Source organism: Notamacropus eugenii, chromosome 1, assembly GCF_028372415.1.
Source record: "Notamacropus eugenii isolate mMacEug1 chromosome 1, mMacEug1.pri_v2, whole genome shotgun sequence".
NCBI classification, from domain to species: domain Eukaryota; kingdom Metazoa; phylum Chordata; class Mammalia; order Diprotodontia; family Macropodidae; genus Notamacropus; species Notamacropus eugenii.
In genome coordinates this window covers 695,382,276-695,670,633 of record NC_092872.1, presented here as the reverse complement: position 1 = coordinate 695,670,633, position 288,358 = coordinate 695,382,276, and the positions used below count along the sequence as shown (strand labels likewise).

At 41.5% G+C, this 288,358-nt stretch overlaps 4 protein-coding genes, 1 long non-coding RNA gene and 1 pseudogene across 5 annotated transcripts; 4 read left to right on the top strand and 2 right to left on the bottom strand.

Annotated features, from left to right (window-relative positions):
• The first annotated feature begins 57,304 nt into the window (after positions 1-57,304).
• Positions 57,305-67,610, top strand: LOC140521246 (C-signal-like). Its single transcript, XM_072636058.1, has 6 exons — positions 57,305-57,691; positions 58,235-58,286; positions 61,763-61,950; positions 66,336-66,494; positions 66,631-66,750; positions 67,248-67,610. The coding sequence occupies exons 1-6, from the start codon at positions 57,530-57,532 to the stop codon at positions 67,359-67,361; spliced, it is 795 nt and encodes a 264-aa protein (XP_072492159.1). The 5' UTR covers positions 57,305-57,529; the 3' UTR covers positions 67,362-67,610.
• Positions 67,611-146,900: 79,290 nt separating this feature from the next.
• AGRP (agouti related neuropeptide) lies at positions 146,901-173,083 on the top strand. Its single transcript, XM_072636057.1, has 7 exons — positions 146,901-147,207; positions 149,501-149,548; positions 169,038-169,078; positions 170,823-170,909; positions 171,227-171,404; positions 171,839-171,927; positions 172,827-173,083. The coding sequence occupies exons 5-7, from the start codon at positions 171,227-171,229 to the stop codon at positions 173,004-173,006; spliced, it is 447 nt and encodes a 148-aa protein (XP_072492158.1). The 5' UTR covers positions 146,901-147,207; positions 149,501-149,548; positions 169,038-169,078; positions 170,823-170,909; the 3' UTR covers positions 173,007-173,083.
• Positions 158,033-158,964, top strand: LOC140519922 (putative homeobox protein NANOG2; annotated as a pseudogene).
• A 1,649-nt stretch (positions 173,084-174,732) lies between the features above and the next one.
• ATP6V0D1 (ATPase H+ transporting V0 subunit d1) lies at positions 174,733-273,041 on the top strand. The gene is made up of 8 exons (XM_072636056.1): positions 174,733-175,030; positions 232,463-232,634; positions 256,535-256,713; positions 259,758-259,837; positions 270,873-270,950; positions 271,177-271,353; positions 271,673-271,750; positions 271,935-273,041. Exons 1-8 carry the CDS (start codon positions 174,901-174,903, stop codon positions 272,094-272,096), a joined length of 1,056 nt encoding a protein of 351 aa, XP_072492157.1. The 5' UTR covers positions 174,733-174,900; the 3' UTR covers positions 272,097-273,041.
• On the bottom strand, positions 261,560-262,424 carry LOC140521245 (uncharacterized). Its single transcript, XR_011972845.1, has 2 exons — positions 262,344-262,424; positions 261,560-262,003 (listed from the first exon to the last, which is right to left on the bottom strand). It is a non-coding gene; the product is annotated as an uncharacterized lncRNA (long non-coding RNA).
• Positions 273,042-274,732: 1,691 nt separating the features above from the next.
• Positions 274,733-287,423, bottom strand: HSD11B2 (hydroxysteroid 11-beta dehydrogenase 2). Its single transcript, XM_072636055.1, has 5 exons — positions 287,002-287,423; positions 277,897-278,109; positions 276,354-276,539; positions 276,063-276,200; positions 274,733-275,704 (listed from the first exon to the last, which is right to left on the bottom strand). Exons 1-5 carry the CDS (start codon positions 287,258-287,260, stop codon positions 275,337-275,339), a joined length of 1,164 nt encoding a protein of 387 aa, XP_072492156.1. The 5' UTR covers positions 287,261-287,423; the 3' UTR covers positions 274,733-275,336.
• Positions 287,424-288,358: the final 935 nt, after the last annotated feature.

The following is a 288,358-nucleotide window of genomic DNA, read 5'->3' as shown; positions in this document are numbered from 1 at the left end:
TCTTACTGGGGCGGGGGAGCAGAGGGAAGACTAACCCCAGAATTCTTGGATTCCTCCTAACTCTGGCTCCTACAACACCATCTTCCCACCCCACCCCCCCCCAACCCCAGGGCTCTTCCCACCTCTAAGGATTAAGGAGAAGGCTCAGGAGAGGTTCAGATGCTCCATATCCCCTTAAGTCTCAGGGCTAGGGCTGGTCAGTTTCCTCATCATAAAATCAGGGTGCTACATTAGATGGAGCACCAGTCCTGAAGTGCAGAAGAAGAGTCTTCCTGGGTTCAAACTTGGCCTCAGACACTTACTACCTGTGTGACCCTGGGCAAGTTATTTAACCCTGTTTCCTCATTCGTAAAATGATCTGGAGAAGGAAATGGCAAACCATTCCAATATCTTTGCCAAGAAAACCCCAAATGAGGTCATGAAGAATTGACACGATTGAAACGACTGAATGACAAAAACAAGGTTAGATGACCCCTCTTTCTAGCTCTAAGTCTATGAACCTCTAATTCCGCAACACCTTAAGACCTCCTCTCAGATGATGACCACTTGATATTGTCAAAAGTCTGGAGGTTTAGGGATCTGGAGTTTGGAGCTTTGAAGAAACGGAAGCTGGATATTCCTTAATGTGGGGATCAGCTGGGAGAGCTATACCTGACAAAATTGGCATCCTCTTTGAAGGGAGGCAAGGGCAGAGGGAGCAATGTTATGTTTCAAGGTTCAGCTTGGCAAAGCAATATTCTGGACTTGGTGTCAGACCTGAATTCTAGCTGTGTTACTTACTATCTTTGCGACCCTTGGAAAGCCTCTCTGGGCCTCAATTCCCTCATCTGTAAAATGAAGGGGTCAGATTAAATAATCTCACTTCTCGCTCTAAATCTTGTGACCCTGCAGCTTCCAGCTTTGGTCAGCAATGGAGGGAGGGCAGGTTTCCAGTCATTCCTGGAATGTGCATTTCTGGGCCTTTGAGCTCAGTAGTGTTTACCTAGGGCCTCAGGCCTTGGCACCTTGCCTGTACCTCTTCACAACCCTCCTCCCCACCAGGGATCTGCCCACTGGGGCTGGGGCAAGGACAGGGCCCCCGAAGGCTCTCTTCTAACTCTGTGTCCTGGCCCTCTGGAAGAGTGATCCTCATGTTATGTGGGGGGTATCTTGTTCTGATACCTAAGTTCTGATGCCCTGGCGCATTGGGAACCAGAGGGAAGTGGAGCTGGGGATCAGAAGCTGAAGGGTTGGCCTGGGCCAAGACTAGGGGTGGAGCTGACTTTGGAGTCATCAGTCATTGTAGCTTGGGTGTGGTGAACCCCTTGTCCAGTCTGTCCTTCCTTCCTGGACCCTTCCACCCCCACAATGTGAAAAGGGTGGAGGCATATGGAGCTGTGACCCTGAGAAGGGACGGACTTCTATTTTTAAATTCCAAGGCAATTATTGGTACCATGTAGTCCAGTCCAGTCATTCCTGCCCAGAGTGAATTATTGGAGCTTTTCAGACCCAGCTCCTTCCTTCTATACAAAGGGAGTGACTTTGTAGACCTAATGACTCCCTCACAAAAGGAGTTATTGGTGCTATATAGACAGCCCCCCTTCCTCCTGAAGATGAATTATTGGTATTTTGCAGAGCTAGCTCTTTTACTTGCTTGTAAAATAAAGTTTTGGTGCAACTGTGCAAACTTCAACTTTGTTTCCCTGGCAAAATGATCTATTAGCTCTTGTCCTCCAAAAGTGAGTTACTGGTAACCTGTAGATCTAGTCCTCTTCCAAAGCAAATGTAGCCAACGTAAGCCCAAGAACCCAAGTGTCTGGGGTACTTTGTCCATTCCTTTAACCAATGAAAGGTCCCTCTGCTTAGACCCTTGCACATCTGTTCTAGCAGAACTGGGCCTCTAAAGAGGTTGTTTTTTTCTCCTACTCTTTAATTCATTAAGACTTCACCCTTGAGCCCTGGGGACAAATTACTTATTGTTAGGTGTTGACTCACATTTGGGACCCCCCAAAAGTGGAAGTAAAAAAGGTATTTTTTTACAATGCAAATCAGGTATGAGACAGGAATTTATTTCCTACACATAAAAGAAATGCTAACAGACACAAGACCTCATAAAGCACAATGATAAAGTAAGAGAACTCAGTAGTTTAACTTTACTACTCAGACTTTCTTAGGAGACTAATATTTAAATCCCTTCAGTACATAAAGAGGTTCACAAGACTACTCATTAGAGGACTGACATTTCATTTTGACTCTATACTATCCAAACAACTTCCTGCATGTATATTCTCCTAAAGTGGCTCAGGTTTGGGCCAATGTTCTTGTACTGGTCATCATTTCCAAGAGGTACTCCTCCCCCTAATCAACAGTCAGCTCTCACCAAAAAGACCCAGAACTTCTTGAACTCACAAGATCACCTTAATGTCTGGATACCTTCATTTCAGGATAGATACCTCATCATCTGAGATCAGAAAAAAAAAACAAACCCCAACACAAAATCCAAAATGGCAACCAGGGACCCAGTTCTTTTGTACTACATGAATAAGCCATGGTGTTGGAGGTGAAAAATGACCAGTGTACTGAAAGACTTGGAATTATAAGATCTCACGTGGAGAGTTAAAGGAAAAGATTGAGCTAGAAGCTGTCTCTCTTTTTTTACTGATATGGGGTTATCCACCTAAACCTTCCCCTTCCCCCACAATGTACCACTCTTGATCTGCCCACCATTTGTATTGTGCCTTCTGGAATGCCTGCTTCATAATTTAACAAACTTCTTTTCAAATTAAATCTCTTTCTTTCACACTCCTTTTGTCTTCTAGCCCTCAGTGAGTCACAGCTCTCTCTTGAATACATTTCCTCCCTGAATATCATTTCTGGTACTAGTTATTCTTTCTCTTATATCCCCTGACTCATTGGTCCTTGTAGAGGGGTCTGAATGCTCCTTGTTCTACAATGCCACTTCCAGACCCTTCTACCATCTTCATTAAAGAACCTCTCCTTCTTTGAGATTTATGCTATCCAAATTTATCATCCAATCCAAAGCCTGGCAGTTGCTACCTAGTGATCCCTGGGCATTTTCCTTTCTTCCTCAATAAGTTCAGTGTTTGGTTCACAATCTTTTTCTTCTACCCAGGTTCTGCCCTTAAAAATACTAGGGGATTTCAACATGTATATTGATACCCTCTCAAATATCCTTATCTCCCAGGTCCTCAATAAATTCAATTTTCATGGCTTACTCCTCCACTCTACTTCAGTCACTCAGAAATGGTCATACCTTTGGCTTTGCCATCACTCACAAGTGTTCTGAGGAAGCATCCCTCAGCACATACCTTTGATCCTATTCCCCCCAGGCTTGTTAGCAAATTACCCCCACTAACAGACTCACAATTTCTTTTCTTTATGATCTCTTTATAATCTTTATATATTATAAACTCTTTTCCTGTTGCCTACAAACATACTCAAGTTTTCCCTGTCCTTAAAAATACTTATACTAGATCCCATCATCCTTGAAACTTAGTAGGCTATATCTCTCCTTCTCTTTGTGGTCACACTCCTTCAGAAAGCCATTTACATTAAGTGTCTCTACTTTCTTTCTTCTCATTGTCTCATAGGATCTCTAAACTCTGACTTTTGATCTCATTGTTCAATTAGAATTGCCCTCTCTAAAGTTATCAGTGATCTAGTATCTAGTGAATTTTTTAAAACTATGATCCTCTTTGAACTTTTTGCAGTATTCGACACTGTTGATTGCCTTCTGTATACTCTCCTCTCTAGATTTTTGTGATATGTCTGTCTCCTGTTCTCCAATTTTTATTAAAAGATATCTTCTTTCTCAGTATCCTTTGCTAGTTTCTCATCAATGTCATGCCCTCCAACCACAGATTCTCTCCTGGGTCCACTTCTCTTTTTTACTCTATACTTTCACTTTTACTCTATACTATCTCACTTTTTTACTGTATACTTTTTATACTCTATACTCACTTTCATCAGCTCCCATATAATCAAGTATCATTTTTTCACACATGATTCTCAGAGCCATATATTCAGCCCTCGTCTATCTCCAGAGTCATGCATCTCCAGCTGCCTCTAGGACATCTTAAACTGGATGTTCCATAGGCATTTTCAACTCAGTATGTCTCTTATCTTTGTCCCCAAACTCTCTCTTTTCTGAATTTCCCTATCACTGCTGAGGGCCCCTTGTCATTCAGGTTCACAACCTTGGTGGCATCCTCACCTCTTCCCTCTCACTCACCCCACATAGCCAATCCTGGCTGACTCAGAACATCTGACCATGGGCAGATGAAGCTCAATTGAAATGGTTCCCTATCTTTGGTTAGTTCTCTGTGTTGGATTTGGTACCATTCATGTATTTCATTGCTTTATTTTGTTTTGTTTTTAATTCTATGGTTTTAGAGAATAGATGTTGCAATAGGAGAACATGAAAAAATTGTAAGTCTTAAAGACCAAACTTCAGTCAATGATTGTTAAAGATATTGTAGCTGATTTTGGTGTGGGGAAATTAAAGCTTCAAGGATCATTCAAGCCCATAATGACTGAATCAGCAAGCACAAAGGAAAGTATGATCAAAGATGAAAAACAATGCACCAGATTCACAAACTTTGATATAACCTAATTAACAATCAGGAAATAAACAAATGTCTTCAGAGTGACCTGTTTCCTTTGTCACGGGGCATAGGTTTTTGGAAACTGGAAGAATACTGAGAATACCAGATTGTCTTATTTTGTCTTTATATCTCCAGGGCTTAGCACAGTACCTGGCACATAGGGGCTTAGTAAATGTTTACTGACTGAGGGATTGATGAGCAAAAAACAGATACTAAACATGACTCTGAAGAAAAAAAAAAGCAGTTGTCATGAGTAGGACCAGAAGGCTGAAGATGGGGGAAAGGTAATTTTTATTGATGAAGCTTTTATCATTCAAAGATGTGCTTAAACTGTTGTCAGAAGTCCAGGTTCTGGGTCTCTTTGTTAGACTGTAAAATATCTACCCTAAAACAAGTTGGAGGATTTTTTACTTTTAGCGGATCTCAAGATCCTATCCCTATTCAGGTAGTGATGAACTCTGAAAAAAATACCTTGATATACTGAGAAGCAGAGTTGTTTTGGAATTACAGACATTCCCAAGTAGAAACAGAATGCCACAACATGACCTGACCTCATCCCATACTTCACAAAGGGTGATGAAGAAAAATGCACTTCAGTAGCCTAGGTATTTGCCTGATTTAAACATCATTGAAAACCTGCGGGCTAGACTTAGGAGTCAAGACAGCAGATTAGAAGAAGGCAATTCAAGGAACTCCTCTTTTCTATAGAATCCTAACAGATTTAGAAAATGAACCAGACTGAATTCTGATATGGAAACTCAGAAGAAGTCACAATGAGTCCTTTGTCCAGTCCATCTTGGTCTAGTGAGAAAGACAGAGAGATCTGAAGACACTAGGGATGGATTGAGTTAGGAGCACTTACCATGTGGAATGCTCCAACACCCAGGGAAAGGCAAGGCTCTGCACCACGCAGGAGGATGTCTTAGATCCTAATAGGGGCACCATTAGGGGGTGCCACACTGGGGCCAGTTGGCAGTTTTGTTGCCCATTACCTAGTCTTAGGTCACAAATTTCTGGCTGGAATGAGTAGGGAATCTATGTAGAGCAGTGATGTTCCCTTGCAGGGAAGCCATGGGAAAAGTACAGAGAAAGGAAGAGGTTAAAAAAAATCATCAGTAGTAGTTTCATGGCTCAAGTTCTGGGTCCAAAGCAGGATCTCACATTCAAAAACTAGCCCAGCCTTCAGAGAAATAATTAGGGTAGAAATCCCAGATCAATGTGGAGTTTGCAGTTCTGATGCTCTGAGCCAATAGAGCTTTCCAGTGGGCTGATAGGAGTGGAAGTCAACAGCAGTCAGTTCTCTCTCAGTCTCAAACCCAGGTTAGGAACTTGCAGAGGTCAGACCAGAGGGGCAGCAATTGCATTTGTCCTGAATCAGACCAATCTGAGAACACCAAGAGCTTACTGGTACCCAGCCTGTCCCTGAGATCCTGGGATAACACAACACACAATACTCCAAGAAACTAGTCCAGACTTTCCCTCCAGAAGTGCCACAGAGCCCATCCCTGACATCAAGTCTGAAGCCAAGAAATAGGCTGGAAAAATGGGCAAACAAACAAAAAAAGGCCTCCAACATAATGAGCTATTTATTATGGTACCAGGGGCACTCAGGACAGAAACACAGGAGAGGACAACTCACAAACATCTACAAGCTTTGCCTCAGAGGAAAACACAGCTTGGGCACAAACTCAACTACAATTCCTAGAACAGATGAAAGAAGAATTAAAAAAAAAGATTTTTTAATATAAATGTTATTCCATTGAGGAAAAAATTGGAAGAGAAATGAGAGTTATAGAAGAAAGAATTAGGAAGGGCATTAACCGCTTATCATAAGAGATATAAATCCTTGCCAAAGCAACAAACTCCCTGAAAATTTGGGTAGATAAAGTAGAGGCCCACAAACTGGTGTGCTAGTGCTCCTTCTCACTCTAGGACTATCACCCAGATCTGTGACCTGGGTCTAAGTATGGGCAATGCAACAGAGTCCTGCACCCAGTGCCAGCAAAGGGACCTCTGTAATCTCCCTCTGACCAGCTGTTTGACCGCCTTACTGTTTGTGGGCTGAGAGCTCCAGAAGTAGCTCCCAAGTCCTGCTGCTGGTTTGCTGGATCCTGGCCTTTGCTGAGGCAGCCTGAGCTGGACAACATTCCACTCTCACCTTGGTGGGACAGACCTTTCTTGCTGGTCTTCTAAGTTGTCTTGGACTGGAAAATCGTTTCACCCTGACTCTTTGTGTGTTCTGTTGCTCCAGAATTCATTTTGAGGCATTATTAAAAGTTGTTTGGAGGGGAAATCTTGGAGAGCTCAAGCGTGTTTCAACCTTTTCTCCGCCATCTTGGTTCTTCCCCCTAAGACTGAAGTGACTTGAAGAGACTCTCTAGCCCAAAGAAGACTGAGAGCTCACTTTTCTCCTGCTCTCATGACTTTTGCTCCACCCCTCATGCAGACTCCAGTTATTGATCTTCACCAGTGAGGAGAATGTCCCATACCAATAGACTTTGAGACTTGGGTTATGTTCAACTATACATGTTTGTAACAGGGTTTTTGTTTTTCCTGAGGGGAGAGGAAGGGAAATGGGAAGGAAAAAAGGCTAATTTTTGAAAATAAAATAAAAATTAATTTAAAAAAACTGTGGGCTGTAATCAAAGCTAGACTTGGAAAAATGGATTGTTAAACACAACTAATATGGAAATATGTTTTGCATGGCTATACATGTATAATCTATTTCAAATTGCTTGCTTCTCAGTGAGGGGGATGGGGAGGGAGGGAAAGAATTCAGAACGCCAAAATTTTAAAACAAATGTTAAAATATTATATTTACATGTAATTGGGAAAAAAACTAAACTTTTTTTATAAATGGATTTTTTATAAATGGATTTTATAAATGGATATCTATTGTGATACATATAATTTCATGATGAAGAATTAAAAGTGCCAAAATCTTATGCATTCAATGCCAAATAATGTAAAACAAGTGATTGCAGCAAAAGGGGGATACATCGCATATTAAAAGTTTCTTTTAAAAGTATGCAAAAAATTCAACATGTCATTGTGGAAATGAATAAAGTTGTTCATCTTCCTTCATCCCAGTTAATTTGCATGCCACCATAGGATCCTAGGTCTGGAGCTCCCATATTACAGATGAGAAAACTGAGGCTGAGAGAGGTCAACAAGAATTAAGTGTTTACTAAAGTCAGTCACATGCCAGAGAAGTTAAGAACCTGCACTCACACAGGTGGTAAGTACCGAAGCAGGAACCGAACCCAGGTCTCAGTGATAGAAGTATTGCTTTGTCAAGACTCAGAGCCCAGGCTCCTGTCTTATAACTTCCCCATCCTGTTCCTCACCCTGAGGGGACACAATGACCAATCCCCTGCTTAATCCTGTTGGGACTTTTTCCTCACTTTGAGGACAGTTTCTCCCCCACCTCTACCACTTACAGTCATGCAATAACTCTTTGTGATTAGTTTCTGGGGGCAATAGAGGTGCTGATGTGTTCAGTGAGCCTGAATCCTAGATTTAGAGCTGAAAAAGGACAGAGGGGTCATTTCAATTCAATTCAATTTGATAGCATTTACTAAACACTTAGGTGCTAGGGTAGGTTACTTTAGTCAGTCCTCAGGCACAATATCTCCAGCCCCCCAAACCCTCATTTTACAGATGGAAAAACAGAGGCTTAGAAAGATTAAATGACTTGTCCTAGATGATACAACTGGTAAGTAACAGAACCAGGATTCAAAGTTCAGTGCTCTGACTCCAAATCCAGTGTATCGGATTCCTCAATGTGCTACACAGCCTTCCTACATGGGTTATGAAGGGTGTTTGTTAGTTAATATACCCGGATCAGTGCGCATATCAAAGTTAGCAGTAGGTTCTATTTGTATACATGTACAAGTTTTGAGAACAATATCTCTATGAGGTATACAATAAATTAATAGTAATATCTAGCATAGATGTAGCCTTCCAGGAGCTTAGGGGCTGTGGAAGGGAACATACAAAAGGGGCATTAGCAGTCAAAGGTGCTGATACAGGGACATGATGGGAAAAATCCAAGAGGCCTCTGAGTAGTTCATCCCCCTAAGAAAGATGTTCTAAGTCCTTAAATGGAGGTTCTGGCGTTCTGGGCTCTACCCTCCAATCAGAGGGACAGAGCTTGGTGATGAGGTGAGTCCCAAGGCTATTGGAATCTTTCAGGATGATGAGATTTTTCCGAATAATGAACTTCTTGGGGCATGGTACAGAAGTCCCAGCTAGGTGAGAAAAATGACATTTGAACTGGCATTTGAAGGACTGGAGCTGTAGGTAGGAATTCAACTAATGAATAGGGAGGGCCGATAGTCCAGGCAAAGCCCAGTAGGCAGGAAAGCACAATGCAGTTCAAGCAGCCCCTACAATATATTAGAAAGAAAGAGGATTGGGACTTCACTCCAGGATGTGCACCTCAGTGGGTGAGGGATCAGAAAGGCTGGACTGTGGGCTTACCTTTTACATAATTCCTTCTGAAATGATTACATCAGTGCCATATCTCATCTCTATTAGTATTTATTTCCTTTACCTTCATTGACTGAAGCTCCTTAATATACAACCTAACCTGTGTGACCCTGGTCCAGGATTTCACATACATTCTCCTTTGAGAATCAACTAACACATTGGAGGTTTTTCTTTTGTCTCTTTTCATATTTTGAAAGTATCTGGGTGGCCAGGGGTCTCAGTGGATAGAACGCTAGCCCTGGAATCAGGAGGACCTGGGTTCAGATGTGCCCTCAGACACTTAGTAGCTCTGTGACCATGGGCAAATCACTTAACCCTGATTGTCTCACGCACAAAAAAGTAGCAGTTCAGCACTTGGGTCATTACTGTTACTCATGGCTGGCTCACCTTTTCTCCCTGACTGTGTCTTTCAAATAGTAATTGTTTCTCTTTCACCCAGGAACCCTGAGGGTCTTCCCCTCCCAGTTTGATTTTTTTTTTTTTTGATTAAAGGGGCCATCCCTTGAGTAACTTAAAGAAGCCTGTTCATTGAATGGGTGTATCTCTCTCCAATTAAGATTGTGCTAAGACCTCAGCCTGAAAGGGCCAGGGTCTCCCATTGCATCCTGGGTCATCTCCAGTTGTCCTGATGAATATCATGCCACTGGACCCAGATGGCTCAGGAGAAGAAGGTGAGGTTGGTGACCTTGCACAGCCCTCCCTCACTCAAATCAAAGTCAACTTCAAGTCATGTCACTATGAAATACAACATCTAGCATTTATATAGTGCCTTAAGATTTGCAAAATGCTTGTCTTGTTTTATCTTTACAAATGCCCCGGGAAGCAGGTATTATTTTTTTCCTATTTTATAGTTGAATAAACTGAGACAGACAATGGCTAAATGACTTGTCCAGGTTCACACAGCTACTAAGTACCTAAGACTGGATTTGAACTCAGGCTTTCCTGACTCCCATCTAGGACTCTATGCACTGAACCACTTAATTATTTCTATAATCCTCAGAGGTCATGGGTAGAAGAATTTTTCTAGTTTTCAAGTCATTTGCATTATTCATAGGACAAAATGTCCCTTCTTTCATCCTCCTTCATAAATGTGTGTTATGGAGGTCTGTCTACTCTAGCTCCTCCTGGAAGGAGGTGTCTTGGATTTGAGTGTGTCAGCATGTATGTGTGTGTGTCATCGCATACATGGGTATTTCAGCATATACATGTGTGTGTATAGGTTGGTATGTGAAGAGTTTGTTTCACCACACAATTTGGTGTTATGGCTGTATGGAACAGATGCCCCTCAAAGAGGCTGGGAAAGGGGAACCTTTCATTCTATGGCTGATCTTTTTCACCTTTATCTGATTCCGGATCTACCTCTCTCCAGTTCCCCAGAAGCATATGGAGGTCCTCAGGCCTAGGAGGCTGTAACATTTTGGGCAATAAAGACTTGAGGCCATGAAAACAGAGATGGGTAGGATCATAGGATTTAGAGCTAGAGAGGACCTAGCAAACCTATCAATCAACAAGCATTTATTGAGGACCTACTATGTGCCAGGCACTCAGAATACAAAGATGAAAATGGAAGTCCTTGCCCTCTACATTCTACAAGGGTCATGGTGAGGATCAAGTGAAATCATATTTGTAAAGGGCTTTGCCAATCTTGAGGTGCCATAATAAATGCTAGCAATTGTTATTAATAAATGTGAGGCCATATCAGATGAAAGGCACTTGCTAGTTGGAGGACAGGAAGGAGGATAGCTGGATTCAGAGGAAAGATAATGAGTTCCACTTTGGACCTGTTGAGTTTGAGATGTCTATGTGGCATCCTGTTCGAGATGTCCAAGAGGCAGGTGGTGATGGGAATTGTAAAGGGAATAAGTCTGATTTATAGAGCAGGGAGTCATCTGCATATGGGTGATAATTAAACCAATGGGAGCTGATAAGTTCTCCAAAAGAGATTATCCCTAAGACTAGGTCTCTGGTCCAGCAGTTTCATTTTATAAAGGAGGAACCTGGCAGGGAAGGGCCAGGAAGGGATTTGCTTAAATCAGGCAGCTAGGAAGTGTCAACCCAGGCCATTTGGATAGCAACTGTCTACAAATACAATTCCCTCAGGAGAGAGTCTCTCACTGATCTGGTCTTTGTAGAGACGAGCCCTTCCAGGCAAAAGGGTGGAAAACTGGGTGGAGTGGGGAAGGCAGCAAAAACATTACCCAGATTGACTCCCCAATGACACCATCACTCAATAATAACGTTTCCCAACAAAACCTTGGAATTTATATTGGCCTGTGGCGCCATCATGTGGTCATTATTCTGTATGACACTTGAGAGCTTCAGAAGAGAGGATTTTTTTTGGAGAGGAAGGAAGGCTGTCATGATTTAAAGGGAACTAGTGAGTACCATTTACTACTATGCCAGCCACTTCACAAGTATGATCACATCTGACCCTCACAACAACCCTGGGAGGTACGTGCTATAATTATTTCCATTTTGCAGTTGAGGAAACTGAGGCAGATAGAGGTTAAGTGGCATGCCTATGGTCACACAACTGTTAAGTGTCTGAATTTAGGTCTTCCTGACTCCAGTCCCAGTGCTGTATCAGCTGAGTCCCCTGGCTGCCTCTGGCTGGAAGGAACCTTGAGAACATAGAATATCAGAGCTGGACAGGACTTGAGAATTTTGAACGTTAGGGTGGGAAGAAACTTAAGAACACAGATCATTAGAAGTAAGAGGACCTTAGAGCATAGAATATTAGAGAGCTGTAATGGACATAAGAGCATAGAACCTAGAACCTAGAACATCAGAGCTGGTCCCTACCTTTGAGATCCCCTGGCCCTCATTTTATACATGAACAAACTTAGAGGGTAAATTATTTGCCCAAGATCACAATGGCAGTAAAGTGAGTGAAGGATTTAAACCTGGGTCCTCTAATTCTGAATCTAGTGATACTGCCTCTATGACAAGCTGGACCACAGCTCGGTTAAGTGCTCATCTGTGAATGGTGACTCAAAGTTACCAATTGCTGAAGCTAGCAGTTCTATTTCCTTGGCATGGGGAAAGTGTTCTTTCTCTCACTTAATTAAAAAATTTTTAAAAAAAATTAACAAGAATCTATCCTCTCTCCCTCACATTTCCACCTCCCCGCTAGGAAAGGAAAATAAAAACAAAACCTCTGCAGCAAATATGCATAGTCAAGCAAAACAAATCCCCATATTAGCCATGTCCAAAATAGCTTGTCTCTCTTTGTGTATTTAATCTATCATCCCTATGTTAGGAGGTGGGCAGAACTCTAAGTCATCAGTACTCTGGAATCATGGTTTATCATTACATTGGTCAGAATTCTTAAGTCTTTCAAAATAATTTGTCTTCACAAAGATTTGGTTATAGTACAGATAGTTTGGGGCAGCTAGGTGGCACAATGAATAAACTACTGGGCCTGGAGTCAGGAAGACTCAACTTCCCTGGCTCAAATCTGACCTCCGATACTTACTAGCTGTGTGATCCTGGACAAGTCACTTAACCTTGTTTGCCTCAGTTTCCTCATCTGTAAAATGAGCTGGAGAAGGAAATGGCAAACCATTTTAGCATCTTTGCCAAGAAAACCCCAAATGGGGTCATGAAGAGTCAGACACGACTGAACACACAACTGGTTCTCCTGGTTCTGCTCTCTTCATTCTGTATCAGTTCGAAGGGAAGTTCCTGTACTCCTCCTACTCTTTCCTCATTTATATAGACTTCTACTTGCATCCTCTCCCTACTATGCCAGAACGATCCCCCTTTCATTCCTTCCCTATTCTTTCCTAGTATATACTCTCCCACCTGTACCCCTTCCTTTCCTTTTTCCTTTTAAAATCATAAAAACAGAACAAAAATCATTCCCAGGTTCTCCATCTTGTTCATCCCCTCTATGACCCTGACTGACATTTTCGTTTTCAGGGGATGCTTGTATCCCTGCTCATTCTCCACTCCCCCGCCATTAGAATGCAAACATTTCATCTTACTGGTCTTTTCTGATTGCTAATTTATATTTACTCCAGAGGTCTTTGAAGTAGTTCTGATTTGTATGCTGGTCCTTGAGTAGAGATATGGGATTCACCACCAGTGAACGTTGGTGTTGGATTAATTCTGATTCCCCAGAACATCTAGTCTCTACTCTTGATCCTGATCTTGGAGGAAGGAAGAATTGTGACCTGAAGGTAAGAAGGCAGGCTTTTCTTGTGCTCCAATCATAGTCTCAGAGTGGGGAGATTTGGGACTCAAAACTGGAGAGATCTGGGACTCAGCCCTAGTGAGATCTGATACTGCTAGGTCTCCTTCCTTGTCCACTTTTTTTTTTATTAGGGTTTCCCTTGAGACTTGACTTTCTGTTCCTCAAGATAAATTCTATATTTTTTCTAGTTTTATAAAAGAATTTTTTTTTTTGTGGTTTAATCGGTATGGCACTGAATAAATAAACTAATTTTACCCTTGGAGGATGAGAACAATTTGCTCCAATAACCATGAAGGATTATCGGTTGTCTCCTTTGTCTTGCCACTGGTCCAGTTGACTCTGGAAGAGAGGCTGATGACTTTGGGCAACTCTGCCTCGATTAAATTCAATTCACACATAAGTCAAGACATCACCCGTACCCCAACATCATGATGTCATTGGTCCTCTTTGAAAATGAAAGACAAACAATAATGAGTTACAAGTTGAATCTCCTCTGGGACCATTCCCAGCACTTGCTCCTCATCTAGGAGTCAAGTCCCAGACTTCCTGCCCTCCAGAGACACATGTCAGAGTGACTCTGGTGGGCTCTGCTCCTTGCCTTTAGTGAGTTACTCATGTTCTCTCCTCTGGAAATCATAATTAGAACTGAGGCCACTGACTTAAAGATTGAATCCCAAATCTCACTAGGGCTGAGTCCCAGATCTCTCCAGTTTTGAGTCCCAAGTCTCCTCTCCCTGAGACTATGACTGGAGCATTAGAAAAGCCTGCCTTCGTACTTTCAGTATCAGACCTCAAACTATACAACAAAGCCATAATGATCAAATTTGACTCTGGTTAAAAACGTAGATGGATCAGTGTAACAGATTAGATACACAGTATGCAGAAGCAAATAACTCAAGTAGCTTAATGTTCCACAAACCCAAAGACCCTGCCTACTAATGTTAGGACTCACTCTCTGAAAACAAATACTGGAAAAACTGGATATCAGTCTGATAGAAATTAGGTTTAGACCAGTACCTTACGCAACATACCAAAGTAAACTCTAAATGACAGAAATAAAAGGTCACATTATATATGAATTAGAGAAAGGGGGGAGGGGGAAGTTACCTTTCAGATTTATGAATGGGGAAAGAATTCATGACTAAACAAGAGATACAGAGAATCACAGAAGCTAAAATGTGCAATTTTGATTATATAAAATTAAAATATTTGTTGCACAAATCCAATAAAGCTAAAATTGGAAGGAAAACAGTTAATTGGGAAAACATCTTTGTATCATTTCTCTGAGAAGGTTCTCATTTTCGAGATATAAGAAGAACTGATCCAAAATTTTAAGAGTAATAGCCATTCTCCAACAGATAAATGATCAAAGAATATGAACAGGCAGCTTTCAAGGGAAGAAATCCAAACTATCAGTAGAATTATGAAAAAATGATCCAAATCACTAATAATTAGAGAAATACATTTTTTAAAAATAAGTTTTTACTGATACCTTCTGTTTTTTATATTGTCATACTCTCTCCCTCAGAGAGCCATCCCATATAACATTACATTTTTAAAGGAAGAAAACAATCAGCATAACTGGTTGATACATTGAAAAAGTCTGAAACCATACGTAATGTGTATCATCTGTGGACCTTCCACCTCCATGGAGAGTTGACTTGGGATTGTCCTTTTGTATCTCTTCATTTGAGTTCTGATTGATCTTTATAATTTTGTTAATTCACTTTTGATTTTCCATTGTGTAGTCATCCTTTCCATTTGAGTTAGAGTACTGTGCATAATGTTTTCTTGACTCTACTTACCTCACTCTATATCAGTTTGTGTAGATCTTTCCATGTTTCTCTGTATTCACTACACGCATCATTTCTTAGACCATAGTATTATTCCATTACATTTATAAACCTCATTTTGTTTAATCATTCCTCAATTAATGTTTCCAATTCTTAGTTATCACAAAAGTTGTTGCTATAAATACTTTGAAGATGGTGACTTCTTATCATCTTATTGTCTCTCTTTTGGGTATAAGCCTAGTAATGGAGTCTTTGGTTCAAAGGATATGGACATTTTAGTTACTTTATTTGCATAATTCCAAATTGCTTTCCAAAATGGTTGTACCATTTCATAGCTTTACCAACATTTTATGTGTGCTTATCATTCCACACCTCTTCCAACACTAACTATTGACATTTTTTAGTCATTTATTTTTGCCAATTTGTAGGGTGTGAGGTAAAACCTCAGGATTGTTTTGATGTGCATTTCTCTTATAAATATTTTGGAGAATTCTTTCGTGGGGTTGTGAATACTTTGCAGTTCTTTTTTTGACAACTCTTTGTATATTTTGGCCATTTATCTACTGAGGAATTACTATTAATCTTGCATATTTATTGTTTTTTAAAAAGTTTTGATATTTTATTTTTTCCAATTACATATAAAAGGTTTTTAACTTTTGTTTTTTAAACAACTTTAAATTTCAAATTCTTTCCCACACTTACTCCTTTTCCTTCCTCTCTATTCCCCCACTGCCTAGGGGGAACCTCATTGAGAAGGCAAATAACTTGATTTGATAAAGGTTATACATGTGTAGTCATGCAAAATATTTCCATATTAGTATGTGGAGGAAAAGACAGGGACCAGAAAAAACCCTAAGAAAAATTAAAAATCTTAAAAAAAAAAACCCCAACAACAATATCCTTCAATCTGAATTCAGAGTCCATTCTTTCTTTCTCTGAGGTGGATAGCATTTTTCATCACAAGTTCTTCAGAACTGTCTTGGATCTTTGTGTTGTTGATAATAGCTAAGTCATTCACAATTGATCATTGTGCAATATTGCTGTTACTGGTTCTGTTCACTTCACTTTATATCAGTTCATGTTAGTCTTTCCATGATTTTCCAAAAGCATCCTGCTCATTGTTTCTTACAGCACAATAGTATCTCATCACAATAATATACGACAACTTGTTCAGTCATTCCCCAACTGGTGGGCATCCCCTCAGTTTCCAGTTCTTTACCACCACAAAATGAACTGCTAGAAATACTTTTGTATATATAGGTCCTTTTTAAAAATCTCTTTGGGATACATAGTATTGATGGGTCAAAAGAGGATATGTTGTTTTATATCCCTCTGGGCATAGTTCCAAATTGTTCTTCAGAATAGTTAGATGAGTTCACATCTCCACCAACAGTGCTTTACTGTCCCAATTTTCTCTCATCCTCTCTAACATCTAAAAATTTCCTTTTTTGTTATATTAGCCACTCTGATGGATGTGAGTTGGTACTTCAAAGTTATTTTAATTTGTACTTCTCTAATCAATAGTGATTTAGAAATTTTTATATGACTATAGATAGCTTTGATTTCTTCACCTGAAAACTGCCTTTTCATATTCTTTGCCCATTTATCAATTGGGGAATGATGACTCAGTTCTTTACATATTTGAAAGAATAGACCTTTAATAGAGAAACTTGCTGTAAACACCACCCCCACAGTCCCAGTTTTCTGTTTTCCTTCTAATCTTGGCTATATTGGTTTTGTTTGAATGAAACCTTTTTAATTTAATGTAATCAAAACTATCTCTTTTATATTCCTTAATGCTTTTTGTCTCTTGCTTGGTCCTAAATTCTTCTCTTAACCATAGATTTGACGGGTAAACTATTCCTTGCTCTCCTAATTTTCTTATCTTAACACTCCTTATGTCTGAATCACGTACCTGTTTTGACCCTATCTTGGTTTACAATGTGAGGTGTTGAACTATACCTAGTATATGTCTTATTGTTTTCCAATTTTCCCAGCAGTTTTTTTCAAATAGTGAGTTCATATCTCAAAAATTTGGATCTTTGTGTTTCTCAAATACAAGATTACTATGGTTGTTTTCTACTGTGTATTGTGTTCCTAATCTATTATAGTGACCCACCACCCTATTTTTTAGTCAGAATCAGCTTGTTTTGATGATTGCCACTTTGTAATACAGTTCGAGATCTGGTATGGCTAGGCCAACTTCCTTCACTTTTTGTCCTCCATTAATTCCCTTGATATTCTTGACTTTTTGTTCTTCCAGATGGATTGTTATTATTTCTTCTAGTTCTATAAAATAATTTTTTGGTAGTTTGGTATGACACTAAATAAGTATATTAATTTAGGCAGAAATGTCATTTTTGTTATATTGGCTCAACCTACTCATGAACAATTAATATTTTTCCAGTTGTTTAGATCTGACTTTATTTGTGTGGAAAATGTTTTGTAATTTTGTTCATATCATTCCTGGATTGGCCTTGGCAGGAAATCTTCAAAATATTTTATATTATCTACAGTTATTTTAAATGGAATTATTCTTTTTATCTCTTTATGCAGGACTTTGTTGGTAATATATAGAAATGCTGATGACTTACGTGAGTTTATTTTATATTTTGTGATTTTGCTGAAGTTGTTAATTATTTTGATTAGTTTTTAGATGATTTTCTGAGATTTTTCAAGTATATTACCATATCATCTTCAAAGAGTGATAGTTTAGTTTCCTCATTGCCTATTCTAATTCCTTCAATTTTTTTCTTTCTTTATTGCTATAACTAGCATTTTTAGTACAATGTTGAATAATAGCGATGACAATGGGCATCCTTGCTTCATCCTCTATCTTATTGGGAAGGCTTCTAACTTATTTCCATTACAGATAACGCTTTCTCTTGGTTTTAGATAAACACTACTTATCATTTTAAGGAAAGCTCCATTTATTCCTATGCTTTTTAGAGTTTTTGGTAGGAATGAGTCTCATATTTTGTCAAATGCTTTTTCCGAAGTTATTGAGATAATTATATGATATTTGTTGATCTTGCCAATTATGTTGATACTTTACTTAATATTGAATCAACTCTAAGTTCCTGATATAAATCCCATGTGCTCATAGTGATCTTTGTGATATATTGCTGTAATTTCTTTGCTAGTATTTTATTTACATTTTTTTGAGGGAAAATTGGCCTATAGTTTTCTTTCTCTGTTTTTGCTCTTCCTAATTTAGGTATCAGCACTATTTTTGTGTCATAAAAGGAATTTGGTAGGACTCCTTATTTGCTTATTTTCCCAACTAGTTTATATAGTATTGAAATTAATTGTTCTTTAAATGTTTGATAGAATTCACTTGTGATTCCATTAGGTCCTGGGGATTTTTTTCTGCTCATTGATGGTTTGTTCAATTTCTTTCCCCCCCCCCAAAATAGTGTTATTTAAGTATTTTACCCCTTCTTCTGTTAATCTAGGCAACTTATATTTTTAAAAAATATTCACTTATTTCACTTAGATCCTAATATTTATTGGCATATAATTGGGCAAAATAGCTCCTAATAATTGCTATTCTTTGTATTTAGCAAGTCCTCTTCGTGGGTGGTGGAATCATTCTTTTCATTTTTGATGCAGGTAATTTGATTTTCTTCTTTTTTAAAATCAAATTAACCAGTGGTTTATCTATTTTATTTTTTCATAAAACCAGCTCCTAGTTTTATTTATTAGTTCAATTATTTTCTTACTTTCAATTTTCTTAATCTCTTTTTTGGTTTTAGGATTTCCAAGGTGGTTTTTAATTGGGGATTTTAAATTTGTTCTTCTTCTAGCTTTTAAAAAAAAACTGCACACCCAATTAATTGATCTGTTGTTTTTCAGTTTTATTGCTGTAAATGTTTAGAGATATAAAATTGCCCCTAAGTACTCCTTTGGCTACATTTAATAAATTTTGGAATGTTGTCTCATTGTTGTCATTCTCTTTGATGAAGTTATTTATTATTTCTATAATTTGTTCTTTTACCCAATCACTTTAGGGTTAGATTATTCAGTTTCCATTAATTTTGATTTATGTGTTTATGGCCCTTTATTGAATATTATTTTTATTGCATTATGATCTGAAACAGATGCATTTTTTCATTTGGTTGTGAGGTTTTTGTTGATTTTTGTAAAGGTGCCATATTCCTCTGAGAAAAAAAGTATATTCCTTTTTATTCCCATTCAGTTTTCTCCAGAGGTCTACTGTACTTAACTTTTCTAAAATTCTATTCATCTCCTTAATCTCTTTCTTGTTTATTTTTTGGTTAGATTTATGTAATTCTGAGAGAGGAAAGTTGAGGTCTCCCACTAGTATAGTTTTACTGTCTATTTCCTCCTATAACTCATTTAACCTCCCCTTTAGGAATTTGGATGCTGTACATATATGTTTTTACATATGTGTTTAGTATTGATATTTCTTCATTGTCTATTTTATCAAGATGTAGTTTTCTTCTTTGTTTTTTTTTAGTTAGATCTTTTTTTTTTGCTTTTATTTTGTCTGAGATCATGATTGCTCCCCCTGCTTTTTTTTTAACTTTAGTTGAAGCATATTAGAGTCTGTTCCAGTTGCCTTACTTTTACTGTGTGTTTCTCTTTGCTTCAAGTGTGTTTCTTGTAACAGTATATTAGAGGATTTTGTTTTTTAATCCACTCTGCTATCTGCTTCCATTTTATGGGTGAGTTCATCACATTCACATTCGCAATTATGATTACTAACTGTATTTCCCTCCATCCTATTTTCTCCCTATTTATCCTTCTCTCTTTCTCCTTTATCCTGTCCCTCCTCAAAAGTGTTGCTTTTGAATACTGCCTCCCCTGATCTGCCCTCCTTTCTATCAATCCCCCATCTTTTCTCTTATCCCCTTCCCTGTAGGGTAAGATAGATTTCTATATCCAACTGACTGTGAATGTTATTTCCTTTTTGAGCCAAATCCAATGAGCATAACATTCAAACACTTCTCCCCACCTCCACCATCTTCCCCTCCAGTGTAAAAACTCTTTTACACCTCTTTTATGTGAAATAATTTACTCTATTGTGCCTTTCCCTTTCCCCTTCTTCCAGTGAATTCCTCTTTCTCAGCCTTTAATTTAATTTAATTTTTTTAGATATTATCTCATCATATTTAACTCACACCCATGCCCTTTGTCTATGTGTGCTCCTTCTACTTGCCTTAATAGTAACAAAGTTCTTAGGACTTACAAGTACCATCTTCCCATGTAGGAATATAAACAATTCAACCATATTGAATTCCTTGTGGTTTCTCTTTCCTGTTTACCTTTTTGTGCTTCTCTTGAGTCTTGTATTTGAAAGTTAAATTTTCTATTTCAGCTCTTGTTTTTCAAGAATGCTTGAAAGTCCTCAATTTCATTAAATATTCATTCTTTTTCCCTTGAAAAATTATATTCATGTTTTCTGGTTAGGTGAATCTTGGTTGTAATCCAAGCTCCTTTGCCCTTAGGAATATCATGTTCTAAACTCTCCAGTCCTTTAATGTAGAAACTACTAAATCTTTTGTTATCTGGGCTGTGGCTCCATAATAACTTCAATTGTTTCTTTCTGACTGCTTTGCAATATTTTCCTCTTGACTTGGGAGCTCTGAGATTTGGCAATAATAGTCTTGGACATTTTCATTTTGGAATCTCTTTCAGGAGGTGACCTTTCAAAGTCTATTTTACCCTCTGATTCTAGAATATCAGAGTAGTTTTCCTTAATAATTTATTGCAATATTATATCTAGGCTCTTTTTTTTTTGGCCATTGCTTTCAGGTAATTTTCAATAATTTTAAAATTATCTCTCTTCAATTTATTTTTCAGGTCAGTTGTTTTTCTGATGAGATAGTTCACATTTTCTTCTTTTGATTTCATTTTATTTTTTCTTGATGCCTCATGGTTAGCATTCATTCACTCAATTCTAATTTTTAAGGAATTACTTTTTTTCAGTGAGCTTTTGTACCTCCTTTTCCACTTGACCAATTCTACTTTTTAAGGTATTCTTTTCATCAGTGAAATTTTGTACCTCTTTTTTGATTTGGCTAATTCCACTTTTTAAGAAGTTGTTTTCACAGTGAATTTTTATACATCTTTTTCAATTTTTTGTGTTTCCTTTACTAAGTTGTTGACTCTTTTTCATCATGATTCTCTTCCATCACTCTTATTTCTTTTCTCAATTTTTCCTTTGCCTCTCTTATTTGATTTTTCACATCCTTTTGAACTCATTCAATAAATATTTTTGGGCCTAAGATCAATTCACTTTTTTCCTTGAGACTTTGCATATAGCCATTTTGACACTGTTATCCTCTTTTGAGATTGTGTTTTGATCTTCTCCATCACCATAGCGGCTTTCTATGGTCAGGTTATTTATTTATTTTTTTGTTGCTTGCTCATTTTTCCAGACTGTTTCTTGATTTATAACTTATAAGTTGAGCTCTGCTCCCGGAGTGGAGAAGGCACCACCTGAAGCTTCAAGTTTTTTGTTATGTTATTTTCAGAGCTAGATCTGGGGGGTCCAATGTACTATGCTCCTTCTTTCCCTGGGACTGTGATTCTCCACATGGACAATCCCACAGAGTCCTGCACCTAGGATCAACTAAAGGTCCTCTATAATCTCCTTCCTACCAGTTGTTCAACACCCTTACTATCTTGGACTGGGAGCTTAAGAAGTCACTGCTGTACATTCGATTGTCTCCAAGGCCTGCTGGCTTGTCCTGGGTGTGGCTGCTGCTGTCTGTGTTACATAGGATGGGGTTAAGGGAGAGAGCCTTGGTCTTGCTGCTGGCTTGCACCAAATTGAGGGGCCTTGATGCTAACTTGCTAGGAATGATGTGCACTGGACTGCACTCTCTTCTTACCCCAGTGAGACAGATCTTTTCTGCCAACCTTCTAAGTAGTCTTGGGCTGCAATATTGTTTCACCCAGTCTTTTTGATGGTCTTGCTGCTCCAGAATTAATTTTGAGGTGTTATTTTAAAGTTGTTTGGAGTGGAATTTGGGAGAGGCTGGGTGAGTCCCTGTCTTTACTTTGGCATCTTGGCTTTATATGTTTATTGTTTATATATCTGGGATACCAAATCTCTGTCAGAGAATTTTAATATGAATATTTTTCCCATTTGACCACTTTCTTTATCCTAGATGCATTAATTTTGTGTACACATTAATTTCGTCTATGTCAAGTAATTAAAGTTATCTATTTTATCTTTGGCAATTGTCTCTACTTCTTGTTTGGTTAGGAATACATTTCCTATCCATAGTTGTTAAAAAATATAATTTGCTTCTCTTCTAATATTTTTATAGTCTGTTCTATTGATCTATCTATTTTTTAACCAACATAAATGGTCTTGATGTTTTATAATATAGTTTGAGATCTGGAAGTACTATTCCCTGTTCATCTCTATTTCTTTTCTTCATTTCCTTTGATATTCTAGAATCTAGATCTTTTGTTTTTTCAAATGAATTTTGTAATTTTATCAAGTTCTAAAAATTGTCTACTTGGTAATTTTATCTATAAAGATTTAAATGTGTAAATTAACTTTGATAGCATTGTCATTTTCATTGTATTGACATGGGTTAGCCCTAAGCACCAAATAAATCTCCAGTTATTTAAGTCATACTTTTATTTCTTTTTTTAAAAAAAAATATTTATTTATTTGTAGTTTTCAACTTTCATTTCCACAAGATTTTGAGTCTTAAATTTTCTCCCTCTCCCTTTCCTCTTCCTCCCTAAAATAGGCTATACATTTACATTCATAGTAAGCATATTTTTACATTGGTCATGTTGTAAAGAATTAGAACCAATGGGAGAAACCAGGAGAAAGAAGAAACAACAACAGCCACAAAAAGAGAGCAAAGAGTATGTTTCAATCTTCATTCAGACTCCATAGCTCTTTCCTGGATGTGAACAACATTTTCCATCATGAGTCTTTTGGAGTTGTCTTAGATCCTTGCATTTCCTAGAAGAGCTAAATCTATCAAAGTTATTTATTGAATTATATTGTGATTACTGCATACATTGTTTTCCTGGTTCTGTTCCCTTCACTCAGCATCAGTTCATGTAAGTCTTTCCAGGTTTTTCTGAAGTCTGCCTGCTTATCATTTCTTATGGAACAATAATAGTGTTGTTAATATACTACATTCAAATACCACAACTTGTTCATCCATTTCCCAATTGATGGGCATCTCCTTAACTTCCAATTCTTGGCCACCACAAAAAGAGCTGCTATAAATATTTTTATGCATGTGGGCCCTTTTCCCATTTTTATGATTTCTTTGGGATACAGACCTAGAAGTGGTATTGCTGGGTCAAAGGGTATAATTTATTTCTTTAAAGAGCATTTTGCAATTCATGTCTTTTGTATGTGTTGTTATCTCATCCCAGATGTTTTATGCATTTTGTAGTTATCTAGAAGGGGATTTCTCCTTCTATTATTGGGTTTTGTTGTAGTTATATAGAAAAGTAGTTGATTTTCAAGTCAGTTCTGAGTTTCCATCTCTCACCACCCACCTCCCCCACCCCCAGATGGACAGAGTTGACAAAAATGGGAAATGACAAATATTGGAACAGCTGTGGGAAAAAAGCATATTGATGCACTGTTGATGAAGCTCTGAATTGATCTAACCATTCTGGAAAGCAATTTGGAAAGATGTTCAAAAAGTCATTACATTGCATGTTCTTTGAATTGTCAATATCTCTACTAGTCTTATATGTCAAAGATATCAGAGACAGAAGAAAAAGACATACACACAAAAGGACACATACTTCTTCATTTCCCATCAGGCTGTATTCTTCTGGATTTCTCCACCATACTCCAGAAACTCTTTATCCTGGAAGATCACTTCCGCCCTGGAACTTACACTTTATGTTTATTACAAAGGTTTTATATGTCTTTCTTTGCCACTCCTCCACCTTCATTGGGACAGGGGATGGAAGGAAATTTTTAAAAACACTTGGAAAATTGAAAATATAAAAATATGACCTTCAAAAATATTGGAATTCATCATATTGCTGCACTAACATTCAGCAACTGTGACTTGGAAATGGTTAAGGGGAGGGAGAAGGTGAAATTCTGGAGCAGTACGGGGGAGGGAGTCATGGCTGTACTGGGGAGCTCCCACTGAAGGGAAAGACAGGAGAACACTTAGCCCCTTGTGGTCAAAGAAGGGAAAACCAGGAGGTAGAAGGCACTGGAAACTATAATTCATATTTTTCTAGCACTTTAAGATGTATAAAAGACAATAACTCTGTGAGGCAAAGAGTACAATATTCTCCCATTTTACAGATAAGTAGAGTGAGACAGACAGAGGCAAATCATTTACTCAAGGTCAGACCCAATTCATATGATAAAGATAGAACAAGACCTCTGGTCTCTTGATTCTAAATTTCCTGTCTTCCTTCCTTCCTTCTTTCCCTTTTTCCTTCCTTCCTTCTTTCCCTTTTTCCTTCCTTCCTTTCTCTTTCCTTCTCTCTCTCAAGAATAAAAAAATAAACATTTTTGATAGTTCTCTTATCATAAAGTAGGTATGACAGAGTAAAGGTAGCCTTTTGACTTTTCCACTTGCAGAAGAATGACTGTCTATAATCAGGGGTATCTTGGATCCAGGTCCAACTGGATGGAGAACAGATTGTTAAATTTCCAGTGTCAGCATTTACACTTCAGAAATCACCAATTCTATCAATCAAGGTTTGATTTATTGTTTTGTTGGTTGTCTAGACCAGAGATGTCAAATACACAGCCAGAAGGCTGCCTATGGCCTGCAATATTCTCAAATGAGGTCAGAGCCAGATCGCAATGTAATTGGAAATATTTAATAAATAAAAATATAATAAAACACAGATAACATATTTTCAAACTAAGTTAATATGTGGCCCATAGGATCCTCAGATCCTTAGTGAATTTGGTTTCCAAATTTGATGCCACTGCTCTAGACCCAAGAAGGTTATAGAGAAAACATCAATCATGCACATGAAACTTACAAGTGGTCCTGCTTTTTTGGAGAGCTAGTTGGTAAACATTTACCAGCATGCCCTTGTGTGTAAGGGAAGGAAGATGTTTAGTTAGTACATGAAGTGAGTACGGGGGAAGGATAATTCATATTCTTCCCATAATACAATGGAGCAGAAAGTGTTGGACCATCTTTCCTTTTTACCACCCAACTCCTGACAAAAGCTCTTTGTTCTCATGGATCATGTGCCCTTAACTCTCACTTCTCACCTCATCTCTCGGCTAAAACTATTTTCTCCCAAAGTTGCCAATGCTGTATTTATTTTGTTGTAATTGTTGTCAGTCTATTAGATTTCTCCTCTCTTGCTATTGTTTTTTACATGCCTGGAGAAGTCACTGTGAATCTATTCTTTCTACTCTGAGAAATTGTTAACACAAATCAATAATTCTGCCTTGATAGTGAGTTCTCATTAAAAAATCTCTCTCTGTCTCTGTCTCTCTGTCTCTGTCTCTCTCTCTGTGTCTCTCTCTCTCCCTTCCAGGGCATGCTTAATTTTCATCCTTCTTCCACTCTTAGTCGCCAACCCTCCATCACCATGTTGTATTGTGTTTTTAATAGCATAGAGATTAAAAACAAACTTAGATAAGTGAAACTTTCAATGACTCGGGGGACTTTCCCCATTTCTAACAGACAACAAGGCTACTTTCTCTTTCTAAAAGCAACAGAAAAACAGAAATGGATGGAAAGTGTGCTTTGCACTTGAATGAATCACTCACCACCAGGCATATGTTGATTCAATGGACTGTTGGTGGTACAATGGATAAAAGGCTGGGCCTGAAAAACTTGTGTTCAAATCCCACCTAATACTCACTGTGTGACCCTGGGCATGTCACTTAGCCTCTGCCTGACTCAGTTTTCTCACCTACAAAATGAGCACAAGGAAAGCACCTACCTCCCAGCGTTGTTATGAAGAACAAATGAGATTATATCTGTGAAGCACTTAGCACAGTGCCGTCTACACAGTAGGTGCTTAATAAATCTTAGCTATTATTATTATTAATTTTTTTAACATTTGCAAAGCACTTAACACTATCTGACACATAGTAAGTACTATTTACATGTTAGTTATTATTATTAATTATATTTGTGAAGTACAATGCTTGGCATGTAATAAGCAATATATAAATAGTAGCTATTAGAATGTGGCCTTCCTCTGTGACTGATTGTTCTCAGAACACACCTGGAGGTTCCTGCTCCTTAGTCTCTTGCCTCTTGAATAATCTGTGCTCTGTTCCTCCCACTATGGTTCCCCAGAATCTCCATCTCTTGCTGCTGTCCTCCCTCTAGCTGTGTGCTTTGATCAAAGCTATTTCCTCCCCTTTTGGGTTATGTGTATGTATATATGTTTGTGAGGTTCTGCCACTTTTCCAAAAATCACCCTGTTCCAGGAATATTGTCAGAACAAAGTTCCTGGACCTTAATGGTTTTATCTCCTAGGGCTTGTCTGCTTCTGGAAAGAGCATTCATACTCTTCTAAATATTTAATGCCAGTCAAGTTGTTAAAATGTAAAAGGAACACCCCTGTGTTGTGAAGACAGAAAGGAAATGACTGCCTTTTGGATTTGCAGTGACCTTGAGTTGCTGCTTTCTGACAGGGCTGATTTAAAATAGAGAGGGTTCTATACCTAAAAGAAGGAGAATATGGGAAACTTTCAAGGTGCTACTCTCTTGCCTTTGTCTTGGCTTTCTGAAAGGTCCTTTTATTTATTTATTTTTTATTTTGATGGATTTGATAAGATCTACTCTGGCCATTCCCAGAGGAGAGACAGAGGAGTAGATGTATAGTGAGAAAAGAATTGGATTTGGAGTCACCAGATTTGTGTTTGAATCCTGGTTATACTCTGCACATTGCATGCTGTCCAGGATAAGGGAATCTGATATATCTCTTGTATTCTTGCCCGGACAGATTACATATGGAGGACTAGCTTTCCTTCTGGGGCCACATTTTATGAGGAGCATGGATAAATTCCCTTTGTCAATGTGTAATTTGGTTTCTTCTAGGAGGACCAAGCTATAAGAAATTGTAGGGATGTCATGAACTGGAAGGTACATACAGGTATACATTTCCCAGAGTTCTCTTCTTTTCTCCTTAGAACCACATTTAAAAGGAATGCTTTTTTTTCCTTCTCATAGATTGAAATGGAGAATAAAGGAGAAGAGTCCACTGAGGAGTCCAGGCTCTTCCTCATGCATAGCTGGGAATGGAATAGGGTGGCTCCTTGTCTTTGAACATGGGAAAGCAAAGCACGAATGGAAATTTCTTTGCTAAGTTGTCCAAGGAGGGAGGGCAGACAAGAATGGATGCTTACTACACATCACATCAGAACTGACTGGAGACAGTCTGAGGAAACAAAGAGCAGCCCAACTCAGTATGTATGGGCTGTAGTATGTATGTACTGTATGTATGTAGCATGACTTGGATTAGGATGAGACCAGCAGCTGCCATCGGGTGAGAGTAAGCAGGATACCAATGTCCAATGTTCCTCCTTCTGCTTCCTCAGATGGTAAGGAAGCCATTGCTACTTTTAAGCCCATCCAGTTCTTTTCCTTTTCATTCCCCTCAAACTGTCTGGGAGGAAGGGTGAGAAAGGAAAGGGGAAAAAAATCAACCTAAGCTTGAAGACTGTAGCCTGCTGTTTGGAACATCGTTTTATTATTTATTTGAGTGTTCTTATATTGTCTGATTGTGTTAATAAATCAGATAACTATTAAAAGTGAATTGATGTAGTTTGGTCTCAAAGAAGAAAAATATGGAGAGCTCTCCTTCTGCTCCTTTACAGAGGAACATTGCATTAGATTTTTAAAAATATGTTGATTGGTTTGGCTTAATTTTTTTGTTTTACTTATTAAATAAAAGTCTTTGTTATAAGGAATGGTTCTAATGGAAGAGAAAGGATATAGGAGGAAATTGAGGTGACAAAAGATCTCAATAAAAACTTACTGAAGAAGAGTGAATTTCTGAAACTTATGAGTTGGGAGCTGAGATTGAGGAAATGAAGCCAGATCATTGGAAATGGGAGCTCATGTGAGAGAGAGGTTTTCATTTTTTTTTGTAATTTTGAGTATATTCCACAGTATGCTTTCTCAATCTCCAATGAACCTGGGGAGCAGACCAATCACTGACTGGCCAAGAAAGTTTGAAAAATGAGGGATGGGAAGGAGTGAACTATTTAGGGAGAGCTGGCATGCCATTGGGTAGTCAAACAATATACTATGGATCTTTTTGTGATCCCATAGGTTCTAGGGGTCCCAAATATACTCCTTTTATTGCCCCCATCTCTCAGCTCTCATAGACATCAACTCCCTCTACTACTTTGGATCCCCATTCCTTTTCCTCCATGGAACCCTAATCTGAAAAGTCAATCTCCAAAGTCCTTTATAAAGCAAGACTGACACTTATATACTATCTATTGCCATATAAAGATAGGAAATGGAGATTGTAGGATTATAGAGTCTAGACTGAGAGTAGGGTTTAGGCATTACATAGTCCAAACATTTTACAAATCGATGGAATTGAGTCTCAGTAAGTTTTCTGAAAGGTAACAACTCTTTGATCTATGGAAAGCTACAAAGTGTAGTGAAAACAATGCTAGTCATAGGATTTAGAGCTAGAAGGGGTCTTGGAGATAGTCATCCAAGGTCATGATGACTCCAGGCAGTAGACTGACCTGCTTTTGCCTCATTCCTTCCTCCCACTGATCAAAGAAGAAATCAACAATGAAATAGCCAGATGAGTAACGTGTTGTGTTCCAGGGAGGTAAAGGGAAGACATCTTATGGGTTGAATTTTAACAGACCAGTCAACTTTGGTCCCATTTAATTGCATCTTTTCGTGCCTTCCCACCCACTCCAACACACCATGAAGTTATAGCATTGTTTGCTTTCTCTTCTTTCTGTCACCAGGGCAATGTCCCAACTCCTTGATGGCTTGGCAGGAGAATCAGGGGAAGTGGGTTGACTCTAAGACCTCCTTCTCTTCCATCTTGGTTGCATGATTTCTCTGTATCTCGGTTATGTATCTTGGGGGAAAGGAAATTTCTTCCAAAATCAAAAGTCCTGGAAAGTGGGAAATGGGATAATGCATAATCCTTTGGCTCCACCAAATCTCGTGACAACATCACTGGGGATTAAAAGGGAAGAAGGCTGAAAGAAGGGAGGGAAGACTGAGGGAGGCAGTGGTCAAAAATTAAAACTCTACAGTGGAGGGGAAGGGAGAACTAAAAGCATAAACAGGGGGAAAGAAGATCTGGAGGGAAAGACACAGATAGTAATCATAACTATGAATGTGAATAGGATGAATTATCCCATAAAACAGAGGTGGATAGCAGAATGGATTAAAAACCATAATGCAACAGTATGTTGTTTATAAGAAACACACTTGATATGGGAGGATACACATAAGGTAAAGGTAAATGGTTGGAGCAGAATATATTGTGCTTCAGCTGAGGTAAAAAAAGCAGGGGTGGCAATCCTAATCTCAGATAAAGCAAAAGCAGAAATAGATCTAATCAAAAGAGATAAGGAAGGAAACTATATCTTGCTAAAAGGCACCTTAGACAATGAAGAAATGTCATTATTAAACATATATCCTCCAAGTGGTATAGCATTCAAATTCTCAGAGGACAAATTAAGGGAGTTAAAGAAGAAATAGATAGCAAAACTATACTAGTGGGAGACCTCAACCTCCCCCTTTCTGAACTTGATAAATCTAACTTCAACATAAACCAGAAAGAATTTAAGGAAGTGAATAAAACTCTGTGTAAGGTAGATATGATAGCTCTCTGGAGAAAATTGAATGGGGATAGAAAGGAATATACTTTTTTTTCAGCTGTACATGGCACATATACAAAAATTGACCATGTTCTAGGGCATAAAAACCTCACAATTCAGTGCAGAAAGGCAGAGATAGTCAGTGCATCCTTCTCAGATCATAATACAATATGTATTATAATAATGTATAATAATAAGCAATGGAAAGATAAACCAAAAATTAATTGGAAACTAAATAATCTAATCCTAAAGAATGAGTAGGTTAAACAACAAATCATAGAAACAATCAACAACTTCATTCAAGAGAATGACAATAATGAGGCAACCTACCAAAACTTATGGGATACTGCAAAAGCAGTTCTTAGGGGAAGTTTTATATCATTGAATGCCTACATGAATAAAATAGAGAAAGAGGAGATCAATGAATTGGGCATGCAGCTGAAAAAGCTAGAAAAAGAACAAATTGAAAATCCCCAAGTAAATACCAAATTAGAAATACTGAAAATCATAGGAGACATTAATAAAATTGAAATTAAGAAAACTATTGAACTAATAAATAAAACTGAGTTGGTTTTATGAAAAAAACAATAAAATTGATAAATCTTTGATCTATTTGATTACAAAAAGAGAAGAAAACCAAATTACCAATATCAAAAATGAAAAGGGTGAACTCACCTCCAACAAGGAGAAAATTAAAACAATATTACTTTGCCCAGTTGTATGCCCATAAATTTGACAATCTAAATGAGGTGGATGAATATTTAGAAAATGACCTGTTTATATCCTTTGATCTTTTATCTATTAGACAATGGCTCTTAGTTTTATAAATTTGAGTAAGTTTCTTATATATCTTGGATATGAGACTGAAAGAGACTGGAACAAATCACAAAACTAAGTTGATTGGGTCCACTACAAGTTTATGTTACAAATCTCAACAGGCCCCCTCACTGAATTGATTCACTATTCCACTCATCATAGCAGTTTTTCTAAATATTTTTAGCCCTCCTCAGACTTTCACAGCTCCCCTTCCCTCATACCTCTCAGCAAAAACTTTGCTTCATATTTCACTGAAAAATTAAAATTTCATATTCATTAACAGCTATCTTTTCTTTCCTGTTCCTCTCTTCATGACAATGAGATATCTTTTTCCATTATCTCCTCATTTGCCCATTTCACATGAAGAGGTAGCCCTTCTTGCCAAGGCAATTCCCTTTACATGTGCAAATGAGGCTATTCTATCTCCTTGTCTCTGGATTTCTCACTCTAATATTCCTCCTAGTTTTCCTTTATGTCTTGTCTATCAGCTCCTTTCTACTACCTACCTACAAACATGGCCATGTCTCTCCTAGTCTCAACAAACCCTCAGTTATTCTGTCTGTTTCGCTAGTGACTGATTCTTTTTTCCTTTTGGTCATCTAAGATCCTTGAGAAAACTATCATATGATGCCCCCATTCCTTTCCTCTCTTCCTAACTCTTTGCAGTCTGGTTTCTTATTTTATCATTCAACCAAAATTATTCTTTACAAGGTTACCAATGATCTCTTAATTGTCAAATCCAATAGCTTGTTCTCCTTAATTCTTATGCTTCTTCACAACCTGTAACCATTGACACTGTCAATAACTCTCTTCTCCTTGATATTTTTTTCTCTCTAGCACTTGGCACTTCTCTAATCCTGGTCTTACTTCTACCAGTCTAACTGCTCCTTCTCTGCTTCCTTTGCTAAATTTTCATTCAGATCATGAATGCATTCTCTATCTATAGATTTGAAAGATAATTTCTTCCTACTTCTCTAATTTATATGTGATGTGGCCTTTCATATCCAGGTCATGCATCTATTTGAAGTTTATTTTGATATAAGGAGTGAAGTGTTAGTCTAAATCTAATTTTTTTCTTTTTTCATATTTCATATTTTATTTTTCTCCAATCACATGTAAAAACAATTTTTAACATTTGTTTTTAAAAGTTTGATATCCAAATTCTCTCCCTTACTCCCTCCCCACCACTCCTCATTGAGAAAGAAAGCAATTTGTATAGGTCATACATATGTAGTCATGCAAATTAAGTTATGTGAAAGAAAATGTGAACAAAAAACTCAAGAAAAATAAAAAAAGTTAAAAAAATATACTTCAGTCTGTATCTAGATACCCTCAGTTCTTTCTCTGGGGATGGATAGCATTTTTCAATATAAGTCCTTCAGATTTTTCTTGTATCATTGTATTGCTAAGAATAGCTAAGTTATTCACATGTAAGTTACAATATCGCTGTTACTTTGTACACAGTATGTTTTACTTTGCATTAGCCTGTTCAAATCTTTTCAGGGTTTTCTGAGAGCATTTTGCTTATGATTTCTTATAGTAAAATAGTATTCCATCATAATCACATATCACAACTTGTTCAGCCATTGCCCAATTGATAGGCATTCCCTTAATTTCTAATTCTTTACCCCCAGAAAAGAGCTGCTATAAATATTTTTGTACATATAAGCCCTTTTCCTTTTTGTTTTTTATCTCTTTTGGGATACAGACCTAATAGTGGTATTACTAGGTGAAAGGGTATGCTTGGTTTTATAGCCCTTTGGGCATAGTTCCAAATTGCTCTCCAGAATGGTTGAATCAGTTCACAAGTCCACCAACAGTGCATTAATGTCTCATTTTTTCCACATCCCTTCCAACATTTGTTATTTGCCTTTTCTGTCATATTAACCAATCTAATAGGTATGAGGTAGCACCACAGAATTATTTTAATTTGCATTTCTCCAATCTATAGTGAGTTAGAGTATTTTTCATATGGCTATAGCTAGCTTTGATTATTTCATCTGAAAACTGATTCCATCTTTTGATCATTTATCAATTGGTGAATGGCTTTTATTTTCATAAATTTGACTCAATTCTCTATATGTTTGAGAAATGAGGCCTTTATCAGAGAAACTTGCTTCAAAACTTTTTTTTTCACAGTTATTATTGCTAACTGTATTTCCCTCCACCCTATTTTCTCCACCCCCATTTATTCTATCCTCTCTCTCCTTTCACTCTATTCCTCCTCAAAAGTATTTTCTGTCTGACTAACCCCTCCCCCTAATCTGTCCTACCTTCTATCACCCACCCCCCTTCTCTTATTCCTTTCTCCTCCTACTTTCCTGTAGGGTAAGATAGATTTCTATACCCAATTGCATGTGTAAGTTATTCACTCTTTGAGCCAATTCTCATGAGAGTAAGGTTCACTCACTTCCCTTCACTCACTCCTCTTCTCTTCTCCTGTAAAAGCTTTTTTTGGCCTCCTTTAGGTGAGATAATTTGCCCCATTCTACTTCTCCATTTCTCCTCCCAGTACATTCCTCTCTCATCCCTTAATTTTATTTTTTAGATATCACTCCTTCATATTCAACTCACACTTGTGCCATCTGTCTATATATACTCCTTCTAACTACCCTAATAATGAGAAAGGTCTTATGAGTTACAAATATGATCTTCCCATATAGGAATGTAAACAGTTTAACCTTATTAAGTCCCTTATGATTTACGCGTCATGTTTTTTTATGCTTCTCTTGAGTTTTCATCAAATGCTTGAAAGTTCTCTATGTCATTGAAGTCCATTTTCCCCCAAAGGATTGTACTCAGTTTTGCTAAGTAGGTGACAGTGGCTCAGTGAACAGAGTGTTGGGTTTAGAGTCAGGAATATTCATCTTCCTATTTTTAAATCTGGCCTCAGATACTTACCATCTGTGTGAACCTGGACAAGTCACTTCATCCTCTTTGCCTTAGTTTCCTCTTCTGTAAAGTGGGCTGGAGAAGTAAATGGCAAATCACTCCAGTATATCTGCCACAAAAATCCTTACTGGGATCAAAGAGAGTCAGACATAACTGAAAATGACTGAAAAACAACAAAACCCCAATATTTGGGCACTTTGGATTTATGAAATATTATGTGACTGTGTTTGCTTTTGTATGCCTAATCTGCTCCTTGGATAGATTTCTCCTATGATTACTGCTTTGTACTATAGACTGAGATCTGTTACTTAGAGACCTTCTCCCTTCCCATTTTTTTCATTATTACCCTTTAGATTCTTATTCCCATTATCTTTGTTCCTCTAGATGAATTTCATTATTTTTCTAGTTCTATATAATATTCCTTTTGTAGTTCGATTGTTATAACACTGAATAAGTAAATTAATCTAGGTGTCATTATGCTGTTCTCTTATATTAGCTTTACCTACTTTTGAGCAATTAATGTTCCTCTCATTGAGGACTTGTGTAAACTGATGAAGAATAAAATAAGCAGAACCAGAGAAACAATTTATAGCTTAACAACAGTGATGTAAAGACAAACAGCTTTGAAAGCTAAAAGAGCTATGATCACTACAATGACTCTCCATGGTCCTATTTAGGTGGGTTCTGCTGCTCCAGAATTCATTCTGAGGTGCTGTTTAAAGCTGTTTGGAGGGGAATTTGGGAAAACTCAGGTAAGTCTCTGCCTTTTCTTCCTCATATTGACTCCATTTCCTCCTGTCCCCCAAAAGCAATTCTCCAATAGACAATTGATCAAAAGCTATGAATAAGAAATTTACAAAGGAGGAAAAATAACCTATTAAGTATTTAAGATGTTTCAAATGATTAATAATTAATATCATCAGTCTTATAGTCATCTCTTCTGACTGGTGAGTCTCTCCTTAGAATATCCATTTGAGAAAGCAGACTAATGAGCCATCCTCACTTCAAAACCTGCTTATTCCATGATTCCCTGGATAACTTCTTCACTTTCCCCCATCTTCCACATTTCAGCCCTTTTATGTCTTGTCTTCCTTCATCATAATGTAAGCTTCTTGAGGGCAGAGAATGTATTTGTATTTCTAATGTTCAACATAGTACATGAAACACACTTAATGGTTAATAAATGTTCTATCTATTAAAGAAATGCAAATTAAAGTAGCTCTGAGTTTCCACCTCACACTTATGAAAGATGACAGACAAATACAATGACAAACACTGGAAGGACTGTTGTTAAAAGGTACACATTTGTCCTCTTAGAAGAGATTGGGATTGCTACAGCCAATGTGGAAAGCCCTTTGAACATATGTGTAAGCCCTTTGACTCCATGATGTTACTACTAAAGCTATCTCCCAAACGGATGAAAGGAAAAGAAAAGGGACCTAATAATACACACACACACACACACACACACACACACACACACACACACACTGTCATATATATGTATAATGCTTTTTTGTAGTGTTGAAAATTGGAATCCAAGAGAGAGCCTACCTATTGGGGAATGGCTAAAAATATTGTGGCATGTGAATGCAATGGAATATTATTGTGCCATAAGAAATGATGATTTGAACAGTTTCAAAGGAAATTCAGAAGGCTGCTCTAAAGCGATGCATAGTGAAGTGAGCAGATATAGTAGAGCAATTTATATAATGACAACAACATTATGGAGAAAATCTGCTCAGAAAGCAATGATAAACCGTGAGACTAGAGATCTGGAGAAGAAATATGCCACCTATCTCCTGCTAGAGAGCTGGTGAACTTCTAATGCAGAAAGAGAAATGTACTTTTGTACATGGTCCCTGTGAGAGCTTGTTTTGCTGTACTATGTACATTTTTTATGATGGTTTTTACTTTTTCCTTTTTAAAAGTTGTTCTGTTAAGGGGGCAGTAGTGGGAGAGACAAAATAAGTACTTTTCTGAAGGGTACAGGGTATAACTTTTTCCTTATTTCCTTTTAAATCACTCAAAAATTAAATCTATTTATTTTATTTTTCTTAAACTATTCTATTGTAATGTATGATTTGGTAGAGATCCTAAAACACTGTGATTTGTTTTTATGACCTTACAAGCTCCTGACTGAAAATTTGTTTTATATTGTAGGTTTCCTTATTTCATCTTAGAAAAGATTTATTTGTCCTGAAATAATTTGCAAGTTCTGCCTTTTCCTCTCAAAGTTTTGGTATTTTATACTTTTATAAACCATATACTCATTTTAATTTGATCTTTTGTAATCTGAGCATCCTCTATTAGGTGTGTATGCATTTAATTTATTCCTATGTCTATCTTTTTATACCTTCAGTAATTCTTTGTCTAACTTAATATAGCCTTAGTTATACAATTTGAACTTATTTTCACTAAATGATTTATTTCAATGCAAGTTTTACCTTGTCTTAATTTACTTAAACAATTGATTTAAACTGCTATAGTATCATTAAATTTCACTTACCTTTTGATTTCAAAACAAGTTTTCCTTTTTCTGGGAGTACTTTAGGATTTACCTTCAGTCTGGGAGCCCTAATCAGGACTTGCTTGTTGCCCTTAGGTTGTTTAAAAGCAGAAAACAACAGAAGAGTAAATAAACTCCAATTCTACCCACTTTTCTTCTTTTCTGAAGATGGTCCTTATTCTGCTTTCTAATAAAAAAAATTCCTTCCTATGATAAATTTATCCCAACTTTAAGTACAGTTTTTAAGTACACCTTTATTCTACAATAAAATTAAAATAAATTTCACAGATGGATACCCCAAAACTTCAGATTCAGAGACTGGCTAACTTAAACTTCTTTAGGCTGACCAAATATGTTTCTTTTTTAAATTCTGAGTTGTGGAATTATTTCTTCTCCACCATTTCCTAAGCTTTTCTTATTTTAACACTTCACTGAGATCCTATTTCAAGGAATCTCTCCTAAATATATCTCATGTGACTAATAAGACAGTTCTTAAAATTCAAACTACAGCTTTAAATCAGTTCTTAGTCATTTTAAAAGTCTCTTTTAAGAAATAACTGATCTGGAGAACAGAGACAAAATGGCAGAGTAGAAGCAGGGACCAGCTGGAACTCTCCCCTCAAACTCCTCAAAAAAACCCTATGAAAATGACTCTAAACAAATTCTAGAACAGCAGAAGCCACAAAATGAGAGACTGAAGCAAATTTCTAGCCCAAGACAATCTGAAAGGTTGATGGGAAGGATCTATTGCACTGGGCTAGGATCAGGGTGCAGTTTGGGTCATGCCAACAGGGACAGAGTGGGAGCAGGTCTTAGAGGACTGAATCTTGGGTGGCTGTTGCGGATTATAGACTTCTCAATCCACAAACGCTAAAGACAGGTTCAAAGATCAGTGGGAAGGTTCTCTCACCTAGTTGAGAGTGGAACATGGTCTGGCCCCAGCCCCAGGATTGCCCCTGCCCCAACCCCAGCCCTGGCCCCAGCCCCAGGGCAGTTGCAGCCACTGCTGAAATAAGTGGAGGCTGCTTCTAGAGCCCCACACTTAACATAGCTCAAAAGTTAAGTAATTGGCTGGGAAAATAAGCAAATAGGAAGAAAGAAAGACTATAGATGCTTACTTTCTTGATAAAGAGGTATTTGCTTACATTATTGGTGATGAGAAAAACCAAAACATATAGCCAGAAGAAGACAACAAAGCCAAAGTTCCTGCATCCAAAACCTCTAAGAAAAATATGAATTGACCTTAGGCTATGGAAGACCTCAAAAAGGATTTTGAAAATCAAACAAGAGAAGTAGAGGAAAAATTAGAAAGAGAAATGAAAGTGATGCAAGAAAATCATGAAAAATGAGTCAGCAGCTTGCTAAAGGAAACTCCCCCCAAAAAATGTTGAAGAAAATAACACTTTTAAGATTAGACTAACACAAATGGCTTGCCTAAAAAGCAGAATGGGCCAAATGGAAAAAGAGGTCCAAAAGCTCACTGAAGAAAATAATTTCTTAAAGATGAGCAATTATAACCCAGGATATCTGTGTTTCTTTTATAATTAAAATGAGATAACATAGTATATGTCCATAAAATATTAAGATAAGAAAAGTCCCATTATTCAAAGCAGTGTTTGGTCAAAGTACCTTGTCCCTGGTAGTCATTAACAGAAGAATGCTCTGGTCAGCTTTACCTGGCCTTGTAGTGTTGACACAGGAAAGGGCATTCTGAGTTCACTCAGAAAGCAAGACATGTCTATTATGCCGGAGAATTACAAAGCATTATTATGGATTAAGCTTAAAGTGGGCCACAACGCCTCTCCTGATTGAATGGAACAGACGGAAGCTAATGACTTTATGAAAAATCAAGAAATGATAAAACAAAACCAAAGGAATGAAAAAATAGCAGACAATGTGAAATATCTCATTGGAAAAACAACTGATCTAGAAAATGGATCCAGGAGAGGTCATTTAAAAATTATTGGACTACCCGAAAGCCATGATCAAAAAATATCTTAGACATCATCTCTCAAGAAATTATCAAGGAAAACTGCCCTGACATTCTAGACCCAGAGGGTAAAATATAGATGGGAAAAATCCACCGATTACCTCCTAAAAGAGATCCCCAAAGGAAAACTCTTAGGAATATTGTAGCCAAATTCCAGAGTTCCCAGGTCAGAGAGAAAATATTACAAGCAGCCAGAAAGAAAAAATTCAAGTACTATGGAAACACAATCAAGATAATATAGAATTTAACAGCTTGTACACTAAGGAATTGAAGGGCTTGAAATATGATATTCCAGAGGTCAGAGGAGATAGGATTAAAACCAAGACTTACCTACCCAGTAGAACTGAGTATAATACTTCAGGGAAAAAACTGAAACTCCAATGACATAGAGGACTTCCAAGCATTCTTATTGAAAAGACCAGAGCTGAATAGAAAATTTGACTTTCAAATACAAGAATCAAGAGTAGCATGAAAAGGTAAACAGGAAAGAGAAATCATAAGGGACTTATTAAAGTTGAACTGTTTACATTCCTACATGGAAAGATATTTATAAGTGATCTGGGAATTTTTGTCATTGTTTTAATTGAACTCTATAGAGTTTGCTAGTATTCCATAAGTTCATCAAAATACTTTATAAAGAAAACAGAGGAAAAGAAAAAAACCAGCAGCCTATGTTTAAAAAGTTAAAATTATGATTATGGCCATATAATTCTTATAAATATAGAGATTCTTTTAAGTGCTCTGGAGCTTATACATTGTAGATCTCTCCCTAAATCATTTTGAACCCCTAAGACCTGAGAAAAGCCTAAAACCTGGATTGGTCAATCATGAGAGGCATTGTGGTCTACTCTGAGCTTAATCTATCATAATGCTTTGTAATTCTCTGGCATAATAGACATGCCTTACTCTCTGAGTGAACTCAAAACTCCCCTTCCTGTGTCAACACTACAAGGCGAGGTAAAGCTGGCCAGAGCATTCTTCTGTTAATGACTACCAGGGGCAAGGTACTTTGACCAAACACTGCTTTGAATAATGGGACTTTTCTTAATATTTTATGGACATATACTATGCTGTCATGTTAATGGTAAAAGAAACACAGATATCCTGGGTTTTAATTTCAATTGATACATTTTCAACTTTCTTAACTTGTATTTACAACCTATTCAATTAAGATAATTCCTGTCTCATACTATGGCTACACACATGGAGATCACAAATTTGAGTAACACAAACATCCTAAGTTGGTATTGTTTTAAAATGTATTTAAGGCTTCTCATTCTTTTATGAGATAGTCAAAATTCAAGCTTTGACTCCATGTATACATGTATCAGTTGGCTTTAAGGGAATAAAACAATATGAACTTATATATCACCTAGCCTGTTTGCCTCTTTTAATCAAACTTTCAGGTCAACAACATTTAGACATATTAGTCACAAATTCAAACAGTCACTCTTAACACAATCAGGGACCTTTCTTAAATAAAAAGAATTTAGGATAAATCAAGGCAGACACACCAATCTTCAACTTGTAGAGACTTATTTCAGGCTCCAAGAATTTGGGTACAGACAGCAAGAGGAGTCCAACTTCCTAGGGACTGTCTCCTAGGGAGGAATCTTCAGCAAAAATTCATCCTGGTACTTCTTTTTTGGGTCCCTCACAGGAGCTGGCCTAAAGAGGTTGAGGTCAACACATCACTATCCTGTCTGGGTTGCCAATAATGTGGAGTTTAAAACTGTCCAACCTACAAAAAGAGAGACTGAAGCAGAGCTCTGAGCCAATGACACTTTACTAAAGGGTCTGTGGTCCCCTCTAATGAAGTGGACTTCAGATCTTCCTCATATGAGATGCTCCCTTCCTCCAGGGCCTTATTTTTATAAGGTTTTATACTAGGTTTGATACCTGTACACTCTAGAGGGGCTATACAAGATACAGAATCCCATTGGTTGATAGACCTTACTTCAAGGGCCAAAAATGATACATCAACTAGAAATGTTATGTCAGCAGGAGGGTCACAGATTGGGTGAAGCAGAGAATACCTCCACTGACTAATTGGTTATAAGATGGATGGGTTCCTTCTCATATTATTAAAGAGAAGATGGCACAAGTTGTATATAGATACCAAAAACAAATTGGGAAAATTTGTGTACCATGTCATACAAGGTTAACTTGGTTATAGAATTTGAACAAAACAGGATGCATATATCTGTGTCAGTATTCTTATGGTCATTCAAGTAAATTAGTAAACAAGTGATAAATATGAGGCCTATTATAGGTGTCCTTCTATAAGAACCTATTTTATCTAATTATTTCTATATAATTTGTGTAAAATGTCAAATTGATTAATCCTGATTGGAATAGAATATGGGTCCTAATAGATTACATCTCACAGTTTATATCCCCAGAGTTTATAGTACAGTGCCTGGCACATAGTAGTCACTTAATAAACATTTATCAATTCTGCCTTTGAAAGACCTAGAGATCCTAAAAGTTCAGTGGCTGAACAGATTTCAAGGCACAAGAGTCCTTGGGGTGCACTGAAGGGAAAGAAGTGTAGAGTTAAGTAGTTAACCTCCACTGAGAAGAGATCAGTTAGGCAATTAACATTTTAAGAACCTACAAGGTGTCAGGCACTGTGCTAAGCTTTGGGGATACAAATACAAGAAAAGAAAGATAGCCCTTGGCCTCAAGGAGTTTATAATCTAAAGGGAAAACAACATGTGGGAGATGGCCTATAGTGTAGCTTCCTCAGTTGAAGACTAGGACTTTCCCCTTTTGTTAAGTTTCTACATGTCTTCTTAGGTCTCAGTAGCCCCTGGTAAGTTTCCATTTCCCAAAATCCATGTCAACCTGGGTGGTGACCTTCCCTGCTTTCTGGTTTTTCCCTGCTAAATATGGGCATAATTGTTTCTATTGGAAGGTAGCTGTTGTGGTAAGATTGTACCGTCCTCAAGTACTCAGCCAATGAGGAAATGGATAAGGAGGGGAGAGGGGATGGGACTTGCCTAGGCCTATAAAAATCTGCTTCTAGGGGGGCCCAGCGAGTGCACTTCCCTGACTACTGCTACTTGAGCACCTGGAAACTGTGCCCTTTTTCCAGAAAAAGAATAAAAAGCCTTTCCTGTACTTGAACTCTGATAATGTTTAATATAAAATTTTGGAATAATCGCTTTGTTCTCTCTGAAGCAAACTCAGAGAATGCCTCTTCCTATGTCAGCAAAAGCCAGCCAAGGCCGACTCTACACTCCTTAAGGAGACCTTTAACCTAAGACACTATATCTTGAATAATGAGACTTTCCTTTGTATCTTATTATCTGTAGACATATACTATGTTATGGCATATTAATGGTGAAGAAAAATAGACATCTTAGGTTGTAATTTCTATTGAACTTTGTTTAGCCTTTTCCTATGTCAGTTATCTGTTTAGGGCAGGAAGCCTGCCACTCACTAGTGGTGGGATTTCCTTTCTCATCACCAAGACATATGTTTACCCAGCTGGAATCCCAAGGCCTGACCAACATTACTTTGTTAATTGTCTTGTCTTTCTAAATTTATGATTTGTTCAACTAGGAGAGTTCCTTTCTCACGGCAAAATGTATATAAGCCAGAAGATTTCTGCATTGGGTAGCCAGAACATTTCTGGCTCCATAATGCATTATGTTACTGTTGTCTTTAATAGGGAATTGATTAATTAATTAAATCATAAAATGTATGCATTAGCCGTTGCCTTTTCTTAATGAAGTTTTCAGGTCAACAACTCTGACTTGGGCATTATTTGAGGTGATTATCTGTCCCATACAAACACATAAAAAGAAGCTGAAAAGGGGGAAGAGGGGAAAAGTAACTGTGATAAGTGATAACATTTAATATCATTTTTGGACTTTTAATAAGGGCCAAAGCCTGAACTAATCTATCAAGCTGCTTTGTTTTACTCTAAAAATGCCCTTTACTGTGTCAGCAACTTCAAAGACCAGTTTATGATGGGATGGTCTGCAAACAGAGTGGAGGGATTCTTCTTATCTTGATATGCAGTGAAAGAGAAAAATAGACACCCAGGGATTGTAATTTCCAACTGACTCTACCTTGTCAGTTGTCTTATCTCACTGAGTTTACAATTTATACAACTAAAAAATTTCCTTTCTCATGGTAACATGTATTTAAATCTTGTCATTCTTGTATCAGACAGTCAGAAGTTTCCTTCTGGCTCAATGATCATGTATCTGTGAATTTAGCCTGTTTGTCTCTTTTAAGCAAACTTTCAGGTTGACACAAAGTACAGGGACATAATGGAGCCCAGTCCAAAGGAGTGCTGCTGGTGGGAAGTGAAGAGATGGTGGGACTGGGAACCTTTTAAAAATGGTGGCTTTGGAAGGAGTTCTTGCTCTGTCCTCCAGCCCTAGAATGGGGGATAGGAGTGGACTAAGGGTTGGAGTAGACTGTAGGTGTGTGTTCGTCCTTTGTTGCTGAAGAAGACCATGCCACCAGAGAACTGATGACATGACTTGCACTTGACTTTGTTTTGAGTGAGGAAGGGCTGTGCAGGTCACCAGCCTCACTTCTCCAGAGCCATCTGAATCCAGTGACCAGAAATTCATCAGGATGTCTGGAGATGACCCAGGATGAGGCAGCAACTGGGGTTAAGTGACTTGCCCAAGGTCACACAGCTAGTGAGTGTCAAGTGTCTGAGGTGAGATTTGAACTCAGGTCCTCCTGACTCCTACACCGGTGCTCTATCCACTGCACCACCTAGCTGCCCCCTGGTATAGGGGGACTTGTCCTCCTGGAAATTCAGTGAAAGCAGGGAAGTCTGGAGGGGTTAAAAGATAGAGATAAAATACAAAATAGAGATAAAAAAGAAAGCATTTAGATGCGCAATAGAACCCATACAAACACATCCTCAAGAAAGGACCTGAGGCTTTAATAGCTCAATTGCATATGAAGAGGTCAGGAAAACAATGAAATTGCTTAAAGGGCATAGATTATACTCTTACCTTTGTCCCTAGCTATTCATCTGCATCAAATTTCATTTCATGGTTGTAAGGTGTGATTACATTTTGTTTCCACAAAAATTATATAAAATTATAATATATACTGATGGCTAATGTCAGAGATAAAAGAAACCCGCTCAAAGAAGCAATGAGAAGGAAATGCTGCTTCCTTGAAATGAGCATATCTGCGACTTCTCTTTGTTCTGAAAAGTCTTCTTCCTTGTTGACCTGAAAACTTGATTAAAGAAAAGGCAACAGGCTAAATGCATACATTTTATGATTTAATTAATTAATTAATCAATTCCCTATTAAAGAAAACGGTAACATAATGCATTATGGAGCCAGAAATATTCTGGCTACTGATACAAAGAATTGGGCAGCCTTAAATATGTTTTAGGACAAAGAAGTGTTCTGTGTCCTTCAGATTTATGATCTCCATAAGTGACTAACTAGACCATTAGTAAAGGAATTTCTTAATTGCATAGGTTGTAAATACAATAAGATAACAGAGTTCGACAAAATTTCACATAGAAATTACGACCCAAGATGTCTGTGTTTTCTTTACCATTAACATGCCATAACATAGTATATGTCTACAAATATTAAGATATGGAAAATGTCCCATTATTCAAGATAGTGTCTTAGGTTAAAGATCTCTTAAGGAATGTTAAGTCAGCCTTGGCAAGCTTTTGTTGACATAGGAAGAGGCATTCTCTGAGTTTGCTTCAGAGAGAACAAAGAGATTATTCCAAAATTTTATATTAAATATTATCATCCTGTATGTCAGGGGCAGTTGCCAGGCCAGATCTAATTCACAAAGGATGGGGATAAGGACCAGAAACCTACCTTTGTCACTGAAATATCTTCAAACTCACAACTTTTGTCAATTCCCTTAGCAATTGAAGATTCTTCTCTATTTGTCTGCTATCTGATGCAGGCAAACAGACTAAAAATATAAAGAATAAAGATGTAATCCAGGGGTAAGGTTTGGTGAACCCTGGAGTGCTGACCAATGGGGTTAAAGACTTGAAATTCAAATCTAGAGGAATTATAAAAGACCCATGTAACTAGCATTACCAGAGCTTGGGCCACCCTGCTTGGAAGCCAAGTTTCCTGTCTTCTCAGTTGTAAAATAAATTTTTTTTTTCTAAATTCACTCACAGCCAGATAGAATTCTTGGCTATTTCTAACAATTTGGGGGCTAGTTGCAAGATTTTACTTCACATATGAAGTGAAAAGTGCTGGAGGATGACAAAGATGCATCTCATTAATTTTAAATGGTACTCATGCCTCAGGACTCCTGTTTGCAGACTGTTAAGAACCTTAGGACCAAGGGGCAGAGCCAAGATGACAGAGTAGAAGCAGAGACTTGCTACAGCTCTCCTCCCAAGCCCAGCCAAATACCTTTAAAAATGACTCTAAACAAATTCTGTAGCTGCGGAACCCACAGAATAATGGAGTGAAACAAATCTCCAGCCGAAGACAGCCTGAAAGGGCAACAGGAAGCATCTATCGTGCCATGCTGGGAACAGAGCACAGATCAGTGTGGAACTGGCAGAGATTGGACCTGAGCAGGCTTTGGGGAGATGGAATCTCTGGCACCTGTGGGGGTTTCGAGACTTTACAACCCCAAAACACCAAGGACAAATTGGAAGGTCAATGGAAAAAAAACTGTTGGACCTGTGTGAGGGAGTAGAGTGGTCCAGCCCCAGCCACAGGGTGACTGAGCCCACAGAAGCAGCAGCAGGGGCAGAGGCAGCAGATGCTTCTGGAGCTCCAGGTCTGCAGATTGTGGTGGGATTGAGGAGTTGATAGTACACACCTTCACCCCCACAGGAAGCAGAGAACTATCTTGACAAAGAGCTCAAAAGTCAAATAAATGGCTGGGAAAATAAACAAAAACCAGAAAAAGAATCAGACTACAGAATCTTATTTTGGTGACAAGGAAGACCAAAATACACAAACAGAAGATAACAACAAAGTCAAAGCTACTACATCCAAAGACTGCAAGAAAAATGTGAGTTGGTCTCACACAATGGAAGAGCTCAAAAAGGATTTTGAAAATCAAGTAAAAGAAGTAGAGGAAAAATTGGGAAGAGAAATGAGAGTGATGCAAGAAAACCATGAAAACCAAGTCAACTGTTTGCTAAAGGGGACCCAAAAAATGCTGACAAAAATAACACCTTAAAAAAAATAGCCTAACCCAAAAGGCAAAAGAGATAGATGCAAAAAGCCAATGAGGAGAAGAATGCCTTTTAAAAAGCTGAATTGGCCAGATGGAAAAGCAGGTCCAAAAGCTCACTGAAGAAAATAATTCTTTAAAGATTAGAATGGAGCAGATGGAAGCTAATGACTTTATGAAAAATCAAGAAATGATAAAACAAAACCGAAGGAATGAAAAAATAGCAGACAATGTGAAATATCTCATTGGAAAAGCAACTGACCTGGAAAATAGATCCAGGGGAGACAATTTTAAAAAATTATTAGACTGTCAGAATCTCATGGCCATAAGAATTAAAAGAGGCTGCTGTGAAGAAAAGGAAAAAAAGTAAGGGAGAAAGAAAGTAGGTACCAGGGACAGGAAGAAAAAGGGAAAAAGGTAAGTAAATGGGTACCTGGGGTGGTCAGGCAAATTAAACAGTACTGTAGGAACAAGGGCACAGGTGCCAGGATTAGTGACTGAGGAATTCTGCTGAGACACAAGACTACGAGGAGTCTTGGACAAATTAGCAGGATGGAGAGTAAAGGAAGTAAGGTGTCAGAAGGGGTGAATTCTCCTGCAAAGGAAAAAAGAGAAGAAATCCCCAAGGAAAAGGGAAGGGATTCTCTTGTGGTCATAACTCCCGAGAAACCCTTAGGAAATATGTTAAAATATTGGAAGACTACACCAGAGACCAAAGCACAGAACTGAGCTCTAAGGCCTTTGAGGTAGAGCAGACTAAGGAGGAAACACCCTCAGCCTGTCTACAGAGGCTGAGGGACCAAATGACTAAATACTCGGGAATGGATCCTGAGTCCCCAGTGGCAGAAGAACTCCTAAAAGTACACTTTGTGACTAAGGCATGGCCCGATATAATAAAGAAAGTGCTAAAGATAGAGAAGTGGAGTGATAAGTGGTGAAGGAAGCACAGAGAGTGTATGTGAAGATGGAGGAAGTAATGCAAAGACAGAAGGCGAGGATTGTGGTGGCAACTATGAATGAGTTTATGAGGAAAAAACCTGAACAGGGAAGATAAAAGTATAAAGATGCTGAAAAACAAAGGAGTTTTGGAAAAGGAAGAGGCCACGAAGGGGCTGTTCACCCTATCTGACACACTAGATGTTTCCATTGTAGAAAACAGGAGTGTTTCAAAAGAGAGTGTGCCGAGCTGAAGAGGGAAGGAAAGGATTATTTCCCTGAGGAATTTTGAGGCTTACATTAGGTCTCATTTGGAACCTCAAGTGAACATTAAAGGGTAGGACCTAGGAAGGGAGATGTGGAAATATCTCAGAATGTCAGAGGTGCTGGGGGAGGGACAGAGATCTGGAAGGAGTCTCTGAGAAGGATCCTTTGGAAATTGGCTAAAAATCAGAGTGAAATTATAACTCTGAGATCCTGACTGGTCTGAATTCTAATTCTAAATTGGTTTCTAAATTGGTTTTTCATGCGCTGTCCTGTCTTATCTGTCAAATGTCTGTGTGTTTGAGAAATGCTTTATGTTTTGTGGTGATAAATTTCTAAGGTCTGTAATTAGAGAAAGAGAACATTTGGAAAGATCTCCCTCTTTAGGCTTTCAAGGGGAGATCAAAATTCTTTTCTTTTGGGGGTTTGTTTAAAATGCAGTTAAATTGTTAGGCATTTAACTACATCTAATTTCTAAAATGTGAAGCAAAGTAGGACAGAATTGAATTGGGTAAGTATGATTCTTTTATCTTATTTGAAATGTAAGTGAAAATTGGGAAGACAAAATAGAAAAAAAGTTCAAGGAAATTTTGATATTTTTATGTATCAGGGGCTGAAAATTAAAATGTGTAGCTTGATTGGAAAACAAATAGATCAAGTTATGGAAGGTTATTGAACTTAAAATGGGTACTGACTATGATAAAGATGTTGATTACCGTGATTTGTAACTACTACTGTTCAATTAATTATTAAACCCCAGAGGTGCTTTGGTTGCAATTTTTTAGATCTCTTTTGCCTGGACCAAAGGCAATAGTTAGAATATTAATTTAGCACATTTTAAGGTAACATAATTTCAAATTTTTAAACTTCTTAGGAGGTAGGAGAAAGGTTACTAAAGTACTTAATATATAGAAAGGACTTAAAATATATAAATTATACAATATACATATGTAATTAAAGTGTTTACATATTGTTATTTGGCATTTATGATTGTAAAGTGCTGAACACAAGGATTAGCATATGTTAGACACAAAAGGAATTGTTCCATACCTGATAACTTTGAAATAGGTTTTAAATGCCAAAAGTAATAACATCAATAATTTCTGGAAATGCATTTGATACTATCTGAAGTTATTGTTTGTGTTATTACTGTATTTCTAAATTGTATTGTATTTCTAAAGTTCTCTTTGAGGTAGAAATGATGTTAAAGCAATTTTTAAATTTGGACTTTATTGTATATGGATTGGCTTTTTAAAAGGATGTGATATAACTTTATAATTTTTTTTATTTTTAGTTTTCAACATTCATTTCCACAAGAGTTTGAGTTCCAAATTTTCCCCCCATCTTTCTCCTACCCCCACCCAAGACACTGTGCATTCTGATTACCCCTTCTCCCAATCTGCCTTCCCTTCTTTTATCCCCATCTTCTTTCTTTTCTTGTAGGGCAAGATAGATTTCTATACCCCAGTTGCATGCAAAAAACAATTCTCAACATTCATTCTTAAAACTTTGAGTTCCAACTTTTCTCTCTCCTTTCCTCCCCACTCCTCCTCACTGAGAAAGTATGACATTCAATATAGGCTATACATGTGTAGTTATGCAAAAGACTTTCATAATAGTCATGTTGTAATAGACTAACTATATTTCACTCCATCCTATCCTACCCCCTATTTATTCTATTCTCTCTTTTGACCTTGTCCCTCCCCAAAAGTGCTTATTTCTAATTACTCCCTCCTCCCATTTAGCCTCTCTTCTATCATCCTCCCTACACCCCACTTATCCCCTTCTCCCCTACTTTCCTATAGTGTAAGATAGATTTTCATACCAAATTGAGTGTGCGTGTTGTTCCCTCCTTGAGCCAAATGTGATGAGAGTAAGCTTCACTTTTCTGCTCTAACCTCCCTCCTTTTCCCCTCCATTGAAAAAGCTTTTTCTTGCCTCTTTTATGAAAGATAATTTGCCCCATTCCATTTCTCCCTTTCTCCTCCCAATATATTCCTCTCTCACCCCTTAATTTTATTTTTTTAGATATCATCCCTTCCTATTCAACTCATCCTGTGCCTTCTGTCTATATGTATAAAATCTCTCCAACTACCCAAATATTGAGAAAAGTTTCAAGAGTTACAAATATTACCTTTCCATGTAGGAATGTAAACAGTTCAGCTTTAGTAAATCCCTTCTGATTTCTCTTTCCTGTTTACCTTTTCATGCTTCTCTTGATTCTTGTGTTTGAAAGTCAAATTTTCTATTCAGCTGTGATCTTTTCATCAAAAATGCTTGAAAGTCCTCTATTTCATTGAATGACTATTTTTTTCCGCTGAAGTATTATACTCAATTTTGCTGGGTAGGTGATTCTTGATTTTAATCCTAGTTCCTTTGACTTCTGGAATATCATATTCCAAGCCCTTCTATCCCTGAATATAGAAGCTGCCAGATCCTGTGTTATCCTGATTGTATTTCCACAATACTTGATTTCTTTTTTTCTAGCTGCTTGCAATATTTTCTCCTTGACCTGGGAACTCTGGAATTTGACTAATATTCCTAGGAGTTTTTCTTTTGGGATCTCTTTGAGAACGTGATCAGTGGATTCTTTTATTATTTATTTTACCTTCTGGTTCTAGAATATCAGGGCAGTTTTCCTTGATAATTTCATGAAAGATGATGTCTAGGCTCTTTTTTTTTTTTTAACATGGCTTTCAGGTAGCCCCATAATTTTTAAATTGTCTCTCCTGGATCTATTTTCCAGGTCAGTTTTTTTCCAGTGAGATATTTCATATTGTCTTCATTTTTTTCATTCTTTTGGTTTTATTTTGTAATTTTCTTGATTTCTCATAAAGTCATTAGCTTTCATCTGTTCCATTCTAATTTTTAAAGCACTATTTTGTTCAGTGAGCTTTGGAACCTCCTTTTCCATTTGACTAATTCTTCTTTTTAAAGCATTCTTCTCCTCATTGGTTTTTTTGGACTTCTTTTGCCAATTGAATTAGTCTATTTTTAAAGGTGTAATTTTCTTCAGCATTTTTTTGGGTCTCCTTTAGCAAGCTGTTGACTTGCTTTTCATGATTTTCTTGCATTGCTTTCATTTCTCTTCCCAATTTTTCCTCCACCTCTTTTACTTGATATTCAAAATCATTTTTGAGCTCTTCCATGTCCTGAGACCATTTCATATTTATTTTGGAGGTTTTGGATGTAGAAGCTGTGACTTTGACGTCTTCCCTGATGGTATGCTTTGTTCTTCCTCATCCAAAAGGATGGAAGAAAATATCTGTTCACTAAGAAAGTAACCTTCTATAGTCTTATTTTTCCCCCCTTTTTGGATATTTTCCCAGCCAATTACTTGATTTTTGAGTCTTCTGTCAGGTGGATAGCTCTAGGGACCTATAAATTCTCAGTTCCTCCAAGGTGGCACAATTAACAGAGGGGAGTTCACTCCTCTCCTGGCCTGTGCTCTAGTCTGGGAGCAACCACAAACTTTTCTGCCCCAGATCTGTGAGTATAATTCCCTCTCCCAAGCCTTCACCAGTTCCACCAGGCCTGAGCTCCTCCTCACCCCAGAACTGCCACTCAGGGCTGAGATCCATATTAGCCCCACGATTCCCTCAGGGTCTTTAGGCTGAGGGCTCCTACAATGGGCACTGTACAGCAGTGATGGCTGCCACTCTGGAGCCTCCAGAGCCAGACCTCATTCCCTTCTCACCCAGGTGAAAGCACTTTCTCAATGACCTTTGAAGCTGCCTTTGACATTTGTGGGTCAACTAATCTGGAAACAGCAGCTGCTACCTGGGATTCTGTGCCCTGAGACCTGCTCCAATCCTGTCCATGCCACGTGGCCAAAGCTGGGCTGTACTCTGTGGGCTGTGCTCTGCTCTGAGCCAGGTATTTTATGGGTTATAGGGAGAGAGCTTGAGTAGGTGAATCTTTGCACTCCACAATCTTGGCTCCACTCAGCCCCCCCAAAAAACCCCCCAAAAGTTTGTGGTTGCTCCCAGACTAGATGTAACTTTGATAATTTGGAACTGTTATGTTTGGTTATAACATAATAATGTTATTGATGTTTGCTATGATGGCAAATTTTCCATTTGAAATCATGGCTATCATGAATGTGGTTACAGTAGTTTAGGGTGACAGTGTCCACATATGGGTGATGAGATGAATGATTCTCTATGCAAGGTGATTTAGAATGCATTCACCTAAATTGGTAATGAGTTGTTTAAAAGGTGGCTTCTCTTATCTAAATGTTGTTAAGAATTATACTATTCAAGAAAAATGATGGATGGATTAAGAAGCTGTTAAGTCATTCTGTTCTGAAGTACTGTAATTTAAGAAACTATAAACTTCCAAGTTTTATCTTTATTTAAAAGGAAGTTTTAGTTAAAATTGCTTTTGCTACAAATCAAGCATTTACAAAAGTATGTTTGTGAAAGGCAACTTGGTAAAGGCCTTGTTTTAGATCTTTTCTCGTAATTTTTTCAATTAGATTCAAGAGGGTTTTGTGATAAATTGTAAATTGTTTTTAAGAAAGGGAAATTTTTTTGAAGAAATGTTTTGTAAAATCCCTTGTCTAATTTTTACAAGGCCTATTAAATTTCTATTTGTAAGGAAATTTGTTGTAATAACTTGATACTGAAGTTTATATTCAAACCTACTGTGAGTTTTCTGAGTTTTGGGAGGTGAAACCTTGATATCTGGAGAGTTCATGTAGATTGCAAACAGTCACGGGTGTTTCTATTTATTCCAGATCTGATTATGAAGAGTGAATTTTACCCTTCCCCACCTGACAAAAGGGAAGGAGAAGAGTGGCAACTGGTACAGGAAAGGCCTGGCAGGTAATGACCTTTGATCTCCAAGACTGGAAAAGCTTGGAAGCATCACTGTAGAGGCAGGAGGTTAAAAAGCAGCATGTCTCAGTCTTGGGTAAATTTTCTCTGTAAAGTGTATCCAACAAAATTGAAGTGTATCAAATTAGTACTCTTGTATAATCTTGTGAAAGATAAAATCCCTAGAATAGAATATTCTTTCTAAATGTTATGGGAATCATTAGATGAAGGAAAAGAAGTCTGTGCAAATGCGATGTCAAATCATTGTCCCATAAGATTAAGACTGGGATTTGGAGTTAGCTGTGGTAGATATGTATCTCTATGGAATAAGGTCCTTGCATGTTTCAAAGTGATGTAAGAGCAATTAGGTATTAATACAACTGATTGAATTAATTACTGAGACTAAATCAGAGACATCTTCAGTTTGGGGAAAAGAATTTCAGTATAAATTTCTTAGAGAGGGGAAATACTTTTGCACTGACAGAAAAGTTAAATGTTTTGTTTTGATTTGAATTCATTCCATGACCTAAACATAAATTGAAGTTAGTGTTGAACTTATCATATGTTTATCTCATTCTTGCAGACTGAGCATGGTTAGAAAAGGATAGAGAAGCTTGGGAAACAGATGCAAATCTATTAGAGCAATAACATAATCTTAATGGTAAATTGGATTTTATGTTGTTATTTAATCAAGAACTAGAACAAGTGCACAAAGGCATGCAGGTTACTTAAGGCTCACTTTAAAGATGTGCCTCAATCATCGTGACATTATAGTCATATCTGAAACTGATTATGGGAGCTTGCTGTTTTAAGATTTTTATGGGACTGTTAACTGACTGTTTTTCTGAGTCTAACTCCAGGTGTGGATACCAAGAAATGCTTTCTGAACCACTGAGCCATGATGCTAGCAACCCTGTGCAGGCATGAACTGCAAAGATCTCATGGGAAGAACGACTTTTCCACTTGAACTGAGGTAGGCTTCTCCTGATTCAATTTCCCCACTATGACACCTGGTGGACTTTAAGCCTGGCTCAACAGACTCTACACAACTTCTACTTGGAATTGACATGAAGTTAGGGAAATCTTGTTCCCTTGCTTTAGTTATGTCCCTACTCTCTTAAGGACAAACTCCTATAATCCAAAGTTTTATAAGCATAATACCAGATTTATTATTGGTGCATTGGTGCTAGAACATCTAAAGTTACTATAAGATTGAGCTATTAGGCCTAAAATTTTAGCACAAACAACAACTATTTAGCCTTGATATCTGTTACTGGTATATATTCCCGTATAAGTTAGCGTCTTTTAATTCTTTGTAATAGTATGGAGACAATTAAGTTAAGGGCTTGGGAAATCAGGATACCATTCTGTTACTTAGCTAATATCATATTTGTTAGAATTAGTTGATGTTAAAAAAAGAATGATTTGTGGTCTATCCTGTAAATGCTTTAAAGAAGCATAACGTGACCAGAAGTTGAAATTGTTTTATGACTTGATATGTACTATGTTAAAATTGACTACTCAATGTATTTGTGTAGGTTTTGGGGACTGTTATTGATTCTTTGGGGAAATCTCATCCTCCTGTTGGGGAAAAGAATGATAGACAATTGGCCAATGTTTCAATTTTGGTTTTATAAGGATAGCAGTTTTGTAGGAGAATGGACATCTGGGTTTCTATGGGAAGGAGACAGGAAGATGCTGAGAAGTCATGCAGGAGAAGACTTGAAGCAGCATCCAGACCAGAACATTGCATCAGATTATGTCCCAGAATGCTGTATGACATGAAACTTCTAAATGGACAATTCATTGATTTACCTTTTTCTTTTGGGTTTCTGTATCTGTACCTATAAAAGGGGACTGCCCCCCTTGTAATTTGTCAGTACATTGATCAGCTTTGCTCCCTTCCCATATTTACTTAAAGGGGAGATAGATGAGAGAAAGAATTCATATGGGAATGAAAATGAGAAAATATTGATTAGATTTGAGAAAGATGTGGAATTTTAAAAACTGTGATACAGAAAGGGGAGGGATTGTAAGGTATGATTGAATTTTGTTTCCACAAAAATTATATAAAATTATAATATATACTGATGGCTAATGTCAGAGACAAAAACAAAACTGCTTGTATAAGGCAATGGGAGGGAAATGCTGGTTGGAAATAAGCATAACTACTACTTCTCTTTGTTCTAAAAAGGCCTCTTCCTATATGTCAGGGGCAGTTGCCAGGCCAGACCCAATTCACAAAGGATGGAGATAAGGGTCAGAAACCCATCTTTGTCACTGATATATTTTCAAACTCACAGCTTTTGTCAATTTCCTTAGCAATTGAAGATTCCTCTCTGTCTGCTATCTGATTCAGACAAATAGACTAAAAATATAAAGAATAAACATGTAATCAAAGGGTAAGGTTTAGAGAACCCTGGAGTGCTGATCAATGGGATCAAAGGCTTGAAATTCAAATCTGTATGGATTATAAAAGATTCCTGTAACTAGCAATATGGGGGCTTGGAAGCCAACTTCTCTGTCTTCTTAGATGTAAAATAACTTTTTTTTCTAAATTCACTCATGGCCAGATAGAATTTTTAGTTATTTCTAACATGGTTGGCCATATGGAGACTATAATTCTGGGTGACATAGGCATCCTGGAAAGGAAGGAAGGGTGAGAGGGAATTGCTCTGAAAATATAAGGTCTCCTTTGTCTATCCATCCTTGAGTTCCATGTCTAATGATGAGTTCTCATGCTTATCTCTATATACACATTCTGCAAGCTTTGAGAGAAAGAAATACTAATATCCAGCCTCATTTTGTTTGTCTTTCTAAGAATGAACTTACTAATGGTTGACATCCTTATATCCTTTCACTCCTGTCTATAAAAGCAGAGTGCAATTTGAATTTCAGGCAAGCCAAGACTCCAACAGCTTGATGCCTTGGTAGGTTAATAAACTCCTTTTGTCTTATTTGATAAGTTTGCTTTAATTGACCAGGGCAAGGCCCAAATCAAGATTTCTTTTAACAATCACTGTAGTGAAGGGACCCTACACTTCCATACCTATCACTAGATGAACCCATCACAGTGAGAACTTAGACTTAGACTTTTTTCCAGTTGTGCTTAGGAACAGATTCTCTGTGGTTAGTCAGCTATGAAGTGGGTGGAGAATTTAACTCCCCAAATGCAGGAAGGATAAGGAAAAACAGATCTGAACCCCAAACTGATTGTTTCTCATGTGTGCATGTAGAAAATGAGTAGCACACAGAAAATGTGTGGCCCACAGAAAAAGGGCAGTAGTAGGTCTATGGTCTTGCCCAACATTAAGTTGCCACAAGGCAAGGGGATATTGGTATGGACAAGAGATTGGCACAGAATAAACTCTCTCCCACTCCTACTTAGGTAAGCTTGTGATAAGGGAAAACTGTTTATTCAAGCAAGAATCAATATGAGTTGGTAAACAACTGAGTGATAGAGCTTAGTTTGATGGGACTCAATACTTACTTAATTGTGGGAAACAAAGTTGACTGGATAAATATGGGACTTTTGATTATTGTCTGTGGCACATGCATAAAATACCAGATTTGAACCACTAGAGCCTAGTTGGATTATTGGTGCTATGTGGTGGGAATGTCAAACTGAAACTGAGTCTCATTACCACATCCATTTAATACAGAATTTTCCCCCCTCAGAAACAAAGACCATACTTCTTAAGAACCACTTTGTAGGGCATAATCAGTGAAGAGGAAACTATTAAAAAGAGGAGGAAGCGAAGATTTTTGTGGGGCCCCAGAAAGGGGGGGCTATTCGGAAAGATAGAGGGAGGGAAAATTGAAAAAAAAAACTTTATCCACCATCCTGAAATACTATTAGAACTTTTGTTAATGGCTGCCTAACTCCCCCACATCATTGGATGGATGGGTGGGGGGGAGAACCTATTATGTAAACTGAGGCCATTATTCACTGTGATCTGGGAGGTGTGATGTTGGAACTCAAAGAAATTGATTTGGCTCTTTGGGTGATTTTAAAGTAACACAAAATGTTTATGAGACCCCTAGTATCTGATTTGCCTCTCATATTACAAAACCTATCCCCCACTTTGTGGGGATGAAACCTTGCAGAAGTGGGGCTCATGAAGTCAGCTAAGTCTGAGTTAGAGAGGGAAACTAGTATTTGGAAGGCACTGAAGTGGACTTTCATGGGGGCTTCCATTTTAGAAGTTCATACCCTGTAAAGTTAAGCATAAGCTTGAGTGGAAAAAAAAATGACATTCAATGAATTATCAGACTTTCAGGATTTTGTTGCAAAAAGACTTAAAATCAGCAGAAAATTTAACACACAAGATCCAAGAGAAATATAAGATAAATATCAAAGACTAATTACAAGGGATTTAATAAGTATAGATAGTTCACTTTTTATATGAGGAAATATAAATCATATGCCTAAGACTGTTATTAATAATTGGATTGAAAAGAAAGATTGTGGTAGAGTTGAATATGCTGCAATACTAAAAAGTTAATTGTCTAGGAAAAAATAAGAAGAGTATCATATAAATGAGGTGAGAGAGGAAGAACTGATACAGAGGAATTAGATGGGGAAAGAAGGCTGGTAGTTCTGGAACCCTACTCTCATCAGGAAAGAATGAAAGAGGAAACAATACATATCTCTCTAGAAGGGCACAAAAGACTTCTAAATTCATAAAGAAATAAAAGACTTAGAGGATAGGGAAGGGGGAGAGGATAAGGGAGGGATTTTAGGGAGAGGATAAGGAGGGCAAGGTAGCAGGTAGAGGTAAAGTAGAGGAGTCAGGAAGGATAAGAAACAGTAGACACAAATAAACATAAAATAAAGATCAGGAGTAGAATTTTTTTGGGGAAAAAAAGTAGGGGTAGTAATCATGATCTCGGACAAAGTTAAGGCTAAAATAGATTTAATCGGGAGAGAAAAATAGGGAAACCACTATATGTCAGCCATATTAATCAATATTGTTCTAGATTATTTAAAATAACTAGACAGTATAAGGTCAGAATATTGCTGTGGTATAAGAAATGATGAATTAGTTGACCTAGAAAAATAGGGAAGACTTGGACCTATAAAAGGAGATGTTATTCACCCTCAGAGACGCAGAGGACAAACAAGGATAGTACAGACATATAAATGCATATAAATGTTTATATTTATATATGAGTATTGTTATAGATATCTAAATATATGTATATGTGTGTGTATGTGCATTTATGTGTATGTATTATGTGCATGTATATATAAATGTATATGTGTATGTATGTGCATACACAGCATATATATGAATACACACAAACATATCTGTGTATAATTGTAACCTTCTTGGGGGAGGGGGAGAGAAAGGAGGGAAAAAGAGAACAAAGTAAAGAGTGTACAACAAAGAACAAAAGGAAACTTACCAGAAAGCAAAGACAAACAGTTTGGAACACAACATGTAGTATTTACTATTCGTTTTGTGTTCATCCTTCATTGCTGAAGAAGATCATGCCATAAGAGAAATGATGACATGACTTGCACTTGACTTTGTTTTGAGTGAGGGAGGGCTGTGCAAGGTCACCAGCCTCACTTCTCCTTTAGAACCATCTGAATCCAATGACCAGATATTCATCAGGATGACTGGAGATGACCCAGGATACACTGGGAGGCCTTGGGCCTTTTAGGCCAAGGTCTTGCAGGCACTCACTTATTCAAATGTCTTGTTTTGGGAAATTATGTTGCTAAATGACCATAGCCACCTACTTTCCTTCTTGAGTTCAAGAGAGAAAGAAATTATTTATTTGATCATAGAGTGCAAATAAAAGGAAATTTTCAAGTAATGATTTAACTGTTATATTTGAAGTAATGTTGTAGGACTTCAGTTTTGAAAAAAAAAATAGTGAGTTTTGTGAAGATCACAGTTGTAAGAATAATTAGTAGCCTGATTCAGTGTATTCGGTTTCCATAAAAATGGCCTTGATAACCCTTTTGTTTGTTTCAGTGAAGGAGTGATGGAAAACCTGGAAATAGGGGAATGATCAAATACTTGAAATCCTTGGCTCAAGATTAAATCTGGGTAGTTCCGGTCCAAGTCAAAGACATTAGAACAGGAGCAAGGACTCTGGTGTAGCGTCTGTAGCCACTAATTTCCTTAAGCGTCAGGGTGAAGCAAGAGAGAGGCCGGGTGAAGGCACTCTCCACATTGTTATTGCTCGGGGAATAAAGGTGAGACTAGAAGACCGGGCAAAACTGGGGAGCAGTTAACAGGTCTGCAGACAGACTCCAGAAAGGTTATGGAAAGCCGGGATCTCTCAAAGGCTGTTCTAAGCCCTTCCAGCGTTCTGGTGACTGGTGCCAACCGCGGGCTAGGGTTGGAGTTTGTCAGGCAACTACTTCAAGTGCCCAAGCCTCCCCAGATGTTGTTTGCGACCTGCAGGAATCCCTCTGACGCCCAGGTGAGATGAATGAAGTCCTCCCTCTCTCCCGAGTTCACCTCCCTCTCCACCCTATCTCACCCCTGAGTTGTCCCGAAAGCGAAGTGCCTTCCATTGAGACCGACAATTTAGATATGCACCCCAATGGGATGTTGGGGGTGTCAAAGGAGAGGCATAGGGCTTTGAGTTTTGGCAGGATGTCTCCAGGGAACCCAGGCTTCTCCCCAGGGCCATCAACTCCAGATCTGGGTGTTAACTGATGGCTTAGTAGATCCCCAGCGCTGGGTCTGAGGATGAACTTTTGCGAACGGGCAGAGTCAGACCAGGGTCCAGGTCTGGGGTGGGGGAAAGGTGAGGGGGATGTCATCTCTCGGAGGCTTTAGTTGGGGGGAGTGTCTCTGGGCCCTTGGGCTTTAAACTCTAGTCTTGCGTGCGCTCCCGGGAGGGAGCGAGGAGGCGAGGCGAGGACTCCTCAGTGTCGGCATCCCGGTATCGGGGCCGAACAGCTCCGACTGGTGGGACAGCTCCGACTGGTGGGACATCTTCGCTCTCTTGCTGCTACAGGAACTTCAAGAGCTCGCGGCTCAGCACTCCAATGTTCGGATCCTCAGCTTGGGTGAGCACCCGTATAGACTCAATCTTTCTCCCTCCCCACCCCACTCCTTTCCCCAGCTCCACACTTGTTCCCACCGGCACATCTTGGGATCCTACTTGTTGGCACAGGCATTCACCCCCAAATTCCCCAAGGGGAAGACATAGGAGGATCTTTATAGGAGAGGGGGTCTGGGCATACTTAGGACAATAGGGTTTAGGGCTGAGGAAAATGAACGTCGGAGAAAAGTGACTTGCTGAAGGTCACACAGCTAGGAAATACCAAAATCAAACTCTAACTTAGGTCCTCTTGTGTAAAATCAGACTTGTAGCTTATACCACATCTTAGTAGCAGAAGGACCAAAGTTAACAAAAGTGAGAGTGTGTAGCACAAAGGCAGGTCCTCTGGACTTGTCTACCTTGTTTTGTGTCTTAGGGAGATTTACACCCTCTCTGAGTCTCCCCACTTTGCTTAGTTATGATTTAAGTCTGTCTACAGCTCCTTGTCTCTAGAACACATGAGAGATGTTAGACATTAGACTCTGTCTTTTGTGTAAAGGAGATGTTGGTGCTGTCAGAAATAGTGTCATTTGCAAAGTAGGCTTACCCATGGGACTGATCTCAGGGGCATAGAACAGGGTTTCCTGCCCCCCAACAGCTCCCCTGACAGGTTGCCATGGTATCTACAATTTAGTCACAAATGATTTGTTTCTTTGGATTTGGAAGGCATTTTAGTCTGGATAGAGTCATATCTACAGGTGAAAATGCTCCTGGGAGACTTTAAGCTCTTATCAGGTGACATCATTTCTTCCGTGTCTCCTGGATCTCTTTCCCTATCATCACTTCTGGCAGAAGAATGGACCCTTAGAAGCTTTTGTATTGAGTCACTGTACTTGGTGCTGGGGACATATCAGGCTGACAGATGATAATCGCTGGAGTCATAGGCATGCTAATACACAGAATGTGGTAGGGAAACACTTGGATAATGGGAAAAGGTAAAACAGGAACAAAGATTTTGCCAACTTCCTACCTTGGTGGACCACTCACTCAGGTCAGCTCTCTCCTCTCTTTTCTTCTTCCCCTTTCCCTAATGTAGCTGAGAGCCTTCTCAGTCCTCATCCTTCTCAATCTAGCTGCTGTGTTTGATACTGGTGACCATCTGCTCTGGTTTCTCTCTCTCCATTCCTGTTTCTCTCTGTGGTTCTCCTCCTATCTGTCTCACCAATCTTTCTCAGATTCTGCTGGTTCATCACAAATAAATTTCCCAAGGCTCTGTCCTGGCCCTCTTCTCTAGGTGACACTTCTGATTGTTTTGGTCCTTTGTCCTCTAAGAGGATCAACATGACATCAGTATGTCAGGATTGTCCAGTATTGCATACAATGCAACACAAGAGTCTACCACAGGTCAGGTAGATAGTTCACATGAACATTTGGTGTGGAGATATCTCTAAATTTGCACGATTATCATCTGTTATGAAGATAACTTGCAGATCTCTAAATTCAGCATCCATCTCCCTTCTGAGATTCAGTCTCTCATCACCAGACATTTCAAACTGGGTGTCTTGGTAACATCTCAAACTCAGCATGTCCAAAACAACTCATTATCTTTCCCTAAACTCACTCTTCTTCCGTACTTCCTCATTTCTGTTGAAAGCACCATTACTCTTCCATTCTTTAAGGTTCATAGATGATTTCAGTACTCTCCTTGACTTCCTGACTCTCCTTTACCTTACATTTGCAATCAGTTGCCAAATCTTGATGTTTTTACTCTCACAACATTTCTTATATCCAGTTCTTTATCTCTGTTCACACAGCTATTTTCTAAATCTAGGTCCTCATCATCTCATGCCTGGATTATCACAACTTCTTGTTCCAGTCCATTCTCCACACATTTGTCAAAATAATTTTTCTTAAGTGGATATTTGACTGTGTCATTCCCCTGCTCAATAAACTGCACTGGCTTCCTATTACCTCCAGAAGGAATCACAAATGCCTCTGTTCCCCCTCATCTTATATCACTCTCCTTCCTTCATTCTTTGATCCAGCCCAATTGACTTTTTCTTTGTTTGTCATAATCCCACACCTGCTCTCACTTCCATACTTATACACTTGCAGTTTCCCCATGCCTGGAATCCATTACCTCTTCACCTTCACCTAATAGAATCCTTGTCCTCTTTTGCACTTGGTCAGCTCTGTGTTCTACATGAAGTCTTTCTTGACCCCTCTTAGCTGTTTTCCTTTTTATTTTATTTTTTTTCAGCATTTTAATGTATTATTTTATTTATTAACTTTTAACATTCATTTCCACAAAATTTTGGGTTCCAAATTTTCTCCCCATTTCTCCCCTCCCCCCCCAAAACACCAAGCATTCTAATTGCCACTATCACCAATCTGCCCTCTCTTCTAACATCCCTCCCTTCCCTTATCCCCATCTTCTCTTTTGTCCTGTAGGGCAAGATAACTTTCTATACCCCATTACCTGTATTTCTTATTTCCTAGTAGCAAGAACAATACTCAACAGTTGTTCCTAAAACTTTGAGTTCCAACTTCTCTTCATCCCTCCCTCCCCACCCCTTCCCTTTGGGAAGACAAGCAATTCAATATAGGCCATATCTGTGTAATTTTGCAAATGACTTCCATGATAGTCATGTTGTGTAAGACTAACTATATTTCCCTCCATCCCATCCTGCCCCCCATTGCTTCTATTCTCTCTTTGGATCCTGTCCCTCCCCAAGAGTGTTGACTTCAAATTGCTCCCTCCTCCCATTGCCCCCCCTTCCATCATCCCCCCCAACTGTTTTCCTTTTTATTTGACAACTTTGCTATAAATACATTTTCTACTTCTCTTTATATTCATTCTGTTTATACTTACACACATATGCACAGATATATTTATATATGGAATTACATATACATGCACAAAAATATAATATATGTACCTGCACAAAAACATATACTACACACACACACACCATTTTTGTACCTATACAAAAATACATGACACATACATACATACATGTATACATGTGACATATGGAAGTACATATACCTATACAAATACTCTATCTATACACACACACACACACTCACACACACACACACACATATATCTCTCTGGTGTTGCCAGGTGGTGCAGTGGATAGAGTACTGGGCCTAGAATCAGGAGGACCTGAGTTCAAATCTAGCCTCAGATACTTACTAGCTGTGTGACCTTGAGCAAGTCACTTAACCTTGTTTACCTCAGTTTACTCATCTGTAAAATGAGCTGGAGAAGGAAATGGCAAACCACTACAGTACCTTTGTCAAGAAAACCCCAAATGGGGTTACAATAAGTCAGACATGACTAAACAACAACAATGTGTCTATATGTCTATCTCTCCCATTACAATGTTAATTCCTTAATAATACAAATTGTTTCATTCTTTATTTTGTAACCCCAGTGCCTAGTGTAATGTCTGCCATAAATACTTTTTTGATGGATTGAATGTTCTACCTTGACAGATGTGGAGAACATTGCTTCTATCCAAGAGGCTTCAGTCTCTGTGAAGGAGCAAGTGAAGGACTTGGGACTGAACTTACTCATCAACAATGCTGGAAGAGTCACTAAACATACAATCCACTCAGAGTCAGAAGAAAGCATGCACCTGCTGTACCAGATTCATGTCATTGGGAGCCTAAAGATGGGTCAGGTGAGACTCTTCTCATTAGTGCCCCCAAAGAGAGCCCCAACTCCCCACCTAGGCATGTATGACTATCTCCACTCACTATCACAGAGATGGGGGAATTTGGCATTAGCCTCCTCTTATACTCCCTGCCTCCCTTTCAAAGCATTTCTCAATCTGGCTGCTTCCCACTTTTCCAAATTAGTGGATTTTGCACTTCATTTAAAGTAAGTGATCTCATATGTTTAAAGAGTAGTCAAATGGGAGAGAGGGGTCATAACAGTAAACACCCCAACATACACAGTGGGGCCTGCTATCACAGGTTCTTAGATCTGCATTCATAAAAAGAAAGGCAACTTTTGAGGGGTGAACAATCACTTTAATCAAGCGCATGTATCATTTCTTTAACCAAGCACATGTATCATTCACCTGGTTCAGAGGAATCAGTACCCTGAACTTCAAAGAAAGTACAGAGAAATCAAAAGTCAACAGACAGGGCTTACTCTGCCTGACCATCAACAGAGGGGTCCAACTGTCTGACCATAGTTACCAGACAGGGAAGCACTGACATGTGGATTTTCCAAGCCTGCGGGCTCCTTAGTGGCTTCCCAGAGTCCTGATCTGGTCAAACAAACACTGCCACTCAGTAAGCCTCAAAGTAAAACCTCATTTCAGAGTTTTTATAGCTTTTTTTAGAGCCAGAGGGCATCCCAATCCTTGAGAACCAGTACCTCATTAACAAAAGACATGGGCCTTCCCGAAAATCTTCCCTAATCAAGCTCCCCTTAATGGGCAGACCCATTAATGGATGGGGAAAGATCTTTAATCACATTAAAATACTTAACAATACAAATACACATACTGTTTCTACTTAAAGAAACTCTTGTTCCTGTACTTTACTCCTAGTAAAGACTTGATTGATACAGGCAAGATTCAATCAGGCACTTGATTGTACTAAAAGAAAAACAGGAAAAGATACTATCTTGCTTATCATCACAGGGGTGAGCTTTGTTTTGCTTGACTCCAGGTCAAATAATGTTTAGAAATTACAGGGAGGCAGATTTCAGCTCATTATAGGGAAGACTTCTCTAAGAATTAGATCTTGGGAAAAGTTAACCTTTCTTACCCTTGGTTTCCTCATTCACTTCAATTTAAATGTGGGTGACAGCAATGTTGTGTGAATAGTTGTATCTAGGTATCTAGGTGGTAGAGTGGATAGAGTGCCCAGCCTGGTGTCAGGAAATCTCATCTTCTTGAGTTTAAATCTGGCCTCAAATACTTACTAAGGGTGTGGCCCTGGGTAAGTCACTTAACCCCATTTACCTCATTTTTCTCATCTGTTAAATGAGTTGGAGAAGGAAGTGGCAAATCACTCTAGTGAAGTATCTCTGCCAAGAAAACCCCAAAAGGAGTCACAGAGTATTGGATGCCACTGAAAAACTAAAAAAGAACAGCAATAAATAGTTGTAAAAGCAGCCCCCACCTAGCTGGTCTCTGCTTTTTTCAACCTATAGAAAATGAAGCTATTGATTAATCATTAGTTAACTAATCAGCAAGACAATATTTACATATTAGGGAATGTTAACCTACAGTTATGGAGCAAATGGCTTGGTTAGAGGGTATTCTGTATTCTATCTTTCCCCAAAGCCATGATATGCCCTCCACTCTCATCAGACCTTACAAAGTCTTAACTTTTAGACTATTCTCATTACTATACCTCTACCCAAACCTCCAGTCGACAGAGAATGATGCTGCTGTTCTCAATTTGATATTCACCTAGGGACATGGCAAAATGGAAAATTGCTATAAAATATTAAAATTATGGAAATCTCAATTTGTTTCTCCCTTACTCTACATTTGGAAAATTTCCTGCTCTTGGATGATGAACCTCATCCACATGATTCAGACAATGAACTTTTTAGTGACCATATGGTTTCTTAAAGTGACTAACTATAAAGAAACTGCTTTGCTTGATTGTCTCCTTCTGGTTCAGTAGACTACCATCTCTGTTCTGGAGGAATGGGGCAAAGGAGTTATATAGCAGATAAACACCAGAATTGCTTCTACAAAAAACTGGCAGAAGCAAGGGAGAGAGCTAGGGGTTGATATCTATCTTCTAGGCTGACCTATGTAGCAGCTGAAGCTTCAGAGCAGCTGCCAATCTGGGATCTCCTAGAGCACTGGTGTAATTTCATCATTTGTCATACCACAATAATATTTCATCACATTCATATAACACAACTTGTTCACCCACTCATTTCCAATTCCATCAAAAAGAGTTGCTATGAATTTTTTTGTACATATAAGTCATTTTCCTTTCTTTGTTCTCTTTGGGATATAGACCCAGTAGTGGTATTGCTGGGTCAAAGAAATCCACAGTTTAAAAGTTTTTGGGACATAGTTTCAAATTGTTTTCCATAATAATTAGACCAATTTGCCGCTCCAACAACAGTATATTAATGTAGTTGTTTTCTTACAGTCCCTCCAGTATTGGTCCTTTTCCTTTTTAGTCAAATTTGCAAACCTGATGGGTGTGAGGTAGAGTCTTAGAATTTTTTTTTGTCTTTAACTTCTGAAATTGTTAGAGATTTGGAGCATATTTTCCCCATACTGGTGTCTTGGATTTCTGCTTCTGAATAATTCCTGTTCATATCCTTCAACCATTTATCAATTGAGAAATGATTGTTATATTTATAAATTTGAAGTAATTCCCTATATATCTCTATCTGAGAAATTAGACCTTTATCAGAGAAACTTGCTGCAGAAATTCCCTCCTGCAATTAAACTATTATTTTCTAAATTTACTTCCATTACTTTTGTTTGTGCAAAGACTTTTAAATTTTATGTAATAAAAATTGTTTATTTTACTTTCTGTCATCTTCTCTGTAATTTGGTTGTGATTCTCCTATCCATAAATCTGAAAGGTAATTTCTTCCTTGTTCCTCTTAATTTGTTTATGATATTATCCTTTCTGTCTCAGTCATGTGTCCATTTAGAACTCATCTTGGTATGCAATATGAATTACTATTCCATACCTAGTTTCTGCCAGATTGCTTTTCAGTTTTCCCAGGAGTTTTTGTCAAATAGTGAGTTTTTACCCAATACCTCAGATCTCTGGACTTATCAAATATTAGACCACTGGGAACATTTATTTTTGTATATTTTGTACCTAATCTATTCCACTGATCAACTTCTCTATTACATTAAATCAGTACCAAATTGTTCTGATAATTATGAATTGGAGATTTTTGACCTTCCATTCTTTTAAGTGAATTTTGTTATTATTTTTAAATTTAGCTTTATAATGTAATTCTTTTGTAGTTTGTGATGGCACCAAATAAGTAAATTAATTTAGGTAGTATTGCCATTTTTCTTATATAGGCTCAGCATACCCATGAGCAATTAATATTTCTCCAACTATTTAGATTTGTCTTTATTTGTATGAAGAATGTTTTTTAATTGTGTTCATATAGTTCTTCTGTATATCTTGGAGGTAGACTCCCAAGTGTTTCATACTGTCTGTAGTTATTTTACATGGAATTTCTCTTTCTATCTTTACTTGCTGGGTTTTGTTAGTAACATACAGAAATAGTCATGATTTATGTGGTTTTATTTTATGTCCAGCAACTTTGTTGAAGTTGTTCATTGTTCCAGTGAGCTTTTTAGTTGTCTTTCTAGGGTCCTTTAAGGAGGCCATCATATGATTTTCAAAAAGCAATAATTTTGTTTTCTCTTTGTCTATGCTTATTCTCTTAATTTCTTTTTCTTTTTATATTGTTGGATTTTGATTTTTAATCAGTCTTGCTACCCACTTCCATTTTGTGGGCTAGTTTATTCCATTCACATTTACACTTACGATAAAATGAATTGTGGATTTCCTGAAATTCTATTCTCATATTTTCCTTCTTTTTGTTTAAAACCAAAAAAGGTTGCAGATAAAGGATTATGCCTAGCACTAGAGTTCTAGATTTGAAACAATTTGCTTCTGCCTTCCTTTGCCTTTTCTCTTTTTCTGACCAAGAGTCCAATTACAGTTTCTTTACTTTTTTCTTTTCCTTTCAAGCCCCTCTTTGAGATCCACTCTCCTTGGTCACAGTTTGCTTTGCTTAGGGTTGATCTCTCCTTTAATCTATCCTTCCTCTTTATTCTCCTCTCCCCTTTCCCCTTTTCCTTCCTGTTTGTTGAATGATAAGTATTCTTGTAAGCTCCATGAGGGTATGGATCTTAATATCTAAACCTCATATCTTCTCCAGGGCCATTTACAATTCTGTGCACATTCTGAATTTCACAAAAAAAGCTGTTACATTGAATTCACGTGGAAAGAAAACTGAGGCCATGCAGAACCTCTATGCTTTTAGATTTCTGATGATAATAAATGTCTCTACTCTCATGTCTTTCCCCAACCCTGCCAGACATTCCTGCCCTTGTTGAAAAAGGCTGCCCAAACAGGCCCCCAGGATAGTCTCAGTTGTAACCGGGCTGCTATCATCAACATTTCTAGTGCTGCAGGCTCCATAACAGAAGTTCATGGCTGGGAATATGGTCATGCTTTGGCCTATCGTTGCAGTAAGGTATGGAAGTTGGGTATTGAGTGGGAGGAAAGAAGGGTGGGGGTGGGTGGTGATAAGGAGCATGGTGCTACAGGGCTTCATTAGTATGGATCAACTGTGGCCTCTTTCCTCTCTCTGCTCCACCCCCTTCCACCAGGCTGCCCTGAACATGCTGACCCGGTGCCAAGCCCTGGCCCTTAAAGAAGAAGGCATCCTGTGTGCTGGTATTCACCCTGGCTGGGTTCAGACAGATATGGGCTGTTTGTCAGTTTTTGTGGTAAGTCTGCCTCCTGCCTGCACCTCCCTCACCTTGTGCCCAAGCTTGGGACAGAAAACAGGTACTCTTAGCCAATTTTTGTAGGGAGGATACCACAGGTTAAGAAAGCTGGGGAGGCAGTTCCTTGGAAGGAAGGCATGGACAATCAGTTAGCATAGGCGTGATCTCCATGAGCTGGAAGAGGAAAGTAAATCTAAGTTGCATTAAGATCTTCATGGATATTTCTACTAAGTGTATCTTAATTGGAGCTATTTCCTCCTCCTTGCCCTTTCCTTTCAATGCTATCCATACAGGATATGACTCATGTCAGGTCCCAGGGTTCCTGATTCACTAGGTTCCTACCTGACTGGCAACCCTAACACTGTCCCTCAGTTTCTGGGAACTTAGCCCCTTCTTTCTGAGTCAGTTACTTCCTGTTATGTCCTTATGCATCCAGGTGCTATTCTAATATGTTCACTCTTCTCCTGATCCCTCTTAATCTGCTTTGTGCTCTGCAGCCTCCTTTGAAGAAAGAGGAATCTGTGGAAGGCATGCTGAAGGTCTTATCTACACTTTCAGATGAGAATTCAGGGGGTTTCTATAGCTGGGAGGGAAAGGCATTGCCTTGGTGAAGTTACAACCAGCTGGGAGGCAGTGACAGAGATCTAACTGCCGTTATCTTTCCTGCCTTTCCATCCGTAGCCAAGGATTGACCAACTCATCTTGATTGACTACTTCCCTGAGCTCTCAATGCCAATAAACTTATTTAACTGCTTCCCTAAATTGTTCTCATTCTTCCTAGTTGTACCCAGGGATAGTGATGATGGTCTAGACTTAAGAAAGTGATGGAAAAGACAATAAAAATTTAGATCCACACTTAAGAGTGTGTCATGTGTACATTTTTGCTGCTGTAAAACCAGTTGTTTAACATTTACTGGAGCTGAAAGCTATGAAGAGAAACTAATTTTGATACTTTGAGGGAATCATGGTCATTCTTGACTCTTCTGTGTTTTTTGCAAAGTTACTATAACTTGTGACTACCAGGGACCCATAATCTCTGGCATGGGCATAGGGTCATAGATTTATAGTCAGAAGAACTGGAATCAACCAATAAACATTTATTAAGTGTCTATGTTGGGCCAGACACTGTGATAAGTGCTAGGGATACAAAAAGGAGCAAACCACAGCCCCTGTTCTCAAGGAGTTTACAATCTAATGAGTTCAGAAACTATTTACTTCAAAATCCTCATTTTATACATAACACTCCCTTAGGACATTGACTTTGTTCTATTTCCCTCAATTTATCCTTGCATTGGTGGGTTTGGTCCCCAGAAGGATAAATACCCTTAAGTTTTAGGCGTGATACTATGGGATTGCTTCTGTAACACTAGAGTCTCTCTGTGTAGGACTCATTGTTATGTCTAACTTCAGAATACATTGCAATCCTCAGCTGGGTTACTGTTGTGCTCTTTCAGATACAGCTGAGATCCTTACCTTTAAATAAGCAGGAGCCTTTCCAATACTGGTTCCTCAAGGCCTAGACCTCAAAGTTTTCCATAGCCTAGATAGAACATGAGAGAACACAGTTCATGCCTTTCCTTCTGATCATTCTTCCTGGGGATCTCCTCAAAGAGAGATCTCACTTTAACTTGAGATGACTATCCACTTTAATCTGTAACTAGACAATAACCTCTTACTTAATAATCACCAAACAGTTCTGAGGTTCAGAGCTTCCTGGATTTTTTTTCATCTTTAAGGATCTCTCCTGTCCCATATATCTTCTGTCCTTTGTAACGAAACTCTCTGACAAAGCCTTCTGCTATAAGTACCTTCACTTTCTCTCCTCTTATTCTCTTCTTAATCCTTTATAATCTGGCTTCTGACCTTATCATTCCGACAAAACTGCTGTTTTCTAAAGTTACTAATGATCTTTTAGTTACCAAGTCCTAAGACCTTTTCTCAATCCTTATTCTCTTTGACCTCTCTATAGCTTTTGACATTATTGAGCACTCTCTCCTCCTTGATAATCTCTTCTGTCTAGGTTTTTAGGACACTACTCTCTCCTCTTCCTCTCTGACCAGTGTCCTTTGCTTCTTCCTGATGGTATGCTCTAACCATAGTTATCCCTCAAGATTCTGTCCTTGGCCCCCTTTTTTTTCCCCTCTGTGTTATTTCACTTCCTGTTCTTATCAGCTCCCATGGATTTAATTACCATCTTTACACTGGTAGTTCTCAAATCTACCTATTTTGTCACAAACTATATGTTGTCATCTAATGTTGCATCTCCAACAGCCTTTTGGACACATCGAACTGAATATTCAGTAACATCTTAAACTCAACATGTCTACAACAACTTGTTATCTTTTCCCCAAACCCACCCTACCTTCTACATTCCTTATTACTATAGAGAGAGACACCATGTTCCTAGTCCCTCAGACTTACAAATTAGGATTCATCCTGGATTTCTCAGTATCTCTCGCCTCATCCCCCCCCAACCAATTTGTTCACAAGGTCCATGTCAATTTCACTACTGCAACATTTCTTAAATGTATGCCCCACCTGTACCCCCCTTCTGTCTCCTGACACAGCCACCACTTTGGTATAGGTCTTTATCACCTCATCCCTGGACTATATTTGTAGCTGCTGGCAGTCTGCCTGCTTTAAGTCTCTCCCCACTGTAGTCCATCCTCCATTCATCCACCAAAGTGATTTTCCTAAATCGCAGGTGTGATCCTGTCATGGCCCTCCCTATGGTGGGACCAAACCCACCAATGCAAGTATAAGTTAAGGGAAATAGACTCAAGGGGATATTCTAAGGGAGTTTAGAGTCAAGTCATTATAAAACACTGTAGCACATCTTCTTATTCTTGGGAAGAAATTTTCATTTCTTTCCAAACCTCTAGCTCCAAAGCGACCCTACTAGTCTTTCTGAATTATCCTAGTTTTTATTAATAGGGAACTACATTCAGGTAGATAACATTCTAGAGCCTGTAGCTTTGAATCATAATTAAAATAGGCTTAGAGCTGGAGCAAAACTGAGTTTAGCCAAGTAACTTGGGTCAATCATTCCTAAATTCAGTCTTAGAAAGACAAACAAAATTAGGCTGAAGTAGGCTCTCAAAGCTTGTGGAATAAGAATATAGAATTCCTAGATATTGCAAAGTTCCTTCATCAAAAAGTTGTTTGTAATAGAGAGGAAGGGAATTTCTATATGCCAAGAAGTACATATTCAACTAAATTAGCCTTATCACAATAACAAATATTACTAGACCTTTAAAATTTACTCAGTATCTTTCCTTTCCTTTGTCTTTAAATAGATCACTAGAAATTAGGAAAATGCATTCTAAAAATTCACGTAGATAGTGAATGTGGTAGTCCATAAGCTTCCAAATTAACATATATAAATACGTAACCTTAGGCAAAGCAGGTTTGAAAAGCAGACCCCTATTTTTTCTTTTTTCAAGGATTCTCATTTACTCAATAGAAATTCCACAACACAGAAACTCTTGCACAGAATTTATAAGTACCTTAGGTGAAACTTCCTCCTAAATATAGACAAAACTTGGAAGTTTATTCTAGCCCATTCATTCTTTCTTATATTTTTCTTTTGATACAATTCTTTTTAAAATTTAATTTTAGTCCCACCTCCCCAAGACAGTGTGCAATATGATATAGCCTCTCTCTATATATTCTTATTAAACATATTTTCACATTTGTCATGTTGTAAAGAAATATTAAAATGAATAGGAGGAACCATAAGAAAGAAGAAAACAAAACAAAACAACAAAAAAAAGAGAGCAAATAGCATGCCTTGATCTGCATTCAGACTCCATGATTCTTTCGCTGCATGTGGGCAGTATTTTCCATCATGAGTCTTTTGGAGTTGTCTTAGATCCTTGCATTGCTGAGAAGAGCAAAGTCCATCAAAGATAGTCACTGTACAATGTGGCTGTTACTGTGTACAGTGTTCTCTTGTTCCTGCTCATTTCTCTCAGTATCAATTCATTTAAGTCTTCCCAGGTTTTTCTGAGGTCTGCCTGCTCATCATTTCTTATAGCACAATAGTATTCAATTACATTCATATACTACAGTTTGTTCAGCCATTCCCCAATTGATAGGCATCCCCTCAATTTCCAATTCTTGGACACTACAAAAAGAGCCGCTATAAATATTTTTTGTACATGTGAGTCCTTTTCCCATTTTTATGATCTCTTTGGGACACAGCCCTAGAAGCGGTATTGCTGGGTGAAAGGGTAAGCACATTTTCATTGGGCATAGTTTTTTGGTACAATTCTTAATCTAACATCTAGACTATAACAGAAATTTTGCTTTTTCAGCAACATAACTGATAAAATTATTTACCAAATTACACAATTTAGAAATGTAACAATATCCAAAACATCATTATATATTTAAAAACTTGAAACAACCCATTATCAGTTTAGGTGAATCACTTCCAAATCACTTTGCACAGAGAATCATTCATCTCACCATTAATATGTTGTAACTATAACTTTAAACCACCTTATACATTTTCACAATAGCCAAGATTTCATATGAAAAATCTGCAATCATATTAAATGTAAGTATTATTATATTACCTGTTTATAACCAAATATACCTCATTAAATATTAAGTTTTCAAATTAGCAAATTTTTATCACATCGTTTTAAAAGGCCCAATTCATATGCAATAAAACCTAGATTAAAAATTTACTTTAATACCATTTGGACTCACAATGGTCTCTCAAATTTTACCATCTAAGAAAGTTTTGAGAAATATAATACAATTTAGAAATACTGTATTAACACAAAGAATAAATTTCAGATGACATCATTTTTTCAGATGATCACATATAGAAATTATTGATCTTATTACTTCTAGTATTTCAAAACTACTTCAAAAACTACTTTATCAGGTATGGAACAATTACATTAAATTAAAGAGATCATAATAATGTTGCATCTAACATATGCTGATCATTGTGTTAAGCCCTTTACAATTCTTATAACATTTTTTCTTTTTTGTTTATTTATTTTTAGTTTTCAGCATTCATTTCCACAAAATTTTGAGTTCCATATTTTCTTCCCATCTCTTTCCTCCCCCACCCCAAAACACCATGCATTCTGATTATCCCTTCCCCCAATCTGCCCTCCCTTCTATCACACCCTTCCCTTCCCTTATCCCCATCTTCTCTCTTGTAGGGCGAGATAGATTTCTATATCCCATTACCTGTATTTCTTATTTCCCAATTGCATGCAAAAATAATTCTCAACATTTGTTTCTAAAACTTTGAGTTCCAACTTCTCTCCCTCCCTCCCTCCCCAGCCATCTCCACTGAGAAGGCAAGCAATTCAATATAGGCTATATATGTGTAGCTTTGCAAAAGACTTCCATAATAGTCATGTTGCATAAGACTGACTATATTTCCCTCCATCCTATCCTGCCCCCATTTATTCTACTCTCTCTTTTGACATTAGCTCTCCCCCAAAGTGCTTACTTCTAATTACTCCCTCCTCCCATTAGCCCTCCCTTCTATCATCTCCCTTCTATTATTCCCTTCTCCCCTACTTTCCTGTAGTGTAAGATTGATTTTCATACTAAATTGAGTGTGCATGTTATTTCCTCCTTAAACCAAATGTGATGAGAGTAAGCTTCACTTTTTCTCTCTCACCTTCCTCCTTTTTCTCTCCATTGGAAAAGCTTTTTCTTGCTTTTTTCATATGCCTCATTCCATTTCTCTCTTTCTCCTCCCAATATATTCCTCTCTCCCCTCTTAATTTTATATTTTTAGATGTCATGCCTTCCTATGCAACCCACCCAGTACTCTCTGTCTATGCGTGTGTGTGTGAGTGTGTGTGTGTGTGTGTGTGTGTGTAATCCTTCCAACTACCCAAATACTGAGAAAAGTTTCAAGAGTTACAAATATTATCTTTCTATGTAGGAATGTAAACAGTTCACCTTTAGTAAGTCCCTTATGATTTCTCTTTTCTGTTTACCTTTGCATGTTTCTCTTGATTCTTGTGTTTGAAAGCCAAGTTTTCTATTCAGCTCTGGTCTTTTCATTAAGAATGCTTGAAAGTCCCCTATATCATTGAATGACCATTTTTCCCCTGGAAGTATTATACTCAGTTTTGCTGGGTAGGTGATTCTTGGTTTTAATCCTATTTCCTTTGACTTCTGGAATATCATATTCCAAGCTCTTTTATCCCTGAATGTAGAAGCTGCCAGATCCTGTGTTATCCTGATTGTATTTCCACAATACTTGATTTCTTTCTTTCTGGCTGCTTGCAATATTTTCTCCTTGACCCGGGAACTCTGGAATTTGACTGTAATATTCCTAGGAGTTTTTCTTTTGGGATCTCTTTGAGGAGGTGGTCAGTGGATTCTTTTAATATTTATTTTACCCTCTGGTTCTAGAATATCAGGGCAGTTTTCCTTGATAATTTCATGAAAGATGATGTTTAGGCTCTTTTTTTGATCATGGCTTTCAGGTAGCCCCATAATTTTTAAATTGTCTCTCCTGAACCTATTTTCCAGTTCAGTTGTTTTTCTAATGAGATATTTCACATTATCTTCCATTTTTTCATTCTTTTGGTTTTGTTTTGTAATTTCTTGGTTTCTCATTAGCTTCCATCTGCTCCATTCTAAATTTTAAAGCACTATTTTGTTCAGTGAGCCTTTGAACCTCCTTTTCCATTTGACTAATTTTGCTTTTTAAAGCATTCTTCTTCTCATTGGCTTTTTGGGCCTCTTTTGCCAATTGAGTTAGGCTATTTTTAAAGGGGTTATTTTCTTCAGCATTTTTTGGGTCTCCTTTAGCATGCTGTTGACTCGTTTTTCATTATTTTCTTGCATTGCTCTCATTTCTCTTCCCAATTTTTCCTCTACTTCTCTTACTTGATTTTCAAAATCCTTTTTGAGCTCTTCCATGGCTTGAGACCATTGTATATTTATTTTGGAGGTTTTGGATGGAGAAGCCTTGATTTTTATGTCTTCCTCTGATGGTATACATTGTTCTTCCTCATCTGAAAGGATGGAAGAAAATACCTGTTCACCAAGAAAGTGGCCTTCTATAGTCTTATTTTTCTCCCTTTTTGGGGCATTTTTCTCAGCCAGTTACTTGACTTTTGAGTCCTTTGTCAAGAGGAGGATACATTCTGGTAACCTGTAAGTTCTCAGTTCCTCCAAGGTGGCACAATCAAGGGAGAGGAGTTTATTTCTCTCCTGGCCTGCCCTCTGTTGTGGGAGCAACCACAAGCACTCTTCTGCCCAGGATCTGTGAGTAGCATTCTCTCTCCAGAGCCTCCACCAGCTCCACAACACCAGTGCTCCTGCTCACCCCAGCACTGCCACTCAGGGCTGAGACCCAGATCAGCTGCTCAATTCCCCCAGGGTTTTTAAGCCTAGGGCTTCAAAAATGGATGCTGCTGCTGCAGTAGCTACTGTTGCCAGGGCCAGACTGTGTTCCCTTCTCAGCCAGATGAAAGAGCTTTCTCCCTGACCTTTGAAGCTGTCCTTGGCATTTGTGAGTTGAACAATCTGGGAACTACTGCTGCTGCATGGTGGCACTCTGAAGCCTGCTCTGGTCCTGTCCCTGCCCTGCTGTGCAGCCCAGGCTGGGCTGTGCAACCTTCCACACTGTGTTGGGCTGAAAATCTCTTTCACTCTGTTGTTTTATGGCTTCTGCTGCTCTAGAATTTGTTTAGAGTCATTTTTTACAGGTATTTTATGGGGGGAGCTACAGCAGGTCCAACCTTCTACTCCGCCATCTTGGCTCTGCCCCCTTCTTATATCATTTTGATCCCATAACAATAATCATTATTATTTTTCCCTTTTCAAGTCAGGAAATGGGGCAAACAGAAATAAAATACATTATTGCAACAGGAACAGAGAAACGTGGGCTTACCAAGAGCAGAGGCTGGCTGGCTTTTCATTTCACTAGGCATTGCCAGATATTTGGCAGAGGGCATTGCCTAGGGAGTTGGGTGGCTGATGCCAGAGCCTTCCCAGTAGTAATAATTCTTGGTGGCAGGGCTCAAGGAATATTCACTATAGGCCTGACCCCTCCATCTCTCCCAATAGCTGCAAAATTTACTGAACCTGGGGTAGTTTGCAGCTGCTGGGGCAGGGTGTGCAGGATGTATTGAACCTGGGATGCAAGGTGCACGTGGGCACAGGGTTGTTAGGGCCACTGCCAATCTGTGATTGCTGCCTCTCCCCTCCTTTTGCCAGGTGGGGAAATGTGATTTAAGTTTTCCCTACAATTCTCCAGCATTCTCTTCTCTTAACCTGATTGGGGATAAGAGGGATTAACAAGAGTGCCTTGGTTTTTTACTGAGATACCATTTTAACTCTGGGAGGGAATGGGGAATGCTGGGCGATCAGGATTGTGTGGAGGTATTTTAGCAGAAGGTGAGCTCCTGGAATTATTCCAAAAGTCTCAGGAGTTTTCTCTTGCAATTTTAAAATGATCAGTTTCCAGACTTCTTAATGATTGATATCAAAACCTCCAGAATGTGCTAAAGATGTTTTTTGTTGCATCTAACTTTTAATTGTGCTCCAGGCTGGCCAGACTAGGAAACACTCAGAAAACAACCTTACAGGTTTGTCTTCTTAGCTGCAGTCCTTAGAAGTCTATGTCTACCTGCCTTTTAAATCTTACAAGGTAATAGATTTGCTCCTCTCACACATGATATGGACACAGAGACACACACTGACAGAAAAATGGATAGGACAAATTCAAATACAAAGAGTGAGAAATTAATGACAAAGACAGGGGGAGTTAGAAGCTTGTTAACATCCTCACCCCCCATCACAAATTGGCTATTATTACTCTGAAGAAGAGGGGCTGGGCAATTTACAAGGATCTAAAACCTGACAGTATCATTGGATCTTGTGAGCCTTCTTCAAAGTGCCCCTGAGGTTTTGAATTTAAAGGGGCAAGTCCAGTTAAATGAAGTTAAATTTGGGAATATGGGTTCCCATCAGGAGCGTAGCCTCTTTTTTTTTTTCCTCTTAAGGGAAAGGGAGTGGAGAAGGCAATTGTATGGTGCCTGGGAAATGATGCTGAAGCTGGAATGGCTTTGGGAGCTTTAAAGGAAGAAACTTGCACCTTATTCTTGTTTGTCATTTAAGCAAACTTTCCCACTAGAGTCTAGACATAATTGCAGAGGATATCTGAATTGCAGAGAAGACCCAGTCATGTGGCCTTCATCCTGAGAGCAAGATTAGAGAGAAAAATGCAGACTGAAACGAAGGAGTGGAATTGGTTAGGATCAGGAGTAGAAAAGGGACTTACCTCCTGCCCCCATCCAGGACAGGCACTTTTCAGGTGAATAAGTCCTGCAGATGCCCAGTCCCAGTGCTGTCCAGGGAAAGAGTCCAATTTCTAGCACTGTCCCATCCAAGCAAAGGCACTATTTCTGTCAAACTTTGCTAAGTTTATTCTTGGAAAAACAAAATTAGGCTGAATAGGAGTGTTTATTTCTCTTAAAGCTTGCAGAACATGCATCTAGAGATGTGCATGGGAGCTCACTGTGAGACAATGAACCCAAGGATGGATGGATGAAAGAGACCTGATATCTCCAGAGCAATTCTTTCTCATCCCTCCCTCCCTTCCTGGCTCAGGATGCCAATGTCAACCAGAATTATAGTCTCCATGTGGTTAGCCATAATATGAGAAAGGAATTTCTTAAGTGAATAGGTTGTAAAAACAATAAGATAGGAGAATGTCAAAGTGTTGACTGAAATTACAATCCCAGGATCTCTGTTTCCTCTACATAACATATATCTATAAAATACCAAGATAACAAAAGTCTCATTATTCAGGATAGTGCCTAGTCAAAGTACCTTATTTTATAAACAGAAGAATGCTCCTGGGCCGACTTCTTCTGGTCTTGGAGTGTAGACACAGGAAGGGGCATTTTGAGTTCACTCAGAGAGCAAGGCATGTCTATTATGCCAGAACATTGCAAAGCATTATGGTAGATTAAGCTCAGAGTAGACCACAATGCCTCTCCTGATTGACCAATCTGGGTTTTAAACATTTCTCAGGTCTTGGGGGTTCAAATTAGCTTGGAGAAGGGTCTACACTTAGAAGTAAAGGACTGACCATGCTCTAGATGCCCTCAACAAAATAGATGGAGCACTTCTTGGTCTATTATTGATTGGCATTGGAGGAAATGATCAGATAAGCACAAATTTAAGTCAACCATCTATAAGGTAATGAATGATTTCCTTTTGATCAAAGGTAGCATAGACAAAAAAGTTTTATCATGTGTCTGGAGGTAATTGCTGACTTAAGTAGATTATGTTTTTGACATTTTCACAGCATAGTTCTTTTGATGACAACACCAAAGAATCAGATAGTACATACCTGCATAGTTGTTGTTACTTCATTTTAGCCCAAAGGTTGGTTGTGATTAAAAAAGATTAACTATGGTATCCTAATAAGAGCTACTTATTGAAAACAAAATAAAACAATGAAGGCTGATTCTTAAATCCATTGTAACATGGTTCAATTGTTTGGGTTATTGGGGAAAATATAAATATATTTTATAAAAAGAAGACCAAGAACCTTATGATGGATGAGTTTTGTTTGCAAATGAAGGATTTGGTGCTGCTTTCAGATGTTTAGACTTTGTGGGTGGTTTTTTTTTACATTTTCTTGAGCTTTACTCTTTGTCATCGTCTTAAAGTCAGCTAGTGTTTCTTGTTCACTGACTGGTACAATATAATATAATATATATGATGTGATATAATATATAATTATGTATAATATATAATATGATATAATATAATGACTGACATCGGGTCAGCCCCTATCTACCTGTTCAGTATTATACATACACACACACACATATGCACACACATACACACAAAACACCCTTTTTTATTTGTAAACTGTTTAAAAACAGATACCTTATATAAATTTCCTTTTGAATTATTACAATAAGCTGAGTTGTAACAAATGAAATGTTGATCTTTATAATAAAACAGAATGAAAAAATATTTGCTTGAAGGAAGAAAATTTTTTAAAAAAGGAAGATGAGTATCTGCTGTGAGAGCTTTCTGAGCCCTGTTCAAGGCTGTTCATTCACCTTTAGTGTCCACCTTCACCCAACTTTCACCGGTGGCTCTAAGAAGTTGTAGGTGCACAGTGTCCATTCCCTTCCCAAACCATTTTGGCAGATGGCTAATCCAAGTTGAGGGAAACTGAGAGGCCTTGAGCATTTGGTGAGTTAGAGGGGTGTCTACTCTAAGCATGTGAAGACTTTCCCTGGTGAAATGGGCACATGGGGACAGTTTGTTCCAATAGCAGTGAAAGTGGCAGAAGTAGGTTCAGTAGAAGACTTAGAACTTGATTGGACATTGAAGATGCCAAGGTCATCCACTGCATACCTGGTCATTTCCAGTTGTCTTGACTTTTGTCTTACCACTGGACTTTGAAGCCTTTGGAAAAGAGAATGAGGCTAATGACTTTGTGCAATTCTGCCTCACTTAAATCCAATTTATGTGCAAGTCAAAAATATACCACTCAAATCATTTTATCATTTTTACCTGCTTTAAATTCGTGGGGTAATGGGCAAGTGACAAAGCAGCAGGTGAGGATAAACTGGGAGCTGTAGTCACAACCCTAAACACAGGTGATCCAAGACACAGGATCATCTCCCTGAACTGATGTAGCAATGGTATCTGGTAGCCCCCTGGGTGTCTGAGCAGCCTTTTTGAAGGACCACACTGCTCACCTTCTGGCACGATGAAGAGGCTTGAAAAGGTGTCCTAAAAATTGTCTCTTTCACCTAGCCTAACCCCGGTCTGCTTATTGTGACAGGTGGGGATCCCAATCTGTGGTTAAAACACAAAAAAATGTACAAAAACTTTTGCAAAGATGATTCTACTCACTATTGATCCATGGAATGTGCACATGCCTATGGACAATACAAAATTCAGGAAACCTGAAATATGATCAGCACTTGTTGGGGGAGAACTCAGTGGGCATTGCATCCAAATAGCAGCCCTGAGTGAAATAAGACTGACAAATGAAGATCAGGTTGCTAGAGTCAGAGCTGGATATATGTTTTTGTTTCTGGAGAAACCACAATGGTGGGGAGTGCTGTGAAGCTGTCATAGGTTTCACAATCAAAACTAACCTAGTCAACAAACTTACATGCCTCCTAGAAGGAGTGAATGACAATGGAATTGCCACTTGCAGGAAAGGCCATACCACTATCATCATTGCCTACATTCCCACCATGATGAACCCTGATGAGGTCAAAGAAAAATTTTATGAAGACCTAGAGGCTCTTACCATCAATGTGCCAAAAGAAGACAAACTTGTAGTTCTTGGTGACTTTAATACCAGAGCAGGCACAGGCTATCAGACATGGCAGGTTGTCCTTGGGAGGACTGGAATTGGATACAGCAAAGGCAATGGTCACTAACTACTGAAAATTGTTCGTCTTATGACCTCATCACCAGTACTGTCTTCCAATTACTAAAATGCGATAAAATTTCATGGATGCACCCTCACAAGAAACATTGCCATTTATAGACTATATCATTATAAGGAGAAGAGACAGACAGGATGTGAGAGTGATGAAGGCAATGTGTGGTACAGAGTGCTGGATGGATCACAGACTTATCCTCTCCAAGCTAAGCATTCATATTCAACAAAAGCTGAGGGCCCAAGAAGACTACCAGAAGTCTTAATGTCAACAGATTAGAGTGTTTCTCCCAGCATGAATAGTTTGTTGTTAACTTGGAGGGAAAGTTGAGGTAACACATGGTTGGCAGCAGTGGAGCAGAAAAGGAGTGGCCAGCTTTCAGAGATCTGATGTACAGCATTGCCAAACCGCTTCATTATCTTTGCCAAGAAAATTCCAAGGACAATATTGGTGTGCTGTGCTCAGCTGGTTCACAAAGAATGGAACACAACTGAACAACAACATATAAGGGTATGCTCCTTTAAAACTTGCTGTGACCAGCACAGTCCGGCAGGTCCGGGGCAGTTATGGGGCTCACAGATCGAGGATGAAAAGACAGGCAGGACACAGCAGTCTGAAGCTGAGTTTATTCTAGACATACTGAGCCAACAAATCGGGGAGTCGGGGTGCTTAAATAGTAAAAAACCATAAGGATAGCGATTGAAGCATGAAAGAGAACAGATCATGATAAGTAGAAAGGGAGGCCTCAAGGCCTCTTTATTGGAATGTTATCCTGTATAGCAGGGGCCCTGATTCCTGAAACTTCAACACCCGAATTTAAGGATGTACACCTGAGAACAATATATCACTTAACTTCTCAAGTCAGCTACTCTCCCTTGGAGGAGGGGAACTCTTGATAAGGGGCTCTTTCAAACCCCTCAAGGTTCTCTACATCTCCCCCTTTTTGTTTCGCAATGACTCTTTCCTAATCATCCAAATGTTGAATGCCAGGAACAAGGACAACAGGGTAGGAGTACAGATACAAATACAAAATACTCCTACAAGGCCTATGACCAACATCCTGAGGTCTTGTGCAAGGCCACTAAAAAACCCCTGTGCTCTATTTATCATGTCTGCAATCTGTTGTGCAGCCTCGGGTGACTTCTGGCATCATCAATAATCTGAACAATTTTTCTCCAAATCATCCATATCCATAGTTACATTATTAACATTCCATAATCCTCTTAAGTGATTGGCAATTTTGATAAAATTATAACAGGTATCACTATAATTCACATTTAACAAACAAAAATGGGTAAACCTATAATCACATTTCAATCTACTATATAAAGTGAGTATCTCAACTTGTTCATTCATTTCTGTTACATACTGTCACAGTTCATCAACGGCTTGATAAAAATCCTTATTAATTTTTTCTTGTACTTGAAATGCCCTTGTAATATTTATGGATAATTGATCTAAATATTTGGCTTTTTAAATTTCTGTTTGTATACTTATAATACCTTCTGTTAAAGCTACACTACTAGCAATAATGGCTACTAAAGCAATAATTCCAAAAAAATACAGGAAATACACCTTTTTTTACGAGAAAGCAATTTTCTGTGAAGCAAATCGATAGTCTGATCTCCTGGAGCTTGATACCATTGAGTCTCCTCCACCAGAAGGAGAGCGAATGGACTCCGTCTAATAACAACACATTTTGGCTTCCTACGTTTTCATTTATGCACGCATTCACAGAGCAATTCAAACAAGTGACATTGAAAGTGTTGTCCCCTCGTACTGTCACAGTCCCATTACCCCACAGAAATGCATACTCTCCTCCCAAGCAAGCAACAAGCGTTGTATTATATGCTAATGTTCTAGGTCCTGCTTTATAATTGGCATTGACCGGACCTAGAGCTGTTGCTATTTTCCACAACTGCTTATTTTGCCATCCCTTAGGCCCTATCCAATTAGGCTTGGGGTATCCCCCATTAGAACATGCCTTCTGTATACCCATGTGAGTACATGCAAAGTCATTATGCCAAGATACATAAGTTGCATTCCAGTATTGTATACATTGGGGTGTATTACCCCTACAGTCCAACAATGGTGGATCAGTGATGCCCTCAGGCCAAAATTCTGTCTGTGCAAGACATCTGAAACGCTCCTTGGGTCGTGTTACATGCACCCCCTTGGAGTCCTAGGAAGGTGGTGGTCAAGTTCCAGAACTGTTGGGGTCAATCATTGGTGTTGCTACTGCCGAATCGCTTGAGAGATAGTTGACTGCCAATTTCATTAAAATGAAAGTAAGCATCCATAACATACCTATAAGTAATGTTCTGCAGGTAAAAACAGTCTGTGCTGTTACTCCTCTGGCTGCTGAAGCAAACTGGAGGAGTCTCTAGAAGACCACTAAAATTGAAGGAGATGGACTTATTTAGGACCGGGAAGCCCCCTTCATCAGAGGCTACAAACTCCTGATTAAGATAAAAGGAACCGTTACCCTTACCATGTGGTATGACCTCTGGTATAAATTGATCCATGCCCACCACCTCCACCCAGGGGGGATTAAAAAAACAAGGACCAAAAAGGAGTAAGAATAAAATAACTAGAAGTGAGGTGGGTGTGAGAATACTGTCAGACTTTCTCACAGTCTCTTGACATACTTGGTAACTATCTGGGGATAAGAGGGGCTTAGATGATTCCCATTTGTCCCCACTGTCCTTATCTGCTTTCTATATTTTTTGATCAAGCAGATCTCTGGAACTGATCATTCAGACTGCTTCAGTTTCCTTTATATTTCTACCATAGACAAGATAGTGCATAAGTTATTACTGTTCACTAGCATAGCTCTATTGTCTTAAACAAAAGAGATTTCTAAGTTGAATCTCACGACTGAATAGATGTTCATCATTGTTTCACCGGCTTGTTTATCTTTTTCTGATTATATTCACTCTGGAAGAAAACACTTTAGAAATTAAGTTGTTAATAAGTTCACACATTAATTTTAGCTTCGGCTTATTAAAACAGCAAGATCTTTTCTGCTTTATAGATCATTACATATTAAGTAGCAATACATTATCTTGAAAATAAAAATTTTAGTAGACTTTAGCCTTATTTTGAAAAACATTTCTTCTAAAGATATTTCTTGTTCTTTTTTTTTAAACAGATGGCATTTTATCATGAAGTTAAGAGAGTTACTAAACTTTTATAAAGAAAATTAGGTGAAACCTTTTAAAATGATAGTTGTCTTTTCACTTTGAAACAAAATAAACCTTTTAAAATTCAAATTTGTTAAAACTTAGTTGGTATAGAAATGTCCTTAAGTAATATGAATTCCCAAAGTATTATAACAAACCAAATTCTTAGGTATTACAGAATTCCAAGATATCACAAAATGCTTTAGTAAAAGTGCATAATAGAATCTCACATTGGTAACAGTAAGAGACTGATGACAGGAAAAAACATTACTGCTTTTAAAATCCTTTAAACAATAAGGACATCTTAAGGTGAATCTTAAGTCATTTACATAAATTTCTGAACATGTTCCAATTTCAGATAAAAATAATATTAAGTTTTCCAGTAAGATTACACAAAAGGGCTCACCTGTTGTACTGACTACTTGTAAATGATCTTAGAAGTCTGCTATAGAAGGAAAAAGTAGGGACATGTGATATAGCAAATACGACAGGATAAAACATCTTTGACTCTGAATTCAGATAGGAGTGAAATTTTCCAATCATGCAGTATCTGTATTATAGCCAGATTCAGGAATAGTCAGGTGGAAAACATTCCTTTATAAAAGGACACAGTGGGGAAACTGACCAGGAGGATCCCATCCTAGATTGAGTCTAGAATTGTCCCTTCGGTGTTTCCTCTCCAGATACAACTTTCACCTGATAACAGTACAGGATGCAGGATCACAGTCCCTCTGAGTAACTTGTGGCATATTTTCTCAGATACTGATTTAATGCAGACAACTATATCCAAATTCAAACTTAAAAATATTTATGGTCCCAAATGCTTTTACCTTGAACATCAAATTTCACTAATCACAACTTAAAGCCAAATACAGTTATTTGTATTCCCATGGAGTTGCAATAAACAATGAAGATTAACAGGACTCACATACATAAGAGATTCCATTTAAGATCCTTCCTTCTCAAATTTAAAACTTGTCCTGATATAAAATCCAATTGTTAAAAATCTTTTCTATCTATTACAACTTTTGAGCAAGTCACATTCATCGTTTATGAATTACATAAGCCAAACAAATTTCTTTCTTAGGACTGATGACCTTGTCCACATGAAAGGGGCCTTGGTGGTTTTACAAAATAAAAGGAATTGGCATGGATCTCATGCCTGCCAATCCCCAAACATACATGAGGACTGTTCTGAATGGGCAGAACCAGTCTACATAAAATTTTTACTCCATTCATTTCTTTCCACACATAGTAATCAATTAACAATTTTAGGTTTTGCATTAAAACAGCAACTTCAAAAACTTAGTTAACAATCTTACAACTTTTATAAATAATAACCAAATTATTTTAGCTGTAACTTGTTTAACACGCAAAGGTGAAAATGCCTGGTTTTCTAAATGGCAATTACAAAACATTATAAGATAAGGTTAGTAGGACTGATAAAATTTTAAATAACATAACTGGCTTTACACAATTTTTTAGTTTCATCTTTTAGTTTCAACAAAATTCAGATTACAAATTGCTTTCTCTAACACCATTTCTGGATTATAGACTAAAATAAAAATCTTAATGGTTCTAATTTTTACTCAAGAAAATTTCACATCTGTGTCCACTCCTTAAAAATGTTTTTGAAAGAAAAAGTTGTGAAACTGCAAGTGGAAGTGAGGGAGACTCTGGAACAAAGTCCAGGGGCTCCTAGTCCCCTCCTTTCCACTTGGAAGTTCAAAGCTTTATCTCTGAGGTATCTTTTTTCATTTTCAGATTTATGCATTTTCTCAATTTGCCTTAGTGCCAAATAATACAACAAATTCTGACCTGTCTTAAACATTCAATTAGGAGTGACATGTTTCACTTAAGATATGACCAGAATAACTACCTTTTGGTTGTATCCCATATACAAAAACTTTTCTCTTTTAGGTGAGGCATGAGATAATTAAAATGCTAGTCAATCAGCCTCGCTAATATGAGGGGAAAAATTTCCCCAATTTCTTCTTGTCTTTCTCTCCACCTTCACAACCTGGCCAGGGTTAGAAGGTAGAAAGAGAGAGAGAATTTTACCAACAACTTTCCAATAAGTTCCAAAACTTTTATGCTTTCCTTAAACTTCATACCCATGTTGTTCTCCTAGTGGGCTTTGATTAAAGCCCCGTTAAAACTGCACATATTATTTCCTTGCATTTCTTATTTAAAACTGCATTTAGCAGTCATATAAACTAAATAATATAAGATTAGTTTCTCTCTTTCTCTCTCCCATTCTCCTCCCTGATGCTGCAGCCATCAGAGAGAAGGGAGGAGGGGGAGGGAAAGAGATAACATTCTAAATTCCAGCTACAATGGAGCCGGGTGTAATGACTCACAAACACACACACACAGAACATGTAAAGAGAGAACACATATACAGACAATAAAAAAAAGAATCCAAAAACTGAGAAAAAATTGTCGGAAATTCTCTGCACAAATTATAACTTTGGCTTACTTTCTATCACTGTGTTCCAAACATCTTTCATACAATTCAGATTTCCAACTAAGTAATCTGGTCCTTCAAGAGTGGTTTAGCTATATTGCACCAGTCAGTGGGGTATAGGGCTGTCTGAGAAATGCTGTCTAGAAGATACTGAATGTAAAGACTATCTGGTCCATAATTGAGTAATTTCTTTGAGAATTTAAAATCCAGAGGGGTATGTTCTCTTACAGCCACTCTTGGGTTATACGGATGTGGGGTTTCTATTAATACCAATGTTAGCCTTATTTCCAAAAGTATTCCTACTCCTCCTTCTGTGGCTTGCTGAAGGACTTTTTGTACAATCCCTTCAGGGTCCTGGATTTTTTCACAAATTTGTGATCTAGACTTGTAGAATGGAGGAGCAGTGGGAGGAGGAGACTCTATTTTAAATTTTTGTGTGACACACCCCATTGGGTGTTCCTTCTCTTTTGTACTAGAGGCTGCATCTACCTTTATTGTTTTTGAGGCTAACAGTACTTGTTTGGGTTTCTGAAGATATATTTTAAGTACATTCCAAATTGAAAATATTGTAACAGGAGAAGCACTTGGTCTGACCTCTCTATAATACTCACTCATTAGATTGCCTATTGTTTCCCACTTTTTAAGATTTTTAAGATTCCCACTTCCTCCAGCTCCTTCATGCCTTTCACCACATGAATTACTTCATGACCCTATGATTACTTCACCTGTCTCTTTTAAACTCCTGGGCTCTAGCCTATTGCTAAAGTAAAACTAATTTCGCCGAGCTCAAAACAAAAGTGACCATGCTGAAGAAGCAGCCCCTTCCCCTCACTTTTTTCCTGCTTGCTATTTTCCCCTTTGGCTCCGGGGGTCCTCCTCTGTTCTTGTGAAGCAAACCAGATTCTCCTGTCTAGAATGGGCAGGGCCCCTCATGAGGCACCAGGTGCTGTGGCCAGCGCAGTCCAGCAGGTCTGGGGTGGTTACGGGGCTCACAGAGTGAGGATGAAAAGACAGGCAGGACACAACAGCCTGACTGGACATACTGAGCCAATAAATCAGGGGATCGGGATGCTTAAATAGTAAAAAAACCCATAAGGGTAGCGATTGAGGCATGACAGAACAGATCATGATAAGCAGAAAGGGAGGCCTCAAGGCCTCTTCATTGGAATGTTATCTGGTATAGCAGGGGCCCTGATTCCTGGAACTTCAGCACCTGAAGGATGTGCACCTGAGAACTATATATCACTTAACTTCTCAAGTCAGCTACTCTCCCTTGGAGGAGGGGAACTCTTGATAAGGGGCTCTTTCAAACCCCTCAAGGCTCTCTACAAAAACTTTCACAAACGTGGAGGTCATTGAAAGAACAGAGGCAATAAGACTTAAGGATAAGTCTCTTCCAGCCTTTAAGTCTGTTTGATTTTGTTTTCCGTGCTCAAAAAGTACCATCACTATGTTTGGTCAAGGTACAGTGTGTCCCACTGTGGTTAATCGGATCAATATCAGCCTGGAAGGCTCTACTGAAGGTCAGGTACAAGTAGCCTGGCAAAGATGCAAGAGTGGTTTGCCATTTCCTTCTCCAGTGGATTAAGGCAAACAGAGGTTAAGTGACCTGTTAAGTGTCACGCAGATAGCAAGTGTCTGAGGCTGAATTTGAACTCAGGCTTTCCTGATTGCAGGCCCAGCCCTGTATCACTGAGCTGTCTAGCTTCTTCATATCATACCCTGATATACATATGAGTAAACTGAGATGCAAAGAAGTGGTGACTAACCTAAGGCCACACAGGTACTCAGTATCAGAGGTGGGATTATAACCAGAGTTCTTTGAATCCAGAAGGCTAGGTTTCTCTTCCCTTTCCTCTTAAGTAAATTAAGCTAGATCATTTCCTAAAGGTCCTTGAATGATTCAGGAGGCCAAGGTTCCAACTGCACAGTTATTTGTCTTCGTGGCGGTTTCAGGTCATATTGACATGGCTCCTTGTTTGCTAATGTCAGAGAAAAGCTGACTGACAGGTTAAGCAATGTTCTTAGAAACCTCTTGTGTCAACATCATTTGACTTCTCATCCTGATGCAACTAGCCAATCTGAATGTTAAATGTCTTTTTTGTACTATGGCAAAGGAGAAACTGCCTTTTGTTACCTGTTGAACCACCTATGAGTTAGACTTAAAATGCAAAGGGATTTCCTCGGTCAGGTCCAGTTTGACACACTGCTGTACCTCATTGCCTCCCTAGGGAAGGTATTGCCAGTGATGAAGTTGTGATGGGCCTCCTGATGTTACTGGTTCACCCTCTGCAGTATGTGTCTTAAGATCTCTAGCAATTCATAAATCAGATTAGTAATTGATAGTATTAGAAATTTCTCCAAGAAACTGAAGGTAGTAAAATAATGGGAAGGTAGTTTGTGTATGTTGGATCGAGCAGTTCTATGTGGATGAGGAGGGGAGCATGTCTCATATTCCTTTTCTGAATCTAAGCTATGTGGAAGCTTTATAAGGGAGAATTAGATGTTGGAGTGTTAGAGGGTAGGGTGGACTACAAGTTTGACATGAGGCAACAGCGTCATGGTGAAATGAAGAAAACAGAAGAGACGTAGTGTTCAGAAGTCCAGGGAAGCAATGGTCCCACTATATTTGGCTCTGGCCTCCATTTTAGGAAGGACAATGTGAACCGGACAGTGTCCAGAGGAGGATAACCAGGATGATAAAGAGCCTGTACTTTGTGCCATATGAAGATTGTTTCAAGGAACTAGGGGTGAAAAAGAAAACGTGAGAGGTTGGGGAGGAGAATGAGCCATTTTAAAATATTTGAAGGGCTACTATGTAGAAGAACTAGCTTGGCCCCATAAAAAGAAAAGTAGGAGAAATGGGTAGAAGCTGCAAAGAGTTATTTAAGTTTGGATATAAAGGCAGGTAAAATGGAAAAGTGTTGGGGGTGTAAGCTCAGTTTCATGTGGACAGTCTCAGGCAGGTAAAGGTGAGGACTTCTAAACCTTAGAGTTCTCATAAGGCCCCCCAGGGAACAGCTGGGAATTGAGGCGTGAGACACGGGCTATCTCGTGCATTTCCGCCTCTTTTCCGTGGGAAACTTGCTGGGGAGAGCATCCCACCCTTGAGATTAACCCATGGTCTGAGCACACCTGTTGTTGACTAGCTAAAGGCTGAGAGCAGGCACGGTATTCAGGAGCAAACTGTGCGGCGGGAGAGCTTAAGTAGGGTCAGGAAAGCCTGAAGGTGCTCTTCGAGCTGAGGGGCCCTTAGAGGGCAGAAGGTCCCTCCCCTCTCCCACTCCCATTCTCTTGCTGTACGATCTTTGCCTTCTTGGGAGGAGGAGGATTCCTCTCTCCTGAGGAAGAATTCACCCTGCACATGTAACTAAGATCCTGAATAAAGCCTAACCCTTGTTCGACTCTGGAAAGTCTCTTTTTTATCCGGTTTGGCCACCGAAGACCTGCGACAGGTGAAAGGTAAGACTCGGGTAGCCCTTTGGCCTCAAGGCCGAACAGAAAAGGATTTGTAACTCATCTACTATAAAATGTAGTCATTGGGATCTCTAAGGCAAGCCCTCTATTCATGATCAATTAATCAATTAATCAACTGACTAGTATTTATTAAATACCTATTATATGTACAAGGCTCTGTGCTAAGCTATTGGGAGACACATATAACAATGATAATAGCTCACATTTACTGGGCAGCTTGTTGGCACTACAGTGGATAGAGTGCCAGACATGGAATCAGGAAGACTCACTCATCTTCCTGAGTTAAAATCTGTCCTCAGAAACTTACTTGCTATGTGATCCTGGGCAAGTTAATCCTGATTGCCTCAGTTTCCTCATCTGTCAGATGAGCTGGAGAAGGAAATGACAAACCACTCCAGTATCTTTCCCAAGAAAACTCTGTCATGAGGAAAATTCAGCAAAGGTAAACTAAGGCAAGTTTCTCTGAGCAAAATAACATTTTATAAGTAGGGCAGGAACCTACCAACAGAATGGGTCTTTGACTGCTTCAGTTTCTAGGTCAAAGACCCAGAGATGAAGACTTATTTTTATAAAGTTAGAATAAAGAATAGAACGGAGTAGATGACATCATGGGGTTGAGAGCAACATATAGAAAATCATTTTATCAACTGTATTATTTTGCACAAATCACATTTAAAACCCAATGTAGTTATCAGTATAGAATAATTACATTCGATCAAAGACAATAAAAGCAAGTACACAGTGTTTACCATTATATCATTTTTGATCTCCCCATCAAACCTAGGAAAGAGGTGGCATTTTTTTCTCTGTAGAGATTAATAAACTAAGGGAAACCGAGAAGTTACTTGCTTAAAATTACAGCTACCAACTTTACAGAAAACAGGGTTTTAAAATTCATATGTTTCAGAGCTATGATCTTTCAACATTTTGCCTTAGTGCCAAACAGCAGGATAATTTTAGGTTTAAGACAAAACTTTACCCCCCAAAATATAGATTTACAATCACAAAATCAAAATCCTAATTTTCACAAGGGTCATATACCACCAGTACTTCATATCTCAGGTACTCTACTGCCAAAGAGTTAAAGCTGCATTCTTATATTCTCATTTACCTCTGCAGGGTCCAAGAGAACTGTGTATTCTTTATACAATAATGAAGGTACACTTTTCTAATGTTTTTCATTTTCTAAGTTGAAGAAAGTAAAATAATGAGAAGGTAGTTTGTGCAATTTAGATTATGCAATTCTGTGGGTGAGGAGGTGACCATGTATCATATGCCTTATCTGGATCCAAGCCATATGGAAACTTTAGAAGGAGGAGTTAGACGTTGGGGTGGACTACAAGTTTGATGTGAGGCAACAATGTGACGGTAAAATGAAGAAAGCAAATATGTTAAGAGAGAAATAGAAATTCATAAGTCCAGGGAAACAATAGCCCCACTGTACTCAGCTCTGGCCACTGTATTTTAGGAAGGGCATTCTGAACAGGAGAGTGTTGGGGGATGAGAAAGAATTTCCAGTTCTGCCATATAAAGGTTATTTGAAGGAACTAGGGAACAAGGACAGAAGTTATAGTCCCCATATCATAAAGAACAACACAAAGTTTCTCATTATCCTTCATATTTCAATGAAGCCAAAAGCCCCTCTCAAATCTTTCTTTTCTTTTTTTTTTTTTTCATTATTAAATTTATTTATTTAACTTTTAACATTCATTTTCACAAAATTTTGGGTTACAAATTTTCTCCCCTTTTATCCCCTCCCCCCCCCAAACACCAAGCATTCTAATTGCCCCTATGATCAATCTGCTCTCTCTTCTATCATCCCTCTCTGCCCTTGTCTCCATCTTCTCTTTTGTCCTGTAGGGGCAGATAGCTTTCTATACCCCTTTACCTGTTTTTCTTATTTCCTAGTGGCAAGAACATTACTCGACAGTTGATCCTAGCACTTTGAGTTCCAACTTCTCTTCCTCCCTCCCTCCCCACCCCTTCCCTTTGGAAGGCAAGCAATTCAATATAGGCCATATCTGTGTAGTTTTGCAAATGACTTCCATAATAGTTGTGTTGTATAGGACTAACTATATTTCCCTCCATCCTATCCTGTCCCCCATTACTTCTATTCTCTTTTGATCCTATCCCTCCCCATGAGTGTCGACCTCGAATTGCACTCTCCTCCTCATGCCCTCCCTTCTATCATCCCCCCCACCCTGCTTGTCCCCTTATCCCCCACTTTCCTGTATTGTAAGATAGGTTTTCCTACCAAAATGAGTGTGCACTTTATTCTTTTCTTTAGTGGAATGTGATGAGAGTAGACTTCATGTTTTTCTCTCACCTCCCCTCTTTATCCCTCCACTAATGAGTCTTTTGATTGCCTCTTTTATGAGAGATAATTTGCCCCATTCAATTTCTCCCTTTCTCTTCCCAATATATTTCTCTCTCACTGCTTGATTTCATTTTGTTTTAAAGATATGATCCCATCCTATTCAATTCACTCTGTGCACTCTGTCTCTATGTATGTGAGCGTGTGTGCATGTGTAATCCCACCCAGTACCCAGATACTGAAATGTTTCAAGAGTTACAAATATTGTCTTTCCATGTAGGAATGTAAACAGTTCAGCTTTAGTAAGTCCCTTATGACTTCACTTTGCTGTTCACCTTTTCATGGTTCTCTTCATTCTTGTGTTTGAAAGTCAAATTTTCTTTTCAGCTCTGGTCTTTTCATCAAGAATACTTGAAAATCCTCTATTTCATTGAAAGACCATTTTTTCCCCTGAAGTATTATAGTCAGTTTTGCTGGGTAGGTGATTCTTGGTTTTAGTCCTAGTTCCTTTGACTTCTGGAATATACTGTTCCATGCCCTTCGATCCCTTAATGTAGAGGCTGCTAGATCTTGCGTTATCCTGATTGTATTTCCACAATACTTGAATTGTTTCTTTCTAGCTGCCTGCAGTATTTTCTCCTTGACCTGGGAACTCTGGAATTTGGCCACAATGTTCCTAGGAGTTTCTCTTTTTGGATCTCTTTCAGGCGGTGTTCTGTGGATTCCTTGAATATTTATTTTGCCCTCTGGTTCCAGAATCTCAGGGCAATTTTCCTTGATAATTTCATGAAAGATGATATCTAGGCTCTTCTTTTGATCATGGCTTTCAGGTAGTCCCATAATTTTTAAATTGTCTCTCCTGGATCTATTTTCCAGGTCTGTTGTTTTTCCAATGAGATATTTCACATTATCTTCCATTTTTCCATTCTTCTCTCTTTGTTCTGTGATTTCTTGGTTTTGCATAAAGTCATTAGCCTCCATCTGTGCCATTCTAATTTTGAAAGAACTATTTTCTTCAGTGAGCTTTTGAATCTCCTTTTCCATTTGGCTAATTCTGCTTTTGAAAGCATTCTTCTCCTCATTGGCTTTTTGAACCTCTTTTGCCAAATGAGTTAGGCTAGTTTTCAAGGTGTTAATTTCTTCAACATTTTTTTGGGTCTCCCTTAGCAGGGAGCTGATCTGCTGTTCATGCTTTGACTTCATGTCTCTCATTTCTCTTCCCAGCTTTTCCTCCACCTCTCTAACTTGATTTTCAAAATTCTTTTTGAGCTCTTCCATGGCCTGAGCCCATTGGGTGGGCTGGGACACAGAAGCCTTGATTTCTGTGTCTTTGCCTGATGGTAAGCATTGTTCTTCCTCATCAGAAAGGAAGGGAGGAAATGCCTGTTCGCCAAGAAAGTAACCTTCTATAGTCTTATTTTTTTTCCCTTTTCTGGGCATTTTCCCAGCCAGTGACTTGACCTCTGAATATTTTCCTCACACCCACCTCACCTCCTGATCCTCCCAGCCCGTGTTTGTGGTCTGAGATTCAAATGCTGCTTCCAGCCTCAGGGCTTTTGGCGGGGGCAGGGCTGCTATTCAGTATGAGATTATGTTCTGGTGCTGAGGTCGGGGCAGGGCCACCTCTCAGGCTCAGTTCCCTCAGGGGGTTTATGCACAGACCTTCCGCAATGGATTCAGGCTCCCGCCCGCTTGGGGAGCCCCTGTCTGCAGCTGCCTCTCAGCTTCTACCTCCCGGGGGGGTCTGAATTATGGGGGCACCCCACTCCCCTCTTGACCCGCCAAAGAGACTCTCTCACCCACCCCTGTCACCTGTGGGTGGAGGGACTTGTGCGGCCGCTGGAGATCCCGTCCCTGAAGCCTGCTCGGATCTGTTTCTCTCGGTGCCGCAGCCGTGGCCGCAGCAGGTCTGGGCTGGGCTTTGTGTCTGCAGCGCGACGGACCTTTTGCGAGAGGTTTGCAGATCCCTCTGTGGGTGGAGGGACCCGCGTGGCCGCTGGAGATCCTGTCTGTGAAGCCTGCTCGGATCTTTTCCTCTCGGTGCCGCGGCAGCGGCAGGGCTGCACTCAGCTCCCAGTCCCGGCGCCCAGTCCGCAGTGCGAAGGACCCCCCCGCGAGAGGTTTGCAGGTCTCTCCGGAACAGAAATCTCCCTCGCTCCAATGTTCCGTGGCTTCTGGGTGCGGAATTCGCCGTGAGTTACTTCCCTGTAGCCATTCTATGGGTTGTGGGTTCAGAGCTATGTGTATGTGCGTCTTTCTACTCCGCCATCTTGGCTCCGCCCCCTCAAATCTTTCTTTTCAACACACTTAAATTGTTTTCTAAAATCTCTCTATCTCTGCCTCTGTTTCTCTCTCTCTGTGTCTCTCTCTGTGTCTCTGTCTCTGTCTCTCTGTCTCTCTCTGTGTGTCTCTGTGTCTCTGTTTCTTTGTCTCTGTCCCTTTTTTCTTATCTGTCTCTCTGTACTCCCAAAACTTGGCCATAGTTCCAGAATGTAAAGAGAGTCTTTCTGAAGACTTAGAGAACTGAAAAAAAAAGAGAAAGAAAAATTAGATTACAAAACTTGGTGAGAGTGATTTTTCTTTGCACACTCTATATACATAATTTTCTAAAAACAATCTTGAAGAAATGTCATAAAATTCTGCAAATATATGGAAAGCTCTAGCGCCTCTTGTCTATGTCTTACACACATACACAGATACACACAAAGAAAAATGAACAAACACAGGCAACTAAATACACAAACTGTGAGATAGTGGCTATATTGTCTCCTTATTAATGATAATGTAAGGTTTCAGCTAATAACCACCTGTCTAAACCTGTTGAAGAGATGATGATACCTAAACAGCCAAAGGCTGACCAAAACCCTAAGAGTACTGCTATTCTCAGTTTGGTCACTAGATGTCAGAAGAGACCATACTATTTCACAATCCCCAGCTGATTAGACTATTGGGAGAGAAAGGAAAAAACTGATTCAGGAATCCATCAGAAAACAATTTAATCTAGATATTTTTTCATATTTCTCTAGGACCCTGACAAGGGAACCAGGTTCCTTAATCTCTTCAGCAAGAAAAGCCCACAGCCTCAAGGCAACTTAGTGTTTACTTTATGATAGGACAATAGGACATCATCTTCCTTTTAAGCTGGAAGAATTTGATTTTTTGGAAGCTTTCTTTGAGGGCAAAGCCAAATAACAATTAAGTTTGAAGTATACTATTCATTTACCTTACAAAAGGGCTGTTTATTCCAAGCATTTCATATCATGAGGCCCACAATCTTCTTTGCCAAAGATTAAAGAGTGGCCATCTTGTTTTAGGTTCTCATCACATACACACACATGCACGCACACACACACACAGACACACACACATGCATACACAGACAGACAGACAGACACACACACACACACACACACGCACACACACACACTCCTTCAAGGGACATATCCTAATCCTATTTGGAGAGATCTTTTTTAAGGATAAATTCCCTTTCAAGGTCAGTTCTGTAAATACAAATGAGTTTTAAGTATTGCCACTTCTTTTGTCAGATTAATAAATTGCAACTATTAATACAAATAAGACATTCAACATAAACGCAAAGCAAAAATACACAAACTTTTTCCCAGATGATCATACTTGAACACAAACTAGCCCTCCAATCAGACACAGACAAAAGCTACAGCTTTGTCCGGCAATGAGGACTTACCTCAGACTTAGAGTGAAAATGACGGAATTTGAGAGTGAGGAGAAGAGAGCCAGATCTCTGCTTTTGGTCTTCCAGGAGAAGCTTTCTTCCAGGTGAAAAAATCTCACCAGGGAGCACTCAAGAAGGGGGAGGAGGAGGCTCTGCAGGGAACCTAAGCAGGACCAACCTCTCTCCCCCAACCCCACCACTACCACCAAACTATCTCAAGTAAAATTCAACAAAGGTAGATAAGGCAAGTTTCACTGAGTAAGATAACATTTTATTAGTAGGGCACACATATGCCAATAAGAATAGGTCTTGACTGCTTTAGTTTCTAAGGCCAAAGACCCTGAGATGAAGACTTAATTGCTTTTTATAAGGTTGGAACAAAGAACAGAGCAAAGCAGGAGACATTATGGGGTTGATGATACATGACTGGTTACATAACTGAGGTATGGGGAATAATATGATTAGTTGGGGACTAGTGACAACCCTCTCCTTCCTGACTGTAACTAGGAAGTGTTCAGTGTTTGAGTCCACCTGAAAGGTCGGAAGATATTTGGACCAGACTTCTTTGGATAGCACACTAGACATTCTTGAAGGACAGTTTGATGGTATAAAAGTACTAGATTGGACTCCCTGGACACCCATATTTCCCAAGGATAATAGATTTCCTTGAGTCAAGAGTAGAACAAGAGAGCAAGAGAGCTGGATTTCTAAAATTAACTCACTGCCAGCCAGCTAAGTCTATGAACTAAGTTCAGACACAAAGAACCATGACTTTCTCCTGCTAGGTAAGTAAAAGCTGGCAGATCTGTCAAATGAGGCATTTCTGAGCTATGGTAGTTAATATGATAAATGTCCCGTGTGTGTGTGCGCGCGCGTGCACGTGTGTGTGAACACCAGGTTGTCTATTGAAGGGCAGACTTACCCAGGTCAGAAACAGAACAGAACAGATCAAAACTCTGCTGCCAATTAACATGAGATAGGACCAGTAAAAGACCCCTGCACTTCCAGCTAGGAAAAGATAGGAAGTCTCAGTCTGTAAAAAACAAAAAACAACAAAAAACAATACAAACCCCAAAATAAAAACCTAGGATCTCTTAGAACTGGAGGACAAAGTGAAAATAGAATGAATATACTGGTCATCCTGAAAGAAATCTCAAAATGAAAACTCCTAGGAACACCATAGCCAAAGTCTAGAGCTTCTAGGTCAAGGATAAAAATAACTTCAAGCAGTGAGAAAGAAAGAGTTTAAGTAGCAAGGAAGTATGGTCAGTATCACACAAGATTTAGCAGGTATAGAGAAGTGGAGAACATGGAATATGATTTGCCAAAATGTAAAATGCAAAGAATAACTTATCCTTTCCTCTACGGAGAAAAAAATAGCTCTTTCATGAAATTGAAAACTTCCAACCATTCCTGATAAAAACATCGGACCTAGGTAGAGACTTTGAAATACAAACATGAAAATAAGGAGGAAAATACAAAGGCAAATCCAAGTGAGCAACCAGAGAAATCTTTATATGGGTGAAGTGTTTTCATTCTAATGTAGAAGTGGGTGGATAACAGGAGTATAATGGGGGTTTGACTTTAGTCGGTCTCCCTGCCTCAAGTTTCTCTTTTCTATAGTTCATCCTTTACTTGGCTGTCAAATGGATCCTCCTAAAGCACGTATGCCCATGTCACCCTGACCCCATTAAATCAACTGTAGGGGCTCCCTATCACATCTAGGCTCAAATATAAAATTCTTTCTTTGACTTTTAAATACCTTCATAATCTGTCCCTGTTCTACCTTTCCAGTTTTGTTATATCTTATTCCTTTTCAAGTACTGTGTAAGTCAGTGACACTAGCTTCCTTACTGTTTCTCATACATGATACTCCTTCTCCAAACTCTGGGCATTTTCACTGACTAGCCTTACTTGTAACTCTCTCTCTCCCTCCCTCCCTCCCTCCCTCTCTCTCTCCCTCTCTCTCTCTCCTTCCCTCCCCCCTCTCCTTATCTCTGTCTTCTAGTTTCCTTTTCAGCTAAAATCCCACCTTCTGCAAGAAGCCGTTCCTACTTCTCCTTAATTTTAGTGCCTTCCCTCTGAGAATATCTCCCAATTTTTCCTGTATATATCTTGATTGTACGTAGTTGTTTTCGTATTATTTCCCATCTCTCTCTCTCTCTCTCTCTCTCTCTCTCTCTCTCTCTCTCTCTCTCCCTGTCATCTATCTATCTTTTATCTATATCATCCATCTATCTATCCATCGATGTATATATCTATCTGTCTGCCTCTATCCTTCTATCTCTTTCTCTCTCTACCATAATGCAAATAAAACCAAAGTTTAAGGGTAGCCAAATTCCAAGTAGTTGAAAAAACCCAGTAATAGCCCTTGACAACAGAAAATGAAATTTACCGCCTTCCTCTTGGCAGAGAAGCAGGAAAGCACCAGGGCAAAATGTTGTGTACATGATCAGACTACAATCATTGCAGTAGGTGTGTTTCCTTTGTTGTTTTCTTTTTGTTAACACCTGTTTCACAAGAATTAAGAGTTTTAACTACTATTGCTTAAAGAGTCAATCTGGAGAAAGTCTATTAAGAGTGATGACTTGAGAGAAGCTGGGAAAAAGAAGAAAAAAAGATAGAGGGATCTTCTTTCCTGATGAAATTATTATGATGTTTTTCTTACAGACAATGAAGATTTTTGAGAAGAGACTGCATGTGTGGTAGCACCTTAAGTGAACTGAATGGCTGAACTGTTTCTAGTCGTATGTTTTTATTGTGATGATTAGAGAGGACTCAGTGATCATTCTCATGCCTAAAACATTCTCAATAATTATTTGTCTGTGATATTATTGATTTTCCAATTCTTAATTATAATGCATTCTCTCTAAGATGATCTCCAATTTACTATGCATATACCTTGTTTGCCTGTTGTCTCCTCCGTTAGTCTGTGAGGTCCTTGAGAGCAGAGACTATTTTCATATATATATTTTTTTGGTATCTCCAGCCCTTAGCACATAGTATATGTTTAATAAATGACAGTTGAAAGTTGTGGTATATGAATGTAATGGAATATCATTTTGCTATATATAAGAAATGATGAGCAGGCAGATTTCAGAAAAACTTGGAAAGACTTACATGAACTGATACTGAGTGAAGTGGGCAGAACCAGGAGAACACTGTACACAGTAACAGCAACATTGTAACAGTAACAGCAACATTGTAACAGTAACAGCAACATTGTGTGATGACCAACTTTGATAGACTTAGCCTTTCTCAGGAATACAATGATCTAAGCCAACTCCGAAAGATTCACAATGGAAAATGCTATCCACATCCAGAGAAAGAACTATGGAGTCTGAATGCAGATCGAAGCACACTGTTTTCTCTCTTTTTTTCCTTCTCATGGTTTTTCCCTTTTGTTCTGATTCTTCTTTCACAACACGACCAATGTGGAAATATATTTAACATGAAAAGTGCAAATATAGTCTATCTCAGATTGCTTGCAGTCATGGGGAAGGGAGGAAGGGAGGGAAAAAGAATCTGGAATTCAAAATCTTATGAAAGTGAATATTGAAAACAAAAATAAATAAGTTAAAATTTTTTTAAAGAAATAAATGGTAGTTGACTACTAATAAATTGTATAGTTAGTCATCATTGTAGTTGAGTGTGTGTGTGTGTGTGTGTGTGTGTGCGTGCATATTTGTACTTAAAAGTCCTTTCCCTCTTTTTTTATCTCTTTGATGTTTAGGTCTGACAGTGATATTGTGAGTCAAAGGATAAATGAAGTTTAGTAATTGAGGGCATATTTCCAAATTGCTTTCCAGAATTGTTAGACTAATTCATAGGTCTACTAACAGTGCATTAACATTCTTTCCCCTGCCCCAATCCCCTCAAAAAATTGTCATTTTCTTTTTTTTGTCATCTTTGACAATCTGATGGATGTGAGGTGGAAACTATTTTAATTTAAATTTCTCTAGTTATTAAGGATTTGGAGCATTTTTATATGGCTATAAATACATTGGATTTTTTTCCTTTGAAAATTTCCCATTCATATCCTTTGATCATGTAGCAATTGGGAAATGAATCTTATTCTCAAAAATTTGAATCAATTCCTTATATATCTTAGAAATAATGCTTTTATTAAAGGAACTTGTCTCAGAGATACCTCCCATCCCACTAATTGGTTCCTTTCTAATCTTAGCTGTATTTAACCTACATACTCTTTTTTAAACTAAATTTTATTTTTTTCAGTGAATGAAAATCCACCTCTCTCCCTTCTACCACTCCCCTACATGTCCAACATTGAAAAAGAAAGAAAAATAAAACCCTGGTGACAAATATTCATAGTTAAGCAAAACAAATCCCTACATTGACCATGTCTCCATCTACGCCCTCAGTCTATCACTTCTCTGTGACGAGGTGGGCAGAATCCTGGTTGATTCTTTCATTGATTACAGTCTCCTACCTCCTCTTTATAAAGAAGAGGGTGGTGAGAGAGAGAAAATGTACTCAGAATTACTGCCTTAGCTTTGTTGTTAGCTTATCTGTTTCTGCATCCCTTCTTCTCTTTCCCTGGTCCAGAACCCAATCACAGGTCCTAAACCTTTCTTTTCTTTTAAACTCCTCTTCAAGAACTCTCTATGATTAGTTTGTTTTGCTTAGGACTAATTCCTCTCTTATTTGCCTTCTTCCTTCTCCCCTTTCTCTCCTGTTTCCTTGTTGAATGAAATTTATATTTGCACACAACTCTGTATTTGTGTGTATTCTTCTCTCCTTTGACCAGTTCAGATGAAAATGATGTTCAAGTGTAGCCTACGGCTCTGACCTCTTCCCCCTTCTTTGTGTAGCTTTCTACCTGATACACTGATCATGTAAGATAATTTTCCTCCCCCCATTTTTCATCTCACTTTCTTCTTAATGTATTCCCCCATTTCATTTTTTTAAAGATTAAAAAAAGCCCTGTGTCTTATTAGACTTTCTCTATGACAATGACAATTGATTATGACAGAATTCTGAGGGGAAACACATCTCATTTCCCCATATCAGGATGTATGCAGTTCATCCTTGGTTGGTAGCTAATGATTGCTTACTCATATTTAACTTTTTATGTTTCTCTTGAGTCCTGTGTTTCTATTTAAAAGTTTCTAAACAACTTGGCCTCTCATTATGAATGCTTAGATGTCATCTATTTGATAAAAGGTCTGTTTTCTCTGCTTTTTTCTGAGTATGCTATTTTTGCTTATAAGCCTATATCTTTTGCCTTGTGAAATATCATATTCCAAGCTTTTGGATTCTTCATAGTTGTATCTTGTACTTGACTATGGTTTCTTGATATTTGAATTCTTTTTTTCTGGGATATTTGTAGTATTTTTTTTCTTTGACCTGGGATCTCTTAGATTTTGGCTATAATGGCTCTGGAAGTTTTAATTTTAGGATTTCTTTCCAGAGGTGACTAGTAGATTTTTTATTATGCCTTTGGACTCTAGTTTTAAGAAATCTGGGCATCAGCACCAATTTTTTTTAATGATTTCATTAAGTATGATCATGGCTTTTGAGTAGTCCAATGAATCTTAACTTATCTCTCCTTGATCTATTTTCCAGTTCAGTTGTTTTTCATATGAGATAATTTACATTTTCTTCTATTTTTTAAATCCTTTGACTTTGTTTTAATATTTCATGTTGTCTCATGTAATCATTAACTTCTATTTTATCCTTTCTACCATCCAGGGCAGCGCAGTGGCACAGTGGATAGATAGAGTGCTGGTCCTGGAGTCAGGAAGGCTTAGCTTCACAACTTCAAATCTGGTCTCAGATACTTACTAGGTGTGTGACCCTGGGCAAGTCACTTAACCCTGTTTGCCTCAGTTTCCTCATCTGTCAAATGAGCTAGAAAAGAAAATGGCAAACCAGTGTCTTTTGTTAGGATCAGGGTCTGTAGATGTCTAAATGACTGCCATGCCTGGTCCTATTTTATGTTCTTCTGGGTCCTGCTGCTCCTTTCTTGAGGTACATATTCCATTAAATGCATTCCACTGAGTCATACAAAGTTTGAGGATCTCAGGGACAGCTCAAGCAAGTACTTACAAGTTTTCAATGTCAACAGATTAGAGCACTTCTCTGAGCAGCAAAAGTGTTGCTAACTTGAAGAGAGAGTTGAGTCAACACATGGTTGGCAACAGTGGAGCCGAAAAGGAGTGGAGAGATTTGGTGTATAGCACTACAATGGTTTATCTCAGAGCATTTGCAAACATCAAGACTGGTTTGATGAAAATTATGGTGAAATTCAGAAGCTGCTAAATGAAAAATGAGAACTCCACAGCAGTTACCAGCAGGATAGTTCATCCATCTCTAGATGGCAGCATTTAACTCTATCAAAAGTAAAGTACAAGCAAAGCTTAGAGAGATGCAGGATTCTTGGCTCAGTGAGAAGGCAGATCAAATTCAGTTTTATGCTGATAGTAACAGTCCAAAGCACTTTTATGATGCCCTGAAAGCTATTTACTGGTCAAAGATATATGGTGCATCTCAATTACTCAATGCTAATGGAGCCACACTGATTTATGATAAGGGCATGATCTTGGAGAGATAGACTGAACACCTCCACAGGATGCTCAACAGACCATCATCAACCAACGCTGAAGTCACTGACTGTTTATCTCATGTTGAAGTCAATCTGTCTCTAGACAAATTTCCAACTGAAGAAGAGGGTTTGAGTGCCATTTGCCTGCTCTCCTTTTGCAAAGCACCTGATGTTGATTTAATTCCAGCTGATATTTACAAGGTGGTGGTGGAGTCCATTGCTCATAAAAAAGCTAACTGAAATTTTCTGGGCTATATGGCAAGAGAAGAACCCCCAGGAGTTCAAGGATGCCTCCATCATCCATCTCTATAAAGGTAAAGGAAATAGATTATTCTGTGACAATCATGGGTGGGTGGGGGGTATCTTTGTTTTTGTCACTACTGGCAAGATTCTTGCTAGAGTTCTCCTTAATAGGCTCATCCTTCACCTGGAAGATGGTCATCTACCTGAGAGCCAGTGTGGCTTCAGAAAGGGCTGAGGAGCAATTGATATAGTGTTTGCTGCCTGACAAGTCCAGGAGAAACGTCAGGAAGAGAACAGAAGTTTGTACACAAGGTTTGTTGATCTGATCAAAGCCTTTGATACTGTCAGTCATGAGAGCTTATGGAAAACTATGTTAAAATTTGGTTGCTCAGAGAAGTTCATTGGTAATGTGTGTCAGTTTCATGACAGCAAGCTTGGGTTCTGGATAATGGATGATGCTCTCCTGCCTTCCCAGTCACCAGTGGAGTGAAACATGGCTGTGTGCTTGCTCCCATGCTTTTTTAGCATGGTGTTTTCAGGCATGTGATCAAACACCTTCAATAAGAATGAACTTAACATTAAGGTCAGCTACCACACTGATTCTTCAACTTGAAAAGGCTGCAAACCAAGACCAATGTGAGGGAGTGTTGGTGAATGATTTTCTGTTTGCAGATGACTGTGCACTCAATGAGGCCTCTGAAACTGAGACGCAGCAAAGTGTGGATCAATTCTCTGTTGCTTGTGCTAAGTTTGGCCTAACAACTAACATCAAGAAAACACAGGTGCTCCATCAGCCAGCTACCACAGCATCTACATATGGAACCATCAGTTACAACAAATGGAGAAGTTTTCAGTGCTATGGATAAGTTCATTTGCCTTGGCATTATAATTTCCAAGGATGTACACATTGATAATGAGATTGATACATGCCTTGCCAGAGATAGCACAGTGTTTGGGAGACTCTGAAGGAAAGTGTGGGAGAGAAGAAGTATTTGACTACCAAACTGAAGGTGTACACAACTGGTGTACTGACCTCATTGTTGTATGCCTGTGAAACCTGGACAGCAAACCAGCACCATGCCAGGAAACTGAATCACTTCCATTTGAATTGTCTTAGGAAGATTCTGAAGCTCTGGTAGGTTAAAATACCAGACACTGATTTCCTTTCTTGAACTAAACTGCCAAGCATTCAAACTCTACTCCAAGAGCGCAACTCTGATGGGCTGGTCATGCTGTTTGAATGCCAAATGGATGCTTGCCTAAAAGACTATTTTATGGAGAACTCACCCATGGCAAACATTCACATGATGGTCAGAAAAAAACATAGTGACGCTAACCTTGACTCTAACGTAGTGATGTCATTTTGGTCCTCTTTGAGAATGAAGGACAGCCACCAACCACCACAACTACTTCCAAGTTTTCAATAATCTCAGAGTGGTATGATCCAGAATAAACTCTGACCTCCACCTTCCTGATTTGAGTTCTGTAATTCCTGATCTGAATGTTGGTCTGAGCAAGACAAGTAGATAGAACAAAATGGTTAAATAGTCCAGTGACAGAGCACCAAGCCTCAAGTCAGGAAGACTCACTTACCTGAGTTCAAATCTGGCCTCAGATTTAACTTCTTTCTTGTTTATTTTTTGGTTATATTTATGTACTTCTGAAAGAAATACGTCAAGGTTTCCCCACTGTTCTAGGCTGACTGTATATTTCTGCCCATATTTATATTTATATATATTTAACTTTCTGCAAATATTGAGATGGCATGCCATTCAGTGAAGATATGTTAAGCATTGAAATTAATTCATTGCCTGTGGTATCTTTACAGCAAAATGTAGTTTCCCTGTTTATGTTCTCCTTGCATCTATTTTGCAACTATGATTGCTACACCTGTTGTTGCGAGTTCAGCTGAAGCATCAGAGATTTGGCTCCAACATAGCATCAAATACCAGAGTAAGAGTTTTTAACCAATATCCCAGAAAATCACCTCAGAACACTATTCATAGCAAAAACTCCAGCAATAATACATGCGGAGATATAACACCATGTGAAGCAACCTTTGGCAGTTGGCTTCTATGACTTCCATTACACATCACAATGACACACACATGTTCACCAAATAAAAGCAAATAAGCATAGAAATAAGGATAGACCTCCTAAACATCAGGATGAGCCATAGCAAACTTAACAAGGTTAACAAGCAAATGGAGTTATAAAATGTGCACTGTGCAGATACAAAGCAAAAGTCATGGAATGGAAATCTAAGCATGTTTAAAAAACCGTGCATTTGTGAGTGTATGCAATCGTGTTCGAGGCACATGGTACAAGATTTGGTAACGTTTTCTTCCTGGACTATTGTAATAGCCTATTATTTGGCCTGCCTGCCTCAAGAGTCTCTCACTCTGCTCCACCTTCCATTCTGCTATCAAATTGATCTTCCTAAAGGGCAGATATGATGATGTTACCTCCCCTTACTCCAAACACCACTCAGTCAATCCTGTCGCCTGAGTCTAGTGGGCACTTCCTCCACCACTCAGAAACTTTACCATCTTACAAGGCTCAACTTACAACCTTCTCCTCTTTCATGAAGATTTTCTCTTTACCTCTTTTCCATGGGCATACTGGAGGCAGCTCCAACCAGCTCATGAGAGCTAATTGTAAAATGTTCAGTGTGAGTACTGGAAATCCGCAAGTACTACAAAACTGAACTTGAATCATTGGGGTATTGATTGTCCAGACTTGCCAAAGGGATGGAAAAATGACTAATAATAGAGATGAACTTTCACAGTATGTCCTAGATATTTTTTTTCCTGGAAAAGTTGTTATACATTTATCAGGATATCCCTAGCTCTCTCCCTTCTCAAATTATCTTGCATTTACTCATCTGCCATCTCCTTCTCTTGCTTCCTCCTATCCCCCCTTGATGACTCCAGGAAGATATTGCTTCTGATTTTGTATTTTTAGCACCTAGCACAGTGATTTGCATTATTAAACATTTGTGGAATTGAACTAAATGAAAGAAGCAGTGTAGTCCAATGGAAAAAGCACTGAATTTTGGAGTCAGAGGACCTGAATTCAAATTCTGCCCATGCCACTCAATCTGTGTGACCTCTGGCAAGTCACTTAACCTCTCTATACCTGTTTCGATATCTGTAAAATAAGGAGGTTGAACTAGAGACAATGTTTTATCTATATCTGCGTCTATGATTCTATAAGAAATGGAGAACCAGAGAATTTAATGATTTGTCCAAAGATCACCTTGGACAAGGTAATAAACAGAGGAACTAAGAGTAGAACTCAGGTCTTCTACAGAACAGGTCAATGCTCTGAAGAATAATAAAAGCTAACATTTATCTAGCACTTACTACTTGCTAAGCACCTTATAATTACTACATCATTTGATCCTCACAGCAACCCTAGGAGATATGTCCCAGTATTATCGCCATTTTACAGATGAGGAAACTGAGGCAAGCAGAAGTTAAGTCATCTGCCTAGGGATCACCCAGCTAGTAAGTTTCTGAGGCTGGATACTCTCCACTATTCACATAGCCACCTTTCCCTTCCCTCAGCCTCCAGGCAAGGCTGAATCCCAAGGCAGAGGGGACCGAGATAATAATTATGATGACAGATTAGAGATGTCCTGGAAAAAGGCCAAAAGTACTCACTGTTGATTTTTAACTCTGTGATACAAGTCCACCCCAACCATCTCCCAAAATTCTGAGGAAGATGATGTGAACAGGAAGGAATGTTTCTGGCTCTGCTAGAATAAGATGCATCCCAACCCATTCTCAAAGGCCAGTGATTCCCCTGAACTCGATGAAGGCATCTGGCATTAGCTCAGAGTTCCTTGGGGCCAGGATCTGGGAGGATTCTAAGAAGCAATGCTTCCTACTTTCCCAGAAATACAACAAACACAATAAACGTTTATTACTAGTCCCTTCCTGTGGGGCAAAACTCTAAATTCCAGGAATCTAAGAAAGTTAGAACTGGAAGGGACCTCAACCCTCTAATTTTATAGATGAGGAAACTGAGCCCTAGAGAATGGAGTTGATTTGTCCCAAGAAAGTTAGAGGCAAAGTTAAGACTAGAACCCACATCTTTTGTCTTTTGTCCAATTATTGTTTCTACTCACACACTGTAATGAGAGGAGTACTGCAGAAATGAGCTCTCCTTCAAGGAGGTGGTCTAAATACTATGAAGTGTCAGGAATTACTGACTCAGTCATCTCTTCTCTTCCCAGTTGGGGTTTATGGCAGGGCTATTTGAGGCTATGCCTGGAAGATGCCTTCACCCCCACGGCTTGATGACTATTCCTACGTAGGTCCTTCATTAGGGAGACTCAACTAACGGAATTTAAGCCTGGACCTCTGGCTACTTATTTTGCTTCATTTGTAGTAATATTGGGTGAGAGAGATCCTAAGATAAGATGGACACGTCCAACTTGGAAGTGACCTTCTGAGTCTGAGGAGTTAGAGGTCACAGGTTCATCTGTTGGAGGTGATTGGCAGCAAGGAGAGTTCCTACATTGGAGAAAATAGCCACCAAGATGGGAAAGAGCTCAATTCCTGGCTTAGTTGGCCCAAAGACATGGACTTTGAAGGGAGATGGTGCAGTGTTCCCATGTTTAAGTGACAACCTCATGGGAGGGTATAGCAGTAGTTATTATGTATTGCTTTTTGTAGCATTTAAAAAGTTTGAGACATAATTTCTGGGTAATTAGTCATTTTATTAATAATGTCAGCATTTTCATAAAAGAGGTCAGTGGCTCTTTTGAATGCCAAACATGGAGGCGGGCTCATGGCTTACATACCTTTGGAAGAGGAGTATTCCTGAGGGTGGCAATAACTCTGATTGGTTAACAATTAATGAGAGAATAAATATTGCAGTGAGGGGCTATATCTGGTCTAATGAACTTTGTTCATATCCTTTACTTCTAAATTACCCAGCCCTGGCCAATCTATTCAAATAATTTTTCCTTGACCAAGATTTGAGGAGAGTTTATTTAGTCTCATTATTAGTAATGTCCTTCAAGAGACTTAACTTTTGAAATGAGGACTTTAGAAAAAGAGGGAACTCCGGATCTCTCCAAATTATTGGTTATTAATAATCATTTCCCTTTTTAAATTTTCTGTCAATGCCTGTTTGGGAAAACCTTTTGTATTTGGCATTGTATAGGAAAAACAAATACCTGCCTCAGACTTTATTTACACTGTATTTAGGTCATGTCCAGTTGGGACAAAATTAAGAATCTTTTAAAATTATTATTATTAAATTTATTTATTTTTAGTTTTCAACATTTACTTCCTTAAGATTTTGAGTTCCAAATTTTCTCCCTTCTCTCCCCTCCCCCACTCCAAAAACAACATGGAATTTGATATAGGCTTTACTATACATTCACATTAAATCTATTTTCATGTTAGTCATGTTGTAAAGAAGAATTAGAACCAATGGTTAGAAACCACCAGAAAGAACCCCCTCCTGCCCCTGCCAAAAACAACAACAAAGAAGAGAGAGAGCCAATAACAAGCTTTGATCTGCATTCAGACTCCACAGTTCTTTTTCTAGATATGGGCAGCATTTTCCATCATAAGTCTTGAAGTTGTCTTAGATCATTGCATTGCTAAGAAGAGATAAGCCTATCAGAGTTAGTCACTGCACAATGTGGCTATTCCTATATACAATGTTCTCCTGGTTCTGCTCACTTCACTCAGCATAGTTCATATAAATCTTCCCAAGATTTTCTGAAGTTGGTCTGCTCATCATTTCTTATAGCACAATAGTAGTATTCCATTACATTCACATACCACACCTTGTTCAGCCATTCCCCAATTGATGGGCATCCCCTCAATTTCCAATTCTTTGCCACCACAGAAAGAACTGTTACAAATATTTTTAAGTATATCTTCAGAACTATTTATATTTTTTGAGAGACAAAGAATATACATTTTAGCAAATGATAACAATAACAACTTATTTGCATCTCTTTCAATGTTCTGCGTCTCTGAATTTGTCTCATTTTTATTGATTTATTTTTCCCCAAATTTATTAATTGATTTGTTTTCAACAATCACTTCCATAAGTTACAAATTTTCTCCCCCTTCTTCCCCAAAACGTCATGCAATCTTATATATGTTCTACACATGCATTCCTATTGAACACATTTTCACAATAGTCATGTTGCATAGAAGAATTAAAACAAATGGGAGAAACCACCAGAAAAACAAAACATAACAAAGGAGAAAATAGTCTGCTTCATTCTGTGTTCTGACTCCATAGTTCTTCTCTGGATGTAGATGACATTTTGCATCGTGAGTCTTTTGGAAATATTTTAGGTCCTTGCATTGTTATGAAGGGCTAAGTCTATCAAAAACAGTCCTCACACACTGTAGCTGTTACTGTGTATAATGTTCTCCTGGATCTGCTTACTTCACTCAGCATTAGTTCATATAAGTCTTTGAAGGTTTTCCTGAAGTCCACCTGTTCATCATTTCTTATAGCACAATAGTATTCCATTACATTCATATATCACAACTTGTTCAACCATTCCCCATTTGATGGGCTATAAATATTTTTGTACATATGGGTCCTCTTCCCATTTGTATGATCTCTTTGGGATACAGACCTAGAAGTTATATTGCTGGGTCATGGATATGCACATTTTTATAGTCCTTTGGGGGTAGTTTCAAATTGCTCTCCAGAATGGTTGGATCAGCTCACAACTCCACCAACAATGCATTAGTGTTTCAACTTTCCCACATCTTCTCCAACATTTATTATTTTCCTATTTTGTCATGTTAGCCAGTCTGATAGATTTGATGTGGCACCTCAGAGTTGTTTTGATTTGCATTTCTCTAATAAGTAGTGAATTAGAGCATTTTTTCATATGACTGTAGATAACTTTAATTTCTTCATCTGAAAACTGTCTGCAGAACTAAGAATCTTAATGGGAAAGGAAATATGTATTTGGAGGTTTTCCTGGAGTTCCAGGTGAGGGGCCAAATAAAAGATAGCTTGAGATAAATTTATGAAATGTAGTATGCAAATGATTCTTACATTTTAAGCCCTAGATTGAGCTGAGAATTTAGACTAAAGTATGAGAATAGATGCTTCTGAATTTAGGAAAACTTCCTGCCATCAATCTCTTATATGTGAAAGGTACCTAGCCATTCTCTATGTATTACAAATAGACCACTCTTGTGAGTCATGAGGTATAGTTTAGATTACAGTATCTAAGTTTTCATTCAATTTTTTTTGCTTTCATATCATCATTGATTAATAGCAAATTGTAATCCCCAAATCACTTTCTTTCTTAAATTAACTTTTTTTTAGTTAACAAGTATTTATTCTCTCTCATTTCACTTCTCTCCTAAAGAAAGGAAAACAAAACATTTGCAATAAATATGCATAGTTAAGCAAAATAAATTCTTATACTGACCACGTCAAAAATGTATGTCTCATTCTGCACATTAGTACATTTACCTCTCTGCCAGGAGGTGGATAGTGACTGTTTGGCTATCTGAAATTGTCACTATGTCTTAACAACTTTAAGTCTTTCAAAGTGATTTGCCTTTACAACGTTGTTATTGTATAAATTTTTCTCCTGGTTCTTCTTACTTCACTCTGTCAGTTCATATAATTCTTCCCAGGTTTCTCTAAAACTATCCCTTTCATAATTTCTTACAGTATGATAAAATTCCTTTACATTCATATAACATAATTTATTTAACCATTCCCCTAACTGATTGGCACTTCCTTAGGTTCCAGTTATTTGCTGCTATTAAAAGAACAGCTATAAGTAATTTTGTACATATAATGCTTTTTCCTCTTTCTTTGATCTTTTTAAGGGATAAACAAAGTAGCAGGGTTGCTGGGGGAAAGAGTATTGACTGTTTAGCAACTTTTTAAGCATATTTCCAAATTGTTCTCCAGAAAAGTTGAGGTAATTCATAGTTCCACCAACAATGTGTCAGTGCTACTGAAAGCTCTTCCAGTATTTATGATTTTCCCTTTTTGTCAACTTTATCAGTCTGGTAGGTATGAGGTAGAACTTCAGAGTTTCTTTAGTTAGTATTTCTCTAATTATTAGTGATTTGGGAACTTTTTTTGTATGGTTAGAGAGAGCTTGGACTTCTTCCCTTGAGAACTGTTGATTCATATCCTTTGATCACTAATCAATTGAGAAAGAGCTCTTACTCTTATAAATGTGAATCAGTTTCCCATGTCCAGAAAGAGACATTTATCAAAGGAACTGAATGCAAAGATTCCCCCCCTTCCATTTACCCATTTCTCTTCTAAATCTTAGCTGCACTGAATTTTTTTGTGCAAAAACTTTTTAATTTTATGTAATCCAAATTATCCATATTATCATCTGTAATCCTCTGAAAATTAGAAAGGTCCAAAATGAAAGCAATTACTCAATAAGCCAAAAATAAATATGAAAACCAGATTTTTTTTTTTTTTTTTTTTACAAAAAAGCCACAGATGATCTAAGACAGGGGTGGGGATCCTGCAGCCTTGAGGCCACATGTGACCTTCTAGGTCCTTGGGTACAGTCTTTTGACTGAGTCCAAGTTTTACAGAACAAATCCTTTTATGGAGGGCATTTGTTTTGTGAAGTTTGGATTCAGTCAAAGGGCCACACTTGAGGACTTATAGGGCCACATGTGGTCTTTAGGCTGTAGGTTCCCTACCCCTGATTTAAGAGATTCATCAAAAACAACTGACCTGGGAAACAGGTCAAGGAGAGACTATCTTGGAATTCATGGGCCATATGTAAATTAGGAACAGAAAAAAGTTTGGATACCATATATTAGGATGTTATAAATAAAACTTCCTAGAACTGTTAGACCCATAGAGCAAAGTGAAAATAGAAAGAACAGTACACTGTTTCCCTTTGGGAAGAAACCTCAAAATGAAAATGACCAACAATGTCATACTCCAAATCTAGAGCTCCCAGTCAAAGGAAAAAGAGTACAAATGTCCCAAAAGGAGTTCAAATTACCAAGGAGTGACAACAAGGATCACACAAGACTTAGAAGTTGATCCCATAAAAGAAAGGAGAGCTTAAAATATGATATTCCAAAAGGCAAGAGATGAAGGTTTACAACTAAAGATAATCTATCCAGTAAAACTAAATATAACCCTTAAAGGAAAAAAAAATGAGTCTTTAATGAGATAAAGGACTTAATTCATATATACATAATAACATGTGCTTAAATATTTAAAGGAAAAGTTAAGTGAAGTCAACAAGCATTTATTAATTACCTGCCATATTCTAGTCGCTGTACTAAATGCTAAGGATACAAGGAAAGGTAAAAACAGTTCCATTCACCAGCAGATGCCAGTCTAATGAGAGAGACATGCCAACAGTCATATAAATACACGTACACACATATAAAACATATCTTCACATATATACGTCTATATAGATATATGTGTACACACACAGGGGATAAATTGGAGATTATCTCAAGAAAAAGGTACTAGCATTAAGAGAGATCAAGAAAGATTTCTTGCAGCAAATGAGATTTTAACTGAGAATGAAGTAAGAGATAGTAAAATGTTAATAGTGGTGGACCTTGAGGCATGCCTTTCAGATCTACATAAATCCAAACAAAAGATGAAAAAGAAAGAAGGTAAGGACATGAACAGAACTTTAGAAAAATTAGACATGGTGGTGATTTTAAATCCTAGCTATAGATGACATTTTCATAAAAATTGGCCATGTGTGGAAACATAAACAACTGATTTTAAAATAGAGAAAAGTTGAAATATTAAAAGCATTGTTTACTGACCATAATGCAATAAAATTAGATTCAATAAAGGGTCTTTAAAGAAAGAATTAAAAATAATTGGAAACTCAATAACATAATTCTAAAGAAAGAGTGGGTCAAAAAACCAGTTATAGAAACAATAGAAAAATGCATCAGTCAGAATGACAATAATGCGACAACATTCCTAAAGTTTTATAGCTAAAACCATTCTGAGAGGAAAATTTATATTTCTAAACATTTACATCAATCAAAGAGAGAAGGAAAAATAAATGAATTGGGCATGCAATAAAAAAATAATTCAACAACAAATCAAAATTCTCCAACTAGAGAACAAAGTAGGAATTATGAAAATAAAAGAAGAAATTAATAAAATTAAAAGCAGGAACACCATTGAAATTAAAACCAGGAGCTGCTTTGTTGGGAAAAAAACTAATAAGATTTACAATTAGCTAAACCATTTTTTTTAAAGAGGGAGGAAAACCAAATTGTTCATATAAAAAAAATTTAAAAGGAGAACTCACACCAGTTGAAGAAAAAATAAAGGAAATGATAAGAAACTATTTTGTCCAACTATATTCAAAGAAAACAGACAATTTAGAAGAGACAGATGAATATTACAAAAATATAAAATATTCCACTTAACAAAAGAAGAAATAGGCTATTTAAATAATCCAACATCAGAATAAGAAATTGAAGAAGTCACAAAATTGTAGTAAAAAAGCTATAGATACAGATGGATTCAATAGTGAATTCTATCAAACATTCAAGCAATGGTGAATTCCAACACTACATAAATTGACTATAAAAATAAAATTAAGGCACCCTTCTAATCTTTTTATAATTCAACTCTGACCTTGATACCTAAAGATAAAGCAGAGAAAGAAAACTGTAGAACAAAATCCCTAATGAACAGTGATACAAAAATTTTAAGTAAAAACCTATCAAGTATAAGAACATATTAGAAAGATGATACACTATGACCAGGTTGGGTTTATATGAGGAATGCAAGGTTGGTTCAGCATAAGAAAGACTATAAATTTAATAAGCTGTGTTAATAATGCAAATAATAAAACCACATCAACAGATGATGAAAAAGCTTTAGACAAAATTTAACGCCCTTTCCTATTAAAAAACTCTAAATGTCATAGAAATGAATAGCGTTTCCTTTAATACAGTAAATAATATCTAACTAAATCCAAGAACAAACATTATATGTAATGGGGAAAAGTTAGAGGTGTTTAATAATAAGATCAAGGGTCAAGTAAAGATGTCCATTATCATCACTACTATTTAATAGAGTTCTATAAATGCTAGCTCCAACAATAAGATAAGAAAAAAATTGAGGGAATAAACATAGACCAAGAGGAAATTGAATTTTGCTCCTTACAGTTAATATGATGTGTACTTAGAGAACTCTCTAGAGTCAACTAAAAATAGATTGAACTGATTAAAAAATTCAGCAAAATTGAAGGGTAGTAGATAAATCCATGTAAATCAGTATCCTGATTTCTGCTCATGTCCTAATATCTCAGCAGAAAGAGATAGAAATATAAATTCCTTTCAAAATGACTACAGAAGCTATCAAATAATTGGGAGCATTTTTCAGTTGACAGCTCGGTGGCATAGTGGATAGAGTGTTGGGCCTTGAGTCAGGAAGTTTCATCTTCCTGAGTTCAAATCTGGCCTCAGACACTCACCAGTAGTGTGACCCGAGGCAAGTCACTTAACCCTGTTTCCCTCAGTTTTCTCATCCAGCAAATGAACTAGAGAAGGAAACGGCAGACTACTGCAGTATCTCTGCCAAGAAAACTCCAAAGGGGATCATGAAAAGTTGTACCCTAATGAAAATGACTGAATAATGTCAGTATCACATCTTAAAATATATAATAGTAATCATTACATTAATTAATTGCAATTAATTACATGATTGACTACTAGTAAAGATAGACAGAGGAGATCAGTGAAGCAGATTAGGTACATAATATGAGGGAGCAGACAAACTCAAAGATCCCACTTGCTACAGTAAGGACTCACTACTTTGCAAAAACTGTTGGGAAAACTTAACAGCAGCCTGGTAGAAATTAGCTTTAGCTCAATACTTCACATCATATGCCAAGCTCCAAATGGACTCATGACAAAGACAGTCAGTCAACGGGACATCACCAATCTGGTGACAGTGAATAGATCTAAAAAGTAATTCCTACCCTCCTCCTTGAATTTGTTTCTACCATGACTGCTATCTTTTAGTTTTCCTTCTTCCAGTCTGACTGATCCTTCCTAGTGACTTTTGCATCCACTAACTTTGGGTATTTCCTAAGGACTTGTCTTAGATCTTCTTCTCTTTTCTCTCTGTGCTACTTCTCTTGGTGATCTCTTGTACGTGACTAAACATATTAAATAATTATACATGGTCAATTGGATAATTTTGATTTTTAAAAAGTTTAAGGTTTTTTTGCACAAAGCTAACATTACAATTTTTTGAGGAAGTGAGCAATTGAGAAAGAAGTCTTTACAGCAAATTTCTTTGATTAAGGTTTCATCTACAAGATATATAAGGAACTGATGCAAATTTATAAGACTTTAAGAGTCTTTCTCCGACAGATAAATGGTAAGAGGATATAAATAGGTAGTTTTCAATGGAAGAAATCTAAGCTATCAACAATTATTTGAAAAACATTCTTCATCATTAATAGAGAAATGCAAATTAAAACAACTTTTGATTCCACCTCCCACTTTTCAGACTGGCAAAGATGACAGAAGGAAAGGGTAAATGTTGGAGGGGCTAGCTGTGAATTGGTCTAACCACTCTGGAAATCAATTTGAAACACTGCCTGGAAAGTTGCTAAATTTTGCAAACCCGTTGTCCCAAGTAGACCATGGCTAGATCTATATCCCTAAAGAAATTAAAGAGGAAAAGACCCTCTATATATAAAAAATATTTAAGACAAATGTCCTCTATTGGGGAATGACTAAAAAAACTGTGGTATATTACTGCAATAGAATATTATTGTACCACAAGAAATGATGAAAACAGACAACTTCAGAAGAAACCAAGAGAACTTTGTGCACTGATGCAAAGCAAATTAAGCTGAAGTAGTAGAATAACTTGTATGTATTACTGTCTACTTTGGCTGCCATTCACTAAAGGCCAAGTAGGTTAGATTTCACCATTCTCTCAGGGTTCTCCAGAACCTTCAAGGGGATCTGGGCAGTGTCTAGGGCCTAGGCTCTCTGCAAATGGTTCCAACCTCCACTAATTTCCCTCAAGTGCGTTTTGGAGGCCATGTTCCCTGCCCCCCAGTTCCATTTGGCCACTAACAGTCAGATTGACTTTCACCAAGGAATCTTCAAAAATTTTCAAAATCTTCAAAAAGTATAACAAATATACAAACTTACTCCCCCAATATATGGAAAGCCCAGTCCCTCTCCCCTTGCATCGCTTCATATTCTTGGGAAGAAGAAGAATATTAGTTTCAGGCAGTTCCAAGTTTATCCCACCCTGACTCCCTGGGCTCAAGTCTCAGACACTTCGGCTGCTCAGGCCTTCCCTGTAGAACTGGCTGACTGTACCATCTGACCTGGAGTTTCGGCTCCAACGTGTCCATGCTGAGTGAACGATCATTGCAGGTACCTAAAAGTGAGAAGGACCAACGACCCAGAGAAGAAATGCGCACCTGGAGATCCATTTTTAGGAGCTGGGATTAAAGAGGCCTCGTTTGAGCTCAGGTCTTCCTCAGGCCCAGCCCACCATCCATTTTGCCACATGGCTGCTTTGAATTAATCAATGGTGTTCAACTAAGGCACACCCTATTATACTTTCTGGGTCTTTTATAAAACACTAAGTCAGTTCTGAACCAAACATTTGAATGTAGGACAACCTAAATGAGAGAGAGAAAACAGTTTTAGCCAACTCCCTGGGGGAAGAGGGCAAGATTGTCTCAACCTCTACCTTATCCTTCCACCTTGACTAAAGAAGGACCTTAGGAACTTCAGAAAACTGAAGCATTTGTTCTTTGGTGTCTTAGAAGCATCCCCAGAACACTTATGATAGTCTTTGTGTGCATGTGTGTGCACGTGTGTGTGTATGTGTGTGTGTATATGTAATATTGAAAGAAATGAAATTAATCTAGCACAAAATTAATTTTCAGGAGTCAGATTTCAACAGTTTGAAATGTCAAAAGGTTAAAAAGATAAGTCTAAATGAATAATCTGACAAGTGAGCCACAAGGAGATGACTTCCATTTCAAACCCTGGTGGTTGATGCGCTAACAATTATTAGTGTTCAATTCAAAAATAAACTGCTCAATGCAGGAGGGAACTGGGCTTCACTTCACTAACAGGAAGACCCAAGCAGAGTCTCCAAAGAAACCATCCTTTCATTTGCTCCTGATGTCAGGCCTAAAGGAATCTTCATTGTTCTTTCTAAAACTTTTGTGAGCTTGGGAAACTGGCAGGTTGTTCTCAGGCCCAGCAGGGTGCTGGAGGGGGCTTATTGTTTCAGTGGGCACAGCTGGACAAACAGCTTTTATGAAAGGAAATGCTGCTTGTTCCCTGATATAACAGGGAAGGAAACAATGAAAAACATACCTTCTCAGGTTCCACCCAGAGCAGATACCTGAAGGTTCAGGACGAACAAGATGTTGGATTCTTGCCCAGGAAAAGGTGACCTGAAAGCTAGCTATTTTGTTGGGGTGAAAACAAAGGCATGCAAAGAAATTCACCAAAATCTTCAAGCTTTCAATATTCTCAGAGACTCTTTCTGGGTGGGATACTGCCACTGGACCCAGATGGCTCCAGAGGAGAAAGTGAGGCTGGTGACTTTGCACGTCCCTGCCTCACTTAAATCCAATTGACTTGCAAGTCATGGCAACATCTTTTTGATGTCCTCATCCTCTTTGAGAATGAAGGACAAACCACACCACAACACACAACCTAAGGAGTTATTACCATTCCCTGCCCTCTAGGAAATATTAGCTCTTATGGTGAGTCTGCGTTTTTTGCTGTTTACTGAAAGCTCCCACATGAAACAGATAAAGGTCAGTAGCTGGAGGCATTGATGCCCAGCATTGAAAAGAGGAGCTGAGTATTAAAGGAAGCCAGTTACATTTCCTTTCTCACATTCAATTTATTCGTGCAAAAAACTTTAATTTTATTTAATCAAAATGTTTCCATTTCGCTCATATGAGCCTCTCTATTCTCTTGTTTAGTCATGTACTTTCCCCCAGTTCTTAGATCCTAAAGGTAATTTTTTCCTTGCTCCTCCAATTTGTGGATGAAGTGACCTTTTATATCTAGTTTATGTATTTATTGGGAATTTATCTTGATATGTGGTTTGAAAAATTGATCTAAGCCTAATCTGCACTCTGCACAATTGTCCATTTTTCCCAGAATTTCGTCAAATAGTGATTTCCTTCTGTCACTAATTAGGGTCTTTGGGTTTATCAAACACTGTTACCATGTTTGTTTGCTTCTGCATGTTGCCTACCTAGCTGGTCCTCCTAATAAATTTCTCTCTCTCTTTAAAGCTCTGTCTCTATCTCTTTCTCTCTCTCCGTCCCTCCCCAAATAGCTTTAATGCTTACTACTTGTTTGAGACTTAGCACTTCCAGGATAAGCTCTTCATTTCTAAACTCACCACTTTGCTGCCAACTCGATGGCTACCACCTCCCTCAGCCTCTTCTCTCTCATTGGAGGGATGGATGGTGAAGTCCTCACTCCTCCCAATGCCTTACTTGATAGAGGATGGGAACTGGACTCTCAGTTCTTTACACTTTGCATCTGCCACCCTGCCTAATTTTAACTTGATGAAGGTAAAAGAGGAGAGTGTGAAAACTGACTTGAAAGCCTAACACCAAAAAGAAAAAGATCTTGGCAACTGGTCCCATCACTTCCTGACAAATAGAGGGAGAAGAAATGGAAGCAGCATCAGATTTTATATTCTTGGATTCCAAGATCACTGCAGACAGTGACTGCCACCATGAAATTAAAAGACGTTTGCTCCTTGGAAGTAAAGCTACGGCAAATCTGAACAGCCTACTAAAAAGCAGAGATATCACTTTGCCAACAGGGGTCCACATGGTCAAAGCTGTGGTTTTTCCAGTAGCAATGTATGGCTGTGAGAGTTGGACTATAAGAAAAACTGAGCATTGCAGAACTGATGCTTTCAAACTGTGGAGCTGGAGAAGACTTTTGAGAGTCCCTTGGACAGCAAGGAAATCAGATCAGTCAATACTTAAAGAAATTAGTTTGGACTATTCATTGGAAGGATAATGGCTTAAGCTGAAGCTTAAATACTTTGGCCACAAAATGACAAGACAGGATTCGTTTAAAAAGACCCTGATGCTGGGAATGATTGAAGGCAAAAGGAAAAGGGGATGGCACAGGATGAGATGGGTAGATAGTGTCATGGAGGCTGGATGGGAGAAAGTACAAGATAAAAGGACCTGGAAAGTTATGGTCCATGAGATCACAAAGAGTCACATGACTGAACAACAGCTAGTTTCAACTCCACAGAACAAGATATTGCCAGGACTGGGTATCCCATATCTGCTCCCACCCTTTAACTGTCTAGTTTTGTGTGTTGTCTCCTCCATCAGATTGGTAGCTAGCACCTTGAATAGACCTGTTTAAGAAGTAGCCAGGGCACGGCTCCTTTAATGAGTCATCCTGATGATTATCTGGTCACTGGATTCAGATGGCTCTGGAGAAGTGAGGCTAGTGACCTGCACAGCCCTCCTTCACTCAGAATCAAGTCCAGTGCAAGTCATGTCATCATTTCTCTGATGGCATGGTCTTCTATGGCAATGAAGGATGAACATGAGGATGAGCTAGCACCTTGAAGGCAAATACTGTCTTTTTTTTTTTTTTAATATTAATTGCATTCCCAGCACTTGACACAAGACCTGGCATTTTGTAGAGCTTAATAAATGTTTATTGGATACTACTGGATAGTATTGATCTTATTTGTTTTCAGAAAGGTGTATTCTAAGCTGCACCAGGGTATTTGGGAGGTGGTTGAGGAAGATCTAATCTAGGCTTGTCTCTCTTTCCACAAGCCCTTCTAAGGCCAGCAGAAGAAATGGAAAGAAGCTCTTGGGTTTTCTCAAATGAGTTCTGACTCAAAGCATTTGCTACAAAGCACCCACCAAGTTCGCTTTCTTTCCTTGTTTTTTTTTTTTTAAGGCAATTAGCACTAAGTGACTTCCCAGGGTCACACAACTAACGTCTAAAGCTAGATTTGAACTCAGGTCCTCCTGATTTCAGGACTGGTGCTCTATCCATCGCATCAACTAGCTGCCTCAAGTTCACTTTCAGATGTGGCATGGTCAATGGATGAATTCACTTTGGAAAGTAGTGTCTTGGCTTCCATGTACAGTTCCCTGCTGGGCTTGCCCTGGTGACAAAAACTGGCATGAATTTTGGCTTTCCTGACATTTTGAAACTCACAGACTTTATCTGCCTTGTACATTCTGTCTCTGATAATCCTTCACCTAAGGCAGGAAGGATTATATACAACACAGACAGAAGCAGCAGCAAATAATAAACATATGGCCTCATGTCACCTGAAATGGATAGGCTGTTGACACTCTCCCCACCTGAAGGCTCAAAGTAATTATTCCCTTCTTACTAAAAATGAGGACAACTAGGTGGTGCAGTAGACAGAGTGCTCAGCCTGGAGTCAGGAAGACTGAGTTCAAATCTGATCTCAAACACTTACTAGCTGTATGACCCTGGGCAAGTCACTTCACTCTCTTTGCCTCGGTTTCTTCATCTGTAAAATGAAATGGAGAAGGAAAGGGTGAATTCCTCCAGTGTCTCTGCCAAGAAAACCTCAGATGAGATCATGACAAATTGGATATGACTGAAAATGAATGAACACTAATAACAGCTGAAATACTAAAAATGCGTCTAGGAAACAGAGAGAAAACAAAGCTGCGTCATTGTGGCCTTTAGTATACTCATTTCTAACTCAGAGGTTAGCAGAAAAGCCTTTATCATAGTCTAATCCAACAGAAAATGTCATAGAATACTGGTGCATTCTTCAAGTGTCCTGGCCTCATCACTTGCGTCCCAAACACACATGCTCTGGGTACTGAACCCTGCACCGTTCAGGTCCCTGTTCCATTGTGATATCAAGTGGGACCATAGGAGAAGTGAATGATATGTCCCTTCTAGGAGCAGCAGCAGAGTTGATTCAACCATGGTTCCAGAACTGGAGAACTGGGGAAATGGGGAAGGTTCCACACACAGAAGTGATGGCTGGTGAGAAACCAGCCAAGGGACAGAGCAGGATGAGGAGTTTTGCTGGGCTAAGTGGGACACAGTTCCTCTGATTCCAAATCTAGTCATCTTTCCCCAGCACCACTATCCTTTGACAAGACATTTATTTACTAAGAGGTCAGAGCTAGCTTTTCTGATTTTAATTAGTGAAAATGCAGAGAGCTGCCTTCTAGCCATATATGAGTCATCATCTAGGGTCTCACAAGGGGAGATAATAAAGAGTTCCTTAATTTGTTGCTGAGCTGGAGGAATTGATGACTCAGTGGATGTACAAGAGAATGGCCCACCCCCTCAACCATTCTCTTTCCTTTCCAGCTATGACCAGAAAGTTGAGTAGGGGCATTTTGTCCCATTTCCCTAATCTAGCATCTATGCAGATATGGGCACATGTCCTCCCCAGGTAAGCCTGAACCTGAGTTTGGCCATACTCACTTGTGTTTCCTTTCCTGAGGAGAGGACTGAGAAGCAGACTTGAGATGGACATGTCTAGGAGGTGACTGTGAATCTGGAAGGTTGGAGTTCAGGAACTGTAGTGGCAATGACGTCTTTTCAAGCAGCGGGTTGTAGCATCTGCAGATGTCTAAGTGGCTGACTATGGAAAAGGCTAAGCACAAAGTTTAGAGGCAGCCAGGTAGTGCAGTGGATAGAGCCTGGAGTCCAGAAGACCTGAATTCAAATCCATCCGGTATGACTCTGGTCAAGTCTCTTAACCTCTCTTTATCTCAGTTTCCCCATCTGTAAAGTGGGGATCATAATACCATCTACCTCCCAGAGTTGTTGTAAGGATAGAATTAGATAATATTTGTAAAGTATTTGGCACACAGTAGGAACTATATAAATGCTCGTTCTTGTTGCTATAACTCTTACTGGAGTGAAACGATAATGTGGAGCCAAGATGAAATGTTAATTGCCTCATCAGCAATCCCCAAACTGCCTTATGTTAATGAATTCAGTAGTTCTCTTATTACTAAATCCTCTTCCATGAATGACTCTTGTGAATTCTTTAGATTCAGCTTTTGTTGTGTGTGTAGAAACAAGTTACCTATACCACATCCAATTCCTATGGTACACTGCATACCTTTGGGGATGCTCTACATGTGGGCCATAAGTAAAGTTTCCTAGGGTGCTGGAGTAGGGAACTTCATGAAAAAGGGAGAAAAAGTGAACCCAGAGGCTAGAACGCCCAGGTTGGGACCATGTCCTAAGCACCTGTTGGGAGGAGCAAATGCCCCAGCTCCTATGGGCCTGGTCGTGCTACCTCAATAATAGATCTAAGAACAAAGACAATATCAGAACTCTGCTGCTGCTTACCTACCAGAAGATGGTGCCTGAGGACTTATTATCTTCTAATAAAACCAATCTTTTTAGAATCCTATGTGTGAAATGGGTTTGTGTTTGCTTCACTCAAAAAGAATCTGTATCCCCTAGGATTTGAAAGAGCTGGCAGCCAAACCCACAGGGGATGAAATCCTAGAGTCTAATGAGGGAAAGGCACTAGGATCATTTCTTTGTTTCATAAACAGGAAACTGAGCTGAGCTGACCCCCCAAAAAAGCCCAGCTGATCTCCTTGTGCTAACTCTGTACCCCTAGATATCACAATCTGTACTCTAGATTTGGGGTCAGCAAGAGACAGGAGTTCAGGAAAAGAGTTTGGGTCAGAGAGCTTAAAAGTGGAACAGTTAATTCAACTCAAAGTTCAATTCAACAAATATTTATATATTGTCTGTTTGACTCTGGGGAAAATCATTTAACCTCAGAGTGTCCTGAGCACCTCTTAAAGACTCTAAGTTGCAAACCAGTTGACAACTTGAAATGGTAGAGGGACTTTCTTCAATGGGAGCTCCCTACAGTGATCTATGAAGTAGGGTCTGGGGTCTTCCAGGGAACCATGGAATGACTCAAAGGGATATGTAATTGATAAATCTAAAGACTATATAATTGAAAAATCCAAGGGTAGGAAGATAGATGGCATTCTAGTATCCCCACAAAAGACACTCATGTGGCTTGATTCTAGCAAAATTATGCCTATCCTTTACCCATTATAGCCCAACATCCTCCATTCCTTCCCCCTACCATTGCTGTGCAGGATCTCAATATTCCCTCTTTTGAGGATAGAATCAACACGAAAGGTAGCCATAACTTAACCCCAACCTGGGCACCCACAGGAGCTGCTCAGGTGCCATTGGGAAAAGCCCCTCCTCATATCCAACATAACCACCAAGGAAAAATAATTCCAGATGAGACGCATAATCAAAAAAGTTTGAGGATCGTTATCCTATACAGATGAAATCATAGGTCAGGACTAAAATTAAAATGATAGTTGGTATGTAAAGCCAGGGATGAGGCAGGTCTTTCTCTGAAGGAATTTAATAGATATTTTTTTTGCTACTTTCAAGTCACTTCCAGTTCCCATTGATACCATGAATGGACAGGGCATGTGGACATACTGATTGTAATCAAGGATAAGAGGAGAATGAGAGATGATGATCATGATGAATAACGTAGCTAGGTGGTACAAGAGATAAAGAACTGGACTTGGAGTCAAGAAGCCCGGAATTCAAGTCTAGCTTCAGATTCTTACTAGTTACATGACCCTGGGAAAGTCACAACCTCTGTTTGCCTCAGCTTCCTCAGTGTCAAATAGCACTTATCTCCCAGGGTTGTTGTGAGGGTCAGATGAGAGAATCTTTGCACATAGTGGGCGTTATACAAGTGCTTGCTCCCTTCGCCCTTCCTTGGTAATAGCTGGCATTTATACAGTGCTTTAAGGCTGGCAAGACACTTTACCCGTAGATGCTACTTTTTTAGTCCCCGTAACAGCTCTCTGAGGTAGGTGCGATGATTATTCCCATTTAACAGATAAAACTCAGGTTAAGCAGGTTGAATGACTTGCCCAGGGTCATACAGCTAGTAAGGGTCTGAGGTAGGATTCAAACTCAATGCTTCCTGACTCCACATTCAGCACTCTATATCACTTACGTCCCAAAGGAGGGTAATGCAATGGTCCTAGGACTCAGAGAAGCCACTTTGGAGATGATCTAGCCCAACATCCTAATTCTACAGATAGAAAATTGAGGCTTGGCCAAGGTCCCTGGCAGGCTGAAGAAGAATGAGAAGAAAAGGCATTGCAGTGGGCTCCTTAGGGTTAAAGAAGGATCAGGAGAGGGTGGTTTGAATAGGATGACCTTTCTGTGATTTCTCTCCCTCATCATTCCTTCAGGAAGGATTAAGGAAAATCACTAAAGTGGGGAATGGGGCAAAAGGACAAGGAAAGCACAGCGAATGGAGAGGATTGTGTTTTCTGGGTAGTGAAATGACAAAGTGTCCTAATGTCATTCTTTCATCAGCTAATCAAGCGTGACCCAGAGAGCATCCAGGCTGAGTTGAGCTGTAACCAAACTGTTCATGTCAACCTCTACTCCCTAGTTTGGTCCTATCCAGCAATTCCTTCAACAAGAAGTTACATGCCTGCTATGTGAGAGACTGTATGGTGGTGTATTCACATACCATAATTCATCGAACCATTGCCCAAACGATGTGCATATATTTTGTTTCCAGTTCTACCACAAAAAAGTGTTGTCTTAAAAATCTTGGTGTACATGGGGATTTTCTTTTTATCAATGACCAAAATTCTACTGGTATACACTGATAAATAAATACTAAGTAATTTCAGGAGGGAGATGGTACTAAGAGCCGGAAGAATCAGGAATGGTCTCAAATAAGAGAAGCCTGGGCTTCTTCCTGGAACCTTCTCTGACTCATGCTATGCAATCTGCTTATATCAAGTTTTCTGACAAAGTAACCTCTGCTTGAATGCTTCCAGTGATGGGGAGCTAACTACTTTACAAGGCAGCCTGGTCTATTCTGTGTTGCCCACTCTCACTTCTTCCTTTCCCTCAGCCTGCTGTGTGCTTCAATAACCTCCCAGCCATGTCCCAGGGTCTCTGTTTGATAGCTCATTCTCTGATGATACACTTTATGTTCTATTCATGTAACAGCCAATCTCTGGCTCCATCAATTACACATACACTAGCAGCCTTCCTACTTCCTGGCAGCCCTAAAAACCCTCATTTGAAATGCTAGCGCAGTGCATTACTCTTCTTCCCTGTTGATTCTTGAAGCAGGAGAGCTATGGAAGGAGCTTTTCCCCATCACTTGTGGGCTTCTGGTGACCCGATTGTTCCCTGACCTCCTGGCATACTCTTCTCTACTTATCCACCTGTTTCAAAAACCCAGTTCCTCTAGGTAGCCTTTTTTGGCTGCTCCAGTCCCCACTCATTGTCCTCTCCTTCAAATGACATAGCTTTATGTAGTTTGGAAGTGGAGACTGTCATATTTTTTTCATCTTGGTTTCATATGCCTTAGTTTTTTCTCTCAAATCTAGCCTCAGACACTTACTTGCTGTATGACCCTAGGCAAGTCACTTAATCCTGTTTCCCTCAGTTTCCTCATCTGTAAAGTGAAAAGGAAATGGCAAACCACTCTAGTATCTTTGCCAAGAAAACCCCAAATGGGGTGAAAAAGAGTCAGACATGACTGAAACAATTACAAAGTTTTGTCTCATCCATTAGAAGACAAGCTACTTCTGGTACATAAGTAGCATGTCCTATTTATCTCTGAACAAAGGAACAGTGTAGAGTACTGGGAAAAGCTTTGTATTGAGAGCAAAAGACCCTGGGTTCAAATCCTGTATCCGCCACTTTCTTTATGACTTTGGGTCAAAGAATTTAAAGCTAGGAAGAACCCTCTGTTGATGGAATCAGAGCTTCAGTTCTGGAAGCTGTCATAGGGGTCTATCTAGTCTAGCCACCTCTATTTTACAGATGAAGCAACTGAGGCATAGAGAGGTGAATTGACTTGCCTGAAATCATAATGGTAGGAAATGGTAGAGTTGAGATTGATTCAAACCATTTGACATTCTATCCCTTACTTTTCCCACTATCCCTTCTCTAGTCATTTCATTTCCCTGGACCTTACCTTCTTATCATCTATAAATTGAAGGGCCTGCAACTAACAGCCTTTTCAGTTCTAAATTCAATGATGCTGTGAGCTCTACCACACAAAGCCTTGCATACAGCAGACACAGACTAGAGTTTACTGATTATCTCTCTCTCAAGTCATAAGTGAAAGATACAGAGTGTAGAAGCTTCTTTTTTGGGGTATTCTTTCCAGACTTTTATCCAGATATAGACCAAGAATTCCCAGCTTTATCTTAGTTTAACCATTAAGTGGTATGGCTAGCCACTGATGTGGTTTTATTTACCAAAAAAGATCACGCCTTGGGAAGTCCCATGCCCACCTGGCAGTTAGGCATTCCGCCCCATTGAAAAGCAGCGCTGAGGAAATGCTATGTTTTTTATGGTTCTTATAGAGCAGTTGACCTGTCACATTGTTGTAGTTATCTCTGGGTCCTATCTTGTTGTTTAAGATGTGTTTTTAGTGTTGATTTACCCAATCGATATTAGCTCTGACCCTCCACCTTCCAAAATCTCCATATCCTCCCTGATCCTAAGCTATTTTGTTCATGCCTAATCATGTGATCTCAGCATGATAGACTCATTCCCCCCTTCAAAACCCTTATAGAAACAAACAGTCATGCTTGGATACTGCATTCAGTGTTTTATTTTTTTCTGTAGACTTAAGAAAAAGAATAAACAATATACAACTAAATTCCTGCACCATAGCTATGAGTTCATAGCTATGAACTCTGCCAATAAAGTAGACACAGATAACTCTCCCATAGCCCAGACAAGTAAATAACAAAAGCTTAGCTCAGCTAGAATTTTGTAAGGAAATGCAAGACTCCTGAGTCATTCTGGATATGCAAATCCAACTAAGCTACAGCCAGAAGGCAATGCAAGTCCTGGGCTTGAGATCAAGAGTCTTGGGTCTGAGTCCCATAGATAGAACATGGTGTGAATTTGGGCAAGATGAATCCCCTCTTGGGGTCATTTCCTAAGTGGATAGTGGGAAGGTTGAACTGTAAGGTGTCTTCTAGTTCTGACTCTATGTCCTAATCCTAGTGGAATATGTTGATGAAAGACCTGAGTCTCCCATGAAAAAGAATCAAAATTGATTCCCCTAGGGATAAGATTTTGAAGGAATGAATGAAGGACATTTCAAAAGAAGAAATGAAAGCTATCAACAACCATATGAAAAAAAATGCTCCACATCACTAATAATAAGAAACATAAATTTAAACTACATACCCCTTGGATTAGAAAAGATGATGAAAGAGCAAATATAGGAGTACAAATACACAAGAGCACTGGTGGAAGGGTTGGTTCATGTTGACATTCTCTGTTCTAAGGGCCCTCCTAACTCTGACATTATGTGTGTTCAGTGTCCTCTCAGCTCCAGCATTCTGTCTTCTCAGGACCCTCCCAGCTCCAGCATTCTATACACCTACCTCACAGTGTTATAGTGAAACCTTATTGAGGTTATTTAAGGTACTCTTCCAGTCTTAAAGCTTCATATATGTATTAAACATGATCAAAGAAGAGATTCAGAGCTAAAAAAGAGACTACCAGGCTTCTTAACCTGGGGTTTGTGAATTTTGCTTTTTAAGAAATTTTGATTACTGTGTTTTAGTAAGATTTTTTTCATGTGTAATCCTTTGTATCTTATTTTATGCATTGCACCCTGGGCCATCTCCAGTCACCCTGATGAATATCTGGTCACTGGACCCAGATGGCTCAGGAGGAGAAAGTGAGGCTGGTGACCTTGCACAGCCTTCCCTCACTCAAAACAAAGTCAAGTGCAAGTCATGCCATCATTTCTCTGATGTCATGGTCCCTTTCGAAAACAAAGGATGAGCACATGCATATAAAAGCAGTGTTCTGAGAAAGAGTCTTCAGGCCAAAAGGGTCCAGGACAAAGGATAAGTTTAGAGCTTCCTCCTGGAGAACAGATTCTGGCCCTGAGAGACATAACTTGTCTCTCTGTACAGCTCTCTGGGGGAACCCTCAGCCTCAGAGCTGGCAACCATGAGCTGGCTGTAGTTAGTACCTGCTGGCCACAGTGGAGCAGCAAACATTCCTGGACTGAGTCTTGAAAGGCAGCATGGTGAAACAGAAAATTTGGACCTACAGGATCTGGTTTCAAATCCTAGCTTTGGCACTTAACTACTTGGGTGACCCTGGGCCAGTCACTGATTTTTTCCACTCCCTTCTAGTTAGAAATCTGTGATATTATGACTCTAAGCCTAGATGAGGAGGGAATCTCTCATCTGCCACCTTGTGGCTAGAGTTGTCTCTATCAGAAGAGCTGAATCCCCTGGGCAGATCAGGAAGGGGGCCTCTAGCTCTCTACTGATAATATCTAAGGTGTTCAGGGCAGTTGGAGAGGCCTGAGATGACTGGGAGAAGACATCAGTTAGGAGACCTCAGCAGAGTATAGTGGGACTGCCCAGGGACGTGGGAAGGTATCTCTCCAGATAATGGTGAAAACATTTCATTCCACTGAGGAAGTGCAAGTTGAAACAGGAACTGGTAGAGGAGGAGGAAAAGGAGGAAGAGGCATCAGCTCCAGCACCTACCCCAGAGAGAAGATTCTCTTCCACTTCCAGGACCCCAGAGATGTCCACAGGCTACTCTCCTCCAAGGAACCCTCTCTTCTTGCCATGGAACCACTTAGGGTGGTGCTTTACTTTACAGATCATTTGGCCAGCTCCATGGGCAATGGGGCCAACTTCACAGATATTTGGCAACAGTAGATGTTGGCTGGGTTGAGCAAGTTCTGGTGACTGTATTTTTTGTGGGACCGTGTTTCCTGGTTTGGATGCTCAGAAATGGACTGGTAATATGGACCATCTTGATGAAGATCCACCCTTCCTCTCATCTTGAATCAGTGATGGCTACCTTCCTAGCCATGTTCGCCTTTTTCTTCCTCATCCATTCAGTAGCTGACACATGGTGCTATCTGCAAGGTCATCTATTTCACCATCTATCTATGTCATCTATTTCACCATCAATTTCATCACATTGACCAGCCAACACCACTGTCTGACTGTGCGCTACCCCTTTCCTTCCCACTGGTGGTAGTAGAAAAGGGTTGTCTATGGGATCATGGGCATTCTTTGGCTGTTGACTCTACTATGTACCACATCCGTTCTCCTGTTCACATCTGTCAGAGAAATGAATGGGTGTTTGGTCTACCCCAACTTTGTGTATGACTTTGACTCTGAGAAACCATCCCAGAGAATCTGATGGAGATCCTGCATCGGTTGGAGGAAAGCTGATTGCCAATGTGACCACTTTCTTCTATGTCTGCTAGTTCCCAATGCATATCCTCAATATTCTGAAGTCTCTGCTCTGCTATTCAAGTTCTCAAACAATGACCACTACCAGGCTCTATGGAGAGCAATTGATTCTGCTGGACCCACACCCATTTGCCCTGGCTTTCCTCTGTGGCTGTCTCAACCCTATCCTGTGATGTGTCTTTGCTGCTCACAGCTTCCAAGGAAGAATCCAGGGGACCAGCTTTGCCAAGCTCTTTGTGCAGATGGATGATGACACAAAGGAGAAGTTGCAAGAAGGGTCTGTTCCACTTGGGAGCCAGAGTCCTTGTTTGTGTCCAGTGTGAATTCTGTAAGCTGATGCTGGATTTTTTTTCAGGGGATGTATATTCTCCATAAACCCATAGATGATTAGAGCTGGAAGTGAGCTTAGGACATAAAATGTTAAAGTTCTAAGTGACCTTAGAAGGGAAGGATGATACATCAGAAATTAGAGATGGACAGTGTCCAGCATAGTAGGTTCTTAACAAATACTTATTAATTAATTGATAAAACATAAAATGTTGGAGCTGGAAGGAACCTTAGAGGTCATCTAGTCCAACTCCTGTATTTTACAGATTGAGAAACTGAGACCCAGAGAAGGATAGTGTCTTGCCCAGAGTTACATAGGCAATAAGTAGGAGATCTGTCATTGTTCCCTAATCCTCCTCTGTACTTCTAGCTTTCCATTAACAAATGAAAGAGAGGAAGTAAAATTGATTCAGTTTTGAGAATTTGGCTGGGCAGTGGGGAGTGAAATCCAAATGGGTTGAATGTTTGCCCTGACTCACTGGACTAGTTAGGGCCTTCTATGCCCCTCCTAACTCTAAGTTCAGGGTTCATTTTGGCAACATCACCATAGCCTCCTATCCTATTACATTTGATCTTGTATTATGGTCTTTTCTTTCCTGACTGCTGAGTGATGCAGATAGTACCAGCTGCTGTATCTTCTCTGGGATCTTTGTTTTGGTGGATAGGAATCAAGAAAGTACCTCTTTGGTGCCCTCTGCCATCCACCAGAGGAACTTGCAGAAATAAGTGTCAGATGGGGGAAACTGGTGAAGCAGAGCCAATCTGCCCTCAGAAGGAACATCGATTTGTAGCTAGAGGGGTCCTTAGAGTCAGGAGATGGAGCACTTTGTGCAATCATCAGCAAGAAGACCAGTGTCACCAAAATGTACGGTACATACAGGGGGGCAAGGTATAAGAAAACTGGAAAGGGAGGAAGGGGCCAGGTGAGGGAGACCTTTAAAAGTCAAAATAGAGAGTTTTATAGTTGATCCTGGAGGTAATAGAAAGCCATTGGAGTTGATGGAAGAGAGGGTAACATGCTCAGACCTGCATTTTAGGAAGATTGCTGAGGGGAGGATGGACTAGGAGACCAGCCCCCAGCCTCTGGCAATAGTCCAGGGGTAAGAGAATGAGGGCCTGCACCAAGATGGTGACAATGCCAGAGGTGGAAAGTGAGGGAAGACAAGAGACATTCAGAAGGTAGAATTGACAGGACTTGACAACAGACTGGATATGAGGGGTGGGAGAGAGAATGAGGAGTTGAGGATGAGACTGAGGTTGCAATCCTGGGTGAATGGGAGGATGGTAGTGCCTTCAACAGTAATAGGGAACTTGTAGAGGTAGTTGTTCACCTTCCTTCTCGAAGAGGACCAAAATGACATCACTGCTAGAGTCAGGTTACAACGTGTCTGACTGTGACTGATCAGACCAATGAGAGCTTGGAATGCTGTAACCACAGGTTGGGCACAAACAGTCCATGTGAACATTTGGGGTGGAGTCTCTAAATTTGCCTATTTCACATTTCTTTTGAGTTACTTTAATTCTGCTTTGCTCATAGAGTGCAGCACCTTCTCTGATAGCACACGATGCTGTATGGTTCTGTTCCAGTGTCTCCCATGTCACATAATCAATTAAGAGAGACCTTGTGAGAGGGTCCTTGCATCTCTTTTTCTGACCACCATGTGAGCATGTGCCCTATGTGAAACATATTAAATATGTTTATAAAATATCTATAAAATATATTTCTAAAATATTTACAAAATAGTCTTTTAGGCAAGAGCATATTTGGCATTCAATATAGGAAAATTAGGAAGAGGAAAAGGACTGGGAGAAAGATATGAGATCAGTTTTGGAAGTGTTGAGTTTAAGATATCTATGTACAGTAGCCCAACTTGGTAGGTGCTGTTATTATCTCCCTTTGAGGAAACTGAGGCAAATGGATATTAAGTGACTCACCCAGAGTCACATAACTAGTAAGTGTCTGAGGCTGTGTTTGAACTCACGTCATCCTGACTGCAAAGCTTACCCTCTTATCCACTGTGCTGCCTAGCTGAAAGTAATGCTTCTAGTAAAAGAGACTGAACATTATTGCAGAGCAGGAGAATTGAACCCGGAAGCAGATCTTTGCCTGCCCCAAACCACTACAAAGACTCCAAGGTACAGATTCAACTTATACAACTTGAACATACCTGCCATCACTGCAAGCCCAGGTATAGACACACAAGTCTATAATGATCCTAATGGTCGCTCAGGTGTAGGAGCTGAAAGATCAGTCAATGACAGGCGAACCAGTGCAGTCACTAGGCTAAATTAGTTGTTACAAGTAGGCCACAGTACTAGAGATTGCCCATGTGAAACGTTCTGTGCATGTAATCACTTAGGTTTATTATTATATGTGTGAATTATTGCGTGTTTGAGTATCCAGCTGGGGCCACTAGGTGGCATCATAGAGTCAACAGAACTCCCTGAATTCCAATCTGGTGTCAGACCCTAGCTGTGTGACATAGGCACGTCACTTAACCCTGCTTGTCTCAATTTCCCCATATGTAAAATGAGCTAGAGAAAGAAATGGCAAATCATTCCAGTATCTTTGCCAAGAAAACCCCAAATCGAGTCACAAAGAGTGGAACACGATTAAAAAATGACTGAACTATGACTTATTTCTTATTTCCGTTACGTTCATGTTTTGTGTCATGATCATGCTACAGTAATGTCTATTAATTTGTTTTATGTCTTTACTAATGTTTATAATTAAGCCATATTTTATATACAGTCCTGTTGATGTGACTATTACTACAGTTCTCAAGTTTTGCTTTTCTAGGAACGTTTATAGCTTTTGATTAATGGCTGGGGACTAAGGATGTGCATGTACTCCCAAAATGGTCATGTGCTCTGTATCCTGTGTTCAGTTAGACACACTGTTATGGCAGCATCCTCCCCGGTGATTCTCTCCATAATGCCACATCTTTTATGCAGGTACCATTAATGTGCATTTTGTTTTACTTCCATGTCAACTATACCCAAGATTGATTTCCTGCAATGCCAGGAAAGCCATATTGTAGCTGATGCTTGTGTTTATACTGTATCTTTTTGAATTTGAATTTGCACGCATTGATCTTTGCAAGGGATCTCAAAGATTTTTGGCTCAGGAAGAGAATGTTACCTGAGTCCTGTACTTTGCTTTGGGCTTTTAACTTTGGGAGAGAAGATGGAAGAAGCTAACCCCACAACCTAAAGAAAAATACTCTGGGAAGATATGGGGAGAGTGGGCAGTCTCCATCATGTCTGTGTCCCAAATTTGCTACACTAAAGATTTAGGAAAACTTCTTTTTGGATGAGATCTCAGACTCTCTGTCTCTGTCTCTGTCTGTCTGTCTGTCTGTCTGTCTGTCTCTCTCTCTCTACTGAACTGAGTTACCTCAGTCCCAACAAGAAAGCTCCTTCCCCCTTCATGTTATTGTCTGGTATCTATTTTCCTATGTAAACCTTCTCTGATTTGCTATTGACTTGGTTAAACGAATTTCTTTACTGTCTATTATGTACATTCATTGTGGAATTGGTATTTAATGGGAAAGGAGTTAAGCTTTGCATATAAAGTTTGGGCTCCTGCTGCTTCTCCCAATAAAAATCAGAGATCAAAAGTTAGCTTGATCCTGAAAATCACGTCCCCTAGATTAATAATATTTAAGGAGTAGATATATGTAATTCTAACTCAGTACTCTTTCTCTTCCTCTCTCTCTCCTTCTTTCTCTCCCCCATCTCTCTCTTTCTCTCCTCTTTCTTTTCTCTATTTCTCTCTCCTCTCTCTTCTCCATCCCTCCTCTCTCTTCTCCCCTCTTTATTTCTCTCTCCCCCCTTTCCCCGTTTCTCTCCCTCTCCTCACTTTTGCCTTCCTTCAAGTCCCACCCAAGACCTTATCTTCTACAGGAAGTCTTTCCCAATTCTAACTTAATTCTAGTGCCTTCCTTCTGTCTTTTCCTATCTTTTATGTTGCAGCTTGGTGGCACAGTGGATAGGGCACCTTGCCGGGAGTCAGGGAGACCTGAGTTCAAATGCAACCTCAGACCTTATTAGCTGTATGACCCTAAGCAAGTCACTTCACTCTGTTTGCCTCCATTTCCTCATCTGTCAAAATGAGTTGGAAAAGGAAATGGCAAAGCATCACCAAGAAAACCCCAGATGGGGTCACAAAAAGTTGGACATGACTGAAACAACTGAACAACACATAACTGCATGCATATTGTCTCCACAATTAAACTATGAATTCTTGAGTACAAGGACTATAATTTGCCATTCTTCATGTCCCTGGCACTTAGCACACAGTAGGTGCTTAAATAATGTTTATTGATTTATTGATTCCTGGGAAGCCTATGCTTGTAATGCCTGCTTTTGCAGAGGCTGAGGCTGGTGGGTCAATTGGGCCCCCACTGTCTGACAATAATGGGGTGAGCAAAGGGATGGGGAGAGGGGAGATATCTAGATGCTAAAGGAGGAGCTGAGTGATTCAGGTCAGACATGGAACCAATCAAAACTCCCAAGCAGAGCTGTGATGAAGCCCACGGGCCACTGACCTAGTCTGGGTGAGATATGCAGTCCTAGTCTCAAAAAAAAATGCTCTAGGAAAATTTGAGGATAGAAAGTAAATGCTGTCATGGAATGGGGAGATGGAGAGCTTGGGGCACTTTACAGACAAGGCAACATCTGAGCTGAGCCCAGAAGAAAATTGGCGATTTTTAGATATAGAATTGAGGATGGAGTATGTTCTAGGAATGGGGAGTGCCTTAGGGGAGTGCACAGGAGAGGGATCTGTCACGTCAATTTGGAGAGTAGCTAAAAGGCCGATTTAGCTAGTACAGATAATGTATGAGTAACTGGAAAAAAAAAAGAAAGCTGGAAAGGCAGCCTGGAGACAAAATGTTGGGGCTAAGGACTGAATATCTTATCCTAAAAGTGATGAAGATCTTTGAGTCAAGGTTTAGGAAGTGCCTTCTTCAATAGCAATCATAGGAAGCAAATAAGGCAAGCCTTATTATCTCCATCTTACAGATGAGGAAACTGAGGCTCAGAGAGACAAAGGGAGTTGACCAAAGTCACTCAGCTCAAAAAGAGCAGAGTCAGGATCTAACTCCAAACCTGGTGCTCCTCTGACATGGGGCTATGGAGAAGGAACCGATTGTGAGGGGATATTGTGACTCTGACATCCCCTAGACCACTGTCAGAGATGGAAGGTTAGACATTATAGACACAAGCTGAATGTCAGGACCAGAAAGTAATTTTTTTTAAAGTGCTTAATATTTATTTTGGTACTAATTCTTTAAACAATTTTTTCAAAAGTAATTCTAAGCAATATGCATTATTGGTTGTTGTCCATCTTCAGAGAGGACCACAATGACATCACCATGATAAAGTGAAATTTCAAGTGTGTCCGACTGTGGCTGATCAGACCAATATGAGCTCGGAGTGCTCTACCACAGGTTGGGCACAGACAGTCCATGTGAATATTTGGGGTAGATATCCCAAATTTGCACATCCTGTATTTACTTTGTGCTGTCTCAATTCTGCTTTGCTCAAAGAGCACAGCACCTTTTCTTATGTGGGCACGCCATGCTGAGCAGTCCTGTGTGCCAGTGTCTCCCATGTTGCACAGTCAAATCCAAAGTTCTTGAGAGAGACCCTGAGAGTGTCCTTGTGTCATTTCTTCTGGCCACCTTGTGATCACCTGCTCCATGTGAGTTCTCCATAAAATAGTCTTTTTGGCCAGTGTACAATTTGCATTTGAACAACTGTGGTCAGCTCATCCAAGTTGCGCTCTCTGAAGCATAGTTTGAATACTTGGCAGTTCAGCTCAAGCAAGGAGTTCAGTGTCTGATACCTTATCCTGCCAGGTGATCCTCAGAATCTTCCTAAGACAGTTCAAATGGAAGCGATTCAGTTTCTTAGCATGGCACTGGTAGACTGTCCATGTTTCATAGGTACACAAAAATGAGGTCAGCACAACAGCTCTGTAGACCCTCAGTTTGGTAGTCATTCTAATACCTCTTTTCTCTCAAACTTTTCTTTGGAACCTCAGGTTCCATAGTTATCACATCTGCTTTACACTCAGAAGGTCCTGGGTTCGAGCCCCAGTGGAACCAGAATGCATTATTGACATTCAATGGAAAGGAATGGATGACACTGAATTGGAGATTAAAAACTTAATTTTCTGAAGGAATACTGAGCAAAAGTTTAGGGAAATCATCACAGATACTCAATTGAAAGTTTAACTTTGAAATAAGGTTTTTAGGATTGTCATCTAAATACTTTAACCTAATACAGTGACTTTCAAGCTTCTGTTAAGTAAAAGTAGAGTCATAAAGCAATAGTAGGGTTTATTAAGAACAAGTTAGTTTCTACATTCCCCAAGAGTTGTTTCTAACAAATTATTTCAGAAAATGCCCAGAAAGACCTGGACTTCAGTCTTCAGTATTTGTGTGTAACAAGACAAATTAGACCACATCTGAAATTGAAGTGATCTGGTCTTAGGTCACTAGCTTCTGGATATGGTGTACAATCAGACTCCTTTTCTTCCTTTTTTTTAAACTTTTTTTTTTTTGGAGAGGGGAAGGCAAGGCAGTTGGGGTTAGGTGCCTTGTCCAAGGTCACACAGCCAGTAAATGTCAAGTGTCTGAGGCTGGATTTGAACTCAGGTCCTTCTGACTCCAGGGTCAATGATCTATTCACTGAGCCATCTAGCTGCCCCCAGAAAGTCATTCTTGATCAAGCAAGAGGAGTCAACTGCCCAACACGGAGCAAGATTGGGGACTCAGAGATAGTAACGTGGTAGTGATGAGCCTCCCAGGCCAAGGGTCACACCAGAGAGATGAACTGAAGCCTTAACACCAACAGAGAGTGGAAGTGAAGCTGGTTGGAGAGGTAACCATGTGGCTCAGTCGATAGAACACTGAGCTTAGAGTTAAGAAGACTAGGGTTTATGTTGAAAACTATACATAAATAAATAAGTTTTTTAAAAAAGACAAGAGTTTAGACCCTGCCTCAGACACTAACCATGGACCAGTCCCATAACCTCTCTTAACCCTAGTTTCTTCATCTGTAAAATGAAGGGGTTGGACTTAATGACCTCAAAGATTCCTTCCAGTTCTAAATCTATGATCCTATGTGTGGGTAGCTGGGAGGAGCCTAGCACTAAAAACATGCCATCAGGTTGAGCCGAGGGATCAGGAAACACAAGGAAAATTAAATCAAGCTGTGAGCAAAGCTACTAACTACTGAGGGACAATTTATCTCTTTCGGGGCATGTTCCATCTTGTTGCAATGGAAAACTGCTGAGTCCAGTCAGGGTGGTTCAAATCTGGTGTCTGGAAGCCTTTCCCAACCCCTAATTCCAGTGCTTTCCCTCTGTTCATTATTTCCTTGTTGTTCAGTCAGTTCTGTCGTGTGTGACTCTTCGTGACCCTGTTTGGGGTTTTCTTGGCAAAGATACAGGAGTGGTTTGCTCTTTTCTTCTCCAGATCATTTCACAGATGAGGAAGCTGAGGCAAACAGGGTTAAATGAATTATCTCCTACTTATACAACTTGCTGTATCTGTTTGTTTGCATGTTGTCTTCCCATTAGATTTTAAGCTTTTGGGGGGCAGGGATTGTCTTTTTCCTTTTTCCTCCTCATTTTTATTTTTTATTCCTTTATTTTTAGTTTTCAACATTCTTTTGTCCTTTTCCCTCTCATTTTTATTTTTTTATTAGTTTATTTATTTTTAGTTTGCAACATTCTTTTGCCTTTTTTTCCCTTGTATGTCTAGTACTTAGCACAGTGCCTGGCACATAGTAGGTGCTTAATAAATATTGATTGATTGGTGGATTGTTCCTTAGTCTCTGATTCCAAGCAAATTGCTTTAACTTTACTGGGCCTCAGATCCATCATCTGTAAAATAAAGGGGCTCAGCTAGATAAGCTCTAAGTTATCTTCCAGCTTGGAGTCTCTGATTCATTTATTAAAAGTTGCCCTGTTCTACTCCATAAAGGGACAGCAGGCAGAAACCAGGGAATATCTCTCTGTGCACTTGGAGGTCTACGAGGGCTGCCTTGCTCCTTTGCCAAGTATAGGGATCCTTGCTTGGGCCTGTGCCACCCATGTGCCCACAGCTAATTTGGACCCCAAATTGCAGCCATAGAGGCTTGAAGAAATGCTTTTGGGGAGCTGAAACTATTTCTAAAAGCAAATCACAAAACAGGCTCACCCCTTTCTGTTTAATTGACGAAAGAGGGGAAAACAAACAGCCCTCACCTAGCCCTTTCCTGATTATTTTTTCATTATACTACACCCTCCTTTGTGCCTTTCTACTTGGTGCAGCCCTACTATTCCAGAACTCCTGGGATACTTCTTTCCTCATCCCTGACTAGTTCAAATATCTGTCCTCTCCCTTTGCTCTCCTAGATGCCCCTCTGCTCCTGCTTGGAGATCTCCTCTTTCTGAACCTGCCTGTTACTGGTTTATGTAACTACCCTGGCTCCAATGCCTTTCTCCACTGAGGCATGAAGGCTGTTCTGAGTCATCCTCCTGGAAGGGACCTTGGTCCGGTAACATTATTATATCTCAATGTGACAGCCCAGCAGAGAGTTCTACCTGTCTGGCCACTCTAGAGCTGGCACATATCCTCCCTTGTTACTGAACTGCTGATAGATCTCTATTTCCTGTTGAAAGTCCTTAGAAATGCACTGGTGAACTGGACCATCTCGATGCAGTGAAATCTTACTTTCCCTCTATTTATATACATATAAATATGGAAACAGAGATAGAGATGAAGATAGGTATAGTTACATAGCTGTAGCATATACATACACATATAGACATATATCAATATATCTTATTTTTACATAGTTTTTGCATATTGTCTCTACCATTAGTTAGACTTATCTTTCTTGATATTCTCATCACTTAACACAGAACCTGGCACATAGTAGGTATTTAGTAAATGTCTGTGGACTTTAACTCTCATTCAGTTCTTAACTGTCTCTTTCTGCACCTGGCCATGACTGATAATTTAGACTTGCTTAAATAAGGATGGGCTCCCATGCTTTGGACTGGGCACTTGGGGTGCCTCTGTGCCAGGTCCTCACCCATCTGATCTGCCTCATCATGAAAGTGTGCCATTATATTCTTCACCACCTGCACCATTTTCTACATGTTGTGTTCTTGTATTCCTCAACATTAGATAGCAAGTAAATGGAAGAGATGATGGTGCCAGGACATGGCATGGAGTACTGGGAGCTGTTGAGCCTCGAGGGACATTTTTGTCTCCTCTTGATTCGTTTTCCTGTCCTCTGTAGATCAGTATGGCTGCCCGTGTTCAACGTTTCACTCAGGTATATACAGAATGATGGTTGACTGTCAATGTGGTAGAGGTGCTGCTTGGCTTCACCATCCCACTTAATATACTGCTCATTTGCTGCCGTTGGGTGGCCCACAGAGTCCACTGACTGAGAATTATGATGAAAACATGCCTGTTGAAGGTGGTGCCCATGATTATTCCTTCTTTTTTCCATCTGCTGGTTCCTTTACCACATCTTCAGCCTCTTGGTCATCTCTCTGCTGCTACAGCCCTCAGCGCTCAGGCTGGCCCTGGTTCTTCAGAAAAGGGTGGCTCTCCACAAGCCCTGGCCATGGCTCTCACCTTCCTCAGCAGCTGTCTGAGCTCCCTCCTCTTTGCCTGATGCTTCCAAAGGCCTGAGTGTGGCATAGTTGCCCAAACTCATGACAGGGGAGGAGAAGAGTCCCTTGAAAATTCCAGATGCTCAGGACCAGCTTTCCACCCTAAATGCTTGACCTCTTCTAGAACCTGGAAGGGTCTTACTTGGACACTGGGTACAGAAGATTGGAACAAGTAGTCCATGAGAGTGGAGGAGTATGGTCAGGTCTCTAATGCAAATTCTATCTCCATGAAGTCCCACCTATCCTTCTACCTTCTCACTGACCCTGATTGAAGTATGAGGCTGAAGACAACCCTATTTCTACAGGGTCAAGGAAGCTGTGAGTTTATAATGTAGAAAGAGTTGGAAAGAGCTCACTAGGAGGTAGGAATCTTAGTTCTGCTACAAACTATATGACTTTGCATAACCTCCACGAGACTCAGTTATCCCCATCCATAAAATAGGGGTGAATCATCACTGTCCTTCAAAGAAGTGTAGAACAGATGAATTAGTGCACTTAGTTTTCACCTTCAAACCTAAACCATTGCTAAAAATAGGTTTCCCTAGACAGAAGGCATGAAAGGACAAAAGTATGCCCCCTTTCCAAGTCCTCCTGGCCATTTGAGTTTATATCTAGGTATGTGAGCAAATACCTTCTTCCTGAGTGCTAGGTTTGTTCCAGCCTGGTGGGTTTCTCTCTTATCTGAACCTCCCCTTCCTCTTGCTGGGCTCTGAGTCTCAATTACCTCCCTTCACAGGGTCACTGAGGAAAATGCTTTGGAAGCCTCAAAGTACAATATCAATGTGAGTTGTTTGTATTCATCTTCTGTGGTTGTCTCCTCCCTTCCCATTTGTCTTTCCCCTCTGCTCTCACTGCAATTTCTCTTCCCACTCCCCAAGCCTCCGCTGGCACAGGGACTGACTCTATCTGACTTGGCTGCTTTCTCAAGAGTGTGAATTACAAAGTAAGACACTGGACGAATAAACACAGCATCTGGCAGACTGCCTCAGAACAATAAGGACAGCTTACATTTTTATGTCTGCTTTAAGGCTGTCAAAGACTTTTCCTCACAAGAACCCTCTGTGAGCAAGGAGCACCAAAATCGCCATTCCCCTTGATAGACGAGGGGCAGAGAGGAGAAATAACTCCCCCGAGAACAAGCAGCTGGTCAGAGGCAGCACCAGGACTTAAACCTAGGATTTCAAAAGCAAGTCAAATAACATTGTTTTTTTATCATACGAATCACTTCTCAAAGGTAGTCTGTGGTTGGATGACCATCCCTTTGTATCACCTCAGGGCTTATACCCTCTTCTTTGTGACTAGTGTTCCAGGCCCCAGGAGCAGTTTGGTTAGACAGGAATAATCTCTTAGTGGACAGGGAGAGAAGGGATCTTCCTTTCTTTTCAGAGCCTGATTCCTGAGGTCTTCCTAAGAAGGGTGAAATACTCTGCTGGCCCTCAGGTAGCCATCGGATTCTGGTGCACTTCCCTCCCACGCCTTCAGGGAACCTCAGGATTCTCTCAATAGGAATCAAATAACTTATAAAATATTCTTTCTTTTCCTCCCAAAAAGTCATACGATCTTAGAGTTTGCACTGGGGACTGTGGAGGTGGAACATGGTCAGATTCAGTTGGTATGTCAATTAGTTTGCTGAACTGTTCTTTCTTCCCCTGCTTCCTCTCTCCTTCCTTTCTGTCCCTTTATCCATATTCCCTCATCCTTCTTTCTCTCTTCCTCTCTCCCCTCTTCTTTCCTCTCTCTTTCCCTTCTGTTCTGTCTCTCTCTCCCTCCACCTTTTCATTAAAATGCTTTGGGGAAGTTAAAAGGAAGAGGGAGAAATATATTTTGAAGTGAAAAGGATATCAATAAAATTTAAAAAGGAAGATAGAATATTAAACTCAGAAAGAAAAATAGTGCATGGGCTGTTAGGGCTGAAAAGGTTTTAGAGATCATCTGGTCCAACTCTTTCATTTTTCAGAAGAGGAAACTGAGGTCCAGAAAAAAGTTAGAATGCCCTATAACTTAAAATTGATTATAGGCTTCCTCCTAAAGAATTTCCCTATCATAGACCAAGACCCTTGAACTTCTCTGATCTCCAGGTCAAGCCTTGGGAGGGGCTTCCATAATATTTAAACCATCTTAACCTCTTAGAAAGAATCTCTCAGAAACCCAGCTGTAGCCTGGCCCTTTAGAGTCACAAATTAGGAACCAGCAGAGGGAGTGGAAAAGATGATCCGTAATTTTATCTATTAGGATCCTATGACCTTAACAAGGTTATAATTTCCTCCTCAGTCCCCAACAAAAGTTTTCTCCATCCTTGCCCCAGAGTTCAGGAGACTACTTAGAACCCCTGAGTGAATGGCCTTCACAAATTCTAGCTCCCTCTTCAGAGAGAGGGTGCCTGAAGCCTAGCCCTGAACACTCTGGCTTCCCAGATAACACATTCCCTATGCACCTGGGTATACTAGCAAAAGTCAGACACTGGAGATCTTGCCTAAGGTAAAGCAGCATATACCTTATAAAAAGAATAATAGTACTGAGAGGCAGCCCTGTTATCCTGGATAGATAGCTGATCTCAGAGTCAGGAATCCCTCCTCTGATATGTATTTATACTGGACATCTCACCCTGAAAAGTCACATCATCTCTCAGTTTCCATCAACTCTAAAGCTATAAATTGCAGAAGTAGATAGAGAGATAGATGAAAGATAGATTAATAGATAGGTAATAGATAAAAGATTGATCAATACAAAGATAGGTAGAAGATAAAATAATAGATAGATAAGAACATTTATTATATATTTACTATGTACCAGGCACTGTGCTAAGCATTGGGACAACAAATATGAGCGAGACAATCCCTTTCCTTAAGGAGCTTATGTTTTAATGGAGGAAGACAATATATATGCGAACATAGACAGAGAGAGAGCTGAAAAGCTGGGGAAGGGAAGGGAGTCATGAACTTACCAATCAGAGGAATGAGTCAGTAAACTGGCAAATAATGGGAGGCAATTGTAGAGTTAGAGGCATTACTGACCTTCTGACAGAGCAAGTGTCAACTGCATCATGGATGAAAACACAAGTGTTTTGGATTTTTTAAAATACTGTTATGATATTACATGCCTCCATCCCTCTCTTCTACTACTCTCCACAACATACTCTATTTTCTAGCTTACTATAAAATTTTCTCCCCACCCACCTTCCTGTCCTCTTCAGTGTTGATGCCCTTGCTCCCATAATCTCCCTTGCTTGGCATCGACTGATGCTGCCTCCCCATCTCCAAACCTTGAAGTCTTCAAGACCTCACTTAGGTGCCATCTTCTCCATCTCCTTCACTCCAGAACAACAACTAGCCTGAATTGGGAAAGTACCTTGACTCAGGTTGCTGACGTATGGGTGGCCCCACTTTTTCTCTAAGATGATATCATCCTTGCACCTTACCTCAGGGACTCTGGAGTTATGGAGCACAACCATTGCAGTTAGAATCTTTTGGAAATGGATATCACCCCTTCCCGTCTTCTAAAGGGACTGCCATCTTCGCACTTGGCCCTGGCTTCCTTGTCCAACTGTTTGCTTCTCCTGTCCCCCTCCATGTTTTCTCCATTCCCATAGGACTATTTTCTGTACCACTGTACCCCTTCTCAGATGAATTTATCTAGTTAGCTCTGCCTGATCTCCAACATCAGGCCACCACTCCTGCCATTATTCCCCCAGCTAAAAATTATCTCTTTTCCCTTAAATTTCTCCTAACACTTTATTGGACATCTCCTTTGCAATTATCTCATTTTCCCTTATATGAAAATTTTTTGCAACTTGTTATGTTTGGCTTTTTTTTTGTATCCCCAGTACCTAATAACTATGTATTGAATAAATTAATGACGATAAATAATAATTTCATCTGGCATTTACTTGGTGTTTTAAGATTTATAGAGAATTTTAGATACAGTGTCTCATCTGTTCCTCATGATAATACTATGAAATAAGTATGGCAATGCAAGAATGATTATCCTCATTTTACAGATGAAGAAACAGAGCTAGGAGAAGTGATGTGGATTGCTCAACGTTACACAGCTGGGAAGTGACAAAGTTAGTATCTGAACTTGAGTCTCCAGGATTTTAATCCAAGGCTCTCTCCAGGAACTGCAGCAGGATATTTCCAGACCTGCTTAGGCAATTGACCAAGATCTTTGGCTGTTTTTTTAGGCTCTTTCATCCAGATCATCTTTTATTGCTTTGCTATTTATTCACTTTTATTGCTTTCCTAAGGTCAGTTCAGTCTTAGATTTGGGTCAGGATGACTTATTGTCTTTCTTCCAAAAATCTGTTTCTCTTTTGTTGATTAATTTTGTCCGTCTTCCTCTTAAGTCCTCACTTACTCCCAACAATGCCCAATTTAGGAAAGAATTATGTTTCAAAGTCCATTTTTATCATTTGTACTTTCAAACACAATTGTTTAGACTTTGGCTGGCACTTGCTTGGAAAAAGAGAGAAGGAGAAGGGGGAGCAGAGACAGAGACAAAGAGGAGAGTGAGAGAGATAGATACTGAGAGAAGAGGGGAGAATGGGAGAAACAGAGAGAAGACAGTGCGGAGAGAGAGAAGAGAGGGAGAATAGGGAGTAGGGGAGGAGAGAGGAAGGAAGGGGGATAGAGACACAGAGAGACAGAAAAACAGAGAGAGAAGCAAGAGGGGCAGAATGAGAAGTGGGGAGGAGAGAGGGGGGGAGGGAGGGAAGAAGGGAGGGAGAGAGGGAGGAAGTGAATTTGATAAGCACTTACTATGTGCCAGGCATTGTGCTTAGCCCTGGGGATACAAATACAAATAGCTTAAATTCTAATAGAGCTTACAACACATAAAAGGGAGCTGAGGATGGCTGTGAGAAGGTGGGGAAATTTGGACCTGAACAGAGGGATAGAGAGAGAGGAGTGAACATGGAAACCTTGGGCACTTTCTCAAATGTAGTGTCCAGGGAGTTCACCAACATATCATAGGTGGTTGCAGAGGTATTTTCCTGAGTGAGAAGGCTGGGATGTGAATTCTGGAGAGTTAGAGCTGAGAGAGGAGAAACAAAGCTATGACTGGTGGAATACAACAGTACAGCTATATTATCACTCTATTTTGAGGAAGGTCTTAGACCTGCCTTCCTTCTTCTCTGAACTTTGTTACTGTGCCCCCCAAAGGGGACCTTGCCCCTCCTTCTGATCTCTGGCCTCTTTCATGTGCTCTCTTCTCCTGTTAGAATGAAAGCTAGAAGGTCTTTGTATTTGTATCCCCAAGGCTTAGCACAATGCCTGGCACAGAGTCAGTGATAAATGCTTATTGACTAGACTAGTTGACTTGGGAAAGTGAGACCTGGTCAATCATTGTAACTTAGTCCTCATGTACACCAAAATATTTATGGCTGCACTATTTGTGGCAACAAATAGAATCAAAGTAGATGCGCATCAAGGAATGGCTAAACCAATTATGGCGCGTGAATATAAAGGAATATTCCTGTGCTCACTATAAGAAATAATAATTATTATGACTGCACAGAAGCATGGAAAGAATTACATGAACTGATACAGAATGAAGTAAGTAGAGTTAACGAAAAACTATATACAATGCAAATGGAAAAGAAATGTTACAAAATTACACAGAACAAACAGCCCCAAACAAGCAAAATGAGAAGATACCTCCCTGTGCTCCAAGGGTGTGGAATACTACATATGTTTTTAATATATTGATCAGTTTTTGCTGATTGTTTTTCCTCCTTAAAAAAAAGATTATTTGTTATATGGGATGGATGGGGGCAGGGTCGGGGCAGTGGGGAGAAATACAGAGAGAAATTTAAGTAAGGTAAATATAAAAGAGAGAAATAAAATTTATTTTTCAAAAATCGCTAGTGTAGCTGAATTAGATATAGGAACGTAGGGAGACTCTCAAGTACTTTTCCCAGCTCCTGTCCAAATCCTACCCATCCTCCACACACCTGTTCATACCCTATCTCCTCTGGGAAGCCTCTCCTAACTACTGCAGGCTAGAGGGAAATCTCTCCCTGAACTCCTATAGTATTTCACCATTAATTTGATACCTAATAATAACAGTTGCAATGTTAAACTGTTTACCTTCTTACATGGGAAAATGATACTTGTAACTCCTAAAAACTTTCTCATTATTAGGCAGTTAGGAGTATATACAGACAGAAGGCACAGGTGTAAATTGAGTATGAAGGGATGATTACCTAAAAAAATAAAACTGAGGGCTGAGAAAGAAGAATGCACTGGGAGAAGGGGAAAGGGAGACGTAGAGCAGGGTAAATTATCTGACATAAAAGAGGCCTGAAAGAGATTTTACAGTGGAAAGGAAGCTAGAAAAAGGGGACTGAAGTCTGATCTTGTGAACCTTACTCTCACGGGAATTGATTCGAAGAGGGATATATACACTCAACTGGGTATAGAAATCTATCTTACCATTCAGGGAATTAGGAGGGGAAGGCGATAAGAGAAGGGGGTGGGGTGCTGATAAAAGAGACTAGATGGGAAGAGGTAAAAGTCAGAAGCCAATCACTTGAAAATTTTTATAATTCATTTTTTATTTAGTATTTTATTTTCCCTGTTCCATGTAAAAATAATTTTTAACATTCATTTTTAAAACTTTGAGTTCCAAATTCTCTCCCTCCCCATGGCACGCCCCATTGAGAAGGCAAGGAATTTGATACAGGTTATATATGTGTAGTCATGCAAAACACTTCCATAATAGTCATGTTGTAAAAGAAAACATAGACAAAAAAAATCCCTCAAGAAAAATAAAGTTTAAAAAAGTATGCTTCAACCTGCATTCTGACCCTTCTCTGGGGATGGATAGTATTTTTCATCATAAGTCCTTCAGAGCTGTCTTGGATCATTGAATTGCTAATGGCTAAGTCATTCATAGCTGACCATCATCCAATATAGCTGTGACCTTGTACACAGTACGTTTCATTTTGTATCATCAGCTTATGTAAGTCTTTTCAGGTTTCTCTGAGATTCTGCTCATCACTTCCTGTAGTATAATAGTATTCCATCATAATCACATATCACAATTTGTTAAGCCGTTTCCCAATTGATGGGCATCCCTTCAATTTCTAATTCTTTACCCTCAGAAAAAAGCTTCTATAAATATTTCTGTACATATAGGTCCCTTTCCTTTTTGTTTTGTTTTAAATATATTTTGGGATACAGACCTAGTAGTGGTATTGTTAGCTCAAAGGTTGTGCATAGTTTTATAGCCCTTTGGGCATAGTTCCAAATTGCTCTATAAAATGGTTGAATCAGTTCACAACTCTACCTGCAATGCATTTATGTCTCATTTTTCCCTCATCCCCTCCAAACATTTGTCATTTACCTTTTCTGTTCTATTAGCCAATATGATAGGTATGAGGTAGTACCTATTGTTTTAATTTGCATTTCTTTAATCAACAGTGAGTTATTGATTACTTTGATAGCTTTGATTACTTCAGTAACTGATAATATCTTTTGCTCATTTATCAATTGGGGAATGGCTCTGATTTTTATAAATTTGAATTTTGTGAATGGACAGGGTGAAAGGACAGAGTAGGAGAAACAGGGAGGAAATAGGATGGTGGGAAATAGTTGGTAATCATTACTATGAAAAAAATTTTTATAGCAAGTTTCTCTGATAAAAATCTCATTTCTTGTATATATAGAATAAATGTTTGTATTTATAGAAATGAGAGCTATCCCTTAATTGATAAATGGCTAAAGGATATGAAAAGGCAGTTTTCAGATAAAGTAATCAAAGCTATTTATTGTTATAAGAAAAAAAGTGCTCTAAATCAATAGTGATTTGCAAAATGCAAATAAAACAACTGACCAACCTCTACACCTATCAGATTGGCTAATATGACAGAAAAGGAAAATGACAAATGATGGAAGGGATGTGGGAAAATTAAAACATTAATGCATGGTTGATGAAGTTGTATACTGATCCAACCAGTCTGTATAACAATTTGGAACTATGCCCAAAGGGCTATAAAACCCTGTGTACTCTTTGACCAAGCAATGCCACTCTTAGGTCTGTATCTTGAAGAGATAAAAAACGAAAAGGAGAAGTACCTATATGTACAAAAATATCTAGAGCAGCTCTTTTAGTCGTGGCAAAGAATTGGAAACTGAGGGGATGTCTATTAATTGGGGAATGACTGAACAAGTTATTATGTATGATTGTTATGGAATACTATTATGCTATAAGAAATGATAAGCAGGATGCTCTCAGAAAAACCTGGAAAGACTTATATGAACTGATGCAAAGTGAAATGAGTTGAACCAGGAGAACTTTGTACACAGTAACAGAAACATTGTGTGATGATCTACTGGGAATAATTTAGCTATTCTCAACAATATAATGATTGGAGACAATTCTGAAGGACTTATGATGAAAGGTGCTGTTCAGAATGTTAGCAGATAGAACCTGGAACTGGGTAGCTGGCTAGCACAGTAGGCAGAGCACCAGGCCCAGAGTCAGGAACACTCATCTTCCTGAGTTCAAATCTGGCCTTAGACACTTGCTGGCTGTGACCCTGGGCAAGTCACTTAACCTTGTTTGCCTTAGTTTCCTCAACTGTCAAATGAACTAGAGAAGGAAATAGCAAACCACTCCAGTATCTTTGCCAAGAAAACGCCAAATGGGGTCATGAAGAGTCAGACGTGACTGAAAATGACTGAAAAACAACAACAAAAGAACATAAACTGTCAGAGGCAGAAGGAACCTCAGAATGTAAAATGTAGAATGACAGAGCTAGAAGGGACCTTAGAATTTAAAATATTAGAACTAGAAAGAACCTAAGGAAGGAACAGAAATATTAGGAACTTGAAGAACCTGTGACTTAATTGGACCAAATCAAACTGTTGCTCTGATGATGGGTTCAAGTGTGATTTTGCCACGACAATTTATCAAGACCAGACAAACTTTCGAAGCTGTCCTGCTATAGCTATAGCCTGGGTCAGGGGTGGGGCACCTGTGGCTTGAGGCCACATGTGGCCTTCTAGGTCCTCAAGTACAACTCTTTGTCTGAATCCAAACTTCACAGGACAGATCCGTTTATTTTTATTTTATTTAAAAAAAAATTATTATTAAGGAGATTCGTTTTGTGAAGTTTGGATTTAGTCAAAAGGTTGCACTTGAGGACCCAGAGACTCAAGTCACAGTGCCCCACTCCTGGCCTAGGCCTATCCCTTACTCCAAGCCCCATAGAATGTCAGGGCTGGAAGGGCCCTACAAACCATACTGTTCCCTTCTAGCAGGGAAGTCAAAAACCATTTCAGGCTAACTCTTCCATTTTATAAATGAGGAACCCCTGTTGTTCATCCTTCATTTTCAAAGAGGACCAGTGACATCACAAGGTGATGTCCTGGCTTGCGAGCAAATTGCATTTAAGAGAGGCAGAGTTGCGTAAAGTCATCAGCCTCACTCTCTTCTCCTGAGTCACTGAGAAGTCCAGCAGCAGGACAAAAGTCAAGTTGACTGGCGATGGCCTGGGATGCCATGGATGACTTTGGATCTTTGATGTCTGACCAGGCTCTAAGTTCACAACACTTCCTTCAGCTGCCTTCATGACTATTGGAACAAATTGTTCCCATCAGCCCATTCCACAGGTGAAAGTCTTCATGTGCTTGGGGAAGATACCCCCCCAAATCAACAACAAGTGTGAGGTCTGTCAGTTACCCTCAACCTGGTTTAGCCCCTCTGCTGAGGCAGTTTTTCCAGGGTGCGGCCAGGGGGCATGTTATACCTTCTTGGAGCTGCAGGTAAGAGTTGAGTGAATTAAGTGGACACCAAAGGTGAATGAGCAGCCCTCACACGAGAGGTACTAATCCTCCCTTAACACCTCTACACCCAAAGGATGTAAGAGTTCTATTTGTCTGTGCCCCTGAGTCTCAGGAAACTGAAACCAAGGGGAAGGAAATTATTTTTACCAAGGTCCTAGATGTCACATGCAGAAGACCCAGGATCTAAAGCAGTTTATATTGCCTTGAATTGTTATTTACCTTTTCATACTTGTGTGTCTAGGCTTCCAAACTAGACTGTGAGAAACCTGAAGGGAGTGTGTACTTGCATTGCTTGGATATAAATAGTAACTAATGTAGAACTTGGCTAGTGGGAGCTAAGAAGTCACCTCTTTGAAGGAGACATGGAAGAGCCTGATCAATGAGGCCCAAGAAGGCAGGCCCTGGATATTTTGTCAGTAGAGGACCTTAACGTCTTTTTGGTAAAACAGTGAGAGATTTGGGAAATGAGAAGCTGAAAGTCTAAGCAGGATTTCCTCAATGAAAGTCTGTGGGAGAATGTGTTAACCATGATGGGGATAGAGGAGACAGGGGAGATAGGCTTTTTTCAGAGGCACAGAGCATAGATAGCGGTGGGAAAAGGGAAGGAAGAAGGAATGCTCTTCCTAAACCAGTGGAATGAGGGTGTTGAGATTAGAGGCCAGGCAAAGTCTGGATGCAGTGGTCAGGGCAGAAGGAGCCACCCCCACTCCCAACAGCTTTAGAGTATGGTTTTATAAGAGTCTTTGTGGCATTCTAGAAAAAACACTGAATTTGGAGTCAGAGGACCTGCGTTTGAGTTCGAGTTGGCAGGAACCTCAGAAGCCATTCACTCCATATTGTTCACTTGCTCGATGGGTCTGCCTAAGGTCTGCCCAGGAGCATGTGATCTCTTCTTGCTTGTCAGAATGTCAGGAATAACACTTTTCTATGTGTAAAAAAAATCTCCAAAGCCCCATTGGGAGATGTTTTATACCAAATGTTCTTATTATATGAACCCAGTAAACATACCTTTCTAAAAGCTATTTAAATATCGATAGATAATTGTTGAGGAAAAAGCACCTGAGTAGGGGCTTGTGAACTATTGCATTAGAAAAGTCCCTCCACTGGGTTACCCCTTAGACCCAGGACAGGGAGATGGACTGTGGGAATTGTTGACCTGAAAACTTGGTTAAAGAAAAGACACAGGCTAAGTGCACACATTTTATGATTTAACTAATTAAACAAATCCCCATAAAGGTAACAGTTACATAGTGCTTCAGAGCCAGGATCAAATCTGGCTGGCTGGTACAGAAATCTTCTGGCTTATATACATTTTACCATGAGAAAGGAACTCTCTTAGTTGGATACATTGTAAATTTAGTAAGACAAAACAATTAACAAAGCAATGTCAGTTGAGTTTTATGATCCCAAGCTGTGTAAATTTCCTCTCTGTAGCATATGTCTCTGTGACATAAGATAAGGAGAAAATCCCATTCCTCTGGTGACAGACATCCTGTCCTAAACAGGCCCTTGAAGTTGTGGACACCAGAAAGGGTATCTTAACAGAGTTGACAAAGTTGAAATTACAACCCAGGACATCTGTGTTTTTCCTTATCACTAAGAAGCCAGGAGAAGGGTCTCCTAAGGAAGTTACTAAATCAGTCCTATCTGCTTTGCTGACAAAAGGCATTTTCTGAGTTTACTTAAGACAATAATGGATACTATTAGGCCCAGACCCTTCTTAATTCAATCTTTGGCCCTTATTAAAGTCCAAAATTTATATGAAATATTATCAGAATCCACCCTGCTAGTAAAGAGAGTGGTTGGGAGAGTATCTCCAGAGCACGTTACAGAAAGAATAAGTAAAGAAAGGAGAAAGAACCATTGAAATTTTTTTTAATGCAAAGAAGAGAACAGAAGAAATCACAAAGAAGCAGAACAATTTTGAAAGTTCATTGCATGTTGAATTTATTATATACTTAAAAAGAAAAACCAGTTTTACCTAACTGTCATTCACAGTTTCATGTACAATGCTTTTTTTCTATTCTACTATGTATAGGGAAATGTTCATTGTATTTGATGTTTGTTAAGTTTAGGATAAAAAGAAAATTCATACACATAGAAAGGAAAGTTGAATTTCGAGTAATGGAGATGTTTCAGTCCCAGCCTCCACTCTGGGTCACTAGGGGATTTTCTGACTTCCAGTCTTGTTCTCCTGTTCCACAGCCTACACTCAACTATAGAGATTTCACTTCTGCCCAGAATGTCCTGACCATACAGTTTTCATTTCTAGGAAAGAGACTGCTTTCCCTCTACCCCTTTCTGTTCTCCTAGACACAAGGTGAGTATCCCTTGGAGACCTAGAAAATTCAGCACAGGACTCCTGTCTTTCGTCATTCTTTTCTCTTGGATAACTCCTATTAGTCACTCTCTTCCACAGGACCCTCCCCTTCCTTTGATTACTCCCCATCCACTGATCACTCTTCTCATAGGGCATGCCTGCTTACAACAGCCACTTCCCTATTAGTCATTCTCCTCTGTGGTAATACTCTTTTCCCACTGATCATTCCTCTCCCTTTGGTTACTCTCCTCATAGGATCTCTCCACCCCTACCATGAGTCACATACCTTTCCAGTGAAAGAAGAGCTAGAGGTGGGGCTATATTTCAGTCCCCCAAAGTTCAGTCATCTAACAAGGTTTTGGTGACCTTTTTTTAAAAATACTTGAAGAGTTATCATTCTTAACCCTTCAACAAGAAGAAAACATTTTCTTGGGGCAACCTTAGGCAGACTCATTCAGAGAGTTATCAATGTTGGCATGGGTAACTTATGAGGAGAGATACTGAGTAATTCATGGGCAGGGGGAAATGGAGATGCCCAAACATCTTGGCAACACTGACTTATCTGTTCAGGAACTCAAGCTTGGCCCCTTCTTTTGATCTCCTGAGTTCTAGTCCCACCCAATTAGAGTCCCCTAACTGTTTAAGAATAGTCAGCTCTATTTCTCTACCTTCTTTACCTGGAGAGTAGAGTGCTGGTGTGTCAGTCAGCCAGTCGATAAACATTTATGAAGTGTTTGCTATTTGCCAGGCACCGTGCTAAGCACTAATGATACAAAGAAAGGCAAAAGGTAAGTCTTGCTCTCAAGGAGCTCAGTTTAGCGTGGGAGATAACTATGTACAAACAAGCTACATACAAGATAAATTAGAGAGAATCTATAGAGGGGAAGTGCTAGGAGTAAGGCAAATTGGGAAAAACTTCCTGCAGAAGGTCATATATTATCTAGGTCTTGAAGGAAGTCGGGGCAGTAGGAGGCAGAGACGAAGAGGGAATTTCAGAGTTGAAACATGGAGTGTCCTGTGTGAGGAATGGCAAGGAGGTCAGTGTCACTGGATTGAAGAGTCTGGAGATGTAGAAGAGGAGATGGTGTAAGGTATACAAAGACTGGTATGGAGCACAGCATCTACTATCAGACAGATTCATCAATCACGATACTGGTTTTTACTGAGCTGCTTCCTTCTTTTGTTCATATTTTTTATAATAAGTACCAGCAAGCATTTGGGGCTGTTGTAGAAGCTCATCATCTCTAGAAGGAAACAGAAAAAAAATGTAGTAGGACAGACCATCTCATTGAGAATGTCCACATTTATTATGTGTTCAGCAAGGAATCAGAAAGTTTGAACCAACACCAATGTAACATGTCTTTGTTGTTACTGCATCATTTCAGTTGTGTCTGACTCTTCATGACCTCATTTACGATTTTCTCGACAAAGATACTGGAATGGCTTGCTAGGCATACGTAGCAGCTAAGTAGGTACTTAATCAGTGCTCGTTGGCTTGAAACACAGGTCTATCATCCAGCTTCATGACTAATCATCTTATTTTCCTTTTTTTTCTAACTTACCAAACCACAGCACCATCTTGAGAAGCAGTGTCATATTTTGGGATAAGCATTGGATTTGGAATCAGGAAACCTGTGCTCAAATTCCCACTCTAACACTTAAATTGACTATGTGACTTTTTGAAAGTCATTTTACTTACTTGCCAATTTTGTGATAATGGGGATAATAATAGTTCTACTCCTGACAAGATTGTTAGAAGGAAATTGTTTTATAAACCTTAAACAATTATATAGGAATAATGATTATCATTATTGTTATACAACTCTCATCTACTCTTTGAAGGGTGGCTACTACCTCAAGATCCAAGTGCTACCAGTGGATAGGTACCTGCAAACTACATATAGCTCATAAGCCCCCACTGATGTGCTTCCCATTAACAGCAGCCAATCAACATAATTAGCTCTTAGCACAGTGAGACCAATAGCTCCCATTCCCCACTTCCCCACCATAAATTTGGGTGCACTCTCCTAGAAATGCATACAGCATCCCTAGGTACAATAGAATTGAGTCTTAAGTAGGAAACATGTGAAGCAGAGTCAAGATGGTGGAATAGAAGCAACCCAGATGAACTCTCTCAATATACCCATTCAAACAACTTTAAAAATAACACTCTAAATCAAATTTTGGAGCAGCAGAGCCAACAAAATGTCAGGTGAGACTTTGTTTAGCCTAAGAAGGCTTAGAGTGTCAACAGAAAAAGTTCATTGTAGTGGGGTGGAGGCCTGTTCAGAGTCCATACATGCAGTGGCAGCAACAGTAGCCACAGCAGCTTCAGGAGCTCTCAGCTCAGAGACTGTAAGGGCATTGGACAAGTGATCAGAAAGAGACTACAGGGTACCTTTTGCTGACACTGAGTTCAACTGACATCGATTGACAACTCTATTGCATACACACAGTTCTAGGTCACTGTTCCAGGGAGGTGAAGAACGCTGGGCGTTGGTCACAAGGGACTAAGGACCCTGGTCACCATCTCAAAGCAAAGAGAGTGCTAATGCTTATAGCTGCAGGGGACCAGGAGCCCTTCTTGGTTAAAGACCAGAGTGCAGACCAGGCAAGCAGTGATCACACCTTTCCCAGCATCATACCACCTTGGAAGCAACAAAAACTTGTAGATCCCCAGAACTAGCTCTGAAAACAGTAGCATGAAAATATCTGAAGCTTAAAACAGTGCCTTCCTACCCCCAAGTGAGCAGAGCTCAACTTTAACATAAAGTTGAAAGTCAAGAAATAGGTTTGGAAAATGAGCAAAAAACAAACAAAAAAAGAATTTGACCATATAAAGCTACTATGGTGGCAGGGAATAACAAGACAAACTCAGAAGATATCAAATGAAAACAGCTACAAGCAAACCCATAAAGAAAAATGTTAATTGGATGTAATCTCAACAAGAATTCCTGGAAGAGTTAATGAAAGAGATAGAAGTAATAGAGGAAAAATTGAGGAAAAAGTGAGAGGGATGTAAGAAAACTATGAAAAGAGAATTAACAGCTTAGTAAAAGAGGCACAAAAAGTACTGAAAAAAATAACACCTTAAAAAACAGAATTGGCCTAATGGTTAAAGAGGCACAAAAATTTACTGAAGAAAAGAACTCCTTTAAAAGCAGAATTGTTCAAATGGAAAAAGAGGTACAAAATCTCACTGAAGAAAATAATTCCTTAAAAGTTAGAATTGGGCAAATGGAAGCTAATGACTCCATGAGAGATCAAGAAATAATAAAACAAGGTCAAAAGAATGAAAAAATAGAAGAAAATATGAAATATCTCATCAGAAAAACAACTGACCTTGAAAATAGATAAAGGAGAGATAATTTAAGAATTTTTGCTAGAGAAGACTTGGGTTCATCTTCAGAGGAGGATATTACAGTAAAGAAATGCCCCTCTACCCAAAGAATAACGCTAAATGGTGACCTGTCCCAAAAGAATTCATAGAAGATCTTTGAAAAATACTTTAAAAATCAAATGAAGAGATGGAGGAAAAGCTAAAAAAAAAAATTTCAGCAAAATCAAGAAAATTAACCAATTAGAAAGGAAAGTTAACCAATTAGAAAAGAAGACCCAGAATCTTCTATGGTCTTATTTTTTCCCCCTTTTTTGGGCATTTTCCCAACCAGTTATTTGACTTTTGGTTCCTTTGTCAAGAGGGGTATACTCTGGGGACCTGTAAGATATCAGTTCCTCTAAGGTGGCACAATCAAGGGTGTACTGGTCTGGGCCCAGGGAAAGATTTTTGTGGCCAGAATCTTAGTAGAGTTTCCTCTCCACATGCACCTAATCCCAGTTCCACCAAGCTAGCACTGGGGAGGTGGAATTCAGTCAAGCTGTGGGGGCAGGGCCACCATTCAGTTCGAGACAAAGACCAGCTCCCTCAGTGCCCCCAGGGGTTTTTACGATCTAGCAATGATCTCGGGCTGCTGTAGGGGCTGCTGTGAGAACTGCTGCTGCCTACCAGATGTGGCTTCTGCGGGCTGCTGCCTGAGGCTGGAGCTATGGGAAGGCCCTTCTCCCTTCCCAGATACCTGAAAAAACCCCATCACTGATCTTTGGCACCTGTGGGTTGAGGGATCTGCGAATCCACTGCTATTGGGACTGGGGATTCCGCGACTGGAGATTCTACCCCCAGGGCTGTTCGGGGAACCTGCTACACCCAGCTGGGCTGGGCTCCGTGCTCCACTCTGCATCTGGTGCAACAGACGTTTCCTGTGGGCCTTTCAGGTCACCCTGGGCTGGAAATCTCCTCCACTCTGTTGTTCTCCACTTCTGCTGCTCCAAAATTTGTTGAGAGTTCCTCTCTACAGGCATTTTATGGGCTGTGTGGGGAGAGCCTGCGTATGTGTGTCTTTCTACTCCACCATCTTGGCTCCACCCAGAAGACCCAGAATCTTAAGGAAGAAAATGACAGCTAGAAAATTAGTACTGGGCAAGATAAAGCCAGTGAAATTATAAGAGATCAAGAAATAATTTTTTAAAAATATGAATAATTAAAAAATAGAAGAGAAAGTGAAACATTTTATAAGAAAAATGAAACGTCTGGAGAATAATAGATCAAGAAGAGAAAACATAAAAATAATGGGACTAATTTAAAGCTATGATCAAAAAAAATAATCTTGATACAATAATACAAGAAATAATTAAAGAAAATTGTCCTGAAGCACTGAAACAGGGAGGGAAAGTAGGAATAGAAAGAAATCTATCAATCATCACTTAAAAGAAATCCTATTAGGAAAACTCATAGGAATATTAATAGTCAAATTACAAAACCCCAAGGACAAAATATTAAAAACAACAATAAAACAATTTAAATATGATGGTGTCACAATTAGAATTACAGAAGATCTAGCAGCAGACACATTAAGTGACCAGAGGTCTTGGAACACTATATACTGAAAAGCGAAAGAATTGGGGCTCCAGCCAAAAATATCATATCCAACAAAGTTAAACATAATCTTGAAAGAAAAAAAATGGACATTTGATTAACTGTCAGACTTTCAAGATTTTGTTAAAAAAAAAAAAACCTGAACATAATAGAGGATTTGACATACAAGAGCCAAGAGAGACATACAGTACATATCAAAAACTGATTACAAAGTGTTCATTAAGGACAGACCATTTACTTTTTATATATGTAAATGCAAAGCATATCTAAGATCTTATTAATAATTGGGTAGCTCATAAGAAAGACTGGGGCAAACCTGAGTATGACATGAATTTAAAAAGTAAAACCATCTAGAAACAGCTAAAAAGAGTAATTATTTTATACGTTTGAGATGCAAGAGGAAGCATTGATATAGAGGAATTAGATGAGGGAAGAGGGCTGGTAACATACTTTCAATGGGAATGGATTTAAAAGGGAACAATATACATATATTTAGAAGAGTATAAAAGTCTTCTAAATTCAGAAGAAATAAAATGGGGATAGGCAGGGGGAGAGGACAAGGGAGGAATCTTTAGAGGGGAGGATGAGGGAATAGGTTATAGGGAGCTATAGAAGGGTACTTAGAGTTATGGGAATGAGAGAATAGGGGAGGGATCATTGGAAAGAGGTATACAAGTAATAGGAGAGCAGGTAGAAGTAAAGTAGAGAAGGCAGGAGGGATAAGGAACAAGAGATGCACAAATACAAACAAATATCAGGAGTAGAATTTGTTTGGGAAAGTATATGTCTATATATATATATGTAAATATCTATAACTATAGAGAAATATATCTGCACTTAGTTGTAGCTGTTTTTTGGGGGAGAAATTATTGGACTACCTGAAAAGTTGTGATCAAAGAAAGAGCCTAAATATCATATTTCAAGAAATTATCAAGGAAAACTGCTCTAATATCTTAGATCCTGAAAGAATCCACTGATCACTTCCTGAAAGAGATCCCATGTCCCGGCCGAATTGCTGTGGGCTGCCCAAGTCTTCTTACCTTAGTCCAGGTCTTCAGTGGCCAGCCGGATAAACGTATGGAGAGAAGAGACTTTCCAGAGTCAAACAAGGGTTAGGCTTTATTCAGGGTCTTGGTTACATGTCCATATACAGGTGAGTTCTTCCCCAGGAGAAAGGGACCCTCCTCCTCCTTAAGGAGCAAGGATCACACGCCGAGAGGACAGGGGTGGAAGAGGGGGGGACCCCTGGAGGGAACTCCCCTCAGGCTTTCCTTCCCCTACTTAAGCTCTCCCAGCTGTTCTCACGTGGATACCATGCATGCTCTCAGCCCCTTAGCTAATCAACAAAAAGGTGTGCTCAGACCACGGACCAATCTCAAGGGTGGGATGTTCTCCCCAGCAAGTTTCCACTGAGAAGAGGTGGAGAAACAAGAAAGCTCAAGTCTCACTCCTCAATTCCCAGCTGTTCCCTGGGGGGCCTCATGAGAGCTCATAATCAAGAAGCCCTCATTTTTACTGCCCAAAACCATTCACGTGAGAACGGAGCTTACACCCCAACAATCCCAAAATGAAAACTCCCAGAAATATTACAGCCAAATTCCAGAGCTCCCAAGTCAAAGAGAAAATACTTGAAATAATCAGAAAGAAACAATTTACGTATTGTGAAGTCACAGTCAGGATCACACAAGAGTTAGCAGGTTCCATATTAAAGGAGTGGAGGGCTTGGAATATGATATTTTGTAAGGCAAAGGATCTAGGATTACAACCAAGAATCACCTACAGTGAAACTAAGGATAATCCTTCAAGGGGAAAAAATGAATATTTAATTAAATAAAGGTGTTTCAAGTATTCCTGATGAAAAGACCAGAGCTGACTAGAAAATTTGATATGCAAACAGAAGACTCAAGAGAAGCATGAAAAGGAAATAGCAAAGAGAAATCATAAGAGATTCCATAAAGTTAAACTGTTTACATTCCTACCTAGGAAAATAATACATGGAGCTCCGAAGAACTTTCTTATTATTAGGACAGTTAGGAGTATGCATAGACAGAGGCATGGGTGTGAGTTGAGTATGATGGGATGATATCTAAAAAAAATAAAATTAAGTGGTGAGAAAGAGGGATTCACTGGGAAAAGGGGTAAGGGAGAGGCAGGACAGGTTAACTTATCTCATGTAAAAGAGACACAAAAGAGCTTTTACATTTGAGGGGAAATTGGTGGGCAGGAGGTGGGGGTGGGGAACAGACAATGCTTTAACCTTATTCTCATTTCAATTGCCTCAAAAATGGAATAACACACACTCAATTGGATATAGAAATCTATCTTACACTCCAGGGAAGTATGAAGGCAAGAGGATAAGAGAAAGAGGGTGGTGCTGATAGAAGGGAGGGAAGATTTTAGGAAGTTGGTGGTGAGAAAGAAAACATTTTGGAGGAGGGATAGGGTGAAAGGAGAAAGAGAGAGAAAGATAAATGGGGGAAATAGGATAGACTAAAACACACAGTAATAGTAAATGTGGAAAAATGCTTACAGTAAGTTTCTCTGATAAAGGCCTCATTTCTCAGATATAAAGAGAACTGAGTCAAATTTATAAAATTAAATCATTTTCCAATTGACAAATGATTAAAGAATATGAAAAGACAGTTTTCAAAGGAAGAAATCAAAGCTTTCTATAGTCATATGAAAAAATGCTTTAAATCACTACTGATGAGAGAAATGCAAATTAGAACAATCTGAGGTACCCCCTCACACCTCTCAGGTTGGCTAATATAATAAAGGGAAAATGACAAATGTTAGAGGGGATGAGAAAAAATTGGGACACTAAAGCATTGTTGATGGAGTTGTAAAGTGATTCAACCATTCTGGAGAACAATTTGAAACTATGCCCAAAGGGCTATAAAACTGCATATATCCTTTGATCCAGCAATACCACTATTAGCTCTATACCTCAAATAATTTTCTTTAAAAGGGAAAAGGACCTTTATGCACAAAAATGTTTATAGCAACTCTTTTTGTGGTGGCAAAGAATTGGAAATTGAGGTGATGCCCATTAATTAGGGAATAGCTAAACAAGTTGTGATATACGATTGTGATGGGACACTATTGTGCTATAAGAAATGACAAGTAGGATGAAGAAAAACCTAGAAGCACTTACATGAACTGATGCACAGTGAAGAAAGCAGAACCAGAAGAAGAGTGTACACAGTAAGAGCAGTATTGTACAAAGATCAACTGTGAGTGACTTAGCTATTCTCAACAATAAAGTGAGCCAAGACAATTAGTTCCAAAGGATTCATGCTGAAAAATCCTCTCCATCTCCAGAGAAAAAAATGATGGACACCCTCCTGTTTAGGCTGGTATCCCTTGGTCAGACCCCACATTCTTCATTTTGGAGTCTCTTTTCCAGTTCTTAACTGAAAGACAATTTTGCATTTGTAGAGCATTTCATACTTTGCTATGCACTTTGCCTAGCATACACTCAAGGCTTTTGCTCCTGGACTTATTGTGACTGCCCACGTTAGACCCCATCTGTACAGCATCTTTCCTAAAACATGATGTCCACTTCACACTCGCAGCCATGCCAATCCTGCCAGCGCGAAGGCGATGCCAGCTGCCCTTACAACACCTGGGTCTCCCGTCCCAGCCAGAGCCATTTACCTCCCCAAACTCTTACTTTAATTTCCAAAGTCTGGAAAAGCTCCAGCCAAACACAGAAATTTCTCCTGCTTCTTCTTCATCCATGGATATGTTTATTCAAGATACTCCTGACTCTGCCACTATCCTGACTTCAAATAACCTTTCCTCCCAGAACAAGTCTAAGATCCATCAGGGGAAAGAAGATCAGAGCCTGGTCAAAAAACCTAAGATGAGGACAGTGTTCTCTCAGGCTCAACTAAATGTACTGAACAATAGATTTGTGAAGCAAAAATACCTCAGTCCACAACAGATCTGAAACGTGGCTGAGAATTTGAAACTTACTTACAAACAGGTCAAGACCTGGTTTCAGAACCAGAGAATAAAGTCAAAAAGATGGCAGAAAGACACCATGTAGTCAAAGAATGGCAACAGTATGAGAGTGGTTCAGAATGGATCAGCTTTTGGGGAGTACATTAGCTTCTACTCTCCATTTCACCAGGACTATATGATGAATTCTTCTGGAAACCTTCCGGTATGGAGCAACCAGACTTGGAATAACCAGTTCTAGAATGGTGGAGAGGGTGCCTATCAACACCAGATGTTTCAGCACCCCTACCCTGCCAGTGACTTGGGGGCTACCTTTGGAAATAATGCTAGTGAGGTCTATTCTATGAAACCACAGACTGTGAGTCTTAATGCCTCCCACACTGTGAAATATCTCCCAAACAACTCCATGAACATGCAGCTGACCCACAGCAAGCCACAAGAGGACTGTGATTACCAGCCAGCCAGTGATGCTCAAACACAATTCTTAGATCCCAGTGGGCTACCTATATTCCATTTGTAATCTAGGCAGTTAATTTCCTCCTCCCCCTGCCCCCTGAAAAAGTACTCTTTCCAGGACTCTTTACCACTGGTTTCTTTTTCTGCTTTTTTAGTATCTTTGTTATATGACTGTTGTGATTGGTTGGTTTATATGATTGAAGGCATATCTTACATGCAGAAGGTCACTATCCTCTTTAGATTTTGCTGCCTGGCTCCAGGTTTAGACACTATTAGACTATATACAGAAAGAAGACTAAGGTTTAGAATCCTGATCAAACAGTATCAGGTGAAGAAAAAGGGATGAAAAAGCATGTAATGAGAAAGGCAGATCAGTGGGATTTGATGCCTTTCTGTTTTAAAATTAAGGTTTTGGTTAAAACTGTGATGTAGAATAGTTAAAGCTAATTGTCTTTCTGGATTTTTATTATTAATATGTTCTTTTAATAGAAATAGATATAAGTTCACATTTGTGCCTTCCCTCTGAGATTATCCCCTCCCCCATTTATCCCTGTATATGTTTTATTTGTACGTAGTTGTTTGCATGTTCTCCCATTAGATTGTGAGCTCATCTGAAGACAGAAACCATCCTTTACCTTTTTTTGTATCCAAAGTGCTTAGCACAGTACCAGGTACATAGGAAGCTCCTTAACAAATACTTGTTCATTTGGAAAAAAAAAATTGATGGAGTCTGAAAGCACAGCAAAGCAAACTTTTTGAAAACTTCATTTTTCTTGTTGTTGTTGTTTGGGGTTGTGTTTTCTTTCACAGCATCACCAATATGGAAATATACTTCGCATGACTCCACACCTATAACCTATATCAAATAGTTTGTCTTCTCGATGAGGGGGGTAAGAGAGAGAAAGAGGGAGAGAATTTGGAACTCACAATTTTAAAAAATGAATGCTAAAAGTTATTTTTACATGCAATTGGGAAAAATAAAACATTTAAAGACATTTTAAATGTTTTCTTTAAAATTTTAAATATTTAAAAAATAAAAAAAACTTGACAGTGCAGTCACCACAAACTACATTAGGCTACAGAAAAACTTCACTTCAATTGATACCTTTGTTGAAGCAATCTAAGGTGATATTGAAGAAGCTAAGAGACAATTAAATTTATTAGAACGTCATAGACCACCCAGTATTTACAATGTATACGTTACGTCTCCATGTCTAGTAGCACTAACTAGAAGTCAGAAGAATAACCCAAATCCCATACTCACTAGATTGTTATCTATTCTTATCTCAAGCAAATTTTGACTTAACGTCCTAAGCCAATCCATCTATATTTATATGATACGTTTCTCTCAAATCTCTTTCTGAAATCACTTCCAATTTATATTGTCTATATCTTATCTATACATCATTGTTTGTCTAGGGTCTAGTTCATTAGAATGTGGACAGGGACTATTGGCGCCCTTCTTTGTATCTCCAGTACACAGTATTTCGTGAGTGCCTAATAAATGCTTGTTAATATATTTAGGATAATGGTCTATTACCTTCTGTTACTATGAAGAAGCTGTACAGTTTAACATTTATTTAAGTGTTGATTTTTAAATTAACTTTTCTGGTACTCCATTAGTATAATGCAACATTAAATTTTATATGTCTTATTGATGCTTTTTTATTTTTCTTATATTACCATAGCTCCCCCTGTGCTCCTTCCCTAAACCTTCTCTTCTCATGGGTCACATGAGAACCATCTCATATAACAAAAAGTATTTTTAAGACAACAAAGGAAAAAATCAGCATACCTGGTTGATATGTCAAAAGAAGTCTGTAAATATGAGTAATGTACAACACTTGTGCCTTCCTTCTGAGACTCTTGTATTTATGTATGTTTCTCTTGTATATTCATGATTACTTGTGTGTTCTAATGCCCATTAGATTGCGAGATCCTTGAGAACAAGGACTGTGTTTTTATCTCTTTGTCTCCCCAGTGCTTGTCATAGTATCTGAAATATGGTAAATTTTTAGTAAGAGCTAGTTGATGATCATAATCTTAAAGTGAACATATGTAATATATAAGCATATCCTTGCTTATTGTGGAACAAACTTTATTTTTATTTTAGATTTTCTTTAAAAATTGTTTTTTTGAGAATTTATTACCTGTTGCACCAGATCTCAAACTGTATTATAAAGTGGTAATTATCAAAACTAAGAAATTAGTTCGGCTAAGAAATACAGTGGTGAATCAGTGGAATAGAATAAGTTCACAATACATTGTAGTAAATGACCGTAGTAATCCAGTGTTTGATAAATCCAAAGATCCAAACTTTTGGGACCAAAACTCATTATTTGACAAAAATTTCTGGGAAAACTGGAAAACAGTATGGCGGAAACCAAGTATAGACCTTCCTTCCTTCCTTTTCTTTCTTTCTTTTTCTTCCTTCCTTCCTTCCTTCCTTTTCTTTCTTTCTTTTTCTTCCTTCCTTCCATCCTTCCTTTTCTTTCTTTCTTTTTCTTCCTTCCTTCCTTCCTTTTCTTTCTTTCTTTTTCTTTCTTTCTTCCCTCCTTCCTTCCTTTCTTTCCTTCCTTCCTTCCTTTCTCCCTTTTCTTTTTTTGTTGGAGTCTTCTTGCAAAAAATGATGAATACAGAAATGTTTTACATGATTACACATGTATACCTATGTCACATTGCTTACCATCTCAGAAGGGAAGAGAGGGAGGGATAGAATTTGGAACTCAAAACCTAAGAAAAGAGAATGTTAAAACTGCTTATATATTTAATTGGGGGGAAATGAAATATTAAAAAAGAATGTGTTTGTCCTAACGCACCTTCTCTCAGTTGAATGAGAAACAAGAAAAACAAAAACACAACCTTCATAACAAATATATATAGTCTGGCAAAACAAATTTCCACATTAGCCATCTCTGAGAATATGTCTCATTCTGCATTTTTAAGCCCATCAGCTCTCTGGCAGGAAGTGGATGTTATGATTCATCTTCAGTCCTCTACTCCTGGTTTATTATTGCATTATTCAGAGTTCTAGTACCTTTCAAATTGTTTTTCTCTATAATGTTGCTGTCATTATATACTGTCCTAGTTTTGTTCACTGTTTTATCAGCTTCTTGAGAGCATGGAATATCATTTGCCTTTCTTTGTATCCTCAGAGCTTAACTGTTCAGTTATTTCATATTCAGTTATTTCAAAACCCGTTTAGGGTTTTCTTAGCAAAGATACTGGAGTGGTTTGCCACTTCCTTCTCCAGCTCATTTTACAGATGAAAAAACTGAGGCAAACAAGGTTAAGTAATTTGCCCAGGGTCACACAACTAGTAAGTATGTGAAGCTGGATTTGAACTCGTATCTTCCTGACTCCTGGTCTGGCACTCTATTCACTGTACCATCTAGCTACACAGTACTTGGCACATAGTAGGTATTTAATAAATGCTTGTTGACTTAATTCCTTCCCCCCACCCAATTTGGTTTCCATTTTGGGGTTATGACAAAAAAGAGCTGCTCTAAATATTTTTGTACATATGGGTCTTTTTTTTCTTTCTTTGATCCTTTTAGGGTATAGGTCAAGTAGAGGTGTAGCTGGGTCAAAGGGAATGCACAGTTTCAGCACTTTGGGAACACTGCTACAAATTGTTTTCCAAAATGGTTTACAATTCATATCTCCTTTAATAGAATATAAGCCTTTTGAGGGAAGGACCTGTTTCTTTTTTGTCTTTGCAACTATCCACACACCTAGCAAAATGCCTGCACAGAATATGTACTTCATGCATTCTTGTTTCATCATTGCTTCTACTTCTTTAGAGTCAAGCCATCTCACCTCCCCCAATAAAGAGCAATAGGTGGAGACTTGCAACAGATGCACATGCCAGAGGCAAATATGCTTTTCCTTGTGTAGCCTTAGTGAAGAGCTCCTGAGAGAAGATTACATGGCTGGAATAATAATTAATAATAATTATAACTAACACTTACATAATACCTACTACATGCCAGGCACTGTGCTAAGTGCTTTACAATTACTATCCCATTTGATCCTCACAACAACTCTGGGAGGTGGGTGCTATTATTATTCTCATTTTAAAGATGAGAACACTGAGGCAGACAGAGAGGTTAAGTGATTTGATCAGTGTCACACAGCAAGTAAGTGTCTGAGGTCATATTTGAACTCAGGTCTGCCTAACTCCAGGGACACATTAGAGAAGGAAATGGCAAACTACTCCAGAAAAATGTGCCCAAAAAACCTCATGGACAAAGTCCCAGGGGTCACATAGAGTGGGACATGAGTGAATGACCAAACAGCAGCAGGTTCAGCTTTCCATCCATGACCCCACCTAGCTTCTTCTATATACGCTTGCTCACTCAATCTAAGAGGGGAGTTCCTAGACAATGTTATTTTTCTCTTTAATTTTTTCATATTTATTATTTATTTCAAACATTCTTTTATTTTTAAATTTGAGTTCCAAATTCTCTCCCTCATATTTCCCTCCAAAAGCAAGAAAAATAAAGAAAGTGAGAAAATTGTACTTCGGTATGCACTCAGAGTTCATCAATTCTCTCTCTGGAGGTGGATAGCATTTTTTAAAATCATGAGTCCTTGAGAATTGTCTTGGATCATTGTGTTGATCAGAATAGCCAAGTCTTTCACAGTTGATGATCATCACAACATTACTGTTACTATGCATAACGATTTCTAGGTTCTTCTCTCTTTACTTTGCATCAATTCACATATGTCTGCCGACGTTTTTCTAAGACCCATCCCCTCATCATTTCGCACATCACAGTAATACTCCATCATAATCATTTGCTACAACTTGCTAAGCCATTTCCCAATTGATGATCATACCCTTGATTTCCAATTCTTTGTCACCACAAAAAGAGCTGCTACATATATTTTTGTACATATAGATCCTTTTCCTTTTTCTTTGATCTCTTTGGGATACAGATCTAGTAGTGGTATTGCTGGATCAAAGGGTGTGCATAGTTTTATAGCTCTTTTTGCATAGTTCCAAACTGCTCTCCAAAACTGTTGGATGAGTTCACAATTCCATCAGTTCATTAGTGTACCTATTTTCCCCTCATTCTCTTCAGCATTTGTCATTTCTGATAGGTTTGAGGTGGTACTTTAGAGTTGTTTATTTTGAATTTCTCTAATCAGTAGTGATTTAGAGCATTTACCCCCTAAATATCTATAGAAAGATTTTATTCCTTTTTCTGAAAACTGGCTTTTCATATAATTTGAGCATTTATCATTTGGGGAATGGCTTTCATATTTATAAACTTTACTCAGTTCCATACTCAGTATATATTTGAGAAATGAGGTCTTTATTAGAAAAATTTGCTGTCAAAATATTTTATATTCATTATAACTGAATGTGTATATATCCTTCCTTTTTTGAACCAATTCTGATGAGAATGAGGTTCAAGTTTTGCCTGCTACCACCTCCTCCTTATTTCCCCTTCCATTGTAAAAGTTCTTCTTTATATGTCTCTTTTATATGAGAAAATTTTCCCTATTCTACCTCTCCCTTCCCCCTTCCCAGTCAAACAGTGGTGGGGAACTTTCAGCTTCAAGGTCACATATGGCCCTCTAGGTCCTCAAGTGAGACCCTTTGATCGATTCCAAACTTCACAAAACAAATCCCCCTAATGAAAGGATTTATTCTATATAACTTGGACTCAGACAAAAGGCCTCACCCAAGGACCTAGAGGGCCACATGTGGCCTCAAGGCCAAAGGTTCTCCATCCCTGCCCAAGGAGATCCCTCTTTCTGCCCCCTACATTTTTTTTTTTTTTTGGAGAGCATTCCAACATAATCAATACAAGAAAAGTCAAAAAGCAATTCCTGTTCTCAAGGAGCTCACAGTCTCATTCGGGAGACAACATACATATAAGAAGTCCTCTTTGAAAGTGTGTATGATGTTTAATTTTATTTTAGTATGAATTCTAACTTATGCTTAAAACCATCATATGGACACCTCTATTTATTTACAACACAGGCCCTACCACAGTAAATGCCAGTAGATAAATCATTTGGAAAATTATTCACAACTTGCTAATAGAAGAGGCCCAGTTTTTTAGAACTCCTGCTGAAGTCCCTTACCACCTTTTCCTGACAGAAATAAGGTAGGCATTTCATCAGTTCACTGCTGCAAGACATAGGTCTTGGCTATTGGAGGCATCAGGTAGGTAATCAGGTCCAATCCAACTCTTGACCAACGAAACCTTGAAATGTTGTTGATGGAGCATGAGCAAGAGAGTCCTCTCAAATCACTCAATCAACTGAAGCTTAGGCAGTCTCTCTCTCTTCTTATATATACATATACACATATACACTTATGTGTATAATGCATACACATATATATATACACATACAAACATTTATATATTTTGTTCAATATTTCCCTTACATGTAAAATTTTTTTAAACATTTATTTAAAAAATCTTTAAGTTTCAAATTCACTCCCTACCTCCTGCCCCTCCCTCACCCCTTGAGAAGGTAAGCAATATAATATCACTTGTACAAGTGAAGTCTTGCAAAACATATTTCTGTATTAACCATTTTGCAAAATAACGCATACAAAACAAGAAAAATAAAAGAAGTTAAAACTCTGCACCCAGGGGGCAGAGCCAAGATGGTAGAGTAGAAGGACATACCTGTAGAAGCTCTCCCACATAGCCCATAAAATACCTGTAAAAAATGACTCTAAACAGTGACTACTAGAGCATCAGAAGCCACAAAACGACAGAGTGAAAGAGATTTCCAGCCCAAGGCAGCCTGGAAGGCCAACAGGGAAGGTCTATTGCAATAGGTACAGAGTGGAGTACAGCCCAGCCTTGGCCACACAGCACCAGTAGGGACAATACTGGAGCAGGCCTCAGGGGTGGAATCCTCAGCTGCAACTGTGGTTCCCAGATCCTTCAACCCACAAACACCAAAGGCAACTTCAAAGGTCAGTGAGAAAGCTCTTTCACCCGCATGAGAAAGGAACTCGGTCTGGCACCAGGGGTCCCAGGGTGACAGCAGTTGCTGCACACAACGTCCATTTTAGGAGCTCTCAGCCTAAAGTCCCTAGGGGAATTGTGTAGCTGATCTACATCTCAGCCCTGATTGGTGGCCCTCAGGCGAGGAGGAGTGTTGCCTGGCCTGGCGGAGGCTCTAGAGAGAAAATTCTATTCACAGATCCTGGTCAGAAAAGAGTGTTTGTAGTTGCTCCCAGACCAGAGCAGAGGCCAAGAGAGGAGTAAACTCCTCTCCCTTGATTGTGCCACTTTGGAGGAACTGAGAACTTACAGGTCCCCAGAGTATATCCTCTTCTTGACAAAGGACTCAAAAGTCAAGTAACTGGCTTGGAAAATGCCCAAAACAGGGGAAAAAAATAAGACTATAGAAGGCTACTTTCTTGGTGAACAAGTATTTTCTTCCATCCTTTCAGATGAGGAAGAACAATGCTTACCATCAGAGGAAGACATAAAAGTCAAGGCTTCTGCATCCAAAACCTCCAAAATAAATATGCAATGGTCTCAGGCTATAGGAGAGCTCAAAAAGGATTTTGAAAATCAAGTAAGAGAGGTGGAGGAAAAATTGGGAAGAGAAATGAGAGCAATGCAAGAAAATCATGAAAAGCAGGTCAACAGCTTGCTAAAGGAGACCCCCCAAAAATGCTGAAGAAAATTACACCTTTGAAGGGGTGGGGAGGGAGGGAGGTAAAGAAGTTGGAACTCAAAGTTTTAGGAACAACTGTCAAGTAATGTTCTTGCCACTAGGAAATAAGAAATACAGGTAAAGGGGTATAGAAAGTTATCTGGCCCTACAGGACAAAAGAGAAGATGGAGACAAGGGCAGAGAGGGATGATAGAAGAGAGAGCAGATTGGTCGTAGGGGCAATTAGAATGCTTGGTGTTTGAGGGGTGGAGGGGACAAAAGGGGAGAAAATTTGGAACCCAAAATTTTGTTAAAATGAATGTTAAAAGTTAAATAAATAAATTAAAAAAAAAAGAAAATTACACCTTTAAAAATAGACTAACCCAAATGGCAAAAGAGGTCCAAAAAGTCAATAAGAAGGAGAATACTTTAAAAAGCAGAATTAGCCAAGTGGAAAAGAAGGTTCAAAAGCTCACTGAAGAAAATAGTTCTTTAAAAATTAAAATGGAGCACATAGAAGTTGAGAAACCAAGAAATTACAAAACAAAACCAAAAGAATGAAAAAAATGAAGACAATGTGAAATATCTCATTGGAAAAACAACTGACCTGGACAATAGATCCAGGAGAGACAATTTAAACAATTTAAACTTTAAAATTTGGAACTGCCTGAAAGCCATGATCAGAAAAGAGCCTAGATATTATCTTTCATAAAATTATCAAGGAAAACTGCCCTGATATTCTAGAACCAGAGGGTAAAATAAATATTGAAAGAATCCACTGATCACCTCCTGAAAGAGATCTGAAAAGAGAAACTCGTAGGAGTACTGTAGCCAAATTCCTACATGAAAAGAAAATATTTGTAACTCTTGAAGTTTTTCTCAGTATTTGGGTAATTGGAGGGATTACACACACACATACACACACGCATATACATAGCCAGATAGTACAAGCTGTGTTGAATAGGAAGGGATGATATCTAAAAAAAATAAAATTAAAGGATGAGAGAGGAATATATTGGGAGGAGAAAGGGAGAAATGGAATGGGGCAAATTATCTCTCATAAAAGAGGCAATAAAAAGCTTTTTCAATGGAGGAGAAAAGAGGGGAGGTGACAGGAAAAAAGTGAAGCTTACTCTCATCACATTTGGCTTAAGGAGGGAATAACATGCACACTCAATCTGGTATGAAAATTTATTTTACACTACAGGAAAGTAGGGGAGAAGGGGATAAGTGGGGTGGTGGGGGATGACAGAAGGGATGGCAAATGGGATGATGAAGTAATTAGAAGTAAACACTTTTGGGGAGGGACAAGGTCAAAAGAGACAATAGAATAAATGGGGGGCAGGAAATACCAGTTAGTCTTATGCAACATGACTATTAGGAAGTCTTTTGCAAAACTACACATATATAGCCTATATTGAATTGCTTGCCTTCTCAGTGGGGATGGGTAGAGAGGGAGGAAGGGAGAGAAATTGGAACTTAAAGCTTTAGGAATGAATGTTGAGAATTGTTTTTGTATGCAACTGGGAAATAAGAAATACAGGTAATGGGGTATAGAAATCCATCTTGCCCTACAAGAAAAGAGAGAAGATGAGGATAAGGGAAGGGAGGGGTGTGATAGAAGGGAGGGCAGATTGGGGGAAGGGATAATCAGAATGCATGGTATTTTGGGGTGGGAGGAGGGGAGAGATGGGGAGAAAATTTAGAACTCAAAATTTTGTGGAAATGAATGTTGAAAACTAAAAATAAATAAACATTTAAAAAAACTGCACTCAGAGTTCATCAGTTGTCTCTCTGAGAGTAGAGAGCATTTTTCATATGGAATTTGAATTGTCTTCTATCAACATTTCAATCACAGAAGCTAAGACTTTCACAATTCATCATTGTTACAATGTTGCTGTTATTGTGTACAATGTTCTCCTAGGTCTGCTCACTTTACTTTTCATCACTTCATATATGTCTTCCCAGGTTTTTCCAGCAGTGTCTTTCTAATGCTATTTAGAAGGTCACAGAGAATAATAGATGTTCCAGGATGAAAAGCCCACAAGGAACATTGGATGTTCCAGGGAGAGATTGTGGTTGAGACATGGTGACTGCAAAGTCTAAAAAGTCAGAAGAGCAATGTGGAGGGGGATGACAGATTGGAGAGGAGACTTAGATTTACATCCTGATATATCTTGGCAGTGACCATGGAAAAGTCACTATCCCTATCAGAGCCTCCAGGCAATTCTCTGATACTGCAAGTGGCAAATATGGAATCACAGAACAAAAATTTATAAAAAAAAAAAAAAAAAGATCAATGCTCAGTTTTCCACCCTTTTCTCTTCTTGCCCCTTTTCTGATGTGCTATGCATGGGTTATAGGGATAACCAGGCACAATGTTTCAATTTGGACTTGTGTACATAAAGTCTTTACCAGCACTCCACTCCCCTGCTGCTAGCGCTCCCCCCTCCCAATTAACTTGTATTTCTTTTTCATATTTTCATGGAATGGGAGACTGACCAATGAGGGCTCAGACCTAGAAGCATGTGCATTTGGTGAGTCTGCTTATGAAAATGGATGATGACATGAAAAAGAGGGATTGGGCTCTCAGAGTGCCTCACAGTCTCCAGAGCAGTTCTCAAAGTAATCAGTAGTTCCCCTGATCACCCCCCTTAATAATGATAACTAACATTTATACAGTATACTTGCTATGCGCCAGACACTTGATAGTGATATCTCATTTGATCTTGAGAACAAGCTTTGTGCTGTTATTATCCCCACTTTACAGATGAATAAAACAAGTAAAAAGAGAGCAAGTGATTTAACCACTGTCACACAGCTAGTAAGTTTCATGAAGCAGAATTTGAACTTGGGTCTTTCTGACTCCAGACCCAGAGCTCTATCCACTGCATCACCTAGCTGCCCCTGTATGAGTTTGTTATTTTTTCCCCAGTTACTATTTACTATAGAAATACTATAGTATTTCTGAGTGTAGTATCTCTTTCTGTGGTCACTGCCAAGATGTATTAGGATGTAAATCTAAGTCTCCTCTCTAATCTAAGTCATAGAGATACTATATTCATTATATCATAGAGATAATGGGACTGAATATTTGAAATTAGGCCTGTCCCAAAAAATCCAGGACCTTTGGAAAAAGCATCCAAACTCTCATATGTCGTTCTTATCCTACTCCCCAATTTCTCTTTCCCATTTCTCTTGGGGCTAAAAATAGCCCCAGCCTCTCTACTCTCTTGCATTGTTCCCATTTCATGAACGTGCAAACCTGTGTACAGAGAGACTCTCCTTTATATCCCAAGGATCTCTGAGTGAAGGAGGTCAATCTTGGAAGCTCAGAGGGTCCCAGGTCCCTGGCCCCCTTCAGAAGATCTGAGTGGGTAAGGTAGGGCCAAAAACAAATGGTTAGGGTCCATTAGCAGCAATGATGCAGGCAGCCCTGAAAGCTTTTTAATCTAGGGTTGCCAGGTCTCAGCTCCAGGATATTCAATCACTGGGTGGCATGTCCTGTTCTATTTCCATTTCCTTAGCTTCCAGGAAAACCTGCTAGATTTGGGGGACAGGGGAGCATGCTAGTGGTTAATGAGAATGGCAGCAGGCTGTGTTCCCTAGCAAACAATTGGTGCTTCGGCAAACCTTTCCTCCTACCTTCCTCCAAGGTTTTTCTCTCTACCCATGTGGGACGTCAGTTTTCTCTCATTCTGTTTTCCTGGAAGCTGAGGAAATAGAATAGGCTGCACAGGGCCTTGATTACAAAGCTCCGATGGAGAGTGGGTGGACAACTCTGTGACCACAAATTAAAAAGCTCTTTGCTGCTTACCTGCCTTGTTACTCCTAATCACTTCTATGGCTGCCATTTCACTAACTATCCTGCTCCCTTTCCAGTCCCACTCTCCCTCCCCCCACCCCTTTGCTCTATAGTCCAGAAAAACATGACCATTCCCTATTTGCCTAGCGCCCCCTTTTCATCAAAAGGAGGAGTGGAGCACCCCAGCTTCCTCTTTGTCATAGGTTTTTAGGCTGAACCCCAAGTTGGCTGAACCCTTATCCCTGGTTCAGGACACCCAGGGCTTTGAAAGCAGAGATGCAGGAGGCCCCTTTGCTTCAGATCCCAAGGGGGCAGCTCCCTAGCCCCAGCCCTTGTATTGCCCACCCTAGGATACCACCCCCAGTGCTGGGGACAGAGAGGGTGGGGACCTCAGGAAACGATGTCTTTGGCTCAGGGATGACCCTCCCCATTCCCCCATCCCACCAAGTAGTCATGTGGCCTGCTTTTTCATTAAGGTCTGGATATATAAACAGGGGGACTGTTGGGAGGACAGCTGGAAGAGGATATCTCCAAGGAAAGGGACAAGGATAAATTCATAGGCGGTGAGACACCCGGGCTTGAGCCTCTTAAATTCTTCATAGGGGAGGGAATGGGCTTTGGGACCCAGCCCCATTATTGCTATCTGGGAGTCTATGTTGGGAAAGGGTGCTGACTTCTTCAAAGAGAGAAGACTGTCACTCAGGGTAAGGGTCAGGGGACAGTGGAGGGTGTGGCATGAGGTGAATGTCTGGGAGGTGACAAGGATGAGGGAATGGGTACTGGGGGACTAAGTGCTGCAGACTAGAGATATGGTAAGAGCTATGAGACTAGAGACCCTGCAGCACAGGATGAGTCCATGTTTTCCTGATGTCTATGCCAGATGATGTTCAATGCTTTGCTGCTGAGCTGGGCCATGCTGCAGGGATTGCTCACTACCCTGGGTGCCCAGCCCACTCAGCAATACTCAGAGGCCATCGGCTCCAGACTGAGTAGGTCAAGTCAGGCTCTCTACCCTGGGCTCCTGCACTCAGCCCCTGCAGCATCTCTGGAACTCTCAGGTCAGTACTGAAACCTAGGAAGTATGGCCAACCAAGGGACCAAAGGTTTTCTTCTGAGGCTCATAGAGCCAGCAAAGATAGGAATCTTCCCCTTTCCCTCAGATCATAGTCAAACTCTTTACAGAGAACAAAACACACTTGTCCAAAATTAAATAGGTAGTGAAGTGGAATAGTCAGGAATTGAACACAGGTCCCCTCTGCCTCCAAACCCAATACTCTTTCCTCTGAATCATGTTGGAATTAGGGACTGTAGCCAACCTTAAGAACTAATCCCCATTTTCTCCTGGGGCTGGATTCTGCATCCTCCCCCATATGCGCCTTTTTATTCTCCCTAAATTTTGCCCCATCTCCCACTCCAGGGATCCTCTAGTAGGCTGGGCTTGACTGGACTAGGTAGGGGGCTGCCTTCCCTTCACCTCTTCTCTACCTGCCAGGCCCTGGTATACAGCCGGAACTGGAGCAGATGGCATCAGAGCTGGCAGAAGAATCCCTTCTGCAAGACCCTGACGCTCTGGCACCTGGGGTGAGTATTCCTGCAGGGAAGGAAGAAAGTCACAAGAAGTAAGCCCCTGGCAGAAGGGAGAAAACTCTTAGTTTCTTCAGTCTCTCTCCTCCTAAGGTCACTGGACTTAGATTAGGAAAAGATATTAAAGACTAGGTGTACTCCAATTAAGTCTCAGAGAGATTAAATACCTCACCTGACTCCACACAGGTAGTAAGAGAAAATACAGTGTAATGGAAGTGAGAGTGAGGAATAAGTGAGGAGAGAACTGGGTTGAAATCCTTCCTCCCATATTTACTAAGCATATAGTAGGTTCCTAATAATTTAATACTTGTTGAATTGAATTGTATCCAGTAATGTCTACCTCATAGTTTTGTTGTAAGGTACAAATGTTAATGCAGGTAAGTGTTTTGTAAATCTTAAGAGTTTTCTGAAAAGACATCTCTAAGTAGCAAAACCAAGACTTGAGCAAAGATCTTTAACAAGGGAAAAGGTTGATGGAGTGGGAGAACAGGGATGCTTCATGTTCCAGTAGCCCTTTTCATAGAATCACAGCATTTCAGAGCTAAACCTGTTTTCAGGTAAAATACCGAGTCAGAGGTCACCCTGGGTTGTAATCTTCTCTTTGAAATTTACTAGCTGTTTTGCCTTGGGTAAATTACCTTCCGTTGGTGTTTTCCCAGCTGTGAAATGAGGGGAGTGGAAGTTTTTAACTAGATGAGCTCCCTGCCGTGTCAACGAAAAACCTAGAAATACTGGAGCCTCTTTTTTATCTCTTCCCCTCCAAATATGAGGAGGCTCCACAAGGGGTGATGTATGGTGACCATGGGCATCCTTTGGGGACTTGAGGGCAGTGAGTTCATTGCCAAACTGGAATCGTAGCCTGAGCATCAGAACCCTCCCCTCTTGGTTCTCGGCAGATGCCGGGTCCGATGAGCCGCGAAGATCGCTCCCCACGCCGCTGTGTTCGCCTTCTTGAGTCCTGCCTGGGTCACCAGGTTCCCTGCTGCGACCCGTGCGCCACCTGTTACTGCCGCTTCTTTAACGCCTTCTGCTACTGCCGCAAGATCAACACCAACTACCCTTGCAGCCGCAATTAGTGGGGCTAGGCTGAGGGCCAGCGGGAAGCCAGATATGTACAAACACCAATAAAGGCTCCCGAGAGCAAAGCTGGAAACCCGTGGCTATGAGGCTTTTTCTTACCTCAGGATCCAGGAGTTGTGTCCAAAACAGGAGCAAACTTTGACTGGGTTCAAGGCTGGGTGGTTCTGGAATCTGGCCGTAGGGGCAGGGCGCTGACCTGAGCTTTCATGGCTGGCAAACAGGGCTGGGGATGGGTAGAGGAGGAACAGGCACTATCTCCACTAGGGACAACCTTCCTGAAAAGGGTCCTGTCCACATATCTATCCTTACCCTTGCCTTCGTTGCATCTCTTCTGATTTAGCCAATAACAACTCCTCGAATTTCCATAGAGCTTTAAGGTTTTCAAAACACTCCACCAAAAACCAAAAACACTTTGGAAAGGGTGGGTTGTACAATTTTACAAGTGAGAAAGATAAGGTTCAGGGAAGTTAGTATATGGATTGGGTGAGATTCAAACCCCTGCTTATTGACTCCAAGCCCAGGGTCCTTTCTACTGTACCACTGATGTCTCCACTAGTCTTTTCCCAAACTGCACACTTGGTCTTTTACCCAACCGCCTCATTTCTCCCACAAACTCAGCACATCAGCCCCGTGGCCTTCCTCTTCCCAGCACTTGAAGAAAAGTATTTCTTAGTATTTATTGAGAGTCTTTAACCTTAACCAAATAGCATTAGGTGCACTGGGAGAGATACAAGCATGTATCTGTAGACACTAATCTTTTACAGATTTGTAAGGGCCTCAGAGACTAATCAAACTCCTAACCCCCTCAAGGATATCCTTGACAAGTTGTCATCCAAGCTTTGCTTGCAGCTCGGTGGCACAGTAAATAGAGCACAGGACTTGGGAGTCACTGACTCAGCCTCTCCTCAGTGGTGTGTGACCCTTGGGTACGGCAGTTCTCTGCCTCAACTGCCGCAGCTGTAAAATGGGGATAATAATAGCACCTAACTCAGATTGTCTTGGACAAATGAGAGAATGTTGGCGGAGTGCTTTGCAAGCCTTAAACAGATATTAAGATAGCCCTTCAAATATGGGAAGGCATCTAGAATATCTTTTTGTTGTTTCTTTGTGGGGGGGGTGGTTAGTAAAATTTTATGGAGACAAGCGACCTTTTCCCACAGAATTAATACCAGAGCTGAGCTGGACCTTCGAAGGTCAGATCTGGGAAGGAGCCTTAAGCGAGAAAGGCAGAGCTAGAAGAGCCTCCCTCTTGCCCAAGCCTCGCATGTTACAGCTGAGGACACCTGAGGCTCAGGGAGGGGAGGCGTCTTGCTAGTCCCTGGCAGCGCTGACACTAGAAGTCAGGTTTCCTAACAACCTGTCCTGCGATCTCTCTGCCGCTCCGGGAGGCCTTCCAGCTTGGGCGAATGGAGGTCGGGGGTCCGGGGTGGAAGGAGAATGAATTGAATTCGCGCCCCTCCCACACACCCCGTGAGGCAGGGAGGTCGATCACGTTCCTTCAACAGACAGAGCCTGGGGAGGACGGGTCGCGAGGTGGACACCTCAGCAGTCCGGGCCCGCAAGCCCAGTCCAGGTTACATTCCTAGAGATCCCCGACTAGAGACTAGAACCGTAGTTCTCGGACTTCAGCGCACGCACAATAAGGCACTCGTTCCGCCCATGCGCACTGTTTCCTGTGAAGCCGGTGTCATCGTAAGCCAATAGTTCTCTTCGGCCCGGGGTCACGTGATCGGGGCGGAGGGGATTGTCCTCTGACTCGGCTGTCAGTGCCGCCGCCCTGGCGACGCGTCACCTGATCCGTGGGGGCGGGATCACATGCCCGGTCCGGTTCCGGTTCGGCACTAGTTCCCCCTTTAAACTCCCCGAGTCGCCGGAGCCGCCGCTGCCGCGATGTCGGCTTTCCCCGAGCTCTACTTCAACGTGGACAATGGCTACTTGGAGGGCTTGGTCCGGGGCCTCAAGGCCGGGGTGCTGAGCCAGTCGGATTACGTCAACCTGGTGCAGTGCGAGACGCTCGAGGGTGAGCGAGGCCGGGCCGGCCCGGGGGTGGGGGGGAGCGCGAGGCTGGGCCCGTCGCGGGGAAGGAGGGAGGGAGGGAGGCAGGCAGGCGAGGGCTCGGCGCCCGGGCCGGAGCGGGGTCCGCGGGGGCGCACCCCGGGGCGCACGGAGCCCAGGCCGCGATGCCCACTCTCCGCTCGGGGGGCTAGAGGAGGCCCAGGTGCTGGGCACACTCAGGGTGTGGGGGCTCAGGGGTGGGCTCCGAGGAATGGGGCCGTGGGGAGACCTGGGAGGTCATGGAGGAGAGTGGGAGCGGGACGAGGGGGGCTACTGTTTATCGAGCTTCGGCCCTGGGCTGGAGAGGAGAAGGGGGATGTGGCAGTGCAGCTGGGGCCGCCGCCCGCTCGTTGCCGCCTCTGTCTTGGCAGCCCCCTTCCTCCTCCTCCTTCTCCTCCTCCTCCTCCTCTTGCCACCTCTGCCCAGCAGGTGGAAGAGGGTTTCCTCTGGAGGGGCCTGGTCCGCGAATTCCCTGCCTCCGTCACCCGCTGCCTCCTTCCTCCCTCCTCAGTCCGGGTCTGTGCCGTCTGAAGTCCAACCCGCGCATTGCAAACCCGGTAAATAAACCCAGGCCTGTGGAGCAGCTTCTGGAGGAGGCCGCTGTCCAGCACAGGAGTGGGAGCGGTTTTCGAGGGACGGCTCTGCGCAGGTGGCAGCTGGTGGCGGTGGGAAGGATTTGTTACTTGGGGATTGGAAACCCCTGAAAATGTAACACTGTAAATTGGACTCTTGCCCAGTTCCTTCAAAGGGTAAATATTCAAGATAATCCTTAGAGGAAGTATGTGTGGCTCTGCCGGGGGTGTGACTGTGTGGAGACGCTCCCTGGTTACTTCAGAGTTTCTGGAGTGGGCTGCTGGGATAGGGAGGCTGCTGTCTGCTGGCGCTAAAATTGTAATGAATAAATTGAATAAATAAATACCTTCAGACACACATACAGTTAATTTCCATATCCTATCCCATTGCCAGTGCACATGAATGAATCTGCCTCCTTTCCACTTCACACTCACCTCCAAGGCATTATTTTGTGATCCTTTTTATTTTTTTTTTTTTGGAGAGGGGAAAGCAAGGCAATTGGGGTTAAGTGACTTGCCCGAGGTCACACAGCTAGTAAGTGTCACGTGTCCCAGGCCGGATTTCCTTTCTACTTTGTCTTTTAACTATTTTAATATGACTTTATCTAGATAAGATTGGAGGTGGGATGGGAGGTGGGATCTAGGGATTTTCCATTTCTGGAGTCATTTTCATTAAGATTCCTTTTTAAAGAGCCCTTGATGAACCACAAAGTGAACAAATATCTTCAGTAACTTATTATTTCTGGGACAAAATGTAATCTCTATAGTCTGGCATTTGTAGACCTTCAAAATCTGGTGACAGCCTTCTTCTCTAGTGTCTGTCTCTGTCTTTCTTGCCTATGTACATGTTCCAGCCAAACTGGTTACCACTAATTGTCCCTTGAACGAGGCATTCCAAGCTTCCATTTCTGTGTTTTTGCACAGGCATCTTCTCTCTTATACCTGCATTAGATTTACTGCATTCTCACCTATACCTCAGAATCCTTGGCTTCCCTCAAGTTGCTACTTCTTACAGGAAGCCTTTTCTATTTCCCTTATTTGTTAGGGTTTTCTTAGTAACAGCTTAACTCTCTAACTTTAGAGGCAGCTCAGTGTCACCGTGGATTAGAGCACAGACCCTAGAGTCAGAAAGATCTGAGTTCAGACCCAGACTCGTACGTTTATTAGCTGTGTGAACTGGGGTAAATCATTTAACCTGTTTGCCTCAGTTTCCTCAAATGTAAAATGGAGATAATAAGAGCCCTTACCTCACAAGGTTATTGTGAGTATCGAAGGAGATACTATTTGTATAGCATTTAGCATAGTGTCTAGCTCTAATAAGTGCTATGTACATGCTTAATTCCTCTCCCCCCTTCAGATTACCTTGTATTTATTTAGCTATAAAGTGCTGTAACTACCCCATAGAGGACAAGGACTACATCATGTTTGTCTCATTTTCCACAAACATATTTGTTCTGTAAAACTTGGACTCAGTCAAAAGGCTCTACCTGAGGACCTAGAAGACCACATGTGGCCTTGGGACCGCAGGTTCCCCACCCCTATTGTAGACCCACAGCCACTTACTTTAGCATCCTCTCTTTCTGCCCTGGGTTGAGGTAAGAATTTGCTTTCTCCTCCTCCTTACCACAGATAAGCCTAATGTAGTGATACCCTTATTACTACTAGCCTTCTCTCACTTCAAATCTCATACCATTGCTGAGCAACATCATAGACTGCTAAGGTCTTTTTCTTCACCCTCTGGCAATGATAGGGCTGTTGATACCCTAGTGGCAGGGAGAATTATCTACTTGCTAGAAAATGTATGGTATTTACTAATTAGTTATTGATATGAATTCCACTTTTAGCCTCTTTTTTTCTCTAACTTCTAGCTTGAATGCCTTCAGTAGTGCTGTGCTTTGAAGAAGCACTGAATATGGGTCCTGGAGGCAGTTTTGTTATTGCCAAGCATTATAGCGTGGAGCAAATAAATCACTTCCTTTCTCTAGGCTTCAAGTTTTTGACCTATAAAATGAAGAGATTGGACTCAGTGATCTCTAAGGCCCCCTTTGGCTCTAATGATTTATGAATATTTAAAAAATACTTTCATACCTGAAATCTATTGCAGACAGTTCCTTTAAGCAAAAACAGCCTGGGTATGGAGGATCTTGCTAAGTGCATAAATAATGCAAAGTGTTATATTAGAGGGTAACGTGGGGGAAGGATCATCACTGATGGCTCTTCAAGGAAGATATGGCAGTTGATCTAGGTTTGAGAATGTTCCAGAGGTGAGCAGAGACAGAGTTTCCTGAATTGTGCTCTAAGAACAATCCATTTTGGCTAGACCATAGGGTGTATTTAGGGGAAGTAGTATGAGGTGTAGTTGGAAAGCTAAGGTAGCCCCAGGTTTTGGAGAGGCTAGAATGCTTGGCTAAAGACTGTAAATTTTATTGTCTTAAGACTAGATGATCTCTAAAAGCTCTAGCCTTATGTGCTTTGATTTGATGATCCCTATCCTGGAGGAGATTCTGTATGCCTCTGGTAACAAAGTTTTTTTCTCTTAGTCTTTGTGACTAGAGGTATTGATATTTAAGGTAATTGGGTAATAAGTGTCAAGTAAGCCCTGCAGTCATACAATTGATAAGGCCAAAAATGGGCTTGCTCTTTAAATGGCCTACTAACAGAATTGGAATAATTTGTATAACTGAACAGTTGCCTCAATGGCTCTGCCAGTATCTAGCAGTGATCTTGGAGAAGTTATTTTGCTCTCTGTTTCCCAATCTGTAAAGTTAGGGAGTTGGATTATGTGATCTTTTTGTTCCCTCTCTGCTTTAACATTCTTGGTTCTTAGACTTCAAGCTAGGACAGTGAGATTAAGATGCAGAGACAGATGAACATACACTGTTATGGTCATCACAGCTCCAGACATTAGTATCTGAGCCCTGTATTTCTGGAACCCGGATGATGAGGAGTAATGAGGCCTTGTTACAGTGGCTCATACTACCAGAGTGCTCATAAAATTTTGTAGAACACTGTACAAAGTTTAGATGATCCCTACCTCCATGAGGTTTACAACCTAAGAAAGGGATAAGACACAAAGATAGATAACTTTAATACACAGTAATTTGTTGTTGAGTTGTGACTGACTCTTTGTGAACCCATTTGGGGTTTTCTTGACAAAGATACTGGAATGGTTTGCCATTTCCTTCTCCAACTCATTTTTACAGATGAGGAAACTGAAGCAAACAGGGTTAAGTGACTTACCCAGAGTCACACAGCTAGTAAGGGTCTGAGGCCAGATTTGAACTCAGGAAGATGAATCTTCTTGACTCCAGGCCCAGCATTCTAGCCATTGTGGCACCTGGCTGCCCTTAAAACACAATGATACATTGGTACATAATGCAGGAAGGTTGTTACCAACAGAGGTTTTTCCAGTTATGTTGTGAGATGCATTTCCCTGGCCCTCTGGTTTGAAGTAGAGGAGAATCTAATAATCAGAAAGTTACTCAGGAGCTATAGAATTGGGGTGAAGAGAGTGGGGTGGTCTAAAGGATTATTTCCACCAAATTGACAAGTAGCACATATCGGTCTGACTGTGCAGGGCATTCTGTCTTTGGCACTGTGGTGGCCAGAGTTGTGCTTAATTTCTCTGGTGCTGAGTTTCTTTATCTATAAAAGAAGGGGCTTAGATCAGATAATCGCTCAGAGTCTGTCCAGCCTCAACAGTCAGTGAGTTCATAATTTTTACTCCCCATTCAGTTTTTTCCTTTCCCCTTGTAGACATCTTGCTGACTATTCCCTTTCTGCTTATATCTATGTTGAAATAACACATTTTCATAATTGTTACATCATTTTGCAGTAAGAAAGCAATTTAGGAACTATTGGCTAATTTCTTCATTTCACAAAAAAGGGAGTCCAGAGGAGGGAAGTGGTTTTATGCAAGGTCGTACAGCATAAGTTTACAATTTTATGTTGATTTTCTTCTCTGTTGGCTATTACAAAAAAATTATCACCTAGCCATATATCTCTAAATCACAAAATGGATCACTTCTGGGAAGATTCCTTGTGAATGAATGAAAAAAGAGCACCATTTATTAAGCACTTACTATGCTAAATGCTGGGGATAAAATAGAAAAAAGCAGAGGTAGTAATACTTGCTCTCAGAGCTCATATTTTAATGAAAGAAAAATATACAAGAGGTGTTAGCTACAAGTGAGGTGAAAAGGCCCTGTGGTCCTTAGGGGAGAGCAACAGAGCAGATGGTAATGCTTCTTCTTTAATGCGATTTCCATTAATAATAATCTTGTCTGTTTCTGATGTTGAACCATCTGACAATGCCAAGGGTTTTGTTGGCTAGAACTTTCTTTTCCAGGTCATCAGCTCTGGTTGCTAAGGAGGTGGAGGTCTGCCCCAGCTGCTGAAACAGTTTTTAAGTCTTGTCTCTACAGGATTTGCCACCTAAAATAATGACCTCTGGGAGTTTTGGCTAGAAGCAGAACCTGTCATCTGGGGGATCTTGACATTCCCCAGACCCTCAGGCTTTAGCCTTCCTATGAGTGGCTGTTGTTCATTGATTGGTATTGTGGGAGCAAAGAAGATGAGCCCCTTCTTCAGAGTGATTGTACCTCAGTACCTCACTGGTACCTTTAAGACCCAGGGTTGGAAGCAGGGCTAGTGATCTGTGAGCAACACTATTCCTAGGTCTCTTGCATTCAGAGTCCTGATCTTTCTTCAGTGGGGTCTGAAGGGAGATGATGGTCAAAGTGATAGCATTGGTTTGACTTGCCTTGGCACCTGCTGCCTTTTTGTCTCTTCCTCAAGCTACTTTGCTGCTTCAGTTAGGCTGGTTTTCCTGCCTTATAGGTGGCAGTTTGTCTGCAAGTAGCGTGGATGGCTGGGTCATTCTTTGGATATTGGCTGCGGGGGCTGGGCTGGAAGCAGAGCCAGTAGCCTGGGGTAGGAGTTGGGGAGCAGGGCAGCATATTGTTCTTCTGAGGGCTCTTGGGTTCAATATCCTGGCCATCTTCACTGGGATCTGAAGAGAGGTAGTGATAGCAGTAGTTTATAATCCAAGGGCAAGGAACCTTTTCTCCTCTCTGTGAAAGTCTATAGACCTACAGGAACAAAACAAAACAAATCAAAAAAGCAAACCATAGGCATACTAAAGTGTGGAGGTGTGAGGGACCTTAGAGATCATCTAGTTCAGTCTCTTATTTTGCAAGAGAGAAAACTGAGTCATAGAGAAGGATGTTTGTTGCCCAAGGCCATGCAGGTCATTAAAGGCTGAATCAGGATTGATCCTCTGACTTCAAGTCGAATGTACTTTCCACTGCACTGTGCTGCCTCAATTAAGTTACTTTTTATTTGTGGCTTTCATTTAATTTGATCTGTACGTTTAAAGAAACATAACTCATCACCTTTTTTGGTCTTTACAACATTTTTAAAATCAGATTTGATTAGTGCCTTTTACTTTTTGTCCTATAGTTATTTCCTAATTCAATCCTCATTTGTATCAAAAACAGCAAAAATGAACAACAAAACAACTTTGTCAGACATTGTATTCAATACTTTGTACTTGTAGTCTCTCATGTCTACTGAGGGGAAGGAAATATGTTTCCCCCTCTGTTTTTCTCTTAGTGTTGTTTTATATTTATACTGTTGTAGTCCTTGTGGATATTTTTCTGCCAGTTCTGCTCACTTAACTCTATATCAGTTCATATAAATCTTCCTGTGTTTCTCAGAATTCCTCATGTTCCATCTTCTCTGAATTCTTGTTTTGTAAACATAATAATATTCCATTGCATTCATGTGCCACAATATTTGTTTCTAATGTATAATTATTATAAAAAGTGCTACTATGAGTATTTTGGTAGGTTTTAGGCCTTTTTTCTGTCTTTGCCCTTCAGGGGTTTATATCTAGTAGTAATATCAGTGGGTCATAGGGCATGAACAGTTTGGTGACTTTTCTCCCATTATTCCAGATACTTTTCTAAAAGGTTTAGATCAGTTAACAGTGCTTCTTGTTGTTGTTTTTCAGTCATATCTGACTCTTTGTGACCTCATTTGGGGTTTTCGTGGTAAAGATACTGAAGTGGTTTGCTATTTCCTTGTCTGAGACAATCAGGGTTAAATGACTTACCCAGGGTCACCCAACTAGTAAATGTCTGAGGCTGGCTGCATTTGAACTCAGGTCTTCCTAACTCCAGACCCAGCACTCTATCTATCCACTGGGCACCTAGCTTCCCTACCAAGCAGCTCTACTAACAGTGTATTCCCACATTCCCTCTAACAGTGACTATTTCTGATTTTATTATCTTTAGTAACTTGATAGGTATGAAATATGAACCTCAGAATGGTTGTAATTTGCATTTCTTTTATTAGATATTTGAATAAATTTTCCCATAGTGGATAGTTTGAATTTCTTTTTTTTTTGTGAAAACTTTTCATATACTTTGTTCTTTTTACAATAACCTCCTTCCATTCTTCTCTAAGTTATTTATGATGTGACATTTAAATTTTAGGTTAAATATTTATTTAGAACTTATTATGGTATATGACATCTCACCCACTTTAAAAATTAACAACAGGAAACAAAATGCTTCATTACATGAATCAGAGTGTATCCAATAAAAATGATCAAACTTTTATTAAGTGTCTACTCTCTGCAAAAGCCCTGTCCTATAAATAACAGCTCCCGACAGCGGGAAAAGTGCACTTTTTTTTACCATAAGAATTTGAAGTCTTCTAGGGGGAAAATGTGATATGTGCACAAATTAAAATAGGAAGGAGCCAATTGAGACGGAAAGATTGAAAACCCAGAGAGACAAGATGGTTGCTTAAGAAAGTTGCAAAGATGGTGGAGGTGAGCCTAAAGCTGGGCCTTGAAGAATGTATAGGTAGCAAAGAGGATATTATCTTCATAGGGTGCAAAGGGAAAGACAGAAATTAGTGTGGTCAGTGAGGAGCACAGTGAGGAAACTGACCTGGTTGGGCTAGAAAGATGCACATATGCTAGCTCTTACCCCACAGCCCATAAAATACCTGTAAAGAAGAACTCTTAACAAATTCTAGAGCAGCAAAAGCCACAGAACAACGGAGTGGAGGAGATTTCTAGCCCAGAGTGACCTGAAAGACCCTTGGCCACACAGCACCTAGAGGAGCAGATCTGAGCAGGCTTTAGGGACAGAATCTCCAGTGGCAGAGCAGATCCCTCAGCCCACAGGTGCCAAAGGTCAGTGAGAGGGTCTTTTCAGCTGGCTAAGGAGGGAGCAGGGTGTCCCCATAACTTGGGCCTCCTCAGGTGGCAGCAGTAGAGGCAGCAGCAGATGGGGCTCCCAAAGCAGGCAGTAGCCTGCGTCCATTGTTGAAGGTCAAATCGTAAACCTCCTGAGGGAACTGAGCCCTGTGTGGTGGCCCTGCCCCCTCCTGAGCAGTTGACCTTAATCTCACACTGAATAATAGCTCTGCCCCCCACGCCCTACTAAAGCCCCTGAGGCTCTGGAGCTCTCTCATCTGAATCTCAGCCCCCAGTGCTGGCTTGGTGGAACTGGAGGTGAGGTGATTGTGGGGAGGAAACTCAGAAGTCAAGTAACTGACTGGGAAAATGCCCAAAACAGGGAAAAAAATAAGACCATAGAAGTTTACTTTCTTGGGGAACAGGTGTCTCCCCCCATCTTTTCAGATGAGAAAGAACAAGGCATACTGTCAGAGGAAGTCAAAGCCTCTGCCTCCAGGGCCTCCAAAGGGAACTTAAATTGGGCTCAGGCAATAGAAGATCTTAAAAAACAAGTTAGCAGCTTACTAAAGGAGAACCAAAAAAATGCTGAAGAAAATAACAGCTTTAAAAAGAGGCTAACTCAATTGGAAAAAGAAGTCCAAAAAGCCAATGAGGAGAAGGAAGTTTTAAAAAGCAGAGTTAGCCAAATGGAGGAGAAGGTTCAAAAACTCACTGAACAAAATAATTCATTGAAAGAGAGAATTGAGTTCAGGGAAATGAATGACTATGAGTTAAACCAAGCAGTTAGTAAACAAAACCAAAAATTTGAAAAAATAGGAGATAATGTGAAACATCTCATTAGAGAAACAGCTGACCTGGAAAATAGATCCAGGAGAAGCAATTTAAAAATTATGGAACTACCTGAAAGCCATGATCAAAAAAAGAACCTAGACATTATCTTCCATGAAATTATCAAGGAAAACTGCCCTGATGTTTTAGAATCAAAGGGCAAAATAAATATTGAAAGAATCCACCAATTACCTCCTGAAAGAGATTCAAACAGAGAAACTCCTAGGAATATTGTGGCCAAATTTCGGAGTTCCCAGATCAAGGAGAAAATACTGCAAGCAGCTAGAAAGAAACAATTTGAGTATTGTGGAAATACAATCAGAATAATACAGGATCTGGCAGCTTCAACATTAAGGGATTGAAGGGCTTGGAATGGGATATTTCAGAGGTCAAAGGAACTGGGATTAAAACCAAGAATCACCTACCCAGCAAATCTGAGTATAATGCTTCAAGGGAATAAATGGTCATTCAATGATATAGAGGACTTTCAATCATTCATATTAAGGAAAAGACTAGATCTGTATAGAAAATTTGACTTCCCAAGACAAGAATCAAGAGAAGCATGAAAAGGTAAACAGGAAAGAAAAATCATAAAAGACTCTCTAAAGCTGAACTGTTTACATTACTATATGGAAAGAAAATATTTATAACTCTTGAATCTTTTCTCAGTATTTGGGTGGATGGAGAGATTGTACATACACACACATACACATATATAGATAGAGAGTACAGGGTGTATTGAATCAGAAGAGATGATATCCACACAAAAAAATAAAATAAAATAAAAATTAAGGGGTGAAGGAGGAAAATACCGGGAAGAGAAAGGGAGAAATGGAACAGGGTAGGCTATAACTCATAAAAGAGATAAGAAAAATCTTGTTCAATAGAGGAGAAAAGGGAGACGGGAAGAGGGGAAAAATGAAGCTACTCTTTCCACATGTGGCTGAAGGAGGGAATAACATGCTTACTAAATTTGATATGAAAATTTATATCACACCACAGGAAAGTAGGAGAGGAGGCGACAAGTGAGGTGAGGGGAATGTTAGAGGGGAGGGCAAATGGGAGAAGGGAGTCACTAGAAATAAACACTTTCGAGAAGGGACAAGGTCAGTTGTGGGGGGAAAAACAAGGGGGTATAGAGTAGGACAGAGGGCACTATAATTAGTATTACACAACATGATTATTATGGAAGTCTTTTGCAAAACAACACATATTTAGTCTGTATTGAATTGCTTCCCTTCTCAGTGGGGCTGAGGAGGGAGGGGGGGAGGGAGAGAAGTTGGAATCCAAAGTATTAGCAACGAATGTTGAGAATTTTTATTGCGTATAATCAGGAAATAAGAACTACAGGCAGTGGGTTATGGAAATTTATCTTGCCCTGCAAGAAAAGAGAGAAGATGGGGATAGGAGAGGGGTGGGGTGTGATGGAGGGGAGGGTACATTGAGGGAAGGAGTAACCAGAATGCAAAATATTAGGAAGCAGGGGGAGGGGAGTGATGGGGAGAAAAATTGGACATGTTACAAAGTGAGGTAAAAGCAATTAGTATTAAAAACAATTGACTGAATTAATTACTGAGAATAAATCAATGACATCTTTAGTTTGGGGAAAAGAATTTTAGTCTAAATTTCCCAGAGAAAGGTAACCTCGGGTAAAATTTGGCATTGATGGAGAAGTTAAGGTTTTAATGGTAAATTTGATTTTATGATTGCTATTTAATGAGGAACTAGAACATGTATAGAAAGGCATATAAGCCACTTAAGACTTGCCTCAAAAGATGTTCCTTAGCCAAAGTGAAATTGTACTCATATCTGAAACCTGGATATTGGAACTTGCCATTTTTAGATGCTATGGGACTATTAAGTGACTGTTCTTCTGAGTCTAACTCTAGGTATGGATAGCAAGAAAGGTGGTCTGAGCCTCCAATCCATGATGCCAGTAAGCTGGTGAGATGCTGGTATGAACTGCAAAAGGTGATCTCATGGGAAGGGTGGGAGAGCGGTTGTTCAGCCTGGGCTGAGGTAGGATTCTCCTGACTCAGTTTCCCCACTGACACCTGGCAGACTTTAAGCCTGACTGAACACAAGTGGACAATCTAATCCTGCCTGGAATTGACATGAAGTTGGGGAGATATTGTATCCTGCAATGTCCCTACTCTTGGTGGCAATTTCCTATGGTCAAAAGGTTTGTAAGCTTAATACCAGATCTATTAAATTACAGATTATTAGTAGGGGAACATCCGAGGTTAAGTCTAAAACTAAGCTATTAGGCATAGGACTTTAGACCAACAACAATAAGTTAGGGTCCTTTAATTCTTAGTAATACTGTGGAGACAATTAGGTCAAGAGCTTGTGAAGTTAGCAACATAAATATTATTTGTGTCTCAGTTGGTTAATGTTTAAAAAAAAAAATTCTTTAGTGGTCCATATTGTAAATGCTTTAAAAAGAAGTATCACCTGACCAAAAGCTTGAATTGTTTTGTCTGTTATAAACTGTGTTAAAAATGAAAAATAAAATTAAAAAAAAAAAAAAAGAAACTGACCTGGTTGAATGGGAAGGAGTGGGAAGTGAAAGTGAGTATAGAGGGCGAGGGCAGTTTACCTACACTAAAAGCATATTTCTGTTCCAAATTTTAGTTAGTCCAGGGAGAGACATCCATTAGTGGAGGGCAGAGAAAGAGAGGAGGGAAAGAGAAAAAGAGAGGGAGGGAAAAAGGGATGGGGAGAGACAGATGTCCAGAGGTAGAGATAGATAGAAACATCTAGGAGCAAGAAAGGCAGGAAGAGGAAAAAAAGAGACACTAAAAGTGAGAGAGACCAGCAACTCATGTCCCCACTATTCCCAGTCTTCATAACTTCTGCATTCCCAGTTCTCTGTTTTAATGTCCCAGTTTCTTATCTTACCCAATAGCTTCCCTTTGCCTGGTGTCTTAAAACTCTCATCATTCAAGCCCCTACTCTGTCAAAGAAACCCTAGTCCTCCCTTGCATAATTGTTGTAGCATCACTGAACTCTCCCTTCATACTCTAATGAAAGGGACCTACCCATTCTTAGGCTGAGTTCCTTTCATGTATATTAGGAAGCCCTTATTATCACCTTTGGAATTTCTTGCCAGATGCCTCTCAGATTTCTTTTTTTTCTGTCTTCATTTTGAGTCTTCATCTGACCTGTCATGCTTTAGGGCTCTTCACTGCTCTTTTTGCTTAAGGAAGGTTTTCTTTTTATGAAAGCTGGCCTGTTTCTTGTAGTCATTATAGCAGAATTTTCTTCAGGTGGTTGGTCTTCTTGATTATTAGACTGTATTTTTCCTGGGCTGCCAAAAAATGTCTTTTTGAATATTCTCCTAAGCTGAATTTTTCACAGTTTATTGCTCCCTTTCATTTTTCTTTAATATCAACATAAAATTATAATTCTTTTTTCTAAAATTGAATAACTACATCACACACACACACATATATATTGTTTTTCCTTCTGCTGTCATGATACTAAGTTAAACTCTTTCTCAAGCCTCAATTTTCCTTTTCTTTAGGGGGTAATCGCACTATATGATCTTCACAGTTCTTTCCCCAACATTCTAGAATCTCATGATTTTGTGTAATGTTCACTGTTATCTGGAGATTCACAGAATAACACTCTAATGAAGGAAAGATGGAGTAACATGTACAGTTTTAAAAGGCAAGTTGCATTTTCACAACCATGGAGTTACATGGGTTTTAACAAACGCTTGTTCCCTTCCTTTTAATATTGGGCAGAGAGGTACTTGATAATTTAGGAAACTAGCTTCAGGCTGATTGAGATCATATGGAAGACCAAGTGACAGGTTCCTTACTCCTATTGCAGATTCATATTCCCTTCATGGGGGTCTTAGTGTTCTTCATCAGACTGACAGTTTTCTTCTTAGATCAGCTGTTGCCTATCTGAAATTTTGTCTTGGTCGTTTTGTTTCCCAAATTTGGGGACATGTTTTCTTTTTGGGTTTATCCCCTGGTTAGAGCTTTTTTATTGACATCATCTAGCATAATTTCTTCTGATTAGTGATGTTAGTGTCCTGTTTAGTAAACATCCAAGTATCTGTCAGACGTGGCATCAAATCTGGCCTTCTAGAGACTGAATGTAGTTCCATCCTCAGGAGGCTGGGGCTAAAAAAAAAAAAAAGACATTTCTGAGGATCTCATTAGGAATCCCAGCTGCGATACTAACTGACTCGATGACCCTGGGCTACTTGCTTAATTTCTCTGCACCTCCATTTCTTTAGTGATGAGCAGGTGCAGTGATCTGGGAGCTAGAGGACCTAGGTTTGCTCCTTTACTGTGCTATTTCTTTTCCGTCTGACCTTGAGTAAGTCACTTTCCCTTGATCTGTTTTCTCCTTTGTGGAATAAAGATCTTGGATGACCTTTAAAGAACCCTTCCAGCCCTAAAACCTATAATTAAGCGAATCCTTGCACTGTTCACCACATGGGGCGGTTTCCATTCAAATACTTCAGGATTTACAGAGTGGTGTGGAGGCGTGAGTTAACTCTCATCCTTCCTAATGTAAGAGTTAACTGTTACCCTTCCTAGTCCCAATAAAGTGTTCCATTTCTTCTGGGCAGTCCATATAGTGAATAGTAATTGTAGAATGCAGCATGATATAGTAGAAGGAGCCTGAATTCAGAATTGGAGTGATCAGATCCTTATCTGTGTGACTGGCTAACCATAGCCTCTCTCAGGCTCGCAGTTTCTTCATCTGTACACTGAGCTGTTTGGCCTGGATTACTTCAATGGACCTCTCATGGTCGCATGAACTATTTTCTTTATCTCTCGATTGTAGTTCTCTGTTGAGATTAATGATAATACATGTCCCTTCTCTAAGATAGCTGACCCTTAATCCCAGAGGTGGTCAGACCAATGAAAGCAAAGTTAAATCTCAGATTCACTGATCCCTGTATCCCAAACAAGTACTCAGTTTGATACCAGTGCATCAGTTTACTGTAAGAACATAGCCTGTCTGAGAAAGAGACTTCATAACTGGCTTCCTTTGTCTCTAGCACAAAGGTTCCCAAAGTATGGTCCAGGGATCCCCCTTGAGGGAAGAGGAAGAGGGCGGAGAGAGGAAATCAAAACTTTTCACAATAATTAAGACATTCTAATGTCCAGCACAGTAAATATGGGTAGATATAATTCACATAAACAAAAGCTCTTTGGGGGGAGGTGGTCCTCAGTATTTTGAGAGTGGGATCTTGAGACCACAAAGTTTGAGAACCACTAGTAGTATTGGAGAGTTTGGGAGCTCTAGCAGAATCCTGGCATGGAATTCAGGTTCTAGCCATGTGACCAAGCACCTATTAGAGCTACCTCATCTGGAAGACCAATTACAGTCGAGGTTCAGAATTACTGAACTGAGGGATCAGATGTGTAGACATTATCTTTTCCATCTACTACCCCCAACAAGTCTGGACTCGGAGTGATGAAGCAGCCAGTTCTACTTCTGGATAGGTCTGAGGGTGAGTGCTGAGCCTGAAACTTCCTGTGCCATTCATAGGCATTACTCCAATGGGTCTGGCATCTATCTGGTGGGGGAGTTCCCTCAAAGGGTGATGGATTGTAGTTCCTCTTCCCAGTGCCATTCTTGTCTACCTACTCCCCAAAGTGCATGTCCCAGGGTGTCCACCCAATGACCTGGAGGTCTTCCCTGCTTTCTGCTAACATTGAGAAGACACCAGTGATGTGCCCTGCCTGGCTGTCAGCATGCCTCTTGTCACATGACCAGCCCATCTTCTTTTTCCATCCTCCAGTGCTTTGATGACATCCTTCACTTGTGTTGTTAAGTGCTTTTATGTTGCAGGCTCCTCACACCTGTGAGGTCCCACTAAGATTCATCCCCTGGTATGGTTGTGAACCTGGTTCTCAAAAGCTTTGCCAGTAGAACACAAACTCTGACAGGTCCTACCATGCTGGAAAGCTTTTGTTTCTGACTCAGTAACAGGCAGATTCCATTTTCTAAGGATTAACCAAGCTAATTTGGGACAGACACATCACCAGTAGAGGCAGCTGGTGGTGCAGTGTGTAGAGCACTGGATCTGGGGTCAGGAAGACCTGAGTTCAAATTTGGCTTTAGACATTTATTAGCCATGTAATTCTGGGCACCCTGTTTGCCCCAGTTTCCTCAACTGTAAAATGGTGATAATAATGGCACCTACCTCACAAAGTTGTGAGGATCAAATGAGATATTTGTAAAGTGCTTAGTGCAGTGCCTGGCAGATAGTAGATATGCTACAAATGCTTCTTTCCCTTCTCTCAAGTAAACTAACCCACCTGTTGATGAAATTGGGGAATGGGGGGGATCTAAGCAATCCATGAAACAAAATTAAACATGGCTTTCAGTCCTCTGTGGCCCCTTTCTCCTTTTGCAGTGATGATGGCAGAAAAGGGGGCAGAAGGCTCTAAGAATCACAGAATTGTTCTACAGCTGTCAGTAAAACTTCATTTTGTGAATTTGTTAAATGTAAGACCTTTGTCCAGTGACCAATAAAGGGATATATTAGAGACATTATTCCTAGTTTATTAAGCATCTCCTCCTATGTGCAAGGTGCTAATGAAACAGCAATGAAAAGAGAACAGTCTCTGCCTTTGGAGAATTTGTCGTCTCCTGGTCTTGGGATAAGACTGGCCAGAAGAAAGTGATGTACGGGGCAGGATTTGGGGGGAGGCGAGAACCCTCAGCAGATAGAGTCAGGGATGGCTTCAGAGAGGAAGTGTTTGAGTTGAGCCTCAAAGGAAGAAAAGGTTTTTAAGAGAGAGAGCTATCAGGGGATGCTTCTTTCAGACGTACGAAGAGTTGTAGTCAGGGAAAATGCAAGTCCAAAAAGAACAAGATTATAATGGTGTGGTGAGAAGTGAGGAGATGGCAGCAGAATTTATGAAATACAAAGACCCAAGAGAACCTAGGGCGTTTCACCTGTGATGCTTGGTCCATTCCATATACCAAACCGACATACAGTAACTATAAAACAAAATGTTGAGCACTGATAAATATTTGGCATGATTTCAGTGAAGGCCTGAAGGCTTTTTCTTCCCCAGATCATAATCTTTCTGGCCTGATACATGACCTCTCAGTCACAGGCTCTGAGAACTAGGAGAAATTGTAAAGATTTTCTAATCCAGTTCTCCTATTTTATAGATAGGGATGTTGAGGCCCAGAAAAAAACTGATTTGGTTGAGATACAGCAGGTAGTGAGTGTCCAAACCAGGCCTGGAATGCTTGTCTCTTGACTCATGGTTGAAACTTCACTCTACTTAGTGGCCTTTCCCCATGAAGTTTATGTTGCTTCACCAGGGTGGCATAAAACATGCCTTGACTGTTGCTTTCAGTCCAGATACCTCTTTGGTTAACTCCCTCTTCCCATGCCAGAGCTCATCCCCCCCTTTTTCTTGATTTATTTCCCTGTCATTCACATTGTTAATGTTTCCATCTCTTCGATTGATTACATCTTGTTCCAGTTTATATTTTACACAGATTTGTATCAGCTAAGTTGTTTATAGTAATGTCAGCAACAATCCACATTCTACTTTGGTTATGGAACTCCTGTTTCACAATGTTTATAGCAGGGATCCAGTGTTGGAACGGGTGCTGATTGTTGTGAACATAAACTTTCTCTATTTGGTATTTTTTCCCTTCTTTCCCTTGGCCTGGTTTCTGATGTTGTGCCAGACCCCTTATAACCTACTGATGAAAACCAGAAAATTATAGGATCATAGAGTTGAGAGCTAGAGAGGAAGGAGGTTGGACATCCTCTAGTTTCCCCATTTTACAGATAATGAAACTGAGGTCCATAAAGATCAAGTGACTTGCATAAATAATAAGGGGCATAGTGAAGATTCACACTCAGCTCTTCTGATCCAGATCCAGTATTCTTTTAATTACACCAGACTGTTTCATGTACTTTCAAACCTTATTCCTTCAAAACCCTCAGGAATGAATTCATAGATCCATGAAGCATTAGACGTATAGTTTAAAGAGCTCTTAGACATTGGTCTCTGAGCCCAACCCCTTTATCTTACAGATGAAGAAGCCAGATTGACTTGTTTCCAGTCAAGGCTTGCTAGACTGACAGATTTTCAAACTGAGACTTTCCCCTTTTAAAACTTGGATGCAAATCTTTCTAAACCCTTACACACCTCTCTTAAAAACAATGTACCAAATGTTGCAATATTTTTTTAATGACTCGAGCCTGTTATGAACATCAGGGCTGCTGTGCTTATAGTATAATGGAAAATACTGAGCATTAGGAGACCCTGTGCTAGTCTTTGCTGTATCACTGACCTGCTGTCATGGAAGCTTGGCCCATTCACTTTTCCTCCTGCCCAGTAACTTCTTCCATTTCTGACTTGGTAGGAAATCCTGGTGGAGACTTGGTTCCCCCTACTGGACTCTTCCTGAGAGAGATGGGGAACTCTCTATGATCCTGTAACCATTCTAATCCAATATAATCCAATAAACACGTGCTAATTACTAGGGATACAATAAAAAGAAAGACAATTCTTGCCCTCGCAAGCTTACAGTCTGAAGGGGAAGACAACATACAAAATGAGACAGGAGATGGGGGGATACATAGGACAGCAGGGGGTGCCTCTGGAGTGGAAGCCAGGCAGGGCAGCCGATATAAAGTGGTGTCATCTGAAAGTCCACATTCTGCTGGGAAGAGCTGGATACTGTGCCCTGCACCCAGAGGGGAGAGGAGGCTGAAAGGAGACTCAAGTAAGCAACATGGCAATGATGCTGTCATCTCAGGAAGGCATCTTGTTTTGTGGAGCGGAAACAGGCAGAGCAGCAGATGCATGGTGCCCCAGGGACATCAGTGTCAACTTCGTCCTCAGCCCCTTTATTCCATTCACACACAAGTACCACCCTAGTGCAAGCCCTCTGAGCTTTTACCCAGACTATGTCATTAGTCTCCTACTGAATCTGCCTATCTCAAGTTTTTCCTCCCCTTAAATTGCTCTTCCTCCAACTGCCAAGGAGATTTTCCTAAAGTGCAGGTATGACTATGTCACTGACCTACTTAATAAACTCTAGTAGCTCCCTTTACCTCTAGGCTCAAATATAAACTCTGGTATTTAAAGCTCTTCAAAGTCTATGCACTTCTTATACTTCCAATCATTTTACTCTCCTTCGCTCGTTCTGTGGCTCAGCTATACTTTATTTCATTGGACAGGGTGCTTCATTGTTTTTTTGCATCCACATGTTTGTTTGTACTTACTGTTTCCTGGGTCTGAAAGGGAATCTCTAGCCTCTGCTACCCCTGAAAATCCCTTTCAAGGTAAAGTTTTAGGACTGAAGCTGCTAATATCTTTCCTTCTGAGGTTTGTCTTGTATCTGTTTTGTATTTATCTTACATACATGTATTATTATGTTATCTCTTCATTCAAATGAAAGCTTCTTGAAGGCAGGGATGGTTTTTTGCTTTTTTTTTTGTAACCTACCCCGGCCCTATACTTTGGACAGTACCAGAAACATAGTAAGATTGCCCATAACCAGTGCTTGGTGATTGACTGATGGTTGATTCTCGTCACCCCTGTCCCCAGACATCTCTTTCTCTTAGCTGCCCCATTCCTATCACTGCTTCTGTCATCTGATTCTTCTCTATATTCATCCAAAGGTGATTGAGTCTGGGTGACAGGAAGAATGGTGATTAAAAAGAGTGAGTTAGGTTTGGACATACTGAGTTAAAATGATCCTATTCAATCAACTTATTTAACACCTGCCATCTTTATGGCATTATGCTGGGTGTTCAACACACAAAGACAAAACCAAAACAGTCCCTGCTTTTGAGCTTAATGCCATTTGAGGTTATAGTGGGGGTCAGGAAAGGCTGAAGAGGGGGGTAGGCTGTACAGGTGAAGAAGGCCCACAAGCGTTGGTAAGTGTAGGTGAAAGGTCCAGCACTGGAGTGATAAGACTTGTTGAAGGTGACAGTTGAGGTGATGATGTGAGAGAGGAGGTGTTCAGCCCTGGCTTCTGAGGACAGGAGAGTTAGAGTCATTCTGTACAGAGGCAGGTCACAGGTCACAATATTTAGAGCTGAGAGGGACCTTAGAAATCAGATCACCTTATTTTACAGGTGAGAAAACTGAGGCACAGAGAGAACAAGCATTCTAAGGTCATAGAGTGAATAAAGTCACAGAGGCAGAAGTGTAGTTTAAATGAAAGTTCTTTGATTCCTAAAGAATAAGCCCAAGTTGATGAATATGGGAGACAGAGTAAATGGTGTTGCTGTAGTGGGATCAGGAGGAGCAGCCAGCTCACAGGGCGAGAGAATGAGTTCAGTTTGGGACGTGCTGAAGTACTGGTGGTTGGTCCTAAAGGTGATCCTTGGCACCTCTAACTAGTTAATTCTCCCTAGCCCCCACCAAGGGGAAAATAAACCAAGCATGATCACTGCCCTTTCCCAAAGGAAAGGCATCTTCTTAGTTTCCAGTTATTTTCTTCTTTTTTCCCTTCCTTTTAAATGCACTCCTCCCCCCTTCAGGATCCATCCTCTGAAGCTGAAGGTTTTTTGGTGATGACTGTTCCCTCTGTACTGTTTTTCTCCCCCTTAACCTTCCTTCCTCCTTCAAAAGAGAAATATCTCTGAGTTGAATATGCTTCTATACCAAACTCATGTGTGTGTGTGCGTGTGTGTTTAACCCTTCTTTGGCTGACGTGCTTGAATGATGTTCATCTGATATCTGTCCGCCACCTTTTCCTCCATGTTTGTACATTCTTCTCCAGTACCCATGTATGAGAAATAGTATTCCACCCCCTTCCTCGTCCTTTGTATAGTAGTGTATTTCTTTTTACCTTCCCATTTCTTTCACCTCTTAAAACTCTTAGAACAGAAGCAACACACCTCTACTTCGTCTTTTCATGAAAAGAATGCTCATTTGGTGCCTCGGACTTGTGTTTTCTGAACACAGCTGTGCCACTGCAAGCGGGGTGACCAGGTATTGGGCACTAATTGGGTGTAAATCACTGTATGAGTTGTATTGGAGTTGGAATATGAGCTTCTTGAAGGCAGGGACTTATTAATGTTTATCTTTATCATCTCAATTTCTTACTCATTCGGGTAGCTAATGATATTCCTTGTTCAATAGTATTTTAATAGAATTGTGATCTCCTCAATGAGCTCATCTTTCTTTCAGAGATGCAGATTGCCCTTGAATACAAAGGGACATGAGACATAGGCCATGCCCTCATATTCCTTACAATCTAGTAATCTAGGTCCTTTTTTTTTTTTTTTTTGGACTTCAGTTTCCACATCTATAAAGTTGTCATAAATACTCCATCTCCGAATTCTTTTCCAATTCTTTGTCTGTCCCCCAGGCATTTTTGGCCGGATTCCTGACTGGGAGCTGTATATCACTGACTCCCAGATCTGAATTATCTGTAGTATTCTCCCTTCCAACACAAGATGGCAGAAAAGTACCATGCCTTCCCACTTCTTCCTGACTTCTCCTTCCTCTGACCACCAGAGGTCCTTGGAGAGAGAACCATTCTGTGACATTTACCATCTCCTTTAGCCCTCATGATCCTCTTCCTCACTAGATTGTTCTGTCAGAGTGGAGAAGCTGAGGTCTCTAGTCTACCTTGCTCCTCCTAACTCCCACTAGCCTATTTGGTCCCTCCTCTGCCCACCACTTCTTTTCTTTGGATCAAAGAGGAAATAGCAGTGGGTGTTCCTTAGATGGGGGGAAGAGATATGTCAATGTTCCTTGCCTGCCCCTTGCTCCAAGGCCAACCTTTTCTAGTTGAGGGGTCTGTGTTTCCTTCATGATAGAGAGTAAAGGGCTCCCTTTTTAGATTTAAAAGGTTTTTCTGCCTCTGTTTTTTTTTTTTTTAACCTCTAATCCATTTTTCACCTTTCCCAAACTATTTTCCGTAAGGGTATATGTGGTTCCATCACTGCCATGCTCAAAAATCATCAGTGATTCAGTATTGCCTTCTGGGTAAACTCCTCAGGTGGATATTTGAGGCTCTCCACATTCTGGGGATCCCCTCCACCACCACCCCTGCACCCATCCCAACCTGCTGCCTTCCACATGCCCTTCATTCTGTCCAAACTGGATTGCTATTTTCCCTGAATGAGGCATGGGCTTTCCTCCTCTGTGCCTTTGTGTTTGATAACCTAAAAGGTTTTTTCTTCTCCCTCATTTGTGGAATTCCTCATTAACTCAGACATCTCCTTGAGGAACCTTTGCCTGCTCCTCGCATTTGGGAACGCCTCTTAGTCCCTATGACCTCACAAAGCACTTTGTTTTTGCATATCTTGAAATCCTACAAGGGATTTTAGAGATCATCTGGTCCAGTCCCTCATTTTGCCATTCTTCTCCATGCCCCACTGGTCTATAAGCTTCATGAGGGAAACTAGCCAGTGCCTTACTGAAACTTCACATTGTGCACCTGGCACAGTGCTCTGAACACAGCACATGCACGTATGTGGAATTGACTTATTCTCTGCTGCCCTAGGATCTTGCTGCAGTCCTCACAGCAAAGCCTGTTCCCTCTTCCTTTTGTGATTAGCCCTGGTATGCCTCAGAATGTGAACTACTCCGCACCCTTTCTGTTGCTTCCCCTTACTACTGCTGACACCTTTGTAGCTTCATGGGGCAGAGAACAGGGTGAATTCAACACTGTTTGCTTAGCCATAAACTCCAGTATTTTTTGTGAATTGACCTTGGAGGCCTGACATAAAACCATAAAGCAGGGCTATGTGGACTGCCTTCATTTGGAAGTAGGTCAGAACCATATGTTGCAGCATTTACAGGAATTGCAAAGTGCCCTAGGAGAGCAGCTTCGAGGGCCGTATGTGCTCAGAGGGAATGAGAAAAGAAGGAACTCCTATCAGAGCTAGGGCCTATCAGTGAGTAGCACCTAGAGGTTTTACCTCTTGCCATGTACTTCTCTAGAATTTTTTCCCTTTCCTTAGGGACTCATGGAAATGGGGATCAGACCTAGGTCCTTGGCTGTAATCACTATTTCCTGGCGCTCACCCTAAGACCCTAAGGGCAATCTTCCAGAAGGAGCCCACAACCAAAGAGGAGTACCATATGGGGTTAGTAAGGCCCATTTCTTAGCCAGGCAATGTTTTGGCATCACTAGGAGGCCTGGTGAGGCCCCCTCAGTTCCCTGAACTGCTCTTCAGCAGTTATCTTTTGGCTCTGTCCCTTATTCCATTTCTCTTTTCTGATGTGGCTCCTTGATGTGGATGTGGAGGACTCTAAAGGGAAACAGCAGTGTCCACCAGACACAGTGCACTTTGGAAAAAGCAAGAGAGTACTTGGGTGAATTTAATGATTCTGGAAGATAACTTGAAAAGCTGGGGCTGAGAATGACCCTAGAGGGAAGAGGGGGGAAAAGGATTTATTAAGCACCTAACTATATGCCAGCTGTTGGGCTAAGCACTTTATACATTTTGTCTCATTTGATCCATTTTACAGCTGAGGAAACTGAGGCAGACTTAAGAGACTTGCTCAGAAGTATCTGAGATTGTATTTGAACCTAGGTCTTCTTGACTCCAGGCCCAGTGGAGTGGCAGTGAAGGAGTTGGAATAAGGGGAAAACTGATAATCAGCTAGAGGGTTCTCTGGGGAATTGTTCCTTTAGACCTAGCCAGAGATAATATGCCCATTAAATAGCTTCTAGGATTATGCCCTTAGGAATATTGATCTTGTGATGCAAGGGGTGTGTCTCCAGCTGGATGTTTCCTGTTCTCAAAACCAAGGGCCTGGCTTTAACTTGGCTTAGGTAGGTCACCTTCACAGAGATGCCAGGGGAAGAGACTAGAACATCAGAGGCTCAGATTGCAGACCTTGACCTACCCCATTGATAGCCAGCATTCTGGATGAGGATCTTGAAAGAGAGATGGCTCATTAGGGAGGAGAGAAGTGGAATATATTCAGAAATAAAAATGATATGAAAGAATAAGATAAGGCTTTTTTTAAGTTAAAAAGATCCTTTCAGACTAGAATGATAGATTAAATCTACTAATTTGAAATTTATTAGAGATACATGTGAAATTTTACATGTATTTTTGTATGAAAAAATAAAATTTACAAGGGCAAGTATAATTCCATTCCTTTAATTCCTAGCTTTGTTGATGTGAAAATCTAAGAGAATTGGGAAATTGTGCCTCCCTTCATTGTAGAAGTAGGGGACTGTGTATGTAATATTTCATATTCTATCAGACTGCCATTGTTTGTGTCTTCTTAAAAAAAATCTTTTTGTTTTAAACAAAGAATGGTTTGCAAAGTATATATTGGGGGGATAGATATATTTGGAAATGAATGTGACACAAAGAAAAAAAGCATCAGTTAGCATGATCTAAGAGTTTTGGTGAACTGGGAGCATACCGTGATTTAACAGTGTGCTATGGCAGCTTAGAAAACCCCATTGAGAGGCATAATGTCCACTGCTGAGGGAGGCCAGAGGTCCTGAGACCTCTGCTTAGAGGATTGTGTTCAGTTGCAGGTACTGTATTTGAGGAAGGATATTGACCAGCAGAAGAACATCCAGAGATGTGGTAGGCAGGAGAGCAAGTGGACTGTTAACTTAGCTCCATGAATATTGCTGGAAGGACCTTGGTATACTTATCTTGGAGAAGAAAAGCCTTATGAATGGATGTGACCACAGTCTTCAGGTATTTGGAGGATAATCATGGAGCTGAGGGTTTAGAGTCCTTCTCCTTAACTCAAAAGGGCAGAATGAAGAACCATGGGGAGAAGCCATAGGGAGGTAGATTTTAGGTTTGATGTCCAGGAACACGCTTAGAGACACAAGGAAGCTGCCCACAGGTAGAAGGTGTAAGTTTCTTGAAGTCTTAGAAATAGGATGTCCATTTTTGGCAATGAAGAGAATATTTCTGCTGCAGCATGGGCTTAAACTAAAAAACTTCCAAGCCATTTTAACTCTGAAGTTGTATGATGCCATGTTTTATATTTCATATGTTTAGGTTTTTTTAAGTGTGTGTCTTCTTTCCCTAGAAAGAGTGCCAGGCTCCCAAGGGGAGCTGTTTGCCACCTGTTAGCATTGTTGTTGTCCTGGAGTCTGACCTTGATGGCAGAGAATGTGAGAGATGGGAATGGACCTGGCTTCAGCCCACACCCTGTCTGAGCACAGGGCTGCCAACGCTACCCTGCCTCCAGACTTGGAGGTGGGAATTCAAAGGTTTTCCTCCCACTCTACCCGTTGCCTTTGCATTCTGCACCATCCAGTGTGAGAAAACTGATGGTTGAGCAGATGATGCGGAAGAATGCAGCACCATCTCATCAACAATCCTCTGCTAGGTGTTCCAAGGACACGAGGGAGACAGTTCATGCCCCCCCTTCCAAAATTACCTTGTATACTTAGTGTTCTTTATCTACCCATGTGTACATAAGATCATAGACTTAGAACTGGGAGGGACCTTAGGGGTCATTGAGTAAAATTTCCTCATTTTATAGATGAGGAAATATGTTGATTGATGTTAAATGACTTGCCCAGGGTCACACAGTTAGTAAATGTCTGAGGCAGAATTTGAACCCAAACTCTTCACCCTTTCCCAATGCCCTTCTCTCTCCCATTGGAATGTAAGCCCCTTGTCCCCAGATAGGCTGAAGGATGGCATTGGAAGGGGAAACTGCTAGAACTCATTGATGGGTCTTAGGTTTCCACAAAACTGATTCACTTGTTGAAGGCCCCTATGTCATATTCCCTTCCCATCCAGAGCCCAAGGGATCCTGTAGATGTGTACTTCTTGCTCAATCCCAGACAGAGGAATGGGAATGTGAGGAAAATCATTTTCCCTTCAGAACTGGTTAGTCTTGACTCAGTGGTATTTTCCCTCTCCTGGCTCAGCCCATGAAGTCATTAGCCTCTACTCCAAGAGCACCCTGCATGACCTCAACTCCCCTTCCAGACCCAGAGTCAGAAGGCTAGGGGATGGAGAATGTCACTTGGAGAAGGAGACTTGGAAAGCATTTTCTGGCCCGGGGCACCAGACCTCAATTTCCAGAATGCTCTTAGTAGTAGTCACACATCCATATAGTTATGCTGTTTCCTGGCAGATGGGAAGCAGCAGGTCAGGGGCTCCTGCTTGTCACCTGGGATTTCTGAGATGACTTAGCTCTTTGGAGAGTAGTAGAGGCTTTGGAGTGATGGGCTGGAGCTGCCTGGAAGAGCTCAAGTGTGGAGGAAGTTGGACTGTGTCATAGCAGCTGTTAAAGCTCAGCCATTCCAAAGGGCCATTCTCACTATGACTTCTCCTCTTCCTCTCTGACTCGGGAGCTGCATTGATCCCGATCTGCCTTCCCCCTCTCCAGATCTCTCCTCCCTGAATACTCTGCTCTGGGGTCTAGAACTTTTGCTTTCTGCCCTGTGCTTTTGTCCAAGTTCTTGGCACCATAACTTCTGCTGCTTCATTTTGGGATTGGGATGTGCTGGGTGCCAAGGAAAGCCTCAGGAACCTTGGGCTTGGTGCAAAGCTTTCCCCTACCTGCCTCAGCTCTGGGACAGCTTTGTGCTTGGTAAGCTCTTTCCTAGAGCACTTTGTACTGTCATGTCTCCCTGGCCTCCTAAGACCCATGAGGCCTCCTAGGAGACCTGTTCAGGTTAAGATCATAGGATTTTGAGCTACAAGGGACCTTACATTATTTAGTCTGACCTGCTGACTTTATGGAGAATAAACTGAGGCCCCAAAGGTAAATAACTGAGCTAGGAGAGAGTATTATCTTTAGAATTGGAGGATCTGGGTTCAGATCCTGCCTTGGATATCCACTACCTGTAGTGAGCTACGTCACTTAGTTTCCCTAGGCCAAGGTCACCTCATTTATAATGAAGAATGTTGAACTAGAGGCCTCTGAAAATCCTTCCAACTCTAGGTGCATGAGTACCTGACTAAATCTGCCCAGTTATAGGAGAGTGTGGTGGGTGGAGCCATAGCCATTTCTACTGTACCAAGTATACCCCTGGGCAGAGAATATTCAGAAAAAACTTGGCATCCAAGAGGCTGAGGCAAATGCTGGTGAACTGCTCTTAAGGGCATGTCCTCTGGAGCAGAGATATTATGAATGGGGCATACTGCAAACTCTCTGTCCCATCTCTAAAGGGCAGGTCTTCCTCTAAGTGGGTGTGCCCTCCCACAGGCCTGCAGGACAGAACAATTTGAACCTGGAGGTCAAAGCCATTCTCAGACACTTACTAGTTCGGTGATCCTGGGCAAATCACTTAACATCTGTTGCTTCAGTTTCCTCAACTGTAAAATGGGTATAATAACAGCACCTACTTCACAGGGTTGTTCTGAGAATGAAATGAGATAATTGTCAAATGCTTAGCATAGGACCTGGGACGGGGTAGGCACTGTATAAATGCTTATTCCCTCCTTCCTCTACCCTCTTTTCCCTTGAACTCACATATACGCTGGCATTTTGGGACACAGTTATTTAAAAATGTAACTGTCTCAGAGCGTCCTCTCTGAGGACAGGAATTTTCTTCATGTCTCTTTTCAACCCAATCCTTTCCCCCCACTCTCCATGTCTACTGAACTCAGGCACAGTCTCATGACTTTCTACATGTTTTTCATTGTTAATACAACTTAGATGTGGGGAAGACCTTGGAGGTTTTGTAAACAAAGAGACTGAGACCCAGAGAAATTAAGGTACTTGCCTAAAATCCCATGGGTACTAAGTAGCAGGGTCTAGATTTTGATGAACCCAGGTTCTTTACTCCAAATCCAGTGCTCATCTGGGGAGTGGATTCCCTTCCTTATACCCTTTATTAGGGCAGTCCTTTGAGGCAAGGCCCCCTTTCATATATAAAAATCTGTATGATCTGGTGGGAAGTGCATAGTAGTAGGAGTCAGGAACTTGAGTTTTAGACCTGTTCTGATCTAGTCCTGGGAGGGCAAGTCACGCCCCCTCTCTTGATCTTAGAATCTTTTTCTGTGAACTAGAAAAGTAGGACTAGATGATCCCAAAGGGTGTTTTCAACAACCCTTAATTCCTTTATCCTCTTTTCCTGTGAGAAAATAGATCCCCTAAAGGAACCAACGGAACTGAGAAACTAGGGTAAGGAACTCAGGAGGCGAAGACTAGGAAACAGTTGTGGAGAGTAATCCTTTTACCTCTCTGATTTTCATACAGAGAGCTTAGAACTCGGATGTCCCTTTCTGCTAAGGGTAATGCTACATGGAGGCAGGTCTTTTTCCAGCCATGGCATAGTCAGTCCTGGTCCTTGCTGCTTGTTGCCATGTATTATCCTGGGAGGCTCGGTGGGGCATGATCCACCCCCCTGGACTCTGTAGTTGCCCACCAAAGGAAAGCAGTGGGGGGTGGATTCCCAAAGCAATCCCACTTCTTGAGAACCCCAGAGTGAGTGACCCAAGGAGCCTGTTCACTGAAGCCAACTCCAAAGAGCAGATTTAAAGCTTCCAGAAATATTGGCCCCACTTCCCCCCACCTTGGGTCTTGCTCCAAATGTTGTGTAGCTGGCCGAACACTCCAGCTGTTACCCAACACAAACCTGGCTCCAGACCTCTCCCAGGGAGCTCCAGAGCCTATGTAAATGTGCTTCTTGGCCAGTGTGTCCTGTCATTAACTCCACATATGTTCAGTCTCTTCAGCTAAGGCCAAATGTCCTGTAGGGCATTGAAGAGACCTTGTGTGCCCCCTTTATTCTTGCCCACCAGGCCATAGCAGGGAAGTGCCCTGGCTGGGGAGCCCATCTGGCTGGCAGTTATGGGGCAGCTCTTAAAGCAGGGATTTCTATGCTAGAGTCCTCCTCCTGCCCCCTTCTACTCCCAGATGTCCTTCCTCTAATTGGCCTTCTCCCCCACTACCAAATTTAGGGGTGGCTCTGTCAGTATCTGTCCTGATCTTCCCTTTCCTAAAACAACAATGAATGGATCCATTTTGATTCCAAAGACTAGTGGTGAAACGTGCTACTGCCTCCCTCCTCACAGAGATGTGATGGAAAAGCATGCAGAAAGTGACAGGTGTTTTTGGACATGGTCACCACAGGAATTTTTTTTTTTTTTTGCTTGACTTTGCAATATTTGTTACAAGGATTTGTTTTTTCTTTTCAGTGGTGGAAGGGAGTGAAAATAAATGCTCACTAATTGAAAAAAACTCAATTAAAAATTAAAAGCAGTTTTTCCTCTCACAAAATTAGGAACCTCCATTCTTAACAACCGTAATGATGCTGATCATAGTTGACGTTGATATAAGACCTTAAGGTTTGCAAAGAGCTGTATATACACTCATTTGCTCTCACAATCCTGAGAGATGCTGTTATCCCCATGTTCCAGGTGAAGAGACTGAAACTCACAGAATTTAAATAACTGAGGGATATGAGACTTGGAATTCAAGTTTGCCCTGATACTGAGTCCGGGACCCTTTTCAGTCTGTCACACTGTTTTTCTGTGAATCCTAGGAGTTAGAGCTGGAAAGGACTTTGGTCACCATCTCTTATATTCTCATAGCAGTGATGAGATTCAGGCTCCGAGGTGAAGTGGTTGGCCATGCTTTATCAAGCAAGAGAGTACCAGGGCTGGCCTTGGAACCCAGGTCTCCTGCTCCTCAGGATTCTGGGAAGAGGCTTCTGATCCGTAGCAATGCCAAACCCCACTCAGGAAGAAACAAGAAGGAACTAAGTCAGGTCTGGGGAACCTACTGCCTTAGGGCCACATGTGGCCTTCTGAGTCCTTAAGTGCAGCCTTTTGACTGAATCCAAATTTTGTGGAACAAACTGGCCATGAGTGGCCTTCTAAACCCTTAACTGTAGCTTTTTGTTTTGTAAAATTTAGATTCAGTCAAAAGGCCACTTTTCAGGATTTAGAAGCCACATATAGCCTGAAGGCCGCAGGTTCCCCACTCTGGAATTAAGCTGTGGTAAGTAAAAGAAGCCAAATTCTGAATTCCTTCTCAAGATTTTTTTCCCTTTGGTTTGTGCCTTTTGGGCACAGGTGAGAAGAGGTTAATGCATAGGTGCCATCTCAGGATGACTCCTAGGGAGCTGTTCTTGGAACTTGCCCTGGGTGTAGTGGTAACCAGTTTTGCCCCTCCCTGCTGGCACAGATAGTCCTTCATACCACCCTCCAGACTGTCACACAGGTTGTTTCCTCATAGGATGGACTAGATGCTTTTAAACCCCACACACATTTGTGTATAAGCACATACACTTTGGGACTGGGTGTTCTTTATAGCTCAGATGGTAATTAGGAAGGTTCTTTTGCTACCCATTATCCTTAAATTACCTCCCAACATCTTGGGTCAGAGTTCAGAAGCTCCAAGTCAGTGGAGGGGAGGTAGAGGCTCTTGGAGAGAGTTGGAACAACAGGAAAGCAGGCATGTGATGGAAATGGAGAAGAAGGGGAATGAAGTTGGAGGAAAAGGGAGAAGTAAAAGATGAAGTTTTAAGGGGCTTTTAAGGAATGGGCTCAGGGAGGGCTTTTGGCTAAGCAGTGGATCTCTCCTGGAACAGTTGGCCTCTAGGTCTTCCCTGTTAGAAATCTGAGCATAATTAGCTGATTGTCAGCAGAGGAACACTGACTTGTGCCATTTTGGAGTCAGCGTGGCCTGGCTTCTTTGCAGGTGACCCATCCCTGGGGTCAGAGACCTTGTGCAGACTCCTGGCCATCCCCTTAGAATTGACCTGAGGCTTCCTTTCATGGCAGCTCACAACCAATTTTCCACACCCCTCATTTCTCTTAATATATCCTATAATGTGAAATAGAATGTCTAATGCAGTGACCAAAGAATGAGAACTCGGTGTCCTCTCCAGCAAGGGCTGTACTGGCTTTGCTCTGTGCCAAATGAAACCTAGTAATGTGCAGGCAGAGGTGCCAAGGGCTGTTTCCAGGTTTTTCCAAAGGCCCATCAGGCCCAGCCAGTGCTAGGGCTTCCCACTGAGTAAGTGCTGGGCCTGCTGTGTTTAGAGTCCCCTAGACAGAAAACCCTGAAAGCTCCAGGTAAAAGGGAGGCTCAGTCCCTAAGCCCTGTCTGCCCTGTCCATTCTTTTTCTTCCTTCCAACCAGCCCTTCTTTGCTTTGGCACTTACTCAGCTGGCTTGAGCAGCTGTTCAGTTCTCCACTTCCCCCCTCTTTACCTATTCTGTGACAGAAAGATGGGGCTAGGACTATCCCAAGCAGCATGGAGTAAGGTAAGTAACACTCTGCAAGCCCCTTCTTTCTGGTTTATGTACTAGGAGGTGGCATATTCTCCAGCCCCCATCAGAGGGCAGGGGTTAGATGGGGTAAGTTACCGTACCCTAAGGACAAGTCTGAATGCCAAATTTGACAAGTAGGAAAGAACTCTAACTTGTTTTTCAGTTTCCTTATCTGTAGAGTGGGGTGGTGCAGGGGTAGACGGATAATGATAACTAATCATAGAAGATAAGAAGTAGAATGGCAGAATAGAGGGCCAGGCTGGGAACCAAGTAGAAGATCCTGCTTCTGCCCTTTAATGATCATATTACCTTGGCCATGTCATTTAATCTCTAAAGTACCTCACCTAACTCTCCAAGACCAAAGTAGTTGGAGAGTTGTGGCTCCTGTGTTTGGTGGAGGCAGTGTCCACAAAGCACCCCAGTGAAACAACAGATTTTGATTAAAATGTTTTGTGTTTTTTTTAAATCATAAGCTGTTGAAGGTAGAAGGGACATTTAGAGATCAAAATAGTCCAACCTTCACGTTTTACAGATTGGGAAATTTAGGCAAATTACTTAGTTTCACTGGGCTAGCAACAGCTAGCAAGTCTCAGCTTTTAACCTAGATCTCCTTGTCCAAATCCAGTGCTCTTCCCTTATCCTGGTCTTTGCACAGACCACTCTCCTTTCTTTGGAGAGAAGTAGAGTTAGGTGTCTGGGCACCTCCATGCCTCAAAATGGCAATCTAGAGTGCAGATGGGAAACCATTCACACATGAAATCTCTAAGTAACAATATGGTCATGTACCTCCAATAAGTATTATATAAGTGGTAGATAAAGAGAGATGTGACCGGAATTGTGTGCTGAAGCATTTGGAAAAGACCTTTTGTGAGGAAGAACTGAACTTTGGATGGGATCTGGTCAGGTTGAGAAGAAAGGGAAGAATTATTAGAAGCAAAGGAAATAGCCCAAGGAGAAACATGATTATCAGGACCAGGCATGGCATATTTGAGGCACCAGGAACAAAGAGACTGACTTGACTTGGACAGAGAAATCTTGGTAGATCAGTTGTTGGATAGGTGAAATAAGACTACACTGAAATAAATCTTAAAAACCAGACCAAGGAGTTTTGGTTTCATCCTGTAATCAGTAGGGAGCTGTGAAAGATTTTTGAGTAGGAGAATGAATGAATGAGAATGATGTCTAAAGAAAATCAGCATGTGCAAGAGTACTTGATAGAGTCCAGGAAAACTTGTCAAGGAAGTTGTGGAAATTCCCCTGACATGAAGTGATAATGGTCTAACCCAGAGTTTCTTCATCTTTCTGCACTCCTGCCCCGTTGTCAGGCTTTGGCAGTATTTGTTGATGTTGCATGACCCAAGAGCAATCGAAGTGCAAAGTGCACATGCTTTGTGTTCCGGACCAACACTGCACTGTCAGAAACACCTTGGATTCATTATGCATTTGATTTTGAATTGATTTTTGGTCGTTGCTCATTCAGAAATCTTTGTCTGTTGCCAGTGGGTCACAGTTTAAGAAGCACTGCTCTGCTCTAGGTCCTTTTGGTATTGGGGAAAATGGAAAAGAAATGATAGTCAAATCAAGAAAGTAAGCACTTATTAAGTATCTGCTGTGTACCAGGCACTGGGGACATAATGAAAGGGAAAACCAGTCTTTGCTGCCAAGAAGCTCACAGTCTAATGATAATAACAACAGTTAACATTTATATAGCTCTTACTATGTTCCAGGCACTACGCTAAGTGCTTCATAGATATCTCATTTGATCCTCACAACAACCCTGCTATTATCTTCATTTTACAGATGAGGAAACTGAGGCAAACAAAGGTTGAGTGACTTACCCATAGTTCATACAGCTAGTAAGTGTCTCTGAGGCCAATTTGAACTCAAGGCTTCCTGACTTTAGGCTTGGTCCTCTATCCACTGCACCACCTAGCTGCCTAGGGAGACAACTTGCAAACAACTATTTACAAACATAATACAGGATAAATTAGAGATAATCTTGGGAGGAAGCCATTAGCATTAAGAGGGAATTGGGAAAGGCTTCTTGCCAAAGGTATGATTTTAGCTGAAACTTGAAAGAAGCCAAGGAAGACAGGACTTGGAGATGAGGAGGGAGAGAGTTCCAGACATGGGAAAGTTCCAGGCTGCGAAAATGCCTGGTAGTTGGTAGATGGAGTGTCCTGTGCAAGAAAGAGTCAGGAGGCCAGGCGCTGGATTACAGAGTATAGGAAAGGGAGAAGGAAAGAGATTCTGAAGGAAGGCTAGATTAGAGTTAGCCACTAATTAGTTATCAGGAACAAAGGAGTAAAAACAGTCCAAGCTTCTAGTTAATAATGGACTTTTTAGTCAGAGATTCTGTCCTGACTTATAAGGAGGACTAGTTGTGATAGCAGAGAAAAGGATCAGAGAAACATGGGGTTAAAGTTCCCAGCTTTGACTCCCTGGCCATGGATCCTAGATTTGGCAATCAGACCTACCTCAGCACCAAAGAACACTCCATCTTCCTTGAGGCTGATAGAAATAAATATAGAATATTTCACCAGTACAGCAAAAGTGATTCAGCAGGCTTGAAGGAAAACCTCTGTTACTCCCATTCCAAGTACTCTTGTACATGCTGATTTTCTTTAGACATCATTCTCATTCATTCATTCTCCTATTCAAAAACCTTCCATAGCTCCCTATTGATTACAGCATGAAATCAAAACTCCTTGGTCTGGTTCTTAAGATTTATTTCAGTCTAGTATTATTTCACCTATCCAACATCTGATCCACCAAGATTTCTCAGACTTCTACTCTAGCCAAGTCAGTCTGTGGTCCTGGCCCCTTGAGGAAGCAAGAGACAATAGACATATTGGCTAGAGAGGACTTAGGTTCGAGTCCCAGGGCTGATTTGTACTGGCCCTGTTATCCTGGACAAGTCCTTTGAAATTGCAGAGCCTGCCCCAGTATGCCTTAGTTATCACCTGGGAGTGCCATCCACAGGTGAAATCGCAGAGTGAAAAACGATGAAACTTTCGAAGGAAGTCTACTGCCTGTCTCTGGTGGGCAGGGTGGGAGGCTATATCCACAAGTAAGTAGTATCCACTGCTGAACATTTGACTGGACAAAGAAGGAGTCAAGACAAAGGACTCCAGGAATATTTCAGAGTGAACAGTGACTTTGTGGAAAAAGTACTCTTGAAAAGCTTCCTGGAGGAGGAGGCATGTGGGCTGAGCTTTGAAGGAACATAGGGCAGAAGTGAGCAGCCAGAACGTGCCAGGAGTGCTGCGCATGTGAAGGCAAGAGCTGCAGGACAGTGCTGGAGAACATTCCACAGGCTGTTATGCTGGAGTGGAGAGCATGTGAAAGTGTATGATGGGAAAGAGAGTCAGAAAGATTGACTGCAGGGCCTTGAATGTCAGGCTAACCTGAACTAGATGTACGCTGGATCCTACAGGGTGTATCAGCCCCTTTCTTCCTTTCATAACTTAAGAAGGACAAATGCCTAAATGCTTGGTGATTTTTGCCGTTCAATTCATTGAACCAAAAGCTTTGACAGAGTCTCTCCCTGACAGTTAAAAGGAGACTAGGTCACTTGTCAAGGATGTAAAGAGGATTCTTCAGGTGTGTATGTTGTGGACCAGATGTCCCCAAAGTGAACTCGAAGATCAGGACTTGGATTTCCTTAAGAGGCTTGCTAATTTTGGGCCCCATGATGCCAGTCCCAGGCACGTTCCCAGCTTCATCCTTTTCTTCCCAGAAGAGGGAAGCCCAAGGATTAAAGCCAGAGGCTTTGGCTGCCTTGTGGTGGTGATGAGGCTGTGAAGAAGAGAGGCTGTCGTTGAGAGCCAAGTAGAAAGTTCTGAACCTCAGTCGTCTCAATTTCTCATCACCCCCACCTGAGCCATGATTTATTGTGAGGTTTACACACATGTGTATACACACACACACACACACACACAGACACACACACACACACACACACACACACACACCCTCTTATCATTTGGTGTGGGGTTAGCATTGCCTGAGCTAGCACTTGGGGGCCTAGGAAACCTGGGAGAAGCCCCTCTAGCTGTTCTTCCCCACATCTGGTTCCATTAAACAATCCCCTTTTCTTGAAAGCCCCTGAAATCCCCAAGAGTTTTTGAGCGACCTCTGAAAAAAAGCAGAAGTGAAAGTCCCAAGAACACATTGTCCTCTCTCACACTGTGTTGTGCTCAACCAGCCAGCCAACTGGCCAGAGGGGCTCATTAACTTAGCTTTGGGACCCAGTCAGTGATCCTGGAATGATCCAGAGGCCAGCCCCCCTTACCCCCAGCTCTGGCCCCCTCAGCCACAAGTAGACTGTGGCCAAGCCCTATTGGGCAGTTGGGGCTATTGTAGATAGGTAGTAACTGGTATGTTCCCTCTTCCAGCTTCATTTCATTCACACCTTTGGTTTTCAGATGTGGACCTGAGTTTTTTTCCTTTCTAAACATTTAGAGGCCCCTTGGGAATCAGCTTCAGAGATCCAGTTCTACATTAGTAGGGGTAATTCCCAAGTCTGCCTATGCTCTAGAAGCCTGGGAATAGCTCAAGGCCATTTCAGGGCACAGGGACGGGTAGAAATCTTAATTGGGGAATACATTCAACTTGGGGAGGATTGCTATGAATCTCTTGCCCAGTGTCATGCAGCTTCCCAAGATAGAACAGGGCTGAGTAGTAGGCAATAGCTACCACTATGTCTTGCTGCTTTGGAAAGCCAGCTGCCAAAGGCATGAAACTTGAAGTCTCTCTAGTCTGCCTTTGGGAATTAATGAGTTCCCTATCACTGGAGCTGAGTCTGAGTTGGTCTAGCTATCCTTTTACCTTTCATCTCTGACAGTCTGTGGTTCTTTTTTCCATAATGCCTTCTACCTGATTCTCCAGAGCCAAGTTGTGGGAAATTTTAATGGGAGTTTTGAATCACAGTAAAGAAAGCAGAAGCATTGAGAAGCCCATTGGCTCTGGGCCTGTGTGAGCCTTCATTCCAACCTGTTCTGGGTCAGCCCTGGGAATGCCAGTACCAGGAACTTCATTGTAGTCAAATCTGAGGTGAACAGGTTTTGTATAAAGAGTAGCCGCAGCATTCTCAGCATAAGCAAATTTGGAGCAATCCCAGCTGGCCAAGTATTAAATGTGACATCATGGACGTGGCTGATTTAGCCCTGGTCCACTGGGTCTTCGACACACCCTCCAGCTGTGACCTTGCTTCCTTTCATCACATTTCATGCCAGAGTGGCCACTACCTACACCTTGGGTTTAGGGTCCCAGGTCCAATTTCATGGTATTTCTCTTTAGTCTTGGGTCTCTGAACATTTGTCTCTGTTTTCTAGGGATAGGTGGGTCCCAGCAAAGCCAGAGCCAAGTCGCAATCTACAGTGGTGTCCTTTGTTCCTGAGGGAGTTAGCCATCCAAATTCCAGGTTTCTGACCTAGCTGAAACTCCTCAGAGTTTGTGCCATCATCTGGTCACTAAATCATTTCTCAGGAATATAAAGAATACTGCTGATTGAGATTGAAAATCCCTTATGGTTAAAGTCCAGCTGTCTCCATAGTGATACATCCTCCCAAGGCCAGCTGCCAGTAGTGGGGAGGACCTGGGATTATAAGCAGGAAGGGCGGTGTAGTAGAAAGAGGGCTGAAAACTAGATGCTGCCTAGCTGAGTGACCTTAGACAAGTCATCTGACTTGTGTGATTCTTAGTTTACTCATGTAAAATGGCAGTCATGATGGTAGTAACTCCCTCACCAAGTTGTTGTGAGGATCAAATATGGTAACCTGTGTTAAATGTTTTATAAACCTCAATGCATTATATAAATGATGGTGGTTCTAGTTATAATCATATCAGGGGGAGGAAATTTGAACTGTGTAGCTTTTTGTTGTTTTAAAAAATAATTGAGAGACCTAAGCTTAGTAGAAAGAATAAGCTTGTTCCAGCAAGACGCCAATAGGAGGAGGATGTAGAGGAGATCCATGCTTTGGATTTGAGGTTAGACTGGATGACTTTTGAGGTCTTTTCCCAGTTTTGTCTTAGCATCCTGGTCCCAGGCCCTGCTCTGCTTGAAGCCGTTCAGTCTTGGGCAGTTGGCTTGCCCTTTTTGGGGCTATAAGGGCTTAGGGATTCTGTTGTTTGCCTGGAACCCTTCCATATCCAGACAAAAAGTGTTAGGACACCTACTGTGCAGGTATCACATGGGATAAGAGATAGAAAATTCTAGCCTCAAAGAACTCGAAAAATAGGTCTGCCATACATGAAAGAATTAGAGAACAATGTGTCAACCTGACCTGTCATTGAGAAGATGAGACTGGATCTTTCCATTTTACCACCTCTCCTGCCAAGTCTCTATTAAAATCCTACCCTGTAGAGGAAACCTTTCCCATCCCCCTCCCTTAACTCTAATGCCTTCTAATGAGCTCTGATTTCTTCTGTTTGTTTCTACTTGTTTGTGAGTTGTCTCCCCTGTTAGACTGTGAGCTTCTTAAGAGCAGAGACTGTCTTGTCCTTTGTACCCCCTGTGCCTAACATAGTACCTGGTTCAGGAAAGGTACTTAAGAAATATTTAATGACCCACTGAGCATATATTTAATGACTCTCCTGTTCTGCCTTTGCGGTAAGGGGAGAAAACACCTTTCCACCAGGCCAGCTCTCCTGTCTTCCTAGAAAAGAGGAGAAATGCCATTCCATCCTGTACTTGCCCTTGGGATGAGGGAAGAACACCCCATTCCATCTGAATCAGGTCTCCTATTTGATCTCCCTCCTTCCATTGGAAGAAGAGAAATACCATTTTATGGAGCACCAGTCTCCTTCCTTTCTGGGAAGAGGAAAAAAGCCATTCCGTCAAAGTCTCCCATCTTTAGGGGAAGGGGAGTAACACCATTCCCTCATTTTTCCCTTTTGTTCATTCATCTGACCTGCCTATGGCCCTTAGAGTACTCCATCCTGAGGCCAAACCCTTAGGGATGTTAATAACCTACCTGAATTCATTTCACAGTGATTAAAAAGCTTCCTCCTGGTCGAATTATCCCCATTCTAATGATTCTGAACACTCCCTTCCCTGCCCCCTATCATTCTGACCTCTGTCTTCCACTACCTGCCCCATTCCTTATTCACCTTCCCCTCAACCCAGCTCTTTCCTCCCATTAAAACTACCCACCCTTCCATTGTGCTTTCTGGAATGCCTGTTTCACCTTGCTTTCACCTTAAATTTTTTTGTTTCCTTTTCCTCCCATCTTCTGACTCACTGAAACCTGCCTCCTGATTATACAGGCTCCCTAGCCTTCCTTTCCAGAACTTTTACTCATGAGTACTTTTATTAGCCAAATTAGGGAATTGGAACATTCCTTTCTCCCCTTTGCCACTTCCACATTCTCTCTATTACTATCTTTTAGTAACCTTTCTTCCTTTGAGGTTCACTCAGTTCAAAATTCTGGTATCTGTTTTCAGGACACCCCCTTCTTTCCTCAATGAGTTCAGTGCCTGGCTCAGTCTTAACTCCCCAGTTCCTGATCTCATACTAGAGGACTTCAGTGTACATGTTGTTAGTACAGAACCTCTCAGTTCTCAACTTTCACATGACCTACTCCTCTATACCTTCTCAGCTACTGTAGATAGATGGTCATATTCTTGATCATCCCACCCCCCATAAATACACCACTTCCATGAACATGAACTCTGAAATTCCCTTGTATGACCACGGTCTACTGTTATTCAACCTCTCCCAGTACTTTGCAAACCCATACCCTATTCTTCATCTATGTGGTGACCTCAGGTCCCTCTTCCCCTCAGTTCTTCCCCAGGCCATCACCCCTGCACTAGCTTCACTTCCTCCTTTCCCCATCTTAATTTAACCCCTTCATAAAACAGTTCAACCTTACACAGCCCTCTTCCCTCAGTTCCTATCCCCCTTTAATTATTTTGCTGATCTTGCCCTGTCAAGCCTCAGCCTGCATTGCTCCCACCATCCTCTGCCTTCATTCCTACTCATGTGCTATTGAACAGACCTGGAGAAAAACAAGAAAGTGTGCTAACTAGGTCCATCCACTACAAATTTGTTAGATAACCTCAGCTTCATTATGGCAAGGCAATCCTTTTACAACTCCCTAATTAGCTTACTATCCCCTTCACCTCATCAACTTTTCCAAATCTTTTCATCCCTCCTCAAACTTCGCATGGATACCCCTACCCTTACCTTCTCAGCCAAGAACCTTGCCTTATAGTTTACTGAAAAAATTGAGGCCATTCCCAGAGAGCTCCCTCTTCTCTCCTCTTTCTCATTTCACATCAACCAGATGCCTTCTGCCACTGTCTGTTCCTTTACCTGGTCCTCCCCATCGACAAGTCAAACTCCTCTACATCCATAAATAATCCTATTCCATTCTGTTTCTCTTGTTTCCTAGATCCACTCCCGTTCTCTTACTTATCTTGAATCCCTTACTAATCTAATCTTACTCCTGGCTGCTTCCCTACTGCCTACAAACACACCCATATTTTCTCCATCCTCAAAAAAACCCATGCTCAATCTATTAATCCCCATAGGCTATTGTCCCATATCTCATCTCTTTTCTGATGATTTCACCTCTACTTCCTTTCTCCTCACTCTTGTTTTAACTCCCTACAATCTGGCTTTCAGCTTCATCATTCAGTTGAAACTGTTCTCTCCAGAGTTACCCATGATCTCTTAATTGCCAGATCTAATGGATTTTTTTCAATCTTCATCCTTCTTGACCTTGCTGTAGTCTTTGATGCTTTTGAGCAACCTCTACTCCTTGATAATCTTGATCCGCTGGGATATTTGTAAAGTGCTCAGCACAGTGTCTGGCAAATTGTTGTTGTTTGTCCTTCATTTTTGAAGGGTTCCAGTTCACAAGTGAAATGATGTCTTGATTTGAGCATGAATTGGATCTCAGTGACAGAGTTGCACAGTCATCAGCCTCACTCTCTTCCTAAGTCATTGAAGTCCAGTGGCAGGACAGAAGTCAAGACATTGGCCTGGGATGCAGTGGATGACCTTGGCGTCTTCAATGTCTGACCAAGCTCTAAGCCTTCCGTAACACTTGCTTCAGCCACCTTCATGGCTATTCTCATCCACCCATTCCTTTAGAGGAAGTCTTCCCATGCTTGGGGTGGACATCCTTCTAATTCACTGATGGGTTTGAGGCCGTCAATTATCTTCAGCCTGGTTTAACCCATTTGCCAAAATAGTTTTACTGGGGTTTGACCACTGCACATACTTCAGCTTCTTGGAACCACAAGTGAGGGTTGGGTGAAAAGGTGGACACCAAAGGTGGAGGAGCAGCCCTCATAAAAGAGATCCTAGTCCTCCCTGAACACCCCATATGCCCCTGGCACATAGTAGGCATAACATAAATGGTATTGTTATTGTTATTATTTCATCTCTGGGTTTTGGTGACAACTCTGTCCTGGTTCTCCTTGTACCTCTCTGACTGCCACTTCTCATTCTCTTTTGCTATATTTTCATCAAGGTCACACCCATTAAAAGTAAATGTCCTTCGGGGCTCTGTCCTGGGCCCTCTTCCATTCTCGCACTGTACTGTTTTACTTGGTGATTTCATGAGTTCTTGTGGTTTCAATTATTGTTTCTATGCTGATGATTCTCAGATATACTTTCCCAGCCCTAATCTCCAAACTCCAGCTGCCTACTAGACATCTGAAACTCAGTCTGTCTAAAACTGAAATCATCTTTTCTGAAAAACCCTTCTCACTTCTGAGCTTCTCTGTTACTGTTGAAGGTAACACTATGCTTCCAGTTACCTAGGCTCATAACCTGGGTGTCTTTCTCGACTTCTCACACTCTCTCTCCACCTAGACCCCAAGCAAACTGTGCCAAGTTTTTTTGACTTTATGTTTGTAATATCTCTTGAATATACCCTCTTCTCTCTTCTGATACTGCCTGACTACATACCCTCTTTACCTCATGCCTGGACTATTGGTGGTTGGTTTCCCTACCTTAATCTCTCCCTATTCTAGTACATCTTCCAGTCATCAGTCAAATCGATCTTCCTGAAGCTCAAGTCTTACTATGTCACACACACACACACACACACACACACACACACACACACACACACACATACACACACACACTTTTTTCCCAATCAGTAAACTCCACTGACTTCCTCTCACCTCCAAGATCAAATATAAGATCTTCTAGCATTCAGAGACCTTCACAACCTATCCTCTTCCGTCTTCTTATACCTTAATCTCCTCCCCCGCCCCCCACATATCCTTCTCTTCAATAAACACTAGCCCCCTTATTGCTCCTTGAACAAAACACTCCATATTCAGACTCTGGGCATTTTCATTAATATTCCCTGTGCCTGGAATTCTCTCCTTCCACATCTCTGCTTCCCTGGGTTCCTTCAGGTCTCAGCTAAAATGCTATTTTCTGCAAGAGGCCTTTGCTGGTCCCTCTTAATGCTAGCTCTTTCCCTCTCTTGCTTATCTTCAATCTATCATGTATGTATTTTGATTACATGTTTTCATGTCTCCCACATTAGGCTGTGAGCTCCTGGACAGCAGGAACTGTCTTTTGCCTTTCTTTGTACCCCCAGCATTTTGCATTGTGCCTAGCACGTAGTTAGTGCTTAATAAATTTATATTCACTGACTGTCTGGACAACAGTCCTTGTTCTACTTCTTTTAATTCTGTATCTCTGAGAAAGTCCTAATATTAATTTTGACATCTATAAAATGGAGTGAACAACCCCAAGTGACCTCCAATGACAGTGAAAAACAATAGCTCAAATTTATAGATAACTTTATTGTTTTTATATTATTTAGCTTCTTTTGACCGTTTCAGATGGTTCAAGCAATAACCTCTGTCCCTCTCCCTTCTGCATTTGTATAGACTTCTACTTGTGCCTGATCATGCAAGATGGATTCTCCCCCCATACCTCTCTTTTTCGTCCCTAGTATATCCTTCCCCCTCTTTTCCTTTCTTCTTTTAAGGTCAACAAAACATAATAAAAATCATTCCCTCTGTCTTATTTCACTCCCTGTCTGACCTCTGATGACATGATCTTTAGGAGTTGCTTGTATTGTCCCCCCTTCCCATTTGAATACAAACATGTCATCCTTATGAATTCTTTTCTGATTTCTCATTTGTTTCTACTTTTTTGTATTTCTCTTAACTTCCATGTGTTTTTCAAAATTTTCTACTCTACTCCTGGTCTTTTGATCAGGAAGGCTTGAAAATCTTATGTTTCATTAAAGACCCATTTTCCTTCCCTGTAGGATTATATAAAGTTTTGCCAAGTAAGTTATTCTTGGTTGTTAAGCTTATATCTTTTGCTTTTTGTAATGTCATATTCCATGCTCTCCAATCCATTGCAGTGGTAGCTTCTAAGTCTTGTGTGTTCCAAATTGTTGTTTCTTGATACTTTCTGGCTGTTTGCTGTACTTTTTTTCCTTTGGATTTTGGATGAAATATTCCTGGAATTTTTCACTTTGGGGTTTCTTTTAGGAGGCATTTGGTGAATTCTTGCTGTCTTCACTTTACCTTCTCATTCTGATATGTCTGAGCAGTTTTCCTTTCATGGCTCTTATTTTATCCAGTAATTCTTAAACTATTTCTCCTTGATCTGTTTTCCAGATCAATCATCCTTTCAGTGAGATAGCTTACATTTTCATATTTTGACTTTGTTTTGGTATTACTTGTAGTCTCGTAACACCATTAATTTCTATTTGATTTGCTCTAGTTTTTAGGGAATCTTGCTTAGGTAAAATTGTATACTAATTATGCTAAACTGTTCATTCTCTTTCCAAGTATTTCCTCTGAAGTCCTCATTTCTTTTTTCTAGTTCTGTCCTCTATCATTCTCATTTCCTTAATAATATCATTTTAGACTCTTTTTTAAAAAAATTCTTCTTTCATTTCTTCTAGGAATTGTAATTGATCTTGTGGCCAAGCTGTGTTATACTTTGAGGTTTTTCTTGGAGGATTTTTGGAGATACTCTCTTCTTTTTGGTTTGTTTCTTGGGTGTTCCTGGCATCATAATAGCTCTTTTATCTTTTTTTGTTTACTCATTCTTCTAGTTAGGTTCCCCAATTAGTATTTTGTGTTAGGGCCAGACTCTATGCACTTTTGGCAGGCCTGTTGTGGCCTTTTATGGCCCTGGTTTTTCTTGTCTGATGTCCTGCCACTGTGTTCTTTGGATATTGACTACCATGTTCTTCAAGGATTGCAGGGTCATTTTGATCCAAAGAGTTGCAAACTTTGTGCATGTCCTATGCAGTCAGGTCAAGGCCATGGTCTGATCACTATCTTCCTCAACTTTCCAGGTTCCAGGCCTCAGTTTGGGTCTGGGCACTGCAGCTGCAGACATGCCCCTGGGTGGTCCCAGCCACCAGTTGTTGGCCCCAACCCCTTTCAGCTCAGTAGGTTCAGAACAATCCTTATCCTTTTATGGGCCTGGGGCTGAGTCTTGATCTATTCTGGGGTTACTACTTGACTGATACCCTAGTCCAGTATTCACTCTGGAGAAATGGTACTGCTAACCCACACTGGTTCTAGATCTGGGATTCCTGTTCTGCTCTTGGCAACTGCCCATAGCTGGCCTATCTGGGTGTTGTGGTATCTGTGTATAGATGCTGTATCTGTGATCCTGATCCTTCTGGGAGATCCATACACTTCTCTTTTGGATGGGGGATTAAGGCCATGATTTGCCCTGAGTGATCTCTTTGTCAGAGCTCTAGCCACTAAATCCTTACTGCTGGCTCCTCTGAGAGACCACACCCTTCTCACCTGGATTAGATAATAAATCCATGCATTCAGTGCTTCAGATTTAGCTCTGAGGTCTAGCTTCATCCATACTTCTAACCCCTGCCTGCCTGGCTCAGAGCTTTGGGCACTGAGTCCATAATCCCAGCCCACCCCTGCTCATAGTTCCTCTCCTGGTTACTTGCATCAGCAATCTATAAAGCATTCTGTAAGCAATCTATAAAGATTGAATTTATAATCTTGGGCTGGAAAGGCATGTTACTATAATTTTTCCTTGGTTGGGCATTCTACTTAGCTCATTGTTGGAGGATTTGTAAGAGGAGTGGGATTGTGCTACTCCCTCCTACTCTATCATCTTGACTGGTCTTGGATTATTATAGTTTACAAAGCACTTTCCTAACAACACTTGTGTGAGATACAGGTGAGAAATGGAAAGCTCAGAGAGATAAAACTACTTACCTAAGGTCATAGCTAAAGAATGACAACAGTTCAAATCTCATTTTGTACAGGAAGCCTTTCCCATTCTCTCTTAATTCAGGTACCTTCCTTGGTTGATTTTTCAATTTATTCTATATATACCCTTTTCTTACGTAGTTATTTGCATATTATCCCTTCCCTCCCCCTCCCTCCCCCCATTAGATTGTGAGCTTCTCACCAGCAAGGATTGTCTTTTTTTTTTTTAATTCAATATTATTGTTTTTTCAGTTTTGAATTCTATCTCTCCCTCCTTCCACTTTCCTGCCCATTGAGAAGGCAAGAAAAACAAAACCCATTATAAATATGTATAGTAATGCAAAACACACTCGCGTATTAGCCATGTCTAGGGAGGAGAGAAAGGAAAGAAGAAAATATACTTCAATTTGCACTTTGACTCTATCAACTCTCAATTTGGAAGTGGATAGCCTGTTTCTTCATGAGTTGTGGGGTCATTGTGTTAATTAGTTACTAAGTCTTTCAAAGTTAATTTTATCTTTACAGTACTGTTACTATCCTATAAATGGTTCTCTTGGTCCTACTTACTTTGCTCTGCATTAATCAGCTCATGCAAATCTTTATAGGTTTCTCTGAAATTATCCCCTTCATCATTTCTTATTGTGTTCCAGCACATTTATTTCCATAACTTTTTTAGCTGTTCCCCAATTAAATTACCTCCCAGAATAGTTGGAGTAGTTCACAGCTCCACCAATAATGCATTAGTGTCTGTTTTCCCATAGCCCCTCCAAGCATTTGTCATTTTCTTTTTTTGTTATCTTAGCCAGTCTGACAAGTGTGAGGTGGTTGTTTTAATTTACACTTTATATTTAATTTACATTAGTGATTTAGAGCATTTTTCATATGGCTATTGAATTTCTTCCTATATGCCTTGGCCATTATTAATTGACTCTCTTGTATGTTTGACTCAGTTCCCTATATATCTTTGAAATGAGATTTTTATCAGAGAAATTTCCTGCAAAGATTTCCCTGCCGTTTCCTGAGTTTCTTCTAATTTTAACTGCATTGGTTTTGTGTGTGAAAAACTTTTTGATTTTACATGGTCAAAATTTTCCATTTTTGCTCCTGCAAACCTCTCTGTTTCTTAAATAGTGATGAACTCTTCCCCATCCATGTATCTGACAGATAATTGCTTCCATGTTCCCCTAATTTGCTTATGATGTCACTCTTTATGTCTAAACCATGTACATGTTTTAGGCTTATCTTGGTATACAATGTAAGATATTGAGCTATGCCTGGTTTCTGTTCGACACTTTCCAGTTTTCCCAGTAGTTCATGTTGAATAATAAGCTCTTTCCCCAATATTTGGGAGCTTTGGGTTTATCAAATACGAGGTTATTGGATCCATTTGCTTCTGTGTATTGTGTGCTTACTCTTTTCCATTGATCAGCTTCTCTGTTTCTTAGCCAGTACCCAAATGTTTTGACAATGAAAGATCTGAAAGCAGGTACTAATAGGCCCTCTTCCTTTTTTTTTTAGCTTTATAAAGTAAATCTATGGTAGTTTGATTGGTATGGCACTGAATAAATAAATTTAATTAAAATTACCAATGAGCAATTAATATTTCCAATTATTTAGTTCTGTATTTATTTATATGAAGAATGTTTTATAGTTATATTTATATAGTCTCCGTATGCCTTGGCAGGTAGATTTCCAAGTATTTTATGGTGTCTGTAGTCACTTGAAATGGCGTGTTTCTCCTTCTATCTTGTCCTGCTGGATATTATTTGTAATATACAGAAATGCAGGTGATTTGTATGGGTTTGTTTGTTTTTTTAATATCCTACAATTTTGCTGAGATGGCTAGTTGTTTTGGTGACTTTTGTAGTTGGTTCTCTAGGGTTCTCTAATTAAACCATCATATTATCCACTAAAATGGTAGTTTTGTTTCCTCTTTGCTTGTGCTTATTTCTTTCATTTCTTTTTCTTGTAACTAACATTTTCAGTATAATATTGAATTATAATAGTGAAAATGGACAGCCTTGCTCCACCTCTGATCTTATTGGAAAAGTTACTATCATATTCCCATTATAGATAATGTTTGTTCTTAGTTTTAGGTTAGAAACTACTTATTGTTTTAAGGAAAACTCCTTTCCTTTCCTTTGTAGTGGTTTTTTTAAAAACAGGAATGGTGTTGTATTTTGTCAAAGGCTTTTTTTGCATCTGTTGAAATAATCATGATTTTTGCTATTAATACAGTCAATTGCGCTTGCAGCTTTCCTAACATTGAACCAGCCCTGCATTCCTAACATGAATCCAGCCTGGTCTTAGTGTACTACCTTTGTGATACTGCTGTATTCTCCTTGCTAATTATATTTTATTTTAAAATTTTGCATAATATTAATTCAAGGAATTGGTCTATAGTTATCTTTCTCTACTTTACTCCCTAGTTAAGGTATCAAGACCATATTTACATCATAAAAGGAATTTGATAGAATCCTTTCTTTGCCTATTTTTCAAACAATTTATTTACTGTTGGAATTAATTTTTTCTTTATGTACTTGATAGAATTGACTTGTAAATCCACCTGGTGCAGGCATTTTTTTTTCCAGGGGAAGTGAGAGTTCACTTATGCCTTGTTCAATTTCATTTTCTAAGGTAGGGTTTCCTGTTCTTTTAATCTGGGCAACTTACATTTTTGTAAATATTCATCCATTTAATTTAAATTTTGAGTTTTATTGGCATATAGTTGGGCAAGATACCTTCTAATCTTGGGTTTTATTTTTTTCTTCATAAGTTTTTAATTCACTGTTTTCATTTTGTTTTTTTTATTAATGCTTTTTATTTTTCCCCAATTACATATAAAAATAATTTAAAATTAATTTTTGTTACTGGTGATGTTTTTTTCTTTCATTCTTTTTCTTAATCAAAATCTCTAATAACTTATCTATTTTATTTTTTAGAATTTCTTCACCCTTTTTTCCTTAATTTCTTTCTTTCTTGTTTACTTGTTGGATAAGATATATTTCTGTATCCAACTATGTGTGTTCTTACGTCCTTTAACTAGTTCTGGTATCTCTCCTCCACTGATCCCTACTTGTATAAAATTCTTTTTGTGCACTTCTTTTATGTGAGATAATTTTTCTCTAATCTTTTCCCATTCTACTTTTCCCAGTGCATTCTTCTTCTACACCCATTCCATTTTTCTTCTGAGATCATCCAAACACAACAGAATCACGCTCAGGCCCTCTATCTAATCAGACTCCTATGACCCCTGAGGAGCTACATATATCATCTCCTCATATAAGAATATGAATAGTTTGATTTTGTTTAGTGTCTTATTATCTTTCACTCCTGCTTACCTTTTTATCCTTCTCTTGATTCCTTTGTTTGTATGTTGGATTTTTTACTCAGCTCTGGTCTTTTCCTCAGAAATACATAGAAGCCTTGTTTTCCTTTCCCCCAACAGGATTATACTCAGTTTTGATGGATATTCTTGGTTGTAATGTCTGTAGAAATGTCTGTAGTCATTTCCAATGGCATTTCTCCTTCTATCTTGTCCTGCTGGATGTTGTTCACAATGTACAGAAATGCAGGTGATTTGTATGGGTTTTTTGGGGGAAAAGGTTGGAAATGGGAAAAGATTAGAGAAAAATTATCTCGTAAAAGAAATTTATACAAGGAAGGATCAGTGGAGGAGAGGGGGTGGACAGCACTTGAATCTTTCTCTCACCTTAGGTCCTTTGGTTTCTGGAATGTATTTCAAGCTCTCTCCTCTTTTATGATGTCAGCTACTAAATCTTGGGTTATCCTGATTGTAGCTGCTTGTTACTTGAATTCTTTTCTTTCTGGCTATTTACAGCATTTTTTCCTTGACCTGGGAGCTCTGAATTTTGTCTTTAATATTTTCTGGAAGTTTTCATTTTGGGGTTTCTTTCAGGAGATAACTGGTGGCTCTTTCACTATCTACTTTGCCCTCTGGTTCTAAGAGGTCTGGATGGTTTTTTTTTTTGTTTTGATTTTTTGTTTTTGTGGTTTGTTGAAATATGATTTCTAGGTTCTTTTTTAGTCATAGCTTTTGGTAGTACAGTGACTGTCAAAATATATGTCCTCAACCTGTTTTCCAGTTGAATTGTTTTCTTTGTGAGATATTTCACATTTTATTCTATATTTTGACTTTAATTATTTCCTAATGTTTTATGAAGTCATTAGCTTCCATTTGGCCAGTTCTAATTTTCAAGGAGTTATTTTCTTCAGTAAGATTTTGACTTCCTTTTCCAAGCTGTTAATTCTTGTTTTCATATCTTTCTTCCCTAGCTCTTACCTCTTTCACCATTCCTATCATTTGTTTTTAAATTACTTTTAAGTTTAGCTCCTATAGAAATTCGTATTGCCCTTGATTCTGAGTTGCATTTATTTTTAAGACTTTGTTTGTAGATTTTTTTTTGAGTCATTCTCTTCTCCTCGATTTGTGTCTTGAGCTTTCTTCAGTAGGGCCCTTCACCAAGACCTGGGCTGGCAGGAAAGACTGTGGTGGTTGTAACTGTTCCCAGCTTGAGAAGAAAGGAAACAAGCTGGGATCAGGACTGGAGGACCAGCCTGAGGGTCCTTACTTAAGGAAATAAGAAGTCTTGAGGAAAGGCTAAAAGGGTTTGGGTTGTCTTCTGCAAAAAGAAGACGGAAGGTTCAATTAATAATTTCAAGCCTGAAGAGATATTTATTGTCTTCTCTCTCCTAAGGACAAAAGAGGAATATAGGAGGTCCTGTTTTTCAGTTATAATTGGTATCAGGAAAAGACCGTGTAAAATAAGTCCTCTAAATGGGGACCAGTATTTCATAGTAAATAGAGTATGTTTGCATCTCTGTGTGTGTCAATAAGCTTATTTTACCTTGTTTTTAATCACATTCAATTATAATCAAAACTCTGCTAATTTTTAGAATGAATCAAATGTTGATTGGGATTTTGCATAGGATTTTTTAAGATATATTGTATGATAGCAATACCTGACATATTTTACTTCACTTGATTGACTTACACAGCCCTATCTCATAAGTTTCCCTAAAGACCTCTCTATCCTTTGACATTCAAATTATTCTCTTTGGAAACTCTTATAATATTCCTCATGGAACTTAATCTGTCCACTTCTTTGTTCCCATTCGCTTCAGTCCTACTGCACTCTACCCCTGAACCTCATAACCATCTCAACCCTTCCATTCTAATTTACTTACTCTTTTATTGGGTCAAACTTTTTCCCATCTTAAACCACTTCTTCCCTTGTTCCTTCCATCTTCTGGCACTCACTGAGATCTGTCTTCCCAAAAATGATATCTTGGGCCACCGTTTCAAATGGTGTCTGCATTTTTACTTGGGGCAGCTAGGTGGTGCAGTGGATAGAGCACCAGTGCAGGAGTCAGGAGGACCTGAGTTCAAATCTCACCTCAGACACTTGACACTCACTAGCTGTGTGACCTTGAGCAAGTCACTTAACCCCAACTGTCTCATCCTGGGTCATCTCCAGACACCCTGATGAATATCTGGTCGCTGGATTCAGATGGCTCTGGAGGAGAAATGAGGCTGGTGACCTGCACAGCCCTCCGTCACTCAAAAAAAAGTCAAGTGTAAGTCATGTCATTATTTCTCTGATGGCATGGTCTTCTTCGACAACAAAGGACGAACACCACACGCGCACACACACATTTTTACTCATTTGTTATTCAGTCATTTTCAGTGGTATCCAATTCTTTTTGACTCCTTTTCTAATTTTCTTAGCAGAGATACTGCTAAGGAATCTTCTCCAGCTTATTTTCCAGATAAGAAAACTGAGGCAAACAGGGTTAAGTGACTTTCCTAGGGTCACACAGCTAGTAAGTGTCTGAGATCAGATTTGAACTCAGAAAGTTGAATCTTCCTGACTTCAAGTCTGGTGCTCTTATCTGCTGTGCCACCATTTTTACTTATACTCCAGCATTAACGGTCTAAGTGAAGGAGATGAATTTCTTCCTGTCCTCCATTGCTACTTCCATACTCCTCTGAAAGCACACTTGAAACCTGTCATCCTTGGAGATTCATGCAATCCATATTTTTCACCCAGTCTGGTAGCCGTTATCTACCAGTTCCGAGGGCATTCTTCCTCCTTTCTGAATGAGTTCTGCACCTAGTTCATAGTCTTCCTCTCTCTCAGGTCTTGCATTCATACTACAGAAGTTCGACACATACAGTAATGTCCCCTCAAATACTTTAACTTCCCAGTTCCTCAGTCTTCTCAGTTGCCATGACCTGTCTCTCCTCCACCTCATCCATACCCAGGGATGCTCATATTCTTGGTCTTGCCTTTACTCACAAGTGCTCTGCTTCCATCTTCAGGAAACTGTAATTCCTTTATCAAATCATAATCTTTTTTCTTTCCATCTCTCCCTATGCCTTGCTTCCCCAAAACCTAAACTCTTTGGGATGAATTGAGAGGCAGCTAAGTGGGTATAGTGGGTAGATCAATGGGCTTGGAGTCAGGAAGACCCAAGTTCAAATTTGACCTCCACCAGTTACCAGCTGGGTGACCTTGGGTTAGTCAGTTAACCTCAGTTGGCCTCAGTTTTCTCATCTGTAAAATGGGGATAATTGTTGTGAGGATGAAATGAGATAATAATTGTATCACACTTCCCACAATGCCTCGCATGTAGCTGTATCAACGTTAGCCGTCGTCTTCATCATTGCTGCTTCCTCCGTTCCTCTGCACTATCCTGGACTATCACCCTAGCTCTGGCCATCCCCATCTTCCTTTCTTTACTTTTACTAACCCCTAACTGAAATAGTATTCCCAGTCTTCAGTCATGAAGGAAAGGGGTCTCTACTCCATACTGAAAACAGAGTCCGTGACATAATGCCATGGTAATCCATTTCATCATCCTTTACTCTCAAATTCTACTTTCCTTGTTCTGTCACCAATTACCCCTTGCCAAACCCCTTGGATTACTTGTATTCTGTGCTTTTTTCACTTCTATTCACATCTTGCTGAATCAAACTGGAGAAAATCATAAAACCATGCTGACTGGGTTCACTACACTTTTATACTATCTAATCTTACTTGGATCCTCCACTATAACAAGAAAGGCCTACTCCTCCCTCACTGATTTCTTTTCCTACTCTTCAGAGCAGCTTTCTAAACCTCTTTTCTCCTTAACCCTTCCATACCATTCCTCTTCCCTAATAATTCCCTACTACTTCTAGGACCCTTGCAGCTAAGGACCTTACTTTATTCTTCATCCAAACTATTCAGGCCATTTGCCATGAGGTCCATTTTCATCCCTCTTCATCTTATGTCCCACTGGCTTCCTCTCTCACTATCCCCACTTAGCTCCATGTCTGATGAAGAGGTCTGCCTCTCTCCAGGTATCTTTGGTCCTTTCTTTCCCCATGTTTTCCAGAAGATTCCCTCATTGTTATTTCTCACTCTCGAATCTTCAGTTTCTCCTGTACTGGTTCCTTCCCTGTTGTCTGCAAATACAACCAAGTCTGTACCATCCCTTAAAAAAAAAAAAAAACAAAACTCACTTGATCCTACCATGCCTACTAGCTAGATTCCTGTATCTCTCATCTTCTTAGATAAACTTGAAAAGGATGTCTGTACTGTGGGCCTCTTGCTCTCTTCTAAACCTTCTATAATCTGGATTCTGACTTTGTTATTCCTTTGAAATTACTCTGTCTAAACCTATAGATTTTAGAGGACCTGTGGATAGATTTGAGGAGGTTCGTGAACTTTGATGGGGAAAAAAAATCTTTATTTTTACTAACCTCTAACTGAAACTATATTTCCTTCAGTTATGAGTTTAAAAGGTGTCTATAGGCTATTCCAGACTGAAAAAGGGGTCCGTGACACAAAAAGGTTCAAACTACTGACATTACCTATAATCCCTTAATTGCCATACTTAGCAGCCTTTTTCTTAATCTCCTCCTTCCTGACCTCTGACCTGTTCACCTTTGACACTGTTCACCACCATCTCCTCCTGCAGACTCGCTATTCTCTAGGTTTTTTCTCCTGGTTCCCTTACTTGTATGACTATTCCTCAGTCAATATTTTGCTAGTTTTTTTTACATCATGCCCACTAACTGTAGGTATATGCTAAAGCTTTATCCTCAGCCCTTTTCTCTTTATTCTCTCTCTGTTTGGAGAATCTCATCAGCTACAATTAGAGTTCAATCCCTTATCACCTCTCGTCTGGGCTATTAACAGTAGCCTTCTTGCTGGAATCCCTGTCACAAGTCTCTCCCCATCCAGTCTATGCACTACACATCTGACCATGTCATCCCTCTAAACTCCAGTGGTTTCCTAGAATCAAATATGAACTCACTTTGGCATTTAAAGCGCTTCACAATCTGACTCTTTCTCAACTTTGCCCTCTTCTTACACATTACTCCCTTTCACACGCCAGTCTCCTTGCTCTTCCTTACACTAAATGGTGCATCTCCTATCTCCATGCCTTTGCACTGACTCCTCCATGCCCAGAATGCTCCTTTGCCTAACATCCACTTCCAAGAACCTTCAGCTTCCTTTAAGGCTGTTTAAACCCTGCTTCCTTCAGGACACTTTTCTTGATCCCTTTTGCTGCTACTGCCTTTCCCTCAAAGCCTGCCTTCAATCTACTCTGTGTGTGTCTTGTATGTTTTTATTTACATGTGTATTGTCTCCCTCATGAGAATACAGATTCACTGAGGATGGGAGCTGGTTTTGCACTCTCCTTATATCTAGTGCTTGGCACATAGTAAACACTTAATAAATACTTGATTGATTGATTATTATGACTTGTACTTTCCTGTGCAATCTCATACGGAAACAGCATATTGTTGTAGTGTATAGAGTGGTTAACTTCAGAGTCTGGAAAACTCCGGTTCAAGTCCTATCCCTGACATGGTAGCAAGTCACTTAGCCTCTGAGTTTTCTAGGTAGTTCTCGAAGACCAGTTACAGCCAGTTGCTGATTCGTATTAATTTTAGTAAAGAGAGTTTCTTCATCATGAATTATCTGTATTAATGAAATCATGTTTGAACCATAACAAACAAAAATCTCAAAATTTGGGGCATGCTGCCAGTGAGGACCCCCCATTTCTATGGGGACTGATGCTACAATTAAAGATTTGGGCCAGATTACTGGAAGAACTTCTGCTAAACTATTTCATTGGCATTTGAATACTCCAGTCCTTGGAGAATAGATGACTCCTGTGGTATTGATAAGGCTCTAGACTTGGGGTCAGGGAGGGCTGGCTTCTGGGTGACCCATGAGCAAATCCCTGGGCCATCTTTTCGTCATCTATAAAACGAGAAGGTTGGACTTGCTGACCTTCTAGCGTAAATCTGTTATTCTGTGATCTTCTCTAACCTGTTTCCTTCCTCCAACTCCAACCTCATCCCCTCGCCTTATCTTTGGGTGTGTTGAACAAGGGATTCAAGCAGAGTGGAGGTTAGGGATGAGTGGAGGAATTAGAAGAAAATGAACTGAGGTCCCTGTTGTCCCTGGGATTCTGTATGAAGCAGAATTACTGACTTTGCTGTAACCTTAAACAAGTTTGAGATTCTTTGTGTCATAAAACTCTGCCAATTTGGTGTCTGTTATCACTGGGATGTTGAGGCATTATGCCCAGCCTGGCATGTTGTCATCATACCGTCCCAGAAACCAGTCCCAGGATACCAAGCTATGTGCAGCCTTGTAACCTTCAAGGTTCCAAGTGGACCGTGGCTCCTCCTGAAAATCCATTAGGGTGGGGGAACCTGGGTAGTCGTACCGTGTGGCTGGGTCTCCCACAAAGCCCACAATGAGTTCCAGACCTCCCTCCTCCTGGAGCTCTTGGATCTGTCCCATTAGCCTCATCACATAGCCCTCCTCATGCAGAACAGGACTCTGTAGGAGTCCCTCTGAGGAGGAGCAGCTTGAATCCAGTACAGAATGCAGCCAGCAGGAGCTCCCTGGACCCTCAGGCTTCCCCAGCCTCCTCACTCCAAGGGCTGCAGTGTCAATCAAAAGTGAAGATGAGAGGTTGTTCTCTTGCCTTGTCCCTGGGTGGCTGGGTTTTGAGAGCAGGGTCAATGGTAGTTCAGAATCCCTGTGTGGTCTCTGTCTGACTGTCTTGGACTATGGAAAGCCACCCCTAGAATATGCAGAGGGATTAACTGGCCCTGGCTCTAAGAGTCCCATTCCCCAGACCCCTCTTTGGGTTGCCTCAGTGACTGCTAAGCTGTCACCTCTCTCCAGTTCATGGGGAGAAATGGGACCATGCCAGGGAGAGTGGTCTGGAAAGGCCCCTCCACAGCTCCCCCAGTGGCTTTTTAAAATTAATTTCCTGGTAACAAAAACTTCTTGGGTTTTTTAGAATGATTCTCGGCAAAGTCCCTCCGGACTTCCTTTGCTCCAAGTAGAAACCACGAGGCAGATCCCGTCCTTGTCACTTATTCCAGAAAGTCTTGGCACAAAAGCTTCATAGTCAGCACAGCACAGACTTTCAGGCAACAGAAACATTTATGAAATACCTACTGCATGCATGCGTAGTGCTGAGCTGGGTATGATGGGGGGAGGCAAGAGAACCCTGCCCTTATGGGATTTAGTGTCCACCAGGGACCTGAGGTACAGTTGAATACCTGCTCTGTTACTATTCCCTCATTTCAGCCTCGCCCCAGGATTCCTTGGGTGATAACAGAAGTCCTAGAAGGAGACATGTCTGTCTCTAGGACTGCTGGTGAGATCGGGGTTGTATTACAGGGGTTTTGCCCAGTGTAACATTCTGCCTGGATCCAGGCTTCCAAGGTGCCCAGATCCCCCTCCCCTTCCATCCACGTACCAGCTACATCTTCTACAATCAGATGCTTTGGGAGAGGGTCGGGGGACTTTCTATTTAGCTCAGGAAAACCTTTGGGGAAACAAGGTACAAGAGCTACAGATGGAGACCATTTATTTGTACCCATTCATTTGCCCATTGTTTAGTCTTGGGTCAGGGTTTAGAATCTAGCATTATTGCAGTGTGCAAGTTCAAAGGGTCCCTGGAGATCATAGTCTATCCAGCCTCCACATTTTGATGAGGAAATTGAATTCCAGAAATCAGAAATTATTTGCCAAAAGAAAGGGTCTTTGTAGGAAGTATCTGCTACCTACCTTCAGAACAGAACTCCTCAAAAGGGACCATTTATTCCTTATGTTCATCTGATCCTCACTGTGTAGTCAGAGATCATAAATCTGCCTGCTGCACACAGAAAATCAGATATTCATTGAGAAAACATAATCCCTGCCTCCAAGGAATTTACATATGACTTAGCTACATGAAAGGAATAAATTAAAGAATAATAAAATGTATATGTAAACCAATCCAGAGCATGTAGTTGTTCTAGCTAAGTGTCGTTGGATGTCAGGAAGGGGAGAGAATGTATTATGAGCTGGAGTAGTTAGGAAAGCCATCTCCAAATAGGTAAGATTGGATTGGTGAGGAAGGATGAGCAATGCTACTGAGGCAGGAATGGAATTAGGGTCTTGGGATGGTAAGGAGACTAATATGATTGGAATAGAAGGTCTTTGGTAAGAAGTAGTGGACATGAAGCTTGTATGAATAGTTTGGGACCAGTTTATGGAGGGGTCTTCAATTCCAGGTGGAACCAAAACTTGATACCCTAAGAAATAATAAGCTATTGTAGATCCTTGAGCATCTCTTCAAAACAGTGTTTGATTAAATTCAGTTGAATTAATTAAGGAAACTTCAGAATCATCTGTTCTAAGTCTTTTTTAAAAAAATCTTTTTAGATAAGGTAATTGAGGCTTAGAAAGGAAAATAACTTGCCCGTGGTCCCAGTGGCAGGGCCCGGATTCTAGCCCAGGTCTTTCCACCATATCTCACATCCTCCCTGTGTTTAAAACCAGGTTGTGGCCTCTCTTTGAGAACAGATACCGCAGGGCTTCTGCTATCAGGATTTTACTGAGTGGCCAATGACCTCTGGGAAAAGTTTGTTCTGTTACTAACCATGGTGTGGCGGATATAGAGGAAGTAGCCCTAGCACTAAAGATAAGCTATCACTTGATTTTATCAGCGTGGTGAATATGATATAGATAGTCTTGGGCTAGCAGCTGTTGGGCTAGCTTGTATTATTGTACCAGACAAGAGAATGTGGTGTTCTTATCTTCAGTTTTTGTCCACCATGGCTCTCAGCTCTGCTGCTCCCCTGTGCTGACTCTTGACCTCAGGACAGGGAAAATTCTTGGATTTTTAAAATCATAGGGATTTTGGAATCCTGGAAGGGATCTTAGCAATCATCTTATGGAAGGAAGAGAGGCAGAGAAAGGAAAGGATCTGAGGGCAGCACATTTGCTGGTTTAAACTTTCTGAATCAATAAATTGCCAAACAATTAGAGCTTTGCAAAAATATCACAGGCTGACTTGGGAGGTGGGGGTTCCTCCTCACTGGAGCTCTGCAAGCAGAAGTGGAATGATCATTTGCTGAGTGTATTGTTGTAAGCATTTGTCAGCTACTGACGGGTTGGATTAGCTGGCCACTGTGGCCCCTTCTAACTCTGAAATTCTGAGATTCTGTGACTTGCCCAAAGCCATAGGTAGAGACTGGTTCAGCTTCAGGTCTCTTGACTTTAAATCCAGTGTTCTTCCCTTCCACCATGCTGCCACTTATAGATTCTATTTCATGACTGTCTCTCAGAGTCTTTCCCTTCCCGCTACCTCACAGAGTCAATGTGGGGATCAAGTGAAAAGCTTAGAAAGTACTTTAAAAAACCTTAAAGGCCCATGTAAGGGCTAGCTATTATGATGATGATGGCGTCTTGATTCTATGAGATCTGTGTTGAGATCCATCATCCTTTCCTTCCATTTGCTTGGATGACCTGTCCTGTACTCCTATGACAGCGGAAGTTGTGTTTTCCCATTTCTTGTCCTCACCTCCACCCTCTCTACCACTTCTAACGTGTCATCAACTAACTTCAGATAGTTTTATTTTAAACCCTAAATTCTTGGTGCGAGGTAAAAGAACAAGTTCTTTGAAGGTAGGACATGGGTTTTTGGTTTTGTTTTTCATTTTTGTCTTCACAGCCTCATTGTCTAGCCCAGTGCCTTACAACAAAAGTAGGCATTTTGATAATATTTATTTAACTGAAAGGGAGAAACTTCTTTGTAAGAAAATCTCTCTTTTTTTTTTCTTGTACTTGGGACTTCAGATCCCAGCGCTGCATTTTGCCTAGGGCTTGAAGCATTTGAAGAAAGGGAAAGGATTGACTTGTGTATCATCTTTTGGAAGTATAGAGAGGCTTGGTGGCATATCTGTAGGGAAAGATAGAAAGAAATAGGACAGATTCACATTTAACCCCCATCTTCATCCTGTTACTAGCTTTATTTGAAGACCAGACTAGTGTCTTGGGCTTTTGGAGTTTGGGAAATAGGGGGAAACTGTCACTGGGGTGAAGCCCCCTACTTTGACTTCTCCCCCACATTCAAAACCTGGGAGGGGAAGGGAAGGAAGGAAGGGTACAATTTGAGGGGATATGATGTTAGGTGACTGGAGAGAAGTGATAGAAGTGACCTCATGCCAAGCCACTGGCCTCAGGAGGCTAAAGCTCTGATTGTGAGCTTCTGGGGAGCAGAAGTGTGGTCAGCTCTACAGGAGAGGTTTCCCTTTATCTCTAGGGTTCTAATTGCCTCCTCAATCTGTCTTCCATTGCCTCTGACTAGGGTTGGCAGATAAATTATGATAATCTAGTCTCACCCATTGACCAAGGGCTGAAAATTTGGGGGTCAAATGGAGGGGAGCTGGGTGGGTAACCATGGGCCTTATGAGTTATTCCTTCTCTCCTTCCCTACAGTCACTTGCAAAGGGGAGTGGTCAAATATTCCTGAAATTGAGCTAGTTCTGTAAATGAAGGATCTTCTTGAGGAGATAAGCCAGACCTTTCCTGTCCAGCCTCCTTGACTGGGCAATGAATTTCAGCTGTTGGGCTCCTGGAGCAGTGTTGTGCCAGCCCTAGTTCTTTTGGCCATTCCTTACTTGTGTTTGTAGGATCCCTGTGGCGTTCTAGTCCTGCATTCTTTAAGGTGGATAGGAAAGTGAGATACAAAGAGTTTCAGAGCTTTGGGATTAGAGGTAAGGAAGGTCAAGGGTGCTGAGAGGACTTTAGGAAGGGTGTTTCGGAATAGTGGGCCTGAGTTTCATGGCAGGGCAGTGTAGTGAAATAAGGATTTCCCTGGAGTCAGAAGCTGTTCTGTGATTTTGGAGAAACCGCTTAAATTCTTTATAAAATGAAAGACTTGGACTTGATGAACTTATAAGATACCAAAGATTACCATTTTATTAGCCAGGAACTCTGCCTTGGGGTTGGAACAAGACAGTAAAGGAATTTGAGGAGGGGCAAGTGTCTATAAGTGGGACATCAGACTTCTTCTGACATGTTCTTTTTTCCCTCCCTCCTTCCCATACCCCTTTGGGTTCTAGATCTGAAACTACACCTCCAGAGCACAGACTATGGGAACTTCCTGGCAAATGAGGCATCCCCACTCACAGTGTCAGTCATTGATGACAAACTCAAGGAGAAGATGGTGGTAGAGTTCCGCCACATGAGGAATCATGCCTATGAACCACTGGCCAGCTTCCTGGACTTCATCACGTAAGGATTAGATCCCTGCCCCTAAGGTTGTAGGGAGCTCAGTCCTTGCAGCACATTGGAGTAGAGTGATGAACAGAGCTTGGGTTACCCTTATGTACTGGACTAGTTAGAGATGGAGGGAGGTAAAATGGAGCACCAACTTGGGAGCCCAGAGACCCAGCTTCCAATCCCAGCTCTGATGCTTCCTAGCTGTGTGATTTTTTTGTAAATGACTATGCTTCTTTGGCTCTCTGATCTTCTAAGTCCTCTCTCAGCCAGTATCCTCTGGCTGCTTTGAAAAAACCATGTTCCTTAAACCATATCTTAAAATGGGCTTCCTCACTCCATCTAGAGTTTGCAAAGCAACCTGCCTGCCTCTTGGCTATGACTATCTAGTCAAAAGGAACTATAACCCCCATGGAGATGTGGGGCGGGAGTGGGGAGAGAGGGTGGAGAAGCTAAATGACCCTGTAGTCAGATATGTGGCTTTCCAGCTTTTATGAGTGTGCTCTGAGTTAATAGAACAGCTGGAAAGGGTGAGACCAGTTCTGATGGTTTCTTAAAACCCTGGTCTTTAAAACCACAGCCCATCCCCTTTATTAGGGAGCTGGTCGTTCCAGGAGGTATGTTTGGTCCTCTTCTGTTCCTTAGTTACCTGTAAAAATACTCAGCTCTCTGGGCCTGTGTGACAAACAGGTGTGCCCCAGAGATAGCCCTAGGAGGGCCTTGCAAAGGAACATGGCTAGGTGGCTGTTACTGGACTTGGGCTTCCTGTCCCTAATGCTTCTCACTTCTCCCTCCCTCTCCCATAGGGAGTGGCCCCTTACACAAGCTCTAGAGCAACAAGAGCTTTGTCCTTCAGAACTCAGAGTTGGACACCTCTGCCAGCCTTAGGAATCTGCTTTGGATGGGATGGGCCTGGTCCTTGTAGCAAGAGAGCTGGAAACAACCGGTCCATTTGACTCTGCCCTTGTTGTGTCCCTTGGGGCAAGATCTTGAGGCATCAGAGAGGGCTTAGAGATCTGAGTTTGTTCCTTCCCAAACTCCTGTCTTGCTACTTGGATCTCTCCTTTTCCCAGGGATCTGAGGACTAAGGACCATCCCCTGCTCCGACTAAAGGAGTTGGCAACAGGACCCCCAGGGTGTTACCTAAAATACCTCAAAGCCAAGCTTCCAATGAAAACTTTCTGGGACCCATTTATAGTGCATAGTGCCCTCATTTGACCTTTCATGTATAATTGGGTAGCTTTCTAGGGGATGGAAGATGGGGAAAGGGAGTGAAAAGATGTGGGGGGAGGAGAAAATGGAGCTATCCCACTATTCCAGAGAAAGCCCTAAAACCCTTCACTCTCTCTAGTAATAGATTGGGGAGGAGTGGTTGGTATAGTTACTCTTTACTATCATGTTGATTTCCTGGAGTGTTGGGGGGAATAGCAGGAAAAGGGTCTGACCTCCTCTGCCCTGCCTTCCTTGAGTTCCTTTTGATGATGGCTTTGTGCTCATCAATAAGAATCTACTGAGTTCCAGCTGGACTGGGTTCAGTATAACTTGACTTCCTGTCCCTCTGTTCCCTGGGCCATAATGCTGGTAGCAGAGTCCCTTGCCTTCCCATGGTCCCTTTTGTTCTTCTTATGCCTGAGTCTTTATGTAGTCCTGTATTTGCGTTGCCTTTGGGTTGGTTTCCTGGGTAATCTTCCCAGCAGGTTTATGGAGTCGATTTAAAGAGTCTCAGGAGACCTGCGTGAGACTTGAGAGAAGACCAGTGTCCAGTCTCTGTGCTTGATTCTTGTCATCTTCTTTCCTTCTGGGTTTCTTCAAAAGGGTCTATGCCCCTCAGGACCCTTCCCCACTGACCCAGCTTCATTCTAAGCAATGTTTCTTGTTCGGGAGGCCAGGTCTTCCTCCCCTGAGAATCCAGGGGCTTCCCTTGGTATTCTCAGTAGGCCAAAGATGCCTCTTCTGATTGAGGAGCAGCCCTTCTGAGGGCCAGCTCCTTCCTTCTGTGACAGTTTTTGTGCTTAGGGAGAATAGCACAAGTTGTGAATTGGAAACCAGGACATAAGCAAGGGACTGTGTGTGGTGGGACAGTACGGCAGTTTGCCTGAGGGCAGTCATGGGAATTTAACGTATTTGAAATGACAAAAAAACACTTCCTTCATCAGCAGGGATGTATAGCGACTTGGGAAAAAGAAGAGTGTTCTGCCTGGGCTCGGCACTCCCTTCCACTCCCCCTTGTTCACTCTCAGATGAAGAGTTTGGCCTCCTACATAGTTTGCCCTGGGGGATAGAACTCTCTGTCCTGATTTCTTCCCCAGCTGCTTGTTGGATTATGCCTCTGCTAAAATCTCTGCCTGTTTGAGCATCAGCCCAGAGTGAGAATGGCCTAACTAAGCTGGCCCCGAAGGGGTGCTGAGGGGATGATGGGGCTGGAGGGATGGATCATCTGGCCATTGTGGTGGCAGAGACCACATCTTCTCTCTGATGGCTTTAGGCTAGCATCAAGAGACCAGAGTGTGGGCTCTGCTGCATCTAGATGCATAACTTGAAGTAAATCATGTCAGCCCTCTGAACTTCAGGTTCATCTGTCAGAACAAGGATCCTGATGTCTCTTAGAATAATAGACAACAGGGCCAGGAGGACATGCAGTTCAACACTGTCGTATTTTAGGTGGGGAAACTGAGGCTCAGTGAAGGGAGGTAAGTGACAGACAGCAGGGTCTTCTAAGTTCAAATTCAGTGTGTTTTCTGCTGTAGCATGCTATTCCTTTGTACTCCACAGTAGCACGTGTGGAACAAGCAGAGAAAAGGGTTGTGAAAGTACTCGGAAAAATGTTAAATGCTTATATAACCCTTTGGGTAGCTAGGTGGTGCCGTGGATAGAGTGCCAGACCTAGAGTCAGGAAGACTTATCTTCCTGAGTTCAAATCTGACCTCAGACACTTCCCAGCAGTGTGACCCTGGGCAAGTCATTTAATTAACCCTTTTTGCCTCAGTTTCCTCATCTGTAGAATGATCTGGAAAAGGAAATGACAAACCATTCCAGTATCTTTGCTGAGAAAACTCCAAAGGGGATCATGAAGAGTCAGACATGACTAAACAATTACAGTACACCCTTGTGATACCACAAGCCTGGAAATGGTTGTGACCTTCCTTCCTGTGGCTGGTTCTGTATTCATATCGTTCTCATCCTTGGACTCATTCCTAATAAATCTATGATCCTTGTGACAGAAGAGTGATGGGTTTTCTCTGTCCTCCTTCCCAGGGGTATAGGTAAAGAGAAGAGGGACATTTGTCAAAAAGAGGTCAAGTAAGGGAAGGTAGCTGGTTCAGGATGGAGAACTGTGGGAGTCAAGGAGCCCAGCAGAGGTCCTCATGACATTCACCCACTGGTTTTTTGTCACTTATTTCTCCCCTTGAGAACTCTTTCCCGAGGCTTTGGCAGTTAAGTGCGATGTGACTGCTTGGGGGGAAAAAACCTAACTCAATCTTAGACCAGTGTGATGTGGCTGCTGATAAAGCTAACCCAATCTTGGGCTGCATTAATATCAGTAGTGTCCTGATCACGGGAAGTGACAGTGCTGTTGTACTCTGCATTCAAGACTGAGTCTGGAATATTGTGTTCAGGCCTTGGTGAAAAAGAACATTGGTAAACTGGAGCAGACGACAGCAGCAAGGTAATGGTAAAGGGTCTAGAAATCATGTCATGTGGGGAAATTTAGCCTGAAGAAGAGACTTGGGCAGAGATAGATAGGGCTGCTATCTTTAGATAGTTGCAGAGCTGTCTTGTAGGGAATCAGCCTATTCTGAGTCACTCTGAGAAGGTGAGAATTAGAACTAGCAAGTGGCACTTAAGTATAGCTCAACATAAGGAAGGGATTTGGAAGAATGAGAGCTGTCCAGCAGTAGAACCTGCTGCTTCATGAGGTAGTTAGTGAGTTCTCTGTGACTGGGAATATTGAACAGCATCTGCTTCTTCTTATGTCAGGGGTGTTGTAGGAAGGATTCTTGTCCTGATTCTATATACATTGTAGTGCCACAGGCCACCATTTCGATGTTAGGCACAAGGCACCCCTTCTCTGAGCCTCAGTTCCTTCATTAAAATGAAAGGATTGGACTGCTTGGAGTAGCAGCTTTCATTTAGATAGCTGGATAGATAATTTTTTAAGGTTCACAAACCAGTTTCTCTATAGCATTTCTGTAAGGTAATTAGTGTAGGTATTTCCACCCTGATTTTACAGATGAGGAAACCAAAGCTCAGAAAGTTTTTTTAAAATGACTTGCCTTTGGTCACTTAATAACTGACCTGGGATTTGAACCCACATCTTCTGACTCCAAACTTTTTATTCTTTCCACTGTGCCATAATATTTCCCTCGGTATATCCCTGAAGCTAGACCTAAATCTAACATTCTTTGATACTTTCTTGGATCCCTTGGTTGATGGTCAAGTGTTTTCCAGTGTCCCCTTGCCAACAGGACTACCCACACAAGTTCATTTCCCAAACGCCTTGGCACAATGGGCCTTCTCCTCATTGCCATTCCTCTCTGCTTGCTCCAGGGGCACACTGTATTCTCTGAAGCCCTTTGAAGCCTTCCTTACCTTAAGCCAAGATTATCATTCCCTGTCTTTCTAGGTAGCAATCCTTGGGTCTCCCTCATGCTCTCTGGAGCCAGAATCCCAGCTCCCAGTGGTACCTGTAGGGGCTTAGGCAAGGAGGAGGCTGTTTTTGTAGCAGAATCTCTAGTTCAGTGCCTGCACCACCTGTGGGTTTTTCTCCCTTTCGTCCTTTTCCCTATTTAGCCTTTACTGGCAAGGATCACATGACAATTGGTCTGGGAAGCCTTCAGTATTTTCCTCACACTGCATCTAGTACCTGCCTGGTCTAACCTGAACAACTTTCTGTCTTTTCCTTTCCTCTCTTCTCTCTTAACCTCAGAAAAGGATGCTATCCTTGGATTTGGAATCAGAGGCCCCAGATTTGAATCTCACTTCTACTCCTTACTAATTTTTTGACCCTGAGCAAATCCTCACCAGGTCTCAGTTTCTTGGTAGGACAAGGAAATTGAGTTAGATGATTGTTCCTAACATCCGCACCTTTCTTTGCCCCTGATCTAGCTGAACTGTCTGAGGCAGGGTTCAGACTAAATGTGACCTGGCCATACCTACCCTTCCCATCTTGCTTGTGAGATGCCCACCCTCTATCCTTCCTCTGACTGCATCTCTACTATTCAAAATGAGTACCCAGTCTTTCCTGCTAATCTATGGAGCCAGTTCTTCTGGCTGTCATAAATCATTAAGGGCTGGAGAGAACTTTGGAAGTCTTCTCTAGTTGAAGTCACTCCTTTTTACAGATGAAGTCTAAGGCTCAGAAAAATGAAATCATTTATCCATTAGTGACCTGGGTTTGTCTGTAGTGCATTAGACTACTAAATGGATAGTGGATCACGTGCTGACATTGAGGTCAGCAAGACTCAAGACACTAACTCTGTACCCCAGGGCAAATCACTTAGCTTTTCTCAACCTCAGTTTCCTCATCTGTGTAATGAGAATAAGAAAAGCGCTTACCTCATAGAGTTTTTGTGTAGATTAAATGTGCTACTAACGTTCTTTGCAAACCTAATAGTGCAGTGTAAGTATTAGCCACTATTTTTTTGTGTTTGATTCTGACACATTTGCAAGACTCCACAGAGATGTCATAGTTTGCTTCCCCTGCCTAGAACCCCACCAGGGAGATATATATAGATTTATAATACTGTACATACAGCAAATTATAGACAAAACTGTGTACTTGTCTCTGTGCCAAGAGAAAAGTGAAAGGTCATTTTTTCAGATGATGAGCCACTGATCAGAATTGTCAACTCCACAAGCAGTGCAAGGCAGTGAGGAGGGCTCGAGGTCCCCTTTGTGTGCAGCTCTGTGCTGGACTTTGTACAGGAGACATAGAAGTTTAACTCAAACCTTGAAGACCGTCGGGTCTAGTAGGGAAGAGAAGGCCCAGGACAGAAGAGTATGGACCAGCACAAGACACTGGGGAGCTCAGTCTTACGTGTAGTGTTCAGAGAAGGGAGCAATTAGTCACCAGTTTTAGATAATCTTAAGATCTCTTCCAGTTCTAAAACATTCTGTGACTCTAAGGAATAATTACTGAGCATTGCTACCCTGGCAGACCTCTGTTGGAATTGGCCTGGATGCCAGCTGTCATGGGTCCCTGGAGGTTCTGTTAGCACTGGACATTGGGTGGGGAACTGAAGATTCTACCCCAACTTCCCCCTGCACCCCTGGACAGCCTTGGGCTGAAGCAGCAGGAAATGTCTTTGTCTCTTGAGTCTGCAGACCACATTGAGGGTAGCAGCTGGTTCATGAGCCTGTCTTGCCCTCTCTTGCTCACCAGTGGCTGCCCTGTGTAACACAGCTGAGAACAGTTGGCTTCAGGCACTGTAGGATGGTCAGTCACTCCCCTCTGACTCCAGAGATGCCCAGAATTGCCTGGTTGTTGCCAAATCAGCTAGGCAGCTTTCTGTCCCAGCAGCCAAGTTGCTTAGTCAGCAGATCATGGTTCTTCCCCCACACACACGCTCTTTCTATTCCCCCCAACCCCCACCACACACACCCAGTGACCACAGAATCTAGCCAAGCTGGTGCTGTCAGGCCAAGGAGGAAGTTCTGTCTAAGGAACTTTGGGAAACTGTGTGGAACGCATAAGAGTTGTGTCTGAGAGGACAAGGTCACGTCTCAGGAAGCATTGGACAGACCTCAGCTGTCCATCTTCCCACCACACCTAGGACTTTAATGGCAAGGTCTTAGAGGAGAGAGATCCTTAACCAGAGGTCCACAAACTTTTTAAAAAATATATTTTGATAACTTTATTTCAGTATAACTGGTTTTCTTTGCAATCTTATGTGTTTTTGGTATTTAAAAACATTCTGAGAAGGGGTCCATAAGTTTCATTAGACCACCAAAGGGGTTCATGACACACACAGAAATCGAGAATCTTTGTTCTAGAGGACAAAGGGTCACGAGGAGAAGACACACAGGGCTCAGGTCAGATGGGAGCCCTCAGACTGAGCTGCTAAGGGGCCCAATCAGGGAGCCAGCCCAGCCCCTGGGGTCCTTGGGTAGCTGTTGCCAAGGTCCAGCCCCTCTGCTTTCACTCCAGTATGGCCATCCACTGAGTGGAGCAGCCAGCTCTGCTCCCCAGGGAGATTTTGATTGCAGTCTTCTAGGACTGGGTGTGGTAGGCTTTGCACTCCTTCTTTGGGCCAGGTGTCTCTGTCACTCCTGAGGGTCATGTAGGGTCCCTCCTCCCCACTCTGGATTTGGAATGAATCACTGTAGGCTGAGATCCCATATTGGGTTTCCCTGCACTTCTCTGGCCCCAAGCAGACCCTCTGCCTCCCTGGCCGCAGCAGCTGTTTCTGGGCAGCTTGGCTAGGATTCTGTGGGAGTCCTGGAGAGCAGAGAAGGTTTGAGGAGGCTCCAGTGACTCATCTCTGCACCACTTGGCTGACTCCTTTGTGTTTCCTGGGGTATTCGGGGGAGCCACACTCCTGCTTCTAGCCTTGTCTGTTTGAGATCAATCAGCCCATCAGTTCACAATGATTTGCATGTACTCAGCCTGTACTAGGTTTTGTAGGGGTTAAAATCAGCATAAAGCCCAGATTCTACTCTCAGGTAACTTATAAGCTAGCCAGTAGTAAGATTAATATACATGAAAACAGTGGTAAAAGATAAGTCACGTTTAGATAGTGCTTTAAGGTTTGCAACGGGCTTTCCTCTGAAATTTGTAAGGTAAATAGTACACGTGGTATTTTCCCCATTTTACAGACTAGAAAACTGAATCTATAAAAGGTTGTGAACCAACATCTTGTATAAATGTCTAAGTCAGAATTTGAACTCAGCCTTTTAAGTCAAAGTCTAATACTCTACTGTATTGTGCTGTGGGTTCAAATTCTTGCTCAACGCTTACTGCCTATATGACTTTAGTGAAGTCACTTTTCTCAGGGCCTGAGTTTTCTCTTTTGTAAAACGGAGTTGGATTAAATGAGTTTCTAATGAGTGAATGAAAAGGCATTTATAATGCACTAACTGCATGCCATGCACTGTGCTCAGCATTAGCAACACAAATCACATAAACCTAGCAGATCAGTCAGTGCTCTCAGAGAGCAGAAATTCTAACTAGGGGAGACAATACATACAAAAATTCTGCTGCGGGGCATATGGGAGAGCCCAGAAATGCCTGGGGCTTATCTGAAGGTCAGAGGGCAAAGCCCAGGCTTAGGTTCCATCAATAGTCCAGATGGCAGTAGGGTTTGCAGGATACAGAGGGCAGTTCTTAAGAGCTGGAAAAGTCCCTGTGAAATTTATGGGATAAAATGCTGGGACTGTGAGTACAGTGTAAGCTCTCAGGAAGAGAAGTTGATAGAGAAAACTGTTTAGGGAAGGCAAGACTTCAGTTCTTTTATTGGCACTGAAATAGGATTTAGCTAAATAGAAGGGAGCAGGGGACCCCAAGCAGCTTGGCTGCCTTGTAGCCAAAGTCAGTTGTCTGTGGTCCTCACAGACACTGCTAGGAGACTAGCTTATAGTCTGCCCATTTTAAAGAAGGGAACAGTAAGGTTTGAAAGTAAATGCCAAGTGCTCTGGACCTGTAATCAGTTACTACTGCCTACCCCCACCCCAGCCCTGCCTTCAATCATTGAGGGTTTATGTGCCCAGTGCCAGGAAGAATAGAGAATTGTAGTGGTTAAATGCATCTAGTCTAAGCAGAACCTTAATCAGGAGTCTCTTCTTCACCTGCCAATAAGGGAAAGCCCTACCCTTTAAGGGAGCCTATTCCATTTTTGGTCATCAGAGGTTTGAAGATAAAAATGATGCTCCCCTTACTCTTTTCTTTACAGTAAATACCCCTGGTTCCTTCAGCTGATCCTGTGTAGCTCTGTCAGTCTCCTTACTATCCTAGTCACCTTTTTCTGAATGTACTCCAGCTTGGCAGCGTCTTCCTCAAAACATAGCACTCAGAACTAAACTAAACTAAACTCGGATGTCTTTGTGGTTTGACCATGGATGACTGGAGGAGAATTATCGCCTTCCTCCATTGTAGCCTCTTTTAAGCTTGAGATCATAGTAACTTTGGGGTCTGCCATGCTACACTATTGACCTCTAAAGGCTAGAGAAGCCACCAAAGTCCACAAAAATCTGTAGTGTTTGGTTTGGTTTAGTGTTTTGCACAAATGGTTATTGAGCCACACTTTGCCTATGTTATACTGGCAAGATTGAATTTTTTTAACCCACAGTCTTTATACTCATCCCTCTAAAGTCTATCACAATACTATCCACCTTGAGAAATGCCACCATCCCTTCCTTGGTCTTCTTTTCCCCTCTGTCTTTTCCACACAGATGTTAGAGTGATTTTCCTAAAGCTTAGGTCTGACCATTTCACTACTGTTCTCCAACTTCAGCAGTTCCCTATATTACCTGTAGCATCAGATGCTACAGAAATGCCTGTTTGATATTTCAAGTTCTTTACAAGCTGGTTCAAATTTACTTTCCCAAATGCCCAGTTTCCCTTCAGCTATGGGTAGTGAAGCCTCAAGCTCCTTCTCTCAGTCGGGATCTTCATGACATTGTTGGCCAGGCCCCAGGCAGACAGACAGACAGACAGAGAATGGAATGAGGAAGGCAGTAACCTTTACAGATGGGCACAGTTTGAATCACATCATCACATACTGGTGGTATAAGCAGAGGCTGAGAGGGCCAACACAGCTGCATGGCAGCATTCCTTTCCTGGGGTATCGAAGACCACCAGCTTGATCCATGGCTTATTTTCTCTTTGGGCAGCTTCTGGGTGGCTTGGTGCCAATTCTTCTCCATGTGGCCCAGTTGGTGGAATTGCTACCTTCAGTTGAATACGTCAGTGTCCTCTGGGCCTCAGCCCCCACACAGCTGTCTTTTTAGCCTATACCTGTCTAGGGCATTCAGCAGCAAAGAAGAAACCCTGAGGGACAAGATCTCCTACAAAGCTAGCTTTGCCCATTTCATTGTTAGTAATAAGGGCAGCAAGGTGGTCATCCAGGGCAAACTTTGAAGGAGCAAGTTTAAACCCTTAAGATAGAAAGTCAGTGGTATAGTACCCAGAGAAAAATAAGGGAGGGTAACCCAGCTGACTGGAGGAACTGAGCTCCAAAACGTTTCTCTTTTTGTTGTTGTTCTTTCTTTTTTAAATAATATTTTATTTTCCCCCAATTACATGTTAAAGCAATTTTTAACCTTTTTTTTTTAATTTTGAGCTCCAAATTCTATTCCTCCCTCCCTCCTCTCCCCCCCCCCCCCCCCCCCCCGCCATGGTAAGCCATCTGATATAGGCTATATGTGTACAATCATTAAAATACCAAAATGTCATTCTTGATAGCTTCTGGATCATCCCTCTTTAGATGACTTCCTTTGTTCATGGGATCTTACCTTGTGTTTGTCCTTCGTTCTTGAAGAGGACCATGACATCAAGATGATGACTTGCGGTTGACTTTGATTTGAGTGAGGGAGGGCTGTGCAAGGTCGCCAACCTCACCTTCTTCTCCTGAGCCATCTGGGTCTAGTGGCCTGATATTCATCAGGATGAATGGAGATGGCCCAGGATGCAATGGGAGACCCTGGCCCTTTCAGGCTAAGGCCTTATCACATTCTTACTTTGAGTGAGACACACCCATTCAATGAATAGACTTCTTTAAGTAGTTACTCAAGGGATGGCACCTTTAATCAAAAAAAAAAAAAATCAAACCGGAGGGGAAGACCTTTAGGGTTTCTGGATAAAAGAGAAACAATTAGTATTTAGTAATTACATTCACTCTGTGCTAAGTGGGTGGGGACTTGTTGTCCAGTCTACTTATCCTTTCTATGAGGCCTCAGAAATCCACTTTCTCAAAACCTAAAGTATATGCCAGACTATACCCAACTTTCCTTTCCTCTTTCACAAATTCTAAGATGCTTAGTCCAAGTCACTTAGTCCAAGAATGTCACCATTTTTCTTTCATTAACTAATTCCTCCTTGGTTAGAATCAGGTCTGTTTTAGGAGTTTCTCTCATCAATTCCTCTACTTTTTGGAAATTATAATTCAAAACAAGCCAAGAATTTAGCAATTGCACTGCTTTAGGCACAAATAACAGTTATTGAGATCATTTAAGTCCCTCTTCACTTAGACCAAGCCTTCATGCTGGATTTTTTATCTGTTTCCCATATTCTTAATTTTTATTTTCATTCTTGTTCTTCCTTATACTGGGGTAGTCTGTAGTGTACATCACTTTGGTTTCTCTGTTGATCCTCTGTCCAATCCTGACACCCCAGGGTCCTGGGTTTCTTTGTATGAGGGTATCATCTTAATAATCAGTCTTGCTCCACCACCCTTCTAATTTACTCTCTTCTTTTTGAAGAGTGTATCCTCTCCATAGAAATATTCCTGTCATGAGTCCCATCCTATCAATTCTATTATCCATGAGGCTACATTTTCCTCTCTGTGTTAAGCTATCTAGTTTTCTTAATTATCTATATTTTGTGTATTTCTGTCTTTCTCCTTGGATACTGTTTACTGTGAATTATTGGTCTTTATATTCTTCTGTTATATCTGCTACTTTCTATAGTATTTGACTTGCTAGGTATATATGGGTAGTTTTCTTCTCTTTCCCAGTAAACTAATTTTCATCTTAAAAGAAGCATGAGACACTCATGTCCTCGCCATCCTTTCCTTTGGAGCAGAGGTTTCCTAAGACCCCTGATCATTGAATAAAATACCCATTGTAGATGAGGAGATGGAAAAACTGTGGCCAGTGGGATCTACCCACATCTCTCTAGGGCCTTCAAGTTGACCACAGCCTGGGCAATCTGTGTTTGCACAGCCTTCCCCATTTGTTTTTCGGCTCCTCAAATCTTGGCCTTAACTCAGTGGGTTTATCTCTTTGTGTCTTCTCTCTTCTTGGGTCTCTCCAGTCTCTAGCTAATTCCCTTGGTGGTTAGAGCCACAGAATTGTGATGCTAGAAAGAGTCTTAATGATAATATAGCCTAACTCCTTTCTTCCTCTCACCTCGCTTCTACCTCTATCCACATAAATGTTTTGCTAATGAGCAGAAAAAGTCCCAGGAGATTTTCTCAAGCTCCTACTTCTAACAATTCATATTTCTTTAGCATTTTAAAGTTTACAAAGCACTTTACTCATAGCTCCCTTAGGAGCTGAGTACTGCACTATTGTCCCCTGTGTGATTTTTGTTGTTCTTTTAATATAAAAGGTATCAGGAATTAATTTTGTTCACTTAGGAAAGTGAATACAAAAATGCATTCTCACAACTAAATGAAGTTGGTGATAGTTTCTGAATGTAGGACTACATTTTCAGAGTTGATTTCATGAGGAAAAATCATTAGTCCCCTACATAATAGTTCTACATAAATTCAGGAATTTGAGTTTTTGAAGTCCATATTCGAATGGCCTAAGTCCCTACCTAGCTCATAAACAGAAGTGATGGGTAGAAAGGATATTCTTTCAACTTGACATAGAAATCATACTTGTTACCCAATATTTTGTGGATTCATCCATTTTTAGCATTCATGGGATCCAGAAGAGATTATTTTTGAATTGGGATGAACCTAGAGATCATCTAATCCAACTCAGTCATTTTAGAGATGAGAAAACTGAGGCCAAGAGAGGTTATAAGGCCACTGGTGGTGCCATAGTGCCCAGACTGCTAGGCTTGGCAACAGGAAGACCCTAATTCAAAGCCAGCCTCAGATACTAACTAGCTGTGTGACTTTGGGCAAATCATTCAACCTCTGCCTCAGTTTCTTCAACTGTAAAATGAAGATATTAATAGCATCTACCTCCCAGGGTTGTTGTGAGGATCCAATGAAATAATATTTATAAAGTGCTTAGCAGCGTGCCTGACACATAGCAAGCACGATGTGAAAGTTGTTGTTGTGAGATTATGTGACCAGTTTGAAGGGACTTTTGCAGTCATTGAATCCAGCCCATCCTGAGGTGCTAGAGTGATAAACAGTGATGTCAGTTGATGGGGCCTTCATACCACAGAGGTCCTGTCCCTCTCCCACATTCTGCTCTCCTGACTTTGCCACCAATCTGATGCAAGTCCTCATAACCCCAGCTATCTCCAGGGCCTTCCAGTTGCTCTCTCATCCTAAAGTCTCTTCTGACTTGAGTCTACCCTCCATTCAGCTGTCAAATTGGTCTTCCTAAGGCACAAGTCCAACCACATCATCCTTCTATTCAGCAAACTCCCTCCAGGATCACTTGTGAAATCCTGGCTTAGCCTTTAAAGCCCCTTATAATCTGCCCCTTCCCACCTAGCCAGGCTTCTCACACCTCTTCCCTCCCACTTATTTTGCATTCCTATGACACAAGCCTCCTTGCTTTTCAATGCAGAAGATTCTCCATCTTCAGACTCTGGACATTGTCACTGGTTGTCCCTACCATGCCTGGAGCTCTCTTCTTCCTCACTGCCCCGTCCTGGGTTCCTTGAAGGCCTGCCTTCTACAAGACTCCTATCCTAGTCCTCCTTCATCTTTGTGCCTTCCCTGTGGGCCTGCCTCCAATTTATCTCAGATATGTCTTGTTTGTACAGTTAGTTGTGTGTTATCTTCCTGATTAGGCCAAGTTCCTCAAGAGCAGGGCCTGGTTTTTTGGATTCCCAGCACTCAGCACAGTGCCTAGCATATGGTAGGTACTTAATAAATGTATATTGACTGTGTGATCTTCAGGCACTGGAATTCCCAGGCCCTGTCCACCAAGATAGCTTCAAAAATGATTTGTTTTCCCTGATGAGATGATAAAATTAAGGCAGACCACGATGTCTTCCCACAGTCTGGGGTTTCTCTAAGGCTTAAGTTCAGCCTGGGAGAGTCTTGTGGGAGCCCTTGTTGAAGACTGGTGGCCCAGGGCAGCAAGTGTCCTAACTCAACTTAGTTGCTTGTTTCCTTCTGAGACACACATTTGGGCCAAAGCTTTTCTTTCTTTGTCTTTTTTTTTTCCAAATCTGGTTTGGTTTTTATTACAAGGAAGTTTCAGCTTGGAGAGCCTTGTGGGAGAATTGCTCCGTGTCCACTGAGCCCACCTGGAGGGAAGGGAGAGTCCCAAACTCTTGGGTGCCATGCCTGTTCATTGTATCTGAAGAGAGAAGGGTGTTTGTCCACCTGGAACAGAAGACTGTTTTGGGTGTCTTATTTATTAATTTAACCAAACAGGTATTTCCTGAGTACCTGCTGTGTGCTCAGCGTTGGGTTAGGTTCTGTGGTGTATACCGAAAAAAATTCACTTGAAAGGGATTATATATATGTGGTCATGTTCAGGAGTGGTTTGCACCTATCACCTGGAGCTTGCTCAGAAGTCAGAGCTAAAGCTTTGGATGGGACTCTGAGAAAGCAAGAGCCTGGGCGGATCCTGGAAACTAAGTGGCCAAGAGCCCAGGCGGCTGGGTCATCACTCGTTTTCAGTCTCCCTGCCCACAGGTACGTTTTCTTGTCTGTTAGGGCAGACTCACTAATTCCCGAGAGGGAAAAGGGGACAGCAGTCTTAACTGAGCACCAGAACACTCTTATTAATTACTCTCTGTTATTATTATAAGAGGACTCTCACTCTTCTAGATCCACTGGGGCAGCATTTCCCTTTTAGAGCAGCCTCAGGCCCTGCTTTGCAGGAGAGAGAATCCATTCAGTCAAGCTCTCAGAAGGCCAGAGAGGGGCTGACTGGTGGCAGCTAGAAATGAGGAGTGATGATGGGGTCCATCTGTAGATTAGGGGAAGGATATGTGCTAAGGTGTTACATCACTTGCAAGGAAGATGATTTCCTCAGCCCAGGGGACCCACATCTTCAAGTTTCTGTCTTTAGGCAAAGACAAAGCCACCGCCCTCCAGAGGCATGACATCCTGCTACTGTAGATTCCCCAACCTGGCAGACACTGATAATGTGGCAGCGTAGTACAATGGCAAGAGTATTGCATTTGGAGTGTTGAAGGCCTGAGTTTGAATCCCAGTTCTGCTGCTTGGTCTGTGTGTGACTTTGGGCAAGTTACCCTCTAGGCTTAGAGGGGAAAACCCAGACAGGAAACGCTCCAAGCTATTATCTAGCCTGAACCCTTTATAGCAGTGGTTCTTAACCTAGGGTGCTTGAATTAAAAAAATTGATGACTATATTATTCAATATCATTGGTTTCCTTACCAATCCTATATGCTTTATTTTATGCACTTAAAAATATTATTCTGAAAAGAGTTCCCAAGGGGGTCCATGACACCCTTTAGCAGGTCTTAATACTCAATCTAGGGGTTAGGGCCAGTGCTACCTACAACATTTGAAACTTCCTTCATGTAATTAAAATTACCTTATTTTCTGTGATCACTTTTATTATATGTTTGAGTAAAAATTCTCCCCAGCTGTAACTGTGAAAATATATCTTCTCATAGTCTCTTCTAATTTTTTTACGATGTGACTTTTCATATTTAGGCTGTGTGTCCATTTTGAGTTCATTATGGTTTGTGGTATAAGATGTTGGTCTAATTTTTTTGTCGACTGATAGCAATGACAACGAAGATGATGATAACGATAGTAACCAGTATTTATATCATGTCTACTATATGCCAGGCCCTGTGCTGAACACTTTTCAAATATTTCATTTGATCCTCACAACTTCTTGGGTGCTATTATTATTCCCCTTTTACAGTTGTGAAAACTGAGGCAAGTAGAAGTTAAGTGATTTGCCCAAGGTCACATAGCTAATAAATGTTTAAGACTAGATTTGAAGTCCAGTTTATCAAGCATTATTTTCTCCCTCTTACCTTCCCTCTCTTGTCTCCCTAACTGGACAAAAGAAAATTAAAAGAAAACACTTGTAACAAGTAAAAATAATCAAATAAAACAAATTTCCATATTGGCCATGTCCCAAAACATATTCTCCATCTTGATTTCTTTATCTCTCTGCCATCCAACATTGGTTCTAAATCATTCTCCTCCCCTTTCCCAAGCAGCTGATCCTTGGCCCTAGGTGGTCAGTCCATAAGCCATCTCCACTGTAACTCACCTGCTGGTGATTCCTAGGGCTGATGGGTTTTGTGGGAAACAAACTCTCTACCCTTAACTGCTCAGGCTCCATTGTGCCTTGTGACATTCCCTATACGCTATATGTTATTATTCTTTAGAAGAAGGTTGTGGTATATTCTGTCTAGATTCTTTCTGAATAAGCAGGGTCTAATTTTTTTTTTGTCCCTAGCACTGGTTTTCTTATGTAGAAAAAAACCTTCCTTTGTAGAATCCTAGAACCCTAAAATCTGAGTTGAAGGGACCCCAGAAGTTATTAAGTCCAAACTGTACCTGAACAGAAATTCCATCTACAGTGTTCTTGATAAGGTGTCCTTCTCCACTTGAAGAACAGCAAAGACAGGGAATCACTACCTCAGTTGCTCAAAATGTGACCTTACTATAACATGACAGAGGAAGAGAGCCATACTGTTCACTGAAGCTGATCCCTTTAACAGCATACTTGATCCCATTGCCTCCTGACTTCCCCAGCGCTTGGCTGTAGCAGTCATGCCCTCTTTACATGCCATTTATTGTCTCCCACACTATTGACTTCATCAGTTCTCCCTGATTGCCCTCCCTTTCCCACCCTACACCTTCCTTTGATTCTTCCAGCTCGTCAAACCACCTCCATCTTTCTCCTTTCCTTTTCTGTTAAACTTTTGGAAAAAAGTGTTTCTAGGAGATGGTAAAGTAGAAAGAAGTACAATGAGCTCTTCCCAGTCACCAACACACACCTCCAAACATCTAGAAAACTTGTCAGACTGAATTCTGATCAAGTAATCTAGGAAAAAAATCACAATGAGTCACATTTCAAGCCCAGGTTATCATAAAGAGACAGAGAGATCTGCAGACAGGGTCTAGCCAAGAGCATGCTGCAGAGCATTCCAGTGCAGGGAGAGGCTGTGCACCAGGGCAAGAAGAATCAGATCCAGCATGGAGGGACCTAATCTTGTGTGAGTTACATGAATAGATGCCAAATAGCAACTCTTTCATTCATTGTCCAGTTCCAGGTCCCGGATCCAGGGTAGACTGGATTCATTGTCCAGTTCCAGGCTGAGCAGCTCTGTCAAGGGGCCTTGGCTGTAAGTTCAGAACCAAGCAGCAGCTATGTGGCTGAGACCTTCAGAGTGGAGAAAGGTTCAGAGTGGAGAAAGGTTCTAGACCAAAGTTCTGTTGCTCTGAATAAGCAAAGCTTTCCCACTGGCTGACGGAGGCTGAGTCTACCAGCAGTTTACTGAATATGCAAACAAGGCAAACCTACAGGTATATTGTTCAGACCCAGACTTGGTCCTTTATTAGACTACTTGGAGAACATTGAAAACTTGCAGGTCCCCACCCTGAGCAGTCCCTGAGATCTTGGAATAACCCAAGACTGGATACTCCCAAGAAAGCAGCAGCAGTAGGACCAGCCCAGACATTCCCTCCAGAAGTATGCAGAGCCCAGCCCAAAGATCAGTTCCAAAGTCAGCAAGTAGGATGAAAGAATGAGCAAACAAAAAATGGTGACAAAGGACCCTTACGATACAAACACAGAAAATGGGAATGACTCCAAAACATCTACAAGCAAGGCCTCAAACAAAAACACAAATTCAGCTAGAATTCCTGAAAAAAATGAAATAAGGGTTAAAAGGAGTTCAAAAGGTTTTTATAAATGAAATGAGAGTACTAGAGAAAAAACTAGAAAAAAATGAGTTATCGAAAAAAGAATTGGAACAGGAATTAACAGGTACTAAAGAGATACAAAATCTTGCCTAAGCAACAAATGCTTCCTGAAAAGTGGAATTACCAAGTACAAATTGTTTACTTCATGAGACAACCAGAAATATTAAATATAAAATCAAAAGACAGGGGAGGGAGAAAGAAGAAAATGTAAGGGATCTAACTGAAAAAAGTAAGATTGACCTAGAAAACAGATTAAGGAGAGATCGTTTAAGAATCATTGGATTACCTAAAAGTCACGAGCAAAAAAAGACCCTGGAACCTTGTATTTCAAGAACTCTTAAAAGAAAACTGAAATAGCAAATCTACTGTTGACTTCTTGAAAATAATCCAAAATGAAAACATTATCACCAAAATCTAGAATTTCCAGCTCAAACTAGAAAAAGGCTACAAGAAACCAGAAAGAAAGAATTCAGGTAACTAGAAGCTGCAATCAATATCACATAATATTTAGCAGCCGTTGCTATAAAGGAGTAGAGATATCCATGTTTTCCAGAAGACAAAAAGATTTAAGCTTACAACCAAGAATAACTTATCCAGGAAAACTAAATATAATCCTACAATGGGAAAAATGGAACAGAAGACTCCTAAGCATTCCTGATGAAAGGACCAGAGCTACATAGAAACTTTGAAGCACAAATACAAAACTCAAGATAAGCGTAAAAAGGTAAATGTGAGTGAACAGTCATACGGGCCTAAACTCTGTATTCCAATATGGGGAAATGATACGTGGGCCTTTTGAGCACTATGAGCATCGGAGGTAATAGAAGAAATCTAATTAGAGGGTAAGTCTGGGAGTAGTTTTGTTATTTTTTGATGATCTTAAAATCATCAGGAAAAAGAAAGGGAGGACAAATGAAATACATTAGGAGGGGAAAGGAGAGAAAGATTGGGGAAAATCTTCTCACATAATCAGGGTGCCAAACAAGGAGGGATGGGTAGGGCCTATGGGTGACACTTGAATCTCATTTTCATCTGAAATGGTTAAAGGAGGGAAGAGTACACAAACATACACATGGAGCCAGCTATAGAAATGCATTTCACTCAACAGGAAAACAGGAGGGAAAAGGGAAAAGCAAGAAGGGAGAAATAAAGGGGAAAGTAGATTAAAGGTGGAATTAATCCTAGGCAAAACAAACTCTAACCAAAGATATACAAAAATATTTATAGCAGTTACTTTGGTGGTGACAAAGAATTGGAAAATGAAGGGAGTGCCCAGCAACTGGGCAATGGCTGAGACGGCATACCATAGTGCTGTTAGAAAAAGTTGATGAAATGGAAGATTTCAGTGAAACCTGGGGAGACTTTTATGAAGGGCAGAAAATTAGGAATTGTTTCTGAAACTATTCATTATATATGGCTCTTTAAAAAAAATTGATTTGGTTTAGTGTAGTAGTGTAGTAACACTGTCCTGTTTGAGTCCCCTTCCAAATTTCATTCTCTTTTCTATGTATTTTTCAAATGTCTTATTGAGGTTCTTTTCTTTGTTTTTCCCACATCGCTGTCACCATCTCCTCCAAGTACCCACAGTACTTGTAACAAAAATATAAGCAAGCAAAATAAAAATGTATTGTAATTGTCATGTCTGAAAACATATCTCATTTTGCTCAAGTTGTCCTTTCCAACTAAGAAGTGGGTGGGAGAGACTCTTCATCATCAGTCTTCTGGAGAAAAACTCTTTGGTCGTTGGCATTGATCTAATTACAGTGCAGCTAAAATTCAAAAGGAAACATAATCATTGATTTTCAAGTCTTTCAGAGTTTTTTTTTTTCCTTTTGCAACGTTATCATTGTGGAAATAGTTTTCCAGATACTACTGACTTTTAACTCTGCCTCAGTTCATACAAACTTTCTCAAGTTTCCTCAAATTTGTTCTTTTAGTCAATTACATGCCACAGTTTTTTCAACCATTCTTCAATTAAAGTCCACCCTCATTGTTTCTAGTTCTCTGCTGTAGCTAAAAGTAATGTTGTAAATACTTTTGTACATAAGGGTCCTTTCCTCTTTCTTTTATATTTTTGAGGAATATCCCTTTTAGTGGTGGGTCAAGGAATATGCATAGTTTCATGATATTTGGAGTATAATTCCAAATTGCTTTCAGATCTTTTGGACTAGTTCATCACTCAACCAGCAGTGCAGTTGTGTGTCTGTCCTCCAGTAGCACTTCTCCTTTTATGGTCATCCTTGCCAATCTCATAGAGGTGAGGATAGAACCTTAGAATTGTTTTAATTTGCATTTTCCTTATTGCTGATAAGTGATTTGGAGCATTTTTAAAAACATGACTGTTGGCAGCTCTATCTCTTCCTTTAAGAACATCCTTCTCCTTTGGTCATTTTATTTAGTGGAAAATGATACTTCTATATTTCTTGTCATTCTGTAGGTATATTTGACAGCAGACCTTTATCAGGGAAATTTGTTGTAGGAATTGGCTTTCCACTTAATTGTTTTCCTTCTGACTTTAACTGCATGACTTTTGTCTTCTGGGATTCTCTCTCTTATTTGATCAAAATGTCTTGATCCGTCTTTGGGACAGTTTTATACTTTAATTCTCCTATAGTATGTTTCTGTGACGCTTTCTATCTAGGCGAGATCCCTATCAAGATATGCATGTGGTCAGAGATGAACTTGTAGTTGTGCAATCCACTGGCCTTCTTCATTCCTTTTTCACCCTTTGGTCTCTCCATAGCTTTGAATCATCAGTTCCATATGCCTCCTGCTGATAGCCCTAAGCTCTTCCTTCAGACATAGTCAACCTTCTCACCTTCTAACTTAAATTGGGGGCCAGACCTATGATTTCATTAATGTCGGAATCTCCTTGTGAGGAAAAAAAACCTCTTCTAATCTCATATGCAGTACCTGCTCTTCAGCTGATGGTCTTAGAGTTGTGCGGAGCATTGAGGGCCAGCACCCAGGGTCACACAAACTATTCTGGAAGAGAGATGGGACTTGAATCCATGCATTCTCAGCACTCAGCAACCCAGTACCCATTACACCACACTGTCCTGGAGCTTCTGTCACTACCGGGATAATCCTGCTTAGAAACCACATAGCACAGCACAACAAACAAGTATTCGATGCATTGACGACAGGAGTCCTTCCCCCAAGGATTCTAGTAGGGTGCAAGATAAATGAGAACCGGCCATAGGATATCTGTCCATTACAGAGTCACAAAGCAAAGGAGAGCTGGTGTGGTTAGAAGGTTTTTCACCTCTCTGAAACTTCCAACCACAATTCCTAGTTCTTTCTGGCCTCTGAGGCCAGCCAGAATTAATCTAATTCCCTTTACAATTTACCTGGTAAATGGTAATCCAGCCTTTGCTTAAAGTGAGGGGGAACCCACTCTGTCACCAAACTGTGTACTCTGCTTTTTGTAAGGAAGTTTTGCCTTGCATCACGCCTAATTTTGCCCCTTTGCTACTTCCTCCTGTTGTTCCTAGTCTGCCATCGGGGGCCAAGTAGAAGCAATTGCTCTTCAAACACTTGGACACCAAATCATGTGGAATGAATGCATGAAGCACTTAGTAAACACTGAGGATACAGATCAATAACTGAACTGAAAGCCACATCAGAATAACCTCCAAGTCAGGGCACCTCGAGGGCACCCAGCATGGTGTCTCCAACATGAATGAACCAATGAACATTTATCAAGTTTTACCCACTGCTAGGTCCTGGGGTACAAACAGAAAAATAATACAATCCCTGATCTCAAAGGAGCTCACATTCTAATGAGAGAGACAACACTTATGGAAGAGTTTAGCTGCAGGTCAGATGGAAAGGTCCCTTCACCAAGGCACTGGTAGTGGTTGAGCATTCCTGAGTGCTATGCTGCTTCATCTAGGGGAGCCTTCCTGCCCAACAAGCAACAATTGTTTGGCATTTAGTGGGGATTATTTTTAGGATTATTTCCTTGGATGGTGGCTATGAGGGCTGGGCTGGAAGCTGTTGGTCTGGTTGTGAGGTGGACACCCCAGGGCTCATGCTCATATGCCTGTTTTGGAAAGTTGGTCAGCAGTTGTTGCCAGTGGTGATAAAGAAGGTGGGCCCTTTCTTCACCATGATTCCTCCCCTCAGTGATGGCTAATGGGGGCTGGACTGGAAGCAGATCTAGTGGTTTGGAGACACTAATATTCCTAAGACTTGAGTTCAGGATCCTGCACTATTTCCATCAGGGTCTGAGGGAGATGGTGGTCAAGGTGGAGGTGGTGGCTTGACTTGTCTGGTACATGCTTTCTCCTATCTCTCCCTTATGATGCCTGCCCCATGAGTTGGTAGTTGGGGTGGGGGGAGTAGCTGGCCCTTTGTGTCCAGGAGTTGTCTCTCCACCCTTCATCACACATAGCTGTGAGGGCTGGGCTGAAAGTGGAACAGCTGGTGTTTTCCCAAAGTCTTTTTTTTTTTTCAGATTAACTATCTCAAGGTCTTTCATTCGTTATATGGTATTATCTAGAGGCCCTTCACCACCCTGTTTTGCCCTCTTCTGGACACCCTCCACCTTATCAGTGTCCGTTCTAAAACGTGGCAGCCAGCAGTGAAACTATTGGGTTAAGAAATAGCATAGACTAGTGAAAGGTGGACTGTCTTGGGAGTCAGTTCAAATACTGCCTCTGATGTTCCCAGTGAGACATTGGGCAAGTCATTGAACCTCCCTGAAACTCAACTGCTTTGTCTTTTTTACTGAAGGGCTTGGACAAGATGATCCTTGCAGTTCTTGGCAGCTCTCAATTGATCAGTGATCCCTTGATCCTTCTTCTGATGTGGTCTGACCAGGGCATAGTACAGAGAAACTCTTTCCTCCTTAGCCCTAGACACACTCCCTCTCTTAATGCAACTTAAAATGGCATTAGCTTTTTGTGTTTGGTATGTATACTCTTATGGAGCTGTAACCCCTCATAACCCCCAGATCCTTCTCAAACAAATGACTGGCTAGCCAGGCTTCTTACTTCCACCTGTTGGCATTTCTTTGGATCCTGATTTTGTCTTCCAGAATGTTAGTTGCCCCTTCCAGATTTGTGTCTTCTGAAAATTAGATAGCTGTACCATCTGTACCTTTCTAAAAATGACAAATAGCACAGAACTGAGACGTTTGTTTAAAGCAGCCCAACAGGGCTCTCCTGCTCTATGAAACAGACTTTTGCCATCCTCTCCCCTCTAGGATACAAGATTCTTGCTATCTCACCCAAGGTAACAGCCATACTGAGAGAAGACAGGAGTGAGGCAGTGCCTGGGTCTTGTTGCTTCAGGCCTCTCTACCCTGATGACAGTAGGGTCCAGATTGGGGGGTTTGGTTTGGTTTTTTATTACTAACTGGTAACTCCCACCTTTGCTCTTCCCCAGAACAACATACCAAGCCTAACTACCTCTGCCACTGTGTACTTCCTTTCCACCCAACTTGTTCTGGGAAGAGCCTGAGTTCATTAGAATAATAACTCACATTGATGATATTTGTCCAAATACAGACCCACACTTTCCCCTAAATCTGACTTGTATAGAACCTGTCTGTGGTCTCTAACTTTATCCTAAATAGACCTGATAGTTCACTATTTTGGGCAGTTTGGAACAGTGAAAGTCACAAAAAGAAAAGTAACCATTAAAACATCTCCTTTTGCATTTTATTATATTAAAATTAAAAAACTTAAAAATTGTTTTATGGCAATTTTAGAATTTGTCTTTAGTATGCAAAAGTAAGTTTATTTTCTAGTAGTATTTTACACATATTACACACATATTTTACACATATTACACATATTTCAAAAGTAAGTTTATTTTCTAGTAGTATTTTACACATATTTACACATGTTGGATCCTCATGAGGAATCTATGAAGTACATACCAAAAGTATGCTCCTTGTATAGATGGGGAGGCTGAGGTGCAGTGAGGTGAAATTATTTTTCTTGAGATCAAAAATGTGAAATTGAGTCTTCAAATTCCTGTAGTATTTCCATTGCATTCCACTGCCCACACTGTGATATTCTTTCTCACAATTATGCCGAAGGCACAAGGCACTAGTGGGGCCCTCCACTGAGATCCATTGCCTGGGCACAAGGCTTGTTTTCATGGAGCAGGCAAGGTCCTGGTCATCGATCCCCACCCCCCCCCTTTACTGAATGCCCTGATATCCAGTGTATCTGTTTCTCTTCCAGCTACAGCTACATGATCGACAATGTCATCCTGCTGATAACAGGGACCTTGCACCAGCGTTCCATTGCTGAGCTTGTGCCCAAGTGCCACCCACTAGGCAGCTTTGAGCAGATGGAGGCCGTGAACATTGCTCAGACACCAGCAGAATTATATAGTGCTATTTTAGTGGACACTCCACTTGGTAAGTAGCGATCACCCTGGACCCTTCCTAGTCTGTCTTATTTATTTATTTAGGGCCTAGACTCTGATCCCATGGTTTAGGTCTCCTTCTCATTACCATGCCTGCTTTCAGAAGGAGGGATAGAAAGGTGTGTTTCAAACCCAGAGAATTGAGACTGTCTCACTGTGTGACTTAGGGAAGGTTGTGGCACTTTTCTTGGCTTGTGTTTCCTCATGTTTCGCAGAAACAAAGCATCTTAGAGTTGGAAGGGGCCACAGAAACAGCTAGTCGAAACCCTCTAAAAAAAGGATCATACAGCATCTGAAGCCACCATTCCTCTTTAGGGCCATTCTCATTGTTAGAAGGGTCCTCCTCACATCCTACTGTTCTTCATTCTGATTTCTGAGCCAGAACAACAAGCCTAATCTCCCTTCCACCTGACAAGCCCATAAATACTTGAAAATAGCTATGGTTTCCCTCAAATCTTCTCTTCTCCAAACCAAACTAAACATCTCTGGGTATTTCAACCAGTTTGGCAAGATCTTGAGGCCTTTTGCCAATATTAGGTTTGCCTGTTTTTGGAAGGTCTCCAGCTTGCCAATACTTTTTCTAAAATGAGTTACCTAGAGCAGTATTCCAGATGTTGTCTGACAAGGACAGAGTGGAGAGAAATCATTAACCACCAGGTTCCTGCACACGCTCTCTCTCTCAATCTAGCCAAGCATCATTTGGGGCTTTTGTTTTTGCTTTTCTACCCCCTATCTGCCATATCATACTCTTGATTTATATTGAGCTTTCAGTCCACTGGAGCCTGCAGATCCTCTTCAGATGCATTTCTAGTGTATTCTCCCCATTTCTCCCTCCCCCAACCTTTTCTACTTGCAAACTTGAGTTTTTGGATCTGAGTGTAAGACTTCATATTTATCCCTATTAAATGTTATCTTCTTAGATTCAGCCCAATCTTCTAGACTGTTGAAATTCATTTGGCTGCTAATTTTATTGTCCCTTATGTTAACTAGCTGTCCTTTCCAACTTTACATCATCTGCAAATCTGATGAACATATGACATATATGTCTTTGTGTGGATGAACTCTTGAGCAATCCATGACAGCTGCTCATGGATTATTGTTTGATTTTGATATATTCATAGGAAGTACGGTAGTCTTGAAGAATCAAATTTTTTTACTTTAATTTTTTTATTATGAGCTTAAACATTATTTAAAAAAGCATTTCTTTATGCAGCAGAGAGTATAAAAAGAGGGTTGTATATGAAACCATTAGTCTCTAGGTCAGGCCACTTGCTTTGTTTTCAATGTATAAGTTCCATATGCTACTTTCAAAACTGTCCTGCTTGTTTGCGCTTCCTTCTGAACATCTCTCTGCTCTCTTTTGTGCACTTTTGTCCCCAGCCACTGCTTTTATTTAAAATTCCAGTGACCCTCCTTTTTTCTGACATCACTGTTGCTATTCCCCTCTCCCACTGGAATTCTTCCTTCTCCCAATTAAAATGAGGAGGGAAGGAGAGAGACAGAGAGGAGAGAGAAACTCTTGTAACAAATAATTGTAGTCTAGCAAAATGAATCCACACAGTGGCCACTTTCCAGAAGAGTACATTGATTAAACACTGTGCAGGCTGTATTACAGTTCATATATTAATTTTTAATGCTTACAAAAAAGACCATTCTTCACAATAACTCTAAGGGGGGAAGCATAAGTATTATTGTTCTCATGTTATAGGTGAAGTAACAAAAGTTTAGGTTAACATCCACAAGGATAGTCTGAGAGTTGGGATTTGAACTCATATATCCCAGTTTCCTTATTAAATCCTCTTTGCCATAAGTACTACATATTTGGTGGATAGAGTTCTAGGTTGGGAGACAGAAAACATAGGATCTGAGCCTACTTACTAGTTTGGGGACCTCAGTTTTCTCCTATGTAAAATTCTATATAAAATCCTCCTATATAAAAAATTAGAATTGAATTTAATGAATATTCAAGGTCTTTGTGTATCCTCCAGCCTTCATCTATTACCCTTATTTCCACCAAATCCTCTAGGATCCCAGGTGCCCAAACTACATCAGATTTCTCCCCACCAGTACAACCAAACCTGGCAGTGAGTGTCCTAAGTGAAGGGAGATGGTCATGCTCCTTCCTTGTCCCTTTCATTCCCCTTCCCCTGGAAACACTGGTTGGATTTTTCAGTAAGGTTTTGCTAGGATCCAAAGGAAAGAAGGGACTACCTAGACTAGACCAGGCCATTTCTAGTGGCAGTACAGAGAAAGAGACTAGTTTGGTCCAAAATGAATAAATGAATGAATGGATGGTCCCAGTAAAGGTCATGATAAATAGACATCCAGACAGAAAAAGATTCTTATTAAAGATAGATTAGGAGTCACCTTCTTCTCTTGGGTCCCCACCTAATGCCTATCTTCCCTGGTCCTCAAGCAGAGCTTGGAAGAAAGTCCCAGAAAATGGTGGTGTCACTGAGTCTTGGCCCCAGTTGATGGACACTGAGGCGAGAGTGTGTGCATTGGGGAGAAAAGGGAGTTTTGGCCTCTTATACAAGCATGTCCTTGGCATTGTGTGCTTTTGGGTCAGTACCAGAGGCGATTAGATCATGTTATGGCCCCAACACTTGCCAGTTTTCTTATTTATAAATCAGTTCTAGAAAATAAAAGTACAAGGAAGAAGCCCTAAATCAGCTCAAACATGTTACCAAATCTCTGCCTCACCACTTCCAAGCTGTTTGGAAGTCCAAGAGAGTCATGGAGAGGATGCCTGGAGAAGGCGCTTGATTTCCCTAAAGCGAATCCTGGGGCAGGGGGCCTAGCTCCTGGAACCCTTGGTGGGAGGGATAGGGGGGACCCTATGTCCTCTCCTACCCTGAGCTGGATTCTTGCCTGAGCTCCAGCTGCATTGTCAAGTCCTTTCCTCGGGCTCCTCTGAGCCTGTCCTCCTTCCATCTCTCCTCTCCCCCAGGCCCCCCTCACAAGGAGCCTGGCCCAAAGGAGAGGTGCCTTAGCCTGCCAAATTCTTCCCTACCCTGCCTGTCTCTCTATTTTCAGCTGCATTCTTCCAAGACTGCATCTCTGAGCAGGACCTCGACGAGATGAACATCGAGATCATCCGCAACACTCTATACAAGGTACCCTTCCCCCCCTAGAACTGATCTGTGAAACTGGTGGAAGCATGAGGAGAGAACCTGAGAAAGATATCCTACTTGTCTCCCTACCACAGTGGTGTGAGCTTCTCAGCCTCCAAGGGGATCTGGCCAGCTGCTGGTGGATCGGAATGTGGGGAGGGGGATGATTTATGCAGCACATTGGTGCTCAGGCTGAGCCAGGTACTGCTCCCAGGGGCTCAGTGCAGCGTGAAGACCAGGCTGAGAACAGGTTCTCCATCCCTGGGGCACCCTCAGTGGGGCCCAGATAAGATCAGCTTGAGCACTGCCATGTGCTTTGGCCTGTCAGAGCTGGCTCAGGACTGCTCCCCACTCTCCTTACACATGCCCCCTCAGCAGGGAGTAGGCACCCAGACCCAGGCAGGGAAGGTCACAGAGGTGAGTCCTTTTTCTCTGGACTTCACCAGGGACAAGACAGGGACAAGTGCCATAGAATTAGGAAAGCACCCTGGCCTTGAAGCCTAAGGGTGGGCATTCTTCCCCCTCTGTGCTCTAACTTCCCAAGGCAAATCACTCCCTCTTCTGGGAGTCACCTTTCCCTTAAAGCCAAGGCAGGACCTTGGACAAATGTGACTTCTCAGGTCCTGTCTAGCCTAGACCCTCTGAGGACAAGTGGGACAACCCCTCCCCAGGCTTGACTGCTAACAGCTGAGAGTGCTGGGACGTGCACGCTTCAGCCAGCCCCTGGCAATGAGACTCTTTCAAGTACTCTCAGCTGGGCCGAGGAAGGAGAGTGCACAGTACCTGTGAGCTGTACCCCTTGTCCAGGGAGGGAGCTGCCCTGATTGATTAACTCTCAGGCTTCTTAGAGGGGAGACCAGGCCCTCATGGGCAGGAATGGGACAAAGGGATTCCGGGGAGACTGCTGCTGATATCCTTCACTCCCCATCAGCCTCACTTTGAGGGACACCCTTAGAGAATATGTAGCAGGGGCCTAAGCTTTGCAGCCTTGGGCCTTTCTGCACTGCCCTTGTTCTCCAGAAGTTCAGGGCACCACATCTTGGAATGAAAAGTCACACACTTGAAATTGGAATGCCTGGGTTCAAACCCCAGCTCTGCCATGAACCGCTTGGCAAGTCCCTTGACTTTCTGGGATTCTTTTTCTTCGGCTATAAAAACAGGATGAAATGGTCTCTAGGGTCCCTTTCAGCTCTGACATCCTATGATACTGTCTATGATTCTGAGTACCCAGGGAGGGCAGGAGAGGAGGTGGTGACTGCAGGGAAACTCCTCTTCTCTTTGGAAAACCAGCTTGCCTCCCAGGTTCTCTTGTTTCATGGTATAGGTTTGGGGTGTTTGGGTGAGCAGGCAAAAATAAACCAAGGAGTTATTGGGTATCTAAAGCTCAAGACTTAGACTTAGACCCAATAGGCCAGCCTCGATACTGGGGGAGATTGCCCCCTCTAAACCAGCACTAGCCAGAAGGCATTCCAGGAAGGTAGCTGGTCAGGAGAGAGCCTGCCCTTACTGACACATTCCACAGGGGAAGCCAGTCTCCTGGTCCTGGTGGCAAAACACTTTGTTTGAGGAAGAACACAGTGGTCTAGGGCAGAGGGTACTACTACCTAGTTTTGCTAGGACCCACAGGAGCAGATGTGGCCCCTAGGATGGGGGTGGGGGAACCTGATGGGAGTTTCTAGCCTCAAAGAGGCCATGTCCATACAAAGTACAAGTCTGGGATCCAGATTGTGATCTTAGGCAAATCATTTAATTACCACAACTCCTGTTTGTATAAGATGGGCTGGCCCAGTGAGTGAAGCGTAGCCTTGGAATCCAGAAAGCTCTGGGCTGAGTCCTGCCTCTGACACAGTCCTGGCAGCACAGCCAGGAGCAGGGTACTTGACCTCTAAGTTACAGATGAGTTCCTGATCGCTTCTGTGGGGAGTCACCACAATAAGAGTCCCCACCTCAAAGCAGTTCCATTGTGACATCCCTGGGAGGAGGTAGTGAAGTGTTAGCATTGGTCACACACAGGGGAAGTGTCAAGGCAGGATTGCATCACAGGAGTCCTTTACCTGTCCAAGGTAACATCCACTTATTCCTTGGGGCCTTGGTTTCCTCTTCTGTAAGCTGACAGGAAGAGATTGGACTAAATGATTCCTAGTATTCTTTTAACATTCTCGGCGTAATCTATGGAGTGAGAAGAATTCAGACCTCACACACTTAACTTTAGTTAACACATACCTGAACTTGCTTTGATCTTTGAGAACACAAGAGCTGGAAGCCAGGCCTTGGGCTTCGGAGACAAGAGGCCAGGTCTCGTGGCTCCTACTATTAGCCAGACACCTCCATCCCCCCAAAAACAGGGCAAGGGGGCTGAGAGAACAATAATGGCCAGCTGTTGGGGTAGGGGAATGACCCCTGCTGACTCAATAGGCCGACCTCAGGCACCAGGGGAGCCATCTGCTGATTTTATTAACATGAGCATCTCTTCCTCCCTAGTCTCCACTGCCAGCTGGACGCTTCTCACCTCCTGCAGACTCCGCCCCACCCTGAGTGCTTGGTTCCAGTTGCTGAGGCCTCCTCTTTTCTCTTCTTGCCTTCCTTTCCCACTCTTCTCTCCAACCCACAGCTCTCAGGAGGCAGCAGCCCCACCCCTCCCACCCGGGTAAACCATAGGGCCTTTGTGAGTTCATGCACCTGAGGGTGTGATGGTAGGCTGGGCACCCCTGCATCAGCCTTCTCAAGCCCTTCTTGCAAGGCCAGAGAATTGAGAGGGAAATCGTCCCTGATATGAGCCCCCAGCCTTTCTGGGAATTGACAGCCAGCCAACTTTCAGAGGGCATCTTATTCCTAGTGGGCACCTTTCCCTCCCCTTCCCAGATTCTGCTTGTCAGAGTTCAGGAATATCTCAGAGGCCACCCAACACTATGCCTTCATTTTTCAGACCCAGAGAGGGAAATCATGTTCAAGTCAAATAAGTTAGTGGCAGAGCTGGGACTTGAACCCAGGTCTCCTGACTCTGAGTCTGTTTCCATGGCAGTGCTTCAGTCCTGGCCTGGGTTAACTCCATGAAGTCCTAGATCATGGAAGAGCTGAGCTAATGGGATATCCACGCATCCCCATCCCACCCCTGCCAGGCCCTGGCTGACCCAGCTGCCATATCTCTGCTCCTAGATTGGGCTGGAGCTATGAACAACTCTCCCTTCATCACCCCAACCTATACCCTGCAGTCCTTACCAAGACTGGTTCAAGCTGGAGTCGTTAGGTTGCTCTGCCCTGAGGGGCTGAGGAGAAAGAAAACCCTGATCCAAGACCTCTCTGGCTCACAAGACTGATTATAAACATAAAGCCCCTTAGGGGTTCATGCCAGGGTTGCCTGCTTGGCTCCATCCCTGTCCCAGTGGCCACAGATGGGGAGATTAGCTAAGCCCTCCTGCCCTAGAATGAATGGGAATTGCAGGCAGTTCACATGGGCTTTGAGCAGCCAGCTGGGCCCTTCAGAATTCCAAGGAATTTGGGATGGGGGAGTGCCTTGGTCATTCAGTGATTTTTATTCCCATCAGACCAGGCATCCCAGAGATAGCACAGGAGATTTCGTTGCTTTACCCTAAGATCTTCCTTCCTTCTGTTTTGGGATATAAGGAACCCCACCTGTCCATCCACCCTCCTTCCTCCCCCAGAATAGCTTGGGCAAACAGTTGGGTTAGAGGAGGCAAAGTATGGGACTATAGACCAGGCTGGCAGTTTCACCTGAACAAATAAGAAACAAGAAAAGCCAACCCTGAGCTAAGTCAACAGTAAGACTGAGAGACTGTGGTCAGGCCCTGGCACATCTGGACACTCTCAGGTTTAGGAAGGCTCTCTGGGTACAGGCAGGTAGGAGAAGCCATCTCCCCAGGGCTTCCTCAGCCAGATGGCATGTGCCAGGCTTGCATGGGGCACACCCCCTAAGGTACTATCTAATGAGACTAGTGGTATCTGTATTGGAGAGGAGAAAGGATTTGGGAATCTGTATTTAGGGGTGATTTCCTTAGCTGCCAGGGAAATCTAAGAGGTCTGGCCTTTGGGCTGAGCCATAGCAAAGCTGTCAGGTTCTTAGTATGTAGTATTCTACCTACCTACCTCAGACTTGCCGGTTCATCTTGAATGCAAAAGGTTCATACCAGGACACTAACAATTAGGCAATATTGTTTTATAAAAAGAACTGGATCTGAAGCCAGAATCCCAGGTCTTCAACATTCAACTTGGACAACCTTGCAAAAGTCATTTCCTTCCTGAGCCTCAATTTCTCTTCCAAATGAAGCAGCTGGCCTAGATTACTTCTAAGGTCCTTCCCAGCTCTAAATCCTATGAGACTTGGTTCTCTCCCCTGCCCTCCCCATTACCCACTAGCCTAGCCCCGTATTTTCTCTATTGGCAGAATTGATTTTGCAGTCCAAGTGGCATGAGACTATTTCCCAGCTAGGAGAAAGTCTTTGCGGCTCTGCCTCAGCACCTCAGCAGCTTAACTGGCTGTGTATGGTAAATACAGTTCTATATGGTTCAGAATCTATCTTTTCAGAGAAGAGTCTCCTTGCTTTCCTGACATCCTCTCTACCGCCACCACTACCCCCCTCCTTTGCCCACATGGCCATTTTCTACCTGGTAACCAACCTCTCGTGTTTCCTGGATGTCCCTGGGCAGGCTGGCAGCATGCCTCATGGGTGTGTGGGTGCCACTGGCCCAAATGTCAGGTCATAGTCTGGGAGAGAAGCATGGGTTTGAGGCTGGTACTCTGCCATGTTCCTCACCAGGACTTCAAGAGACAGCCATCCTAGAGTAGCCAGACCTCTTATTAACTAGTTCTTGGAGGCCTTCAGGTGGAGCCTGAACTTATCAGGGATTCCTCCTTGAATACAGTTTGGACTAAACCCCCAAAGTTCCAGCTCAGATATTCTGGAATTTCTGGCCCCCGATTCACATTGCACATCCTGTTGTCTTCCTTGGCTTTAGTCATCCCATCATAGTGCCAGGTACTATTCATTGGTGAATGTGCCATCACGTGCACCTTTGGTGGGAGAGTGTAAACCCAGCCATAGGTTGTCCTCAGAGCTTATGAGGAGCAGACACAACCTAAGAACTTTGGTTCTTCTGTAGGACACAGACTGAATCAGTATGTCTGCTGCTCCTCCCCAGCACTGACCAGGCCTGAGGGGGCCTTGAAGCCAGACAGTCTAGATTCTTTGCAGAGGTTTGGGATTTTATGGAATAAATATAAATTAATATAAAATTTTATGAAATAAATATAAATTAATATGAAATAGAGATTCTACCAGATCCTTCTAAAGATCTCTGGAGTTCACTGTCTCCTTCACACAGGAGTCAGTGGTGAGGGGGACTCCAGTACTAATCGCTCTTCCCTGTGTGACTGGCAATCCAATTTGTCCAATAAGAAGTGTTTTGCTCCTGCTGGCAGCCCCAAAATATCCAGCCCATGTGATGTGCTTCTGACATCCACACTGGCAATAATGATCCTTCAGCAAAGAAGGAACTGACAATTTGGCCTGTGATGTATGAGATGGGGCTGAGGTGGGGGAAGAATTTCTTACTGTCTGACAGATCAAGGAAAAGAAATGGCCTTTTGAGCTAGTTACATTGGCAGAGACTTAGGAAAGGCTGTGTCACTGCTTGGGGGGACCAGTCACATCAGACTTCTGCACTGGTGGCCTGGCAAGGGAGGGGCCAGTCTTCATCGAGACCACTCAGGGAAACTGGATAATGAAGGGAAAAAGCAATGAGTTCTTAAGGACCCAGGTTTAAATCCTGGTGCTGTTGCTGCCTTATGACTGTGGACAAGTTTTTTCTCCTTTCTGGGTCTCCTTTTCCTAATTTTCTAAGATAAGAGGGGATGGATTTGATCACTCCCCTGGTCTAGGGGCAGCAGGGTGTGATGGAAAGAAGCAAGAGACTTGGTTTCCATCCTAGCTTTGAAATTTACTAAGTATATGATCAGAGACAAGTGACTTCACTCCTGAGATTGTTTCCTCACTTTTGGAATTATAAGTTACTGTATCTAAGGTCCCTTCCAACTTTAAATTCTTTGAACAGATGAAGCTAGGAGTTAGCTTTCCGTGCCTCTGATTCCATAAACCCAGGTGTTCCTGTAGTTCAGAGCTGATGGGTTTTCAGGAATTCAGAACTATATCACCCTAGTGTAGTCAAATTGTGGACAAACAAAGCAAGTGCAGGCGATCCCAGGTCACCTTTTCTTTAAGGCTCAGTTCTGCCCTTCCCCCTTAAGCTGAGCTCCATCTGGGAGTCCCTTAGGAAGAAATAGCCTCCTTCTCTTACTGTGTGTGTCTCTAGATTCTACACTGCCACCAAAGTCCTGCTCTTTCCTCATAGTATGAAGATGACTGAGGTCTTGAAGGCTGGCAGTGGAACATAAGCTCTGGTAGGTTTTATCATGCCACAACAGTTTTAAATACAGTCCCAGCAACAGATTTTGCTGTCCCAGGATGAGATTAGTTAAGTAAGAAGAAGCCCGTCATCAGTCAGCTAGCCACTGTGGAAAGAATCATTTTGCTGTAACATCCCATGAAACAAAAAAGAATTAAAAATAGCCCTTAATGCTCTGTGGTCCCTTTCTGTAGTAATAATCAAGAAAGGGACCAGAGAGAGCCAAGAACTGCAACTTTCAGGCTTCTGTGAGTATTAACAATCATTGGGACTCCAAGCTTGCGAGAGCCTTGTCCAGTGACCAAACCATAATATTGTTGGAGAAACTGAATGCTGTTAATATTGGCCTTCTCATTGTAAAGGAAACTAGAAGCTCTAGGTAAGTTGAAGATAAACAGAAGGAGAGGTGAACAAAGTGGGGAGTAGACTAGCTTCCTCATGCATCCCCAGACCATTCCCTGGAGTGCTTGACAGTCAGGCTTTGTGGTGCTCTCGACCACAGGACACAGCTTAGAGAAGACTGTGAAGGCTCCTGTAGCTTCTGCACCACCCTCTGTTGCAGAGAATGAAGAGATAGAGAAAATCTATGGAGAATTTCTTGATTCTGGGAAGAAAGTCTTGATAAGACTTTCCAAATTAAATCACTCTCTACTTTGATACTTAGTGGCTTTAGTACAAAGGGGAGTATAAAGAAGGATGGCTTCCCCAAACATTGGACCATACTGCTTAGGATGCTGCAAGGCCATAGGGTAAGAGTTGCATACCCATATATCATCACTGTCTGCTTCAAGAAGAATGTTTAGAAGCAATGGTCAGTCATTGGGAGAGCTCAATAACAGGTCATGTTCCACACATGGAAACTAAATGCATGTGAAGAGATAGGAAGCACCTGCTTGTCAGAATGAATGTCATTTCCCAGTCCGTTGCTTCTGACCTGGCAGAGTCTTGACATAGTAGAGCAAAGATCAAAACCAACACCAAAACCGATAAAAAAAGAAGAAGGTTCCACATAGGCCACAGTATTGATGACAGCACTTCTTGTGGTAGCAAAGAACTGGAAATAGCTCTCTACTCAGGCCATTATTTAATCAAGTCTATTACTTCCAGGATCAAAGGTAAAATCCTCTGTTCAAAGCCCATAATGATAAAGAGGTCCATCATTTGAGGTTGGCCAAACAAATTGTGGCATGGAATCTCATGGAATATTACTGTGCTGTAAGAAACAACAAATATCGCACAGAAAAGCAAGGAAAGACTATATGAACTGATGCAAAGTGAAGTAAGTGGAACAAAGAAAACATACACGACTGCAATGATAAATAGATACAACGTAAACTGTAAATTTACAGTCACTGTAAAACAAAAGTGAATGTTGTAAAATTCCAGGAAAGAAGCTTGGCCACAAAGGAGAGATGAGAGGGGGCCTCCTCCCCATACTCCTTTGGTTGGGGCAGAGAGTGGTTCACAAGTACACGCTGCATATATTGGTAGATTTTTCAATGTACTGATCAGTTTTACTGAAATTTTTTTTTCCTCCTTTTCCTTTTAAAAAACCTCTTTCTTATTAGGGATAACTCTTTGGGAGGGAAGTGGAAGAATATAGGGGAAATTTTACTCAATACAAAAATGAACCATATCAATAAAAACATTTTTAATCAGTACCAAATTGGAAGAATAAAAATTGTATATGGTATGCAATTGAGACAATTCTGACCTGACATAATGCTAAGAAAATTAGGAGAAGCCCCCAGTGTAGTGGACTGTAGTGGAGGATTTAAAGAAAACACACAGATACAAGTTTCAAAGACCAGAAAATCATGAATTAGTTGTAATCTGCACCTCTGGCAAGCATACCCCCCAGGAGGTTCCAGAATGATGGAAGTATTGAAGTCTAAGTGATCAGGAGGTCCAAAACCTGTAAGAAGTTTCCTTCAGCACTGATGGGGGAAGTGAATGAGAGAACCAGTCTGCCTGAAGATGAAGAAAGGCTTGCCCATAGAGAAAATAGATGATGTCAGAAGGGAGTGGAAAGGTCTAAGAAAGGGCACCTGTTTTGGACCACAGGGGAAACCTAGACTGACATGGTCAGGAAAGGTGGTTGCTTTTGGGGCCAGACAGCAGGTGGTCCGGCATCAGGATTAGGCGCAGATCTAAGGTGGTACCAATAGTGAGAGTAAGTCAGCAAGCATTGAGGCATTAAGATTAAGGGGGATTGGGGAAAAGCTTTTTGCAATAGATAAGACTTTCATTGAGACTCCAAGGAAGCCAAGGAAACTAGGAGGCAAAGATGAGGAAAGAAATAGTTGCAGATAAAAGGGACAGTCAGAGAAAATGCCCAGAGTCAGGAGAGAGCATCTCCTACAAAAACCATTAAGGAGGACAGCATCATTGATGTCAAAGAGTCTGAGGTCAAGAGAGCAAAACTAAGGTAGGAGAAACCTGGGGAGATGGAAAGGGGTCAGCTTAATTGATTAAATAAAGGAGTGATTTGGTTAGATCTTTGTTTTAGGAAGATCCATTGGGCAACTAAATGGAGGATGGACTGAAGTAGGGAGAGACTCGAGGCAGGGATGCTGTTGCAGTAATCTAGGCATGCAGCCATGAGGTGCAGCAGAGTGGTGGCAAGACAGAGTCAGAGGAGAGAAAGAAGGGTACTGAACAGAGATATTTGGAGGGCTGGCAACTGATTGAGTCTGTGAGATGAGAGGGCAAAAAGTCCAGGATGACACTCAGGCTGCAGGAGGATCCTAGTGTCCTCAACAGTAACACGGGACAAAAGATAATGAGGTCAGTTTGGGAAATGTCTGAGACGTCTAGTTCAAACTGTCTAATAAGATGTGATACCACAGGTCCTGAGAAAGGTTAAGGAACCTAACCAGGAAGACCTCGCTTTATGGACTCTGGGCAAGTCACTTAACCCCTGTCTTCCTCAGTTTCCTTTACAAATAGATTTGAGCATTGTCAGTATAGAGATGATAATTGAATCCATGGGAGTGGAAGGGATCACAAAGGCAAATAGTATAGCAGAAAAGGAGAAGAGGGGCCAGCACAGAAACTTGGGCTGACACCTGTGGTTAGCTGGCATAACCTGGATGATGATCCAGCAAGGGAGACTGAGAAGGCATGGTGGGAGAAGGAGGAAGAGAGCCCAAAAGGGGAGAACAGGTTTCTGCTCACAGGTTACCCCTGGGCACTGCCATAGTCAGCTGCTTTCAGGCCAGTAAGTAACCACTCTGGTGTGTGCCACCATGGAGCGTTCCCCTGCCTATGGGGGCAAATGGGCAGCCTGCTCAAGTCATCCTCAGTCTGGGCTACACCTGAAGGGCTCATCTTCACCAAGACTCCTACTCAAGGTCACTCCTGGTGACTCCAGGTCCTTCAGGCTTGACTAGAGTAGAAAAAGTCAGCCACTGCTGCCTCCATTTACCTCCATGCAGGGAGCCCCTGCAGAGGACTCTTCCCTGCCATTCCTAGGGTCTCCAAAGAACAATTTCACCTGGGTGAGAAAGTCCCCTTGTCCTTCTGTACCCTCTTTCTCCCTGGCTTTGGAGGAAGCTAGGCATCTGTCTGTGGAGGGCAGCAAGCAACCAGGGTGGAGAGGGGAGAAGGAACTCTGAGTAGGCAAGATGGTATAGTGCAGTCTCAGTTTCTTCTTTTGCAAAATGGGAAGTGTCCCTGCAGTAAGATGGTTGTCCTGTGGTGTGAAGTCCCCATCAGCTGACATCACTGTTCATCATTGTAGCACATCAGGATGGGTTGGATTCAATGACTGCAAAAGTCCCTTCAAACTGGCCCCCAATCATCACTGGGCCTCAGTTTTCTCATTTCTAAAAGGGCTGAGTAGGATTAGATCATCTCTGAAGTCCTTCCTAACAGAGTGAGAAGGCAGGATTGAAGGAGGTGGAGGTGATGAGAGAGTACCATAGAGTAAGACCAAAGCACAGACTGGACCAGGAAGCAGAGAACCTCAGATGGGACAGACGCTTTTGAGGATTTTCCCACGTCCTCACACTCACACTCATCATTCTAAAATGTAACCTAGCTCTTTTCTCTGCAGTCATTTCCGCTAGCCACTTTCACGAGCTCATGTTGTGGCAGAACTCTGGACCCGGAATAAGACCAAGGCTCTGTGGGAATTGAGTGATGAGAATAGAGAGCCCAACTGCCCCCTCCCCCCGCCCCAGCAAGGCTTGGAGGCATACCTGTAACCTTCTTAGCCCTATACCCAGTCTGGTTGTAGGAGAGGCCAGGGATGAGGCTTGAGGTTTTCAAGATGGAAGGAATCCGTAAAGATTATATAATCCATTCCATCCCCTCATTTTGCAGATGGAAAAGCAGGCATAGAACAGGTGACACCCAAGGTCACATAGGTTGTGAGTGGCAGAGCCGTGATTGAGGAAAGGGGAGACTTGTTAATATTCTAGAGTTTCACCAGAGAGGCCACTGAGAGTGAAGACATAGGTTTGAGCAAGAAGGGTGCTGCCCCTTTGCCTGGAGCATGTGCCAGAAGGGCCCAGTCCTGTTGCCCCTAAGCCCTCCCCATATGTGGAGGCCAGTGGGAATTGGAAAACCGTGGAAGGAACAGAATGATCAGCAAACCTGCTACCTCTGTTTCCAGGCCTACCTAGAGTCTTTCTACAAGTTCTGCGCCTTGCTGGGGGGTACCACCGCAGATGCCATGTGTCCTATCCTGGAGGTAAGTGCTATACAGGTTCCCATTCCATGGTCAACAGCAAGCCTTGATACCCAAGCCCTGCCTTTCACCTTCCCTCCTTCTGCCTCCTCCTTGCCACTCCCAAAGAGTGGTCCCACAGGGAAGGGTAGCAAGGAAGCCTGAGACCAGATTCACCAAAGCAGTCTGGTCCAGTGCTCATGAGTTTACCATTCCACCCTCACCCCCAATGTATGTTTATCCATGCCAGTTTGAGGCCGACCGCAGAGCCTTCATCATTACCATCAACTCATTTGGCACTGAGCTCTCCAAGGAAGACCGGGCTAAGCTGTTCCCACATTGTGGGAAGCTCTACCCTGAGGGCCTGGCCCAGCTGGCCCGGGCTGATGACTACGAACAGGTCAAGACTGTGGCTGACTACTATCCGGTGAGTGGGGATGGGAGCAGTTGCCTCCCACCAGTGCCAGGGGCCCCTAACTCCTTCCCCACCTCTCCATCCTGAAAAAAAAAAGTGAGACACCTTTTTTGTTTCATCACCTTTCCTTTTCTTCCTTTCCTATCTCCATATGCCATTGGGCTCTGGCACTCAAGTGCCAGGGGCCGTCCCCAAGGCCGTACTCTGACCCTCTGACCTTCACTGGCATGATCTGCCTCACCTTCCTCTCTCACCCTCTTCCTATCACCCTCCTCAGGACCACCCTGAACTGTGATTTCCAACCTAAGCATTACCCACCATTATCTCCTAGGAATATAAACTGCTCTTTGAAGGGGCTGGCAGCAATCCTGGCGATAAGACCTTGGAGGACCGATTCTTTGAGCATGAGGTAAAAGGCTTTTCTTTAGTCTTTATCCCCCTCCTCTCCATAAAATGTGGTTTTTTTGGCTTAGTGGGGAGAGGCTAGCCCAGGGCTGAGTGGGAGTTTCTGTCATCCTTGCCCTTGGCCTCCAGTGGTGGTGCCTGCCATGACCAGGGTGCCTGGGGTGACACATCTGCCTCTGCTCTGCCAGGTGAAGCTGAACAAGCTGGCCTTCCTCAACCAGTTCCACTTTGGCGTCTTCTATGCCTTTGTCAAGCTGAAGGAGCAGGAGTGCCGCAACATTGTATGGATTGCTGAGTGCATCGCCCAGCGCCACCGAGCCAAGATCGACAACTACATCCCCATCTTCTAGCTCCCTCCTCTGATCCCCTGTTTACTATCCTTTGGCCACGATTCCATAAGGCTCCTGGGGAAGGACAGTGGAGTTCCACATGTGTATGGGTCCTCGGGAGCCCTTGGTACTGAGCATGTGTGTATTTCTGACACAGTCACTGTTCTGGCCTGTTCCATATGCACTTAATGCTGATGAAGCAGGGCCCCCCCTTCCATCCCCCTCCCCACCCTGGTCTTTGTTCTCTGGAGCTGTGCCAGGGCTAGAATGGTAGGGCTCTACGATCCTGGTGTCAAAGCTGAGCTCCCACGCCCCACAAGTAGCCTCTATAACGTCTGTGTTGTTAAAACCCCTGCCCTAAGAGAGATGGATACAGGGGTACCCCCTGTCCTGATGTTTACAGCTGTTAAAGGCATCTAAGAAGCATGTGGTCACTTTGATACCCTTTTCTTCCCCCTCCTTCAGGAAAGCCAGCTTGACTGTGGCCAAGGTTCCCTGGCTCCTGTCAGCCCCTTTCCTCTCAGCTAGCCCAGGACCCTATCCCTAGTGGAGAAGTGATATGTAGGTATTAGAGGCAGGGAAGTACCCTGCATACTCATCCCTCCCCCTGAGACACACAGAGACACACACATAGACACAGACACACAGACACAGACACACAGACACACACAGACACAGACACACACACAGACACACACACACACACACACACACACACACACACACACACACACACACACACACACACACACACACACACACCTTCCCCCCACCAGCATGAGCCGGAGCTCTGCCTCTGAAAACTAAGGAGCCTTTCCTAAGGTTCCCTCCTGCCCTCAGCCAGGGGGCTTTGGTACAGAAGTCAGGGGCTCTGCAGGCCCTCTTCCACCCAGGGGTATCTCTCTTCTCTCAGACTCCCCCTGAGTTTTTGTGTTTCTCCTAACAATAAAGCTGCCCACTCTGTGAGCCCAGTGTCTTCTTCCCTTCCCCTGCCATGCATGGTGCTGGGGTTGGTCCACACTCTAAGCTTAGACTACTAACCCAGTCCTGCCTGAGGCATGCAGGCATGTGCACCTTCAGCCCAATAAAAGTACTCCCCTTCCTCATGATCCTTGGCCTGAGACTCTGACACATCCTGGTGGACATCCCAGCCTCTTTTCTGAAAGTTTGTGAGCCCATAGAATATGGCGCAGGGGAAGGCATCTGCACCTGAAGGAGCCTCCTTCCCTCCAGTTCACTAGTCTAAGATGGAGTTCCCTCATTCTTTTTCCCATAGAGACTTCCCCAGAGTCAGGACCATCTAATGGTTATGGTTGTCCTGAAGCTACTGCTCATGTCTTGTGCCTATGACAACCTACCTGGGGACCCCATGCCTAAATCAGGAAGCTACTAGCTAGGGATGGGGGTGAGGCCCTGCCTTTGGCCTGGGGGGCAGGTGAGGGCCAGGATTGTCAGTCACTGGCCAAAGGCAGGGACTTGAGCTAGAAGGTAGAGACAGGAAAGACCTGTCAGTCTGGCTTTCTCCTCCCCACCCTGAAAACACTTCACCTGGCATAGAGCTGGGCACAAAGCCCTCCCAAAAGGGCCCTGCTGCCCCCAAGGATTTAGGCTCCTGAATTAAGAGCAAGGCTGACAAGGAATCATCCACATTCTTTATGGAACAGAATCAGACCTCTGAGAGGGATTGGGCCAGTGTACATTTTCTTCCCTACCCTGTACAAGATCCACATTCCCCGTCCCTCAGGCTCACATACACCTGCCCCCAACACCCTAACTAATACAAGGTCACCCAGACCAGTACTGGACACCCCCAGGCTCCAATCACCAATGTCCCACAGCACCTGCCATGTCAAACCCTTCTTGCCTCCCAGATCCCAGTGTGACCTCTGAACTTACAGCATTAGGCATGGCCAGTTACACCTGGACAGAATTCCATGCTTCCAGCATTGTTTACAAAGTGCAACAGTCACCGAGTGACAGATAGTACACAGAATGCAGGGTCTGGAAGCCTTGGGATCCATTTCTCTCCCTGCTGTACCTAAGCACCATAATCATCCTGACCACACCCCCAGCCCCAGGCCATTTTCTTAAGACTGTCCCCCAACAACTGCTGTCCTTCCTAAATGGAGCTTTCTTGATTAGTTCTACAAACTGAGGAAACCATAGATCTGGGCAGATGAGTAAAAAGGGCCTGCTCTGTGCACTGCCCTCTAACAACATCTTTCTTCACTGGCTTATCTGTGCAGTGCAAGGCTGTCCCAGAAGAGTGGGAACTCCGCCGACCCTACCCGAAAGGCAGTCCTCTTGTGGTACAACCCCTGACTGGTTAAGTGCATGGGTCGGCAAGCTGTGCTGGAGGCTTTCTAATGAATTCTGTGGGCTAGGGGGGATGGGAGAACCCCTAAATTGAAGCAGGACACACCTACATCTCCCCGTTAGTGTACTGTAAATCCCTAGTCACTATCCTCTCTCTTGTTAAACCCTGAAGAGGATAACACTGACATGATCCTTGTAAGGACACCACCACGGAAAATGGATTTTTGAGGCAGCTAGGAATCAGAATTGGACCTGAGTTCAAATCCAGCCTCAGACACTCATTAGCAAGTCACTTCACCCTGATTGTCAGGAATAAAAAAAGAAAGGCTGTACTCTGACACTTGTAGGAGAAATAAAAATTCCAGTTTATTTATGTATTTTAAGTGACAAATCAGTTAGGTGGTGGAGGGGTATAGAGGGAGGATCCAGCTGAGCCTGCAGCTCTAATTCTTGAACCAGCCAAGACGTGGTTGGAATTAACCCTTCAAATCCCAGCACGTTGGGGAACATTCCTTTCACTGAGATTATACCAGGCACAGCCCTTTATGGGTAGGAGAGACCCCATCTTTCGCCCCCTCCCCCCCAACAGTTCTTCTGAGGGCTTTGTAGGGAAGAAAGGGCCACTCAGCAGAGGGCAAGGCAACATCTAGATTTACCCTGGGTCGAGCCCACACGCTGAGTCATGAGATCAAAGGATTTGGAGTTGGAAGGGACCCTCGAAATCTTTTAATACAAACCGGCACCTTTTGTTAAAAGGAAACTGTTCCAAGCGGGAAATGATGTGCCCAAGGTCACACGGGTAGTCAGGAGCAAAGCTGAGAGCCCAACCCCGATCTTCTGACTTCCCAGTCCAGAGCTCTCTCACTTGTCCTCGTCCCCCCCCCACCCCCCACTGAGTCCTGGGCAGGTGGTTCCCCAGCGGGGGCCCTGGGCACTGTGCCCGGCTCACTGGGACGTGGTCTGGGTCTGGTTGGGGGCCGGGGGCCGCAGGGCCCGGGGCAGTGAGTGGTTGATAAAAAACTCCTGCAGGAAGCGGCGTCGAAGGCCCTCGGGGAGGTAGTAGTGAATGAAGTACATGAGCGCCAGCCCCCGGCCAGGGTAGTAGCGGCGCTGGGGCCGAGCAGCCAGCAGGGCGTCCGTGATGGCCTCCACCACAGGGCTCAGGTCGGGCACGGCCAAACGCATGGAGCGCAGAAACTGGCCGTGCATGTGCTCGATGTAGTCCTCTCCGTAGGCCTGCAGAAGCTCCCCGGGCAGGCTGGCCACAAGCAGCCGCTTCCGCTGCTCCCAGAGGCCGGGATCCTCCATGGGCGCTGCAGGAGCCGCAGCGGGGGTTGGACTGGACTCGCGCACCCGACCTCTCCCACCCAAGCCCAGAGTCACCCCACCTGAAGGACCTCCAAGGTGCCCCCGTCCAACCCTGTCCCCAGCACAGATCGAGGTCTGGGCCCAACAAGCAGTGAACTCATCCGACCTGAGACCTCTGTTTCGGTGCCTATGAAAAGGGGGAAGGGGTCCTCAGCCTCCGCCTAGTTGACTCCACCAGCTCCAGCTCGGGTACCCTACACCTCCCAAACTCCACCCCCAGCGTATCTGACGCCCTCCCCTCGGGGAGTGGCCCCTGAAAGCCTAGGCTCCCCGTCTTCAACCTCCCAGTCCCGAGACCCGCACCTGTCTTGAAGCATCCGGGCTGGATAACGCTGACCTTCACCCCCCAGGGAAGGAGCTCGCTGCGGCATGTGTCCATGATCAAAGCCATTGCCGCCTTGGACGCCCCGTAGGCGGCCAGGCAAGGATACGGCATGTCTCCTGGTGGGAAGACACGGGAGCACACCATCCTGAGACTGGCACATCTGCCTCGCCTCCCCCGCCAGCTCCGGAACCCCTGGGCTGGGCACAGCCGATGCTGAGTTAACCCTCTCACCCAAGCCATGGTCCCTAGCCCTGGTGACCCTCCCTCACCTGCCGGGCTGCCCACGGTGACAATACGGCCTCGGGAGCGACGCAGCAGCGGCAGCAGCCCTTTGGTCAGCTCCAGAGCCCCAAAGAAGTTGATCTCCATGCAGCTGCGGAAGGTGGCCACTGGGGACAGCTCCACGTCGGCCACTATGTCATTGTAGCCGGCGTTGTTCACTAGTCCCCAGAGCCCTGGACCGTAGGAGAGAGGGTCATGGCCGGTCCAGCCTCTGTCCCTGGGCTCTTACCCTCCCCCACCTCACATCCTCCTGATCCCCAGCTCCAGCCCTCGACCTCTTCCCTTCCCGGGCTGGATCCTACTCCCCCTTATCCTCTAGAGTCAAGAGGGCGCGCGCGCACACACACACACACACACACACACACACACACACACACACACACACACACACACACACACACACACACACACACACACACACACACACACACACGGTGTCCCATAGGCATCTCCAACTAAACACCGTCCAAGACAGAATTCTTATCTTCCCCTCAAAGCCACTTCTCTGGTTTCACTATTAATCTTGCAGTCACTCAGGTTCATGACCTCCCAGTTCTCCTACTCCCTCTCCCTCACATCCCGTATCCAATCAATTGTCTGGTGCTGTTTAATCTGCCTCCTCAGCATCTCTGGAATCTGTCCCCTTCTCTCCAGACACACTACAACCATCCTAGTTCAGGGGGTCCTATAACCTCTCTCTTCTCACCTCGACTATTACAAAAGCTTCCTAATTGGTCTCCCTGCTTTCACGTCCAACCTCCACATAGCTACCTAATTAATATTCATACAGCTTGAATCTGATCATGTCACTCCCTTGCTCAAGAACCACTGATGACTCTCCATTGCTTCTAGATCAGACATAAGCTCCTCCATTTGGCATTTAAAGTCCTTCATGGGCTACTTTTAGTCCATCTTTCCAGGACATCCGAAAAATCTTAGGCCAGTTTTAAGGTTTAAGAGCCGAAGGCTACACTAAGCCTTTTGGAACACCCTGTATATTACCCCCCTTCTTAGACTTCAGTTTAGCCAAATTGGTCTATTTGCTCTTCTACTTCCTTCTTCCATTCCTTTGCAGAGGCTATGTTCCCTGCCTGGAATGTTTTCCCTCTTTACCTCCAATTCTTGGAACCCAAAACTCCTTCCAGGCTGAGTTAAAGTCATTCAAGAGGCCTTCCCTGATTGCTTTAGTTGTGAGTGCCCCCTCCCCCAAGTCCTTTGCATTTATTTTGTAAATATCCTGCATTTGCTTCATCTGTGAACATACTGTACCTCCTCCCCCCAAGGAAAGGGCAAGCTCTTTGAAGGTAGGGACCGTCTCACTGTTGTATTTGAATCCCCATCACTCAGCACAGGTACCCAGCTCCTAGTAGGTATTTCATGAATGCTGGTTGATTGACTGGTTCAACATTCCTTGATTAAGCCCCTTCCCCTGATGAACCCACTCCTGACCCCTTCCTCTCCTTGGCTTGACCCTTCCTCCCCACCTCCCCATTTTCTTTTTTCCCAAGGTCCCTAAAGAGGAAGACTGACCAGAGCTGGCAGTTTGGGCCTTGGCAAGTTCCAGGGCTCGGGTGATGTCCCCAGGTTTGGTCAGATCCATCTGCAATAGGGTCAGGCGGGAAGAGCAAGAGGCCCGAAGCTCCTGGGCCCCTCTACCCTCTGGCTCCAATACCGTGGCCAGCACAGTGAAGCCCATGGCATCCAGCCTTTTGGCTGTCTCCTTCCCGAAGCCAGAGTCACAACCTGTGGGGCAAGGAAGAAATTATTAGCCAAAGGGACAGAGCCAGCAGCCTCTGGCATTCTGGGTTTGTATAGTGGTGTGGGCTTCCACTGGCTCCCGTCCAAACCTATCTTCCATGAAGTAAAAGGTACTATTTATGGAACACTCAAAGGTTTGCAAAGCACTTTACAAACATTTCACTTAATCCTCACAACCATCCTGGGAGATAGGTTCTACTTTTATTCCCATTTTACAGATGGGGAAACTGAGGCAGGCAGTGGTGACATGACTTGCCCAGGGTTACACAGCTAGTAGGTGTCTGAGGCTAAACTTGAACTCAGGTCTTCCTGCCTCCAGACCCAGTGCTTTTATCCACTGCTGCTGTGGCCAAACTCCCACAACTACCAAACTGAAATTCCTGAAGCACAGATGTGACCATGTCAACTCCCCCACTTGGGTGACTCCTTAATGCCTTAGGTCCTCTGCTTGGCACTTAAAGCTCCAACATTCCTCCCCTTGCTCCTCCTTGCTGTTCCCAGTATATGGCATTCCAGCTCCACCCTCCATGACTTGCATAAGTTATGGCTCCTTCCTGGAATGCCCTCTGTCCTTACCTGAGTTTCCCTCAAAGCTCCCTTCCAGGACCACTTTTCTGATACCCTCAGCTGCCTGAATTCTCCCCCACCTCCACCAAAATTTTTTATTTTGAATTTTTTGTGTTGCATTCATTTATCTATGAACATGTTGGCAGCTGGTGTTCCAGTGGATAGAATGCCAGGCCTGGAGTCAGGAAGACCTGAGTTAACATCATACTGTGGCCCTGGACAAATCACTTCACTGACAGACTTTTTTGGATCACCCAATGCCCAGTATAGTGTCTGGCACATTAGATACTTAATAAGGTCTTTTTGTTTAATCCAGTGGCAACTCAAAGCTGGAAGGGACCTTAGACATCATCTATCCCTTATTTTACAGATGCAGAAACTGAGCTACAAGAAAAGGGTCTATACTAGTAGTAGAATCTATTACAGCTGACTTCCACCTCAGTGCTCCTGTCTTTGCATAACACTGTCCCCAGGAAATGATGTCTTCCCTCCAGCACTAGCCCAGTCATCCTGTAGCCAAAGGAGACCTGGGCATTATGAATACCTCATGCTTCACCTTGGTAGCCAAAATCAGGGCATGATGGGGCAACAGAGAGGAAGAGGTCTTGGCAGGGAGGAGGGAAGGCACTTACTATAAAATCAACAAGTGATTGGTGGAACCCTTCCAAGCAACCCTGCTAACACCCTTCCCCGGGGACCCTGGAGTCAAGGAAACAACTGCAACCATAGCTCTCTGTGCCACCCTCTGTTCCCCCTACATCTCCCTCACCTTCATGTCCATGGCCAGGGAAGTGGGAGACTACAGTGGAGACTTCAGGAGCCACAGTGCTACCCCCAAACCACTGGGTCCTTCCCCAAAGCACTCTCCATGGTTCCTGACCAAAGGAGCAGCCACTCTTGTAGGTCCCCACTGTGTCCCTTCTCCCCAGAAGAGCCCATTCTGGTCAGGTATAACATCCATGGTGCCCAGAGACAAAGCCTGGCCAAGCTGATTAGGACTGAGAGCACACACACACAAGAGTTTCTGCATATACTATACAATTCAGCAACTCAACATCCATTTATTTGTACCTCCATACACACACACACACACACACACACATACACACACACCCTCCTCCCCCACCAAGTGCTAGACCCTACTTCAGACTCCGGTTATCTTTGGCTGAACTTACGTAATTGCCTCCTAATTGGTCTTCCTGTCCTGATGTATTCAGAACAAGCTGCCAAATTATTCTCCCAGTGTCTTTTCTCCCCTAGCACCTAGGACAATGCCTGGAACAAAGATGCTAAATAAATGCTTGTTGAACCTTCCTAATGCACAGTTCCTGCTCAGAACCTGTAGTTCCCTGCTACCCACAGGATAAAGTGCAATGATTTAAGCTATGCATTTAAGCTTCCCCAGTCTGACCACAACCTACCTCTTCAGCCTTCTTGCCCACTATCCCCTGTCATGCCTTCACCACCTCAGCCAGAGTTACTTTGTGGTGGAGTCAGAGGACCTGTGATGTCATTGCTCCTCTTCGAAAACCACGGACAAGAACAGAAGACCTAGGTCTGAATCTCCACTCTGCAAACGTGGGACCAGCCAGAGTGCCCCTGAAGGAGGTACTTTTCAGAGCCTCAATTTCCTCTGTCTGTAAGATGAGGTGGTTAAACCTGAGATGGTCTATCAATTTCTCTCCCTACGGAAATTCTATGAATGAATTCTTCAGAGGCGCCCAGTCTGCCCATTCTCGCCACTCCCTGGCACTCAGGGCGTCCCGCAGACCCTAACCTCTCCTCCCCGGGGCTGAGGTAGGAGCATGGGTCTTGGGCCTGGTCTCTTTGGTTGCCTGCTCTGGTCCAGCTGGTCCCGGCTGAGTCCTAAGGGGCCTCTCTGGGCCGATGTCCAGCCCGGGATTTGGCCGGGACGGAGGAAGGGAGGGAGGGGAAAGAAGGCGCAAGGATAGCCAGCAAGAAAGAGGAGGAAGAAGGAAGAGGAGGGGGGAGGAGTACGGATGGACATGGTAGAGGGGGGCTCTTTAGATCTGAGAAAGGAATGTGTCCCATTTTTGGAACTGGCCCAGAGGGGTTCTGGTTGGGGAGGCGGCGGGTCTCAGTCCCACCTGGGGTCCCCGCCCCCTTTCCCTTCTGGCTGGTCTAAAACCTTTCAGCTTTGACCCCGCTCCCGACTTGGCCCTGTCAGACCCGCCCCTCTCTGCCTCCCGCCACCCCAGTCTGGCCCCTCCTCCCGTCTGGCTCCCGGCCCCGCCCCCCTCCCGTTACCTCGGGAGAACAAAGCCTGGCTGAGGGTTACCCAGAGCTTTGTCTGGGGCCCGGCTGGCGTGCGGGACTGCCACCCCCGCCCCCTGGGAACCTGCGGTGCTCCTGCGGTGGCCCCGCTGTGTGTGTGTTGCGTGTGTGTCTATCTGTCTGTCTGTGTCTGTGTGTATGTGCGTGGATAAGGTTCACGTGGGCCCGTCACTGCCTCCGTCTGTCCACATGCATGGGAAAATGTGTTTGTCCGTGTATTCTTCTGTGTTCGGGTCTCAGTTCACATGTTGGCATAGTATCTGTGTTCAAACTCTGGCTTTGGGCGTTATTTCTGGGCAAGTGTTCCCATATCGAGACACAGGTTGCAGGACGCCACTGTCTGCATTTCTAGGCACATGAGTATGCAGGAACATAGATTTGGAACTAGAAGGGACCTTGGAGGTCATCTGGTCCCTGCCTCATTTTAAAGAGAGGGGAACCGAGGCCCAGAAGGGTAAGTAAAACCCAAGGTCACACTGGTAGTAAGTAGTGGAGATGAGATTCAAAGCCAGGGCCAACCAGAGTTCTTTCCACAGCACCCTTCTACCTCCATGTATGCAGGTGGGGCCGTGTGCCTTTCTGCACACTAGCCTGAAGTGTTCCCATCCAAATGTTTCTGCCTAAATATCCATGTAGGAGTGAACACGTGTGTGTCTGGAAAAGACTGCAAGCTGTCTTGCAAGGGGAGAGGCAGGGGAACAAGGATGTAGATGGAACAGCTTTCCTCTGGAGAGACCACTCTTGCTTCCCTGGTAGTCAGTCCCTCCTACCCAAAAGGGAAAATGGGGCTAGAGGCCTCCTGTGACCCCCCAGTTCATGATCCCACCTCAAATTGATGCCCTCTCCCCAACCCCTAACTCCTCGACTATCTGGCTGAGCAAAGGGGGCAGCTGGCACCTAATATGTCCCTGCCAGATGTTTGTGTGCCTGGCCAATGGGTCTTTGATGTACAGCTGAGATGGTGAAAGACAGTTCCTCCCAGGTTGAAGAAGGTCTGGGCCCACTTCCACTTCACCTTTAGAATGGGGAGGAATTACTTAGCTCAGGGGAAGTCTTTCTGGTCACTGATCTTCATATTCAGAAGCTGGGGTAAGGGGAGAAGTGCCTCCAGAGAAGATAGAATCAGCATCGTCGAGCAGGGAGGGAATTTTAGAACCAAATGACAGAGCAGGGAGAAAGGAATCATAGAAACATGCAGTCCATTTTCGCCATAAAAGGAAACTGAGGTCCAGAGCAGGGAAGTAGGATGTCAGCCTAGGGTAGTGCCCAGATGCTGTGTCAGGGAGGACTCCTCCCACGTGGACCACAAAGCTCCAGAATCCCCATCCCCAAGGCCCTCCCTTTCTCCCCAAAGCCTACATTCCCTCATCTTGGACTCCTATAAGCCTGCCTCGGATACTCAGTATCTGGGAACCATGGAGACAGAAATTTGGAGATGGCCACAGCCCTCTGGGGCAGGTAGGTGACAAAGTAGATAGAGCGCTGAGCCTGGAGTCAAGAAGACTCATCTTCCTGAGTTCAAATCCAGCCTCAGGTTCTTACTAGCTGAGTAACCTTGAGCTAGTCATCTAATCCTGTTTACCTCAGTTTCCTCATCTGTAAAATGAGCTGGAGAGGAAATAGCAAACCACTCAAGTATATTTGCCAAGAAAACCCCAAATGGGGTCACAAAGAATAGGACACAACCCAAAAATGACCCAACAACAACAAAGAGTCCCTGAGTGCCTTGTTTCCCATTGACCTAAAAGGAAATTGTGTGAAAAGGATAGGGGGTAGGGTGCTCCATACTGTGTCCCCTGGTTGTGTAAGGGATCAGATGAGTTCCCAGATGCCTATGGCTTTTCCAGGCCTGCTGGGCCTTCTCTCTTAAACTTTCTACATCTATAGATCTTTCTTTGGACCGCAAAGTCCTTGGTGTAAGGAATTCCCACTGGAAAAATCCCCTTTACTACTTCAAATCATCAACCACTCAAACTCTGAGTCTGAAAGAGTTGTCTGGCACCCTCAGAAATGTAATAAGGTACAACACTCCTCACAGCAACCCTGTGAGGAAGATAACCAATTTTTATCCCCAGATGGTGTCTATGGCTTCACTGTTATGTTGTCCAAGGTGGATCTACTGACTCCACATCACATCAGCCCCAGGTTCTAGAGACAAGTGAGAATGGCCACATGCAGGGCTGAATCCCCAAGAGGGGAAAGGGAAATGGGAGGAAAACTTTATCATTCTCCCCCACACCCCATATTAGCCTGGGGAATATCTGGGCAGGATAGACAGGAGCCAGAGAAAGGGGGTCTTGTTTGGGAGTTGAGGGAGAGGTTCTCTCTCTGCTAAGTCCTGAGCAAAGAAGAAACTAATTGTAGCAGCAAAGGAGACTTGAGGAAAACAGCAAACTTCTCAACTATGCTGCCAGTAAACTGAAGTAGGGTTTCTACCCAGGAGGCTCTCAAAGTAGGTTTCAGTCAACTGTGAAAGACTCAGCTATCCTGATCAAGACAATAAGCCAAGATGATTCCAAAGGACTCATGATAAAAAAAACACTATCCACCTCCAGAGGGAGAACTGATGAACCCTCAGTGCAGATTGAATGCATACTTCTTTTCATTATCTTTCTTTTTATTGGTTTCTTTTGTTTGTGTTTTCTTTTGCAACAAGGCTAATATGGAAATATGTTTTGCATGACCTCACATGTGTAACTGAAATCAAATTGCCTACCTTCTTAAGTGAGGGGAGGGGTGGGAAAAAGAGAATCTGGAACTCAAAACAGTTTTTAAATGATTATTAAGACATTCTTACATGTAATTGGAAAATATCTAATGCAATAATAAAAATAATTTCGTATAAAAGTAGGATTCAGAATTGGTGCTGGAGATCCCATAGGAATGGAGTCCAAGGAAGGGGAGCTCAGTACCCTTCAGGGCTAGCTCACTAGAAGCAGGCAACTTATGCTGATCTTATTGGAGCTCTAGCTAAGCCACAGTTTCTGGAGGTCAACATCTCTGCCTCAGTCCACCAAGTTCTTTCAAGTTTGCAGACTCTTCCTCCTCACTGCTTCTTCTGTATCACTCACCTCCCTCCTGCTGTAGCCCAGAAGAGGCTACTAGCATCCAGCAATGTTGAGGTAGAAGGGACATCAGAAATTTTTCCTGAATAAGTCCCTTTACTACATCCTCAACAAGCAGTCAGCCTCTCTACTTAAGTGTCTCCCTTGATAAGAAACTCACTACTTAGCAAGGCACCCTTTTAGGACTGCTCTAAACCTTAAGACCTTAGACTCCTTACCAGCACCCCTGCCTCCAGCCTCCTTTTCTCCCAAATCTATTCCAGAGCACATTGACCTTCATTTCCATTCAATTAATAAACATTTATTAAGTGCCTACTGTGTACAAAGGTACTATGCTTGGTGCTGAGAATGCAAAAACAAATTAATAATGGTCCTTGTCCTTAGTGAGCTAACATTATATTCTCAGGACTCTGCTCAAAAAAGTCCAAATCTCTTTGCCTGGCTTTCAGGGCTGTCCACATTCTGTTCTTTTTCAACTTTATTGGATATTTCTCTCCTCCTAAAACCTTCAACTATAACCCAATATCCTTACTGCTTATTTTCATCATAAGATTTATGGACAGAATGGACCTTAGAAATCATCCAACGAAGGGGACTGTGGTCATTCGTTCTATAAACCGATGTCCAGAGAGTATGAATTTGAACCCATCTCTGACTCTAAGCACAATGCTCTTTCCACTTATACAACATGGCTCCCTTCTTCCACTCACAACAGACCAAATGTCCCCTGCCCCACTCAGGGCTGAGTCACTGGAGAAGGTATCCAGGAAGCAGAGGAGGGCAGCTGGCAGATCAGGAAGCACCTGAAGTGGAGAAACAGCCTCCTTGCCCAGGGGTCTTAGGCCACCTGGAGAAGCTCCCTTCTTTATCATCTTCCCCCACCCCATACTAGCCAAGGAAACTGGATGGGGGGCATTGTGAGTTGGTCCCCCTTACTACTCCCGGGGGACTGGGAAGCAGTGCCAGTCTGGCAGGAAGAGGAAAAGTCCCTTGGGCCCTCTTCAGTGTCTACTCCCCACCCCCTTTTCTGCTGATAGATTTATTCCCATCTCCAAACAAAGGAAGCTCAGCCCAGAGCCTAGGAGGCACCTGAGCCCCCTGCTCAACCTCTTCCCTGGGGCTTTTGCCCAGTCTTGGCCACAGACACTGCCCATGATGGCCCCGGCGTTTGAGATACAATTCTTGCTTCTCCCACACAAATCCCTGACCCATCTCTTCACTGTTCCTCAGCCCTCACCCATGATAAAGTATCACAGAGATAACCGAGAAATCTGCAGCTGTCATCTCAGATGCACTCACTCCTCTTAAGTCTGGGTACCAGCAGCCTCCGATCTAGTCAGAGAATCTGGGTTTGCATCCCACCTTCCACCAAAAAACTCAAGTGATCCAGAGCAAGTCATTTCTTTCCATTATTGGTGATGCTTCAGATCCTATGAGCCATCAGCTTTCTCACTGTCAGATCCAAAAGCCCAGGGAAGGGAAGAGAGATCTGTCCCAAGACATCACTAATTCTTCTGCTTTCCCCACCTTGAATCTGCCCTCTACCTCCCCCTCACACCTCACTTCCTAAGAAGTCAGAGCACCCCAGAGAGCAGAAGAAACAGCACCTAATCCTGTCCGATGGTGTGAACATGACATAAAGTGTCTTTGGCGGTCTGGCAGGGGTCAGAGGGTGTTAGTCATGCCCCATGTGCCAGGCAGGAGTAACCTCAAGCCAAGAGCCCTCCTCACTCCCGTAGTCATACACTGATCCCTTGTCTCCCCTTCTCTTCCCATAGGTCATTGAATGAAGGGGTTGGATGAGCTGACTTCCAAGAGTCATCCAGCTTTACCATTCGATGTCCTAAGGTTCCTTCCAGCTGCAACCCTTCCCATCTGTCCCAGTTTGCCTGGAAGAGTTTCAATTCTGGACAACATCTAACAGACTCATGCCATTCCAAAAATGCCAGGAGACAAGAAGTCCCTTGTGTGAGCTCGTACTATATTCAAGCAGCAGAAACTGTAGAGGCCAACCCCTCATTTTACAGATGAGGAAACTGGATCCCAGTGAAGGGAAGTGAGATGCTGAAGGTTACACATGGGTGGTAAACAGCAAAGTGCTGACTCCAATTCCAATATCATTTCCACTAACTTAGTTTCCCGTAGTTTCCTTCATTTTTGTTAGCCTGGGAGCAATAACAGTGACATGCAACCATCTTCTGATTCAGAGGGCACCCCACCACCACCAACATTCTTCTTGATCATGGGCACCACCAAATAAAGAGATGTCCCTGGTCCCATGCCCTACCAAGACCCTGAGTGTTGGGACTGCCTCCTTTCTGGGATTGAAACTAGACCCTCCCCCAAAATCCACCCCACCCAGTGGCAGTCTCAGGGTCCACCAAAACAGAGCAGAAAGCTTGGCATAAGGCACTCACCATGTCTCAGCCTCCCCTCACTAGACAACAGGCTCTGTAACCAAAGCACTTCAATCACTGTCCAGTCTACCCTCTGCAAGTAGGGTAGAGATCCAAGGACACTGAGTGGAGTGGCATATCTCTGCTCCAGGGACAGAGGCAGAGTAGCTTTAGTCACTTCTGGTGAGCTGTGCCCACTGGTCTAGGAGAAGTATTAGGATCATAGTCTTTAGATCTGACAAGGACCTCTGAGTCATCTATTTTAACCTTCTTACCTTACAAATGAGGAAAGTGAGGCACAAACAGGTGTCGTGCCTCGCCCAAGTTCACACCTACTTAAGTAACAAAGTTTAGGATTAGAACCCAGGAGTTCTGACTCCAAATTTCCAAGACACCATACTGTCTTCCCCGCCCCCTCCCCAAGTAGTTAGTTTCCCCTCCTCGCTCTGGCCCCTCCTGGGACGTATCCACTTGGCTACTCCCTGGTCCAGTGTGGAGAGGGAGGACACCCCGCGCCCCAGAGTGCCACACCCACTCCTCCGCCTCCCACTCACCAGTGATGAAGACCACCTTCCCTGCCACGGGCAGCCTGGGCCGCCGAGCCAGGCGGGACAACACGAGCCAGCCCGCGCCGGCCACCACGGCCACCCCGGGCAGCGTGGGCAGCAGGCGGCGACACAGCCAGTCCAGCAGGGCTAGCAGCGCCAGGGCCCCAAGGAGCGCGCGACTCAGGCGCAGGTCCGAGCGGAGCATCTGGAGCAGCGCCCGGCCGGCCACTAGGAGCCACGCACAGCCGTAGGGCCAGCGCTCCATGGCCCGGGGGCGGGTCGGGTCCGAGCAGCACGGGGAAGAGGGACAGAGAAAGGGAGAGAGGGAGCGAGGGCGAGGCGGAGAGAGAGGGAGGGAGGGAGGGAGGACCGCGGGCCGGAGGGGTCCAGCCGGGCGGCAGGACTCACTCCCTCTCTCAACTCGCCCTCGTCCGCTCCCCCAGAGCTTTATAAAGGACAGAGGGGGCGGGGCCGAGGGGCGGAGCGGCCCGGGCCACCCGACCCCCCACTCGGGCGGCCGCCGACGCCTCCCCTCCCCCCCAGCCCCCCGCGGGCGGGCCGAGGCCGGGCAGGTGCCCCCTCCCCTTCCCCTGCCTCCCCTCCCCTCCCAGCTTGGGAGCTGGTGGCCGAGCCCGCCCCCGGCCCTGTGCCCCAGCCCGCCCGCCGGGCCGCCTCCCTCCCGCTCCCAGCCGGCCCCGCCTCCTCCCGCAGGGCTCGACTCGGCTTTCGAAGAAGCCGGAACAAAGTTGACTGGAGGAGTTAGCTGCCCCACCGGGCCCACCCCGGCCCTGCCCGGCCCTGCCCGGCCCAGCCCGGCCGGAGCTGTTGGGCCGCCGCTTCCCTTGAGCTCCTCGCCCTTCGCACTCCGCCCGCCGCCGTGCCCGCCCGTGGGCACCTGGCGCTCCGGGCTGCCGGGCGTGCGGGCAGGAGGGATCTGTCCACAGCACCTCGCCAGTGGCACGCGGAGCTGGGGGACCCTGGCGTCCAGGCTGCCTCCGCCGCCTTTTGTGTCCTGAGCACCCCGGGGGCTGCTCGCAAGGCTGCTCGGAGCTCAGCGCCCAGTTCTCTCCCGATCCCCGGCTGCCTTGCCCGGGGTCTATATGCTTTCACACACACACACACACACACACACACACACACACACACACACACACACACACACACACACACACACACACCGCGCACACACTTTCACTCACACACTTACATCCACTCTCACACTCACAGCGCTCACGCACAACCTCGCCCCCTCTATTCCTCCATCTCGCTCTTCCATCCTTTTTCCTCCCTCCTTTCTTTCTTCCCGTCTGTGTCCTGTGCCTTTCCTCCTTCCTTGCGTCTCACACTTTCTCTCTTCTTTCTT

Coding starts and splice junctions, on each gene's coding strand:
- ATP6V0D1 (XM_072636056.1), top strand. CDS start 174,901: ATGTCGGCTTTCCCCGAGCTCTACTTCAACGTGGACAATGGCTACTTG. Junction 175,031..232,462: donor GCAGTGCGAGACGCTCGAGG/GTGAGCGAGGCC, acceptor TTTGGGTTCTAG/ATCTGAAACTACACCTCCAG. Junction 256,714..259,757: donor TTTAGTGGACACTCCACTTG/GTAAGTAGCGAT, acceptor CTCTATTTTCAG/CTGCATTCTTCCAAGACTGC.
- HSD11B2 (XM_072636055.1), bottom strand. CDS start 287,260: ATGGAGCGCTGGCCCTACGGCTGTGCGTGGCTCCTAGTGGCCGGCCGG. Junction 276,540..277,896: donor GGCCCAAACTGCCAGCTCTG/GTCAGTCTTCCT, acceptor CCTACGGTCCAG/GGCTCTGGGGACTAGTGAAC. Junction 275,705..276,062: donor GCCCGGATGCTTCAAGACAG/GTGCGGGTCTCG, acceptor CGGCTCCTGCAG/CGCCCATGGAGGATCCCGGC.
- LOC140521246 (XM_072636058.1), top strand. CDS start 57,530: ATGGAAAGCCGGGATCTCTCAAAGGCTGTTCTAAGCCCTTCCAGCGTT. Junction 66,495..66,630: donor TGGCCTATCGTTGCAGTAAG/GTATGGAAGTTG, acceptor CCCTTCCACCAG/GCTGCCCTGAACATGCTGAC. Junction 66,751..67,247: donor GCTGTTTGTCAGTTTTTGTG/GTAAGTCTGCCT, acceptor TGTGCTCTGCAG/CCTCCTTTGAAGAAAGAGGA.
- AGRP (XM_072636057.1), top strand. CDS start 171,227: ATGATGTTCAATGCTTTGCTGCTGAGCTGGGCCATGCTGCAGGGATTG. Junction 171,405..171,838: donor AGCATCTCTGGAACTCTCAG/GTCAGTACTGAA, acceptor TCTACCTGCCAG/GCCCTGGTATACAGCCGGAA. Junction 171,928..172,826: donor CTGACGCTCTGGCACCTGGG/GTGAGTATTCCT, acceptor GGTTCTCGGCAG/ATGCCGGGTCCGATGAGCCG.